The sequence below is a fragment of the Anabrus simplex genome, chromosome 2, assembly GCF_040414725.1.
Source record: "Anabrus simplex isolate iqAnaSimp1 chromosome 2, ASM4041472v1, whole genome shotgun sequence".
NCBI lineage: Eukaryota > Metazoa > Arthropoda > Insecta > Orthoptera > Tettigoniidae > Anabrus > Anabrus simplex.
In genome coordinates this window covers 956021060-956241371 of record NC_090266.1, presented here as the reverse complement: position 1 = coordinate 956241371, position 220312 = coordinate 956021060, and the positions used below count along the sequence as shown (strand labels likewise).

At 40.4% G+C, this 220312-nt stretch overlaps 1 protein-coding gene across 1 annotated transcript; it reads left to right on the top strand.

Annotated features, from left to right (window-relative positions):
• Window positions 1-5780: 5780 nt before the first annotated feature.
• LOC136863215 (group 3 secretory phospholipase A2) lies at window positions 5781-210045 on the top strand. Its single transcript, XM_067139585.2, has 4 exons — window positions 5781-6087; window positions 175262-175461; window positions 197481-197640; window positions 209780-210045. Exons 1-4 carry the CDS (start codon window positions 5789-5791, stop codon window positions 210000-210002), a joined length of 882 nt encoding a protein of 293 aa, XP_066995686.2. The 5' UTR covers window positions 5781-5788; the 3' UTR covers window positions 210003-210045.
• The last annotated feature ends 10267 nt before the right edge of the window (window positions 210046-220312 follow it).

Genomic DNA, 220312 nt, shown 5'->3' with positions numbered 1-220312 from the left:
TTTGTTGTAGACGATTTTTCAAATTTGTTCTACCCTTGCCAAATAGCGAGATGACCGACAGGATCAACTATATAAGCTATATAAAGAATAACGTGAATAAAATGACAACAGGAAGAGAGAATCATATTGTGATCTCTCCTACATTTAAAAACACCACTCAAACTTATTCGTCTACTAAGGTCATTCCATGCCATTTCTCCACTGAAAGCTCGGAACATACCACCTAGCCGAGCAGCTGATCTCCTTTCTCCCATGTCTTCCCAGCCCAAACTCTGCAACATTTTCGTAACGCTACTCTTTTTTCGGAAATCACCCAGAACAAATCGAGCTGCTTCCTTTGGATTTTTTCCTGTTCTTGAATCAAGTAATTCTGGTGAGGGTCCCATACACTGGAACCATGCCATAGTTGGGGTCTTACCGGAGATTTATATGCCCTCTCATTTACATCCTTACTACGACCCCTAAATACGCTCAGAACCATGTGCAGAGATGTATACCCTTTATTTACAATCCCGTTTATCTGATTACCCCAATAAATATCTTTCCTTATTTTAACACCTAGGTACTTAGTCCTCCCCATAAGGAACTTTCATCCCATCAACGCAGTCATTAAAACGGAGAGGATTTTTCCTCTTTGTGAAACTCACAACCTGACTTTTAACCCCGTTTATCATCATACCATTGCCTACTGTCCATCCCACAATCTTTCTCTTTTTTTCTGTGTTGCATTTTCTTACAATCTTGTAACTTATTTATTACTCTATAGAGAATAACACCTTCTACAAATAAATAATATCTGATTCCAGTTCTTTTACTCATATAATTTTTATATAGAACAAAGCATAAAAGTCTAATAATACTGCCTTGAGGAATTCTCCCTCTTAATATGTTTACAGTAAATAAGGCCACGGCCTCTTCCTTCCCACTCCTATCCCTTTCCTACATCCCATCGTCGACGTAAGACCCATTTGTGTCGGTGCAACGTAAAGCAAAATTGTAAAAAAGGAAAAAAAAGGAAAGATATTACAAGATCAGTTCTATTTTCTAGACATATAGCCACCCATTCAGTCACTTTTTTCTGTAGTCCAATTGCACTCATTTTTGCCAGTAGTCTTCCATGGTCTACGTTATGAAATTACTTAGATAGGTCAATCGCGATACAGTCAATTTGAAATCCCGAATCCAAGATATCTGCTATATCTTGCTGGAAACCTACAAGTTGAGTTTCAGTGGAATAACCTTTCCTAAACCCGAACTATCTTCTTCCGAACCAGTTATTAATTTCGCAAACATGTCTGATATAATCAGAGGAGGATATGTGTTATCACCCCCACCCCCACGTGTTCATCGGAGTTCGACGTGCTTATTGGGTGCTAATAAATTAAGTAATGTCAAACACGTTATTGTGCTATGAAGCACATTGGACATCAGAGACTGTGTTTCAGGTGAACTCTACCAGATCCTGCAATCAGCGTTCGTGAAATCAAGACAGAAAAGGACAATCAGGTATGATCACTCTCGACTCTACGCCGTATCATTATCCGATTGCAAAAATAAGAACGGATTTCGTCTTGGATTACTGTAACACCATGTATTATTAAGCATGGTGTGATCGGGGTGAATCATATTGATGCCGTGAGGATTTGGAATCGCTCTCAAAAAACTGGAAGTGTGGAGGGTTTGCCTCGTACCGGATGACCAATGTCAACAGCAGCCGCTCAGGACCGATACCTTCGGATTCAGGCCCTCAGGAGCCCTTGTGACAAAGCAACACAGCTGCTCAACGGCTATTTGGAGGCCACTGGCACGGCTGTTACACCATTAACCATCTGCAATGGTTTTCACGAAATGAATCTGCCTGCTAGGCGTCCGTGGCGATCACCCCTATTCAAAATGCCGCACCGTGATGCCCGGTAGAAGCGAGAGCACGAAGGTTGTACCCTGAATCAACGGCGACGTGTCCTCTTCACGGATGAGTATAGGATCGCCCTCACCCCTGACAATCACTGGAATCGTGTATGGAGAAGGCCTGGAAACATCGAACGTCTACGTCACCCTATCCCACGGGTCCAGCAGAGGGGAAGGTCCATCATGATTTGGGCTGGAATCATCTATGGCCGCTGGAAGTCACTCATTAATGTTCAAGGAAACCTGCGGACAGAGGCATATTGGGACACCATCCTCGAACCATTTGAGCTGCCTTTCCATCAACACGTTGATGACGGGTGCCGTCTACAGAATGTGAACGCCAGAGTACACCGTGTGCACCTGGTAACTGGCTACCTCCAGGCGGTTGGAATTATCATGCTTCTTTGCTGTACAATCTGTCGAGTATCATGTACATATCCCTAACAGCTCACACGGATTATTGTCTGGTGAAAACCAGGAAGGTGCAAATCTTTTTGGATGTGTAGGGGCCTATATGTAATTATGTCTTTGTATCTGATACTCTAGTTTGTAAACATGTACTGTACATTTGATTTTAGTACGCTCCCATATCACACGTGCCACATGTCATTTTTGTGGTCATGTCTCGTTTTGTGATAGCCATTTTTGTACAGTAGCCGGACGAAATTAATAATCACTTATCCCCGATATAAATTAATCCTTAATTTATTATCCTAGAAATGGATTTCAACACCGATGTTTAAACTACTTGATGATAGTATCACATTTGATATTTTAAGAGTCACATTTTCTCTGTGACGCGCATTATGAATTATTTCCTTTCAAGTTGATGGCTGTGGGAGGATAATAGAACTTAATATTAATTATTATAATAACATCATTAACAGATAGGCAGTTAACCATAATAATAAATTTGTTAATAATTTCGATTGATATCAGGTATTTGATTTGCAAGGGTGCTGTGATATCACGATGATATCTGAAGTCGTGCTCATTGACTGTGTGTGATATTTAGATTTTTCTGTGAGAAATACCACAGTTATGTTGTTGACTCAACGGTAGGTATTTGATTGAAGTGAGCATTATTGTTGATGATTATTGGGATTTTTGTGCTTCACTTTATAATTTAGAGGTAATGTAACCATCCTTCTCCATCATCGTTTAGCCACTTAGGATATTCTTTTGTTAATTTAACCTATTATTTTACCGTAAAATCAAGAAATTATGACATTCTTGCCGTCAGTATTTTATCAACCCAATAATGTTTTATTTTGATTCCTTAATAATACAGTATGTTTTCATACCCGTACCTCGTGAGCTTGAGAGTCGCATAGGTGCACTGTATTGTACCCGTAAATATAAAGGGTACAATATGTATGTTCGTCAATTTTATTGGTTTTTACATCCCACTAACTATTTTTACGGTTTTTTGGAGACGGCTGCATTTTGTCATGCAGGAGTTCTTTTACGTGCCTGTAAATCAACTAACACGAGGCTGACGTATTTGAGCACCTTCAAATACAACCGGGCTGAGCCAGGATCGAACCTGCCAACTTGGGCTCAGAAGGCCAGCGCTCTACCGTCCGAGCTACTCATCCCGACTTGCATGTAAGTGTGTATGTATGTATGTAGCGGCAGATTTTGTTAGTTGCTTTACGTCGCACCGACACAGATAGACCTTATCGCGACGTTGGGACAGGAAAGGCATAGGAATGGGAAGGAAGCGGCCGTGGCCTTAATTAAGGTACAGCCACAGCATTTGCCTGGTGTGAAAATGGGAACCGACGGAAAACCATCTTCAGGGCTGCCGACAGTGGGGTTCGAACCCACTAGCTCCCGGATGTGAGCTCACAGCTACGCGCTCCTAACCGTACGGTCAACTCGCCCGGTAGCGGCAGATTAAACGTTTCACCACTCGTAAGCACTATGATTATTATTATTATTATTATTATTATTATTATTATTATTATTATTATTATTATTATTATTATTATTTAACATCTGACTTCCAAAAATGAACAATAGTCAAGTACTTGAAATAACTGCAGAATATGGGTTTATCGTATAAATTATATCTAAAAATACACAATACCCACCAAACCAAAGTACAGTATTCAGAACCTGTTCCTTTTTTTAAAGTTGAAAATAAATTCGTCTCACTTTGACAGTAGCGAACTCGTCAGTCAAATCCTCATGGCTCTCGTTTTTCCCTTGCTAGTAGATGTCATACACGCCACCTCTCCGAACCATTAGCTAGCAGCGATATCTCAAGAAATAAAACTGTTTATAATAGCAGGTATTAAACGTATGTTTCTTAGCAGCCAAAGTGTAAGACCGCAGTCATAGGCGTGGTATTACTCTATGAATAAACAGTAAAAATTAAGACAATAACTCCTCACTGTAGTTATTCAAAGACCGAGCTCGATAGCTGCAGTCGCTTAAGTGCGGCCAGTATCCAGTATTCGGGAGATAGTAGGTTCGAACCCCACTGTCGGCAGCCCTGAAAATGGTTTTCCGTGGTTTCCCATTTTCACACAAGGCAAATGCTGGGGCTGTACCTTAATTTTTTTTTGCTAGGGGCTTTACGTCGCACCGACACAGATAGGTCTTATGGCGACGAAGGGATAGGAAAGGCCTAGGAGTTGGAAGGAAGCGGCCGTGGCCTTAATTAAGGTACAGCCCCAGCATTTGCCTGGTGTGAAAATGAGAAACCACGGAAAACCATTTTCAGGGCTGCCGATAGTGGGATTCGAACCTACTATCTCCCGGATGCAAGCTCACAGCCGCGCGCCTCTACACGCACGGGCAACTCGCCCGGTACCTTAATTAAGGCCACGGCCGCTTCCTTCCCACTCCTAGCCCTTCCTTGTCCCATCGTCGCCATAAGACCTATCTGTGTCGGTGCGACGTAAAGCCACTAGCAAAAAAAAAAGTTATTCAAAGACCGAGCGAGTTGACTGTGCAGTTAGGGACACGCCGCTGTGAGAATGTATTCGGGAGATATTGAGTTCGAACCCCACCGTCGGCAGCCCTGATGATGGTTTTCCGTGGTTTCCTGTTTTCAAACCAGGCAAATGCTGGGGCTGTATCTTAAGTAAGTCCACGGCCGCATCCTTCCCACTCCTAAGCCTTTCCTATCCCATCGTCGCCATAAGATCTACCTGTGTCGGTGCGACGTAAAGCCACTTGTAAGAAAAGCAGTCAAAGCATACAAAAGTACTATTGGAGGTTTTAACAAAAAAGGGTATTGGCCGAAATTGCCCTCCCCACCTTCCCGCCACCCTTAGGCACATCCGTATTGAGCCTATATTCTAACTTCGCCTTTGTATGCGCGTATGCACTCAATCATACGGTAGATTTATTTGACCGGGCGAGTTGGCCGTGCGGTTAGGGGCGTCCAGGTGTGAGCTTGCATCCGGGAGATAGTGGGTTCGAACCCCACTGTCTGCAGCCCTGAACAAGGTATTCCGTGGTTTCCCATTTTTACACCAGTGCAAGTGCTGGGGCTGTACCTTAATTTAGGCCACGGCCGCTTCCTCCCCACTCCTAGACCTTTTCTCTCCCACCGTCGCCATAAGACCTATTTGTGCCGGTGTGACGTAAAACAAATAATTGTTTTAAAAAGATTAATTTGCATCCAGCTAGAGTATCGAATAAAACATGGAACTGAAACTTTTTTAACAGTTGAAGGACGGAGTGGATACGAGAGAGTGGAGTCATCGGACTGAAAAGTGGTAAATGCTGTATCTTTCGCCTCACCTAGAAACCCGTCCCCACCTTTCGAGCTGAGCGCCGGGCAGCTTTCTTCTTGGCCTCAAAAAATTGCTTGCGCGAGTGAGCAAAGCTGAGCCCTCAGTATGGTGCGAGCGCTGGCAGTACGATGGTCGCAGTCTCAGCTACTGACACGGCCACTGCCGCAATTGCGAGGACTATCGGTGTTCCTGCATTGACACCTTTATCGTGGCTTGGATTAACTTTTCTTGTGCTCGCCCCATTCCTAGTGGTCGGTCAGGAGACAGCGTCATTCCTCAGGAAAGACTCCAGCCGTTACAAGGGCTTTAGCGGTGTAAGAGTTCGCCCAGATTCCACCCGGCAAATTTACTTCCACGACCAGACAATCGCAGTGGTAGAGTTGGGACCAGGGAGAGAACTCTACGCCTGTGAACTTATTGAAGTCAAGTAAGTAGAACATGCTTATCTTATTTCAAAATGCGACTTTTCTTTTACAAAATGCTTGACAGAGTAGAGGATGCCTATATAAAGAAAGTGTTTTAGTGAAGGAAAAAAGTGGAGGGACTCAAATTTTATTTTTTATTATTATTATTTTTTTTTTTGCTATTTGCTTTACGTTGCACCGACACAGATATGTCTTATGGCGACGATGGGATAGGAAAGGCCAAGGAAGTGGAAGGAAGCGGCCGTGGCCTTAATTAAGGTACAGTCCCGGCATTTGCCTGGTATGAAAATGGGAAACCACGGAAAACCATCTTCAGGGCTGCCGACAGAGGGGCTCGAACCCACTATCTCCCGATTACTGGATACTGGCCGCAATTAAGCGACTGCAGCTATCGAGCTCGGTGGACTGAAAATTTGAATTCATTAGCTTCTATAAGGAACGGCAATGAGGGACATTTTCTGTCAGTCTTCTTCTGCCCGCAGCCAAGCCCATGATTAAATTCCCTTACAGGTGGTCCCATGGTGCAAACAAATGTATAGATACTTACTTATTCGTTCAAGAAGACAGTTTCTTCTGTCAGTCTTACATTGTTCATAGTGCTAAAAACTCTTTCACGGTCAGAGACTGAAATATACATTGAGTTTATGGCTGTGGGCATAATTTTCACATTTGCAATACTCTTTTTTATTCTTCTTATCCTACCGCTTTTCTCACACTGGTGGGGTCGCGGGTGCGAACTGTGTCCCATATGCGGATTTGGTCCAGTTTTACGGCCTGACGCCATCCCTATGCGGAGGGATGTGTGGTAAGTTGTGGGAATATGAAGAGGAATGTGTTGGGACAAATACAAACTCCCAGTCCCCAAACCGTAGGTATTAACCATAATTTCTGCCGCAGCCGGAAATTGAACACAGGGCCCTTTGCCATTCAGCTAAGGGACCGGTCGTTCGCACTTACAATAATAGATAAATAACAGTCAAAAAAATTCAAACAAATAGATGCAATTTTGTGAATACCAGTTTAATTCGGGATATAGTATCTGTTAACTATGGTACTTGGTTCCTGCTGGGATATCAGAATGTCATAAACTGCAATTCAAGTTAAATTTATAAGACCGATGTATGCGGATTATTATGATGTTTGGTACGGCTGGTTCACTTGGATTGTTGTTGCTTCCTGTAAGTAGTGTGGTAATGTCCTTCGGCAATCACGCCCTTGTGTGTGCATGTAGGACCACTATTGGTGTGTATGTTGGTAATTAATTTGAGCTAGGTCTGAGATCGAAGTATCCATGGCCTGTTTGTGAAGTGTCATCTTAGTATTCGTTCGAAACTGAAATGGAGAGGCGACGAAATCTATTTATAAACTAACATGGATTGATATTTTTAATCAATTTCTCCCTTTTTTCTTCTTTTGTCTAGTGGTTTAACGTTGCGCTAACACATAGAAGGTTTTCGGAAACGGAAGGATTACCCATGGCGTTAATTAACGTATAGCCCCAGCATTTGCCTGGTGTGGAAATGGGAGACCACCGAAAAACCATCTTCAGGGCAGCCGATGATGGAATTCGAACCCACCATCACCAGAAAGCAAGCTCAAAGCTACGCGACCCTAACCGCATGGCCACATCGCTCGGTCCATTTCTCTTACTTGATCGGGCCGTGTGGTTCAAACGACAAAACGCTGGCCTTCTCAGCTCAATTTGGCCGATTCGATCCTGGCTCAGTCCAATAGAATTTGAATGTTCAAATTCGTTAACATCGAGTCAGTAGATTTATTAGAACATAGAAGTACTCCTGCGGGAGAAAATTCTGGTATCTCAGCGGCTCCAGAAGCGTAAACGCAGTCAGTAGGACATAAAACAATAACAGTATGTTCTTCTCGGTTGAGTTACTTGAGGCCGAAGGAACTCGGTTAGAGTTTCTCCACACAGTTCTAAATTCAAGGCAGGGGCGGAAATCTAACCGGAGACAATTGGGCGCGGTAGATTGCTGTGGAAGCTTCTAGACCTCGGCTGTAACCACTTAGGAATATAACATTCCATCTTCTTTGTACCCCAGAAACAGTACGTATCACTGAATTCTCCAACCCTTCGATAAGCTCCCTTAAACATAACCAAGTAACAATTTTAAAAATGTATTAAACACATCCTGAATATTTTCTAGACGATTAGTGTAGCCATCAAACAAGCTGGGATACCAAGTTTATTTAGTGCTCCCGTCACTTTAACAGGCCCGGAATCAACGGGCAATATTTCTTCCATGTGATGTAGTGGTTATTGTGATAAGCTGACACCCCTGGCGGCCGGGCTTAGATTCCTCGCTCTGTCACGAAAATTTGAAACGTGGTACGAGGTCTGGAAGGGGGTCCACTCAGCCTCTGGAGGTCAACTGAGTAGAAGGGGGTTCGATTCCCACCTTAGCCATCTTCGAAGTGGTTTTCCGTGGTTTCCCACTTCCCGGCAAATGTCGGAATGGTACCTAGTTTAAGGCCAAGGCCACTTCCTTCCGTCTTCGTTGCCTATCCCTTCCAGTCTTCCCATCCCCACAAGGCCCCTGTTCATCATAGCAGGTGAGGTCGCCTGGGCGAGGTACTGGTCATTCTCCCCAGTTGTATCCGCGACCAAATGTCTCACGCTCCAGGACACTGCCCTTGATGCGGTAGAGGTGGGATGGTTCTGTATGAGTTGCGCCGAGTAAAATTTGCGCCGTGGAGATTCCCCGCCGAGAGTAGAAGTGGTTTGACAGCTGTCTTAAGCATCTGCTACCTGCGCTGCACCGCAGGGCGTTATTTCCAAGTTCAAGGAATGTCTGAATATCTGTAGTACTGAGATTTTGAAATTAATAAAACATATTATTCACTCTAGACTTTTTTTTTTTTTTTTTTGCTAGTTGTTTTACGTCGCACCGACACAGATAGGTCTTACGGCGACGATGGGACAGGAAAGGGCTAGGAGTGGGAAGGAAGCGGCCGTGATCTTAATTAAGGTACAGCCCCAGAATTTGCCTGGTGTGAAAATGGGAAACCACGGAAAACCATTTTCAGGGCTGCCGACAGTGGGGTTCGAACCTACTATCTCCCGAATACTGGATACTGGCCGCACTTAAGCGACTGCAGCTATCGAGTCGGTATTCACTCTATCAATGTTGGTTTCTTGCACATTTAGAAAACCTGCATCGTATTTATATCAGTGGGTGAAATGGGTACAACTACGTAGAAGAACGAAATACCGCTAAAGAAAGAAAATACTACCGAATGCGAGATCTGACGTGTTTTTGCGGACAAAGATTAATGGATGGCAAATGAAATGTAGCGAATTTGTTGAATAAAGAATGACCAGTGAAAACAGAAAAAAACTGTCTCACCCGACGTTTCCCCGACATGCACCCCTTATGAAGTGATAGGGCTCAAGAATGAACCATAGCTACTGCCAAAGAAAGGAAATTGTGTGCCCTGGCGAGGCCTGTCGCAATCCCCTGGGTATAAAAGATTAATAAATGACAAATGAAATTGTTTCTAACAGTGGTGCTGATATAAATATGAAGAAATCAGACATAATATTTTGAACGTCAGCTTTGTCCAGCATAAACGCTATCTAATGTGATCGTAGATTTAACCCCGGTGGGATTCCTCGCTGAGTCCGAGGGAAAAACCAACCCTCGAGGGTAAACAGATTAAGAAGAAACAGAGAAGGAAGCGACATCCCTGCAAGGTTCTTTAGCTTTCGGCTAGTTCTTCCGTAACGGCATCTGAGAGTGCATGACTCACATTCATACGTGTGGAACATGAGTTGGAGTTCATATTATTTTCGGAAAACTTATCAGAGACCGTCCGTCTTACCGGCTCACTTCCTGTAAGGAAAACGAGATAGGTAATTTCAATTTCCCTGTGATTAGGTTGATAAGTTGATGACAACATCAGGATTACTTTTCGTTCGATTATTTCGAAAGCATTCACTATTCAATTGCCCCGCGTCATTCTATTGGAATTTCAAATGAATAATCGAAAAATTGAATGATAGAAACGATTAACCGAAGAAATAATTGAATAAGCGATTATTTTGTATTTGATTATCGCATAAAATCATCATCATCATCATCTGTTTACCCTCCAGGTTCGGTTTTTCCCTCGGACGTAGCGAGGGATCCCACCTCTACCGCCTCAAGGGTAGTGTCCTGGAGCTTCAGACTCTTGGTCGGAGGATACAACTGGGGAGAATGACCAGTACCTCGCCCAGGCTGCCTCACCTGCTATGCTGAACAGGGGCCTTGTGGAGGGATGGGAAGATTGGAAGGGATAGGCAAGGAAGAGGGAAGGAAGCGGCCGTGGCCTTAAGTTAGGTACCATCCCGGCATTCGCCTGGAGGAGAAGTGGGAAACCACGGAAAACCACTTCCAGGATGGCTGAGGTGGAAATCGAACCCACCTCTACTCAGTTGACCCCCCGAGGCTGAGTGGACCCCGTTCCAGCCCTCGTACAACTTTTCACATTTCGTGGCAGAGCCGGGAATCGAACCCGGGCCTCCGGGGGTGGCAGCTAATCACGCTAACCACTACACCACAGAGGCGGACTATCCCATCAAATGAATCTCTAAATGTTGAAACTAAATGAGTGGATTAACAGTCGTAATCTTTTAATATCTGTAAAATAAAGTTCCTTATTTAAGTAAATGCCTTCTTCTGGCCGCATAATGGAACTAAGCCCCAGTATCCTACTACCAATTGACAATCTATATATTATTTTTTTTATGAAAGCTAAAGTCAATCAGTCCGGCCATTCTAACCGGTCGATTTCCTTCATTTTTTTAAACTGAAAGTTATTCATGCACAGATTTGTCATCAGGTACTATAAATCACTCAACTTCCGCCTTCCTCAAATTATTTTATTTTTTCAATTTTTTGTCTCTTAGATGCAATCACATCTTTGGTTCCATTTGAGGTACGGAGTTCGGTCTGGGCTAAGAACACTCAGTGGATCAAGCTCTTTCATTTCAGCTCTTAACTATTGAAATTGGTTGATTCTGAGGAAAGGTATGAGTGCACATTCAATTGGAGGTCTCATTTCTTCAACATTTTTTTGTCATCGAAGCAATCATATCTTTCGTTCTAATTGCGGTACGCAATTCGTTTTGGTCTAAAATCACTCAGTGGATCAAGCGCTTTCTTTTGAGGCAAGGAAAACTGGCCCTGCTCGTGAGTTTTGAGACTGACCCAGGTAGAGAAATCTACTCTTATTAATCCTCTTCCTGGAATTCGTGAATTTTGAGACTCGTGAGTTCTGAGACGACACGGTTCTAATAAGCAGAACAAGTTCTGCGTTAAGATACTACCTCTACTATCCACCGAAGAACTATAGAGAACTATAGCCCAAGTTCTAAAATGTCATGGATTTCTATTCAACCGTTTAGACGTGACGATGTAATAATAATAATAATAATAATAATAATAATAATAATAATAATAATAATAATAATAATAATAGGAAGATACTTGGACCAATAAAATTTGGATGCACTTGGATTAGAAGGAGTAATAAAGAATAATGTAGCCAAACTGATTTTTATTTCTTTACAAGTTGCTTTACGTCGCACCGACATAGATAGGTCTTATGGTGACGATGGGATAGGAAAGGGCTAGCAGTGGAAAAGAAGCGGCCGTGGCCTTAATTAAGGTACAACCTCAGCATTGGCCTTGTGTGCAAATGGGAAACCATGGAAAACCATCTTCAGGGCTGCCAAGAGTGGGGTTCGAACCTACTATCTCCCGAAATCAAGCTCACAGCTGCACAGCTGCTCACAACTCCCTCGGTTTGAAAAAAATATCAAATGCCCTCAAGAAAAGAAGAATTTATTTTTATGGTTACTTGGTCCGAATGAGTCCAGAAAGAATGACTAAAAATATTCGACCATTTTGACAAAAATATGAAAACACAAATAAGTTGGTGAAAATGGATTTAGTAGAAATGAGGATTACGGAAACCAAAATTCTAGACTGGCATAGATTTGGCAATAGGACTGGAAGGACAGAAAGCTTGCAACTGCCTGGACGGATGGAAGAAGAAAAGAACACAGTCGCTATTTGCTTTTCGTCGCACCGACACAGATAGGTCTTATGGCGACGATGGGAGAGGAAAGGCCTAGGAATGGGAAGGAAGCAGCCGTGGCCTTAATTAAGGTACAGCCCCAGCATTTGCCTGGTGTGAAAATGTGAAACCACGGAAAACCATCTTCAGGGCTGCCAACAGAGAGATTCGAACCCACTATCTCCTGGATGCGAGCTCACAGTTCCGTGCCCTTAACCACACAAAGAACACAGTGAAGGGATGAAGAAATACTGGAGAGAATAAAAATCAAGAAAGGGAACAAAAACATGAAGAAGTGTTTTACGTTCCCAGATTCGATTCTCGGCCGGTTCGGGAAGTTGAACTGCGTTCATTTAATTCTTCTGATTCGGGGACTGGGTATTTATGTTTATACTAACTCTCTCCCCTTATTACATGCAGAATACACCACACTGCCAACCACCAGAGAAGGACGGAATATTGAATATATCCCTCGACATAGCGTTGCCGTCAGGAAAGTCCGCATGTGGATCGGCACCCGATGTGGAAAAAGAAGAGGAAGAAGAATAAGTTAATATACATTTTAATAGTGCCTATTTTAACATTTTTAATGTTTTTTAAACTACCTAAAACAGGATTTTTAATGCCTAAATGTCCTCAGCTTATTCGTAACAAACTATTAAGTATGTAAATTCAAAAAAAATCTGATGTTCAGTTTATCTGTTAAGTTTTTAGCCCGGAGACTGGTTGGATCCTCAAATACAGTCAAACCTCGATATCTCGAACCTCCATTACTCGAATTTTCAGTATCTCGAAGTAAGTTGAATTTCCCGGCCGTTTATCCTATTTTTCACGTGTATTTATTTCTCTATTACTCGAAATTCAGTTACACGAATTTCTTGATTTCTCGAACCAAACATTTCCTCTCTTGAAGCAAACAATACACTGCAACAATACGACAGTTATGGTTTGTGGGGAACAGTTAACAAGTGATGCTGTGAGCTAATATGACGGGAACCAAAAATCGAAACTTTCCAGTGATCGGAAAATAGGCGAAGCCTCGCTGTTTCTCGGGTGTGAATTAATTACCGGTCACGTACGAAAGCAACCCTCGAAGTCGCGGAAGACAAGCTCCATTTACGAATCTCAGGCGAGTGGTATTGGCGAGAAGTTTGAACGTGAAGGGAGGAAAGTTTAACAGTGACAAACAGAAGAGACTAACGGAGGTATGTTTCTTGTTCCACTACTGTGTCTGTAATTGGGAGTAGCCTGTTGGTGGTTAATAAATCTCTTTGTCTTCTAAACAGTTACTATAACAGCTGTGAGCTTGCATCCGGGAGATAGTGGGTTCAAACCCCACTGTCGGCAGCCCTGAAGATGGTTTCCCGTGGTTTCCTATTTTCACACCACGCAAATGGTGGTGCTGCATCTTAATTAAGGCCACGGCCGCTTTCTTCCCATTCCCAGGCCTTTCCTATCCCATCGTTGCCATAACACCTATCTGTATCGATGCGACGTAAAGCAAATCGTAAAAATAGTTACTATAATAAGGGTTATAATTAAAGTGATGCCATAAAATAGAGCTTGTATTTTTTAAATACTGCTAAAAATAATGTATTCAGTATAAGCTCGTAGATACATATGATTCGATTATGTGCTATACATGCTCGAAAACGATACTCTCTATATCTCGAAATTTCGATAACTCGAAATAAAATTTAGCTTCCGAGGTGATTCGACTTATCGAGGTTCCACGGTAGCACCACCAAAGATTATGCGGTTACAGGGAAACTGTAAAATCTGACGATGTCACGATGGTGCCATAATGAGGCACGCCAGACAGTTGAAGAGTGAGGTAGTTTGCCATTGTTTTCCTCACAGAGTCGAATGCACGACTGGTCCTTTGAGTAGTATCTTTCATAACATCAGACACACTAGAAGTCCTCTGAATGTCATTACTCAGCAGCTTTCATGCTATAGGCATAATAATTTCGTGTGACTATTGCTAGCCTGGTTAAGTCCTCGTAAGACAAACTTTCCGACAGACGTGGGTGGCATCTGCCGTGCGTGGAGAACTGCGTGTTTACTGTATGTGGTGGAGGGTAGTGTTGCGTGTGGTGGGGACAACACAAACACCCAGAGGCCGGGAATCGAACCCAAGGTCCCAAAGACCGAAGGCCAAGACGCTGACGACTCAGCCAGACAGCTTACATACTGTCACAGCAGGAAATGAGACTGAGACTTCAGTGGAAGCTACATTTTGCTCTATCGGGCGAGTTGGCCGTGCGGTTAGGGGCGCGCCGCTCTGAGCTTGCATCCGGGAGACAGTGGGTTCGAACCCCTCTGTCGGCAGCCCTGAAGATGGCTTTCCGTGGTTTCCCATTGTCACACAAGGCAAATGTTGGGGCTGTACCTTAATTAAGGCCACGGCCTCTTCCTTCCCACTCCTAGGCCTTTCCTATCTCATCGTCGCCATAAGACCTATCTGCGTCGGTGCGACGTAAAACAAATTGTAAAGAAAAACATATATTTTGCTCTGGCCTGTGTCAAGAGATAGTTGCAAACATATTGCATCCATCAAGAAATACCAACAGACTGCGGTGCTCTGTATATTTACTTTACTACTTCTGAGGATTTTTCTCAACTAATATCGAGTTGGGTAATGGTATTCTGTTTTTTGAAAGAAAAAAAGCAGAGCCCACTGGTGTATTCGGCTAATAGTTTTCCTTCTGTTCCCAAGATACCAGGCTCGATCCCGGCTACACTCGGTGTCGTTTGATGATGTTTTAAGTTCAACAACTTCGAGTCGTTAAAAAATGAATATGGACAAAATGTCGACATCCCAGCGTCTCTTAAAATCTATAGTACAGGGGAAATTGGCCGTGCAGTTAGCGACGCGTGGCTGTGAGCTTGCATCCGGGAGATAGTGGGTTCAAAATCCCACTGTTGGCAGCCCTGAAGATGATTTTCCATGTTTTCCCATTTTCACGCCAGGAAAATGCTGGGACTGTACCTTAATTAAGGCCGCGACCGCTTCTTTCCAACTCCTAGGTCTTTCCTATCCCATCGTCGCCATAAGACCTATCTGTGTCGGTGTGACGTAAAGCCACTAGAAAACAATATATAGCACTGGAAGGGAAGTTAAACAAATAACATTATTATAATTATAGGAAAGAAAGTAAATTGAAGTTTCTATGAGAAAGAGATATATTGGGGCCTGTGATAAGAATTTTCCACGCGGTCGTTGCTCTCCACCTTCCCTGACAGGGATAGAATCCAGTACGCCTACAGAAATAACAGATTTCCCTTTCTCCTTCAAATTAAAGTGTTTCGTTTACGGATATCAGAAGTCACGGTGTATGCTTGTAAGCCTAGGTGAGCACTAGGTAGGTCAGGAAGTGAAGAACGTCCCAGATTCCTTTGCGTGGCTGACGAGCATACTTACGGGAGAGATCGAAAAACCTGTATCCTACAACCGCATTGGAAAGTACTGGACCTTTCCGGAAAAGCAATACAAAACACTTGACTGGCTGAGTAGCGTTCTTGGCTAGGCGTTCGCCTTGTCTACTCAAGGTTGCAAGATCAAATCCTGGCACAGCTGGTTGGCATTTACGCGTGCTCAAATGCCAGAGATCCGTGCGGACAGATTTGCTGACACGTCAGTAAATAACTTGTCAGGGCAATATTCCGGTACTCTGGCGTCTCTTAAAACTGAAGGTAGTTGAAGGAACCTACACCATTATTTATTTATTTATTTATTTATTTATTTATTTATTTATTTATTTATTTATTTATTTATTTATTTATTTATTTATTTATTTTTATTTCATTCGTTACGGTCATCTACGGACCACGTTTACACAATCCACAAGAGCTCCTATCTCTCAAACTTACTCCGTTTTCTCGCACTCCTTCCAGATGTTCCTAAGTCTTTGACTTCTTTGTCGCTCTTCAACCGAGACGTTACATGACTTGATGAGCTTCTCCGGTGCAGCCCTCATTTCCGCAATTTTCTTCGTAAAGTTTGTTCTTTCCTTATAAATCTCCCTCCTGGATCTCCACGTTTTCTAAGTCCTTGTGAAGGTCCTTAAGCCATAAAGTTTGTGCCTTTCATTTTCCCTGTAGGCTAAGTATCCTGTGTGCCAGTCTCTTTGAATTCATCCCCTTAATGTGCCCATAAAATGATAGTCTTATTTTCCTCATAGTAGTTCGTATCTTCTCGACTTTATCATAAAGTTCTCGATTAGGTCTCAATCGGAACATGGGTTGTGAATCTAGCGATTTCATTGGACCTAAGATTTTCCCAAACAATCTCTACCTTTTTTTTCAATGACTGGGTCCGTTATTATCGTCATGGTTTCCGCCGCATACACACACTGTGCTCTGACCACCGAACAATAATGTTTTAATTTTGCTTGTAGCTCTATAGCGTAACGGTTAGTGTGATTATCTGCCGTCCTCGGGGGCCACGTTCGATGCCCGGTACTGCCAGAAATTTAAGAATGGCAGGGGAGCTAGTATGTGATTGAAATGGTACATGCAGCTCACCTCCAATGGGGGTGTGCCTGAAAAGAGCTGCACCACCTCGGGATGAGGACACGAGTTTACTTACTTACTTACTTCCTATTATGGTTCATGTTTGTGGGTTACTGTAGTCACCTCCTAGTTCGTGAACCATGGTCAACGGCTGAGTGGCCTAGTAAGTGGTCCTGGGAGTCGGGATACCAGTTGCTATGGAATGGGAGTGGGCATCTCGGACATATTCTCAGTCGTGGCCCTCCTTGTGCTCAGGCGGCTAGGACAATACAATTCACCGGTGGTCCATAACCCGTTAGAGGAGAGATCCTCACTTGGACTATGTGCAAGTAGGGCAGCATCCTGCTTCATGAATTTACCGAGCTCAGAACACTTTAAGCAAGCCTCGGACTTATGGGAGTAATGGAGTCCCACTCCCATTTGACAGGCGAGGGACTCCTTGGAAACAACTTGGCGAACGAATTGGAATCCGATGGGGAGCTATCAATATTAATGGGGCTTATGGAAGAAAGAAAGTAGAACTGGCTGAGTCAGCAAAGAGGATTCATCTGGATATGCTAGGAATAAGTGATATTCGGGTAAGGGGAGATAATGAGGAAGAGATAGGAGATTATAAAGTGTACTTGACGGGTGTTAGAAAGGGAAGGACAGAGTCTGGGGTAGGGCTCTTTATCAGGAATACCATTGCACGCAACATAGTTTCTGTTAGGCACGTAAATGAGCGAATGATGTGGGTAGATTTGTCAGTGGGAGGAATTAGGACAAGAATTGTGACCGTGTATTCACCATGTGAGGGTGCAGATGAGGATGAAGTTGACAAGTTTTATGAAGCATTGAGTGACGTCGTGGTCAGGGTCAACAGCAAGGATAGAATAGTGCTAATGGGCGATTTCAATGCGAGAGTTGGGAATAGAACTGAAGGATACGAAAGGGTGATTGGTAAATGTGGGGAAGATATGGAAGCTAATGGGAATGGGAAGCGTTTGCTGGACTTCTGTGCTGGTATGGGTTTAGCTGTTACGAATACATTCTTCAAGCATAAGGCTATTCACCGCTACACATGGGAGGCTAGGGGTACCAGATCCATAATAGACTATATCTTAACAGACTTTGAATTCAGGAAATCTGTTAGGAATGTACGAGTTTTTCGGGGATTTTTCGATGATACAGACAACTATCTGATCTGTAGTGAACTAAGTATCTCTAGGCATAGGGTAGAGAAAGTGAAATCTGTCTGCAAACGAATAAGGGTAGAAAATCTCCAGGATGAGGAAATTAGACAGAAGTACATGGATATGATTAGTGAGAAGTTTCGAACAGTAGACAGTAAGCAGGTTCAGGATATAGAAAGTGAATGGGTGGCATACAGGGATGCTGTAGTAGAAACAGCAAGGGAATGTCTAGGAACAACTGTGTGTAAAGATGGGAGAAGGCGAACATCTTGGTGAAATGATGAAGTGAGAGCAGCCTGTAAACGTAAAAAGAAGGCTTATCAGAAATGGCTCCAAACAAGGGCCGAGGCAGACAGGGCTTTGTACGTAGACGAAAGAAACAGAGCGAAACAAATAGTTGTTGAATCCAAAAAGAAGTCATGGGAAGATTTTGGTAATAACCTGGAAAGGCTAGGTTAAGCAGCAAGGACACCTTTCTGGACAGTAATAAAGAATCTTAGGAACGGAGGGAAAAAGGAAATGAACTGTGTTTTGATTAATTCAGGTGAACTCATAATAGATCCCAGGGAATCACTGGAGAGGTGGAGGGAATATTTTGAAGATCTTCTCAATGTAAACGGAAATCATCATGGTGGTGTTGCAAACAGCCAAGCTCATGGGGAGGAGGAAAATGATGTTGGTGAAATTATGCTTGAGGAAGTGGAAAGGATAGTAAATAAACTCCATTGTCATAAGGCAGCAGGAATAGATGAAATTAGACCTGAAATGGTGAAGTATAGTGGGAAGGCAGGGATGAAATGGCTTTATAGAGTAGTAACATTAGCATGGAGTGATGGTAAGGTACCTTCAGATTGGACAAAAGCAGTAATTGCACCTATCTATAAGCAAGGAACAGGAGGGATTGCAACAACTATCGAGGTATCTCATTGATTAGTATGCCAGGCAAAGTATTCACTGGCATCTTGGAAGGGAGGGTGCCATCAGTCGTTGAGAGGAAGTTGAATGAAAACCAGTGTGGTTTCAGACCACAGAGAGGCTGTCAGGATCAGATTTTCAGTATGCGCCAGGTAATTGAAAAATGCAACGAGAGGAATAGGCAGTTGTGTTTATGTTTCGTAGATCTAGAGAAAGCATATGACAGGGTACCGAGGGAAAAGATGTTCGCCATACTGGGGGACTATGGAATTAAAGGTAGATTATTAAAATCAATCAAAGGCATTTATGTTGACAATTGGGCTTCAGTGAGAATTGATGGTAGAATGAGTTCTTGGTTCAGGGTACTTACAGGGGTTAGACAAGGCTGTAATCTTTCACCTTTGCTGTTCGTAGTTTACATGGATCATTTGCTGAAAAGTATAAAATAGCAGGGAGGGATTCAGTTAGGTGGAAATGTAGTAAGCAGTTTGGCCTATGCTGACGACTTGGTCTTAATGGCAGACTGTGCTGAAAGCCTGCAGTCTAATATCTTGGAACTTGAAAATAGGTGCAATGAGTATGGTATGAAAATAAGCCTCTCGAAGACTAAATTGATGTCAGTAGGTACGAAATTCAACAGAACTGAATGTCAGATTGGTGATACAAAGCTAGAACAGGTCGATAATTTCAAGTATTTAGGTTGTGTGTTTTCCCAGGATGGTAATATAGTAAGTGAGATTGAATCAAGGTGTAGTAAAGCTAATGCAGTTAGCTCGCAGTTGCGATCAGCAGTATTCTGTAAGAAGGAAGTCAGCTCCCAGACGAATCTTTACATCGGTCTGTTTTCAGACCAACTTTGCTTTACGGGAGCGAAAGCTGGGTGGACTCAGGATATCTTATTCATAAGTTAGAAGTAACAGACATGAAAGTAGCAAGAATGATTGCTGGTACAAACAGATGGGAACAATGGCAGGAGGGTACTCGGAATGAGGAGATAAAGGCTAATTTAGGAATGAACTCGATGGATGAAGCTGTACGCATAAACCGGCTTCGGTGGTGGGGTCATGTGAGGCGAATGGAGGAGGATAGGTTAACTAGGAGGATAATGGACTCTGTTATGGAGGGTAAGAGAAGTAGAGGGAGACCAAGACGACGATGGTTAGACTCGGTTTCTAACGATTTAAAGATAAGAGATATAGAACTAAATGAGGCCACAACACTAGTTGCAAATCGAGGATTGTGGCGACGTTTAGTAAATTCTCAGAGGCTTGTAGACTGAATGCAGAAAGGCATAACAGTCTATAATGATAATGTATGTATGAATATGGACTTGGATATATAAGTTCCATGATGTAGTCTGAAAGCCATTTTTCATCTTTTCCACCCTACTATTTATAACTCCTTTCTCATTTCCATTCAGGGTGAGAACTCCTCCCAGGCACTGCAATTTCTGAACACGGTGGATATCCCCAAATTTGGTTTGATTCTGTCCGTGAGATCTGTTTTCTCTGAGTCCAGATATGCAGTTTTTTCTAAAGATATTCTTAAGCCAGTTTTGATGGCCACATTTTGTAATTCCTCTACTTGTTTTGCGGCTGAATGTAGATTTCACTTAGGAGTACTACATCATCCGCGAAGGCTAGGCAGTCAATTATGATCGCACCTTTTCCACATCTTAATCTTTATCCCGTTCTGTCGTTCCCTTTCGGTCATTCTTGATCTCCAATCTCTGATGACCGCTGGCGTAGCCAAGGGGGTGGGGGGAGGGGGCGCCCCCCAAATTATTTCCTGAAACTAGAGCGAGGATCAGCCGTTGTTTTACGGACGGTACGAACAATTAAAAAACTTACGCCGAAATGTTAATTTAACGTAGCGACAAAGAATGTACTAGCAAGGCTCAGTAGGGCCCTACATAATTCTCCATATTTGTACTGCTTGAATGAAAGGGAAACACTTAGGATTGTGATGCGCGGGGATATTTCCCTGTGGAAGACTCAGTATTGGGAATATAACCGTGTGTTGACAAATGCCAACAGATGAGGAAAAGGGCAATTAGCTTACAACATCGTGTCAGATTTTGCACATCAGTTCCAGGAAACAACAATGTCCAAGGGATCCTGGGGTTGTACCTTGGTTGAGAGATGTGATCTGTTTAAGTTGCAGTATTGGGAAGACTGTGACAGGATTTTGAGCTGCACGTTAGTTCCTCATTTTGTGCCATTTAAGTAACTTTTTTTAAATGGATCATTTTGTCATAAAGAAGCCAAAACTATGTGCATCCTCAGTAAGTTATGAATAGGTTTTTTTAAAATTCTAAGAGTAGCAAGACAGATCGCGGATGCGTGCCTGAGTTCTATAGGTAGGCCTATATATTTTGTCAAATGCCCGGGCTCTGATTGGAACCTCAAATGACACCATCAAAAGCGCGTGTAACTCTTTTGTATTTAGCGGGCGTGATAACTCAGTTCCAATGGTTCTATCTTCTCATCAAGACGGCCGAGGCTTGAATCGCAGTCAATGCATGAAACGCTTTTAAAATGGGAAGTCACGTTCCGTTGATTGGGACTCTACTTAAAACAATAGATCCCGTCCCTTACTTTTCTTTAGTACTTTTGAGCCATAACCGCATCATTAATGGTGGTGTATTTTGAGCATCCAACCATTCTTCGGACTTACCTTGTACCTTAAATGGTGAGTGGATGCAGTGGCGTACCCATAAAATAATATAAGTAGGTCGGGTGAACAGTAAGTCCAGGCCAGTAGCGTGGATACAACTTTTCCCTCGAAGGAGTTGTCAAAGTAATTTTTATTTTTTATTTAGTATTTGCTTTACTTCGGATCGTAGGTCTTATGACGACGATGGGAAAGAAAAAGGGCTAAGAGTGTGAAGGAAGAGGCCGTGGCCTTAATTAAGGTACAGACCCAGCATTTACCTGGTGTGAAAATGGGAAATCACCGAAAACCATCTTTAGGGCTGCCGACAGTGTGGTTCGAACCCACTATCTCCCGAATACAAGCACACAGCTGTGTGCCCATAACCGCATGGCCAACTCGCCCGGTGGATATGAAAAGAAAGCCTGTCCTACCGAGTGCAGTGATGGATCTTCAGTAGATATTGATGGTTTTGATTGTTACCATGTAATTATATCCAACAATCGAAATCATAGCTTCTATACTCTTAACATAAACCGGCACATTATTGAAACTGTTCGTAAAATTGACAATATCGTTCTTCGTTTGTGAGGAAGTAGATTCTTCATTTAATTTGTCTTCTTAAAAAAGGAACCACTTTGGTACTACGCGCCGTGAAGGTGACTACCCTCCAGGTCGTAGATATTTCGATTACGAGAGACTCAAGGCCAACTCTATTGCACCCACAAACAAGGCTGCATTTTCCCCCATCCCATGCCTTTCTTAACTCTGTCAGTGCCGGGAATCGAATGCAGGTTGCCTTAAGTCAAATTCTAAATTAAGGAGACCTAAAAGTAAACAGCCGGCCCTGCCGTGTAAGTGTAGCGTGCCTACCTCTTACCGGACGCCCCGGGTTCGATTCCCGGTCAGGTCAGTGATTTTTATCTAGATCTGAGGGCTGGTTCGAGGTACACTCAGCCTACGTGCTTATAATTGAGGAGCTATCTGACGGTGAGATGGCGGCCCCGGTCTAGAAAGCCAAGAATAACGGCGGAGAGGATTCGTCGTGCTGACCACACGACACCGCGTAATCTGCAGGCCTCCGGGCTGAACAGCGTTCGCTTCGTAGGGAAAGTCCCTTCGGGCTGTTACGCCATGGAGTTTGGTTTGGAAAAGTAAACAGAGAAGGAAGCGACATCCCTGCAAGGCTCTTTAGGTTCCAGCTAGTTCTTCCGTCCGGTTTCGTGCATTTCGGACAGTTGGAAAAAGTACGCCTTAATAAATTGTCCTCAGAAAACCTTTGTAAATATACTAACTGCACCTATGTATACCAATAATCACAAACCCTCCTTTTCATGTGGCTTAGTTGGTTGAGTCGCTGTCATTTTGAGTCCGAATTCGCAGGTTCAAATCCCGGCTTGGGTTGGTGGCCCTTTAAACGGTGCTGAAATGGCAACAGCTCCATGTCGTTGGTTTCTGGCACGTTAATAAAAATTATACAAACGAATATTAACGTCACAAAACTGTAACTTTATACTACTATATTCTGTATACCACGCTTGCGAGGGAAACTAATAGGACAAGGTAACGTGACATTTATTTTCTTTACCAACTAACAAAATATCTATACCCCTTAAATTCTATATATATGTTGTGTGTGTGTGTGTGTGTGTGTGTGTGTGTGTATTTCTTCACCGCATTATTTGTATAAAATGTCGCTTCATTATAGCTCATCACATGGCCATTATTATAATAAATTTACCGTATTAATTCTAAACCAGTTGCCTCTGTAGATCAGTGGTAGAGTGTCAGTCGCCGGATCCGAAGATAGTGGGTTCAAACCCGGCAGAGGCAGTCGGCTTTTTCAAGGGCGGAGAAAAGTCGTACGATGTCGGCATGTAAAAGATCGCTGGTGACACATTTGGTGTTTACCCGACAAAATTCATTAAATCTCAGCCATAGACGCCCAAGGCAGATTCGGTTTACTCGGTCTGCCATCTAGTGGGCCTAGAGTAAAACGGAACGTGGAAATTGACGAGCAGACAGCCAGATGGCGTCAAATTGAAATTTCTGCACACGGTAGCTGAGGCCATACGATTACGATTATTATTATTATTATTATTATTATTATTATTATTATTATTATTATTATTATTATTCTTAACCAGAATATTGCATCTTTACTCAATATGTCCATTCTTGCATTCGTTTCATTTGTACTCGGAATATATGAATTGCTGCAGTTATGTTGGGATGGGAATAACAGAGGTTGGCGGGGGGGGGTGGGGGGAGGCGGTTTGTCGACCAAGGAGTCCAGATACCCAAGGAGTTTTAACGAATGTACTCTTATTAAGCCTTTTATACATAATGTATATTATTATTAGCTTCCGGAATCCGCATGAATCCACCAGTCTTACTTGGACCCAAGGACATTCATTTCCTTTTTAGGTATTCTATACCACCTTAAAAAAACTCTGGTAGTTTCGACACCTATCAAAAATATTCTGGATGAAGAACTACCTTAATGCCCCCCTCCCCCCCCAAAAAAAACGGAAATCCTGGCTACGCTACTGCTGATTACATTTCCCAGGATACAGTTAAACAGCAGTGGAGAAAGATCCCTTTGCCTCAGACCCATTTTTATCTCAAATGGTTCTGATTTTTCACCAATGAATTTAACTTGAGATGAGATGAGGTGTCTGTCAATGTCTCCTTGATTAACGCGAGGGATATATTATCTAAACGAAACTCGCGAATGACGTAAAGCAGTACTCTACTGAGTCGTATGCGTTTTTGATGTCTACAAAGATCATTATTGTTCTGTTACGGCTTCTCATTGCTGTTATCTTAATTATAGACGTAAGGATATATAGCCTATACATATGTTCTTCATTTTACAAGTTACTGTACGTCACACCGACACAGGTTGGTCTGGGATAGAAAAGTGTTAGGAATGGGAAAGAATTGCTTCGTGTGAAAATGGGAAACCATGGAAAACCATCTTCAGGGCTGCCGACAGTGGCGCTATCTCTTGAATGCAAGTCCACGGCCGCGCGCTCATAACCGCACGGCCAACTCGCTCGGTTATATTTGTTCTGCGCAGGAGCGTTCTTTCCTAAAACCTGCCTGATATTCGCCCAACTGTTCGTCTAGATGAGTTTCTTTTGTACGCTGCAGCGCTTTCGAAACGATTTTATATGCACTGGGAGAAAGGAAAATGCCTGTATAGTTGTTGGCATTATTTTTGTCCCCTTTCTTAGGTAATGGGTGAATGAGTGCATCATTCCATTCACAAGGAATTACTTCTGTCTGCCAAATATTGAAAAAAAGTTCCTCTAGTTTTTCAAATAGATTTCTACTTGCGTACTTAAATGGTTCTGAAGATATTAAATCCTTTCCTGAAGCTGTATTCGAACACCATTTATTCCAGGCTTCGGAACGTTTCTGAAAGGCCTCTTCACATTCATTATTCCACCATGAGTGTTTCTTCTTTTTTGCCAGTAATGTTGTGTACTCACCAGCTTCGTTGATCGTCCAGGCCATTTCGCCCCATTCAGAAGTTTCTAAGGCCTCAAGTTCGCGTTGGTTCCTCTCACCAATCTCTCTATTTAATTTCAGCTCATCAGTCCTGTATATCTTTATTCTAGTAGTGGGTTTTTTTCTTGGAATTAGGAATCAACCTTACTTTGACTGTCGTCAGGTAATGGTCCGCGTCTACGTTAGCCCCTCTCTGTACTCTTACATTCAAAATCTCTGCCGGAATTGAAGTGGCTACATGATCTATTTGAAATTCTCCCACATTGTGATTCGGTGAACGCCATATCATCAACTTCTTTCTCTCTTTTTAAATCAAGTGGACATAAGTTTGAGGTTGAATGCTTCACATACTTCAATCAACCTCTCCCCATTCTTGGAGGTTCTCTTGCGTCCGCCGGGCTGAGTGGCTCAGACGGTTGAGGCGCTGGCCTTCAGATCCCAACGTAACCGGTGCGATCCTAGCGCAATCCGGTTGTATGTGAACATGCTCAAATACGTCAGCCTCGCGTCGGTAGCTTTTCTGCTATTTAAAATAACTCCTGCGGGACTAAATTCCGCCCTTTCGGCGTCTCCGAAAACCAGAAGAGTATTTAGTGGGACGTAAAGCAAATAACATTATTATTCTCTTGTGTCCATACCAATTATTTCCTTACATTTTCCTTCCTTCCCGACTTATGAGGGGCCGATGACCTTCGATGTTATGCCCCTTTAAACAACAAGCATCATCATCAACAACGACTTGTGCATTGAGGTCATCCATTATTATTTTAACCATATTGTCAGGTGTTTCTAACAACGTCCGCCTCTGTGGTGTAGTGGTTAGCGTGATTAGCTGCCACCCTCGGAGGCCCGGGTTCGATTCCCGGCTCTGCCACGAAATTTGAAAAGTGGTACGAGGGCTGGAACGGGGTCCACTCAGCCTCGGGAGGTCAACTGAGTAGAGGTGGGTTCGATTCCCGCCTCAGCCATCCTGGAAGTGGTTTTCCGTGGTTTCCCACTTCTCCTCCAGGCGAATGCCGGGATGGTACCTAACTTAAGGCCACGGCCGTTTCTTTCCCTCTTCCTTGCCTATCCCTTCCGATCTTCCTATCCCTCCACAAGGCCCCTGTTCAGCATAGCAGGTGAGGCCGCCTGGGCGAGGTACTGGTCATACTCCCCAGTTGTATCCCCCGACCAAGAGTCTGAAGCTCCAGGACACTGCCCTTGAGGTGGTAGAGGTGGGATCCCTCGCTAAGTCCGAGGGAAAAACCGAACCTGGAGGGTAAACAGATGATGATGATGTTTCTAACAACTCATTTTCAGCAAAGACCAGAAATCGTCAACTTTGTTGTCTTCATTCATTAGGGCATGCCCATTAGAAATCGCGTACGACTTTTTTTTCACTCTTCAAAGTTAATACCGAAAGCCTCTAGGATGATCTGAATTCAATAATGGCATATGTGATTGATTTATGAGCAAAGAAGGCAGCTCTTAAAATTGGTGGAAATTTTCTTTTATTACCTGCTCTATATTCCCTGACAGCCGGCAATGCTTTCAGTATCCTGTAGTTAACCATCATCATCATCATCATCTGTTTACCCTCCAGGTTCGGTTTTTCCCTCGGACTTAGCGAGGGATCCCACCTCTACCACCTCAAGGGCAGTGTCCTGGAGCTTCAGACTCTTGGTGGGGGGATACAACTGGGGAGTATGACCAGTACCTCGCCCAGGCGGCCTCACCTGCTATGCTGAGCAGGGGCCTTGTGGAGGGATGGGAAGATTGGAAGGGATAGGCAAGGAAGAGGGAAGGAAGCGGCCGTGGCCTGAAGTTAGGTACCATCCCGGCATTCGCCTGGAGGAGAAGTGGGAAACCACGGAAAACCACTTCGAGGATGGCTGAGGTGGGAATCGAACCCACCTCTACTCAGTTGACCTCCCGAGGCTGAGTGGACCCCGTTCCAGCCCTCGTACCACTTTTCAAATTTCGTGGCAGAGCCGGGAATCGAACCCGGACCTCCGGGGGTGGCAGCTAATCACGCTAACCACTACACCTCCTGTAGTTAACCATTGTAGATATTTCATCTGAAGGAGATCTTGTCTCTTGTACTTCAAGGATCTTGATTTGATATTTCTCCTATTCCTTGACCACCTCTAACTGTTTACCGACTCTGAAGAGGGTGTTCACGTTCATCGTCCCAAAGAAATGTTTCTTCTCTGCCCTAATTTTGTGGGGTGAGGGATCATCCGACTGATCCCAACATGACAGTACCGGGCGAGTTGGCCGTGAGCGTAGAGACGCGCGGCTGTGAGCTTGCATCCGGGAGATAGTAGGTTCGAATCCCACTATCGGCAGCCCTGAAAATGGTTTTCCGTGGTTTCCTATTTTCACACCAAGCAAATGCTGGGGCTGTACCTTAATTAAGGCCACGGCCGCTTCCTTCCAACTCCTAGGCCTTTCCTATCCCATCGTCGCCATAAGACCTATCTCTGTCGGTGCGACGTAAAGCCCCTAGCAAACAAAAAAAAAAAAAAAAATATGACAGTACAGGGCTCCCAGAAACCAATGCCCTGTTAAGACCAAATGTTGACTGGCCAGCCATTTTAACCGCTGCGGTAGCATCTTCTGCTTTACGTTTTCACATCATGGTAGTTTGTATGACAATAATCGTCAGCAAGGTGCGATCCTAAGGCTTAACCAAAGAAAAACTAGAAAAAAACATTAACAAACTAACCGAAAATAGTTATTGGAGCACTATCTTGAAAACCAAGTGAGTTGGCTGCTTGGTACGGGCCGTGTAGCTGTAAGCTTGCATTCGGGAGATGGTGGGTGTAAACGCCACTACCGGCAGCCTTGAAGTTGGTTTTCCGTGGTTTCCCATTCTCATACTTCGAAGATAGCTTCTGGATTTTCCTACCGATTCAAAAGTGATCTTTCCAACCATTCCTCCCTCTGTACAGGTCAACTTCCTGCCTCACTTCTTTCTTCAAAAATTATATTTTCTTTGCTATACCGGTACCATAAACCTACCTGAGTCACCTGCATTTGTAATTTATTCTTGCTGTCTAGCAGCTTCGTTATGGAAGAATTAGCCAGTACTGTACCGTCGTTGCCTAGGGAACGCCAGATTACTCTTATCACAGTTTTTAGGGAGGCTTCTTCATGGTTCTCTTTTCGCGAAGGGACTTGACAGCGCTGTTCAGTAGATTCCATCAGTTCCTATTAAATGAGAAAGATTTTGTCAGCGTAATTAGAGCAAATGTGACAATGCATATTCCACGTGATTACCACAAAGCTCATATGCTAGGTTGGTCCGAACTCCAAAGAAAGCAGTAAATTATATGCGACCGAGCGAGTTGGCCGTGCGGTTAGGGTTGCGCAGCTGTGAGTTTGCATTCGGGAGATAGTGGGTTAGAACCTCACTCTCGGTAGCCCTGAAGATGGTTTTCCGTGGTTTCCCACTTTCACACCAGGCTGTACCTTAATTGGATGCCGTTATGCATCAGTAGACTAAGCGCCATTTGACGAAAATTGAGTTTTTAGCGCCATCTAGTAGAGGAAGGCTTCAACTATTTATAAAAAATTCCCCACTGCATTACAAGAGGCCGTTAGTTGTTAGTAAACAGAAAACCTAAGCGACAAAGCGGAGTCAGTAAGAATGTGTATTGCATCAGTAGACTATGCGACGTTCCAGTTTGCATCATTGGACCAAGCGCCAATTCCTCATATTACGCGCGGATGACAGCGAGGGAGCCCGCGTTTTCGATAGTGCTGACATTTTTACGTGGTGATACAGTGAGTGGTTTATCAAGTGACGAAGTTCAGCGATGTATCAAGTACTTCCAAAAGTAAGAAGAAGGACAATGTTACTAATGCAGCTACCTAAGAAGGTTGCGTCTGAGAATCATTCTCTAGAATTTGATGGTGAATCTCAGGAAGTAAATCTAAATGAGTCAAGACAGGGACGACCACGGGAAAGTAGAGTTCCCTTTCAGCAGGCATTAATACCTTTTTGGCCAAAAGGAAAACGTATTATCTCTGAAGCCAAACTAAGAGACTTTGGTTCGCTGATGCACCTAATACCTGCAGATGCCAAACAATGTTACCAGAATCTTCAAGCAGATTCTGACATCGTGGATGACATAGATAGGTTTAATGGAGATCCTGATTTCGAGATTGAATGAACTGAGAGCAACAATCTTATTACCTGTCCAGTGATTTGTGCGTATTTATGGGAGAAAATATCTTTAATCACATTTTCTGTCTCAAGCAAAACAAAACAAGGCTTAAAAATATCACGTCAATACTGTACTCTCAGAATATAATAGGCCTATCGTGAAGGAAAATCCATTCAAAAATTGTACAGACTACAATGGCTCATATCTTACCAAAGTATTTGACTCAGATAAGTTGAAATTCATCAAATCAGTAAGTCGTTATAGCAACGACTTTAGAGAATAGCTTCCCTTCTAGAATTTCTCCATCTAAAACTTGAATAATATACCGGAGTTGTGGCGCGGCTCGTGGTGGATCAAGCACTTAACGGGCCTTTTCAGACAGTAGGAGATTCAGTTTTTAATAATGGCTGCCACCACGTTATATTTTTTGAAGTTTTACTCAGTAGATACTCAACAGTTGGGGGTTATTGGTGTAGCATCGTGATACATTATTTGCACTTGAGAAAAACCTTAAATTGCATCAGTAGACTAAGCGCCATTTCTTCAAGAAAATCTATGTAGTGCGAGTATAAAAATGTTGAAATTTGGTGAGAAGGTACAATCTATTATCCTACAACACCAGTAATACCATATTTAGCAAAATTATGTTCGCTCGAATTTACACATAGAACCAAATTTAAACGCGATTATCTCGCAATCAACTTTTGGCGCTTGGTCTAGTGATGCATAAACACATCCAATTAAGGCTACGGTCGATTCCTTCCCACTCCTAGCCATTTCCTTTCCCATTGTCGCCGTAAGACGTATCTGTGTCAGTGCGACGTAAAGCAAATTGTAAAAACCTATATATGCGGAGTATCAGGAGAAGAATAACGAATATAATTTTTAAAAACGTATGCATGCTCTATTTAGATCCAGCAGGGAGATATAGCAGAGAACTACAGCAGGACTATAGCCTATGCCTATTCGAGTCGTAAAGCTTGAAGAGCAGAACCTCACAGCTGAATCCGAATGCGATCGTTTCCGAAATGATACAGGCTGCAAAGGCTAGAGTAGGAAAGATTCATGCAAGAGTCGCTAGGATAGATATGCGCGCAATGAGATCTAATCAAACACCACATCTTGAATACCATGCATTTATTTATTTATTTACTTATTTATTTATTTATTTATTTATTCTTTTTTTAATTTATTTATTTATTTATTTATTCTCTACAGAGTTGTCCTCCAATTACAACAGACATTATGAAGAAATTCAATGAAAGAATGATTGCATGATTGAGTTGTATTAATGCATGCGTGAATGAACAAACACTCTTCTCTCCCAGTCACGGATGAACATCAACTGGGGAGGGAGCATTCATTGTTGAATAAGTGATTGATTGATTGATTGATTGATTGATTGATTGATTGATTGATTGATTGATTGATTGATTGATTGATTGATTGAATCAATTAATTTATTAGTTAAATGAATGCCCTCAATCTACAGCTACGGAACACTAGCAGCTAAGGAGAGAACATTCCATTACCATGGCTTAATAGAAGTCGTGATAACACAGAACACCTCAGAAGTCTACATATGGCACATAGAACGCCATCAAGAATTATTTTATTATTATTATTATTATTATTATTATTATTATTATTATTATTATTATTATTATTATTAAGCACGTAATTATTAAACCCGCGACACCAGAGGTGTGGGAGAAGCGGTGGAAGAAAAGAACTACGTCATTATTAATATCCACCTTACCTGAAAATGTGCATGATTGTGACACATATTGTTATAACAGGTAAATAATATTTCACGTGTAGCTAACATCGTGTTTTCTTCTTGTTCTTTTGTTTTGGCCAACTGTGGACCACGTTAATTCGAATTCAATTTCATTTGTTTCTGGACTGTAATCCTCGTCCAGTCCACGCTGCAATCTTCTGCCCATGGCACTTGGATACGACTCTAACTTTTTCTTGAAACCTCTTCGTGGCCTTGATCCTCGACTTGTAAGCATCCCTGTTGCTGATTTCCGTTCCGTGTATTCCCGTTTCTTCCAGGTCCTTCTTCACCTCCTGGTACCAGCGCACTGTAGTTTTCCTGGTCTCAAAAATCTTATTATCTGATTGGTCAGTCTTCCCGGATTCATTCTGTAGATATGTCCGAAAAACATGTCTCTCCTCTTCCGTATGGTATCTGAGATCTTTTCCATTTTGAGATAATATTCTTGGTTTCCTTTCTTTCTGTATGATCCATCCTCTGTTCTTTGGGGTCCCAGTATCTTCCTCAGAATCTTTCTCTCCACTAGTTCCAACTTCTTGACCAACCCTGTTTTTATCAGGTCCGGGTGGACCACTGTCTGGTAGTGTCTGAGTTTTGCACTGATAGAGATATTCATCGTGTTTTATTGTGAAATGTTTTCAATTTTCATCACCTTTGTGGGACTTTACAAAAACCATCGCGGTTTTTAATGTCATTATTTACTTAGCGATCACTACCCCACCAGCGCAAAATCTAAATTTCTTTTTTAAATACAAATCATTTAACTCATATTTACAATAAATGTAAAATACATTTTAAGATATTTTAAACTAATGACAATGAACATTCCAAAATTCTACGAAGAACGATGTACAGTTGGTGTATTTCATTTTTTGATGTTTTCTATATCTGCGACATTATTTTGGTTTTCAGGATACGCACAGTCTCACAGCTATGCTACGCAAGTTAGACAATAAGGAAAATCGTTGTTGTCTTTTTTATTGTTAAGTTGTTATTATTACTCTTGTTAGCTCCACAGTAGGACTTTTTGAGGGCGCGAAAAGTTCCATTCGGCACTTTCTGCCGCACGATTTCGGCAAAGAAAATATCTCTGGTGGCATATTTGTTCTTTACCCGACAAAATGAATTAAAACTCAGTCATAGATTACCCAAAAGAGGTAGATCCAATTTACTCTGTCATCTGGTAGAGAAAAAGGGAACGTCCAAATTGAAGCGCAGGTAGCCTAGATGGCGTCAGATTAAAATACCTGCACACCGTAGCTTAAGTCATGCGATTATTATTATTATTATTATTATTATTATTATTATTATTATTATTATTATTATTATTATTATTATTATTACCCGACTCCTTGGCTGAATGGACAGCATTGAGGCCTTCGGTTCAATTCCCGGCCGGGTCGGAGGTTTTAATCACGTCTGATTAATTCCTCCGGCTGGGGAATTGGGCGTTTGTGTTTGTCCCAACACGTTCCTAATCATATTCAGACAACACATCACAGAAACACGAAACAGTGATTACGTCCCTCCACATGGGATTGGCGTCAGGAAGAGCATCCGGCCGTAAAGCTGGGCCAAAGCCACATGTGCACCACAGTTCGCACTGGCCACCCCACAAGTATGGGACTAGCGGTAGAAGAAGATTATTATTATTATTATTATTATTATTATTATTATTATTATTATTATTATTATTATTATTATTATTATGAATATCATCATCATCATTCGTCATCATCCACCATTTTATGCAAAATTGAATTACAGATTATATCTCAATTCCCTTTACATTCTGCCTTTAATACTGTGATTTTTATTTGACTATAGAATTCACCTCTGGAAAGAGTGCCTGTTTGAAGATTTTTAAAGGAATATTGTTGATGAGATTGTTTGATTAGGACTGCTTTTACATATTTTCAAAGGGCTCCCCTTTGGAATATAATTTCTATCGATAACGGGTTGGTTTAGACCACTGTTGAGGAAGGTTGTTTTAGAAAAATCCCTTTCATTGTAGACAGAATTGCACAGCACAGCAGTCTAGAGCATTTGCACTCAGTCCAGCCGCAGCCTTGCGCTCACATTCAGCTGTTACCAAGTTCATATTCTACAAATGTTTTAAAAAAAAGTTAATCCTCTACTGCCCAATGTGACTTTGAAGTCACACATCATTCTGTACACATTTTCTACTGTTAGAATGCAATTGAGCCACTAGTTCCCAGTGTAACATTCAAGTTACAGTATGGCTGTGTGATTTACAACTGTTTATAGTTTAATAGTTATATGCATAAGCCACCAGGAAGCGCCAAATGTATGGTTGGGAGCATTTCCCAGGCACATGGCGGATAGCTAGTTTTACAATTATGTTTTGTGTTATTACTAACAAATTATATGCATAAAAAATATAGAAACCAAAGGTAATCATCTTGAATATTTTATGAGACTGTTATTTTATAAATTAGTCAATTTTCACATATCAGAACATTACTGCCCAGTGTGACCTGGAAGTCACATACCTAATTTTTGAAAATCAAAAATGAAAATTCAATAAAAACTGCATTTATGTGTAGTTTACAACATATTTACTTAGTATATGGCAGAGAAATTTTTTTAAAACACAACAAAATAATTTGGGCAGTAGAGGGTTAAGAAAAAAGAAATAAGATCTCGTAAGTGCACGAGGAGGAAACCTACAGTTCTGTATAATATGTGTACTAGAAGGATACTTTCTCTACGATGAACTGCACCGCCGAGCCGTCAGCGAGAAAACCAGTCGTGCTGTAAACATGAGCACGTGCTCCTGGTCAGGGGGGTGACACTTCATAGGGAGCGTCCGAAGCAGTTCTGAGATGGGCCAATCAATCTCCGCCAACTAATGAAAACTAAAATTCTCTTTTAGAGGGTTAATTTAGAAGGCAGAGGTTGGCATTACACATTCAGTTGCGTGGTACAGCAAATTCAAAACACAGCACCGTTATCGTTGCGCGCGAAGGGACCTTGATCTTACGGTATGTAATAGTGCTTGTTAGACGAAAATTTGTTGAGATTCTTTCGCATTGAACGAGATTTTTGATCCAGTTTTTTGAGAGTATGGTGTGAAATTATAATTATGCACGTTCTTAGTGTGAAGAAATAGTATTATGATCATGAACGTACTTCACATTGAACTACCTAGCTGTTGCGAGTAAACGTCTGTGTGATTGTGCTTCTTACCTGCTGGTTGGAATAAATAAATTCAAAATATAAACTGTGTGCATTATGCTGTGTTTTACTTTCATCCTTTCCTTCTCGTGTTTTCCATTCCTATACATAAAAGTCGTGGGAAGGGTTCAACGAACGAAAGAATGAGGTTATGTTAGATCGTGATTTAGGCAAGTATGGGCGTTTTGGGGTTTTATATGTATTGCATTAACATTTTCAGTAATCAATGTTGCATTTATCACTTAATAGATGTAAATTTACATTAAAATGCGAACGGTGAAACAACGATACAAGCTAGCGTTATAACAGTATTGCCAACATACAAATACGGTAATTGCAATTTACTTTTCAAGTAAAAGACACGAGAGAAGCTTTCGATACAACTTTCCTACCGAAATACAATCATTATCTCTATCACAATTAAAATTTTAACAAAGTAACAACTATCATCATCGTGTTTACTATGAGGTACTATCGTGGGATTTATTTCCTTATGTTGGCAGAGAGAAAGTGGCCACTGTAGCTTCCATGACCAGTTTTCTCAGCCAACTTTATTATACAGGAGTGACGGATCTATTTCTCTTATATGATCCTTGCTCCTGGTAACGTGTATTGGTTGATGCTACCGCAGAACGCCTGCGTGAAGACATCAAAACAGTTCGTTAGTCAGGTCATAGCATAATGCGATCTTACATGCACTATATCCAAAATATTTCTCAAATAATTTCGGTCAGGATAATATGCAAGAACCGATTCATTGTCATTAATATAAGCAAGCAATTCAATCTGAAGGTTGCCGGGGACACATTCCCTCATGCTTAACCCGCCATGTTGAATCTCTAGCCTGTATGGCATCGTACGTTCGTGCCGTATTGGATCTTTAAGCACAATGATAGGGTGACCAGATGTCCTGCTTTTCGCAGGATACTCTTTTCTTTAACACCCTATCCTGCGGTCCGCGAAAAGGCTCGAAAATTGTATAAATATCCTGCGTTTTTATAAAAATATCCTGCGAAAATACTGCGAAATATTTTTGCATTAAAATGGTTTCATTTCTTTTGCAGAATGTGGTATATGTAATTATTAATGTTTTAAACGAATGAAAGGGAACGAGAAATACGAATATTTAATTTAAGATGGCTACAGCTTCAAATATAAACACTCCCGTTTCCGGTTGTCGTTGCGGTCGTTACTTTCACGACGGGAAAAGCAGTTTGGAGCAGTGTAGTTGAGTAATGGCTTGTGACAACAGCTCTTTCACGGCTATGAGTATAATGTAGGCAACGGTAATGGTGATTATCCAGATGATCAGATAGTGTGGTTTAAGCTAGCTGTGGTAATCGTGCCGAAAGTTAAAGGTAAATGTGTACTAAATGCCGAATTGCAGTTTTTCTACCTGTTTATAGTACCAGATAAATCGGAAAGCGACGTTCGCTGCACCAAATGTTCAGCTTTGTTTTCAATAGCAATCGGCGTGAAAAGCGTGATTGTACGAGATTTCGGACTAAGAAGCACAAACACGTTGACAATACTGCTGCATCCAGCTCATTTCTCACTACTTTCTTTCAAGGAGCTGAACTGGGGTCAGCTGAACAGAAATTGGCAGCTTCTGAAGGCAGTTTTACATTCCATACTGTTAAACATAACCAAACAATTCGCTCGGCAGACTGCATGTCTGAACTGCTTCAGAAGTGTTTCGAGCCAAAATATTCGTGTGCTAAGACAAAGTGTGAAGCTATTGTCACTAATGTGATTAGTCCATTTACGATATCTGAAGTGAAAAAGAACTTGGAAAATGTGAACTATGTCTCGATCTACACAGACTCTTCAAATCACAAATCCACCAAACTTTTCCCTCTTCTTGTTCGCTATTTTATTTACAACAAGGGAGTACAGGTAAAATTGTTAGATTTTGAAGAGCAGGTAGGGGAAACTGCTGACATTATTTCGTCATTTGTCCTAAAAACGCTAAATGATTTTCTTCTTTAATGTAAAGTGGTTGGCCTTTGTGCAGACAACACTAATACTAATTCGGTGGCTCATCTCGGAAAGGTTCTAAAAATGTTTATTCTATCGTGCAGAAGTCTCTTGAGAAATCGATTGTTGGTGTTTGTTGCAGTGCTCACATTGTCAACAATGCAATACAAACTGCTGTGGACTGTCTTCCAGTTTGTGTTCAAAGTGTAGTGCAGAAAATCTACTCATATTTTCACATTTACACTGTATGCGAGGCCTCCTTGATTGATTTTTGTGAATTCGTCGAAATTGAGTATTCCAAAGTTCTTGGTTTCAGTAGAACAAGGTGGCTTTCTTTGTTACCTTCCATTGAACGAGTACTGAAGTTGTATCCAGCCCTGAAATCATATTTTGAATCACAAAGCAGGTGTCCAACTGTAATCAAACAGTTATTTGATAATCCCTTGCCTGAGGTGTGGTTGAATTTTGTGCATACTCAAGCAGCAGTTTTTCACAGAGTTATTAAGTTATTAGAGGGGCAACATGTTGTTATGTTGGATGCTTGTAAAGTACTTGAGAATCTCAGAAAAAAGCTCTCAAATAGGATAGACTGTGTGTTTGTACCTTCAGCTGTTCAATCTAAGCTAAAGAGCTTTGAAAATGATGGCTTAGTTAATGTTTCACATTTCAACAAAAATGTTGAAACATTTTACTCCACTTGCTTGGAACACTTAGACCAGTGGACTGTTCATTGTTATGAACTCAGAGTGTTAATTTGGGCAGATGTTAACTCTGTGTTCGAATGGAGTGATGTACAAAGGTCATTACATTTTGTACTTCGGTATTGTAACTTATTAAATAATACCAATAAAATAAATAACTGAATAAATAGAATTATATAAATAAATAGCATTACTCAAAAACTTCATAAAATACTTTAAATAAATGAATAAAAATAATTAACCGAAATGTCCGTAGTATGGGCGCCAGAGTTCACCAGAATGGATCCCTCGAATTTAGATTGAGCATGATGATTCTTTATATCCCAGGGCGTGTACATAATGCTGCATACTGGTACATCTGCTTCAGGCCTTACCTAACCTTCTGAAAACGACTGAATGGGTAGGAACTGCGCCTAGGTTCATCAATAACGCCACTGATTCTAAAATATCTAACTATATACTTAATAAAATCCGTGCATGAGCACCTCATCAACACACCTAAATACACTTATAATATACAAACAAAAGATTGCTGGAATACTCCATATTTACAACAACAACAATGAAAACAGTGGGAAAATGAAAGGGAGAACTAAGCCACCATTTGTAGTTAGTTCGTTGAACAATGTGCAGATATGTATATAAGAACCCTACACTGCCTCTGTATCAATACGACTTGCCGATTCTCATAATCAGCACTTATAACATCACACAGATACTGTACCTTATAATACTGTGTTTACAGACGTTAACACTTGTGGTAAAAGATATATATACATTTGAGCAACACACGCTTGTCGATCCTGAACATAAATTATGGAAAGTCTGAGATAGCATTCACCAAACATATAATACCAGGCCGCCACAAGTGCTACAATACCTAATGCGTAAGCACTCCACAATTTGTCGATCATCCACTTTCCACGAACATAACAAGACTACGTTCCACGAACGTTTGAAGTCCAGTCCAGTATATTGCAGCAGCGTCACTCCAGCACCGCCTATCAGCACTACTTCCTTCCCGTACAGTCTGTCCGCACTACTTCCTTCTCGTACAGTGTGTCAGTTGTTCCTTCTCGTACAGTGTCTCAGTTGTGGTTCCCTTCCGCTGTGATGTCGCCGTATATAAAGACCTCAGCATACCCCTTCCTCTCACATGATACGTCTAGATTGATCCTGGCCAGCCAATCATGAGTGATCCTCTTGTCAAGACCATGTCCTGAACTACTTCTTGGTCCCAAGACATAAACAAACTCTCTGGGGTGCTTCACATGAGTCATAGAACTTTCCTAGTACAACATCAACAAGCTCATGTGATTCTGGGCTATCCACATGATTCATCGAACTTACCGACAACAACAAGTAGATCTCATAAGACACTGGGAAGCCCGCATGAGTCGTACACATTACCAGAGCCCAATATAGCAATGTTTTCCCACTCGTTGTTCAAAACAAATTACTCATACTACATATATGGAGATCTCCCAGCTTAGATATAAATGACAAAATATACAAATAAAATACTGGCGATAATTATAATAATGATAATAATAATAATAATAATAATAATAATAATAATAATAATAAATCGAATACTGACAATAATATCTCTCACTTCTACATGTAGTGCGAGGGTGTGATATATGTACCATCAGAGTATACTTGGAAAACATATGTGATACAATGCTTTTTGATGAGATTGTTAATGTCAGGGAATATGTCACAGTTACTGAAGTAAAGAAATGGAATTCGACTCGTACACCAACTCATTTGAGGTGGGTGGAAATATTCACTAATTTTGAAGATAGGAATATTGGCTTCAGGAATATAGGTGATACTGTAGAATTTGTGTTAAGCTTGCCTGCTACAAATGTTCATACAGAACGGGTATTTTCATTAATGAACAATCTTTGCACAAATGAAAAATCCAGGCTAAAGCCTGAAAATGTTAAACACGTGGTAATCACTAGGTGCAACTTGGATTATAACTGCGTAGAGTTTTATGACATATTGCGTGGAAACTTAAAGTTGTTGAAGACAATTCATTCAAGTGAAAAGTATGAGAGCCTGTCACAGTGACTTCACACTGCAACGTGTTAATGTAACACTGTGTGTTGTAATGTAAACAAATGTAATAACATAATAGGTTAGTAGGTTAATAAAATTAGGTAATTTTTGTTATTGGAACACATTACCTACTTCCTTTTTTTATAGCATCTAAAATTCAGAGTGTTTTTAAGTTTTATCATGCTGTAGTGAGTAATAATGTACGAATCGTTGTATGCTTTATACTCTTGGTATCGCTTAAAAGGAACGAGAAAAATCGGCGATCAAGTTCGCTGCTAGATCATATTTACGATCAGGTCCTGCTTTTTGTCTCTGAATATCTGGTCACCCTACACAATGACATCGTCCATTCACGAAGGCTCGATGGAAACTTTACCTCCATTCAACTCCACAAAGTTGGTGTAGAGCGTGGTAAACAGATATGCTGCGTGTAATAACAAAACTGGATAAAAGTCAGGACATTAACGGGGCTCTGATGAGTGAGAGCTGTAATGTGGCGTGCCTTTTAACACGTGGTGGTGCAAGAACTAAGATTCTGTGAATCGGATGATCTGTGCGATATGAATATCGTATGACACGAATATCATTAATTCGAATGATTCGATGATCCTTACTATTCTAAAAGTATACCAGAAGAGAGTTGGTTTAAATCCTATCGTCGCTTATACGATATTTCAGCTCGGCGTGCGTTGGAACTATTTTTGGTGGATGAACGTGCGACATCTTAAAGGAGCTGCTGTTTGCGACGCAGTAACGAGCTTCTATTATTAACTAATTATTGTCCACCTCAGTAGCATAACGGTTAGCGTTATTAGTTGCCGTCCTAGGAGGACCGAGTTCGAATTCCGGTAGTCACAGATTTAAGAATGGCAGGAATATGGTATGTGGTTAAAATAGTACATGCGGCTCATCTCCATTGGGGGTGTGCCTGTAAATATTTTTTTCTTACAATTTGCTTTACATCGCACCTTCACAGACAGGATTTATGGTGACGATGGGATAGGAAAGGGCTAGGAGTGGGAAGGAAGTGACCGAGGACTCAACTAAGCTACAGTCCCAGTATTTGCCTTGTGTGAAGATGGGAAACAACGGAAAACCATCTTCAGGCCTGCCGACAGTGGGATTCGAACCCACTATATCCCGAATGTAAGCTGATAGCTACGTGACCCAAACCACGCGGCCACTTGCTCCGTTACCTGTGAACAGCTACGCCACCTCGGGACGAGGACACGGGTTTATTTTACTTAAAAAATAAATGAAAATCTACAGCCTGTTTCCAGTCATTCGACCGAGTCAAGAATGGAATGAATGAAGCCCCATCTAGCGTTGAAGATAGGAAATGTGCCGGCTGCCGAAGCCTGTCGCACTCCTCTGGGGCAATGATAAATGACTGACAGATGAAATGAAATGTTAATGGCGAGTGTTGCTGGAATGAAAGATGACAGGGAAAACCGGAGTAGCCGGAGAAAAACCTATCCCGCCTCTGCTTTGTCCAGCACAAATCTCAGATGGAGTGACCGGGATTAGAAGCACGGTATCCAGCGGTGAGAGGCTGGTGCGCTGCCGCCCGAGCCACGGAGGCTTTTTAAAATATAAATAAATACCGTAATTATTACAGATTTAAATTGGGACCATCGTCTACTTAAGAAAAGACTTTATTACATTTGGCTTATACGCAATACACAATACACCACATTAGCAATCATCGCACAAACACGCAGTGACGTCAGGAAGGTAATCCAGCCGAAAAAGCTGGGCTTAATCTATTTTTAGTTCCTGCGTCAAGTAATTGGTGAAAGACCAGAAAAGGAAAGAATATTATTATTATTATTATTATTATTATTATTATTATTATTATTATTATTATTATTATTATTATTATTATTATTATTATTCATTGCAATTAGTAAATTCCTTGGAAGTAATATTTGTTTAGAATTGTTTATTAGTCTATCACGTGTCATCTAAATACTAAGTTTAGTTGTTTCCAATGATACCCTGCAGCTACTACAAAATGAAACTTAAAAAAACAACCGCCGTAGGTTGAGAACGAATAAAATGTCATGAAGGAAAGAATAATGGGAAGAAAGTTCTTCAAATTTAAGATAACATTACTTTAACATAACACGCGACATAATGTAGTATTGTAGGCTATATTAAGTTACACAGTTCATGGGGAAATATTGGCTTCGTTTTCCACTGTCAGCCGTCTTGGATTGCTTTCCGTGGTTACCCATTTTCATACCAGGCAAATACCGGAAAGCGGTCACTTCCTTCCCAGACCTAGCCTATTCGTACACCTGAGCTGTCAAAACGTAAGTATATAAGAGTAAAGTTGAACAGGTAGAGAAGAAAGAAAAAGTTAGAAAAAATGTACTCGATTTTGCAGGCTTTTCTTGAACCAACCTAGAGATGGTTATCAAAATAATAAAACACACGAAGAAACATGAGTAATACGGCGTTGGAACACATTTAGACTGTCGCTCATCTGCGATTCGTCACGGACTGGAAGCATACAACTCGTCATTTTTCCAAAGGAATGTTTTACCAGTTCTCATACAGTGTAGTTCCTAGTTCCGTCAGCGATTATGGGAATAATAATAATAATAATAATAATAATAATAATAATAATAATAATAATAATAATAATAATAATAATAGCGGGTCAGTTGGCCGTGCGGTTAGGGGCGCGCAGCTGTGAGCCTGTATCCGGGAGATAGTGGGTTCGGCCCTGACGATGGTTTTCCGTGGTTTCCCATTTTCACACCAGGTAAATGTTGGGGCTGTATCTTAGTGAAGGCCACGGCCGCTTCCTTCCCACTCCTAGGCCTTTGGTATCCTGTCGTCGCCATATGACCTATCTGTGTCGGTGCGACGTAAATCAAATAGCAATAATAATAATAATAATAATAATAATAATAATAATAATAATAATAATAATAATAATAATAATAATAATAATAATAATGTTCAAGTTGGGTGACTGGGCTGGCCAGAGGACGTGTTGAAGATTTCCTCATGTTTGTCAAACCAAGCCTGAACAAAGCTAGTAGTATGAATTGGGGCGCTGTCATCTTGGAAGATGGCGTCCTTGATAGGGAACAGCATCTGTAGCATAATATGCCCTTGGTCACCTAAATAAAATGTCCACATACTGTAAGCTTTGACCGTAATTTCTCATTTGAGAGTAAGCATTGGACCAATGAAATCATGTAATCACACCCACGCCATCATGTTTAACGGTAGGAAGTAGGCAGTCCGACGCATAAGCTCCTTTGGGCGTCCAGCATACATAAACCTGACCTAATGTTGGATTCAAGGGGAATGATGGGTATCGGTAGATGCAGAGTGGGTTGTTGTCCCATAAGCTCTGCACTCTGACCGGCCAACCGAGCAGAGGAAAGTTGGCCACGGCTCTACTGTGGCTCTAGTCTCTGCATTCGGGACACGGGCCTGGGGCACAGTGCCGGACTTCACGCCTGGTCCCATCCGTCGCCTGTCCTGAGAATGGTTTTCCGTGGTTTTCCATTCTCCTGCACTAAGGCGAATGCCGGGACAGTTCGTAGTATAGACCACGGCCGCCTACCCCCTCACCTTCTCCGCACATCTCCTTCACCGTAACAAATCTTCCGGCCTGAAAGACGGCGTCACCGTCTAAGAGGCCCGCCTCCCCCTTCAGGGGAGGAATGAAAACGTTTAGTAGTTAGTAGTAGTAGGGAAGGATGACACATCTGACCATATTACTCTCTTCCAATCATCGCTGGTCCATGTTGCACGGTTTTAGTACCTTTTGCGTCGTGCTAAAGCATTCTTGGTGGTGATCGGATGTTTCGAGTTCCCCACCCAGCTGCGGATGTTCAGTTTGTGCAATTCGTATTGGACTGTGATTGCGGAAACAGATTATTCGAGATTCTGATTGAGTTCTGACGATTGAGCGAGTTGTCCGTGTGGTTAGGAGCGCGCAGCTGTGAGCTTGCATTCGGGAGCCCTGAAGATGGTTTTTCGTGGTTTCCCATTTTCACACCAGGCAAATGCTGGGGCTGTACTTTAATTAAGGCCACCGCCGCTTCCTTCCTACTACCAGTCCTTTCCTATACCATCGTGGCCATAAAACCTATCTGTGTCGGTGCGACGTAAAGCAAATTGTATAGAAGATGTAAATCACAAAATGACGACGGGACTATTTGACGCAGAACAGAATAATTCAATGCAAGGTATCGCAAAGCATATTTTGTTTAAAAAGTTCGTAACTCAATGATAATCACTATTGCAATACTAAAAAATAACCGTAAAGTGCCCCTAAATGAAAACAGTTATTTTCCCATCAAGCCACCGATTCTAATCGCCGGGGAGGGGTTCGATTCCTTCCGTGCCCATGTCACTGCCTCTCTCGTCCTTACTGGAACTGGAGCTCGTGGAATCACCAAGCGATATTACTAGATCATCTACCGCAGTGTCTATGATCCCTTCTTGTTCCCGCGCTTGAGTGATTCTTTGTTGGGCATGGCCTACCATTTTTTTCCCAAACTTCGATTGTGACAATGAGGTCTTCCACTTCCTTCATTGTGAACGTCTTATTCACACTAAATCCACAGGCGAAAACAAACACAAGCATATCCAATCGTAAAATAATAAACTAACCTAAAGGTAATCTTCAACCAATGACTCTGAACAACAACAACAACAACAACAACAATCCACAGCTGTTTCCAGTCATTCGACCGGGTCGGCAATGGAGTGATTGAAGCCCCATCTAGCGGTGAGCATGGGAATTGTGCCGGCTGCCAAAGCCTGTCGCACTCCTCTAGGGCTATGATTAATGACCGACACATGAAATGGAATGATATTGGAGAGCGTTACTGGAATGAAAGATGTCAGGGAAAACCGTAGAACCAGGAGAAAAACCTGTCTCGCCTCCTCTGTGACCGGGATTTGAACCACGGAACCCAGCGGCGAGAAGCCGGCGCGCTGCCGCCTGAGCCATTAAGGCTCCACGCTCTCTCATAAATATCTGCACCGAATTATTATTAAAGGAACAATGAAAATTGGTACCAAAATATCATATTTTAGACCTAGTTATTTCTGTTGCTATTTCTTCAGCAAAACAATACTTTTCTAAACCGAAACTTATCAGGAACTACCTACGAAATGTAGACTGTGTGAACTCAGCCTCCGCAGCATCGAATGTGTCATCCATGGACATTATTGAAATCGTCTATGCCTTTGCATCCCAGAAAGTACACTGCATGGCCCAGTTCCTTTAGAGTCAAATGTGCGTAAAGTTTTAAAATGTAAAGACAAAATATAGAACCATATAGGTATTCATTTATGTTGTATTTCAATTCCTACAAAATATTTAGCTTTCAAAATGAAATCTTTTAATAAATTAATTAGTTTTATAATATAGAAAATCCTTTGTTTATATTAAATTAATATGCACTCCATTAAAGTATCTGCTGTAGTTACATTTATATGTTTTATTCGTAGGATTTATACACTTTCTTTGAAGGAGTAAGATTTTGTTTCATGCAGGCGGGCCCTTATCATATTCATTACGCCCCTATTTCTTCCTGTCAGGAATATATGCGTCCGCCTCTGCGGTGCAGTGGTTAGTGTGATTAGCTGCCACCCCCGGAGGCCCGGGTTGGATTCCCGGCTCTGCACTAAATTTGAAAAGTGGCACGAGGGCTGGAACGGGGTCCACTCAGCCTAGGGAGGTCAACTGAGCAGAGGTGGGTTCGATTCCCTCCTCAACCATCCTCGAAGTGGCTTCCGTGGTTTCCCACTTCTCCTCCAGGCAAATGCCGGGATGGTACCTAACTTAAGGCCACGGCCGCTTCCTTCCCTCCTTCTTGTCTATCCCTTCCAATCTTCCCATCCCTCCACAAAGCCCCTTTTCAGCATAGCAAGTTAGGCTGCCTGGGCGAGGTACTGGTCATCCTCCCCAGTTGTATCCTGACCCAGAGTCTGAAGCTCCAGGCCACTGCCCTTGAAGCGGTAGAGGTGGTATCCCTCGCTGAATCCGAGGGAAAAACCAACCCTGGAGGGTAAACAGATTAATAATAATAATAATAATAATAATAATAATAATAATAATAATAATAATAATAATAATAATAATAATAATGTATATATACTTTGCAAATTGTACAAATCACTACATTTAGTGAAATGAGTCTATAGATAATACTGTACTATGAAAATAAGTTCTGTTCTTAATCTGTTTCCCCTCGGACTCAGCGAGGGATCCCACCTCTACCGCCTCAAGGGCAGTGTCCTGGAGTTTCAGACTTTGGGTCGGGGGATACAACTGGGGCCTTGGGGAGGGATGGGAAGATTGGATGGGATAGGCAAGGAAGAGGGAAGGAAGCGGGAAGGAAGCGGCCGTGGCCTTAAGTAATGTACCATCCCGGCATTTTGCCTGGAGGAGAAGTGAGAAACCACGGAAAACCACTTCCAGGATGGCTGAGGTGGGAATCGAACCCACCTCTACTCAGTTGACCTCCCGAGGCTGAGTGGACCCCGTTCCAGCCCTCATACCACTTTTCAAATTTCGTGGCAGAGCCGGGAATCGAACCCGGACCTCCAGGGGTGGCAGCTAATCACACTAACCACTACACCACAGAGGCGGCCTATTGTAGAATTGCACTCTTCTCGTACTTCGCTTCAGTTTCTAGCAAGTAATTCCTTTTCTGCAGTTCAGTTAGTTCTTGATCAAGGTTAACGATGATGACAGATGAAGTGAGCAGTCCTGTCAGTGTCCTTGAACTCATTCGCCTTGAAATAGCTTAGGGCGACTCATGGAGCTTACCAGGAGATACTTGCGATACTTGCGGAGATACTTGCACTTACTGTGTGATTATTATCTATTCACTTGTTAGAAAGGTACAATAGCATTTTAAATTAGTGTCTTGCGGGACTGAATCGGCTTATCTGTAAGGAACGACGCAATTAAAAGTGGGAATACAGGTGGTCCAGACTCCATCCAACTGAAATTTTCTCTGCCTCTTTGAATGTTCTGTTTAATTACGAATGCATTGGTTGCAAGCTAAAGCCATTAGCTGATAAACATCCATTAGAATTGGTGCAGCCAGGATGTACTGTATTGTAAACGCCATTTAATTTATAGCAACTCGTAGTATCTTCCCGAAGGGCTGCCTGGCCGAGGCGGTAAAGGCGTGCTCGGTTCGCCCGGAAGGATGTGGGTTTGAATACCCGTCAGGAAGTCGTAAAATTTAAGAAACGAGATTTCCACTTCCGGAGGTGCATATGGCCCTGAGGTTCACTCAGCCTACACCAAAAATGAGTACCAGGTTAATTCCTGGGGGCAAAGGCGGCCGGGCATAAAGTTAACCACTCTACTCGCAATGGTGGAAGCCTTTACCTTCCACTCCTCCAAGGGCCTTCATGGCCTCTACGGAGGTGACTTTGCTTTGCTTTGTAGTATCTTCCCGCATTGAAGTCATCGGACTTGAAAAATCTAGGTACCGTAACAACAGTAAACAGGTCAATAATAGCACTTAACTTAAATTTCACTACCAGGAATAGTCCTCTCAGTTTTAATTACTACGTTGATTGGGTGAAAGTTCCTTATGTGGATCACTGTAAGTACCTAGGTGTTAATATAAGGACAGATCTTCAATGGGGTAATCACATAAATGGGACTGTAAATAAAGGGAGCAGATTTCTGCAGGGATTGTAGTAAAGATGTAAAGGAGAGGGCATATAAGTCTCTGGTAAGACCACAACTAGAATATGGTACCAGTGTATGGGACCCTCACCAGGATTACTTGATTCGAGAACAGGAAAATGTCCAAAGAAAAACAGCTCGATTTATTCTGGATAATTTTCGTCAAAATAGTAGGGTAACGAAAATGTTGCGAAGTTTGGGCTGGAAAGTCTTGGGACAAAGGAGACGAGCTTCTTGTCTAAGTTGTATGTTCCGAGCTGTCAGTGGAGAAATAGCGTGGAATGACATAATAGACGAATAGCTTTGAGTGGTGTTTTTAAAAGTAGGAGAGATCACAATATGAAGATAAAGTTGGAATTCAAGAGGACAAATTGGGGCAAATATTCGCCTATAGGAAGGGGAGTTAGGGATTGGGATAATTTACCAGGGGAGATAATCAATAAATTTCCAAATTCTTTGCTATTATTAAAGAAAAACTAGGTAAAGAACAGATAAGGAATCTGCCACCTGGCCGACTGCTCTAAATGCAGATCAGTGTTAACTGATTGATTGATTGATTGATTGATTGATTGATTGATTGATTGATTGATTGATTGATTGATTGATTGATTGATTGATTGATTGATTGATTGATTGATTGATTGATTGATACAGTACCTCTGATCAACCACTCTGTAACGTATCATCTCTCTCCTCAGACTCTACATCAATATTACTTGTATTTTAAACAGATTACACAGACGTATATTTCATTTGGCCTGCTCCGCATTCTCTTTCAACACCTCCACCCGCACCCCCTGTCACACCAGCACCAGACTCAACCAATTTCCTCTCACAGAATGAAAAAGGAGCATACAGTTGTTGGGCTTGCACTACTAATAGATACCAACAAAGATTTTCACTCTAATCCACCCAGCTGTACCACGCTGGACATGGGAGCTCTCCAAGCCGAATGCTCGAAATGGTTTTTTAACACGTAGAAGCGTAATTATGTAACAAATTATTGGAGTTACGAAGAAAATACCTATGGACATTTTGATAGGAAATTGAATTCTAAATCCTGTAGATATGCCAATCCACCTGAAGTCAAGGATCTACCGAACTGTTGTACTGTACGTCCAGTGGCTGTATGTGGCACAGAATGCTGGCCGCGACCGAAACTAACGAAAATCGACTTCATGTAATGGAAATGCGCACGGTGTCTCCCTCCAGAAGCACATGCGAAACAACTCAGGCAGCAGTTTGGTATCGCCTCCATTCAAGATAAAATGCGAGAAGGGCAGGGGCAGCGCCTAGAACAGTTGCCAATACAACCTATCACCTTGCTGTTGACAGACAACGACCACGTGGCAGACCCAAGCAACGATGGCAGGACACTATCAACAAGGACCTGAGAATCTGTGGCATTCATCCAATTGATGCACAGGACCGAGTGAAGTGGCGATAGATCCTAAAATTGGACCCTGCACCTGCGGAACAACATTAAGTTGATGATGGTGCTCCTATTTAGTCAACGAACAGTTTACGCGTTTTCTTGGTTAGCATATTTGTTTTTATCGGATAAAACATATATCGAAGCGCAGAAAACTGCCAGAGCTAAGAAGAAAATGCAAATTAACTATTTTGTAGAAAAAATAATTCTAAGTAGACTTGGTGGGCTCAATTTTTAATAGGATTAACAGTTCAGGCAGCGTGTTCACTTGTAAAGGGAAAAGATGGCTGAATAACTACGAAATGTTGACATTGCCACAGCTTGTTAATATTCGAGACAGACAAACGAAATTCTGTAAACACGTTTACAATAGGTTAAACACTTTAAGTGATATTTTGACATTGTTTACAGACACTGTAACCTTCCAGCCAATTTTCGCTCTTTTTACTTCTCACACCACATAGGATTTTTCAAAAACTCAGAAGATGCCACATTTGTGTACATGGTTTATGACACCAGAAATTTCAATGAGTGGAAAAGTTTCTTTCTATTTTCATGAGATCAGTTTTAAGAGATTTTAAAGTTTTGCCACTTCATGAGACTAAAATTACCGTAGGAACACAATTTACATATGAAAGATAACTTTCTGTGAAATTTACACTACTTAATGCAGGAAGTTGGTGCTCAGGTTCATTAAAATCCCGTGAAGAGTTCTCGAAAAAATGTACCTTCGCTATGAAAATGGTAAAGCTTAGAATAAGAAGAAGAAGAAGGAGAAGAACTCATAAGGGAAGTGCAGAGGATCATGAAGAAGAGGAAGAATAAAATTGTAGGGGAAATTCAGACTTCCTTCCCCAAAAGCTTTGCACTGGCATTTGCAAGCAGACCTAATTGTTTCTCTCAGCAACGAAGAACCTGTTATTCTGAACCCTGCAGTTTTCTTTCGCTTTCTTGAACCCAGTACCAAACTTTGCCATCCTGAACTTCTTACGTTACAACATGATCTTAGTAAAATAAAAATTATGTCACCATTTCTACAGTCAGCCAAAAGCAACATGAACACTAGGCATTACAGCCATTTTAAATCTTCTACATACCTGATCATATATACACTGACTGACAGAGCAAATGCAACACCAAGAAGGAGTGGTCAGAACTTTATGCCAATTGCAGGGTAGACTAACGTCACTGAGGTATGCTCATGATGTGAAATGCGCCGCTGTGCTGCGCACGTAGCGAACGATAAATGGGATACGGCGTTGGCGAATGGCCCACTTCGTACCGTGATTTCTCAGCCGACAATCATTGTAGAACGTGTTGTCGTGTGCCACAGGACACGTGTATAGCTAAGAATGCCAGGCCGCCGTCAACGGAGGCATTTCCAGCAGACAGACGACTTTACGAGGGGTATGGTGATCGGGCTGAGAAGGGCAGGTTGGTCGCTTCGTCAAATCGCAGCCGATACCCATAGGGATGTGTCCACGGTGCAGCGCCTGTGGCGAAGATGGTTGGCGCAGGGACATGTGGCACGTGCAAGGGGTCCAGGCGCAGCCCGAGTGACGTCAGCACGCGAGGATCGGCGCATCCGCCGCCAAGCGGTGGCAGCCCCGCACGCCACGTCAACCGCCATTCTTCAGCATGTGCAAGACACCCTGGCTGTTCCAATATCGACCAGAACAATTTCCCGTCGATTGGTTGAAGGAGGCCTGCACTCTCGGCGTCCGCTCAGAAGACTACCATTGACTCCACAGCATAGACGTGCACGCCTGGCATGGTGCCGGGCTAGAGCGACTTGGATGAGGGAATGGCGGAACGTCGTGTTCTCCGATGAGTCACGCTTCTGTTCTGTCAGTGATAGTCACCGCAGACGAGTGTGGCGTCGGCGTGGAGAAAGGTCAAGTCCGGCAGTAACTGTGGAGCGCCCTACCGCTAGACAACGCGGCATCATGGTTTGGGGCGCTATTGCGTATGATTCCACGTCACCTCTAGTGCGTATTCAAGGCACGTTAAATGCCCACCGCTACGTGCAGCATGTGCTGCGGCCGGTGGCACTCCCGTACCTTCAGGGGCTGCCCAATGCTCTGTTTCAGCAGGATAATGCCCGCCCACACACTGCCCGCATCTCCCAACAGGCTCTACGAGGTGTACAGATGCTTCCGTGGCCAGCGTACTCTCCGGATCTCTCACCAATCGAACACGTGTGGGATCTCATTGGACGCCGTTTGCAAACTCTGCCCCAGCCTCGTACGGACGACCAACTGTGGCAAATGGTTGACAGAGAATGGAGAACCATCCCTCAGGACACCATCCGCACTCTTATTGACTCTGTACCTCGACGTGTTTCTGCGTGCATCGCCGCTCGCGGTGGTCCTACATCCTACTGAGTCGATGCCGTGCGCATTGTGTAACCTGCATATCGGTTTGAAATAAACATCAATTATTCGTCCGTGCCGACTCTGTTTTTTTCCCCAACTTTCATCCCTTTCGAATCACTCCTCCTTGGTGTTGCATTTGCTCTGTCAGTCAGTATATATATATATATATTTCTTCTGAAAGCATAGGGAATAATTGAACAGAGGGCGAGGTCCCTGCATGGCCCCTAATTTTAGATTAATTAACCCATTAAAAATATTATTTCAGGTATGGCATGTTGGGACTAACAGTGCAATATTACACATGCACTTGTAGACGCATTTTAAGTGATGAGGATTTAGACACAATATGAATGTCAAATTTATGTCTGAATGTTATTGGATATAGTTTGTAGATAGTTTTATGTTAGATGGTAATACTATGTTAACAGGTCAGATATGCCTAAGTGATTTTAAACCGGTTGCTGAAGAAGAGATTTTTCTTCATATTCTCGAAATATGTACTCACGTATTGATATGAGTTGGACAATAAATAATGGTATTGTCATGTACTGACAAGGCGGATCCATAAGAACATTATATTGGGATTATGTCCTCAAAGCATATATTAGATGTTTCTTTATAAATAGATGTTTTAAGAAATGCATTTTTGTTTAGAATTTTCTGCCATCATTCCCCTAAAGGGTCTCAGACACGTTCAGTGTCCTCGAGATTAGCCTCCACATATAAAAAACTCACAAATATTCCCTCTTTATACACTGCTCACAAAAGAAATTTGGTCGCTCTTTAGATGTTCATACCTCCTTGATATGCATGCATATTAAAATTAAAACAGACAGACAATGAAAACAAGCCTTCATATTTAAAACAATTAAGAACTGAAATGTAAAGCTTTCTCTGAATAGTAACTGCACATCATTGCACAACGTATAATAAACTAAGTAGCCCTTAGTCATACATTAAAAATGGTTACGTTGTAATTAAAATGAATACCATTTACATCAGTATATATTGTATATGAAAATAAGTAGGCGTAGTAATTACTTAATTTAGAATACTTAATTTTATAAAAAATCATGTAAATAAGAAACGGATATAGTCTTTAGTTCCTCGTAAAAAGAACAAACGTGTATTGTAACAATGTTTTTTATTTCCAAGTTAATTATTTTCTCATTACTGTCAGTATCTAGCCAGCACTAGTTTAATTTGTTTTCTAGCAGTAGCGGCGATTGGGAATTAAAAGTTTGTGGGGGGGGGGATGTACAGGTGACATAACGTACCCAGGTTTGTTTGATATAGCGGCGGCGGGGGTGGGACCGAGGAGGGAGGGGGGTAGGTACATCAAGACTGAAAGGAAAGCTACAAAGTGGTAAGTTTTTTATGCTCTCTGAGCGAATTTCCGCAGAGAGGTAAAGATAAAGTCTACCAACTAAAGTGCGGTAATAATAGTAGGGTTTTTTTGAGACTTTGATTCAATACTACACAATAAAACTTTCACCAAAGGAACAATATTCCACGTGTATTATAATGAAATAGAAGTAAGGTGTGATTATACAATGAAACATCGTTCAGTATTTGACTACACACTAATAAACTAACAGACACTAAAGGGACTGCCAGACTGACGAATACGCGCGGCAAGCAGGGGAATCATACCTCAGTGTCCATGACCTTGGCAAAAAATATACCCCTGCTACCCTTCCTCACAGCACATGCAAAGTCTCCACTGCTTGCTGTAGCGCTATATAAATCGGTTCGACGAACGACATTTTGTGCATATTTTCGCTAATGAAAATCCACAGCCTGTTTCCAGTCATTCGACCGGGTCAGGAATGGATTGAATGAAGCCCCTATCTAGCGGTGAGGATAGGAATTGTGCCGGCTGCCGAAGCCTGTCGCACTCCTCTGGGGCAATGATTGATGAATGACAGATGAAAAGAAATGATATTGGAGAGTGTTGCTGGAACGAAATATGACAGGGAAAATCGGAGTACCCGGAGAAAAACCTGTCCCGCCTCCGCTTTGTCTAGCACAAATCTCACATGGAGTGATCGGGATTTGAACCATGGAACCCAGCGGTGAGAGACCGGCGCGCTGCCGCCTGAGCCACGGAGACTCACATTTCCGCTAATAATGTTGTTAATTATTAAATAAAATTAAGGAAATAATTAGCTAATAAGAAGGCAGAGCGTGTACAAATTGTTTTTTAGAAAGAAATCCTATAATTCCTAGTATCAGCCGGGTAAAATGGCATAAATATGTAATGATTTCTCCACAAAGTGCGGGGGGGGGGGTTACCCTATTAATCATTCCAAATACCCACTGCATGCCCTCTCACTAAACGTCGCGACCCATAGTTTCTTTAATATTGCATTAGCTCATTGTAATATACTGTAGTATATGATATAGCTGTAGCTGCAGATTTTATAAGTCACTTTATGTAGAAGTCATTTGTATACAGTCCATACGTTTTATCATGTAGATAACATTTTAATCCGTGAATAACCTAAAGGTCGACACACGCAAAACGACTGTAACCTATGTTATCACGTTTTTGTTTTCACTTTCAGTTCTTAATGGGTCGTAATTAGTGATCGTGCCACGCTCATGACTCGACATATTCTCTGGAATACTGCAATTGTTCGACCTCAAGCCATTCACTTTGTTAGCAATTAGTATTTCCCAGCATTTGCTCTGTCCGTCACAAACACTTACTTCAATACTCCACTTATCTATAGTATCACAAGGTACTTTAAAAATGGAAAGACGGTTTGCAATAATTCTGGTAATAAAATAAAACCGGTGAAATTGACTGTGGGCATCCAAGAAACTCTCTTTGGTCTAACTGTGAATAGAATTCGGCACCTTGCATTATCGTAGCAGGAAAGGAATTATTCTAGTGGCAATCAATCAATCAATCAATCAATCAATCAATCAATCAATCAATCAATCAATCAATCAATCAATCAATCAATCAATCAATCAATCAATCAATCAATCAATCAATCAATCAATCAATCAATCAATCAATCAATTAATCAATCAATCAATCAATCAATCAATCAACCACTACTGATCTGCATTTAGGGCAGTTGCCCAGGTGGCAGATTCCCTACCTGTTGTTTTCCTAGCCTTTTCTTAAATGATCGCAAAGAAATTGGAAAATTATTGAACATTTCCCTTGGTAAGTTATTCCAATCCCTAACTCACTTCCTACAGGGTGGCGCACGAATAGTTGACACATTTGAAGAGCAAATATAAAATGCAACTTATGTACTATGTTGTTAAAATTTCGCGCACGCCTTCCACGTTTTATGGAAATATCTGTAGAGGTGACACTGCTGCTTTGTCTCCAAATTCCTGCATTCCAGTGAGCTTTCTGCCATGGCCGACCACGGCCTACTCTCCGCCCAGCAGCGCGCCAAAACAGTTATCTTTTATTGCGAATCAAAATATGTTACGGCGACACAAAAAAATTTCGTGTTGTATTTCAGACTAGGTGGGCACCAACAAGGAACACCACCCTTCGCTTATACAGAAACTTTTGAAGGACAAGGCAGTGTGAAGGAAGAAAAGCGACAACGTGCACCAACAGTTCAGTCTCCTGAGGGTCGCCATGCACCGCAGCCCAAACAAGTCAACACGGGGGGCTGCAAGAGAGAGTGAAATATCACCCCATTCAGTTCAAAGAATGTTATCTGGGTACCTTTCTATTGTACCCGTACGAAATGTCTGTGCTACACAAGCTAACAGCTCTTCACAGGCAGAAGAGTTAGCAGTACACCTTATGAACTCAAGATAAAGATGAAATACTGTTTAACACTTGGTACTCTGATGAAGCCTGTGAATTCTTTTTATGGGGCTGTTTGAAAAAACCTCTTCTCTTCAAGACCTCAAAGCCGCATGGAAATGCGTGCTCGGTTTGTGCAGCTCTCCAGTGAAATTCATAAAGACATGCGCCGCAAAGTCGTCAGAAACATGCGTACTGGTCTCGAAGAGGTTATCCGCCGAAGTGGAGGCCACATTGAACATGTGGTATTGTGAAATGTATTTCCAGGTTCCAAGCTGTCTGTGTCTAAAATTGCATTAGTGTTCTGTGAAAAATAAAGTTGTTATTCTAAAATTAAATGTGTCAACTATTCGTGCGCCACCCTGTATAAACGAATATTTGCCCTCTTGAATTCCAACTTTATCTTCATATTGTGATCTTTCCTACTTCTAAAGACACCACTCAAACGTATTCGTCTACTGATGTCCTCCCACGCCATCTCTCCACTGACAGCTCAGAACATACCACTTAATCGAGCAGCTCGTCTCCTTTTTCCCAAGTCTTCCCAGTCCAAACTTTGCAACATTTTTGTAACGCTACTCTTTTGTCGGAAATCACCCAGAACAAATCGAGCTGCTTTTCTTTGGATTTTTTCCAGTTCTTGAATCAAGTAATCCTGGTGAGGGTCCCATACACTGGCACCATACTCTAGTTGGGGTCTTACCAGAGACTTATATGCCCTCTCCTGTACATCCTTACTACAACCCCTAAATACCCTCATAACCATGTGCAGAGATCTGTACCCTTTATTAACAATCATATTTATGTGATTACCGCAATGAAGGTCTTTTCTTATATTAACACCTAGGTACTTACAATGATCCCCAAAAGGAACTTTCACCGGGCGAGTTGGCTGTGAGCGTAGAGGTGCGCGGCTGTAAGCTTGCATCCGGAGATAGTAGGTTCGAATCCCACTATCGGCAGCCCTGAAAATGGTTTTCCGTGGTTTCCCATTTTCACACCAGGCAAATGCTGGGGCTGTACCTTAATTAAGGCCACGGCTGCTTCCTTCCAACTACTAGGCCTTTCCTATCCCATCGTCGCCATAAGACCTATCTGTGTCGGTGCGACGTAAAGCCCCTAGCAAAAAAAAAAAAAAAAAGGAACTTTCACCCCATCAACGCAGTAATTAAAACTGAGAGGACTTTTCCTATTTGTGAAACTCACAACCTGACTTTTAACCCCGTTTATCATCATACCATTGCCCACCGTCCATCTCACAACACTATCGAGGTCACCCTGCAGCCGCTCACAATCTTGTAACTTATTTATTACTCTGTACAGAATAAACCTTTTCCCTTCAGTAATAATTTGCTAGCGGTGCATTTGTCTACAATGGTAAGCCTACCACGTGGATTCCAAAATCTCACCTATCACTTTCATGTGTAATGATAATGAGTATGCACGTTCCACTATACGATATTTAATCCTCTGGTAGGTTTCTTTGCAACTGTCATCACTTTTGTCTTGGATATGCAGATTTTTATATCATGCTCGCTACACCTCTTCCACGTATCTATAGGCTGCAAATAAAATTGTAATTTTGTCTGTACACTTCAAATTTTAGTAGTTTCAGATCAATTTTTGTCTGTTAGTCACGATATAATTAAACACAATTTCTCGAAAGTCGGTACTTAAGTTCAGGGAAAGTCGAGTTGTGAACTGGGCGATATGTTATTTGATTAATATACAGTGACGCTGGAATATTAAGGGGGCCAACTATGTTATTTCTCTGTTAATATCACCTGTGATAAAAACTGAAAAGTAGTAAAAGGTGTGTAAAACATAATTTCCGATTTCTTACGTTGTATGTTTCTTGAGTTTTACCGTACGAAGAATAACAACGACGACATTCGCGATTATTATATTTTTCCCAAACTTCCAAATAGTAAAATAACAAATATTGTTGAAAATGACATTTCTAGTCTTTTATGTCTGATACATTTTTACCCTACGGGCTATAATAATGGAGGTATTGACTAATTTAGATTTTTCTTGCTAAGTTCATCAATGGCGAGCGCCGCTGACATGGAAATACAGTATTGAAATATTGGTAACGAAGTAGTTAGCGATGGTGCTGGTGGTTGTGATTTTTATAAGCTGCAAAACTAGGTGATCATTAGTTATTATTCATCATGAAGATAATGTAGATGATTGTGGAAATTTGAAGAAAAAAGTGATCGCTGAGCCGGCATAAAGAAATGAAAATAATTATGATGGCCTATAATGTCAAGTTTCGGAAACTTACAGACCATAGCATTACGGTCTATTATTGTGCTCATTGTCTCTTGAGCTGCCACTCATCTCCGTTAGATGGCATTAGTGCTGCATACAAAACCTAACCATTTAACGACTATTACACAACAACCAGTTATAAAATAAATTTCCTTGTAGGCGTGGCTCTGTGTTAGTGTGTTAGTGTTATTAAACGAGAACCACAAAATGAATTATAATGCGCTTTTCTCCATTGTATAGAGCATTTATCTTGGAAGGTTTAGGTACCGCATATGAAACATAAACCTTCGACAAAAGAGAATCCAGCAGAGGCGATTTTAATGAAGGGATTCAAAGAAAGAACACGCCCACCCGAGCGTTTTCTCATACTGCCTTCACTGTCAGTGATAGATCCCAAGTTTGTATCGAAGAATTACTAAGCATATAAAGTTTTACAAAAATGAGCCTCCATGGCTCAGGCGGCAGCACGCCGGCTCTCACCGCTGGATACCGTGGTTTAAATCCCGGTCACTCCATGTGAGATTTGTGCTGGACAAAGCGGAGGCGGGACAGGATTTTCTCTGGGTACTCCCGTTTTCCCTGTCATCTTTCATTCCAGCAACACTCTCCATTAACATCTCATCTGTCAGTCATTTATCATTACTCCAGAGGAGTGCGACAGGCTTCGGCAGCTGGCACATTTCCTATCCTCGCCGCTAGATTGGGGCTTCATTCATTCCATTCCTGACCCGGTAGAATGACTGGAAACAGGCTGTGGATTTTCATTTTCAAAAAGCTTTACAAAAAGCTCAATAGTGATATAAAGCTATCTGTAAAAGGTAGCCCTTAAATATAAAACAAATCAAATGCAGAGGTTTTCATAACCTATACACAGAACAAAATGTTTTACTTTTGCATTTAAACTCTTTGGGCCGCACTCTCTAAATGTGACGGCTTGAGCTACATCAGAGGAATGTATTGTTTACACAATTTGCTTTACGTCGCACCGACACAGATAGGTCGTATGGCGGCGGTGGGATAGGAAAGGTCTAAGAGTGGGAAGGAAGCGGCCGTAGCTTAATTAAGGTACAGCCCCAGCATTTTCTTGGTGTGAAAATGGGAAACAATGGAAAACCATTTTCAGGGCTGCCGACAGTGGGGTTACAATAAGATAAAAAAGTTGAAAACAAGAAAAGCGGCTGGAATTGATAAGATTTCTGGGGATATACTAAAGACAATGGGTTGGGATGTAGTACCGTATCTGAAGTACTTATTTGATTATTGTTTGGTCGGGGCAGCTATACCAGATGAACGGAGAGTTGTTATAGTAGCCCCTGTGTATAAAGGAAAGGGTGATAGACATAAAGCTGAAAATTACAGGCCAGTTTGACATGCATTGTATGTAAGCTTTGGGAAGGCATTGTTTCTGATTATGTTAGACATGTTTGTGAAATGAATAACTGGTTCGATAGAAGGCAGTTTTTTCTTGCCTTTACACTCCTCAGTATACCATACATTTCTTTTATATTGCCTACTCTTACTCGCAACCATATTTTTACCAGCTACTTTTATTGATCTTTCAAGCATTCTTATTGCTTCATCTAAGTTATTATCCTCTATCATGTATTCCATGCCTATCTTCAAAATTTCAACGGTTTTAACCCTATAGCAATCCCTAAATTCTTCTCTCTTTTCCTCACTCCACCTGTATCTTACTAATTTTCTCTGTTCGTAGTTGAAATATTGTTTGTCTTCTTTATTATCTTCATTTCTCAGAAGTCGAATAGCAACTTGGAAATGATGATACGCTGTCCAGTTTTTTACCTGGATTTCCTTAATAAAAGTTAAAGCCTCTCTAGATGCCAACACCATGTCTATAACACTCCCTCCTGACTCAACTATATATATTAGGTTACCTGATTCATCCCCCGGCCATCCCCCATTTAAGATGTACAATTCCTCTATCGCAAGGCCTTAAAAATGTACAGAAATGAGGGATCTCAGGATTTACGAACAGATTTTTTAAAAGAGGAAGGAATACAAAGATTTAATAAGCGATAGGAAAAGGAAATTGCAGGACAAAGAGGCAATACTTAAGTACTGTAAAGAAAATGAAACTAAGAAAGTATGGAACAGAATTAGCACAATATGTAAAGGTTATAAAAGCTGTGATCAAGTAAGCATATCCAATGAGGAATGGTTAACGTATTTTAAGGGGTTATTAGGGGGTAAAGACACATGGAAAAGGAATAAAAATGAAATTGGTATACTGAGACTTGTGGAGTTTACTCTGCCTATACTAGACGATATAATAACCACACTTGAGGTACTAGATACATTGAAAAAAAGGGAAGGGCGGAAAATCAGGTGCTGCTAATGGAATTACGTATGAATTTTGGAAAGTGATAGGAAATAACAGCCAGATGCTAGAAATAATAACTAAAATATTTAACAAAATCTTTGATGGCAGAAAAATTCCCAGATGTTGGCAGGAAGGAGTAATTTGCCCGATATACAAAAGAAAGGGAGATAGATCGAACACAAACAACTATAGGGGTATTTATTAGCTTGTTGGATTCACTAAGTAAGATCTACACCGGTATTTTAGCTAAAAGAATTATGAAATGGGCAGAATATTAGTCTATTCTCTCGGTATACCAATCAGGATTCAGAAAAAAATGAGAACTACAGACAATATATTTGTGATCAAAACATTAATAGACAAGTACATAAGGAGGAAAGGCGGTAGATTATACATTGCAGCAATAGACCTATAAAAAGCTTTTAATTCGGTTAGCAGACGGGCGGTCGTTGCGAAGCTGGCTGGAATAGGAATGTCAATTAAAATGATTAAAGCCATAGAAGAATTATACGCCGAAGTGATATGCTCAATTAAAGTTAAGGAAGATCTAATGGTAGGCAAGATTCACTCGAACATTGGACTTGAGCAGGAATGTAAACTATCACCAATTCTGTTTTTGCTTTTTATTAATGATGTAATAGAATGCCAAGGGAAGGAGGATGGGACAAGCCCTTGCTTATACAACAAAGAGATCCCTGGCCTAGTCTTCGCAGACGACATCCTGCTGCTCTCACTAACGACAATCGGTATTAAAAATAGCCTTAAAAAACGGCAGAATAGTGTAATACATGGAATTTGAAAATGGACTGTAAAAGAGGAAATAAATTAAAAAGAAATGAAAAGCGCTGGTGGTTAGATGGTGTTGAACTAGAAGTTGTAAATAAATTAGAATATCTAGGAATGATAATAACAGCGAATGGGATACGCCATGCAAAAATAAAAGGTTTGGCAGCCCTATCAAGTATAAGGTCTTTAGAAAAGAAGATGCCAAATTTAGAATATAAGCTACATAAAAATGTTTTTAATGCTCTTGTGGTATCAAGATTACTATATGGTGTAGAAATACGGGGTATAGAAGTAGACGAAAAAGAATTAGATGTTATAAGTAATACAGAATGCTCAGCAAATAGTGGAGAGAAAAGTATATGTGAAGATATAAGCATCCAAGCAGACATAAGCAAGAAAGTACCGTAGTAAAATATTGGTTAAGATTAAGAATGGGAGAGGGGAGGGAAATGTTGAACCTAGCTTACCAACATCAGATGAGGCACTTAAATGATGATTACTGGTTATCGAAAGTAAAAAGTATGCTAGATAAAATAGGAATGGGGAAATATTGGGACAAAGAGATGAACAGTAAAGAGAACAGATTCATTAAAAAATTAACGATTAGAGTGAAGGACATAGAGAAACAGATGATTAGGGCAGAATGTGAAACCAAAAGAACACTAGTAGAACTTTGTGCAATTATTCAAAACATGTCAATAAGAAAAAAAGAATCCCAAATAGGGAATTAAGAGGTGCGTTGTGGTGGCTTATGGGGCTGTACAAAAACAAGGGATTACGAGAGAACCATAATGAAAATCATTGTTTATTCTGTGGCGACATAATGGAAGAAGCACATTTACTGAAAACATGCAAGGGAACAGATGCTCTGAGAACTAAATACCTTGGCGATGAATATAAATTAAAAGTAGAAAGAGAGAAGGAATTTTATACAATAACCAAATTATTAAATAAAGAATGGATCACCCCAGGAAGAGTAGCGAAGTTTTTATGTATTTTAAGAAACATGTGGCAGAAAGAAATAAAAATGAGATTAGCATTAACTGAAAGTAATGCCATTGTTAGTAAATATTAGTAAATGTGATGTGGATGAGTGTGAGAATAGACAAATACACTGGAACCATAAGTAGTATTAGGAGGAATGAGAAGTAACATGTAAACAAAATAATGTACTAAGTAGAAATATGATGACAATGTAAGCACAAGTTCAGCAGAGAGGCAATATGATGACTGTACAACAAGTGGTAGTGGATCGTATCAGGAGAGGTAGTAGTGGAATGTTATGACTTGCTGTGTCAGTCAGGTGAGATAAAGGAGGATACTTTCCTCCTCATAGATGGCCTTGCGCCAAGGTGCCAGTGTGCCGTAATACCGTAATTCATTTTAAATTTGCCATTTTGCTTCTAACTTTTCATTTTAATGTAATAACATAAAAATTGTTTAATTAAGATAAGGTAGGGGAAGATACATGTTGTACTAGACTATATAATACTGTTTACGTCTAGGACAAAATAAATTATATTCAGTATAGTAGTCAGTATTTGTAAGAAGGAATTGTAAGGCATGTATCAAATTTAATGAATTGTAATAAACGAATGCTCTCTCCCCAGCTTCAGGTTATCCTGAACTGGGAGACGGGAGTATTCTATTCTATCCTATCCTATTCTATCCTATCCTATTCTATTCTATTCTATTCTATTCTATTCTATTCTATTCTAGAAGTCAGTTCGGTTTTAGGAAAGGTTATTCCACTGAAACTCAACTTGTAGGATTCCAGCAAGATATAGCAGATATCTTGGATTCAGGAGGTCAAATGGACTGTATCTCGATTGACCTGTCTAAGCATTTGATAGGGTGGATCATGGGAGACTACTGGCAAAAATGAGTGCAATTGAACTAGACAAAAGAGTGACTGAATGGGTTGCTATATTTCTAGAAAATAGATCTCAGAGAATTAGAGTAGGTGAACCTTTATCTGACCCTGTAATAATTAAGAGGAAAATTCCTCAAGGCAGTATTATCGGACGTTTATGTTTTCTTATATATATATATATATATATATAAATGATATGAGTAAAGGAGTGGAATCAGAGGTAAGGCTTTTTGCGGATGATGTTATTCAGTATAGAGTAATAAATAAGTTACAAGATTGTGAGCAACTGCAACGTGACCTCGAAAATGTTGTAAGATGGACAGCAGGCAATGGTATGTTGATAAACGGGGTTAAAAGTCAGGTTGTGAGTTTCACAAATCCTCTCAGTTTTAATTACTTCGTTGATGGGGTGAAAGTTCCTTTTGGGGATCATTGTAAGTATCTAGGTGTTAATATAAGGAAAGATCTTCATTGGCGTAATCACATAAATGGGATTGTAAATAAAGGGTACAGATCTCTGCACATGGTTATGAGGGTGTTTAGAGGTTGTAGTAAGGATGTAAAGGAGAGGGCATATAAGTCTCTGGTAAGACCCAACTAGTGTATGGTTCCAGTGTAAGGGACCCTCACCAGGATTACCTGATTCAAGAACTGGAAAAAATCCAAAGAAAAGCAGCTCGATTAAGTTCTGGGTGATTTCCGACAAGAGAGTAGCGTTACAAATTTGTTGCAAAGTTTGGGATGGGAAGAATTGAGAGAAAGAAGAAGAGCTGCTCGATTAAGTGGTATGTTCCGAGCTGTCAGTGGAGAGATGGCGTGGAATGAAATTAGTAGACGAATACGTTTGAGTGGTGTTTATAAAAATAGGAAAGATCACAATATGAAGATAAAGTTGGAATTCAAGAGGACAAACTGGGGCAAATATTCATTTATAGGAAGGAGAGTTAGGGATTGGAATAACTTACCAAGGGACACGTTCAATAAATTTCCAATTTCTTTGAAATCATTTAGGAAAAGGCTAGGAAAACAACAGATAGGGAATCTGCCAGCTGGGCGACTGCCCTAAATGCAGATCAGTATTGATTGAACCTACTATCTCCCGGATGCAAGTTCACAGCCAACTCTCGCCCGATAAATGTATTGTTGAAGACAACTGAAGCATGATAGAGTATTAGAGCAAAGAAGCTATAATCATGTTTGAATGGGCTCTTCCGATGAATATATGTAAAAACAAATTGCTGAACACAGTCGTTGATTGGTTGAAGTTCTTAATATTCTCGTACCGGATTGGTCATTAGAGCCATGAACCAAATTGTCTCTTTAATAATCTTATTTAGATAAAATACCCATTATAGTAGGCCTACACAATTTGCAGGAAAGGTTTGGGAGGTACCGTCGTTTTAGTGAAAGCGCAGAAATGGTTTAAATATCACACAGTGAGAAAGGAGGGAGCTAAGAGACAGGCAGCTGGAAGTGCCTCATGAAAACGTTACACTGATCTACGTATATACACTAGGAGGAAAGTAACTGGTCCGCCTCTGTGGTGTAGCGGTTGGTGTGATTAGTTGCCACCCCCGGAGGCCCCAGGTTCGATTCCCGGCTCTGCCACGAAATTTGAAAAGTGGTACGAGTGCTGGAACGGGGTCCACTGAGCCTCGGGAGGTGGGTTAGATTCCCACCTCAGCCATCCTGGAAGTGGTTTTCCGTGGTTTCCCACTTCTCCTCCAGGCAAATGCCGGGATGGTACCTAACTTAAGGCCACGGCCGCTTCCTTCCCTCTCCCTTGTCTATCCGTTCTAATCTTCCCATCCCCCGCAAGGTTCCTCTTCTGCATAGCGGTGAGGCCAGCTGTGCGAGGTACTGGTCATACTCCCCAGTTGTATCCCCGACCCAGAGTCTGAAGCTCCAGGATACTGCCCCTGAGGTGGTAGAGGTGGGATCCCTCGCTGAGTCCGAGGGAAAAACCGACCCTGGAGGGTAAACAGATAAAGAGGAAGAAGAAGAAGAAGAAGAAGAAGAAGAAGAAGAAGGAAAGTAACTGACGTCATGTACAAGGAAACTTATAAGGCCTATCGTCATAAGTTCAAATTTGCTCCTGTGCAAAACTAGTTTAAAATACCTATACAGGGTGGTCGGAAAGAACGTGAACCGGGTATATGAGTGTTAGAGGGTTGGTCGTACTGATAAATAATGTGAAAGGAATAATTCGATATCTTGCACCGTTGTCACTTTATCAGCTGCTGAAGTTAGCCAATCAAATCACTTCGCGAGGCGGTGTTGCTAAATCTGCACGACGCTTAAGACCGGCTTGAGAGTACCCCGAGCTGACAGGATCGCTACGGTGACACTGGCTGAAGCCAATGGTGTGTTTGTGTTTGACGCTGATTTCTCGGCATGGATCTCAAGCCGTTCTCAAATCATGTGCATTTAAATTCGCCCGCTAAGTTATCTGATTGGCTAACTTCAGCAGCTGATAAAATGACAACGGTGTGAGTTATCGAATTATCTAATTTATCAGTATGACCAATCCTCTAACGTTCATATACCTGGTTTACGACCATCCTGTACAAAATGCGCTCTTCGTCCTTTCAACCGGTGGCAGCGCATGCATTGTACAGTATTATCCGCACACTTTATCTTGGTGCATTTACACCCTAGTGCTGAATCGATCGACCTCGGCGATCTTCGAGATTCGTACTGGCAACCTTTGAAACACAAACTATGAATCGCTTAAGCATCGTTGTGCGACATCTGGCGTACACTTTACGTACTAGTACTGTTGTTGTTTACACAACAAAGCCAAAGTATAGAATTCGTGCTAGGAACAAGATTCGCATCGAGAAATGTTTGATAATGTTATATAATGTGTATGTGACATAGTTGTTGGCTTAAGATGATAACGGTTTAGAGATTTCATATCGATCGATCATATTCTCGATTCAATTCAGATTTCATTTTCATGCAGTTGGCAGCACCAGGCAGCAGTATCGATACCGGGACAGCTCCCTCCTTACTCCTCAACCCCTACACAAATGCACCAAGATAAAGTGTGCGGATAATAGATATCACATCAGCATGAGGTATATTACGCCATCCCTCCTGTGCAGTATAGGCAGTTAAGTACTAGTCTTTTAAGCTCAGGACAATGACATTGAGGGATGTTTCAGTTGATTATGGTATATAACAGTTTATTGTTGCTGAACTTGCCTGCACATAAAATACCTCATATGGAACAGGATTCTGCAGTACGGAGTTTCAGAAAACTATTTTGAAACACCAAACCTTTTCTTTATTATTATTATTATTATTATTATTATTATTATTATTATTATTATTGCTAGTGGCTTTACGTCGCACCGACACAGATAGGTCTTATGGCGACGATGGGATAGGAAAGGGCTAGGAGTGGGAAGGAAGCGGCCGTGGAATTAATTAAGGTACAGCTCCAGCATTTGCCTGGTGTGAAAATGGGAAACCACGGAAAACCATCTTCAGGGCTGTCGACAGTGGGATTTGAACCCACTATCTCCCGGATGCAAGCTCACAGCTGCGCCTCCTAACCGCACGGCCAACTCGCCCGGTATTATTATTATATATATATTGCGAATGAGCCCATTAGGACTACGCAAAGTACTTAGAGACAGGCATTTGCCTTTCTTTGTGCCCACACTTCCTTCATTCGTTTGCTGTGTGCTTCTTTTCTCTCTTGAGACCATGTTGTTCCGGTCTTCTTCTTTGGTTTTTCCTCTTGGTCAACTTGCCACTTATGAACTTTGGTTCTGAAGATAACCCGGCTTTGGATGTCTTCAGGTGTAATTCCTGCCAGTTTGAGATCTGTTTTAATTTCGCCAATCCATTTTATTGTGTCCGTTTTAGCTTTACTTCGGTTTTCATAAAATTCAACTATTTGCTTGGTAAGTCTATCTGGGTTCATCCTTTTTATATGTCCAAAGAATCTTAATCTGCGCTTTCTGATGTCGCTGTGAATGTTAGAAAATTGTTTGATTTCCTGTTTCCCTCTAAGGCGGTACTGTTCATCTACGAGTTTTGGGCCTAAAATTTTTCTAATGATCTTGCGTTCCTTTTTCTGAATATTTTCTAGATCAGTTTTCCTGTTCAAAATTAGTGTCTCTGATCCATAGAGGCATTCTGGTTTAATAACTGTATTATAGTGTCGTAGTTTAGCATGCTTGGAGAGACACTTTTTGTTATAGATGTTTTGGGTGAGTCTATACGCAGTTTCCATTTTTTGGCATCTAACTTCATTGGCTTTTGTTTCCATTCCATTCTCCTGAATTATTTCACCGAGATATTTGAATTGCCGGACCCGTTTTATTTTGCCATATTTTGTCTCCATGAATTTAGGGGCTTCTTTGCTGCAGGTCATGTATTCAGTTTTTTCAAACGATATTTGGAGGCCGACTTTTTCCGCTGTTTCTTTCAGGAGTTCGATCTGGTTTATGGCTGTTGAAACGTCACGAGTTAAGATTGCCAGATCGTCCGCAAATGCCAGGCAGTCTACTGCTAATTTGCCCCTACCAAGAGTGATTGGTTGGTCAATCTTGAGGGCAGACTTCTGTTTGCGCCATTCCTGTATTACCTTTTCAAGGACGCAGTTGAAGAGTAGTGGAGAGAGCCCATCTCCCTGTCTTACTCCTGTTTTGATCGGAAAAGGGTCTGAGATTTCCCCCATGAATTTAACCTTAGATTTTGTGTCTGTCAATGTCTCTTTTACAATTGCGAGTGTTTTCCGGTCTAGACCCTGTTCTTTTAATATCTGAAACAGTGATTGACGATCAACTGAATCATAGGCCTTTTTGAAATCAACAAAAGTACAAACTACATTTTTGCTACAAATTCTCTGATGCCTTAGGATTAACTTTAGGTTCAAAATTTGCTCTGGACATGAACGGCCTGGTCTGAAACCTGCTTGATATTCTTATTCTTATTATTATTCTTATTATTATTATTATTATTATTATTATTATTATTATTATTATTATTATTATTATTATTATTATTATTATTATTATTATATAATTCGCTGGGGCCATCAAGGACCACGTTAAGTCTTGTTGCATTTGACACTGAACTTGGCCTTCTTTAGAGCCCAAATTTCCCTCATTCTTTGTGAGTGGGCCTGCTTGCGCTCCTCTGTCCAAGGGGCACCGTGTCTTCTCTTCGGTTGCTCGTCTCGGTTTAGCCCGTTCGTCAATATTTTCTTGCGGAAGAGATCTCTATTAAGGGCGTCTTCAGCTGAGATATGTAGCATTTGCAGGTCTTCTTTGGTATTTCTAAACCAGGGAGTTGTGGTTTTGGGGTTTGAATCAAAAAAGTGAATGATTTCTTTAGTTAACTTTCTTCCGCCCATTCTTTTCAGATGACCGTAAAATCGTGCCCGTCTTTTTCTGATTGTGTCGGTAATTTTCTCTATTTTGCTGTAGACTTCCTTCCATCCATCCGCGGTCTTTATGTTGATTGGAGAAAGACCGGGCTACTTCCGAGCACATTGTAGTCTGGGAACTGGCATTACCTCGCCATATTACCGCGATTAAATCAGACTGTTACCACTGATATCAACATGTAGACGAAATGCAGTGATGATATGGATTACGAAGTAGAAAACATTCTCACTGTCCACGAGGAATAAACAACAAGCGAATGACATATCACACCTGGATGATTATTCAACATCTCAGAAAAGAAATAAATTATGAAGGTTGATGGATATGAGGTTACGTCCAAAGTTTTTTTTTCGTGTGGCTATTTCTAGCCGAGTGCAGCCCTTGTAAGGCAGACCCTCCGATGAGGGTGGGCGGCATCTGCCATATGTAGGTAACTGCGTGTTATTGTGGAGGAGGATAGTGTTATGTGTGGTGTGTGAGTTGCAGGGATGTTGGGGACAGCACAAACACGCTGCCCCCGGGTCATTGGAATTAACCAATGAAGGTTAAAATCCCCGACCCGGCCGGGAATCGAACCCGGGACACTCTGAACCATTCAGCCAACGAGTCGGACATGTCCAAAGTGTAAATACGTAATAAATCATTCACAGCAGAACATACAAGGGAAAATTCACACATTTAGTATTTAATATTTCAATAAAATTTAATTCTAGAAGGGAAATAATAGTTTTGAAAAGGCAATTTTAAAGAAAATTGAAAAAAGTACTTCACCTAATTAGGATCTAATAAAGGTCGAACTCCTTCCAAGTCGAATTCCTCTCTCCCCTCTTTCTCAATTTTCTGAGACCTTTGAAGAACACCTAGATCATCTAAAGGAAGTACTCGATCGCCTTCGTAAGGCTGGGTTGACTGTGAAGTTATCCAAGGTACCTTTCGCTAAACCTTCCATGTCGTTCGTAGGGCATATTGTGTCGCCCGATGGTGTTTCCGTTGATCATTTCAGAACACAGGCTATCCGTGATTTCAAACCTCCTAAGGACATCAAAGGCATTGCCAGGTTTATAGGCATGGTGAATTTCTTCAGGAAATTTATTCCTAACTTCGCTAACAGAGGGGCGCCCTTGAACTTACTTCGTAGGAAAGGTGTCAAATTTGAATGGGGGCCGTTTCATCAAGCCGCTTTTGAAGATCTGAAATTAGCTCTTTGTAACGCCCCTGTATTAGCCATGCCAGATTTCTCAAAGAAATTCACTGTCCAAACAGACGCCTCGTCATCGGCGGTTGCCGCTGTCCTTCTTCAGGAAACGGAACTCGAAAGGCGACCTATCGCCTATGCTTCTAGGACCTTATCGGCTCAAGAGGCCAAATATTCCATCTATGAACTTGAGGGTTTGGTAGTTTTGTTTGCTTTAGAGAAGTTCCGCCTCTATCTGGAACATGTCAAATTCGACCTAGAAACAGATAACCAAGCCTTAAGTTGGGTGTTAGGTAGGCCTCGTCGTACTGATCGTATAGCCCACTGGGCCATCAGGATTTCTACTTTCCAATTTGATGTGAGGTATATCAGTGGATCTGAAAATGTAGTTGCGGATGGACCAAGCCGCATGTTTTCTCATGAAGTGGAGACGATCGAACAGGAAGATAGTCTCTTCCCACACCCATACCTTCGGGTATTAACGCTATTCTAACTGATGCCCCTATGTTATTTCGGGATATTGAGAAATATCAACGTGAAGATCCAGTGTTGGCTCCTATAATGGAAACCCTTTCTTCTGGGGAACATGTGGTCCCTTATGTGTTGAGAAGTGGGGTTTTGTGTTGCTCTTCGAGGCACGATCAAAAGATGAAAGTAGTAGTTCCAGCTGTGCTTGTGCCTATGATCTTCAAGTACTATCATGAGACCCCATTAGGGGGGCATTTAGGCATCTTCAAAACTCGGGAAAAGATCCGAGAGTTGTTCATTTGGAAAGGTATGGACGGTGAAATCAGAGAATTGGTAAAAGCTTGTAAATCTTGCTTACTTAGTAAGCCCACCTTGTCCACCTTGTCTATTGTCATCGCATCAAGCGTCTCGCCCCATGTTACGTCTATATATAGATTACGTCGGACCTTTCCCACAATCCAAGGGGAACGGAAATTATTCTGGTGTGTGTAGACGGTTTCACTAGATTTTCTTGGTTATTTCCGACTAAGCTGGCAACCGCTCAGCCTACAATATCTTGTTTGAATACTATTTTTGCTTCTTTTGGTCCTTGTCAATATATAGTTTCTGATAATGCTAAGGCTTTTACGTCTAACTTATTCCGTAAATTCTGTTTTGACCTGTCTATCTCACACGTAACAACTTCTGTTTATTACCCTCAACCATCTCTGACTGAGCGGGTCAATCGTAATCTTAGAGCTGCTTTGATTGCATTCTATCATGAAGATCATTCCAGGTGGACTGAAGCTTAATTGAATCCTCGGTCACTTCCTTCCCACTCCTAGCCCTTTCCTATCCCATTGTCACCATAAATCATGTCTGTGAAGGTCCGACGTAAAGCAAATTGTAAGGAATACATCTTTACAGGCACACCCCAATGGAGATGAGCCGCATGTACTATTTTAACCACATACCATATTCCTGCCATTCTTAAATCTGTGACTACCGGGATTCGAACTCGATCCTCCTAGGACGGCAACTAATAACGCTAACCTTTATGCTACGGAGGTGGACAATAATTAGTTAATAATAGAACCTCGTACTGCGTCGCAAATAGCAGCTCGTTTAAGATGTCGCACGTTCATCCACCAAAAATAGTTCCAACGCACGCCGAGCTGAAATATCGTATAAGCGACGATAGGATTCAAACCAACTCTCTTCTGGTATACTTTTAGAATAGTAAGGATCATTCGAGGTGAGAACAAGTGTGAATTAAGAGAGTAATTATCAAGTAGCTGCGAGAAGCTACAGCACGTCACCTGGGAATCCCCCTGAGTGTATATTAAAATACCGCAAGTCCCGAGAGATGGGATAGAAGGAATAAAAGGTCTCCCACAACAATATACAGCGTCTTATTCTTCAGTTGTCTATCGGATCGTACGTATTGTCTTGCCAGTCGGTCCCTGTCGGGTCGTGTCAAACTTTGAACTTTGGAACAATGTAAGTGAGTAATGTGATATTTATGAACAGTCAGTCTTGTGTGTAAAAATATTGAAAGTGAATTTAGAACGTACATGGTATGTTGAACAGGCACGGGGTTACGTAATTCAGTAAAATTTCGTGTCCTAACATTGTGAATATGAGGGCAAAGAACGCTTCTAAATGCGAGTGTACAGCATCCTGTACGTGAAGCCATATCCGAACAGACATCCTCCAGGGATTAATGTAAATTGCAGATCGAGTGGAGAAGTGAAGTATTGTCTCCAGAGAGCGAATAGTAACATACTTTGGGGGTGCTACATGTACTCTGAATTTCTAGGAATTTATTCAGCCTTAAGAAAATTAGGTTATAGATACGAGCTCTAAAATGAACAGAAGGGAACTGCCTTGCTAGCGGTAGGAAGATATGTATCGCCGAAGTGCACTACTGTCCTACAAGCTCGTTTCATGTTAAGAAAACAGTATTGCTCTTATGACAACAGGGTTGCCATATCCAACGGCTCTGCTCAACACCATGACGGGAAAACGGCGGCACATAAATTTGTGAAATTCAGAATTTAAGAAACCTCAGCATTGAAGTGTAAGGCAAATTGGGTGAGAAAATAGACAAATAATTTTTCTAGGCTCGAGGGGTGAGGGATGAATTTAACTGCATTTAATAAATTTCTCAAGGAAATAAAGGCTAGAAAACAGACGCAAAAAATAAATTCTATAGATGACTTCACTACAGAAGTGAAATGCCGGCGGTTCACAGAATGAGGGACTGCACGAGGCTTGTACCAGAGCAACACAGAAGAAGGAAAATAAGGAAGGCAACGAAGCGATGGCTGTTCCCGCCAGTGTGCTTCCTCCCTACAAGTGTATCTCTGAAAAAGGAAATGTTATGTAGTTATTTTAATAACTCACGGGAAAAAATGTCTCATCCTTTTTTATCTGATATATAAAATAAGAATCTATATTATTGTAAATGAAGTATGCGACCTGCCTGGAAAATATCTTACCACCAAATTGGATTAGCTGTGATGTAGTTTTAAACCTAGTCATGGAGAGGCCTTAAGCCAGCTGAGTAGACGTGAACCAAGCTTTTAGATATTATCTCCCTCACTCACATTATTACTTAGAAGTAATTTGGTGGAAAGCGGTGCAGGTAGCCTACTGGTTGAACTGTGTACCCGCACTTTATTCAGGAATTGCTCACGATGGGGCATCTGTTGACTCAGAAATCTTCTCATTTCATTTAGCAGGGTTTTTTTTCTATTCTAGGAGCTGCTAATTTCATTACCACAACAATTAATACACTGTACGTGTCCCAGGGATACCCTTAGATCAAACCTCCTTGTTTGTATGGGCTGTAGCAATCACAGCTCTATTTCTTCTTCTTTCTCTACCTGTCCTTGCCGGAACTATTACTACATTACTCACTGATCGAAACTTAACATGCTTAATACGACATTTGTTATATCATTTTTCTATCAACCACCATTTTGAGTTTGATGCCGCCACGTGATATTGAGACTTTCTTGGTTTAGTATGATTGTTCCTATATATTTCTATCTACTGATGAGGAAGATAACCTATTTATTTAGTATATAAGTATATTTGACTTCCAATCCAAAAGATTGATCAATTCAAAATAAATAATCTAAATCATATTCATTGTCACAATATTTACAATTATCTTAACATTGATTTTAATAGCTCTAGCTTCCATTCTATCTAAAAAATCGATTAATGACCGGGGAAAAGTTCACCTTTTGAGTGTGGATTTGACCTTAAAAGTTCTCCACGGCTTCCCTTTTCTCTACATTTTTTCTAATTGTCGTAATTTTTCTCATCTTTGATGTAGAAATTGCTCTCCTACTCCCAGTCATCATTATTAGACTATAAACTGACCAAATATCATATCATGACTATTTTTAATGTTTATATTATTGATAGGTCTATACCATGAATGAAACCAAGGCGCTCTAGAATGAGCTTACTGGGGTTGTAGTTAATTATAACCTCTGATTTGCTGTCAAAAAGTATTGATCTTCAATCTACCTTAAATAAGAAGTGATATATTCCAATCAGTTTCGACCTGGTCGTAGATGATTACATTAGTATTTATTCATTGAAACCAAAATAGAGGGTATATTACTGTTAATAATATTATTGAAATGTTTTCCAATTAAATGAATTTGTTGATCAAATTAAATCTGCTAATTTTTTATACTTATGGTTTAATTCCATAACATTTCTCATTTATGTAGCTTAAATAAAATAAATTCTCATTTTATAAGTAATATATTAACATTCATAAATATTTGAAAGTCCACTAACATCCCCCAACATCTTCAGTGACCGAGCTCGATAGCTGCAGTCGCTTAAGTGCGGCCAGTATCCAGTAATCGGGAGATCGTGGGTTCGAGCCCCACTGTCGGCAGCCCTGAAGATGGTTTTCCGTGGTTTCCCATTTTCACACCAGGCAAATGCCGGGGCTGTACCTTAATTAAGGCCACGGCCGCTTCCTTCCACTTCCTAGGCCTTTCCCATCCCATCGTCGCCATAAGACATCTGTGTCGGTGCGACGTAAAGCAAATAGCAAAAAAAAAACCATCTTCAGTGTTGTGCTCTTAACAAAGCTATTTAAATATAAAATGAACAGAGTTAACATAATTATCCACCAAACAAAACTAATTAAATAAACCTTATTACTATTATTTTGTCATCCCTGAATTACCTGACAGTATTGAACTGATTACTTGTAAATCATCTGACCTCCTCAATCCTCTCTTCAGGCTTGATCTAAAGTTTTATAATTTTGCTTCCCAATGAATAACGGTAAGTATTCTTACCCCGTATAATCTAATAGAAGGTATAAATCACATAGATTCTAAAAAAATTAGATAAAATATATATCCTTTGAGACATTAAATTATAAGATAAAGAAAACTTAGCCATTTCGTATCCTAATCAACCTCCTAACATTCTTGCCACTAGAGCTAATAATTTTAAACCGCTGGGTAAACAAATTATAGAAGGCGAAGGAAATAAAACCCAACTGAGTATACACCCCCCCCCCTATAAAATCGTCATCACTAACACCAGCATTCTTTTTAACATAACGCAACCCTCATTATTTTAGGGGTGAAATGAAGTAGAATTAAATTCACCCGTTATTGAATAACACACTTGCCGTAATTAATAACAAACTGTTAAACCTTCAGAAAAAATAAAAAATAAACATATTGATAAAAGACAATCCAACAATTTCCAAAATCAAATCCTTAGAATAAAACCCAGCTAAAAAGGGCATCCCACGCAGCGCAAGATTAGAAATATAAAACACACAGCCGTAACGGTATTTGAGTGCAAATATTTCCTATAACTTGGATATCCTGAGAATACTTTATATTATGAATCAATGAACCAGCACATATAAACAGCAAAGCTTAAATAACGCATGAGTAAGAAGATGGAAAAAAATAATTTTGGGAATTCTATGGCCAAATTCATATTATCAATCCCAGCTGACTTAAAGTTGATAAAGCAATAATCATTTTTTAAAGTCAAACTCAAAATTAGCCCCTAAACCGGCCATAAATATAGTCAAACCTGACAGAAGCAGCAAAAACTTTGATAACCATGAATCATTAAACGCACTATTAAATTGAATTAATACACTGACTGACAGAGCAAATGCAACACCAAGAAGGAGTGGTCAGAACTTTATGCCAATTGCAGGGTAGACTGACGTCACTGAGGTATGCTCATGATGTGAAATGCGCCGCTGAGCTGCGCACGTAGCGAACGATAAATGGGACACGGCGTTGGCGAATGGCCCACTTCGTACCGTGATTTCTCAGCCGACAGTCATTGTAGAACGTGTTGTCGTGTGCCACAGGACACGTGTATAGCTAAGAATGCCAGGCCGCCGTCAACGGAGGCATTTCCAGCAGACAGACGACTTTACGAGGGGTATGGTGATCGGGCTGAGAAGGGCAGGTTGGTCGCTTCGTCAGATCGCAGCCGATACCCATAGGGATGTATCCACGGTGCAGCGCCTGTGGCGAAGATGGTTGGCGCAGGGACATGTGGCACGTGCGAGGGGTCCAGGCGCAGCCCGAGTGACGTCAGCACGCGAGGATCGGCGCATCCGCCGCCAAGCGGTGGCCGCCCCGCACGCCACGTCAACCGCCATTCTTCAGCACGTGCAATGTTCCAATATCGACCAGAACAATTTCCCGTCGATTGGTTGAAGGAGGCCTGCACTCCCGGCGTCCGCTCAGAAGACTACCATTGACTCCACAGCATAGACGTGCACGCCTGGCATGGTGCCGGGCTAGAGCGACTTGGATGAGGGAATGGCGGAACGTCGTGTTCTCCGATGAGTCACGCTTCTGTTCTGTCAGTGATAGTCACCGCAGACGAGTGTGGCGTCGGCGTGGAGAAAGGTCAAATCCGGCAGTAACTGTGGAGCGCCCTACCGCTAGACAACGCGGCATCATGGTTTGGGGCGCTATTGCGTATGATTCCACGTCACCTCTAGTGCGTATTCAAGGCACGTTAAATGCCCACCGCTACGTGCAGCATGTGCTGCGGCCGGTGGCACTCCCGTACCTTCAGGGGCTGTCCAATGCTCTGTTTCAGCAGGATAATGCCCGCCCACACACTGCTCGCATCTCCCAACAGGCTCTACGAGGTGTACAGATGCTTCCGTGGCCAGCGTATTCTCCGGATCTCTCACCAATCGAACACGTGTGGGATCTCATTGGACGCCGTTTGCAAACTCTGCCCCAGCCTCGTACGGACGACCAACTGTGGCAAATGGTTGACAGAGAATGGAGAACCATCCCTCAGGACACCATCCGCACTCTTATTGATTCTGTACCTCGACGTGTTTCTGCGTGCATCGCCGCTCGCGGTGGTCCTACATCCTACTGAGTCGATGCCGTGCGCATTGTGTAACCTGCATATCGGTTTGAAATAAACATCAATTATTCGTCCGTGCCGTCTCTGTTTTTTCCCCAACTTTCGTCCCTTTCGAACCACTCCTTCTTGGTGTTGCATTTGCTCTGTCAGTCAGTGTAAATAAACTCCAGGTGTTACTAGTGTAGACGAATGAAGTAAAGTTGAAACAGGTGTTGGAGCAGCTATTGCCACTGGAAGAAAAGAAGGGAAAGGAATCTGTGCACTCTCAGTTATAGCAGCCAACACCACTATTGCTCTAATTAGTATCATAACAAAGGAAACCTTACCAAAATGTAGATAATACACATAATTCCAGCTCCTATATCTCATTATTCAAGCAATAGCCATCAACAACGCCACATCTCCAATCCGATTTGATAGAACAGTCAACAATCCATCATTATAAGACTTCATATTCTGGTAATAAATCACCAAACAGTAAGAAACCAATCTTAATTCATCTCATCCTGATAAAATTATAATCATATTTAGTCTAATAATAAAAAATATTATAGACAAAACAAATATTAAAACTAAAATAATGAACCGATTGATTGCTAAATAGCCATGTATTTATTCCTTGCTATAAAAATCACAAAAGACGACATAAACAGCACAAACCTCATAAACAATAAAGACATTCAATAAAAGAAAACAGTTATAACAATAGGGGTTCTGTTTAAGTTAAACACTTCTCTCTCAATAAAAACTACTGATCTAGTCAAACATGCATTTTTTCTGAAAATAATTAGTGTAGGTACGGTCTCAGTCTCAGCTGTTAATGTAAATATGCGTTTACAGTATTTTTATGTGTAGGTTGTAGAAGGAGCCGATTTCCCGGCTAAATGATTCTCTTAAGTCATAGGATTATTCAAAGTCAGTGGATATTTAGCTTGATTTACATATGCAAATTAGTGATAGATCCAACATGGACAACTCAGCGTAAAATTGTAATTCATAATATAAATGGCGAACATGTTTTGTTCTTGGTAAAAATCGACGCGATTGCTTGATTTCAAAATTTAACACGTTAATGATTTAATGTTGATAAATGAGTAATTTGGATATGAAAATGCTGGTGATAATGTTTTAGAACAAATACAGATAAAAACAAATATGGATAATAATAATAATAATAATAATAATAATAATAATAATAATAATAATAATAATAACAACTTAAGTCCACGTGCCTAAAGTTGAGAAATAAGTGCTCTGTTGATCTGAAGTAATCCAATGAAATAATAATAATATGCTCGGATGATTTGACAATAATTTAAATATGATTCAAACTTTAATTGATAGCTCGTTGTTGAAAGGCACTATGTCCAATTTTTAAAGTTTTGAGATAAACACAAAAAACTATTTTTCCGCTCTTGTATTGTAATATGGGACATAATTGTTTGTACAATGTAAAGTGCACACACACGCCGTTATAATAAAGTGAAAATTGTATTATTCCGTATGCTACTAACACTTTTACAGACAAAATACGAAACTGGACTTAGTTCCTTTCAACATGGAACGAACAGAACCTGTAAACGAGCAATAACATTTACGTTCTTGGTTTATTTCCTTTATTTCTAAATGAATATATGTATATGCAAGCATGAAAATAAAAGGTAACTTAAATGGAATAACTGTTATTTTCTTCAAACAACACACGGAATTATTTATTATTTTGTTATGCGGTATGTTTAAATAAACCCATTATTGATAGAACAGCTGCATTGTAGTCGCAGATATCGAGGAACAAAAGCATATTAGCAAAACAAGTAATACTGTTAGAAAAGACAGGTAAACCATTCTAGTAATTCATCAAAGAATGCTTTACTCGCCTCAGAAGTTGTTACATAACGATGGACCTTCTTGAGATCATCCTTTTTCGTTGATTTGATTGGTACCCGTCCTTTCTCATAGGCCTTCATCAACTGATTCATAAGAGGACCATTTCTTGGCCCAGGCTGAGACAAATGGAATGCGTGATGGACTATACTCCCAACGAAGGGACGAGCAATCACTCTGCCAGGATGATCTGCAGAATACTGGAACAAGGAAAACGATGCAGGAGCAAACACCACCATCGCACTTCTAGGGACGTCCTTTCCTGTTGATTTATCACTTAGACTTGTTTTCCTATAACGCTTAGGCCACCACGCATCCACATCAATGATGTCAGTTCCTTCGACCATTTGTATTGTAGCATCCTTTTTTGCGTTAGCAATGATTGTACATTATTCTTTTGGAGTGTAGATTCTGTCGCAGCGCTTAATTTGTTTCTTGAAAACACCAAAATCCCTATTGCAAGGCAGGAAGGAATGACCTCTAACAGGGAAGCGGTGAATAATTTCCTCGAATCGTTTATCTTCGACCAAGCCCATGCAGAAACGAATAAATGAATGATTCCTATTTTGGCCTGGACACGCATCCGAGTACAAGTGAACTTTCTTCGTGCCTGGTTTAATCTCGCTGGTGAGATAGTCCAATATGAATGTGCACACTTCATTGCCCCTTTCTTGGCCTATCGTCGCCATAAGACCTATCTGTGTCGGTGCGACGTAAAGCAAGTAGCAAAAAAAAAAAAAAAAAAAAAAAAAAACATTTTCTTGGCCTGCCCCTCATGATACAAGTATACTTTGGAACTATTGTCTTGGAGGGTGTGTATTGTAAATACATGTACCCATAGCTGCCTTAGGTAGAGTATTTCCTGAACAGGTATATGAGGTACAGGTAGATTTTGCGTGTAGTCAAAGGTAACACTGGTTGTATCATCAGACTGGCAGGTTTCTGAGCATGATTTCATAGAAGAATAAAATTTGTGACTTCTGCGCTTGTGAATATTTAGCTCACTTGCTGCTGCTAATTTGACATTTTGTGATAAGTGAGGAGACTTCATTTTGACTTGAAGTTGTTCGCAGATACTGCACACATCTATTTGGGGTCTACCGAATCTGTAGCCAAAGTTCTTATTGAAATAATCAACATAAAATGTATATTTTACTTCAAGATTAGGACGTTACTCACAAAATAAATCATGCATTTTTTTTAGGTTCAGCCTTGCATCAAAATAGTTTACTTCGTTACCCCCATATTGAGAAGTTTCGACTGGAAACTTTAGAATGTGGTCCCGAATTTCAGTGCAGATTTCACGTGATATAGCATGCGTCTTCGTATTGAATCCCCCTCTTGTCCACTGGGCTTTCACCTTGCGCCAACAGCTTAGCAATCCTGAATACACGCTTCTGTGTTACTCCGTGTAAACTAATGAATGAATTCCTACAGACCTGCAGACGCTCCTGATTTCTAAGAACAAAATATGTATATTCTGATTCACGTTCCACTTTTTGACCGTTCTCCGTCTTGATTAACAGCCCTACGTCTTCGCTGTTTAATGGGATGCCATTCAATCAGTCTCTGTAAGTGGATATCCTGTTCATTTTTGGTTTCATAATCGTAAAAAGCACTAAATATCTGCAGCCTCTCTTCTTCTTGTAATATATTGAAGCAGTGACGCTTGCACTTAAAACAAACAAGTTACCAAGGTAAATTCTTTGTCCGACATCCATTAAGTAATCATAACTTCAGTATCAATAATCGTTCGAATCCCTTTTATGGAAGTGAAATGGTTGAACAGATACTATCTAGGTAAAAATGATAATTTCCATCATACCTGCAGGGAGGTCCAATACTTTTCTAAGGAACCGCCTGTCCTGCATAGCTTGTATTTGCAGTACCCTTTACCCTTGATCGCTTTACTTTATTCCTGGCATAATTTTCTTCGTTGCGTTTACGTTTCTTTCCTGCCATAACTTCCTTGTCCATGATGAAAATATCTCTAAGAACACAGCAAGAAGAAGAGTAATAATATGCAGAGCACAACAACCACGTAGGATATATTGTCAGTGACAACACTCAACATCTATGTAAACAAATGAAACAAGCGCGCCAATCTTGACGTCCGAGACACAGCAGCGCTCTCTGCATAGGTTGGTTGGCGTTGGTAGACATTCCGTGTTGAAACGCACTAACTGCAGGACTAAGTTCCTTTCAACACGGAATAACTAACCTGACGGCTGTGGTAATGGCACAAGCGCTGCCAGGAAATGGATCCTTTCAACACCAAAACATGCATCTTGCTTCTTAGGCTCCTTTCACACTACACGGTTTCGACCGTACGGCGACATTCCTTTAGTGGCGTGAAGAAGAGCATTAGACCTTTCACATTACACGGCACGGCAACGGCACGGCTGCCGTGCCGTGTAGCAGCCGTGTCTTGCCACTGGAATGGACGGCTGCCGTTGACTCAGTGGCGCACGCAGCTAAATGCATGCTTTCACACTGCACGGTTTTTTAATCGTACGGCAGCTCTCGAGCAGCTGTAGAGGAGATAACGCGAGGGTATCTAGACACAAGTTATACGTATTGGTATCGTAGTGTTTTATTGTTTTACTTTGTTATTAAAATGTTCACTGCATTGCTTTGTAGGATTTATCGTTGGTTTTGTGAAATGGCTGACGCAGATTCTGAAATTCTTATTACTCTGGTCCATACTGGGACATTTATACAGTAGTGGCGATTGTATTGGACGTGTGTGTTGGGGGGGGGGGGGCGAAATGTACAAACAAGAAAACGTACCCGGGTTTGTGGTGTATAGCGTGGGGGTGTGGGGGTGTGTATATACACCAAAACTTTTAAGAAAAGCTCAAAGTGGTAGGCTAATTTCGACAGAGAGGTAAAGATTGTCAGACTACCAACTTAAGTGCGGTAATAGTTTTTTTATTTTTATTTTTATTCAATACCATACAATAAAACTTTCATCAAAGGAACAATTTTACACATGCACTAAAATTAAACAGAAGTACGGTGTGATAATGCAATTAAAATTCGTTTATAATTTGACTACACACTACGAAACTAACACACTAACGAGATTGCTAGATAGACGAAAACGCGCGGCAAGCGAGTGAATCATACCTCAGCGTCCATGACCTTGGCAATAAAATATGCCCCTGCCACCCTTCCTCACAGGACATGCAAAGTCTCCACTACTTGGTATGGCGCTATACAAATCGGTTAGCCGCGACAAACTACATTCTGTGCGTATTCCTGCTAATAATTTTATTGATAATTAAAGAAAATAAAAGAAATATTTATCTAATAAGACAACAGGGCTTGTACAAATTGCTTTTTTAAATCATTAAATTAAGTCCTAGTTTCAGCCACCTAAAATGTAGTAATAATGTAATGTTTTCTCCACTAAGGGGCTGCCTGGCCGAGGCGGTAAAGGCGTGCTCGGTCCGCCCGGAAGGACGTGGGTTCGAATCCCCGTCAGGAAGTCGTAAAATTTAAGAAACGAGATTTTCACTTCCGGAGGTGCATATGGCCCTGAGGTTCACTCAGCCTACTCCAAAAATGAGTACCAGGTTAATTCCTGGGGGCAAAGGCGGCCGGGCGTAGAGCTAATAACTCTACCCCCATCACGTGCCGCTGCTAACAATGGTGGAAGCCTCCTTCCACTCCTCCAAAGGCCTTCATGGCCTGTACGGAGATGTCTTTGTCGTTTTTCTCCACAAAGTGGGGCGGGGGCGATCGCACCCCCTCCACCCCTAATCGCCGCCGCTGCTGCATTTATAAAGATCATAATGGGACAAGAAATGCCTGGCGTGAAGTTTACTTAGAAATAAAACCAGATTTTGATCTAATTTAAGACAAAGAAAAAAGTGTGTTTGGTAACTTAAGTGTATTTTCAGTATAATATAGTGTATATTATTACATAATACAGATTCACAAATATATACTTATGATACAATTTCACAGTTTAATATTCAGCCACAAACTACTAATATTACGAAATCATCCTATTATTAAAATGACTCTCTTGTATGACTAGCATCAAGACATGCACTGAGCTTCCCACGGCAAAAAAACCGTACGGCAAAAAAGCCGTTGCAGTGTGAAAGCAACATCCACGGCAAAAGAGCCGTACGGTTTTTTTGCCGTACGGTCGAAACCGTGTAGTGTGAAAGGAGCCTTAGAACGTAAAATCGCTGTAAAACAAAATTGTCAAAAATGTGGACTTAGTGCCTTTCAACTACGAACGATTCAATTAATAAATATTGTACCAGGAAAAGTTGTGGGCAAAGGGCATGAGTAGGACCTCAGGGAGTGGAACTGGGTTTTGGAGCCGATACAGAGAAGGATAGTCTCGCAGAGCGAATAATAGATGGTAAATAATTTTTTTTCAAAACAATTTATTAATTTCTCACCCTGCGGTATGATTGTTGACTCAAAATTTATATTGAAATTAAATGTTGAAAATAATCTTCTTGAAAAAAAAATGGCATAAATATCATTGGTTTCAAAGTCTTTCATATGTGTGAATTTCCACCTAAAGTCTTTTTAAACCTAGGCACACTTTTATAATGGCAAATGGATATGAGAAATTATTAAAAGTTTTCAGTTCTCAGTTCGTCAATCTCGTTATACAGCACACTTGAAATCCTACAGTCTTTCTACGAGAAATGAAATTGAAATTAAATTTATCACTTTTGAGGAATTATGAAAATTGTTCACACGCGACACTGAAGTTTCACTGTTCAAAATAAATGAAAAAGTTTAGTCAGTTTGTTACTCACTTATGACAAGAACTGTTGTTACCAAATGTCGAAAGATGGACATCTGGAATGTTCCATGTAGAATCAGGATCGGCGATGTTGACGTTCCCGATGAGGTGATGACAGCTGGAACTGTTGAGTTTCGCACACGAAAATTCATTTAGTGCGACTGGTTATCACTTACACTGTTGAACACTATTTATGGCGTATGAAGAATCACAGTCCTTTCTGTACTAAATACTATTTACAGTCGTTATTGAAACGTTCTTAATCACACAGTTCACACTTGAAGAAAAAAGAAAGAAAGCAAGTCGATAAGCACAGTCTGTGAACACAGTCATTAAGTTAGATTTTCTGCTAATCCTGTTATATTAACTTAGAAAAGTTCTTACTTTTTCATTCAAAATATTGATGTGACGTGAATAAAGAAATATAATGCAATACTCGAGAAAAAAAAAAGTTCTGGTGATTCTTAAGTATTAGGCTCTGTAGAAGTTTAATGTTACTTGACGTTGCCTAAGTCCACACGTAATGAAATAGTTAATATTTGTACTCCAATAAGTTCACTCGTGTTACAGTCTTAAATGTCTTTTTAGGATTATTTTGTAATCGCGACGCGACATACTAACTGCAGTGCGACGTCCTTTATCGGCGATAGAATTTCGCGTTCTGGAGATACGACGGAAAGTACTTCTACCGTGACTGCGCGAACATACTGTACGCGGGCCGGTCTTTTCACTATCTCACTCACACAGTTGTCTGCTTGTCCTTGTACGGTATTGTACTGTACTGCACTGGTTTGCGGGCTATCTGGCCTTGACATATATAGACACCAGCGCAGGGAGGGGTGGCAGCTCTCTCTCGGCCATGTGACCGTAATTACGTAATTTCGTTGAGACTTTAAATTGTTATAACTCAACAACCGTTTGATGAATTAATTTGAAATTTACAGGGATTAACTTTTATGATGTTTGCTATAATTCAGCGTTTGTCCCGTTGAAATTGGTTAAGGTGTTAAAAAGCTGTTAAAAGAAAAATTCTTTCGAGAAATATCTCTAGGGGAGGTGAGCTTCGAGCGACAGGTGACGTCACTTGACTCCGCCTAGCGTACTCGTAGGGTCTGGCACATACTGGAACATTCTTTACATGGATGTTCGTACGTCGGTCGGATCTTTAATGCTGGAAATAACATTTCTTTCAATTAATATGGACCAGGACCTAGGCCTTCCTGGTACATCTTCCCCTTGGTTGGACGAAAAGAAAATACGCAGGATTTTCTTTTCCAGGCTTTATTCTTCCTGTGGTACATATTGTTTTAAATTGGCTGAGTTATAAATACAGGCTTACGCACTATGGCCAATGGATTCAAGTACTTAGTTACGCAAGGCGAAATTATCCCATCATCTGTCATTTTATGAATTAAGTTACGAACTTCTTCTCGATACTTCTCGGGTACGGGATATGGTTTCTTCTGATAAGGAGACAAGTCATTTACATCAAGATGATATTCATAGTCAGCTATCTCTCCAGGCTTATCATCGAATACACATGCAAATTTCTGTAGAACGTCATTTTTAGCCTCCTCCAATTTTAATTTAATTTCCGGGTCTTCAACCACACTGGCTATTGACATTATATAATCCGGACCTATAATGGAGTTCTCATTGAATATGGACTCTGCATCGTCCTCACTTTGGTCACCCTTTCTACTTTCTGCTACGGCTGGCGCAACCTCGCTCACAGCGGGCTTAATAATGTCACCACCGGCTGCTTCAAAACGGGCTCCCTTCTCTTGAACTTCCAGGTCACCTCGTCCTACCAGCTGTAGTTCTACGGAATTATTCTGTAATCTTACGAGGTTGGCATCATAGTCAATGGTTCCTTTGTATTTGATCATAAAATCTGATCCAAGTATTAAGTTGAAGTTAAGACGTGATACTACCAAAAATATGTGTTCGAACATCTGACTGTTAATTTCAAACTCTAAAAATGCCTGGGATTTACATTTAACAATCTTATCAGGAACTATCCCTCTTACTTTAATTTGAGCTGCAGGTAATAACAAAACATTGTTCTGATCTTTAAGCGAGTCTACAAGCTTATCAGAAATTAAAGAAGCTTGCGCTCCAGAATCGATGAGCGTAATCACCTGTAGGTTGCCTGTGCGTACTGTTATGACAGGTAATGAACGTGTAATAATTGGCCTTAGTGTTTGTGCGTCTTCGAATAGTAATTCGGAATCGTCAATATGCCAGTAATTGATAACAGCAGTACAATAATTTGACGTTTCGTCCTCATCGTGTTCTGTAGTCAATCTCCCTATTGCGAGATCGGCGTTTTTTTTTATAGCGCCTGTTGGGTCAGGATCGGGTGATCTTTGTTCTCTTGGTCCGAATTGACGTTGATATTCCAGGGATGTAGCTCCAGGCTCATCAGGATTACGGTTTCTCTCCCTGATGTATTCCCGTGTGTCCTTCCATCTACTTTCGAGTTCTCGTCGTCTGGCCTCACGGTTTCCTTCAGGAGTGCTTTCGCGCTGTCTCCATGTATTCCTAGGTTGGTAAGGGTGTCTATCCTGATTCCTCTGACGTCTAAAATTCCGGAATCTGGTTGGGTTAGTAGGGCTTAATCTGCCTTCTTCACGTGTCCTGGGTTCCTCTCTCTCCGGCGGTTTTATTTCCGCAGAATTCGTATTTACTTCTCGACTCCTGTTAGTTTTCGGACTAGATTGGGTATTAGCCGTATCTAACCTACGCAAAGTAGCGTCAAAATGCTCCAATGTTCTAATGTTGGCAGCGACTAGTATTTCTTGCACATGAGGTGGATATTGAAGTGTCAGGATCTGAATAAGTTCAATATCTGGCAAAGGTGGATCTAAAAACTGGAGCTTCTTTAATTGCATTAGGCAGTAATCTGAATATCGGGAAGTATTGACTGAAGTATTGTATTTGCTAGAGTAGAGTTGCATTTTTACAAGGTGCTGTCTTTCTGAATCCCAAAAGCGTTTAAGAAGTGCCTGTTTAAAGTCGTCATAGTTTTTAAAGTTGCTCTTAAAAGCTATGAACCATGATAAGGCTCGTCCTTCTAGAAGTTTGGATACTACTCGAAGTTTCCTATCGTCCTCTACCCTATTTTCCTCCAGGTAATCGTCGACATTTAACAAAAATTCTCGAGCAGTGTATTCATCACGTCCTGAAAATTTGACTGGTTTGTCATCTGGTACTTTAATAAGGGTTGTTGTATTGTGTATTTCCCTCGACGAACCAGGAATTGTGACGTCAGTTGTATGTTCTTTAAGTTTAATTTGATTCATTTCTTCGGACAAATTTTTAATTTTAGAATTAATTGAGGTGTCTAAACTTTTTATTTCATTTCTCAAGTCAGTTTTAATGACTTGTACGTCTTTACAGAAAGCAGCTATCTGGGTATGCGTGCTATCTAGCTGTCCTGTAATACGCTTGTCGAGTTCTCCTTGCGTGCTCTTAATTAATCCTATCTCGCTTCGTAATTTACCCACGTCGCTCTTTAATGCATCTCGCAAGGTTTCCTGCACCTGAGCTAACTTTGCTTGAGTTTGTGAGATGTTACCATGGGATTCTTGAAATTCAGTTCGTAAATCTTTGAGTTCAGTAGAAAATGCTTGAACGGAAGGAAGAACATTTCTAAGATCTTTGTCTAAAGACTTGACGACCTCTGTCTTTATTTCTTCCTTAATAGACTCTAAATTTTCAACAAACTGATCCCGCATGTTTTTCAATGTAGCTTCGACTTGTGCACTAGAATCAGTAAGTTTTTTTTCGAGGCGAGTTCCAGCTTCACGGAATCGTTGCTCGATAAGGGCACTAGATTCAGTGAGTCTTTTGTTAATGACTTTATCCGCTTCAGCAAACTTAGTATCCAAGGTCCTGTCAATTTTAGAAGTTAAGTCTTCAACCTTACTATTTGACTCAGTTAACTGCGCTTGAAGTTGAGTATTTTGAGCCTGTAGTTGGGAATTAGACTCTACCATCTGCGCCTGTAGTTGAGAATTAGACTCGATCATTTGAGCCTGCAACTGGTTATTAGACTCTACCATTTGCGTATTAATTCGATCTATTTGCGTGTTCATTTGAGCCTGCATTAGTGTTATCTGGTTATTAGACCTATCAATCTTAGCATTCTGATCATTAATGCTAAGCCTGAGAGCTTCGATTGCTGCAAGTATGTTATCCATGTTTCCGGAATATTCGAATAAGTCAAATAAAACAAGTTCTTTGCAGTCAAATCCTGTGCTCAAGATATAATGACTTGAATCGAACCCTGAATGTTGCGACTATTACAAGTGCATCATTTATTATTATAGCACGGCTTCAAAATCGAGTCCTTGAAATTGCGATGTCATCTATTATTATAGTATGGCTCCAGAATCGTGCCCTTGAAGTTGGGGCGCCATCTATTATTATACTATCCTCTCTGTACCAGGAAAAGTTGTGGGCAAAGGGCATGAGTAGGACCTCAGGGAGTGGAACTGGGTTTTGGAGCCGATACAGAGAAGGATAGTCTCGCAGAGCGAATAATAGATGGTAAATAATTTTTTTTCAAAACAATTTATTAATTTCTCACCCTGCGGTATGATTGTTGACTCAAAATTTATATTGAAATTAAATGTTGAAAATAATCTTCTTGAAAAAAAAATGGCATAAATATCATTGGTTTCAAAGTCTTTCATATGTGTGAATTTCCACCTAAAGTCTTTTTAAACCTAGGCACACTTTTATAATGGTAAATGGATATGAGAAATTATTAAAAGTTTTCAGTTCTCAGTTCGTCAATCTCGTTATACAGCACACTTGAAATCCTACAGTCTTTCTACGAGAAATGAAATTGAAATTAAATTTATCACTTTTGAGGAATTATGAAAATTGTTCACACGCGACACTGAAGTTTCACTGTTCAAAATAAATGAAAAAGTTTAGTCAGTTTGTTACTCACTTATGACAAGAACTGTTGTTACCAAATGTCGAAAGATGGACATCTGGAATGTTCCATGTAGAATCAGGATCGGCGATGTTGACGTTCCCGATGAGGTGATGACAGCTGGAACTGTTGAGTTTCGCACACGAAAATTCATTTAGTGCGACTGGTTATCACTTACACTGTTGAACACTATTTATGGCGTATGAAGAATCACAGTCCTTTCTGTACTAAATACTATTTACAGTCGTTATTGAAACGTTCTTAATCACACAGTTCACACTTGAAGAAAAAAGAAAGAAAGCAAGTCGATAAGCACAGTCTGTGAACACAGTCATTAAGTTAGATTTTCTGCTAATCCTGTTATATTAACTTAGAAAAGTTCTTACTTTTTCATTCAAAATATTGATGTGACGTGAATAAAGAAATATAATGCAATACTCGAGAAAAAAAAAAAGTTCTGGTGATTCTTAAGTATTAGGCTCTGTAGAAGTTTAATGTTACTTGACGTTGCCTAAGTCCACACGTAATGAAATAGTTAATATTTGTACTCCAATAAGTTCACTCGTGTTACAGTCTTAAATGTCTTTTTAGGATTATTTTGTAATCGCGACGCGACATACTAACTGCAGTGCGACGTCCTTTATCGGCGATAGAATTTCGCGTTCTGGAGATACGACGGAAAGTACTTCTACCGTGACTGCGCGAACATACTGTACGCGGGCCGGTCTTTTCACTATCTCACTCACACAGTTGTCTGCTTGTCCTTGTACGGTATTGTACTGTACTGCACTGGTTTGCGGGCTATCTGGCCTTGACATATATAGACACCAGCGCAGGGAGGGGTGGCAGCTCTCTCTCGGCCATGTGACCGTAATTACGTAATTTCGTTGAGACTTTAAATTGTTATAACTCAACAACCGTTTGATGAATTAATTTGAAATTTACAGGGATTAACTTTTATGATGTTTGCTATAATTCAGCGTTTGTCCCGTTGAAATTGGTTAAGGTGTTAAAAAGCTGTTAAAAGAAAAATTCTTTCGAGAAATATCTCTAGGGGAGGTGAGCTTCGAGCGACAGGTGACGTCACTTGACTCCGCCTAGCGTACTCGTAGGGTCTGGCACATACTGGAACATTCTTTACATGGATGTTCGTACGTCGGTCGGATCTTTAATGCTGGAAATAACATTTCTTTCAATTAATATGGACCAGGACCTAGGCCTTCCTGGTACAATATTGACTGTCGTTAAGAGTTGGATTAACCGCTTGGATGAAAGGTGTTATAATTCTGAGGATGATATATGAGAAAATACAGAATCTAAAGAGATAATCTGAGCAGGAAAAATGTGTGGTAGCGAGAAAATAATTGTGTGTCCCATATGAGATGAGATGGAGATGAGAGATTTTCAGTGTTACCTCCAGACGTGAGCCTATTTCCGCCATGTGTGCGATGATTACGAATTTATGCGATGAGTGATTAAGCCCTCCTACAGCGAGATGGATTTATGCTACGAGTAAGTAATAAAGTATCTCTGATTAGTGAGAGAAATATGTGCGACGAATATGAAGTACCTCCGTTTAGAGAGGGAATCATTTGTGAGAGAGAATCTCCTATAAAATGATGTAAAGGGACGAATGTGAATATTACTACGTAAAACCCTGCCACATAATTCGGTATCATGATTTATCATGACGTCTATTGATGCGTGGATTCGTATATCCTAAAAGGTGCAGTTACTCCATAATAATGATGAATATGAAAAAATGAAAATCCACAGCCTGTTTCCAGTCATTCGACCGGGTCAGGAATGGAATGCATGAAGCCCCCCATCCAGCGGCGAGGATAGGAACTGTGCCGGCTGCCGAAGCCTGTCGCACTCCTCTGGGACAATAATTAATGACTAACAGATGCAATGAAATGATATTGGAGAGTGCTGCTGGAATGAAAGATGTCAGGGAAAACCGGAGTACCCGGAGAAAACCTGTCCCGCCTCCGCTTTGTCCAGCACAATAATGATGAATTATAATAGTAAATTACGGTCTATATTGAGATAGTAGGATGATTGTTAGAAGTTAACATTTCACTGCAGATAGCCCATAGTATGATTACTTAAGTGAATCCTATGTTGAAATAATAATTTTAAAATATTGGGTAGATTATTGAATTGGTAGGAGCACGGTAGAAAAAAATTATAAATGGTAAAATGTAAACGTGAATGACAGATTATTTTTGGCTTACATATAAATGTAACTGTCATTAGTGCTACAGTGAATGCCTATAAGTGAATAGAGTCCACAGTAAAGTTTAAATCTTATAAGCTGGAACCAAGAATGAACATTTAAATGTGCCTTGGTTATGAACTCACGCCTAGGTGAAAATAATTCATTTAGTCACCAGGCGTTCTTGTGAAAGAGAAAAATACGTTAACTAATTAAAACCATCTGACTTTTGACTGAATAATGTAGTTAGGAGACAAAGAACTCGGCACCAATGGCCCCGCTGAAGAGTATTTCTATGTCTTTATTTACAGGTTTTTGGAGGTCGTTTTAGAGGGAGCCGATTTCCCGGCAAGATGATTCTCCTAAGTCATAGGATTCTTCAAAGTCAGTAGATATTTAACTTGATTTACATATGCAAATTAGTGATAGATCCAATATGGACAACTCAGCGTAAAATTGTAATTCATAATATAAATGGCGAACATGTTTTGTTCTTGGTAAAAATCGACGTGATTGCTTGATTTCAAAATTTAACACGTTAATGATTTAATGTTGCTAAATGAGTGATTTGGATATGAAAATGCTGGTGATAATGTTTTAGAACAAATAAAACAAAAACAAATAATAATAATAATAATAATAATAATAATAATAATAATAATAATAATAATAATAATAATAATAATAATAATAATAATAATAATAATAATAATAATAATAACAACTTAAGTTCACGTGCCTAAAGTTGATAAATCAGTGCTCTGTTGATTTGGACGAGTAAAATCCACAGTTATTAGGTTTGCGCGTACAGTTCATGTGATTTTTAATTCTTTTATCTTTGGTGATGGAGACCGTGTACAGACGACTTAGGGTAGATTTTTTATTAGTGTTAGGATTAACAGCTGATAAATTGAGGACTGTAGTTTTGACAGGCATGTTTGATATTTTATATGTGACTACGACAGTAGAGATTTTGAAAATTGTCACTGGATGCTCAATGAATAGTGAGAATAACGAATATCTAATATTCTAGCTGATTTTGCATTGCTAAAAATGGAATATGTATAGATTGATAATATTTGATCACAAAAAGTCAGTGATGGTAATAAGTTACAGCGAAGGTAACAAGGAAGGAGAGTGTTAATAAGCATGTGAGTGTTAGATGAGGAAAAATGTATCCAGCGGTCACATTCTATTTTTTGATGAGTTAAATTACGAGGCGTATTTCGAGCCTCAAATAATATCATGAGAGATTGCTACAGCATGTATTTAAATTTTGTGGATCGTATTTTTCAATTCTTCTTCTTCTTTATCTGTTTATCCTCCAGGGTCGGTATTTCCCTCGGACTCAGCGAGGGATCTCACCTATACCGCCTCAAGGGCAGTGTCTTGGAGCTTCAGACTCTGGGTCGGGGAATACAACTGGGGAGGATGACCAGTACCTCGCCCAGGCTGCCTCACCTGCTATGCTGAAGAGGGGCCTTGCTGGGAGATGGGGAGATTGGAAGGGATAGATACGGAAGAGGGAAGGAAGCGGCTGTGGCCTTAAGTGAGGTTTAGGCCCCTTTAAACAACAAGCATCATCATTATCATCATCATCATCATCATCAGACTTCATTTCCTAATCTAATATTTCCTGCATCACCTGGCTTCGTTTGATTGCAGTCCACTACTTTTGTTTTGGATTTATTTATTTTCATCTTGTACTCCTTCCCAAGACTCTGTCAATACCATTCAGCAATTTCTCCAGATATTCTGCAGATTCAGATAAAATAACAATATCATCGGAAAATCTCAGGGTTTTGATTTCTTCTCCTTGGATTGTGATTCACTTTCCAATTTCCCATTTGATTTCCTTTACCGTCTGTTATATATAAACACTGAAAAGGAAGGTGTTCAAATTGCAGCCTTGCCTCACTCCCTTCTGGATTGCTGCCACTTTTTCAAAACCCTCGATTCATATCACTGGAAACTGATTTTTATTTAGATTGTCGATAATTCTTCTTACTCGGTGTGCGATCCCGATCACCTTCAGAATCTTAAATAGCTTGGTCCAATGAACGTTATCGAATGCCTTTTCTAGATCTACGAACCCCATGTACGTGGGACTGTCCCTCCTAATTCGGTCCTCTAAGATCAGACGTAAATTCAGGATTGCATTACGTGTTCCTACATTTCTTCTGAAACCAAACTGATGATCTTCTCCCAACTCAGCTTCAACTTGTATTTCCATTCTTCTGTAAATAATGCGCGTTAGAATTTTGCAGGCGTGAGATACCAAACTAATGGCGCTCTAGTTTTCACACTTGTCATCACCTGATTTCTTGGGAATGATCATACCTGTGTAGAAAAAATGAGTTATTCGGAAATACCAGCTGGACTTAATAACTTGGTCAGTGGCATATAAGTTAACAACGAAAATGAAAAGGAGTTCAGGGAGAATGCAAAATCAATATTAAAGCCATTCATTGTCAGAAAACGAGGTCTCCAGAAGTTGAAAAATAATCTAGGCCCGAGAGAGAGAGAGAGAGATCAGAAAGTAAATCTCACAGTCTTGGAACGTAGAATGGATACAGCTGAGGTATTCCTCGGGATCATAATTTACGAACTCACGAACTGTGAGGCTTTGTGTTAAATCTGATTTGTCGTCGTTACACCTGGAGCACTATGTTCACAAGTTCTTCAGATACACGAGCCTCCTTCTTAACTACAGTTGTTTCTCTTTTAATCATTTGGACATCGTAGCCAAGAGCCTCGTGTATTTACTGCGTGTGTAAATTCTATCTAAAAGCTGGGCGATGTAGTGTTATCCGGCAATCTTACTTGAAGAGTATCAAGTGGATGGTCTTATGCTAATCTGAACCAAGTGACGTAATGAGTTAATGTGACCAAACGAAAGCTTGAAGTACGCTCTTTCTTAAGCCAGAGGGAACCATGTAAAATATGTACTCGAACAGAAAGAAGTCCGCCTCTGTGGTGTAGTGGTTAGTGTGATTAGTTGCCACCCCCGGAGGCACGGGTTCGATTCCCGGCTCTGCCACGAAATTTGAAAAGGGATACGAGGGCTGGAACGCGGTCCACTCAGCCTCGGGAGGTCAACTGAGTAGAGGGGGGTTCGATTCCCTCCTCAGCCATCCTGGAAGTGGTTTTCCGTGGTTTCCCACTTCTCCTCCAGGCAAATGCCGGGATGGTACCTAACTTAAGGCCACGGCCGCTTCCTTCCCTCTTCCTTGTCTATATCTTCCAAACTTCCCATCCCCCTCCCCACAAGGCCTCTGTTCAGCATAGCAGGTGAGGCCGCCTGGGCGAGGTACTGGTCATCCTCCCCAGTTGTATCCCCCGACCCACAGTCTGAAGCTCCAGGACACTGCCCTTGAGGCGGTAGAGGTGGGATCCCTCGCTTAGTCCGAGGGAAAACCTACCCTGGAGTGTAAACAGAAGAAGAAGAAGAAGAAGAAGAGAAGGAAATGTATTACATGTCTTGCTAATGCAGATTAACTTACCGTTCAGTGACGGAAGGAAATGTTCACTACAATGTTCAGTCACATTACAAAGCTTAAATGAACAATGCGAAGAACTATGTTACCGAGCTCGATAGCTGCAGTCGCTTAAGTGCTGCGAGTATCTAGTATTCGGGAGATAGTGGGTTCGAACCCCACTGTCGACAGCGTTGAAGATGGTTTTCCGTGGTTGTACCTTAATTAAGGCCACGGCCGCATCCTTCCCACTCCTAGCCCTTCCCTACCCGAACGTCGACATAAGACCTATCTGTGTCGGTGCGACGTAAAACAACTTGTAAAAAAATAGAATTGTGTCTTTCTTTCCTTTTTACCAATCGTCATCCGTATTATTTTTCGCATTGATCGAAGTAATATATCAATGCATAACTCTTACAATAACGGTAAACATAGACGTTTTAATGCACATTATTTGTTGAATAGTATTGCAAAATTAACGTTACCGTATTACATGATAACTTATGAATGCGAAATATAAAGTTTAATATCATTAATACATTAATCATAAAATAATTATAAACAAACATTATTTTTTATTATTAATAAAGTGCTCCATAAGTTGTGTTGTGAGCAAAAAGTAAGTACATTCTTCTACAACTACAACCATACAATGGGATCATACTTACAGTTATAGGAATGCGCGAAATTTTCCTCACTTTCCTTCGTAACCATGTCAGCGACGCTCGGTACTCTATAGCATAAAACCATCCAAGTGTCTTTTAGCCCTCACGACAAAGAGAGTGATACAAAGAGTAAGAGTACCGGAGTTTCAGAACTGGTATTTACAGTACCAGTCACAACTTTAAGAACGTAACCAAATGAGATTAAATGTCACCTAGCAGCTTCTTTCTTTCTTTCTTTCTTTCTTTCTTTCTAACGTATTATTGGACAAAAGATGAGATTTTTTTCTGAGCACTCACATTTTATTGTAAAAGTTTCACTACATTTTATTTAGTTAAGGTCAAGCAATCTAGAAATTACCAGTTTTTAAATATTATACAATCATTCCCAAATTTCATCATTTTTAGAGATGTACCATACTGTGTGGTAGCTCTATAAGTCGTATGTATTATAAGATCGTTTTTAGATATACATTCGGAGAGTTATTTTTGTTGTACGATCATAAAAAGATTCATAAAATAATATCTCTATTGATTTTGTTTGTATGTTTATATTTTCAAAGCTGAAACTTCCCCTTGTTTATCTAACAGCAGCTGTGCATCGCTGAGCGAGCAATCGGAGCCAGCCAGCCTTCCTTATAGGTAGTTTCGCTTTCTATCTACATTAATCTACTGCCGTCATCGAGAAAACCAGTCCTGCTGTAAACATGAGCACGTGCTCATGTTAATGTTTATTGGTTAATGCTCCCGCAGAACACCTTCGCGGAGACAGTACATGACATAATGCAATCCTACATGCAAAATGTCCAAAGTATAATTTCTCAAAAATTTAGCCTGAAAAATATGCAAATATTCAAGAACCGATTTGTATTCATTGTCATTAATACTGTATATGCGAACAATTCAAACTGAAGAGTACCGGGAACGCATGCGCTCATGTTTGACCCGCAAGTTGCATCTCTAACCTCTATGAGATCATCCGCTCGGAAAGGGTGAACGGAAGCTTTACCCCACTGGTTTGGAGCCTGGTAAAGGGATATTTTGGGCATAATAATAATAATAATAATAATAATAATAATAATAATAATAATAATAATAATAATAATACCTTTAAACTCGTAGATGTTACAATACATCTCATTTTGGTCACGTGGAGTTGAGTCTTGACATTAGCCTGCTGTAAGCAGTGCATGACAACAGGGAAAGTGTATATTTTTATTGAATGTACAATGGGGAAAAACTCTGTCTGACAAAGTCCAGTGAAAATACAGTATATTGGCATGTTCGAGTGCAACATATCTCATAGAAAGATAGTACTACAGCTACATGTGAATGAACCATGTTCCACAAACACAATAGAAGTTGATGCACATTGGTACACATAGTATCTACAATTCCTCTCCAAGATCAAAATATGCTACAAATTTGGAATAAAATCACCGTTATAGAATTCCGAGTAATGTGGGAGCATTTACATATCGTACATAAGAATGGCGTGTTGTGTAATCATCATATTCATACATATTAGGTATTGTAAAAATACATTTTCTGTAATTTTACGTGATGGTCTTAACCTTATGATATGTTCTGTGCTTAGCTCATCATACAGAACTGAACTGCAAACAAGAGGAATTTACATTTTTATGGAATTATAGAAAATCAAGCGATTGGATAAGCGGTTCGTGTCACGTATATGTGACCTTGCATTCGGGAGACAGTGGGCTCAAGCCCCAACGTCGGCAGCTCTAAGGATTGTTTTGTGGTTTCGCATTATCACACCAGACAAATGCTGGGGCTGACTGTAACTTAATTAAGGCCACGGTCGCTTCCTTCTCAGTCCTAGCCCTTTTCCTATCCCACCGTCACCATAAGACCTGTCTGAGTCGGTGCTACGTAAATACTGAGTTCGATAGCTGCAGTCGTTTAAGTGCGGCCAGTATCCAGTATTCGGGAGATAGTAGGTCTGTCGGCAGCCCTGAAAATGGTTTTCCGTGGTTTCCCATTTTCACACCAGGCAAATGCTGGGGCTGTACCTTAATTAAGACGACGGCCGCTTCCTTCCAACTCCTAGGCCTTTCCTTTCCCATCGTCGCCATAAGACCTATCTGTGTCGGTGCGACGTAAAGCCCCTAGCAAAAAAAACCTGTCTTCTGCAGTATGTTGAGCAGCTCTTTACGCTGGAAAAATGCAGGATTCACAGTTTTATAGGCCTACAGTAATTAGGTCTATAGTTAATTTGAATTGTGCACAATTATTTTTAAATTCTGAATAATATGTTGTCGATAATGATAAGTTATCAATACATACAATTATTCTACTTGCCACTGCTCGTCTTTCTGAAAGCTGTAAACGCCTGTCTTTACATGTGTTGGAATTACTTCTCAATTATGTGCTGAGCACGATAAGTCTTTTTTTTTCTTCTTATAAAAACTCATTGCCAAGCGTGAAAAATGTTAATATTTAGAAATAAGTATACAAAATGCATGAAACAAATGTTTACTTTAAGGTGCACACTCCAGATCTTTATTATTTTCAAATTAAAGCTCACTCTGTATTAAACAAGCATTTATCATACTTGAAGCTAGGTGTGTCAATAGTTTATTCAGTTTCAATATGGCAGAACTTGGTCAAAAAAAATGAAAATCCAGTCATTCGACCACGTCAGGAATGAATGCATCCTCCATCTAGCGGAAGATAGGAATTGTGCCGGCTGCAGAAGCCTGTCGTAGTCCTCTGGGACAACGAATAATGTCTGACAGATGAAATTATATTGGCATGTTGCTGGAATGAAAGATGACAGGGAAAACCGGAGAAAAGCCTGTCCCGCCTCAGCTTTGTCCAGCACAAATCTCATGTGGAGTGACCGGTATTTGAACCACGGAACCCAGAGGTGAGGGGGCGGCGTGCTACCGCCTGAGCCACGGAGGCTCTTAAGCAGGACTTGGTCATGCGCACTACATTTTAGCGCAATGGTCGGAGCGAAGTTCCCTTTCTATATGGTTCCTGATCTGTTGTGCCACACTACACTGATGTGTCAGTCCACAAACAGAACCACACTCATGTGGTGAAACACAGAGATGAAATTGGTCGGTACAGTGCCTAGCGGCCGATCCTGTACTGAGAGACCAGCTGACGACAGTTTGCAGTTCCCGTTAGTCAGATCACTTTCACTCGCCCTTGTAACTTCCCACTCGTTACGAATATCTGCGTGACATTTCCTGCCTTCCTGCGGCATGTGGTACACCTTAAAGCATGTCTGCACGCATTTTAACAACACAAGTGTCCAGAATTTCCTACCTTGGCTAGAGGGATCAAATTTATCAAATCATCTCATCGAGTTTGATATAGTGACTAATGTTCACCCATGGATCACGTAGCTGTCAGCTTGCATTCGGGAGGGATTGAGTTCGAGCCCCACTGTCGGCAGCCCTGAAGATGGTTTTCCGTGGTTTCCAATTTTCACACCTTAATCAAGGACACGCTCCCTTCCCTATCCAGCCCCTATCCAGCCCCTTCCTATCCCATCGTCGCCATACGACCTATTTGTGTCAGTGCGACGTAAAGCAAACTGTGTAAAAATATTCACCAATTTCTGCTAGATTCACTAGTAAATTAGCAACAAGAGTTCAGTTATTATAAGTTGTTTTCAGAATCCGACATCTCTATAAATGATATTATACATCGCTAGGCTAGATTACATCCTCATATAGGCTGGTTGACGTCAAAATGATGGTACCATACATTTCATTCATGGGTTAAGGGCATGATCACCTGTCCAGCGTTCTTGTCTGTTTCTAATCCCTTATACTGGTACCTATACTGGTGTGTATAATAATAATAATAATAATAATAATAATAATAATAATAATAATAATAATAATAATAATAATAATAATAATAATTTGGTCCGGTAAATCCCTCCAACGAGGATTGGCGACGTCTGCTTTGTAGATACAACGGTGCGTTAGCGAGGAGTAGGTTAATGTGTAGAAGTCGTAGGAAGGTTAGGAACAGCATGAATATCCGCTGTCGAGCAAAGGGTGTTAAATGTTCACGATCGGTAGGGCTGAGTAGCTCAGGCGGTACAGCGCTGGCCTTCTTAGTCCTGGCTCAGTCCGGTGTTATTTGTAGGTGTTCAAATACGTCAGCCTCGTGTCGGTAGATTTACGGGCACGTAACAGAACTCCTGTCGGACAAACTTCCGGCACCTCGGCGTCTCCGAAAACTGTAAAAGTACCGGTAGTTAGTGGGACGCTAAATCAGTCGGGAATCGAACCAGGACCACGAGGCCAAAGACCAAGATATTGACAAATCAGCTATGGTATCGGACTGGAGTACACAGTATGTATGTAATTATCTTAAGTTATGCCCTAGTATGATGGAAAGGAAGGTGCAAGATCGCTGTACTGATAGCCGCCGAAGGTGTCCGTAGAACCGTACCGGTCAGTTTAGTTTTAGGGTCATTGTCCTCTTATGCCACTTGTCATAAATTACACGATCATCATTAAGAGTGGTTTTCTCTGCTTTCTCATTTTAGCTCCATGTGAATGCCGGAGGCCATAGCCGCTTTCTTCGCAACCTTACCTAATTACAAGAGCAATTCAATAAATTAGATGGCAGGACATTTAATTGCTTAAATTTACGTAATAACTTTTAACGTACGTAATACATAGTGTGGATGTACTACAAGTTGGTTTTACATACAGTTTCTATACTTGTTTATACAATTGTTTCAATGGCAATTTGAAAGTATCCATCTCGGTACAGACGAAATCAGGACCTAAATGCCTCACACGAAGACATGACGGCTCTCTGAACTTCACTGTCAGTTTCTAATCATTTTCCACCAGAAACGTCTTCATTACACCAAAAGAATTGATTTCTGTAAATGTATATAGAGACTGGATGGTCCAGGCTCTCCCAGTGTTTGCGTCATAGCAACTCACATGTGTAATTGGCTGAGTGAGGCCTGCTGTTACCGTGCAGCAAAACGACGCCCGTCCTCAGTAATTCTGATAGTTTTCTACGACACAGAAGAAATCAGCTATTTCTTGATGGGTGCAGTGATTTTTCATGTCAAATGACATAAGAAGAGCTAAATCCACGTCTCACTTATAGCTATAACAGTATGAATAATAATAATTTGCTTTACGTCCCAGTAAATCCCAGGCGGCCTCACCTGCTATGCTGAAGAGGGGCCTTGTGAGGGGGAGGGATGGGAAGATTGGAAGGGATAGACAAGGAAGCGGCCGTGGCCTTAAGTTAGTTAAGTTACCATCCCGGCATTTGCCTGGAGGAAAAGTGGGAAACCACGGAAAACCACTTTCAGGATGGCTGAGGTAGGAATCGTACCCACCTCTACTCAGTTGATCTCCCGAGGCTGAGTGGACCCCGGTCCAGCCCTCGTACCACTTTTCAAATTTCGTGGTAGAGCCGGGAATCGAATCCAGGCCTCCGAGGGTGGCAGCTAATCACGCTAACCACTACACCACAGAGGCGGACATCATATTATGTAATTCCAAAATATGACTTTTAGGGCCTACGCTTATTCTGACGCCACCATCTGTTTTTGCGGTTTTCCTACACTGCAGGCCGAAAGTTTCCGGACAATAATTGAACTGCTAAAGAATGGACTGAGATTAAAAGAAAACAAATACCTATGCAAGGAATTGACAAATGTACATTATAAAACTAATATTTTACAATAAAACTGCGTTTTTACATTACATCTGAGCACGAAATAGACAATATGTACACATTTGATCTCAGAAATCTCTTCTCATCAAAGAAACCCCGCTTTGCTGCAAGTACACTTGTAACTATTCTCGCCATTCTCGGAACTAGTTTTTCTAACACTGATGCAGGTATAATTTGCCAGGCATTCTACAAGAGACCCACAGCTTTTCCGATGAAGATGGACAGTCTTTACGGACTTGCCGATCCAACTCCTCCCACAGCAGCTCAATTGGATTTAAGCCCAGGGATTGGCGGGGAGCCATTCCATTAAAAACAATTCCCCAGAGTTTTATTTGTTTTGCAGATAATCCATGCAATAGCGAGACGTGTATCTGGGGCCATTGTTTTGTTGGAGGACAAACACACGTTGCTGTCCAGACAGAAGAACATAAGGAGATAGCATGGAATGGTAGCCGGTTTTGTCCAGTGTTCCTTGAATTCGGTGCAACCAACTCCACTGAATGTGAAACAACCACAAACAATCACAGAGCCCCTCCATGTTTCACTGTACGTGTTATACAGTAGGATGCATTTTTTCCGATGCTGAACTTCGAACAGAAATTCGTCGCCGTTGCCCGAAAACCTTCGAAACTTTATTACATTAATATATTCTGTCGTCCGCCCCTGTGGTATAGTGGTTAGTGTGATTAGCTGCCACCCCCAGAGGCCCGAGTTCGATTCCCGGCTCTGCCACGAAATTTGAAAAGTGATAAGAGGGCTGGAACGGGGTCCACTCAGCCTTGGGAGGTCAACTGAGTAGAAGGGGTTCGATTCCCTCCTCAGGCATCCTGGAAGTGGTTTCCGTGGTTTCCCACTTCTCCTCCAGGCAAATGCCGGGATGGTACCTAACTTAAGGCCACGGCCGCTTCCTTCCCTCTTCCTTGTCTATCATTTCCAAACTTCCCATCCCCCCACAAGGCCCCTGTTCAGCATAGCAGGTGAGGCCACCTGGGCGAGGAACTGGTCATCCTCCCCAGTTGTATCCTCCGACCCAGAGTCTGAAGCTCCAGAACACTGCCCTTGAGGCGATAGAGGGTGGATCCCTGGCTGAGTCCGAGGGAAAAACTGACCCTGGAGGGAAAACAGATTACGACCGAATATATTCTGTCATTAAACAGTCATTAAACATATTCGTGCGGGTACATATGTTTTATCCGGAAACTTTTGGCCGGCAGTGTATAACTATATAGCCTTTGGAAGTGTCATTTTGAGGATCCAGCCAGCCTCTGGTCTGAAGACTTAAATGACAGAAGAAATCAGAATCAAACAACTTGACATCTCGCAGAACTGCACCGTCGGTTTCTAATTCTCTTCCTTGTAGATATTTATTCAGTGCTCCAGAAAGATTGATATTAGTCGGTGCCAAGCCAGAAGAGGATGGTTCAGTAGCCGGGCTGAGTAGATCAGGCACCAGAGCGCTGGCCTCTTGAGCTCAAGTTGGCGGGTTCAGTCCGCTGGTATTTGAATGTGCTGAAATACGTCAGCCTCGTGTCGGTAGGTTTACTGGCACGGAAAAGGAAACCTGTGAGGCAAAAGTATGGCAACCTCGGCATCTCCAAAAACCATAAATGTAGTCAGTGACACGTAATACCAATAACACTATAATTGATAGTTCAGTGTCTATAAATGGCAGCGGCGTAGCAACTTATGCGTGCGGTTGGCTGAGTTTTAGTGCCGCAATAAACCCCTATTCGCTGCAACTCAGGTAGTCTTTTGAGATCTTCTGAACCGCCGATATGCTCCTTAAACGCAGAAATTGAATCACCCTACACACCTCAGTTTCCGACCATGTTTCCACCAGACATGCCATCTTACAATTGCATTGGAACTATATCGCGCCTCGGGAAGAAGAGGGCCACAAGTGCAAAATGATACTTCTGGGATAATCGCAATGTAAGATTTAAGAAGGCCTGGCGAATTCAGTTTTTAAATATATGTTTATATATTTTATATGTTCATATATTAAATATATTTTTACATTCTATTACATCATCTGTAACTGAGACATCCTGTAGGTGGTAAATAAATATAATTCTATTCTCTTCCCATGGTGCGAAATGTCGGATATGAGGTGCGGTCGGATGACCTTCAGGGAATGTGATGTTGAACCTGTTTTGGTTTGCCAAGAATATTTTATTACAATTTGCTTTACGTCGCACCGACACAGATAGGTCATAAGGCGACGATGGGATAGGGCAGGACTGGGAAGGAAACGGCCGCAGCATTTGCCTGGTGTGAAAATGGGAAAACAGGATAAAACGATTTTCAGGGATGCCAACAGTGGAGTTCGAACCTACTATCTCCCGAATGAAAACTCACAGCTGCGCGAACCTAACCACACGGCCTACTCGCTTGGTGTGTGACGTTGGATAAGTAGGAAATAATTTTGCAAGTTGCTTTACGTCGCACCGACACAGATAGGTCTTACGACGTTGATGGGATAAGAAAGGACTAGGAGTGGGAAGGAAGCGGCCGTAGCCTTAATTAAGGTACAGGCCCAGCATTTGCCTGATGTGAAAATGGGGAAACCACGGAAAACCATCTTCAGGCCTTCCGACAGTGTGGTTCGAACCCCCTATCTCCCGAATGCAAGCTCACAGCTGCGCGCCCCTAACCGCACGGCCAACTCGCTCGGTAGGAAAGAAGTTGATCTACTAGCGGTAAGCGAATGGAGAATCCTATTATCCGGACAAATATGAGATTTCATTCTACGTCCTTCGTACGCCAAATGGGCAGCGATCCACGAGATCTGGGCGGTAGTCCGGTCATCGACCGCCCTGTGTCTTACCGACTAGGAGAGGAAGTTTCTTCGCTTCCCGCTGATGTGAGCTCTAAGCAGGCAGAGTGAATGTTGACCCTGAATGCCGTGCACTGAGGAAGTAGGCTGCTTCCACATTGCTGGCCTACTTCCCTGCATGTGAAATGTCTTGACATACATTAGTGTGGACTGACTTGGTTCCGGGTGAAATCACGGCCTTATTACAGCCCAGACATCATTTGTTTCCGTACCACAGACGGCTGTACTAAAGTCTATGAACGGAAGGGGAGGTCCTGGCTTCCGGAGATTTTCTTTCAGAACCGGCCAACTGCAGTTTAACTTGCGCTTTTGTAATTTAGGCAAATATCGTGGGTTCCGACGAGCTACAATAAGACGGAACACGCGAAGCAGTACCGGCTCTACGTCTGATCTTAGAGGATCGTATTAAGTAGAGATAAGTATAATGATCCATTACAGTAAGCTGTTCCAGAAATATTATGTTCCACCGGAGACATTAATATGCCTACAAAAGTAAATATCTCAGCGAAACCAAGGGAAAGGAAGAGAGTTCCTTTTTCTATGCTACAGTACTTGTTTAACGTCGCACTAACACACCGAAGGTTTGCAGCGACGGGGAGATGGAAAACGGCTAGAATTGCGAAGGGAAACCACGTAAAACCATCTTCAGGGCTGCCGACGGTGGGATTCGAACCCACTATCACCTGAAGGCAAGCTCTTGGATGCGCGGACCTACCCGCACAACCAAGTCACTCGGTAAGGGGGTTTCTGATTGGCTAACGGATCTTAGGCTCCGTAAGGAAGTATAGCAGCCCGCTTTAAGCGCGCACTCCTGTGCACGCGCGAATTTTGTTATAGCTAAGAGACAGTACTGACATTCCTACTCTGTTACTTGTTGGCCGTTTGCAGATATTCTTTAGTTATTTGAAATGCTTGTATTAGGCTTACGGGTGGTACTAATACACACAGTAGGGTATTTCCTCGAAACAGTTCTTCGTGGTCCTTACAAGTTATATTTTGTGTTTCACGCTGTACTGTAGACGATGAGCAGAAGCCAGAAAACGAGTCCTCTGTCCTCGTTTTCACTGCCACAGACCACGTAACTAAATATGTCCGATACGATTTATGTGTGCAAAAACTCAAGAGTGAAATGGTTCCTACATAATTTGAAGAAGCGCGTTGAAGCAAGGTACCCAATAATAATAATAATAATAATAATAATAATAATAATAATAATAATAATAATAATAATAGACTAATAATAATAATAATCTACCATAGTTTAAAACTCGCAAAATTCTATCAGTGCATGTAGTTCTGACAGTGTTCATTGTACTCTAATAACAGGTCCTGAAAAGCCATCACACGTGCTATCTTGAGCACCTGTCCCTCCTGAATTTTCGTTACCGACTGCAATCTGTTGTGCAGTGAAGCAACAGTTGCTATAATCGTTTTTGCCAATACACAAGAAAATTAGTGATGCATAAAAGAAGAATCTAGACAAGCCACATTCACAGTTGTTCACCGCAGATTTCCAGCCTTCTTTCTCTGGCGGAAGACGGAATGTTTTGTAGCCTTTTATTCTGTATTTATCGGGCGAGTTGACTACGCGGTTTGGGTCACATAGCTGTTAACTTGCCTTCGAGAGATGGTGGGTCCGAACATCAGCGTCGGCAGCCCTGAAGATGGTTTTCCGTAGTTTCCCATTTTCATCCCAGCTTGTTTCTGAATTAAGGAAGGCTACGGTCGCTTCCTTCCTAGTTCTAGCTTATCCCAATCATCGCCATAAGACCAGTTTGTGTTGGCGCGACGTAAAAAAAAAGCCAAAAATTATAGCTTAAATCGTTCTCGATACAAACACTCGTACTCCGCCTCTGAAAATTCACGTATTAGCAGTCTGATTTCATTCTCCAGGGCTTCAAGAGTACGTGGAATGTTCTTGTATACTTTTTTTAAGTTCCCCACAAATAAAAATCATAGGCACTTAAATCGGGGAAACGAGGAGGCCAAGTCCACAACTAATTATTCGCTTATGCAATACAAATAACGTTCAGCAAGTGTAGGAATACAACACTAATAACGCTAATAACATGCCGGGCTGAGTGGCTCAGACGGTTGAGGCGCTGGCCTTCTGACCCCAACTTGGCAGGTTCGATCCTGGCTCAGTCCGGTGGTATTTGAAGGTGCTCAAATACGTCAGCCTCGTGTCGGTAGATTTACTGGCACGTAAAAGAACACCAGTGGGACTAAATTCCGGCACCTCGGCGTCTCCGAGACCTTAAAATAGTAGTTAGTGGGACGTAAAGCAAATAACATTATTGTTTGCTAATAACATGTCCTCAACAAGAACTCCAGCCATAAATTAAACATTCATTCCATACGCTTACTGCTAATCATGTTCGCTGCGGTGCCTGACCGCGCACTCTACCCCGCCACTCGTGCACAAAGCAAGCAGTCTCCCAGTCCACCTGAACGGCAGCACCGACTAAAGTGCTCGTAACTTTTCCCTGTCTACACCTACGCTATTATTATTATTATTATTATTATTATTATTATTATTATTATTATTATTGTATGGTTCAGGTGTGGTTTACTGTGGTCACATCCTAGTTCGTGAACCCCATGGGCATCGGCTGAGAGGCCCAGTAAGTGGCCCTGAGAATCGGGATACCAGGTCCTATGGAATACGATTGGGCATCTCGGACATATTTTGAGTCATGGCCCTCCTTGTGCTTAGGCGGCTAGGATTATACAATCCAATAGTGATCCGTAACCCGTTAGTGGAGAAATCCTTCCTAGGACTATGCGTCAGTAGGGAGCATCCTGTTTCACAGAATTTTCTGAGATCAGAACGTTTCAAGGAAGTCTCGGGCATATGGGAGTAACGGATTCCCACTTCCCTTTAATAGGCGAGGGACTCCTGGGAAAAAACTTGGCGAACGAGCTAGAAATATTAATGGGGCTTATGGAAGAAAGAAGTAGCACTGGCTGAGTATACAAAGCGGATGTGTCTGAATGTGTTGGGAGCACTGATCTCTATACCTGGATGGCTGGTAGCTTGGGTAGCAGTAAGCCGAATAGAAGATGACTGGCGTCGTAAGATGGCAGCGAGCGCATGGTGCAATAGACCACGAGGAGCGCGCTTGCTTTGTTTATGCTTAGTTCAGTGACGCCAGGCCTCTTGATTGTAGTTTCACGAGTGTTCTGTGCTGTGTTATTGCAAAGTAAATAGTAGTGTATTTTACGAATTTAGGTTCGTTGCCTTGTAGTATGCTTGTGAATTACAAGATTAAATTTAAATATGTATGTGTTTATCTGAAATATGAATGAAGAAACATTCTACGGGGTATTAACATACCGCAGTATTCAGCTTATGGATGTACAAACAGAACCGATCAGCAGAAGGAGAAATCATTTCATCGGGGAGTTTTAATAATAATGTTATTTGCTTTACGTCCCACTAATTACCAATTTTTTTATGGTCTTCGGAGACGCCGAGGTGCCGGAATTTAGTCCCGCAGGAGTTCTTTTACGTGCCAGTAAATCTACCGACACGGGACTGTCGTATTTGAGCACCTTCAAATACCACCGGACTGAGCCAGGATCGAACCTGCCAAGTTGGGGTTAGAAGGCCAGCGCCTTAACCGTCTGAGTCACTCAGCCCGGCTCGGGGAGTTTTATACTGTACATAAGAATCTTCCTAGGGTAGTGTTTTGAGTTTTAGGTTTATTGTATCTTATTTCGCATATTCCGGGAGCAAAATGGCAATTAATTTTTGTGGGTTTCCTTTCTCGAGACCCGAACATCTAAGATCATCAGACGGGAGAATTGGGAGCCTTCTAAAACAGCTGTTCTCTGCTCGGATCACTTAGAGGAAGACTGTTTTGATAGAAATGGACAAATTGTACACCATAGAAGTGATGTACAGCCAACTGTTTTCAATTTTACTAAACATTAACTGCAAGTAAAGATTTACTTATATATATTTCTCATAATTAAACTGACGGTTTCGATGAAATAATTGACGTGACCTTATAACAATCTTAGAAAATGAAGTCTGGAGGAATTCTAGATCTTATTTACATCAGTAATAATTATGGGTTTCAGACACTGGAGTGGTGGGAGAAGGAAAAGTGTGGTGGGTGTTTGGGGCTATTCCATTATACTATTCGTGGTATTTGGGACTGTTTTAATTGGTGTTACATATTTCTGATGATGACCATCAATATCGCTTTGCTAGCTGAATTTAATTAAAGAGGTCTGTAATAGTACATTAAGCTGCAGGTAATGTGATATATTGACTAGTTTTGAATATTTGCTGGTTTTATAAATGTGTACATTTGCTTCAATGATATTTTAATTTGATAATATGCGCGTTATTTCTTGGAAACAGGAAACAGAAATTCATTATCAAGCACCGATTACGATATGTCGAATCTAGGCCTGTATATTGAGCTACGTTTATAGGTACATCATTTTAAGAATGCATAATTTCGTGGCATACATGTATACAATTTACAGCAATGTTTCCAGAAACTGGTTTTCACTTGTATTGTGTTACCGATCGCTAATTGCATGTATTCAGCACCTAAGTTAAAATTTGCCGGCCGTTATTATACACTCATGTTTATTGCTATCCCGGAGATTTACTGACCTCGGAATGACGTGTCAGTGATCCCAATGTCCTTATGCTTTGAGTGAACATGTCTCTATATTTTTAATTATTCCAATGCGCCATTAATTGCGACTTAAAATTGACTATATTATCATTGCTTCCCCATAAGGAGAGCTCGAGGTTGGGTACGCCAACATGGCGAACCGCGCGTTCAACTTGGCGTACTTTCTCCTGCAGCGGAGACCTGCCATCAGCGATCCATGTATAGAGATCAGTGGTTGGGAGTTGATGATATTAGGGTCGGGGAGATAACAAGGAAGAGACTGGAGATTTAAAGGGCAGTGTGTGGAGTAGAACGGTTCATCAGGAACAGGCCTACCATTGCACGCAACATAGTTCCTGTTAGGCATGTAAATGAGCGCATAATGTGTGTAGATTTAGGTGTTGGAGGAATTAGGACGAGAATTGTATCGGTGTGTTCACCATGTGAAGGTGTAGGTGGGGATGAAAATTACAGGTCTTATGAAGCACTGAGTGACATCGTTGTCAGGGTGAACAGCAAGGATCGGAGAGTGCTAAATGGCGATTTCAGTGCGAGAGTAGGAAACAGAACTGAAGGATATGAGGAGGTATCAATATTAATGGAGCGTATGGAAGAAAGAATGTAGAACTGGCTGAGTGAGCAAAAAGGATACGTCTGGATGTGTTACGAGTTAATGATATTCGGGTAACGGGAGATAACGAGGAAGACATAGCTGCCTCTGTGGATCAGTGGTAGAGTGTCGGCCTCCGGATCCCAAGATAACGGGTTCAAACCCGGCAGAGGTAGTCGGATTTTCGAAGGGCGGAAAAAAGTCCATTCGACACTCCATGTCGTACGATGTCGGCATGTAAAAGATCTCTGGTGACACATTTGGTGTTTACCCGACAAAATTCATTAAATCTCAGCCATAGACGCCCAAGAGAGTTTCGATTTACTCTGTCTGCCATCCAGTGGGCCTAGAGTAAAACGGAACGTCGAAATTGACGAGCAGACAGCCAGATGGCGTCAAATTGAAATGTCTGCACACGGTAGCTGAGGCCATACGATTATTATTATTATTATTATTATTATTATTATTATTATTATTATTATTATTATTATTATTATTATTATTATTATTATTATTATTATTACGAGGAAGACATAGGAGATTATAAAGTATTCTTAACAGGTGTTAAGTGTGGGGTAGGACTGTTCATCAGGAATACTATTGCATCCAATATAGTTTCTCTTAGGCACATAAATGAGTGACTGGCCGAACCAGTTGGCCATGCGGTTTGGGTCGCGTAGCTATGAGCTTGCATGCAGGAGATGGTGGGTTCGAATCCGACCGTCGGCAGCCCTGGATATGGTTTTCCGTGATTTCACACTTTCACACCAGACAAATGTGTGGACTATGCCTTAATTAAGGCCACGGCCGTTTCCTTCCCAATCCTAGACCTTTCCCTTCCTTGCATCGCCAAAAACCTTCAGTGTGTTAGTGCGACGTTAAACCTCTAGCAAACAAAAAAAATTAAAAACGAGCGAATGATGTGGGCAGATTTAGCTGTTGGAGGAATTAGGACGAGAATTGTCCCAGTCTACTCACCATGTAAGGGTGCAGGTAAGGATTAATTTCACAAGTTATATGAAGAACTGAGCGATATCGTAGTCAGGGTCAGCAATAGGCATAGGATAGTGCTAATGGGCGATTTCCATGCGAGAGCTGGAAATAGAACTGAGCGAAAAGCTGATGGGTAAATGTGGTGCAGATATGGAAGCTAATAGGAATGGGAAGCGTTTACTGGACTTCTGTGCTAGTATGGAATTAGCAGCTACGAATACGTTCGTCAAGCACAAGGCTATTCACTGCTACACATGGGAAGGTAGGGGCACCAGACACATAACAGCCATATTATAACTGACTCTGAATTCCGGATATCTGTTAGAAATGTGCGGGTATTCCGCGATTTTGTGATGATGCGCACCACTACCTGATCTGTAGTGAACTACAACTAAGTACCTCTAGAGGAAGTGAATTCTGTCTGCAGACGATTAAGGCTAGAAAACCTCGAGGATGATTTAATTAGACAGAAGTACATGGATATGATTAGTGAAAAGTTCAAACAACAGACATTAAGCAAGTTTAGAACATAGAAAGAGAACGGTTGACATACAGGGATGCTGTATTAGAAACAACAAAAGAATGCTTAGGAACAACTATGTGTAAAGATAGGAATAAGCGAACATCTTGGTGGAATGATGAAGTGAGGGTAGTTCGTAAATGTAAAACAAAAGTAAATCCAAAATGGCTCCAAACAAGGGCTGATGCGGACAGGGAAATGAGTGTAGATGAAAGAAACAAAGCGAAAAGAATAATAGTTGAATCCAAGAAAAAAACTTGTGGGAAGATTTCGGTACTAACCTAGAAAGGCTAGGTCAAGCGACAGCGAAACCTTTCTGGATAGTAATAAAGAATCTTAGAAAGGGAGGGAAAAAAAGGAAATGAATAGTGTTTTGAGTAATTCAGGTGAACTCATAACAGTTCCCAGGGAATCACTGGAGAGATGAATGGAATATTTTGAAAATCATCTCAATGTAAAAGGAAATCTTTCCAGTGACGTTGTAACAATCTGAAGAATACTAATAATTAAAATCATGAATAATATATAAATAAAAATACGTAAATAAATGACATTACTCAAAAACTTCATAAAATACTTGAAATAAATTAAATTAATAAAAATATTCAATCGAAATGTTCGTGGTATGGGCGCCAGAGTTCACCAGAATGGATCCCTCGAATTTTGATAGAGCATGATGAACTTTATATCCCAGGGCGTGTACATAATGCTGCGTACTGGTACATCTGCTGCAGGCCTTACCTAACCTCCTGAAAACGACTAAATAGGTAGGAACTGCACCTAGGTTCATCAATAACTCCACTGATTCTAAAATAGCTAACTATATTCTTAACAAAATCCGTGCATGAGCACCTCATCAACACACAAAATTATACATATAATACACACATAAAATATTGCTGGAAGACTCCATATTTACAACAACAACAATGAAAACAGTGGGAAAACGAAAGCGAGAACTAAACTACCATTTGTAGATAGTCCGATGGACAATATACATACATGTAGATAAATAACCTTCACTGTCTCTGTATCAATACTACTTGCCAATTCTCATAATCAGCACTTCTAACATCACACAGATACTGTACCTCGTAATACTGTGTGCACAGACTTTAACACTTGTTGTAAAGATATATACATTTCAGTAACACACGCTTGTCGACCCTGAACATAAATTATGGAAAGTCTGAGATAGCTTTCACCAACATATAATGCCAGGCCGCCACAAGTGCTACAATACTTAATGCGCAAGCACTCCACTATCTGTCGATTAGCCACTTTCCATGAACATAACAAGACTACGCTCCACGAACGTTTGAAGTCCAGTCCATTGCAGCCGTGTCACTCCAGTACCGTGTATCAGCACCACTTCCTTCCCGTACAGTGTGTCAGTTGTGGGTTCTAGCAGTAGTGGTTCGTCGCCATAAGACACACCCTTCCAAAATGCCAGTAAAAACCTTGCCTGGTATATTGATCACTGAAAGACATCTATAGTTGTTTCAATTCTCCCCGTAACGGGCGTGTTGGCCGTGCGGTTAGGAGCGCGCAGCTGTGAGCTCGCATCCGGGAGATAGTGGGTTCGAACCCCACTGTCGGCAACCCTGAAGATGGTTTTCCGTGGTTTCCCATTTTCACACCAGACAAATGCTGGGGCTGTTACCTTAATTAAGGCCACGGCCGCTTCCTTCCCATTCCTAGGCCTATCCCATCGTCGCCAAAAGACCTATCTGTGTCGGTGCGACGTAAAGCAAATAGCAAAAAAGAAAGTCATCGTTTACAACTGGGGAGGGGAAAGGACCTCTCCTCGCTAGATCAAACGGAGGCATTTTTCAATCATAGAAATTACGAAGGATGGTCTGGTATTGGAAGGAAAGTGCCATGACCTTCAAGTTTGGTACCATCCCGGCATTTGCCTGCGGTTGCCTAGAATTGAAGGAAACCCTTCCACGGTGGCCGAGGATTGAGATGTCTGCCCATGGCTCTCCCGGGGGCTGAGTGTTCGCCGTTCCAGCCCTCACGCCTGATTTTAAATTGGCGGAAGAGTCGAGAATCAAATCTGGGACCTTCCACACCGCAGACTCGAACATAACCTGATACAACGAAGAAGGTCAAAGAAACTTCTTATTGTGGTCAAATTCCAACACCCCTGTGTCTCCTAATATCTAGAACAAATGAAGGAGTATTAAACTCATGTCATTTTTGATCCCGAAACTTAAACAGCGGCAACAATAACAACAACCGAACCCACTCCAAATCGAGGCGACGTTCACGGTCATTTTAAGTATTTATTTTAGGTTATCGTTATAATATCTCGAATATCAAAATTAGAATTTTTTTTCGAAAAATGATCGGGATACTTACTGTAGGAGTGTCTGTAAATCGACATGAGACAAAGAGCCGTCGTCATTACACCTCACTTTCTCCGCAACTCGTTAAGTAAGAGGTGTGAGCGAAGGTCGAGACCACCTCACTCATCACAAGCAAGTGCTGTAGCTGCAAACTGGTCGCGGCGAAGATAAGTTCAACGTCCGAGCGTGGTGGTCCCGGAAAGCCACTGGATGAGACCGATGCTTCGTATAATCAACTAATGAAATTGCTATCATGGGACAAAAAAAAAAAGAAATGTCGTATGGCTTTTAGTGCCGGGATATCCCACGACGGGGTCGGCTCGCCAGGTGCAGGTCTTTCTACTTGACTCCAGTAGGCGACCTGCGCGTCGTAATGAGGATGAAATGATGATGAAGACGACACACACAACCAGCCCCCGTGCCATTGGAATTAACCAATTAAGGTTAAAATCCCCGACCCGGCCGGGAATCGAACCCGGGACCCTCTGATCCGAAGGCCAGTACGCTGACCGTTCAGCCAACGAGTCGGACACTTTCGTCGTTAAAATACATGTTGAACAACGTCACGTGAATCTAGCCGTTTCTCCGCCAGACCTGCACCTCATGGCTGCCGTTTCTGCGTAATTTATATACTGTAGTTGTGACGGTCAACAGATCCTCAGCTGGCACCAAAGAAACCGGCATACGTTTGATCTCCTGGCCCCTCCCTTGCCCAGCAGGAGGTTGATTTATGTCGGTGTTGAACTTTAAAACAAAAGTTCTCATTCCCCAACAGAAATCCTCGCAGCTCTGTTGCCAATGTCGGCGGATGACAAGCGCTATTTACGAATCTCTGCTGCGTGGTATTGACGAGAAGTTTCAATGTGAAGTGTGGAAAGCTTAACAGTAACAAAGAGAAGAGACTAACGGATTTTTTTTCAAAGATGTTAACGGAGGTGTATTTATTGTTCCACTTCTGTTTGTACTGTATCCTGTCTTCTAAAAAGTTACTATCGTGTCGGTGCGACGTAAAGCAACTAGCAAAAAGTTACTATAATAAAAGTTATAATTAAAGTGATGCCGTAAAATATAATTTGTTTGTATATTTTTAAATACTGTTAAAAATAATGTAGCCAGTATAAGCCCGTACATACTGCACCCGTCATGCCGGGCTCAGCTCGGCCGGTGAGCGAAGATCTCCAGGGTGTAGATCGTTCGCTTATCGGCTGTGCGAAAATTTTAAAGTGCAGGGATAGATGATGAACTAGTGGCAAATGAGAGAAAGCTAAATAGGTTTTAGACATTTATTACAACTACTGCTCTTCATAAATTATACAATAATTAACAAAATCTAGGTATCTTGTTTATATGATTTGTCTTCTTTTATGTCGTAGTCACATAGATACTTCATCGGTAAACGAAACAGGAAATGCCTGTATCTGCAAATATAATATTCATATTTTTAGTGAAAAATTAATTAAATAATTAATAATGATTAATTTGAGATGATCTCTCTCTTTGATAATTTAATAATTTGAAAATAAACTTCCTTCCTTCGTGGATTTGATTTTAAACAAATTTGAAAATGATCATTTTCATTTCTCTTTGAAAATTAAATAAAAATTTTCTCTTATAAAATTATAGTTAAGTCGTCTTCCTCGACCTTTAAATTAATAAATAAACTCAACTTTATAATTATTTAGTAGTTGCTTCTCACATAATAGCTCGGAACTTGACCTCATGTCAATTTACATTTATCCGTTACTCGAAACAATTAATTAAATTATTCTTACAATTTTCGACTTTGTGAGTTCAATCCACTGACATGGCCTATACTTATTCATGTGTATTTGTTAAATAAGATCCTATTCCTCCTTAAAAACGAATAAAATTTACTAAAGGTTTGAATTCATTCAAATGGTGAACCACTAAAGTTGGCGTAAATTAGGCCAAAAATTTCACAAAATAATGAAGAGCATCATCACAAATATGGATTATAAACTTACATTAAGCAAAACACAGTCAAATCACACATACTACACTCACACAAGGATACACGGAAATATTATATACATATTTACACGAACGCTAGCCCTTGATTATTAATTTTTATGTTTAGACAAAGTTAGGAAAATTATTCTCACGATGACACTATCGTGGTGACCTCCTCTCATCAACTGGGAAATGTGACAGAGCAAGGATTATCACTTAATTATAGAACACAGTTATACGACAACGTTTAGAGAAAATTTACGAACACAAAATCATCCAAAAAAATCATCGATAAATCGCTTAAACATAGGCCAGAATAAACATTCCGCGCACGCGGTTCATGAGCTACGACATTTATTTTTACTTCCCCACTACAATTGTGATTCTCGATTAATCTGCACTCATAACGAAGACATTACATCAAGTAACATATTTACTCCATCATTGACTCATTAATGGATGCACAGCTCGACTGCTGAATTCAGTAATATCCATCAATCAATCAACTAATCATCACAGCACAGCAAATATATAACAAATTGTATCGGTCAGATACTGCCATTTCCCAGGCCTAAATTACAATAATGAGCGCACATCAACCATTTTCAATAATAACTAATATTATGCTCATGACCTTAGGTGTTCTTTTACGCGATAATTTAGTTAAATTATTTTTATTATTATTATTATTATTATTATTACTGGCCGCGCAAGATCATACGTGCGGAAGCTACTACACAATAATATTTCAGATGACTCTATTGCACACAAAACTCAACCATATGTCGCATAATTGAAGAATGAACTCTGACATGATAGAATCCACGGAATTTCTGTCCCATTTGATCTCATTAAAAGTCAAAAAAAAATATTCAAATAGTCCAAGCTTAACGTTGGGGTCAATTTACACTTATTTCTCCTGCCACGACGAACTCGGGACAGTTGAAACACTTCTTGAAGACATCCACTCAAACAAACTAATAGGTTCAAATACTCACTCATTCTCAATCCACCATCACCAAGAAAGAAGAGATGGGAAAAATTCTAACTAACAGAAAATGTCTAAACAAATAAGTAGAGGCTATGTCATTACAATTACTTTACAAAAGGAAAGAAAGAATAACAAAGTTTAAATATTACTTGGTGGTGACTGTCGGTTGTAGAACTCGGGCTGATGACCTAGTGCATTATCACCTTACGCACCATCGATCCTCGTCACGCCCGTCTGGACTGCCTTACATTTTACTCGTGCATTGGAGACATGCTGGCGCGCTGGAAATCACACCGTTCACGAAGAAAGAAGACTGCCATCCTGACTCGGACTCGAACCGGTGACCTCTTCAGTGGAAATCTTGTGAAGCTGAAACTAAAAATCACGTCTAAGACAAGGTCCAAAACTCACACCGATGTCTGATAAGATGACAAGGAAACTTAACTTTTAGAGTCTGCTGAATTATAGATGGAGTCCGCAAACATCTGAACTGCAGTTGTAACCAGTTGTAGGCTCTGAATGACGAAGTTCCCTGGCAAGCGAAGTGCGTCTTCTTCTGCCCGTAGTCGAAGCTCGAGTAATTCTTCTCAGTAAGCGAAATACGTCTTCTTCCGTCCGTTGTTGAAGCTAGAGTAATCCTCCACAAGACGTGTTCAGAGGTAGAAATTTCTGTGTAAATTTTCCCTAGGAAAATCCATTATTCACTGTCTTAAGACAGGGGTGCGTCTTTTCCTCATAAGCGATTGGTTAATTTATTAACTTAGCACCAAATTAATCGCTTGATTGGCTGCCATAGTCAGACGTCATGCACCTTCACAATTATCGATCGAGCACTTGACACACATTCAGCCTGGTCACGTGTCATTCACGGCTGATTCCAAGGTTATTTGGCTAGCTGTCTCTGCGTTCTCCCCTCGCCTGGCCTTGAGTGGAATTCCCAACCACCTGACATATCTCGCTCAGTCAACTCGACGTGATAAAACTCCCTTCCTGGTTCATAAAATAATATTTTAACACACAGTAGAAATAAATGCTTTCCAATAAATGATTTTGCCAATTTTGAAGGGGACATCATCTCCCTTGGTTGGTTAATGATTTAGTCGGAAGATGAAATCATTAATGCTGGAAATAGACCCTTAACATGTTCCCTGAAAAATTTGAGTGGTAAACATGTGTCACACTTCTAAGCCATATTTTCAGCTCTTGTTCCGGCACGTAGCCTCCTGTTGTCCGCTTCTAGTGCTGCGCCCAGTAGTCGAAGTTGATTCATTATAGTGTTCTGCATTGTTTGACATTCCTCACAGGTTTCTTCTTGCAGGTTGACTTGGGTCGATGCATGGTGGTACACTGCATCCTCACTTGTATCCCATGACGTTTCTTCTTCCATTATAGTGTTGACTTGGGCATCATTTACTGGTCTAGGATAGTTGTAGCTGCGTAAATTTGAGGCATTATGAATTCCCTCATAGCTCTTATCAAGACTTTGAATTTTATAGGCATTATTCCCATATACTCGGATAATTTTATAGGGACCCACGAAAAGAGGTGCGAATTTCGCGTAGAATTTACTGGTAGGTTCCGAAATGGCTGGTTTCTTTAAAAGAACATATTCATTCAATTTCAGGGGTCGACGGAATTTCTTTTCTCTTACCCTCCGTCGTCTGCGATCAGCTTGCTCCCTTAATGAGATAGCAGCCTTTTGAATGTTTTCCTCTAGTGTTGGCCTTAAGTTACCGGGGCATTGAACGATGCTATCCCAAGGTCGAGTTGGTGGTCGATTGAAATGGAGACTGACAGGGATTTGTGCCGTGGCCTCATGTACAGTATTGTTTAAACACTCCATCATTATAGGTAGAACGTCGACCCATAACCAATGTGTATTTCCACAATAAATCCTACAGAATTTAGCTAGCTCTTGCATCACCCTCTCTGCCGGGTTGCTTGAAGGATGGCGGATAGAATTCAGAATATGCTTAATTCCAAGCTGTTCCATGGCTTCACGGAATTCTGTGGATGTAAATTGGGACCCATGGTCAGTGAGTAATGTCACTGGTTTGCCCATATCTGGAATCAGATTGCGAGTGATGCGCCGAATTATTGATTTCGAGTTCGCTTTCTGGATCGGGTACAAAGTTACGTATTTTGAAAATACGTCGATGGTGACGATGATATGCCGGTTACCTCGCTTCGATGTCGGAGCAGGTCCAAATAGGTCCATTGCGTATAGTTGTTTTGGCCTAGAAGGAATGATCGGAATCGGACTATGTTGGAGCAGATGGGAGCTCGGTTTCACTCTTTGACAAACGTCACAAGTTCGGACTATGTTTCTTACAGTTGACAGAAGTTTGTCCCATGTAAACTTTTCTTGTATCGTGGCTAGTGTCTTGTCAATGCCACCATGGCCGGTGATTCTGTGAGCATGCCATATCAATGGCTCGCGTAATTTAGAAGGTACTAGTACTCTCAGCTTCGATTTCGCTGTGTCCACAAATTTAAATAAAGTACCATCTAAGTATTGATACCGGGACGCTTTCCTTCTTATCTTTCTGTACCCAGGGTCCTTAGGTTTAGTTTTGTTTTCTAGAAAGTCAATAATAGGCCTCAGGTTACCATCTCGCTTTTGAGCTTGTTTTATATATCTCAATTTTCTCAAAAACTCGTGATCTTCGGGAATTAATTCCAGTTGGTTGACTTGTAAAGTTTCCTCGTTGGGATTACGGCTCAAGCAGTCAGCTAGCATGTTACTCTTCCCTGAACAGTGCTCTAATTTGATGTTAAATTGTTGTACGAACATGGTCCATCTAAAAATGCGCTCAGACGCCATTGTGGCCTTTAGCATGAATATCAGTGCTTTGTGGTCTGTCCTAATAATTATCTCGAACCCATAGATAATTTTCTGCCAGTATTTTAAGGCATAGACGATAGATAGCATCTCTAACTCTGTTACTGAATAGTGTTTCTCGTGGCTGCGCAGTTTTCTACTGACGAAGGCTAGGTAGATCTTGTCCTCGGGATTCCTCTCGTTTTCCTGAAACAGTACGGCCCCAATTCCGACTCCTGATGCATCTGTTTGTAGAATAAAAGGTTTCTGGAAATTGGGATATCCTAGTTTGACATGATTTGACAGCATCTCTTTGGTCTTTGCGAAGGCTAAATCACATTCTCTGTTCCACTTCCACCTGTTGCCTTTCTTCAATAAATCTTGCAATGGAGCGACGGTTTCTGTGAAGTTCGGACAGTGATTCGCGAAGAAGTTGGCCATGCCTAAGAACTGCCGTACTTGCTTCACGCGGATCGGCCTTGGGAACTTGCTGATGGCCTCTATTTTTACAGGATTGGGTCGTATTCCTTCCCCATCAATTATATGGCCTAAAAACAATATTTCAGCTTGGCAAAAATGGGATTTCTTTAAGTTGATGTGGAATCCAGACTTAGAAAGGTTATCTAACAATTTCTCCAGTTTAATTAGGTGTTCTTCAAAAGTTTCACTGGCCAGAAGCAGATCATCAATGTACCTGGTGGTAAAGCTCTTAACTTCTTCTGTAAGGCATCTATCTAAGGCTCTGACGAGAACGGCTCCGGCGTTACAAATGCCGAATGGAAGCTTTCTAAAAACATAGGTCTGCTGGTCGAACATAAACCCAGTTAACAGCCTAGACTTCTCTTCTAACAGTATGTGATAATAGGAGGCTGTAAAATCAACTGATGAGAACAATCTCATGCCATGGAATTTCCTCAGGACGTCTTTGATTGCCGGTGCCTGGTCTCTTTCTGGTACTAACTTCTTATTTATATCGCGCGCGTCGATGCAAATGCGCAGAGACCCGTCTGGTTTATTTACTACTACAAGAGCACTAAGAAATGGTGTGCAAGCTTTCATAATAATTCCATCCCGTTCCATCTCCTTGATAATCTTCGCCACACGAGAGTGAAATTTCTCTGGGATCGGATAGGGTTTCTTCTTAAATGGGGTCCAATCTGTAGCTACCAGTGAGTATTTAAAATCAGGAATCTGGCCTGGTTTGTCATCGAACAGCGATTTATATTTCATCAGAAGATCTCGGAGCTGGCCTCTCTCTTTCTCTGTTCCTAATGCTTGTTCAGCCTTGGAGTTTATAAGATCGTACGGGTGTGTTGTACTATCGCCCTCTTCTATTACGTTGTCCAGGGCCTGGTGAACTTCTTCTGTGGCCTCCTGGTCTTCAGATTCCCACGGTGCATAGGCGTTACTAATTTGGAACACACTCTGATCAGCTATTTCTGATGGGTTAACCATGACTTTTTCAATTGTTTCATCTGACCGGAATAGTATCTGATTTAAATTAAGATCGATGTTGGCCTGATAAGTAGTTAAGAAATCCACCCCAAGGATGATATTGAATTTTATATTTGACATGGCCAGGAAAATATTTTGAAATTTTGAATTCCCAATTTCAACATCCAGTAAAGTTTGTTGTCTACATGCTACAGTTTTATCCGGGATAATTCCCTTTATTTTTACATGAGACACCGGAATAATCGGAATGTTATATCTTTCGTTCAAGTCATTTAGAAACGAATTGGAGATGACACTGATGGTGGACCCTGTGTCGACCAAACATTTTACTCTAACACCACACACTCGGGCTAAAATTATTGGCAATGTCCTCGTACAAATTCTACTTGAATCCATATTTTCTTCTAGTAAATCCTCCGACTTTGTCATCCAAGAATCAATCTGCACTATTATCCATTCTCGTGTCGTATTGTCAATACAAGGGCTAGAATTCCGGCTATCTCCCGTTAGTTCAGGGATTGTTTTTTTTTTTAATAGCGCCCTGACTCTGTTCTTCTCTTTCAGGACGTTCCCTTTCCTCCTTTTCTTTAGCTCTCTGATATTCTAGGCTCTCGGCGCCGACCATGTCAGGATTGACGTCTTGGTCGTGGATAGCACGGTGCCATTTGCGTCGTTCTTGGTTGGATTGTTGTAACTCGCGGAGATATTTTTCCCGCTCTTCTTGCCTCCAGTTCCTCTTCCGGGTTTCAAGTCTGCGGTCGTTGGGTTCTCTTCTCCAGCGATCTCTATTATTTTCATACGGCCTTCTCCGATTGTTCCGCCGGTAGTAATTCCATTCTCTTTCATTCCTATAGCCTGGTCTTGGAGAACGATCCCTGGGCGGTCTTTCTTCACTTTCGCGACTCCGGTTTCTCCCTTGGCTGGTAAGGTTCCTGTCGTCTGATCGATTGACAGTTGCATGGAACACCTGTTGCTCTGGGTTTGTACTTCGCCGAGACGGTTCCCTAGATGTCATATCTAACTGTCTGAGAATAGCCTCTGCCTGAATTGCCGTCTGGACGTTCGAGGCTATCATAATTCTTTGGATATCCGCAGGCAGTTGTCTTACGATGACCTTTATTAGTTCAGTTTCTGTGGGTGGCGCGTCAAGCTCACGCAATTTGCGTAATTGACTTGAAAAAAATTCTGAGAAGCGCGTGGGTGTAGACTGAGCATATTTCTTAGCGTACAGTTCTGTCTTAAGTTGGTCCTGAATATCTGAGTTCCAGTACTTCTCTAAAAATGCCCTTTTAAAGCCTTCAAAATCGTCAAACGAGTATCGGAAGGCTGTGAACCACGTCAACACCGAGTTTTCCAGGTATCTCTCGGTTACTCGTAGCTGACGTTCCACAGGGATTTTATTGTCTCGGAAGAACTCCTGCAATTCGTTAATAAAACTCTTGGGGGTTATTCCTTTTACATTATTGAATTTCTTTGGGTGGTCCTCATGCAATCGTATTATATTTACGATTTGGGTTTGACCAGAAGTGTTCAGTTGACTTGTTTCCCCTCTAACAGGCTCTAAAAATGGGTTGGTGGTGTTTACGGGAACGTTTAGAATTACCCTTTCATCGGTCTTGGGAGTTGAAAATTGAACTTCCCCAGATACACGTTTCTCCAGTTGTCCCTGCCGTTCTAATAGAGAATTAGCTACAATATTATTACTCTCTCCTTGTAACTTGAGTAGCTTTAGCTCCTTGGTAAGCTCCTGTATTTCTCCCTGTAATTCCTGTTTGTAGACTTCCGAGCTAGCTCTAACTTCACTTATCTCCTTGTCCACGGATGTTTTTATTGTTTCAAGACTCTGCTGGGTTTCCTCGATTGTCTCATAAAAGTATTCGAGTCGTTCCGAATTAGTGACTTGGGCTACCTTAATCTCGGCTATTACGCCCTTCTCCACCTGTTTTACCGTTTCATAGATTTCGGTGAACTTCCTGCCCCATGCGGTTTTAGTTGCAGACAAGTCCTCGGCATTGTCACTAATTTTCTCTTCAATGGTCCTAAAATTTTCTTTTACTTCGTCCTTGTATTGATTTAGTCCATGCAGTATTCCTGTCTGTACTTTGGCTAGCCTTTCGCTAAACTCATTTGACATAGCTGACATGGAGCTATCGATTCCGGCCTGGATTTCCCCTTTCAGGTTAGAAAATTTTTGCTTAACGGACACCAATTCACTCTGGACTGACGCTAGTTTTCCGTTAAATAATTTAACGTCCATGTGCAGTTTCCCTAAGTTTTCATCCGTCCTAGCTTGAATTTCCTCTAGGGCACCCTTAAGATCTTGTTTGAGTTTGTCCTGTCCTGCATTTAATTTTCCTGTTAGTGTAAGTTCCAACTGAGTGTTATTTTCGGTTAATTTGCGTTCCAGCAATTCACTGTTCTCACTAATCTCACGTTTCAACAGTTCACTGTTCTCACCTAACTCACGTTTTAACTCCTGTTTCAGTAAGTTATTGTTTTCATTTAATTCTTGTTTCAATAAGTTATTATTTTCAGCTAACTCCTGTTTCAGTAAGTTATTGTTTTCGTTTAAACTGTCCTTCAAGTCCGCAGTCACTACCTCTAAGAGCCTACGAAGATCCTCCATAGTAACAGTACCCATTCTAATTTGAGACAACTAGCAGTTCAGACATTGGACGGACCAGGTTCGATGGTCTAATACCCGAGTTCCGATCGACAGTCACGTGTGGATTGAATTCACAGTCATAAAAGAAGATTATTATCGCATAAAATAATATCTTATAATGTACGTCCAAACTATGCGGAAATCTGCCGCAAAAGAGATAAATTTTGAAAATATCATCCAGATTTTGTTTCTAATATCGCACCAAGGCCCTTCCTAACCTTTAACATGAGCGTAGTTCGCCACAAAAATTTGGGCTAATAAATGTCACAAAATAAACCTGGAAATTTTAATTTGCCACTGCATCTTGTTTGCATCCAAATTCTGGACTACAAGATCGAGTTCTTTATTGGTACAGCCAATAAATCGGGCCTTAACACGTTGGCCGCCAAATCTATACCTGCACCCGTCATGCCGGGCTCAGCTCGGCCGGTGAGCGAAGATCTCCAGGGTGTAGATCGTTCGCTTATCGGCAGTGCGAAAATTTTAAAGTGCAGGGATAGATGATGAACTAGTGGCAAATGAGAGAAAGCTAAATAGGTTTTAGACATTTATTACAACTACTGCTCTTCATAAATTATACAATAATTAACAAAATCTAGGTATCTTGTTTATATGATTTGTCTTCTTTTATGTCGTAGTCACATAGATACTTCATCGGTAAACGAAACAGGAAATGCCTGTATCTGCAAATATAATATTCATATTTTTAGTGAAAAATTAATTAAATAATTAATAATGATTAATTTGAGATGATCTCTCTCTTTGATAATTTAATAATTTGAAAATAAACTTCCTTCCTTCGTGGATTTGATTTTAAACAAATTTGAAAATGATCATTTTCATTTCTCTTTGAAAATTAAATAAAAATTTTCTCTTATAAAATTATAGTTAAGTCGTCTTCCTCGACCTTTAAATTAATAAATAAACTCAACTTTATAATTATTTAGTAGTTGCTTCTCACATAATAGCTCGGAACTTGACCTCATGTCAATTTACATTTATCCGTTACTCGAAACAATTAATTAAATTATTCTTACAATTTTCGACTTTGTGAGTTCAATCCACTGACATGGCCTATACTTATTCATGTGTATTTGTTAAATAAGATCCTATTCCTCCTTAAAAACGAATAAAATTTACTAAAGGTTTGAATTCATTCAAATAGTGAACCACTAAAGTTGGCGTAAATTAGGCCAAAAATTTCACAAAATAATGAAGAGCATCATCACAAATATGGATTATAAACTTACATTAAGCAAAACACAGTCAAATCACACATACTACACTCACACAAGGATACACGGAAATATTATATACATATTTACACGAACGCTAGCCCTTGATTATTAATTTTTATGTTTAGACAAAGTTAGGAAAATTATTCTCACGATGACACTATCGTGGTGACCTCCTCTCATCAACTGGGAAATGTGACAGAGCAAGGATTATCACTTAATTATAGAACACAGTTATACGACAACATTTAGAGAAAATTTACGAACACAAAATCATCCAAAAAAATCATCGATAAATCGCTTAAACATAGGCCAGAATAAACATTCCGCGCACGCGGTTCATGAGCTACGACATTTATTTTTACTTCCCCACTACGATTGTGATTCTCGATTAATCTGCACTCATAACGAAGACATTACATCAAGTAACATATTTACTCCATCATTGACTCATTAATGGATGCACAGCTCGACTGCTGAATTCAGTAATATCCATCAATCAATCAACTAATCATCACAGCACAGCAAATATATAACAAATTGTATCGGTCAGATACTGCCATTTCCCAGGCCTAAATTACAATAATGAGCGCACATCAACCATTTTCAATAATAACTAATATTATGCTCATGACCTTAGGTGTTCTTTTACGCGATAATTTAGTTAAATTATTTTTATTATTATTATTATTATTATTATTACTGGCCGCGCAAGATCATACGTGCGGAAGCTACTACACAATAATATTTCAGATGACTCTATTGCACACAAAACTCAACCATATGTCGCATAATTGAAGAATGAACTCTGACATGATAGAATCCACGGAATTTCTGTCCCATTTGATCTCATTAAAAGTCAAAAAAAAATATTCAAATAGTCCAAGCTTAACGTTGGGGTCAATTTACACTTATTTCTCCTGCCACGACGAACTCGGGACAGTTGAAACACTTCTTGAAGACATCCACTCAAACAAACTAATAGGTTCAAATACTCACTCATTCTCAATCTACCATCACCAAGAAAGAAGAGATGGGAAAAATTCTAACTAACAGAAAATGTCTAAACAAATAAGTAGAGGCTATGTCATTACAATTACTTTACAAAAGGAAAGAAAGAATAACAAAGTTTAAATATTACTTGGTGGTGACTGTCGGTTGTAGAACTCGGGCTGATGACCTAGTGCATTATCACCTTACGCACCATCGATCCTCGTCACGCCCGTCTGGACTGCCTTACATTTTACTCGTGCATTGGAGACATGCTGGCGCGCTGGAAATCACACCGTTCACGAAGAAAGAAGACTGCCATCCTGACTCGGACTCGAACCGGTGACCTCTTCAGTGGAAATCTTGTGAAGCTGAAACTAAAAATCACGTCTAAGACAAGGTCCAAAACTCACACCGATGTCTGATAAGATGACAAGGAAACTTAACTTTTAGAGTCTGCTGAATTATAGATGGAGTCCGCAAACATCTGAACTGCAGTTGTAACCAGTTGTAGGCTCTGAATGACGAAGTTCCCTGGCAAGCGAAGTGCGTCTTCTTCTGCCCGTAGTCGAAGCTCGAGTAATTCTTCTCAGTAAGCGAAATACGTCTTCTTCCGTCCGTTGTTGAAGCTAGAGTAATCCTCCACAAGACGTGTTCAGAGGTAGAAATTTCTGTGTAAATTTTCCCTAGGAAAATCCATTATTCACTGTCTTAAGACAGGGGTGCGTCTTTTCCTCATAAGCGATTGGTTAATTTATTAACTTAGCACCAAATTAATCGCTTGATTGGCTGCCATAGTCAGACGTCATGCACCTTCACAATTATCGATCGAGCACTTGACACACATTCAGCCTGGTCACGTGTCATTCACGGCTGATTCCAAGGTTATTTGGCTAGCTGTCTCTGCGTTCTCCCCTCGCCTGGCCTTGAGTGGAATTCCCAACCACCTGACATATCTCGCTCAGTCAACTCGACGTGATAAAACTCCCTTCCTGGTTCATAAAATAATATTTTAACACACAGTAGAAATAAATGCTTTCCAATAAATGATTTTGCCAATTTTGAAGGGGACAATACATGATGTGCTATACATACTCAAAAACAGTATTCTCTATATCTCGAAATTTCGAGGTTCCACTGTATTTCCTTAGCTTTTAAAATATTATTCGCGACATGGTAGACAGAGCGTTGTATGTTCAAACCCACCTTAACTACATAATTTCATGTAAACAGAATGATGCAGGAGAAAACTGCAAAATCGAAGCATTTCTCAAAATCGTACAAATAATTGAGGAACAATAATTGTTATTTCAATATTTTTATATTATATTTTACAGTATTGATTATTATTATTATTATTATTATTATTATTATTATTATTATTATTATTATTATTATTATTATTATTATAGGGTTCGTATCCCACTGTCGGCAGCCCTGAAGATGGTTTTCCGTGGTTTCCCATTTTCACACCAGGCAAATGCTGGGGCAGAACCTTAAATAAGGCCACGGCCGCTTCCTTCCAACTACTAGGCTTTCCCTATCCCATCGTCGCCACAAGATCTATCTGTGTCGGTGCGACGTAAAACTACTAGCAAAAAATATTATTATTATTATTATTATTATTATTATTATTATTATTATTATTATTATTATTATTATTATTATTATTACCAGTATCTGTCATTCCACCTATCCAAAACATTAGGCTGAGAGCTGACAACAATCCGCGTCAAGAAAGCCAAGCAAGCACCATGTTTGAGAATTCGTTGACCACATGACACTCCAATACATGGTCTGCAGAGGCCATGAAGGCTGAGCAAGGCACTTAATATAGGCTGTATGCCCATTTGTTTTGTTGACAATATTGCATCTATACCCGGGGAATACCTGCCTGTCCTCAGTCCAGCCAGACTTCAAGCACCTGGCGATTGTTATCGTACAACTTGTTGTAAAAGGAGGAACATTGATATTCCTACTATGACTACCTGAAAACACAGAGTATGCTCAAAGTTTTTTTTTTTTTTCATTCTACCGAGTACAGGCACAGGTATTTCCAACAGAAACTATTGATTAAGTAGTGAAGTTTAAGTGTCAATTGAAATAGCTTTATTTAAAGAGTATGAGTGCAGGTGTGTTAGAATATGACTCTTGCTGCTAAGTTCAGTGTTTGTAAGTTGCTGTTAATAAAATGTAAGGCATAATGCATGAAGGTAATGTTTTCAATTAGAGGCAGAGGAGGAAACCATTGTGTTCGTTGTGTTCTCTCCTAAACATGCGACGTCACCCAGTCTTTTGCGTCCTTCGCGAGAGGTGTACATTATTTTAATTTTAATCTTGATTTGTTCGTGCCGGGCTGGGTGGCTCAGACGGTTAAAGCCCTGGCCTCCTGACCATAAATTGGCAAGTTCGATTCTGGCTCAGTCCAATGGTATTTGAAGGTGCTCAAATACGTCAGCCCCGGGTCGCCAGATTTACTGGCACGTAAAAGAAATCCTGCTGCACCTCGGTGTCTTCGAAAACCGCCGAAAGTAGTATAGGAACTTAAAAACAATAACACTAGTATTATTATGATTTGTTCGTATTCTTTCTTCTTTCTTTCTTTCTTTCTTAATCTGTTTATCCTCCAGGGTCGGTTTTTTTCTCGGACTCAGCGAGGGACCCCACCTCTACCGCCTCAAGGGCAGTGGCCTGGAGCTTCAGACTCTGGGTCGGGGGATACAACTGGGGAGGATGACTAATACCTCGCCCCAGGCGGCCTCACCTGCTATGCTGAACAGGGGCCTTGCAGGAGGATGGGAGTATTGGAAGGGATATACAAGGAAGAGGGAAGGAAGCGGCCGTGGCCTGAAGTTAGGTACCATCCCGGCATTTGCCTGGAGGAGAAGTGGGAAACCACGGAAAACCACTTCCAGGATGGCTGAGGTGGGAATTGAACCCGCCTCTACTCAGTTGACCTCCCGAGGCTGAGTGGACCCCGTTACAGCCCTCGTACCACTTTTCAAATTTCCATTATCCACTTCCAGGATGGCTGAGGTGGGAATTGAACCCACCTTTATTCAGTTGACTTCCCGAGGCTGAGTAGACCCCGTTACAGCCCTCATACCACTTTTCAAATTTCGTGGCAATGCCGGGAATTGAACCCGGGCCTCCGGGGGTGGCAGCTAATCACACTAACCACTATACCACAGAGGCGGGCAAAGGGCTTTGGCCTCCCCAGCGACCGCTGCCCAGCCCGAAGGCCTGCAGATTACGAGGGGCCGTCTGGTCAGCACGACGCATCCTCTCGGTCGTTATTCTGGGCTTTCGAGACCGGGGCCGCCATCTCACCGTCAGATAGCTCCTCAATTGTAATCACGTAGGCTGAGTAGACTTCAGCCCTCAGGTCGAGAGAAAAATCCCTGACCTGGCCGGGAATCGAACCCGGGGCCTCCGGGCGAGAGGCAGGCACGCACGGGGCCAGCTTGTTCGTATTAAAGATGTATATGCCTCTTCTAATGGCTTCGCACTCCCTTCTTGTTTCATTCACTGTATTGGACTGTCATTAAAATGGATTTAACGCTTATGGGCAACAGTCCGTTTTTGTTCCACTTCTAGATTTCAAAGGCCAAGTAAGGGTCTATAATGTTCATGCTTTATCACCCACGCGTTAAATTGGTTACATTGTCAGCCTGATGTAACAGCAACATAGCGAAAAGTGAGTACACGAACTTACTGTGCAACCATCATAAAAACACGTCCTATTTCATAGATTTCGCGGGATATGTAGTAATCAAGAGGAAAGTTTTATATTAACTAAGGCTTGAAACCCTCTGGGTATGACTCCTACGATTGTCAGCGAGATAGTGTTCCTTCTTCTCGGGTGTGCACCAAGAGCACATGGGAAGTGGCACAGGGCACGTGAGCAAACTAACCATCTCAATCATCTGTGGCAACTCAAAGAATGGAAATGTCCATAACAAAGCAAAACGAACCTATATGCGATAGTCCTACGATATTTCCGATTTTGTTTATAGGTTGTATGGTGACGATGGGATAGGAAGAGCCTAGGAGTGGGAAGGAAGCAGCCGCGGCCTTAATTAAGGTACAGCCCTAGCATTTGCCCGGTGTGAAAATGGAAAACCACAGAAAACCATCTTCAGGGCTGCCGACAGTGGGGTTCGGAACCACTATCTCCCGAATGCAAGCTCACAGCTGCGTGGTCCTAACCGCACGGCCACTTGTTCGGTTCCGATTTTGTTAGGTGAATACCTCCATTCTCAAAAACTATTAATTCAATGTTTGTGGGTTACTGTAGTCACGTCCTAGTTCGTGAACCATGGGCAACGGCTGAGTGGCCTAGTAAGTGGTCCTGAGAGTCGGGATACCAGTTGCTATGGAATGGGAGTGGGCATCTCGGACATATTCTGAGTCGTGGCCCTCCTTGTGCTCAGGCGGCTAGGACTATACAATTCACCGGTGGTCCATAACCCGTTAGAGGAGAGATCCTCACTTGGACTATGTGCAAGTAGGGCAGCATCCTACTTCATGAATTTACCGAGCTCAGAACACTTTAAGCAAGCCTCGGACCTATGGGAGTAATGGAGTCCCACTGCCATTTGACAGGCGAGGGACTCTTTGGAAACAACTTGGCGAACGAATTGGAATTCGATGGGGAGCCATCAATATTAATGGGGCTTATGGAAGAAAGAAGGTAGAATTGGCTGAGTCAGCAAAGAGGATGTATCTGGATGTGCTAGGAGTAAGTGATATTCGGGTAAGGGGAGATAAGGAGGAAGAGATAGGAGATTATAAAGTGTACTTGACGGGTGTTAGAAAGGGAAGGGCAGAGTCTGGGGTAGGGCTCTTTATGAGGAATACCATTGCACGCAACATAGTTTCTGTTAGGCACGTAAATGAGCGAATGATGTGGGTAGATTTGTCAGTGGGAGGAATTAGGACAAGAATTGTGTCCGTGTATTCACCATGTGAGGGTGCAGATGAGGATGAAGTTGACAAGTTTTATGAAGCATTGAGTGACATCGTGGTCAGGGTCAACAGCAAGGATAGAATAGTGCTAATGGGCGATTTCAATGCGAGAGTTGGGAATAGAACTGAAGGATACGAAAGGGTGATTGGTAAATGTGGGGAAGATATGTAAGCTAATGGGAATGGGAAGCGTTTGCTGGACTTCTGTGCTAGTATGGGTTTAGCTGTTACGAATACATTCTTCAAGCATAAGGCTATTCACCGCTACACATGGGAGGCTAGGGGTACCAGATCCATAATAGACTATATCTTAACAGACTTTGAATTCAGGAAATCTTTTAGGAATGTACGAGTTTTTCCGGGATTTTTCGATGATACAGACCACTATCTGATCTGTAGTGAACTAAGTATCTCTAGGCCTAGGGTAGAGAAAGTGAAATCTGTCTGCAAACGAATAAGGTTAGAAAATCTCCAGAACGAGGAAACTAGACAGAAGTACATGGATATGATTAGTGAGAAGTTTCGAACAGTAGACAGTAAGCAGGTTCAGGATATAGAAAGTGAATGGTTGGCATACAGGGATGCTGTAGTAGAAACAGCGAGGGAATGCCTAGGAACAACTGTGTGTAAAGATGGGAAAAGGCGAACGTCTTGGTGGAATGATGAAGTGAGAGCAGCCTGTAAACGTAAAAAGAAGGCTTATCAGAAATGGCTCCAAACAAGGGCTGAGGCAGACAGGGATTGGTACGTAGGTGAAAGAAACAGAACGAAACAAATAGTTGTTGAATCCAAAAAGAAGTCGTGGGAAGATTTTGGTAATAACCTGGAAAGGCTAGGTCAAGCAGCAGGGAAACCTTTCTGGACAGTAATAAAGAATCTTAGGAACGGAGGGAAAAAGGAAATGAACAGTGTTTTGAGTAATTCAGGTGAACTCATAATAGATCCCAGGGAATAACTGGAGAGGTGGAGGGAATATTTTGAACATCTTCTCAATGTAAAAGGAAATCATCATGGTGGTGTTGCAAACAGCCATGTTCATGGGGAGGAGGAAAATGATGTTGGTGAAATTATGTTTGAGGAAGTGGAAAGGATAGTAAATAAACTCCATTGTCATAAGGCAGCAGGAATAGATGAAATTAGACCTGAAATGGTGAAGTATAGTGGGAAGGCAGGTATGAAATGGCTTCATAGAGTAGTAAAATTAGCGTGGAGTGTTGGTAAGGTACCTTCAGATTGGACAAAAGCAGTAATTGCACCTATCTATAAGCAAGAGAACAGGAAGGATCGCAATAACTATCGAGGTATCTCATTGATTAATATACCAGGCAAAGTATTCGCTGGCATCTTGGAAGGGAGGCTGCGATCAGTCGTTGAGAGGAAGTTGGATGAAAACCAGTGTGGTTTCAGACCACAGAGAGGCTGTCAGGATCAGATTTTCAGTATGCGCCAGGTAATTGAAAAATGCTACGAGAGGAATAGGCAGTTGTGTTTATGTTTCGTAGATCTAGAGAAAGCATATGACAGGGTACCGAGGGAAAAGATGTTCGCTATACTCGGGGACTATGGAATTAAAGGCAGATTATTAAAATCAATCAAAGGCATTTATGTTGACAATTGGGCTTCAGTGAGAATTGATGGTAGAATGGGTTCTTGGTTCAGGGTACTTACAGGAGTTAGACAAGGCTGTAATCTTTCACCTTTGCTGTTTGTAGTTTACATGGGTCATCTGCTGAAAGGTATAAAATGGCAGGGAGGGATTCAGTTAGGTGAAAATGTAGTAAGCAGTTTGGCCTATGCTGACGACTTGGTCTTAATGGCAGACTGTGCCGAAAGCCTGCAGTCTAACATCTTGGAACTTGAAAATAGGTGCAATGAGTATGGTATGAAAATTAGCCTCTCGAAGACTAAATTGATGTCAGTAGGTAAGAAATTCAACAGAATTGAATGTCAGATTGGTGATACAAATCTAGAACAGGTCGATAATTCCAAGTATTTAGGTTGTGTGTTCTCCCAGGATGGTAATATAGTAGGTGAGATAGAATCAAGGTGTAGTAAAGCTAATGCAGTGAGCTCGCAGTTGCGATCAGCAGTATTCTGTAAGAAGGAAGTCAGCTCCCAGACGAAACTATCTTTACATCGGTCTGTTGTCAGACCAACTTTGCTTTACGGGAGCGAAAGCTGGGTGGACTCAGGATATCTTATTCATAAGTTAGAAGTAACAGACATGAAAGTAGCAAGAATGATTGCTGGTACAAACAGGTGGGAACAATGGCAGGAGGGAACTCCGAATGAGGAGATAAAGGCTAATTTAGGAATGAACTCGATGGATGAAGCTGTACGCATAAACCGGCTTCGGTGGTGGGGTCATGTGAGGCGAATGGAGGAGAATAGGTTACCTAGGAGAATAATGGACTCTGTTATGGAGGGTAAGAGAAGTAGAGGGAGACCAAGACGACGATGGTTAGACTCTGTTTCTAACGATTTAAAGATAAGAGGTATAGAACTAAATGAGGCCACAACACTAGTTGCAAATCGAGGATTGTGGCGACGTTTAGTAAATTCTCAGAGGCTTGCAGACTGAACGCTGAAAGGCGTAACAGTCTATAATGATAATGTATGTATGTAATGTATGTTTTTTATGTTTATTTACAAGACTCCCCTAAGTACTGAAGGTGCCCTAATGGACAGAGTACCGTATACTAAAACACTGGTATAGTGGATCGGGGGGAGATGCCTATAGCTTCGTAGTTCCGTCGGGAATCACCATATCGCAACACCAACTTGTCTCGCGCTTGTTGGCCTCAGTTAGCCGTTGAATCCAATACGTATGACTCTGTGTGAACTGTTTTCCCGCTCTGTTATCAAGAAATTCAAGGTAAGAACTTAAGGCGGTGCCTTGTTAATAACGCACAGTTGTTTTAAAGTGCTTATCAGCCTATATAATAAGGAGGATTTGCAAATATTAGTATATGTTGGGCAAGGTACATACTTTGCACTGTACGTTTTTAAATTCACTAGCTCCGAAGCTGCCATACTGTGCACGTTGCGGGAAGTGGCATCTCACCCCGACTCTCGGTAGAGATGCCACTTTTTCTTCGGGGTAAGATGCCGAAGTTGATTCTTCAGATATAACAGTTTCTTTTCGTAGGAACATGCCAAGAACGTATATCAGGACATCAAACAGGGGTCAGTGGTCCGAAGAGAGCCTGCAAATGGCCATGGAACACGTCCGAACCGGGGGGATGAATTGTTTTAGAGCTTCCCAAGATTATGGAATCCCATACAGAACACTTAAACGACGTCTGGAGAAGAACGACGAAAAGAAGCATGCCATGGGCCCACAAAGTAAGTAGTTACAGAACAACATCGAATTGAAGATGCAAGAGCTCGACGAGGGAAAAGTAAGACAAAGAAATTCACTACGAGTCAATCTGTTAGACTAAGCAGGTCAGAGAATGACAGTGACTTTTGTGCTGAGTGTGCCCTCAATTATTATGACAAAAATGGACCACAGGTAGACTGGATTCGGTGCATCGTTTGTGATAAATGGTTACATGAAACCTGTACAGATTCAGAAAACATGTGCAATAACTGTGCTAAAGAACTCTGATACAAGAGTCATCCTTACAGCTGATTTAATGTGGTTACACTACAATTTTGTGTGTTTATTTTTTGATAATCATAATAAATATGCTTTAAGAATTGAATTTAGATGATTTTTCTCCAGAATGACATAAAACTAGTAGTCGAAACTCATCCAGATTTAATTGCCATCTTACCCCGATGCTCGGGGTGAGATGACTAAATACATGCCTTCATAAATAAATGTTTAAAACGTACAATTACTAATGATTGGCATAGCTAACTGGCCTATATATAGAAAAAAACTCGGCAAAATATTACTGTTTTATGTCTAATTCGAACTCTCAATTTTTATGTACATTTTTGTCCTCAAAACACTAAGTATGGCATCTTCCCCCGATCTACTCTACATAAAGTAAAATACAGTTTTAAAATTAGTTAAACTTCCAGCCTTATTACAAAAAATGCATCCTTATTCAGATTATATCAAAAGGGTAACATGATAACTGAATTATTCATGAACACTGGTCACACTCCATACAAGTGGTTCTTCGGGATGGTTATGGAACCGTTCAGGGTGCTGAGTGCAACGTCCTTTATTACGCTCTTATCTAGGCCAAACCGTCGACAGAACTGGGCACAATGATGGGTAATGGTTCCTCTAGACTGTACCATGTAGCCAATCTGACAGCTGGTAATTTTCTTTGAAATAGGAAATCGTAGCGTTGTAGATGCTACACTTATCGTCGTGGACCTCAAATCTATAACAGTATACTTTATTTTCTTCTATTTTTGAAGATATTTTGTGAATTAAGTTGATAGTTGACGGTTTAAATTATTTTAGCGGCAGAATATTGCTCTTTACAAGGATATCATTTGTAACTTTAATAGTGAATTAAACGACGTACAGGCCCTGGAGAAGTGGATGATAAATATTCCCACTGCATTCGTTAAAAAGACCTCCATGCCTCGCCACTTTTACCTCAAGGAATGAATCTGTTATTCATTTATACTGTAGGTCGAGTCAACACCAAGTGATCTCGTTTCTAAATTTCTCAACTTGCCAGCGAGGAATCGAACCCACGTACTTCCAAGTTAATTAAGTGAACCTCTGCTGTATAATTTATAACGTCGCCTCTTTGGAACATACTTATTTTGTAATTCCGAAGCGAAATGTTTTTGCTACATGTAAGAATTGCTCAACATATTGGCCAGTATGGTAAGTATCCTGAACGCGGGAAGCAGGTGGGTCCGAGTACACCTTGGACCATTCTTCATATTATGGTTCTCATAGTTCCTGATTTCAACTCAAAAAAAAATGGATTGCTTCCCCTACAAAGACCACAACGCAAAATATCCGGCGGGGTACACACACTCAAAAGAAGTGCACAACCTGATGTCTATGATACCCAAGCCCCCAAAACAACAAAGACAGACACCTCCGTACAGGCCATGAAGGCCCTTGGAGGAGTGGAAGGAAGGTTTCCACCATTGTTAACGGCGGCACGTGATGGGGTAGGGTGGTTAGCTCTACGCCCGGCCGCCTTTGCCCCCAGGAATTAACCTGGTACTCATTTTTGGTGTAGGCTGAGTGAACCTCAGGGCCATATGCACCTCCGGAAGTGGAAATCTAGTTTCTTAAATGTTACGACTTCCTGGCGGGGATTCGAACCCACGTCCTTCCGGGCGAACCGAGCACGCCTTTACTGCCTCGGCCAGGCAAGCCCTCCCTAAAACAACAAGATCTTGGAAAACGGGTAATTTCTAATGTTATGGCCTTGACATTGTTTCCTCTTGTAAATGGTGAAATATGTCACACGACGAATCCAGGTATGGAAGGGGAATACCTTAAGAACTGACAACAAAATAACACACACAAAGCAAAGTCAGTTATACATCGAAAGAAAACTGGTACAGCTGATCATTTGATCATTCAACTTCTGTGAAACGTATAGACCTGTGCTTGTTAAGTACTATCAGATGTGTTTCTGTCTGTACATGTCGGTTTTTGACTAGATAAGATTATAATAAATTCCACCTATAGTTTTCATTCTTGTCTGTGGAAGTATCGCGCCGAATTTACAGGAGGTTGTTTTTCTTTTCCTAGTGGTTTAACGTCACACTAACCCCGCTAGATTTTGAATAATGCTATTGATTTTACGGTTTTCAGCGACGCCGAGGTGCCAGAATTTTGTCTCGCGGGAGTTCTTTTACGTGCCATTAAATCTACCGACACGAGGCTGACGTTTTTCAGCGCATTCAAATACCACCTGTCAAGTTGGGCTCAGAAGACCAGTGCTCTACCGTCCGAGCTACTCACCACGGTGATAGATTTTCAGTGGGATGGGGAAAAGGCTAGGAAGTAAGTTGCCGTGGCCTTATTTGAGAAGTGCCCCAACGTTTGTTGGAGTGAAAATGGGAAGTTCGCAGAAAAGTTATGTTCGTGGTTACCTACGATGGGGTTCAAACCCACCATCTACCGAATGCAAGCTTACAATAACGTGGTTCTAACTATGTAGACAGCTAGCCAGCTCGTTATGGATTTACGGGAGTAACTGAGGAGATGGAAGTTTGTATTTGAATAGGAGGCATACTGGAAGGAAAACTAGGCTAGAATTTATTACAATATTCTCGATCTATACTTCGGCACTAATCTCGCTCTAATATTCCTGTGATAATAAGCCACACTATTCTCCTCCTTGCTTATCAATTTTATGACTAGGGATAAGTGATGAGATTCTCCCCATCCTTCAACTGTTATCCACTTGATGAGAGATAATGCCTCCCTTGCACTTCCTTTCGTTCCTGTTATGAAAATATCACAGCCTGTTTTCAGTTATTCAACTAGGTCAGGAATGAATGAAGCCCCCATCTAGCGGCGATGATAGGAATTATGCCAGTTGCTGAAGCCTGCCGCACTCCTCTGGAGCAATGATTAATGACTGATAGATGAAATGAAATTATATTGGAGAGTGTTGCTGGAATGAAAGATGACAGGGAAAACCGCTTTGTCCAGCACAATTCTTACATGGAGTGGCCAGTATTTGAACCACGGGACCCAGCGGTGAGGGGTCGGCGCGCTGCCACTTCCCGTTTCTGTTACATACGTTAAATTACCCCTTTCATCTCTCGGTCACCACCCGTTCAAAGTAAACAGTTCTTCGGTAGCTTACCTCATAGCTCTAGTAATTTTTCACCATAATTATTATAATCTTTATCTTAACTTGCTCGTTTTTTAATTACTAATCCGTTACCTCTTTAGAATATACTGGTTTTCAGTTTGCAACCCTCACACTGATCAGCACACTACCTATGTCCTCATGCATATTACTTAATCTGCTTATTTCTATTCCTAACTCAGTCAAAAAAGTATTTGTTTGCAAATGTCCAGCCCTCGGATGTGTTGTAGACAAAACCGAAGCATAAGTTTACATCTCCCTTCTGGCTCGTCGTTGTTTCTACCCAAGTATTTCATCCATTTCTGTTTCCATTAGTTCAAATTGCTCCTCTATTTCCTCCCTTATTAAGGTTAGAATTCCACCAGGATATCTCCCCGTACGAGCATTCTGATCCCTAGTCTTGCTATACGTTTTAAAACCTTCAATATGTACTTCATGTCCTGGAGTAATCCAGCTCTCAATAAAGGTAATAATGTGCATTTCGGCCACTAATAATTTCACTTGTTTGTTCCCTATCTTGTTCAAAAATCCCTCTGTATTTTATCCATTCTAGTTATTTTTTACTTTTACCCCCTGTCAAGTTACTAGTCTTACTTCTTGTTACTGGCGCTTTCTCCAGTTCTAAAATATATCCTTCTGGTGAACTAATAATTTCCTTGTCCATACTGCCCTCCTGTGGCTTACCCTTTATGGACCAGAAGCCCATTAAGCTCAAACTTTTACTTCTAGCCACCAAAGCCTTTCTTCTGCCCTCTACTCCTCCATCGGACCAAATCCGTATGTGCAACGGAGTTTGCAGGGTGTGGAAAAAAGAGGTAGTAGTAGAATAAGACTGCCCACCCCACGGTGTAGGGATAGCGTGCCTGCCTCTTAATCGGAGGCCCCGGGCTCGATTCCCGGCCAGGTCAGGGATTTTTACCTGGATCTGAGAGCAGGTTCGAAGTCCACTCAGCCTACGGGATTACAATTGAGGAGCTATCTGACGGTGATACGGCGGCCCCGGTCAAGAAAGCCAAGAATAATGGCCGAGAGGATTCGTCGTGCTGACCACACGACACCTCATAATCTAAAGGCCTTCGGGCTGAGTAGCGGTCGCTTAGTAGGCCAAGGCCCTTTGGGGCTGTTGTACCCTGGGGTTTGATTTTTGTTTTAGTAGAAGAAGACTGGCTGACTATTATTAGATGACATGTGCTGTGTCTCTTCTGCTGCCACTCATGTCCGTTATGTGGCATTATCGTTGCAACTGTACAAAAATGAACCCGTGAAGTGCGAACAGTTAGTATATAGATCCGAAAAGCAAAAAAAGCGAAATCATCTCCGTACAGGTCATGAAGGTCCTTGTAGGGGTGAAAGGTAAAGGCTTCCACAACCCGTAACCTCGGCGTTTGATGGGTTGGAGTGGTTAGCTCTACGCCTTTGCCTCCAGGAATTAACCTGGTACAAATTTCTGGTGTAGGCTGAGTGAACATCAGGGACAAGGATAGCCTGTTTAACGTATCGTTTGTTAGTGACAAGGTTTCATTGAATTTTAAATTAATATGGTATCGATCTTATCTCATATCTTTTTAAAAGAATAATTATACACAATGTGAACGACATCGATTTATGTTCCTTTACGACATTAGTACTTCGAGCAAAATTCATGTTCGGGGGAGAGCTTACCGCAGTAGTACCTTGAGCACAATTTATGTTCGGTGGAGAGCTTACTGCAGTAGTAACTCGAGCACAATTTCATGTTCGGGAGAAGGCTTACCGCAGTAGTACCTTGAGCACAATTTATGTTCGGTGGAGAGCTTACTGCAGTAGTACCTTGAGCACAATTCATGTTCGGTGGAGAGCTTACTGCAGTAGTACCTTGAGCACAATTCATGTTCGGGAGAAGGCTTACCGCAGTAGTACCTTGAGCACTATTTCATGTTCGGGAGAAGGCTTACCACATTAGTAGCTTGAGTACTTTTTCGTGTTCGGGAGAAGGCTTACCGCAGTAGTACCTCGAGCACAATTCATGTTCGGGAGAAGGCTTACCACATTAGTAGCTTGAGCACCATTTCATGTTCGGTGGAGTGCTTACCGCAGTAGTACCTCGAGCACTATTTCATGTTCGGTGGAGTGCTTACCGCAGTAGTACCTTGAGCACAATTCATGTTCGGTGGAGAGCTGACCGCAATAGTACCTTGAGCACTATTTCACATTCGGGAGAAGGCTTACCGCAGTGGTAGCTCGAGCACAATTCATGCTCGAAAGAAAGCTGACCCCAGTAGTACCTGGAGCACAATTCATGCTCGAGAGAAGGCTTACCGCATTAGAGCTTGAGCACAATTCAAGTTCAGGAAAAGGCTTATCGCGTTAATGCCTTGAGCACAGTATCTATGTGTTCAAGAGAGGGCTTACCGGATTCGTGCCTTGAGCACAATTCATGTCCAGGAGAAGGCTTACTTTAGTGCCGCGTTAGTGCCTTGAATACAATTTGTATTCAGGAGAAGGCTTACTGCATTAGTGCCTTGAGCGCAATAAAACATTCGTGTTCGGGAAAGGACTTAAAGTTAGTGCCTTGACCACGGTTCGTGTTCGGAAGAGGGCTTACCATATCAATGCAATGAACAAAATTCACACTCGATCTGTATGGACCTTGCTGAATAGGCACAGTTCTCGTAATCTGTTACGAAACTCGGGAAATGGAGGATTCTATTCACTCTACTATCTCGTTTCAACTCCCAGATACCCCTATCTCATTTCTAATGAAATTAATTGCAGGTACTCAAATATACACATTATTAGACGCCGCAAAAACAAAAGCCTATCAGAGAGTTTATAAGGTATTGTTAATCAAACCTATAAACCTATAAAATAATTCAATAAAGATAACTCTTATTATCTTTCAGCACATGGGCCAGAGGAAAGATCAAACCTTGGTGACTGTTAAATGTTACTCATCTGTGGAATACGTATTTCATTTTTACGCAATAATTGAGGAACTACATAGTGGCGCCGATAAAAGCGTGCTTGAAGAACGTAGATTAATTTCCCCGTCGGAAGTCGAAGAATTTAGAAATGAAATTTTTACTTCTGGAGAAGCATATGATCTTAACGTTCACCCAGCATACACAAGAAATGAATACCTTGTTAATTCCTTGGACAAAGGTGGCCTGACATAAAGTGAAAAACTCTCCCCCACTTAATACCGAGGTTACGGATGCTATAAGCCTTTATCTTCCAGTTCTTCATGAGCCTTTCGAGGCCTGTAGAGAGATTGCTTCCCTACTTATAATTGATGATGATGATGATGATGGTGGTGGTGGTGGTGGTGGTGGTGGTGGTGGTGATAGTGGTGATGATGATGGTGATTCTTGTTGTTTAAAGGGGCCTAACATCTAGGTCATCGGGCCTCTTATAACTGAGAGTGATAGGTTAGTGAGAGTAAATGAACTCGACCATGGAGAGTAATAAAAGCACGGGGTGTCCTAAGGCATGGTGATTACATTTGGTGTTTCATATTTTAAAGGTCCGAGTGTAGAAGCAGAAACCGCAGTATAGAGAATTAGAGAGGCGTTTACTTCAATCAGAGAGGCTACCAGACAGAACGCAGACAGGCATAACAATCTATAAAGAAAATGTAGGTGCGGACTGTACGTAATAAATACTCGTACATGGCATAACATTCATTATTTATAACAACTCGGATTTCTACTTACACATACTCCAGTGCTAGGTTGTGTACACCCAAAGCACAGGAACTGGAGCTAAGAATTCTAAACCACTCTTCATTCTTCCATGAAGAACATTTTTCGACATGCTATTGCATTCTCTATATTCGATCTCAGAAAGTACACATTGCCAGCTCCGTTCCTGACTGTCTCTTATCCGGAGGACCTGAGTTTGATCCCCAAGATTTGAATCTTGAAACGAGGGCTGGAACAGAGTTCACTCAGCCTCATGGGTCCAACTGACGAGCTGTCTCATATGAAAGAAAGTTGTCTAGAATTTCTAGTTATACCCTTGACGAAGTCATCAAGCTGACCTCAAGGCAATCAAATATCTGCAGGTCATCCGGCTGGGTAGAGGTTGTATCACAAGTTAAGGCTCTCAGTGGACTGTATGTGCCACCGGTTTTAGTGGGATGTATACATTGCATCATATTCATTTTAAGGGACTTGGGACATAATTGTCCTCTAGCTCTGTATAGAGTAGGGACAGTCTGAGGACCTGTGTCGTGTTTAACTTGAATTTTGGATTTTAGGTTAGGACGGGAGCTACAGAATATACAACATTCTATTGTACTAGCATTTTACTGCAGTGAGATGGGAAAGAAACTAGGAGAAATTATACTCAAAGTAATTGCTGTCAACACCAGGAGTTGAATCTCGGACTTTGAAATGGTGCAGCATCCTAGTCTTCATACAGGCTGCAGTGCCTAAATTTGTTAGGCTCGTCACGATTCTGATCTTGATCTCGGCCCATGACGTGGTTACTTTATCAATCACTACCGCGATGAGATGCATATAATCTTATTATGTCACTTGGATATTGAATGACCACTTGAATAATGTTGCTGTCTTGCATCGTAATTTAACGTTTAATCATTTTGAGGTACAAATGCCCTAGATTTAATACCATTATCTGGAATGAATAGTTCATAGCTCTATGGTGCAGTCATTTAGTAGCTGCCCATCTGTTTCCAAGATATTGGGATCAATCACGTGTGCGGCTGGTGGCTTTTGAGGGAGTTTAAATGTGATAACTTCGTGTCGTTGGTCTCCAGTTCATCAAGGAACTCCTGTGAGACAAAATCAGGCACACCGAGCTCGATAGCTGCAGTCGTTTAAGTGCGTCCAGTATCCAGTATTCGGGAGAATTCGAACCCCACTGTCGGCAACGCTGAATATGGTTTTCCGTGGTTTCCCATTTTCACACCAGGCAAATGCTGGGACTGTACCTTAATTTGGGCCATGGCCTCTTTCTTCCCATGCCTAGCACTTCCCTCTTCCATCGTCGCCATAAGACCTATCTGTGTCGGTGCGACGTAAAACCAATCATTAAAAAATTCAGACACCTCGACGTCTGTTAAGATCGCTACCAGTTCTGCTTCTACCCGATACCTGTGGGGTCGCCGGTGCGAACTGTGTTTCACATGTGGATTTGGCCCTGTTTTACGGCCGGGTGCCCTTCCTGACGCAACACTATATGGAGGGATGTAATCACTATTGCGTGTTTTTGTGATGGTTGGTAGTGTAATGTCTTGTCTGAATATGAAGAGGAAAGTGTTCGGACAAACACAAACACCCAGTCCCTGAGACAGAAGAATTAACCAGATGCGATTAAAATTCCGGACCCAGCCGGGAATCGAACTCGGGACCCTCTGAACCTAAGGCCTCCACGCTGACCATTCATACAAAGAGTCGGAAAAGATTCCTGCCAGTTAATAATAATAATAATAATAATAATAATAATAATAATAATAATAATAATAATAATAATAATACTTTTCTTCTAAGTCTTTCCCCAATGTTTTAGGAGTCAGCATTATATGTGGATTTACCGGGCAAGTTGGCCGTGCGGTTAAAGTCACGCAGCTGTGAGCTTGCATCCGGGAGATAGTGGGTTCGAATCCCACTGTCGGCAGCCCCGAAGATGGTTTTCCGTGGTTTCCCATTTTCACACCAGGTAAATGCTGGGGCTGTACCTTAATTAAGGCAACGGCCGCTTCCTTCCCACTCCTAGGTCTTCCCTGTCCCATCGTCGCCATAAGACCTATCTGTGTCGGTGCGACGTAAAGCAAATAGCAAAAAAATATATGTGGATTTGACCCAGATTACGGTCGGATGCCCTACCTAACGTCAACCCCGTGTGGAGGGACATATTCACTATTGCTTGTTCCTGTGGTAGTGTGGTGTGTTGTATGCAAAATGAAGGCGTGTATTAAGACAAACACAAACATTCAGTCCCCGAACAAGAAGAATTCATCTTACGAGACTAATTCCCAGGTTGGCCGGTAATCTGACCAGAAACCATCTGAACCGAAGACCACCACTCATATCGTTCAGTCAAAGAGCCTGACTTCTCAAATGAATAATAATAATAATAATAATAATAATAATAATAATAATAATAATAATAATAATAATAATAATAATAATAATAATAATAATAATAATGTTATTGATTTTATGTCCCACTAACTACGTTTTACGGCTTTTGGAAATACCGATATGCTAGAACATTATCCCGCAGTCCCTTTACGTGTCAATAAATGTACGATACAAGGCTGGCATATCTGAACGCTTTCAAATACCACTGGTGTGAGCCGGGATCGAACCGGCCAACTTGGTCTCGGAAGGCCAGTGCTTTACCGTCTGCGCTATTCATCACTGCCGTTAAAACGTGCTTTAAACAAATACAATTATTTTGGAGTAAATGGATGCACGTAAACCACGATGCCTAGCAGAAGTCACTGTTATGTTTCCTATATTGGCTATCTCAAGCTTGGACCAGAGTGCGCACGGCTATGGGGGGAAATCAGATGGGATAACAAGATATACTTTCGAAGAAAATGATTACCATATTGAAAAGGTGTAATAGACGGGCTGTGGAAGTTGCTCTGATAACTTAAGCCTCTCACCTGTTTCTATTTCATGTTGGATGTAGTATTTTTCTTCTGTCTCTTGCCACAGGAGTAAATATGTAGCTTCCACCGAAGTCTCGATCTCTTTTATAGCTGTGACAGTATGGAAGCTTTTGAGGTATGAGGGCACTCGGAGTACGACTAATGCATCCGGATATTATAAAAGGTGATACTCGTAGGGCCATTCTTGCTTTGATAGCACTTTCTGGCTCAGTGAAGAAAGCAATGGCAAACTACCTCATTCCTCGTTATGTCTCGTATGCCTAATTATGGCTTCGCCGTCGGGTTTTGCCATTTCCCTGTTATTACAGAACCTTTGTTGGTGCCATTTTGAGAATCTAACCAGCCTCTGGGCTGAAGACAACAGTCAGACTTGAAGTCTAATCACATAATATCCGTGTATTAGGACCAGATCAACAGCAGCAGTTTGGTTGACGATTAACACTGAACGGCCGCGGTCGAATTCCGATCAATTCATGCGAGATTTTAAACATGAAAAGTACATCCCTGTGGTTCAAATTCCACGTAAAACTAGAGATCCCATGGCTAAGATCACGATACAAGTCACGTAAAACTACCGAGCTAGCTTTTGGCGATATACGTACCATTTGGAAAGCGCCCAGTATGTGTACCAACCGCAAGGCAAGCGTGACGTACAGGTTGCATATGCTTCTCTCCCCTATATAAATTAAAAAAAAAAAACAAGATACAGCCACTAGTTATTTACGTAAAAGGTTTATCGTGTATTGTAATTATAAATAACAAACAGTTTGATATTTTCATATCGTTATATATATATTTGAAATTTAATGTGCGCATCATTCAGACCTGACCAGTTTTGATCACATTTCTAAGACGATTCACACAAGTGCGATAAATATACGATTGCACGCGCAACTCTGTAGGGTTTTCCTCTCTAAAGATAAAATTCTGTAAAGCAAGATCATTTTTTTTTCACAAGTATAGTAGGAGGTGGAAGGATCTGTGCAAGGTACCTAATTTGCTGAGGATGAAAGTGTTGGATGACATTAAGATTTCTGAGATGATAGGTAAATATTGCTGTTCCCGTTATCTGCAACCATCTGTTGAAAACTAGACGAAAGAATTACACCAAGAATTTTCACTTTTGAGGCAATGGAAATCCAAGTTCAACATGGAGGTCAGGCACCAAAGGGCACAAGCTCTGATTTTTGTCAATTTAGCCGAGCTCCTGATTGTTGTCCATAGTTAAACATTATAGTTTTCAGTATATCTGTTTGGTCGATGTGGCTTAATGTAATTGTGATGGCATCTGCTTACACTTGCACGGTAACCTTTGATGTCCCTAATGACATTCCAGGGAGTTTTTTCACGAGTTGTCTTAAGAGGAGTTCAATACTCTACGCAGATTACATGGTTGGCGTTGGACACCCCTGCCGAATGGATTTCTTGATAGGAACAGTTTTGGTGAGGTAACGATTCACTTGTGTTTTTCAAGTAGGGTGTAAATAAATCCTACCGGGGAAGTCAAATTTGCACATCACAGACCACAAATAATTATGACGAATCATATCAAAGGCTTTTGCAAAGTCTAGGCTAAGAAGTGCCGGCCCCGCGGTGTAGGAGTAGCGTGTCTGCTTCTTACCCGGAGGCCCTGAGCTCAATTCCCGGACAGGCCAGGGATTTTAATCTGGATCAGAGGGCTGGTTCGAGGTCCACTCAGCCTATGTTTATTATAATCGAGGAGCCATCACACGATGAGATAGAGGCCCCGGTCTAGAAAGCCAAGAATAACGGCCGAGAGGATTCGTGGTGCCGACCATACAACACCTCGTAATCTGCACGCCTTCGGGCTGAGCAGCGGTCGCTTGATAGGTCAAGGCCATTAGGGGCTGTTGCACCACGGGGTTTGGTTCGGTTTTTGACTAAGAAGTGCTGCTCGTGAAGAAGTATTCCTGCTCATATGCATTATAAAATTTCGCAGATTAGAAAGACTTGTGATTAGATTCGGGTCTCGCATGAAGCTGTACTGCTCAGGTCCAAGGATACACGGTAGGAAGAGGCGGATACGCGTGGCTATAATTTGAGCGAAGAACTTAAAATCCGTAGTGTTTTGTGTTGGTAGTGGTGTTGGCAGTGGTGGTAATTATAGTTTTAAGAGGAAGTACAACCGGACAATCATCCTCTATTAACACTAATCAGAGGGGACAAATGGAAGGGATCAAATGAAGGTATCGGCCAAGGAAAGACAAGAGTCAGGAAGAGCGTGAAAATGAAAGCCTCCCTAGCCCTCAAAAAGCTAATACCGTCGTGGTCGAAAAAGAACAAGTGAGGTCGGATAGGAAAGATGAAAGTGAGGAGCCTGGTACAAGTAAGTGGAAGCAATGCCAGACTCAGTTAGGGGAACCAACGCTCTCAAGTTGAGAGCCCCTGGTCCATCTTTTAGTCGCCTCTTGCGACAGGCAGGGGATACCACGAGTGTAATTCTACCCCCCACCCCCACCCGCAGAGTGTTATTGGCCTGTAATCAGGTGTGAACTTAGGACATTTAACTTTAGGGACCAATACTACTATTCCTTGTGCAATATCAATGTGTTGAATGCCTGTCGTGAAGATTTCTTGAAAGAGAGAGAACTTGTTTACAACTTGCTTTACGTCGCACCGACACAGATAGGTCTTATGGCGACGATGGGACAGGAAAGGGCTAGGAGTGGGAAGAAAACAGCCGTAGCCTTAATTAAGGTACAGCCCCAGTATTTGCGTGGTGTGAAAATGAGGAACCATGGAAAACCATCTTCAGTACTGCCGACAGTGGGGTGCGAACCTGCTATCTACCGAATGCAAGCTCACAGCTGCGCGCCCTTAACCGAACAGCCAACTCACTCGGTGAGGGAGATAACAAGTCCGATCTTAACAGTTCAGAGACATTCCGTCAAGCCCTGACGACTTATTTTTGTTGGAATCATCGACTGCCGTTTTAAGTTCGTCATGTGGTATGTTGTCTTCTAAACGTTGAACTTCTTTTGAACCACTCTGAAGCTGCATTGCGATGAGAAATGGCGAAGGATCGGATGTGCTCAGTTCTCTATTTTGCGCGAAGGAGTTAGTGTAACGAGTAGTAACCTCTTGAAGTATTTGTGATGTTCCAGAAATTGGTCCATTGGATGTGTCTAGTCGGGCGATATATTTCTTTTTACCGAATTTCGTTTCTTTAATTGGGCTATGCCATATAAAGATGTCCGCTCTTCCTCTGTAACTGAAGGAAGGCTGGTCCTAATTTTGACTCCTTCTAGAATATGTTGCTGTCTTGTGGATATTATATGTTTTATTTCTGTATACTTGTTTTGAACGTCGTGCCCTTGTTGTTGGAGTTGACTGTAGTTGTACAGAACTTCCTGATAAAACTGTGTCGTCCGTCGTCACTCCTGTGTTTTTCTTAGGATAAATTACGGATTAATTATCGAATTCCAGCATTTGGTACTCGGATCCATCACTTTAGCATCGCTTTTGTCTAACTAGTTTTGCCCACTTTTCGGGAAAGTCCTCTTCTGCTTCCGAAGAGATCAGTGGACTGTTATTAAGTTTTCAATATCCTTTTCCCATTATGGATATAGATGTGTGGGCTTCTTGGTTGAGTAAGGCGAAATGACTGTAGGGTACGTCCAAGATGCACGCTGGTTTTCTGAGCCAGACAGTCGGCGCCGAGTCGGCATAAGTATATCCTTTGTTGCTAAGCGGGACTGGGCATAATGCACCTGCGCGCAGGAAGCCTGCGCACTGGTAGTCTGACTCAGATGTTTACCGGAATAATTAGTTCATTCCGGTTTCAGACAACCTGCCACGCAGGCTGTTGATTTTCGTGTTGAGTGTGTTTGACATTTTGTTAACAATGGATATCGAGTATTTGATTTCAAAAGTTCAACTTATTTCTCCGATATGGGATGAGCGAATTAAAGATCATTCCAATAGGAACATCGTCGATGGCTGTTGGAGAAAGATTTCTATAGTAACTGCGGAAACAGGTGTTTGTACTCCCCGTAAATAGCTCTTAATTCATTAATTGGATGTATATCACTTCTCATTCGTTTTAACGTGGTTGTAAAGTTGTCACGTAGCAGCAGAAGAGCTGCAGCCTGTTCTCTTGTTAGTTCCATGCTACACTGATCAGTTGTATCTCATATCTTTTCTTTTGTGGCAGCTCTGTCTGCGCTGACAACCAGCTTTCATAATGGCCACATCCCACCTGCCACTCGGAGTCAGACAGCCAGCGCCGACTGTCTGACTCAGACAACCAGCGCGCATCTTGGACGTACGCTAAGCGGGCGGGCAGGCAGGCGATTATCGTATGCTGTTCAATCACAGTGACATTCTGGGTACATCACAGGCCGTGAAGGCTGGGCGAAGTTCTCCCAGTCACTCCCGATCATTGCGGCTGTACCAGAGTTCGAAATGGAGGCAGAAAATAATGAAAGAAAGAGAGCAGAAATATACGCCATAAAGAGTTAGGCTAATAACCTCAAATATGTTTGTACTGTACATAATGAATTACAGTTGTCAATATTAAATTTTAAGAGGTGCTTTAGAAACAGTTTTAAATATAATTATTTAGTTTATTTTCCGGGTTGAAACGTGTTGTTGTTTTCTGTACATTACGTACAGTTTGCCGACGTTTCGAATACATTGCAGTATTCTTTGTTAAGGCAACTGAAATATCTCTACTCGGTCCGAGGTAATCAGGTAATGATCGAGAGTGCCTTTTTTTTTTTTTTTTTTTTTTTTTTTGCTATTTGCTTTACGTCGCACCGACACAGATATAAAGGCCTAGGAATGGGAAGGAAGCGGCCGTGGCCTTAATTGAGATACAACCCCAGCATTTGCCTGGTGTGAAAATGGGAAACCACGGAAAACCATCTTCAGGGCTGCCGACAGTGGGGTTCAAACCCATTATCTCCCGATTACTGGATACTGGCCGCACTTAAGCGACTGCAGCTATCGAGCTCGGTTCAAGAGTGACTGGGAGAACTTCGCGATCTGGGGGACTCTAGCACTAACTGCATTACGTCGTATAAGTGTTGTCTGTGTTACTGACGTATCATCCTAGTCCTCAGAGATATTACTTAAATCTAGTTATCGGAGGTGTTATAGTCCACCGACTTCGCTTTCCTGCGATTTACCCCGTGCTGATTTTCTATAGGGTTAGCTGCGTGCGCAACCTAACCCGATGCCAGGTGCTGAGGCTTTTGTTTTTCTTCCTGAGAGACTGTGTTTATGTTTGGTGTGACGGCGGGAGTGTTCGCTGTGGTACTCTACATCAAACTGTTGTGTGAGTTGCTCCGGACTGCTGGTGTCATGTTGAGAGCTCTAATCGTACCATTGGTTTGTAACGACGCGGGTAATCTATTCGCAGATGTTCGATTGTGTTTAACGTCGAACTAATACATCGAAGGTTTTCGGCGGTTAGCATTACCGATGGAGCATGATTTTTCCTGCCCATCATACGTTACCTGTCCTTTGTACCCGAAAATGACAAGAAAGGATGGTATCTCTTGTTTTAATTCAATAACGACCTGTCTAATTCCATTTGCTATGGATAATTTATAATGTTTTGTCCAATATTCAATTGGGATGTTTTAAATGTTATCAAAAATAATTGCAATGTTTTCGTTTAATGTTATTGGTTTTTACGTCCCACTAACTACTTTTGGCAATTTTCGGAGAAGCCGAGGTGCCGGAAATTTGTCCCACAGGAGTTACTTTAAGTGTCAGTAAATCACCCGACAGGAGGCTCGCCTATTTGAGTACCTTCAAATACGATCGGACTGAGCCAGGATCGAACCTCTAAGTTGGGGTCAGAAGGTTTAATAATGTAATTAATTTTATGTCCCACTAACTACTTTTAGGGGACCAGAAGGCCAGCGCCTCAACCGTCTGAGCCACTCAGCCTAGCAGTTTTACAATTGACACTTCCGAAGGGATATTAAGCAGTCTGCTTTTAGTTGCTTCCGACCCAGCTGCTGTCACTTCTACCGGCACACGTTCCCCAGAGAGCAAGGCGACATAATTTTGATGTCCAAAATTACTTGGTAGTTTATAAAAAATTGTACATGATATTAACTTCATGAAGACAGAATTTGTTGGTGCAACCAATTGCAGGGCTTGTACCTGGCCCACTGCTAGTTTGAGAGTTACAGCTACCCATGTAGCCTACACATTTCGGCCGCTGAAGGACGGGTAAAGTTCTTTTGGATGGAGCACTTAAGCCTACCAACAATTGGTTTTATGTCGCACCGACACAGATAGGTCTTATGGCGACGATGGGGTAGGAAAGGCCTAGGAGTGGGAAGGAAGTAGCCGTGGTCTTAATTAAGGTACAGCCCCAACAATTTGCCTGGTGTGAAAATGGGAAATCATGGAAAACCATCTTCAGGGTTGCCGACAATGGGGTTCGAACCCACTCTCTCCCGAATGCAAGCTGACAGCTACGTGACCTAAACCCCGCAGCCACTTGCTTGATTGTCATCTTACACAAACTACGTTATTAAATTTATTTATTTATTTATTTATTTATTTATTTATTTATTTATTTATTTATTTATTTATTTATTTATTTATTTATTTATTTATTTATTGTGCTTCAGACAGGTATAAACCTAATGATGTGAAACACATATACAGTACATATACTATTACATTAGCTAAAATCAAATATAAAATTATATTATCTCTTATGAAAGTCCTTGTAAAATAGTCATAAATGAATTAAAAATACACTTTTCTTCAGTAACATAATATTACAAATATTCGGTTACATATGCACGTAGTATAACAAGGTATTTAAAATATTACAATTAAAATTATTTACTAACGGCTTTAAAGCTGCATTAGTACTGTAATTATACATTATGGTAGTGATGTTATCGAAGATAATAATGATGATGAGCTAGATGGTATTACTAGAAACTAGAAAGAGGACTTATGTTATGAGCTTAACAATAAGAGTCAGCAAAGTGGAATTTTAACTTAGAACAGAAAACAATTAAGTTATTTGTTTACATTGTTTTACTATGGAAGTGTATATAGTTGCAAATACCTCGTATATCTGGTCTGTACTCATTGCTATGTTTATCAAATATTTTCATTGAGTTTAACACTGGTGAATTACTATGTTGTTGGGTTCTTGATCTCGAGCAGTAGGAAGTAACATGTTTTGGGCGTGTAGATGGATTAGGGACAGACAAGTTGAACAGAAAGACCAAGTTAGGACTACCAATAACATAGTTAAATAATTTGTAGACAAATAGAAGAAATGCAATTACTCGTCTTTTTGCTATAGACTTATAGCCAAGTTGTTTCATTAAGTCAATACGAATCAAATTTAGGGTAATTATTACTTATTTTGTACGTAATGTACCTAAGAAATTCGTTTTTCACCCTTTGAACTTTGTTTTCATATAGTTTAAAGATGGGATTCCAAACGGTCGATGCATATTTTAGCCGACTCCTTACAAAGGAGGGATTTGTGAAGTCACGTGTGCATCTCTTAATAAGTCCTAATATTCTGTAAGTATCTGCAACAACTTCGTTTATGTGTAGAAATAACGTCAATTTAGCGTCAAAATGCACACCAAGATCCTTGATTGAATCCACTGATGACAGATTAGTATTCAAAATATTATACGAGTGACTAATTTTATTTTTATTCCTGGAAAATACCATTATATGGCACTTGTTAATGTTAAAATCTAACTTGTTAATAACGCTCCAATGTGATATGCTATTGAGGTATTTTTGAAGAAATCTAAGTCTTTCTGTGACTGAGTGGTTTTGAAAATTGTTTCATCGTCTGAAATAGCAATATGTTTGACTACTGTATGCATTTAGGAAGATCATTAATAAGATGCAAGAAGAGTAATGGTCCAAGATTTGAGCCCTGTAGGACACCAGATCGAGTATTGTAATACTCAGATTCAAATTATAAGACACAAATTGTTGTCTATCAGAAATATATGGTGCAAATAAGTTGATTAAGCTGTGGTAGAGTGTATAATAAACTAATTTATTTAAAAGTACATCGTGATCATCTTTATCGAATGCTTTTCTAAAATCTGCGAAAACTACATCAACTTGGCCTGCTGCATCCATTGCTGCCGATACTTCATGAGTGATTTGTCATTGTCGATTTACCCGGTCTGAGGCCATAATGGGTATCAATGATGATAATTTCTACGTGTTTGAACACATGCCGATATAGGGTTTGTTCGTAAGCTTTTGCTAACGCGGAAGAAATTGCAACGGGTCTGTAGTTATTAATTACTGGCTTGTCCCCGGATTTGTGAAGTGGACTAAATTGTGTTATCTTCCACTTCGTAGGAAAAGTTCCAGTTCTTAGCGAAATGTTAAAAATAATTGAAAGAGGGTATAATAAAATATCTCCACAGCCTTTAATTATATACGGAGAGATTAGATCTGGGCCTGCGGCTTTTTTAGGTTTCATCTTGCGTATTGCGTTTTGAATTTCTGTGGTACTAATTTCATTAACATTTAATACGTTCATCAATGGATCTATTTCCGTATTATCATATTTCGGTAAATCATACCGCGCCCGTTTCTCTGAGTATACAGGTGAGGAATAAACTGCAAAACTGTCAGCAAAAGATTTGTCCCTTAATAGTTCTTTTCCATTGTATTTTATTACACTGACATAGGGGTTCCTTTGCTTACTTTTAACGAATGCCCAAAAGTTCTTAGTATCCACGCCCATTTCATGCTCTACCTGCCCTATAGGGCAAATCCGGTACAGATGCCGCTCCGGTACAGATGCCGCACCGGTACAGATGCCGCATATACCGTAGGCAGAGGTTCCCATCGTCTGACCTAGATGGCAGTGTGTGTGGTTTCTCAGTTACTAAGGTAGAAATACTGTCAGCGGGTGTGATGAAAGTTGCTCGTATATTAGGCCATTATAGCCAATTTCTTGAGGTGAGTACATGTTTCCTCCTGACAAAGTTTTTCCTTGTGTCCATTTATTGTATATTAAGTCGGTTTCAAATGATTAAATCAGCCGTTTTTAATACAGTAGAAGTCAGAAGCATAACTGTAATTGATAGTAAGCTCATTTTCGGCCATGTTGGCCTTGACGTACGACAACAGGACGGTACGACCTCTCTAACTGATGATTGGGAGAGTTGCCGCACGACAGTCCGGTAGAGATGCCCCATTGAGATCAGATTCTAAAAGTGATCTGGAAACATTCAGTACTGAGAGGGTACCAATATTTTATTCGAATATGATATCATCTCACGATTCTTAAAATACATAATGTATTTTTATCGCTTTCTTTGTTAACATTACTGTCATTATATAAAATTATAATATTTTCAGAAATAAACTTTTGTGATATGCCTACTCAGTACAAAAGGAAGGGCACTGTCAAACGAGCTCAGTGGACGGAGGAAAATTTAAGAGAGGCTGTTAACAGACTGAGGGCAAAGGAAATTCTATTCAGGGAGGCAGAACGAGAGTATGGGATTCCGGCACGAACATTGAAACGACCGATACCAAAACTGCCCAAATCAACGTCAGTAAGACGAAAACGCAACCCAAGGCACTTACTGACGGATGCTGCAAACATTGACGAGAAGCGTCAAAAACAAAATGAAAAGGAAAAAAAGCCGAAAGAAAAGAAGAAAACCTCCTCTGACGCTGCACGAAACAGGGCACAAACAGTGAAGAAAACCATCTCAGCAAATGGAAAGAGTCCAATAAATTCAGAAACGAACCGCTGCTGTGAATGTTGGGAAAATTATTTCCTAACCACAAAAAAAGATGACTGGATCCAGTGTTTGAGTTGCAACCAGTGGCTCCATGAATCTTGCTCAATATATAACGACAGGTGTGTAGATTGTGGCAGAAAAATTGCTAGAGAACAAAATGCTAGGAAACAATCGGTATAAATTTATACTTAAGTACAATATCAGTTTTTGGTTCAAGAAGCATATTTTCTAAGGACTAATTTACTATGTCAGGGCAGAAGTATATTCATGATTATATTGATGTTTTCTTTATACAATACGGAGAAAGAATCCATTGCACATGGATATTCATAGTAAATTGAAATTAAAATATGATTAAGTTAATGTTGTAAATTATGAGTTCGATTTTTCCCACTGAATGATGAAAAATTATATCGATATAATTGTCTTATAATATGTGTTCTAATGTTCAGGTATATTAAAGGTGAAGTAATGAGCTTAAATTTGGATCTTTCTTGATTATTTTACTTGCGGCATCTCTCCCGAGCAAAGTCGGCATCTATACCGGGTGCCAGGGAGAGACGCCGCTGAAGCAACAATTATTTTGTTCTTTCCTTTCTCCCATTTATTGTCAAATACCAACGTTTTGCTCATATCTGACCTAATGTACATATTTTAAAGTCATGCTCTGTCAATTTGCAGCAGTTTTCAAATTATGTCTACGAAGTTATAACAAAAGATATAAAAAGTGCAACTCTACCGGATTTACCCTATAGGTTTTATACTCAATGCTTATATCTTTTTTAACACTTTTCAATTCTTTGAATTTCAAGAAATGGGAACCCTGATTTCTCTGCCCTTCGCGCATTTTCCTGTGATGGTAAGCTTTCCGCCTAATATTTCTTATTATCTCATGCGTAAACCAACAGGAGTATCGTTTCTTTTTCCTGACGGTTGCCGGAACACAGGAATTTATAAGATAATAAAATTTAGAATAAAATATATCTAATGCCTGGTTAACATCAGAGTAATGTCCGACTCGTTGGCCGAATGGTCAGAGTACTGGCCTTCCGTTCAGAGGGTCCCTGGTTCGATTCCCGGCCGGGTCGGGGATTTTAACCTTCATTGGTTAATTCCAATGGCCCGGGGGCTGGGTGTTTGTGCTGTCCCCAACATCCCTGCAACTCACACACCACACATAACACTATTCTCCACCACAATAACACGCAGTTACCTACACATGCCAGATGCCGCCCACCCTCATCGGAGGGTCTGCCTTACAAGAGCTGCACTCGGCTAGAAATAGCCACACGGAATTATTATTATTATTATTATTATTATTATTATTATTATTATTATTATTATTATTATTATTATTATCAGAGTAAATTTCCAGAAAGCTCCAATCTATGTGCGAAAGTCCTCTGTATAACAATTAAAAATCTGCCTTGTTATAATTGTATACAATTTTACTTCGCGCATCATTATATTTTGCTCCCTTTTTCGGTAACAGAAAGTAATGTTTAAGGCCGGGTGATGTTTGTCCTCTGGTACGAGAGGATGGAAGTTTTTGTCGACAGTAATGGGAGTGATACTTTTTTTTTTTTGCTAGGGGTTTTACGTCGCACCGACACAGATAGGTCTTATGGCGACGATGGGATAGGAATGGCCTAGGAGTTGGAAGGAAGCGGCCGTGGCCTTAACTAAGGTACAGCCCCAGCATTTGCCTGGTGTGAAAATGGGAAACCACGGAAAACCATCTTCAGGGCTGCCGACAGTGGGATTCGAACCCCCTATCTCCCGGATGCAAGCTCACAGCCGCGCGCCTCTACGCGCACGGCTAACTCGCCCGGTGATATTTGATATTTGACAATACTAAGTCAAGCATTCTGCCATTCGAACATACCACTATTCTACTTACCTGGTATTATCCAAATAGATTACAATGTTACAGAAAAATAAAACTTTCAATAATTACATTCTCAAATGTACCAGTAGTGACTTTCACAACACAGCAGTATAACTGTTGGCAGTACGTAAAATCTCGCAAGTCACGAAAAATATATTACCGGTACCACATAATGCCAACATGCGAAATGAAAGATAAATCTAAGACGTCGTAACGACAAGCAGGGTCCGTACAATGTTTGGTTAGCGTCGCAGAACGTAATCCAACACTTAGAAAATAACTATAAATCACTACCTTCAGCAATAATGAGGGGAAAGAGTTAGGTTGCTCCCTTAGGGACTAAAGTCACGCGGCTCGGCCTAAACGTACCTAAATATAGGACAGAAGAGAGAGGAAATATCGAAGAAAGCCTGGATGACATTGCTACATCGAGGATTATCAATGACTGTATGAAAAAACTGATTAATTCAAATCACGCGGAATAATATAAAGAGAAATTACGACACTTTCGATCATCCTGTCCTTCTCTGTTAGCTCAGACCCCATTGTAGTTGAGGTGTACATACTTGGCAACATGTGTGGCCATAAACCATACCATCTTGCTAAGGGTGATTAGTGTGCAATGTCACGTACGAACATGATGTTATGCAGAATACTAAAGGAGATTTCTCTCATTTGAGGACGAATTATTAGGTTGATCCCATCCACATCAAAATGAATAATTCTTTATTACTTTGCAAGAGAGGATATCATTCCTTTTGCAACCCGCGACATAATACACCTAGCTCGAACAGTTCCAGCTCATCGGTTGTGGCAGCCTACTTTTGGACAATAACTTTGTGTTAAGAAAGGAAGATATGAATTTGGAATTTAATAAGTGATGTTATATCAGAGGTCATTCTTTGTGCTTAGACAATTATATCCAGGTAGAATGAAAATCATAATAGTTGTACAAACTTTTGAATCAAATGGCGTTTAGTCTATGTAGGATATCTCCAATTGAGGATTTATTTTGGCCAAGGAAATGCACTTATCCCTGTCAGCTCGTCCAAAAATAGAGTAACAAGAAAATGTATAATTTACTTAAATACATTTTGTTTACAAAATTAACTTTGTCTCTATACTCTGATAGGGCACAGTACATAAATTCAATTCTCATAAAATAATTTTATTAATGCGTCCACCTATTCAATGCTTGTCTTGCTGATAATAGTAAAAATTCTTTAAAACATCAGTACATATTCGACCTATCATATTTGGCCAGCTTCAGCTGAGATAAAAATTAAACTAAACACTTAAACAATGAACGTCATTACATAGATATATGTTAAGAAAAGTAAATTTAAAACATATTAAAAGTGCACATTGATTAATAAAAAGTATGTCAACTATAATGGGCGTTGCTTGCCGATTGTCAGATGGAGAATGTTCTAGTGATTACTTCTTATTAAATCAAATGTCCAATCACCAGTAATCACCAGAAGAAATTTTTCCCGCACCCTGGTGAGGTCACTGGAGCGATCTACGTCACACATGCGGGTAAGACCCAGTTTACAGCAGCGTGTCCTTCCTAACGCCAACGTCCTGTAGAGCAGGGCCTCTCAAACGCCCAAAATCTTAATCGTGCAAACTGAGGCGCAGAGTTCCTGTGAACAGTGCATCGGTCCCACTCGACTCGACTCGAACCAAAGCTTCGTCTCTGGGCTACTCGGCTGAGCTCGGCTCAACTCGGCTTGGATTTGGAGCGCTACGGACCAAGTGAGGAAGAGGGAGACAGGCGGAGCGAGAGAGACAGGCGCGGCGTGGGAAAGAGAGAAACAGCACTATTGCTCCAAATCGAGGAGTGGAGGTCTGCACTCTGGTCAGCCAAGCGAAGTCGTCTTTTTCACCGTGCACAGCGTAATGTACTGGTGCTTGCACCCTGAGAGGCCCTGCTGTAGAGGGATGTATTCAACTGTAACACCCCATTTTCACTACAATCCGTTCCATAGCAGCTATGTGGGCTATCCCCGCAACCCTCAGTCTTATGACAACGTACTGTGTCGGATTTGCTGCGTCATCTCTCAGACAGCTTCTTAGTTGACCTCACATGGCTGAGTGAACCCTGTTCTAATCCTTGAATGAGCCGGGAATGGAATTCGAGACATCCGAGAAAGAGGCACAAACGCTATGCTTCACCAAGAGCCTGCTTGACACAGGTTCGGTTTATGCAGAATGTGAGGACACAGCGAGGGCCTGTAGTACAGTTAGAAAATACTAATACTACTACTACTACTACTACTACTACTACTACTACTACTAATAATAATAATAATAATAATAATAATAATAATAAAGGCGTGTGGCCTCCGGAGAGGCCTGTAGCAGGTCTTTCTCAGTGGATGCCGTATGGGCGACCTGCGCGTCTGTGATGGGGGCCCCACCTAGGATGATTTCTAATGCTTAAGACAACACACACACCCCCAGCCCCCAAGCCACTGGAATTAACCAATTACGGATAAAATCCCCATCCCTGCCTAGAATCGAACCCAGAACCCCGTGGACCAAAGGCCAGCATGCTAACCATTTAGCCATGGAACCGGAAATAATAATAATAATAATAATAATAATAATAATAATAATAATAATAATAATAATAATAATGGTCGGAGTGGCTTGTATTCGGGAGACAGTAGATTTGAATCCCACTGTCGGCAGCCCTGAAGATGGTTTTCCGTGGTTTCCCATTTTGACACCAGGCAAATGCTGAGGCTGTACCTTAATTAAGGCCACTGTCGAATCCTTCGTATTCCTAGTCCTTTCCTATCCTATCGACGCCATAAGACCTATCTGTGTCGATGCGACTTGAAACAAATTGTACAAAAAAGTAATAATAATAATAATAATAATAATAATAATAATAATAATAATAATAATAATAATAATAATAATAATCCACAGCCTGTTTCCAGTCATTCGATCGGGTCAAGAATGGAATGAATGAAGCCCCCCTCTAGCGGCGAGGATAGGAATTGTGCTGGCTGCCGAAGTCTGTCGCACTCCTGGGACAATGATTAATGACTGGTAGATGAAATAAAATGGTATTGGAGAGTATTGATGGAATGCAAGATCACAGAGGAAACAGGAATACTCGGAGAATTACTTGACCCGCTTCCGCTTTGTCCAGCACAAATCTCACATGGAGTGACCGGAATTTCAAGCACGGAACGCAGCGGTGAAGGTCCAGCGCGTTGCCGCCTGAGCCACGGAGGCTAATAATAATAATAATAATCATAATAATAATAATAATAATAATAATAATCGTAGTGTATACCGAGCTCGATAGCTGCAGTTGCTTAATTGCGGTTGAACCCCACTGTCGGCAGCCCTGAAGATGGCTTTCCTTGGTTTTCCATTTTCACACCAGGCAAATGCTGGGACTGTACCTAATTAAGGCCACGGCCGCTTCCTTCCGACTCCTAGCTCCTTCCTGTCCCATCGTCGCCATAAGACCTATCTGCGTCGGTGCGACGTAAAGCAACTTGCAAAATATATATCGTAGTATATGTATGATTTCAGCTACCGTGTGCAGGCATTTTGATTTGATGCCATTTAAGCTGCCAACGGATCTATTTCGACTTTCCGTTGTACTCTATCGGGTGCCGACATCGTAAAACATGGAGTGTCGAATGGATCGTTGTCCACCCTTCAAAATTTGATTTCCACTACTGTGTTTCTTGTTCCACCGCATGTGCGTTGCGAAGTAAGCTACAAGATCATCAGACGAATCAGGGACGTATGTGGTAGAGGAAATAACTTTAAAAAAATAAAAACATCTTAATTGGAACTAAGATGGTGACGTCACCTCCCACTCAGAAGGCTCATTGTGTGCTAGCCTTCTGGTACTGCTTACAATAGACCAACGGTAAAACATTCTTAAATTAAAACCTTCATTATTGGAGAACAGACGAACAGACGCGGAGCGAAGTTCTCTGTGAAACGTAAAGAAGTTCACCTTGTTTTCTGACACGGCAAAAGCCCAAAATCTTATTATCATGTCTACAATTACGGGCCGTGAAAGCATCAATCTAAATATTACGAGTGTTGTTGTAATGTTAAATCGATAATAGTAAATAAATACAACTTCCCATTTCACATATGTTACAGCTAGGAGTGTTGAGTACTACTCAGAACTTTTCTACTCTTAAGACCGCGTTTAACTTATAACACCAGTAATGGAAAAAGTACAAGAAAAAATGTTTTTTTTTTTTACAAGTTGCTTTACGTCGCACCGGCAGGTCTTGTAGCGACGATGGGACTGGAAAGGGCAAAGAGTGGGAAGGAAGCGGCCGTGGCCATTAAGTTACAGCCCCTGCATTTGCCTGGTATGAAAATGGAAAATCACGGAAAACCATCTTCAAAGCTGCCGACAGTGGGGTTCAAACCCACTATCTCACGAATACTGGATACTGGCCGCGCTTACTGAAAAAAAAAGTAATTGGGCTCGATTACAGTTACTTGAGAAATATGTTACTCAATTGGGATTACAGATTACGTTTTTAAAAAGTAATCAGTAAAATCACAATTACTTCACAGACTGTTAGTCTTAAGGAACTCGCTGATTTTTTTTCTTGGGGCTGGAATAATACAAAAGTTCGTAAGGAAAAGGAATATACTACTTCATTTTGTGTGTGCCTTGTTTTAGCATAGAAGCATTAAGTGGCTATCATCACTAGGTGAGACTAAACATGATACCTTGGAATTTTCAAAATGATCTTTTCCCATCATTGTTATTTTAGTTAATTACTTTTAACGTGTCATTAAATCTACCGACTCGAGGCTGACGTATCTGAGCACCTTCAAGCACCACCGGACTGAACTAGGATCAAACCTGCCAAGCTGAGCTCAGAAGGCTAGCGTTCTACCGCCCGAGCTACTCAGCCCGGGGATGTTCCATTATTTTTCAAATAAATAAATTGGTTCTTAAAATTCTCATCGCTAATCATTGACATCTTAACGGGGGTGTGTACGTAAATCTTTGCATTTACTGAAATGAAATGGCGTATGGCTTTTAGTGCCGGGAGTGTCCGAAGACAAGTTCGGCTCGCCAGATGCAGGTCTTTGGATTTGACTCCCGTAGGCGACCTGCGCGTCGTGATGAGGGTGAAATGAAGATGGAGACGATACATACACCCAGCCCCCATGCCGGAGAAAACCAATTATGGTTAAAATTCCCGACCCTGCCGGGAATCGAACCCGGAACCCCTGTGCCCAAAGGCCAGCACGCTAATCATGTAGCCATGGAGCCGGACTGCATTTGCTGAACAGATGCCCTACAGGGGCACCTGAAGGAATGCCTGTGTTTAATTTTAAGAACTTTGTTGGAATGTCTCTGGAAATACAGGAGAGGTAAAGTTACTAAGTCTGCTGTAGTAGAACTGAAAAATGTATCTTCATCATTCTTTTTTTTTTACATTTCTGCTTCCATGCGATGTATATTCATTACTAGAATGTAACGATTACAGTTTTATTTCAAGAAGTAAAAAATTACATGTTTAAAATGAACGATTACAAGTGAAAATTGTTAAGAAATACATCGTTACAAGTAATTCGAATACTTCTCAATTACTTTCCAACTCTGCATAACACAAGTCTTGCTCCATGGCTAAATGTTTAGCGTGCTGGCCTTTGGTCACAGGGGTCCTGGGTTCGATTCCCGGCAGGGTCAGGAATTTTAACCATCATTGGTTAATTTAGCTGGCACGGGGGCTGGGTGTATGTGTTGTATTCATCATCATTTCATCCTCATCACGCCGCGCAGGTCGCCTACGGGAGTCAAATCAAAAAATCTGCACCTGGCAAGCCGAACATGTCCTCGGACACTTCCGGCCTTCGCTCCCGGCACTAAAAGTCATACGACATTTCATTTCACTCCTGTAAACACTGTACTTTTACCTGTAGATAGTGGGCCTTGCCTTTGCTGGCCTATAATTGCATTTCTTTCCACACCGCTAAAGAGGCAGGCTGAGTTATTCATTGTTGCTCAAGACCTGAATATATCCCTGCAGACCATGGCTAACACATTCTGCGTAGTACATTTGCGAACTGTTGGAGGCAAGGTCGACATGCTGGCCTTCACCATTGTAATGGAAACACTGGTTTGGTTACTTCTTAGACACAGAGAACCCCACCGTCTCCCAAATGTTATAAATCTATTATTTTAACAGACATGTATTTCGCAAAAAGAAAATGCATAAGATATCTTCATTTTACTGAGAAAATGTTAAAATATTAAAAATACTACATACCCTCAGGTCTAGCCACCCCCCCCCCCCCCCTTCCGACCCTGAAAACTGTCATATGGGCGCCGATGGGCCATTGTCAATAATGTACTTGGACCTCGCTGTGTAGAAAGTGCCATTAAACAAGTCAAAGACGTATCATACATTGATGTTTGCACTGATGGCAGCAATCATGGAAATATAAAACTGTTTCCTGTGCTCATGCAGTATTTCGACTACATGAATGGAGGGCTGCAAGCAAAGTTAACTGACCTGCACAGTGTTATTAATGAAAAAGCTGCAACAATCTCTTCAGTGGTGTTAGATGTCCTGCAACAAAATGGAATTTCGGAGAAGTGCATTGCTTTTGGAGGAGATAACTGCAATACGAATTTTGGTGGCCTGAAAAGAAGAGGAGATAATAATGTATTTTCTAAACTCAAATCTCAGCTTAATGAAACCTTGATTGGAGTAGGCTGCCCAGCACACGGTTTGCATAATTGTGTTCAACATGGAGTTGATTTATTGTCGATTGACGTTGAAAGCATTGTGTTAAAAGTGTTCAGCTACTTTTCTACATTCACCATAAGGAATGAAGAGCTAAAAACTTTTTGTGAATTTGTTGATGTGAATTACAAATCCCTATTGAAGCATACAAAGACTCGTTGGTTGTCACTTTTTCCAGCTGTTGAAAGGATGCTTGAACGGTATCCAGCACTTCGGTTTTATTTTCTGTCTGTGGATAACCCGCCAACAATTTTGAACAAGTTTTTCACCAATAAGTTAAGTGAAATGTATTTAATATTTTGCAGTCTTTAATGTCAGTCTTTCAAGAGAACATTCTTCATGTTGAAAAGGAGAATAATTCCATTATTGAAGTGAAACAGGCTCTTGAAGAAACTATTGGCATTTTACAAGCTCGTTTTTCAAATAATTCTGTTCCTATGAAAGTGAAAGAAATGATGAAAACTTTGAAGGAGGAAGACAGTGATTCCTTCATGAAAGAAGTCCATGATGTAATTATATAATGCATGCCTGGAGTACCTTGGAAAATGGTTACAACCACTTGAAGAATTCAGTACTTTTAAATGGGTGACCTTAATTTCAGATTTCAACTGGACTGACCTTGAAGGTACTGTTAAATATCTTAGTGCTAAAGGGACACCTACACATTGTTGATGTTAGATTATTTGATCAATTTGTAAATCTTCAAAAGCATGTTGAAGTGCAAAATCAGAATGAAAATTTCTTGAAGGAACCAGTCCATAAAAAATGGGCTGGTTTTCTAAATAGTGTCAATATTACATGTTCTTTCGAGCTACTGAAATTGGCAGAAGTGTATTTTGCAATTTCCGCACATAATGCCAACGTAGAAAGAATTTTTTCTTTAATAAATGCACAGTGGACCAAAGAAAGAAATAGGTTAAGTGTTGACTCTGTGAAATAGTTGGTGTCAGTGAAATTTAACATGAAAGACTTCACTTGTAACCAGTTTTATGACTATTTAAAAGACAATAAGGAGTGGCTCAATAAAACAAGTAGCTCTGATAAGTACAATCAACATGAATAAGATATCAGTGACATTCCTGATTTCAAGACTTCACTTGTGGCCAAGCAATATGAATAAGGTACGCTAAATAAATGGTTTTAACAAAAAATTTAAGCAATTTTAATGCTGTCCTGGTTTTGTCCCGCTTTTTGAACTCAAAAGTCCTGCTTTTGAGCCGTTGTCATCTGGTAACCCTAACCAGAGGTGCACATAAGTCGACTGTAGAGACATCTGAAGACAAAGTTCGAAACTTCTTCGGAAATAAGTTTCACTGTTCATATAAAGGCCGGTCTCCACTGTTTAACATTTAACACCAACATGTTAAATTTAACATGTTACAGTTGACATGTATATTGTGATAGTGTCTTCCAATTGACTTTGCATGTTAACTCAGAATGTTGAGTTAACACTTTTAACATGTTGGCGTGTTTTCCGCTCCAAGTGGAAAACATGTCAAGTCAATTCGTTGTTCGTGCGTTGTCGGCACAGCTTCGGCAACTTCCATGATGTTTCCATGCCAACACATAACCTAAACGACGCAAACGACGTGCTCCTCATGAAGTAGGATTATAATTACAACACTCCGCAACACTCCTTCTCTTTGTTATAAGCTACAAATACAGTACACGCACGTGTGTCGTTCTCTCTGCACTATACTAAAATGTATAGTCAGAAATGGAGTAGAGCAAGGAGATTACTCTGGACTTAATTAATGATCTAATAGAAAGGCCTTATTTGTGGGATGTCTCATCAGAGGAATACAGATATAAAGGGAAGAAAGCTGACAGTTTCCAGGAACTCGAAATATCTATAATTGTTCCCGCGAGTAAATCGAAAAAAAACTAGCGTCGCTCCGCTCCCAGTACAGTCGAGAATTGCAGAAAGTTCAGAAAATTCGGTAGTCGGGAGCGGACGAAGTTTATACCCTGTACTTCAAAGTGGTTTGCTTTTGAAGCAATGAGCAGAGTGAGGGGAGAAAATGTGCCTAATAAAACTGCATTTCTAAATCATAACAAGAAGCAACAGTGTCAATAACAAAGGCCAATTCCTCTTCATCTGAGTCCATTGTCCTTATTTAAAAATACTAGACACCATCTAAATGTATTACAATAAATTGATATGATGAACTACCTGTATATAAACAAAGGATGTCAAGTTTAACATGTTTATTAAGTGTGAACACAATGTTAAATGAAACAGTTTTTGACATTTAACATTTAACATGCTGATGGTGTCACCAGTTAACATTTAACACTTTTAACATTTAACATGTTGTTGTTAAATGTTAATCAGTGGAGACCGGCCTTAACAGGTGGCCTTCTAAAAGGCGCTCACTTCAAATGAACGAAGTGGTTGTACCTCCAGTACAATTATTATTATTATTATTATTATTATTATTATTATTATTATTATTATTATTATTATTATTATTATTATTATTTGTTGGGCGCTATTAGCTTTTCATCCCACTAACTACTTCTAGGCTATTGTTTTATTGTCCCGCAGAAGTTATTTTATACTACGTGCCGGTAAATCTACCGACGCGGGACTGGCGTAGGCCTATTTGAGCACCTTTAAATATCACCGAACTGAGCCATGATCGAACCCACCAGTTTGAGCTAAGAAGACCAGCGCTTTTACCATGTCAGCCACACAGCCGGCTATTATTATTATTATTATTATTATTATTATTATTATTATTATTATTATTATTATTATTCCTGTGCTTACCCTAAGAATATAACCAAGATGTAACGCGCCACATAATGAAACAATACCAGCACAAAACCAGCAACAACAACAACAACAACGTTATGTAATCGAGTTTAGGTACGCAAAACAGGGTACAGGACGACATGAAAACTATGAATTGTTGGATTGTTTGATTTTCTATTTATTTTTTTTTTTTTTTTTTTTTTTTTGCTAGGGGGCTTTACGTCGCACCGACACAGATAGGTCTTATGGCGACGATGGGATTGGAAAGGCTTAGGAGTTGGAAGGAAGCGGCCGTGGCCTTAATTAAGGTACAGCCCCAGCATTTGCCTGGTGTGAAAATGGGAAACCACGAAAAACCATTTTCAGGGCTGACGATAGTGGGATTCGAACCTACTATCTCCCGGATGCAAGCTCACAGCCGCGCGCCTCTACGCGCACGGCCAACTCGCCCGGTTTTTCTATTTTTCGTATACATTTTCAAGTGCATATATATTTTTCGTCCATGCAGTCGTGCGTTAATTACCCCGACGTACAAGATTACCACATTGTGACAGTTTCAGTATTATGCTGGTAGGTCCTTGGTCGAGGAGCCTCCCATTTGCGAGCTATATGAAGCCCGCAGCTAAGGGAAAGCAGCTACGATAGTCAATATTTTTACGTAAGGTGAAAGCACGTACGTATTCCTGACATTGCAAAATCTCGTCAGCACTTAAAGAAGCGGTACTCCTTGACCAGATGACTTGTATGTTGTTTCTTAGAAGGCAGCTCCCAAACTGAATTGAGACTTCATTAAGAAAGTCACGGTCTTTCAAAAAATGTAGCCAACTTAGTAAATTTGTACGATTTTCCGAGAAGTTTGTGGAGATAACATTCAAACATTACGGATCAATGAAGGAATGGTCAATAACGCTCTGATGTACCGATACTATAAAAATAGAGCAGGCACATAAGTGAGAATGTTACAATGGGCCGTTATTGAAAGTGAGCGAACATTGTAATGATTGACTCTGAAGGCTGGACCTTTGCGAACGGCAGTAGCCTACTATCCAAACTGGTGACCATCCGCCGTAGTGGAGCGCCGAAGTTTCGCTGGGGGAGACGCGAGAACTGCGTATTTGTTAAAAGAAAACGGATTTGAGTCATCAAAGGCGATTTCTAAACATGACGTACATAAAATGCGTTGAGAGCAGTTGGATCGCAAAAGGTTAATAGTTTTTCATCCTACAAAATAATTTAGAACTCCCTGGTTAAATTGGTGTACCATTTGTTAGAAAACTCAGTCTAGAAATGTGTTTTCGAAGATTACGAATTTATAGTCAGTATTTCTCCATTTTACAAATGTTTGTATTGAAAACTCTGTGCCGGGCTAAGTGGCTCAGACGGTTAAGGCGCTGGTTTTCTAAGCCCAAGTCGGCAGGTTCGATCCTGGCTCAGTCCGGCGGTATTTGAAGGTGCTCAAATACGTCAGCCCCGTGTCAGTAGATTTCCTGGCACGTAAAAGGGCTTCTGCGGGACAAAATTTCGGCACCTCGGCGTCTCCAAAAATAGTAAAAGTAATTAGTGGGATGTAAAAAAATAGCATTAAAAACTCTGCATTTTCAGAACCAATCGAGAGTTCCTTACATTAGTGGCAATGCCATTATAAGCTAAATAGGCCGCCTAGAGAACGGTTTTGCTTTTAAATCCATTGCTTTGTCTTATGAATATTCACTGAATATGCATCTCTTTTTAAGCAAAGCCATCTCCATATAGGCCCTGAAGATCTTTGTATGAGTGGAAGATCAGAGTTTCCACTATCCATAACCAGCACTAATTGGGTTAGATGTATGCCTGAGTGCTTTTGCCCCTGAGCAAAAGCTAGTCATTTTTGGGATAGGCTGAGTGAAACTCAGGCCATGTACACGTCCAGAAGTGGAAATATTGTTTCTTAATTTTTCCGACTCCCTGATGGGGAATAGAGCCTACATCCTTCCAGGAGAACCGAGCACATCTTTACTGCCTCAGGTAGGCAATGCCTGAATAAATATAGACCGTATGTAGCCTATCTATCTCTCACAAACTAATGGGCAGTTGTATTAGAACTTTCAACAGATCTTTACAGTATTGGTAATGGAAATAAGACACTGAACCAAGATCGAAGTAAAGACAATCTTGTTATCTGAATCAAATACATTTATATAATAATAATTCCTTTCAAAAGTGCTCTAAGTTAAAGGAACCATCAATACAATTATAACTGCATTGTGAACCAGAAAGACTAACTGATGAAATTAGAAATTTCGATAGAGACTTACAAAAAATCTGTAACTGGACTGACATGCATGGACTTAGATTAAATAATGTAAAATCTCAAGCTATAATAATTTCACATCCTCAGCTTTGTTCAAAAACCATAAGCAACTTCACTTTACCAAAACTCTACCTACAAAATTCATCCATTGATTTCAGTGAATCTATCAAAGATTTTGGTGGTATGATAGACGAACATCTTTCTTGGAAGCAGCAGGTTACCAGCATCTCCAGGAAAGTATTTGCAACGACTTAACTCACTTAGAAGATTCCACCACATATTTTCTCGAGTATTAAAGAATGCCTCATTTGCACTCTGGTATTACCTCATTTTGTCTACTGTGATGCCGTGTACAACGACCTGACTGCTACTCTTAACAACAAAGTACAACGCGTGCAAAACGCCTGTGTTCACTATATATGTGACCTACATTAGTTTGACCATGTTACACCTGCCTATGATGAACTCGGTTGGTTGAAACACAAACAGCACCATAATCTTCATGCTTTACGCCTTCTTCATCGAACACTCTCCTCACACTCACCTCCTAACTTGTACAGTCAATTTCACCACCTCTCATCCAATCATAGTTTCAGAACACTGTCAAAATCTGATACACTCTTATCTATTCCACCTCACTGCACCACATGATACACAAACTCATTTGTTATATCTTCAGCGCAACAATGGAATACACTACCCGTCTCTGCCAGAGAAGCCTCACCTTCTAGGTTTAGGCAACTTTGTCACTGACACCTACTAAATTGTTATTCGTATGTTATGGAAATATTGTAGATTTAGCCTTTATCCAACTATAGACTTTATATAATCTCACTGTTATTATGAAGGTTAATAGAAATTAGGTAATCATGTCATAATTGTGTAAATAATGATCTTCATCATCATCATCATTTTCCTATTTTTTCCTATTTTTTCTTTTCTTATTTTTGCTCTTTATCATAATATTGTATTGTTTAGTAGTTGCAAGATGTTTCAATTGTAAGTCTATTTATTTTAATTTTTGCACAAGTAGATACTGTATTTTCTGGTTAGATGGAAGAGAGGGCCTAATGGCCTTAATCTTGCCAGACAAAATAAATCCATTGTATTGTAATCTTAAGCAAACTATAAAAATCACTTAATTTGGTTCAGTGAAAATAGAAGAGTTGCCTAATACACATGCAAATATTTCAGAATTCTTGCTACACATGTTTCAGAAAAACACGGAAATAAACTGGATAATTTTAAAATGGGTGTGGTACGGCGTTCCAGAGCCCTGCAAACAAGTGATACATCTGCCTGCGTTGCAGTTTGCTGAGACTACAGAGACATTGGAAAGAGACAGCAAATGAGTTTTCAATTGGTGTATTTGCATTTGAAAGATTACAGCAACAGAAAAAGAAAAGTCAAAGTGAGGCACTGATTGACATCGAATGCGAGACACCCACATGGAAGTCAGCGACGCTGACCACCATACCAGAGGTGCTACAGTTACTCATCCCGAAACTGCCAACATGCATGCACACTGTTAAATCTGAAGGACCATTATCGGACACATTTCTGTTTATTTTTCTTGTAGATCAATCTCCCAACGTTTGAATGAAATTCATGACTCTCTGTAGTTAGCTTTTGGAACATAAAGCCAATTTTTATTTCTTCCCTTCTTTGTTAATGAATTTTATCATCACGGTCCATACCAGTAGCAATTAGAGGTGTACAAACTCCGCATTTAACTTGCCCATGCTTGCCTGGAGAGCAGGCAAGCAAGCTAGCCGCACGTAAACAACAGTACAGGCAGGCTGCTGCACTCCTGGCCAGGTCAAGCTCAGTCCATCTTGGACAGGCTACAGGTTATCTTGCTTGCTTTCTTCTTCCTGCTGCGTTAATCAATGTTTGCTCATTCACTGTGCTGATATGAGACTCGCGTGAATGCAGACGGGATACGTGCCAGAATTTATATAGGATTTGTCAACACAAATATTCTTTTATATGGTTATTTAGTATTATGTTTGTCATTACAAAGTTATGTTTTTAAGTTTATTTCGTAATTCAGACGTCTTATGTAACTTGATGGGGTTTTTCTTTGGAAGCACGGACCTGGAAAGGATGGTGCTAATGCTGATGCAGAATTATTTGATAGGATAATCAGCTATGTGGGGAACGACACAGGAAAGAACGTTATTGTGGCCGGTAATCTCAGTTTATCAAATGTTAACTGGGAGAATGACAGAAAGTATGACAAAAAATGGTAAGTAAGTTAATCTGGGAAGAACAGCTGAATTAGAAAGTGATGGAACCAACTACAGAGGAAAACATTCAAGACGTGGAGCTGATAAAACCAGATAAGGTCTATAGAGAAACTGGAGTGATAGATGGTATAACTGATCACAAAGATGTTTTTGTTGTAGTTAAATATTAATGCGATAGAATGGAAGGGTGTAAAAGTAGGACTACTAAGCAATATCATATGGCTGATGAGAGATGCATGGGGGAGATTTTAAAAAGTAATTATGATCAGTGGAAAATGGTAATAAAAATGTAAATGTCTATGGGATGGGTTTAAAGCAATTGTTGAGAAGTGTGAAAACAGGTATGTAGATATAAAGGTGGTAGGGAATAGTAAAGATGCACTATAACAGAGAAATAGAGATTGAGAAGGAGATGCAGATTAGAAGAAAATAGAGTTATGAATGGTTGCAAAAGTAAGGAGAGATTGAAGGAACTTACTAGGAAATTGAATTTAATAAAAAAAAAAAGTCAGCTAAGGATAACATGATGGCGAACATAATTGGCAATTATATGAATTTTAAGGAAAAATCGAAGGATATGGATAGATACTTTAAGGAAGAAACAGGTTCCAGAAAGGACACTCCAGGGGTCATTAATGAACAAGGGGAGTGTATATTTGAGGACTTACAGAAGGCAAAAGTATTCAGTCAGCAGTACGTAAGGATAGTTTGATATAAGAAAAATGTCCAGATAGAGGAGGTTACAGATACTGGCAAAGTATTTTATCAATGATAATAAAAGTTATTTAAGTCCGGCTCAATGGCTAAATGGTTAGCGTGCTGGATTTTGGTCACAGAGGTCCCAGGTTCGATTCCCGGCAGGGTTGGGAATTTTAACCATAATTCGTTAATTTTACTGGCATGGGGGCTGGGTGTATGTATCGTCTTCTTCATCATTTCATCCTCATCATGACGCTCAGGTCGGCTACGGGTGTCAAATCAAAAGACCTTCATCTGGCGAGCTGAACTTGTCCTCGGACACTCCCGGCACTAAAAGCCATCAAAAGTTGAAAGCTAGAAAGCATCTGGGATTGATAAGATGTCTGGGGATATACTAAATGCAAGGGGTTGGGATATACTGTAGTGTTGTATTTGAAATACATATTTGATTACTGTTTGCATGAAGGAGCTATACCAAATGATGGGAGATTTGCCATAGCTATAGCTGGAAAGTCACGCACTGTCTCCCAGCATGCCTTGGCACAAGATGACACCACTTACACTCTTTGCCATGCACATCATCGCAAGCAACTGTTGTATCTTATATTAATATTGGTACTGTAACGTGACCATATAGTTAGGAAGTTTGTGACTCAAAAGATACATTCCAATCTCATTTTCCCTTACATAACCTGTTAACGTGGTAATTAAGAGAGGATATCGTATATTACACAAAGAAATATCTTTAAGTGACAAAATCATCAAGAATTATTTAGTGGATGTGTGTTAAGTATATATGGAGATAGAGTGATACTCAACTTCGGTGACTCTGTAATAGCTTAAGGCAGTGCCCAACAATTTTTCTGATGAGGAGGAGGAGAAGAAGAAGAAGAAGAAGAAGAAGAAGAAGAAGAAGAAGAAGAAGAAGAAGAAGAAGAAGAAGAAGAAGAATTAGCAGTCGTAACATCTTTGAGCATGGTTTGGTGTGGACAGTTGAAATGTTTTAAGATAATTGAGCATCCCACCGAATGTGAAATAAGGTCTTTGATTTGATTTTTTACAGCAAGGAATGTGTCAGCTGTGGACATTCATCAGCAGGCTGTACAGAATAAGCAACGTGGTCTATTGTCATCTGGAGTTTTGTTTTTGCATGACAATGCACGACCTTATTCTGCTACTCAGACTCAAGACTTAATCCGATCTTTTGGATGGGAGCAAATGGACTGCCCACCATACAGCCCGGACCTTGCGCTGAACAATTATCATCTGTTCCATTACCTGAAGTAGTTCCTTGCTGGTCAGCGGTTTAACACAGATGAAGAAGTGAAAAAAGTAGTTGAAGAACAACTTCAGTCAGAGGTGGCAGAGTTCTGTGATGAGGGGGATACAAAAACTTAATGTGGAAAGACGACATAATAAAAAGGTTTTGGCAATATCATTACTACTTTTATACTTTGTAAAAGGATGATTATTATTAAGCAGTTAATTACAGGCCAGTCAGCTTGATACATGTAAACTCTGGGAAAGCATTTTTTCTGATTATATTAGGACATGCTTGCAAAATTACTAATTGGTTTGATAGAAGGCAGTTTAGGTTTCAGAAAGGTTATTACAATGAGACTCAAGTTATAGAATACCAGCAAGATGCAGCAGATAGTTTAGATTCAGAAGGTCAATTGGACTGTATTGCTATTGACCTATTGAATGCTTTTGATGACTGCTGACAAAAATGAGGGCTATTGGATAAGACAAAAGAATGGTCAAATAGGTGGCTAAATTTCTATAAAATACAACTAAGAGAATTAGAGTAGGTGAAGCATTTTCTGATCCTGTAAACTATTAAGAGTGCTGTCATGTGTGCAATATTAGTGGACCTTTATGTTTTCTTACATATAAAAATGATATGAGTAAAGAACTGGGATCACAGATAAAGTTTCTTTTGCAAATGATGTTATACTGTATAGAGCAGTAAATAAGCTACAGTATTGTGAACGACTGTAAAAAAAAGAAACTTACGACAATGCTGTGAGATGGACAGCAGGCAATTGTTTTTGGCATGTGGCCTCAGAAGAGGCCTTGTGTAGGTCTTTTGTGCATCTATGAGGATGGGGCCCTACCTATGATGAATTCTAATGATGAACACAGCACACACATCCAGCCCCCGAGCTATTGAAATTAATCAATGAAGGTTTAATCCCCGGCCCGGCCAGGAATCAATTCCAGGATCCCCTGGACCAAAGACCAGCACACTAACCATTTAGCCATGGAGCCAGAAACAGCAGGCAGTGGTATGATGGTAAACGGAATTAGAGTCAGGTTGTAAATTTCACAAAAAAAAAAAAAACCAGTCCTCTCAGTTTTAATTACTGTGTTAATGGAGTGAAAGAACCTCACGGGGATCGCTAGGAAGTTAGGTGTTAATATAAGGAAGATCTTGATTGGGGTTATCACATTAACAGGGTTGTAAATAAAGGTTACAGATCTCTTCAAATGGTTATGAGAGTATTTACAGGTTGTAGTAAGGATGTAAAGGAGAGGGCGGATAAATCTCTGGTAAGACCCCAATTAGAGTATGGTTTCCGTGTATGGGATCAACACTAGGATTACTTGATACAAGAACTGAAAGTGATCCAAAGGTAAGAAGCACAATTTGATCTGGGTGATTTTGGACCAGACAGTAGCTTTGCAAAATTTGGCAAACTTTGGGCTGGGAAGACTTGTGAGTAAGGAGACAATCTGCTCGACTAAGAGGGATTTTCAGTGATTTCTTCGGAAGAATGGTGTGGAATGACATTATTAGATGAACAAGTGGAGTTTTTAAATAAGAAAGATCATAATATGAAGGTAAAGCTGTAATTCAAGAGGACAAATTGTGGCAAATATTAATTTGAAGGAAGAGGAATTAGGCAATGGAATAAACTTCAAGGGAAATGTTCAATAAATTTCTAAGTTCTTTGAAATCATTTAAGAAATGTCTAGGTATACAAATTGATATGGAATCTGCCACCTGGGTGACAGTCCTAAATGCAGAGTAATGGTGATTGCCTGAAAAGATTAATTGATTTATTTATTTATTTATTTATTTATTTATTTATTTATTTATTTATTTATTTATTTATTTATTTATTTATTTATTTATTGATGTTGAGTTACAGTGACACAGATATGCCGTATGTCAATGATGAGACAGAAAAAGGCTAGGAGTAGGAAGGAAGCAACTTTGACCTTAATTAAGGTACAGCCCCAGCATTTTCCTAGGGTGAAAATGGAAACCATGGAAAACCATCTTCAGGGCCCAACTGTGGGGTTTGAACCCACCATCTCCTGAATGCAAGCTCAAAGCTGCATGCCCCTAACCACATGGCCAACTCACTCTGTCAATTGATTGATATAAAATACATGTGTGAATGCATAAATTAGATAAGTAAATGAGAAATTATGTGAAAATTAATGACAACTACATTTTGTTTCAGCTTGCTGTAAGATGTAGTGTTTGGCAGTTATGCTCTTTCAGTTATGCTAATCCTTCAGCAAGCATACATTTCTGAAAAGCTGTGGTTTGAAGTTTCAATTCTCGAGAATGATGCCGCTAGTGTTCTTGCGTACTAATCCTCTCCACCAAGCTGATCGACGGTTAGCTGTATGAAGAAGTGAACAGAAATCATTCAGCTGCAACAACCGTCCACCCAGCCGAGTGAGTGGGAGCGAGTGGCTACGACAGCCAAGTGCATCTGTACCCAATTGAAAAAGCAAGGTACAGTATATTGCAAGTAATGAAGGCTCACCTCACAGAAATGTTCATTGAAAGCTTTAGGGGAGGTACTATCCCAGACAACTTTAACACCTCTTTAGTAAAGATGCTGTACAAAGGAAAAGGCAATTCAGCTGACCCTAGCACCTACAGAGGGATTTCACTGGAATGCGTCAATCTGAAGACCCTCACCTAGATGATACACAAGAGACTATCTGGTCTAGTGGATGAAAAATGGCCAGAAACACAATTTGGCTTCAGGAGAGGAAGATCAATGACTTAAGCAGTTCATTGATGCCAAGACAAAATACAGGCAACAATTGCGACCCTAAAAGATGAATACATGCCATCTCTATTGATTACTTGGTCAACAGGACCATCATACTAGACAAGTTGACGAACCTAACTGAACCATAACACTACCTGGTAATCTTGATCAGAGGAATACCCACAAGCAATGCCGTCAGGGTCACTGATGGGATCAGTATTTCAAATTCCAGTGAACAAATGAACAAATGGTGTGCTCCAGGGTGATCCACTAAGTCCCCCTCAGTTCATCATTGCTAACACAGACATCTCTACTGCAGCCAACACAGAAAGGATGAAGATTCTCATGTACGCAGGCAACAAGATGATCACTTCAAAGTCGCATAAGAACTTACAGGATACAATGGATAAAGTAATGGAGGGGCATGATGCAATGAACTGGAGATCAACAGACATAAAACCATATTCATGACTTTCAGAAAAGGAGGGAAGGGTGCAACATTTTATTTAGGAGATAAGCCTATAAAATTGGTGCTAGCCTTTACTTATCTAGACATCAAACTTCCAGAGCCACCTTCCCCAGGCATATAGATGCCCGTGTTAATGTATCAATACAGGCAATGAACAGCATCAGAAACTTACAGAAACTGTTCCTTAAAACTGCCATGAGACTGTTTGATCTCAAAATTTCACCTGTAGCAACTTATAGACTGGAAATCCTTTGGCCATATTTGAAGCCTAAACAATTGCACAGAATAGTGGTGATGATCCAGGCAACCTTTCTAAAGAAGTTCCTATGCATCCGCAAGTACTCTCCATCTTGACTGACTTGCGAATTATCGAGGGAGCAGTTTTATCCTCTACCGACACCTTCAAGAGGTGCCCGAGAGAGTTGTATGTGAAAAAAACAGTACTTGGAACAATTTTTACACCATGAACACCATGACAGACTGTGAGTGGCCTGAAGATGGTTTCTGCGTTTTCCCATTTTCACTCCAGGCAAATACTGGGACTGTACCTTAATTAAGGCCATGGCTGCTTCCTTTCCACTCCTAGCCCTTTCTTATCCCATCATCGCCATAAGACCTATCTGTGTCGGTGTGATGTAAAGCAAATAAAAATAATAAAATAACACAACTTAATGTGAAGGCGTACAAAATCAAAAGCCCATAAAATTGATCAAGAATAACATTACGAGTACACTGACAATTGTTTGTTGTGATGTGCTCTGTCTCTTTTTCTGCCACTCGTCTCTGACAGATGCATTGCTGATGAGTACCAAGTGAGCTAAGGGAGTTACCTAGCCAGGTAGAACAGTCTTCCTGAATATTGGCAGAAATTAGTATGCCATCCTCTGATTCATATGTTGTAGTAACTGCTGATATGTGACACACTGGTCCATCCCATATTCATATTTTCACTCTTGCTGCGAAACGGTAATATTGCCACTATATTGGTGAATTTAAGACTTTACAGGCAAGTCCATCAACGGCAAGCATTACAGATGGGGATTGCCTCTGTTGTTAAGTCGACATGGTAATCAACTAGCTGATAATGATGGTGATTATTGTGATTGTTTAAATAAGCCACAAATCTGCTCAGTCATTAACCACTATTGATCAGAAAGATAATGAAGATGACTATCAAAATGCGAAGAAAAGAGCAATCACTCGAAGATTGAAGGATAAGGGAATCAAAACAGAGGTAGTTGCTCTAATATCACCGAGCTTGAAGGAAACAAAATGTGATGACCTACCATGTCTTAAATCCGTGAAACTTATCAACTCTGACATTACATTGACACACTATTGTTAGCTGAGGTGGTCTACCGCTTTACTACCTCAATTATACAAACAGTAACCCATCAATGATGGGTACGACAGCTAGTAGTCAATAATTGTGTGTATCACTTCAAATTCTAATATTTGTTTGTATGCTCTTTCCTTTTTACATCAAGTATCTATCTAAGCAGCAATAGTCCAACTGTTTCTCCCTCACTCTCATACATTCTGGCCATCTGGCTGGGTAACAGTTGTCTTGGGAGGACATGTCCCTAATGAATATGCCACAAGGGCAGTAAGGAGTTTCTATTTCATTTACTATAACATTTTATGTTATTTTGATTATGGAAGGTCTGGGATTAAGGCACTTGTGGGATGACTGGAGTACAAGGGGTAGAGGCTTATGAAAGATTGTTATAAGGAGGGTAAAGGATATACAACTGCAAACTTGGAGGGAAGAATGTTGGAAATGACAGACACTAGACATATTTATTAGGATCTGTTTAGTTAGTAGGATAAGAATTAGTAATGTAAACAGATCAGCGAGATGTGGTTTCTTATGGTGGTTGATGGGCTTGTATAAGAATAAGGAATGGATAAGGAATAAAGATACAATGGTATGTATTTTATGTGGTGAAGTGAGGGCCGATTACCATCTGATATTTGAGTGTAAAGAAACCAAAGGATTGAGAGAAGTGTTATTGAGTGAGAACCAGATAAACAAGTTAAGACAGACTGGTAATGATCAAAAAATTATTTGGTGGCTTTTGAAAGAATGGAAATGTGTTGGGAGTGTATGTAAATATTTAAGTGCAGTGAGGAAATTGTGTATTAATAAATTAAGTGTAAGAAATATTTTTAGGAGTGAAGGTTTTAACAGGGGTTACGAATGATGGGATCTTTTATGTCTGCTTCTTATTGTTATGTTAGGTAATGGTAAACACTTGGTAGCTTGTTATGATATGTGAATATATAAAATTAACAGAGTAAAGACAGAAGGACATGTTGTGAAGGTGCTCTGCAAGATAATTCTTCTAGCTGTGTCAATGAATATAGGAGAGACAGTGACCTAACTCAAATAAGGTAGGTCATGTCTGAATTCATAAGGGAAGGGGGGAGGGGGTGATGGAAGGCTCCTACATTTGGCATTCTGACGGGGAAGCCTGGGAAATATTCCTCTCTCTTAGTACAGGTTTCCATGAGGGGAGAGGGGAAAGGGGAAAGAGAGGAAAGGAAGAGAACAGGTGATGGAGCGGGGCCCTGCCGGCCTAACAACAGGTTAGGGGGAGGTGGGGGGGGGGGATGATCCAAGGGAGAGGATACTGCATTGACACAGCTAAAATACAGCTAGAGTGCAGTGTCAGTCTCACCTAGTGTAACCTTTTTATGTTAATTTGTTTATATTTACTCTACCTAGCTGATGGAGAAATCTGTAGTGTTGTAGAAGGAAATAAATAAAGGAAGAGGAATTATTTTGATTTGTGTCTATTCTTTTTAGACTAAATAACATGTAATTAGGTAATAATAATAATAATAATAATAATAATAATAATAATAATAATAATAATAATAATAATAATAATAATAATAATAATTGTATGGCTTCAGCTACTGTGTGCAGACAATTCCATTTGATGCCATCTGGCTGTCTGCTCATCAATTTTGACGTTCCGTTTTTTTCTAGGCCCACTAGAGGGCAGACCGAGTAAACTGAAACTCTCTTGGGCATCTTTGGCTGAGATTTAATTAATTTTGTCCGGTAAACACTGAATGTGTCACCAGAGATCTTTTACATTCCGACATAATACGACATGGAGTGTTGAATGGACTTTTTTCCGCTCTTCAAAAATCTGACTACCTTAGCCGGGTTTGAACCCGCTATCTTGGCATCCAGAGGTCGACACTCTACCAATGTTCCACAGGTAACATACAGGCATGTTCTGTGAAAAGCCTGTTGAAATTCAAACACAGAAAAGTGGTATTATTCTCTTTTTGGTTTTCTCTTTTGTGCACTTGGCTATGAACAGGTATCAAGAAGGTGAGCAGTTAACTTTGTTTACTCTACAGCAACATACAACTACTGTTGGCATTATTTTCTTTGGTACAGTATAGTTATTGTTAATGTCTTCTCTTTCTTTACAGCTATCCTCAAATAGCCAAAGCTGCCCTACAGAACCTGACTTTCATCTCAAAACCAATTTTGATTTCATTTCAAGATATGAAAATTCTCATGAACCAGTGTCATAATCTTCCATCAGGTCAACCATCACCTGACAACATGGAACATGGGAGAGGGAAAGAATCAGTGAATCCACTTACTATCCTTAGTGGAATACTACCAGGTAAGTGTAATATATAACTTCTTCCAGTTTATTAAAGAATAATTGGCATTTATTTATTGAACATCTAACATCAATCACTTTCAGCTGCAGAATTTAGCAAGTATCAGCAAGTCATAAGAGACGTTTACACTTTATGAACAATGAGGGTGAATGATTATGTCTTTCACCTATTTCTTACATCAAGAACACATTCTACCATCTACTCTCACTGCAGCCTGATCATTGATGTGAGTGTTTTTGATTGGCTGTATAACTCACCTAGGATACCATAAACCTTCAGAGTAATCAACTCCATTTTCCTTGGTTTTTCATTGTACACCTTCATTTGATTGTCAAAACATAAAGGTCTCTTTTGCAGTATTATCTGTCATTTGTCATATACTGAAGAATCTAGTGCACACAACCAGTTATGATCCAAGCATATACAGGTTGTGTGAGGTATTTGAGGAAACACAGGAGGTTATAAAAATAAAAACATGAATAATAACTGACTAAGAGCAGAATGTATCAATGCATAACTTTGTACACCAATGCAATAATGGTCAGAGAACAGATTTATTCAATGTAACCACCTTTAGTCACAAAGATAGCTTCAATGTGGGACCCAATGTATTGACATGCATCACAAATCTCATGGTCCTCATTGATGTTGGACATTCTTCAGAGCTGCTAGGGATTCAGTCATGTGGTGAGAAGATTGATTAGTCTCCCATTCAATTACCCTTACACATAATAATATCGGGGTTTTAAGTCAGGCCTGTTTAGGCGGCCAATTGTTTGGTATAATGTAGTCATGCTGGTTGCCTGCCATCGAACCATGTGTTGGCGTAGGTTTGTGCACATGTGCAGAGTTCTGCTGGAACACATTTGGCCTTTCATTGTGAATACTGTCTATCCAAGGCTTCATAACTGTCTCCAGTACCTCAATGTAGCCAGCAGCATTAACCCAAAGGCCCTGAGGAAGGAAGTCAGTTGGCATAACTTTGCTACTCCCCACCTCTAAAAACCATCACAGTTGTAAGAAAATTGGTGTGCCTAACAATAGAGAGGGGAATGACACACACATCAGTTCACACATAACCACCTGTCATTTGTCCTGTTCATTTTTTGATTCAAAGAATAAGTATAAGAAAGTTATAAGCTACGTGGGGCATACCATATTGTTTACACTTTATTTTTTGTACGTACGGGTATGGTTCACATTTCACTTTTGAAGGTGGTGACGTGTAACTAGTGTCTTGTTCCACTGTTCGATAGCAGCACATGCACAGGGGCCATCGAATGCACTCGTCATAGCCATTTAATAACAACACTGTCAGCGTAGGAGCAGACAACATGGAAAGCAACCATCAGGAGCAGTGCTGTACAACTTGGTTCCTATGGAAATAAGGCGTGACCACCGCAGAAATTCATCAGCGCTTGGTGGCAGTCTATGGAGAACATGCTCCGTCACAGAAAACAGTTTACAACTCGGTGGACGTTTGGAAAACAGGGTGCACATCGGTGGACAAGGGAACCAGTTCTGGAAGGAATGTGACAGTGTCATTGCCAGCCAACATTGCCCGGGTCGAACAGGCCATCCAAGGAAACAAATGCATCACATTTACGAAAATGGAGGCAGCCACGGGAATTAGCCAAAACACCCTGCAGCGGATCGTGCACGGTCACTTACAGTTGGGGAAGGTGTCATCTACGTGGGTGCCTAGACGCTTGTCTGCAGACGAAAAGCAGAGGCATGTGGACGTGTGCAGAGAACTTTTGCAATGCCATGATCATGATCCACCCGACTTCATGGCTAGGCTTGTGACTGGTGATGAGACATGGCTCCATTACCATGAGCTACAAACGAAACAACAATTGATGCAATGGAAGCATAGGGGCAGTCCACCGCCAAAGAAGTGATTATCACATGTTCAGAAACATGAAGAAATCTCTGCATGGTCGTCGTTTTGCAGATTTTGCAGAACTGAACACAGCTGTCAAGGCATGGGTACGCAGCACTCTGAAAGAATGGTTTCAGGGTTTCAGGAAGGTATAGAGAGACTGACACATCAATGGCAAAAGTGAATACAGTTACAGGGAGATTATGTTGAGAAGGTGGACATAACAACTGATGTGTAATGTACTTCATTTGGGTAGAGAAAAATAAAGTGTAAAACAATATAGGATGACTTTCACAAATTTGGCAGCAGCCTGCCACGTAGGTCCATAAAGTAGGCTATAATTCTATCATTACAGATAAAGTCATACAAAATACTCTTTAATTCATTACTGCACATTAAGTTCTTCCAAAAAACAACATCATGCATTCGTTTACTGCTACACCTAAAGACAAATAGGTTGTAACCAGGTATCAGCTCTCGCTCTCTCCACTGAACAGAGTCAACCCCCCCTTCTCCTAACTCCCTTACAGATAAGTTTGTGTTAGCAAGCCACAATCAAGGCCAGTGACCTGTAATCAGTCCAGGCAATGACACTTGAGATAACGGACGTGCAGAAGCTAAATACAGCAAACTTTTTCAGATTTACTAACACATCGAGTTTTGGCCTTATTTATGTAAAATATCCCCTTGTCCTGGTAATATTTGATAGTTTTTTCTAAATAATAATTTTTTATTCATTAACATTTGGTGATAAAACTTTGCCTGTCATTTCTCCTCATGTTAATGAGCAATTTCCAAAAAGTATAGAATTATTTTGTTTGATATATGGTGTCTTGTTCTGCAGGTTTAGCAGGCAGCTGTACATAGTCACCCAAAATGAATCTGTTTCATGGTTAATACATTTATTTACAACACAGTCACCACATACAATGTCAATACACTTAGCCTATAGGATACATTGGTTATACAAAACACAAAGAGTAGGTGTAGTTCAGACACACTCAACGACGCCGAATGACACTAGTTCAAAAGTCTATATACAATCATCAATCAATCAATACTGATCTGCATTTAGGGCAGTCGCCCAGGTGGCAGATTCCCTATCTGTTGCTTTCCTAGCCTTATCCAAAATGATTTCAAAGAAATTGGAAATTTATTGAACATCTCCCTTGGTAAGTTATTCCAATCCCTAACTCCCCTTCCTATAAATGAATATTTGCCCCAGTTTGTCCTCTTGAATTCCAACTTTATCTTCATATTGTGATCTTTCCTACTTTTATAGACGCCATTCAAACCTATTCGTCTACTAATGTCATTCCACGCCATCTCTCCGCTGACAGCTCGGAACATACCACTTAGTCGAGCAGCTCTTCTTCTTTCTCTCAATTCTTCCCAACCCAAACATTGCAACATTTTTGTAACGCTACTCTTTTGTCGGAAATCACCCAGAACAAATCGAGCTGCTTTTCTTTGGATTTTTCCCAGTTCTTGAATGTGATACAATACTGCATTGTGCACAAGGGTGCATTTTGTACATGGGATGAGTTCACTCTTCTGAATGCCACCACATCAGCCCCCCCCCCATGGAGAAGGAAAATCACAAAATTGAATGGACTGGCAAAGCAAACTCTTCATCCTGGTCGTGTTGTGTACTTCCTGGATGGTGATGACACATCGGGTAAATCAGGTATAAGAGAAGTGCTGGGTTGACTGGATGAAGTAGGGGTAGTAGATGTGTCAGGTGTGTTGGTACAGGTAGGAACAGCGATGTTTGTGTCTATGTATGCAGGCTTCACACAGTCTGTACTCACTACTACTTCCTTGTTTCCAATAATGAGTGTCAAGATCTTCTCATTACGGCTGACTACAGGGAAAGAACCAGAGTACAGTTGGCTGCAAAGGAAGCTTTCACGTGGCCAGCTCTCAGAAAAATATGGGAGGCCGTTGCCAAGTCCTTGAAGACGAATACTTTCTCTTGAATATGGCAAGAGGCAGGAACAGGTCCGAGTTCAGCCATTACCTTCCTTAGTTGATTTTCAAACTTGGAAGAGTCAACTGAAGTAGAAGAACTGGCCGAACAAGCAACCATTTCTCCAGGGAGGTGTAGCGGTTCCCCAAAAACTAGTTTGGTGGGGGACGCTTTCAGATCTTCCTTTAGAACCGCACAAATTCGAAGCAATACTAAAGGTTAGGGTTTAATCCACATTGCACCATGACACATCAGGGAAGCTTTTAACTGTCTATGAAAACGTTCCACCATGCCGTTAGCCCATGGACGGTAACTGGTTGTACAGATTTTTGTTGTACCGAATTGTGTCATGAGTTTGCAAAAGAGGGTAGACTCAAATTGTCTTCCTCGGTCAGTAGTTATACAGTTAGGAAGACCAAATTGGGAGATCCAACCACTTATTAGGTTACTGGATGTTATTTTGGCAGTGATGCTGTGCATGGGCCATGCCTCTAGCTAGCGGGTAAATCTGTCAACACCAGTGAGGAGATAATGATAGCCTTCGCAGACAGGCAGTGGACCAACAATATACAAGTGAATGTGGCTGAAATGCCCTGTGAATGCTCTGAAATTCCCCAAAGGAGTTAGACATCATGCCTTGTCACCTTATTGTGTTGATACGACAAACAAGCACGAGTCCAAGCGAGAGTGTCTTTCTGGACAGATGGCCAAACAAATCTATCTGAGACTAGATGAGAAGTGGCTCGAGTGTTTGGATGACTAAAGTTGTGGAGCATGTCAAAGAACTTGTGTCAAAAAGGAAGTGTCAAGAATGGACGGAATTTTCCAATTGACGTACCACATATAATGGTAATCGTGGTGCCTGGGAGGGTTACCTTTTCTAATATCAGTGAAGTACCATCATGTCGAGGTCACCAATTATGGTGTCTTTGTCTGCAAGTTTAGCAGGCGGCTCTACATGGTCACAGTAAATGAATCCATTCTCATTGATAATAGGTTTATTTACAACACAGTCACCACATACAGTGTCATTACACTTAGCCTATAGGATACATTGGTTATACAAGACGCAAGGAGTACGTGCAGCTCAGACACACTCAATGATGCCGAATGACGCTACTTCAAGAGTCTATTTACAACGTGATGCAATATTACATCATGCACAAGGGTGCGTTCTGTACATGGGATGAGTTCACTCTTATGAATGCTCACACATAACATTTTAAAAACATATTTGGTACATGTCAAAATATCAAAATCAAGAAGAGTTCTCTAATTTCCTATTTTTATATCTCATCACTTATTTTTCAATCTGATAATAATATTAATAATAATAATAATAATAATAATAATAATAATAATAATAATAATAATAATAATAATAATAATAATAATAATAATAATAATAATAATAAGAAGAAGAAGAAGAAGAAGAAGAAGAAGAAGAAGAAGAAGAAGAAGTGCAGACGGCTCAAATATCCATTTATACTATTATGAGATAGATGAAATTACAGATACTGTTATATTTCAATATTCTAAAATTAGTTATCTGTGGTGTCCATTGAACAAGTGGGAGAAAATTCTAGAAATAAACAGTAACAAGATATTCCAATATGGACACATTTATGTCATTTAATAATAATAATAATAATAATAATAATAATAATAATAATAATAATAATAATAATAATAATAATAATAATAATAATAATAGTAATAATAATAATAATAGTAATAATAATTTTGACCCAATCGCATTTCTTTTTTAATGAGTTATCTATTTTATATTTTGGAAACATGTATTTCAGGGTTGTTGAAATAAAAAATATTGGGCATAACCTATCTAATAAAAAAATGAATGCAATAACTTAATAATGTGTTCTTTATTGTCATTTCATTTCAGATTTTAGTTTTGAATTGGCAGTTTTGTAGTTTTCATTTTTGTAAAATTGTCATCATTATTTTATGTAAAAGAGTTGTCCATCACACAGAACAAATTCCTAAAAGTGAAATTATGCACATAAAGTGAATGGTATTTTAGCACACATTAGAACATAAAATTATAAAAATGAAAATAAAGTATGTGAAAATATTAAAAAAATATGAAGTTCTGTATAAAACAATCTTTCACTGAAAGAGGTATTGTCCATAATGCAGAATATGCAATATAATGTACGGGTATTTTATTCCAGAAGACAGTTTGAGCTATGTGTCCTTAATTTGTTTGAAATATGATTTGTCTGTAAGGCACAGGAAGGTTGAAAATAGGTGGCTTAAATCAGAAAACAATGATATTGGCAACATTAAATTTTATTCAGAATTTTTAAAATTTTCAATATAAATATACATTGTTAGACACTTAAGCTTAGCTGGAATCAATGTTTATTTACATCTGTGGGATTCTACAATGTTAAAAGTGTCAGTAACAGAGTTCATCATTCATATCATTTGTCACAATTGTTCACAACCATCGACAAGTTTGTGCAAGGTAAACAATATTGTGTGATATACATATGTTTAAAAGTAATTTGATAGAATCTGAGAATGTTCTTTTAGAATGAAACATGTCATTCTGTTATTAATATCTTCTTTTGCAATCCTATTATAGTGTTCTAATTGTTATATTTTGTGCTTCGACAGACTGAAAAACTTATAAGATAAATTGCTAAGAGTCAGACATTGATGCTCTAAATTGATAAAAGTACAGCAATTACTTTGTACGTAGCTGCATGCATACACTTATATGTAGTCAAATACCTTACACATCCTCAATTACTCCTCAAAGAAGTACTTTGATAGTTGTTTCAATTCTTCACCATCCCTTGCCAGTGAATTTGTGTAATTACAGCTTTGTCTAGGCAGTGGATATGTTAACCAAATCTCTGTGGTCTCTCAGGGAACTCACTCCCTCTGAGGTGCATATGGCAATTAAGGGGTTCAAACTGAGTCTGGCTTTGTTTCAACTTTACTGGTGCCAGGCTTCTCTTGTCACCTTTCCAATATAATCTTAGTCAGCTCTTCATACGATTGTCCCTAACTTATTGGATTGTCAATGCCTGCCATTTCCCTGCATTTCATGGTCCTTCAGAGCTCTACATATTCTTCCTAGTGTTATTATTATGAGGCATGGGTAGTCTCAATGTTTTCCCCCTTGTAAGAATCACCACCGTCACCATAAATCTCATGGCAATTATTGGTTCTTTAGCCTGTTGTACTCTGCCTTATAATATACATCACAATTTTTAGCTTATTTACTACACTCTCCAATACTTCAGTATACTGTTTCCTCATGCTGATCGGAATTGATTCTAAAATCCATAGCATGACCATAGAGATTAACCTTGAGCATCATCCATCCATAGGCTTCTGAGGGATGTGAAGTTCCCGTGCCGATCTCACAATCCTCTTCCATCCTTTTTGATCTTGAGCCTGCTCTTCCCAATTATCAATTTGGAGGGTCCGGCATACCTTGTTGACCTCCTTCTTCCAGGTGTTTTGGGGTCTTCCTAAAGGTCTTTTCCCATTGAGAGATCTGTTGCATAGATCTACTGGTGCTCTGTTATCCTACATCCTCAGTACATGCCCAGCCCAGTGCAGTTTGTTGGATTCTATCACTCCCATTATACAGTAGTGTGTTGTTGGGAGAGGGTGTAAATCTCATAATTAGATCTTTTCTGTCAGCTTTGAGAGATAGGATCGAACCATGGGCCAAATATTTTTCTATAAACTTTATTCTCAGACTTGCAACTGTTGCTGCTCTTTCTTGGTTATACTCCATGTCTCGGAACCATACAGAAGTACTGGTCAAATGATAATTCTTTGGTGTATTAATCAATGAGCAAAACTGAAGGCAACAGGAACACCAAGCTGGAATTAAGAATGCAAATAAGGCATTTTACTCTATGAGCCCTATATTAGGCTTCAAGTTTTTAACAAGGAATGCAAAAATGATTATCTACAATACAATCATTGATGGATCCTGCTCTTCATCAGTTATGATTCATGTTTTAATTTTTATTACCTCCTATGTTGCCTCAAATACCTCATGCACCCTGTATATGCTTGGATCAGAACTGGTTGTATGGACTAGATTCTTCAGTATATGACAAATGACTGATAATACTGAAAAAGAGACCTTTATATTTTGACAATCAAATGAAGGTGAATGATGAAAACCCAAGGAAAATGGAGTTGATCACTCTGTAGGTTTATAGTATCCTAGGTGAGTTATACAGCCAATCGAACCAAACAAACAAACAAACAAACAAACAAACAAAAAACAAAAAAGACCCTGAACCACAGTATACGGTGTGAAATATTTTGGAAGAAAGCACACAACTAGTAATAATGAATCATTTATTTTGGGGCCATATGCTAAATAAAGCGAAGAATGCACAACTCGTACTTTTGGGAGAATTTATTATTGGACATGCCAGTAAATGGCCAGCTGTTGATAGTGCTCTTTTAGTAGTGATAAAGTAGTTATTAGTTTGCATAATAGAAAAATTTGGTGTATGAGTGATCCAGTTAGTGGAATGAACAATTTACAGTACGTTGGTGTTTGTCAGCAGTAAGAAAGATTAGTGATTGTTTACGTTGAGTAGTTCTATTGGTGTTTGGTAGATTACATACTGTAGGTTACGTAGGTTAGGTTTACTTTGCTTCATATTTGGTTTGGGGAAATAGGAAATTATATTCCTTTTATTTTTATTTTTTAAATATCTATAGTTTGTGATAGGTTATTTATAAAGACAAGTTATTATACAGAGTTGTACCTTCCCCACTTTTTACATTATATTCATATAGGTACTAGACACAATAATCCCTATAGTACTATAAATCCATTACACCTATGATAAAGAAAATAATTTCTTTAAATAAATAATAAAATACCAGTAGCATTGTAAATTTAGTTAAAGAAAATGGTTTTTGCATTGTTGGTGATAACTGCTGCTATTCATTTCAAATATTCTACTGTTGCCATACAATTGAGTAAATCAGCTGATTCTTGTTTTTTGATATTTGTAGTTCAAGTCAAAATCAAAAATCAAAATCAAAATCTCCTTATTTGCAAATGAGGTGCCTACCTCGGTGGCAAATGGTACACTAAAATACATTATTGTCAAGCACTAAATATTAAATTAACAAGAGAACAAAATTTTCCTATAATACAATATTATACAATTTACGCTAACAATTTTTTCTATTAAACACACAGCTCATCCTTAGTAAATTTATATTGTTTACAAAATTCTTCTAATAATATCTCCTGTACTACTTACAAATATAGTCAACTGATATACTTTATGTGGAATTACTTCAAATGATACTGTACAACTGGTATAAGATTAAAATTTACATTGCATTTATTTACTTTTTTCTATTTTCCTTTACCCATTCTGGAACCTAAGTAGCAGAACGACCTGCTGCGTCTTAACCAGAGCCCCTTTTGCCACCACTTTTTAGAGTTCCTGAAGGGCCTTCACAGCTACCGTAGCGGTCCCAGGGCCCTCGAAGTCCCCACTGTACTTCACCCCTACAGGCAGTCCCCTACTCTGGCTGTCCAAACTCCTTAGACTAGGGGATGGAATTAATTTATTCACACACATTTTTTTATTTACATTAACCTGCACTGGTCGAATGCCCTCTAACATTTCATTTATTTTCTCTGTTGCTGTTTATTCTCTTCTTGAATATCTGTACAGATTTTGGAAACGGATCGAACACTACCCCTGGTAAACTGTTCCACTCCTTTACACCCTTCCCAATGAATGAAAATTTACCCCAATCGCTTCTACTAAAATTTCTTCTAATTTTACATTTGTGGTCAGTCCTGCCGATATAATTATTTTCCAACTGAAGCCTCTCACGGATATCTCCCCATGCTGCTTCTCCTGTATAAGCTCTATATAACCCTATAAGTCTAGTTTTCTCCCTTCTCTTACTTAAAGTTTCCCACCCTAGTTCCTTTAACATTTCTGATACACTACTCTTTCTCCTGAAATCCCCTGTTACAAACCTTGCTGCTTTCCTCTGCACACTGTCTATTTCTTTTATTAGGTATTCTTGGTGAGGATCCCAAACACTGTTTGCATATTCCAATAATGGACGAACCATACTTAGGTAACTTTTCTCTTTTAATTCTTTGTTGCATCCTTTAAGTAGCCTCATTATGACATGTAATGATCTGTATGCTTTCCCAACAATGTCATCAACATGACCCTTCCAGTGCAAATTACTTTCAAATTTTACACCTAAGTATTTGCACTTGCCATCTTTTGGGATAACTACCCCATCCAAAGTATATTCAAATTCAGTTTTAAAACTCCTGTTTGTAAATGTTGTAACAGTTGATTTGCCTCCATTAACCTTCATATTATTCTCTTCAACCCATTGTTGGATACTCTCAAGGTCCCTTTGTAATTCTGAACAATCCTCAATGGTATTTATTTCCCTATAAACAATTATGTCATCTGCATACAACCTTATTTTTGATGTTATATTATTCCCTAAATCATTTACGTATATTAAGAAAAGTAACGGACCGATTATACTACCCTGTGCAATTCCCTTCCAAATTTTCTCTTCCTGAGATACATTATTTCCTACTTTGACTTTCTGAACCCTTGAATTTAGAAATGTTTTCACCCAACGTGTAACCCTGACGTCCAGTCCTATTCCCTCCAATTTCTTTAATAATATTCCATGTTCCACTCTATCAAAGGCTTTGGAAAGATCTATGGCTATGCAATCTAACTGGCCTCCTGAATCCAATTGATCTGATATGTCCTGCTGAAATCCCACCAGTTGTGCCTCACAAGAAAATTTCTTTCTAAATCCATACTGGCTTCTCATGAACCAATTTTTATCATCACATATCCCTCTGATGTACTTTGATATTAAACTCTCCAGTATTTTACAAACTATACTGGTCAGGCTGATTGGTCTGTAGTTTTCTGGTTTCCTTTGATCACCCTTTCCTTTATAAATTGGTATTATTATAGATTCCTTCCATTCCTTTGGTATTACACTATTATTTATGACATAGTCAAAGAGAAATTTTAAATAAGGCACTATGTACCACCCCATTGTCTTTAACACCTCCCCAGTAATTTGATCACTTCCTGCTGCTTTTCCTTGCTGAAGCAGTTGGATTTCTCTGAAAATATCTTCATTTGTGAATGAGAAGCTTCTTGTTTCCCCCTGTGTCTCTCCTTCTGTATCTTCTGTTTCGGTTTCCAACTCCTGACAATCATCTACTGAATATCTGAATTCCTTACTAAAGAGGTTTGCTTTCTCAGTATCTGTTAAATAGTGTTCACCCGCTTCTCCCACCATTGTAGGAATTTGGATTCCTTTTCCTTTTTGATTCCTGATTGATTCCAGCATACATTTGAGAGAAGTTACCGTATCACTGTTTTAGATGTCCTCCATTGTACTTTCCCAATATTTTAGCATTTAACTTAACAGCAGCTTTTCATTTCTGTTAGAGCATAATAGGTTAAAATAATATTATGCCTATGTATTTAGTTTAAACTACAGGTCTCAGGAAGGACATTCGAGGGATCATTAATGAACAAAGGGAGTGTAAGGGTGTATTTATGAGGACTTACAAAAGACAGAAGTGTTCGGTCATCAGGATGGATATAAGGAAAATGTCCTGATAGAGGAAGTTACAAATATTGGCAAAGTACTGAAAAAAATAATACAAAAGTTGGAAGCTAGAAAAGCAGCTGGGATTGATAAGATTTCAGTGGTATACTAAAGGCAGCGGGTTGGGATATAGTGCCATATCTGAAATAGTTATTGGATTACTGTTTCCATGAAGGAGCAATACTAAATGAATAGTAGCCCCGGTGTACAAAGGAAAGGGTGATGATCCAAAGGAAAGCAGCACAATTTGTTCTGGGTGATTTCCGAAAAAAGAGTAGTGTTACAAAATTGTTGCAAACTTCGGGCAGGGAAGAATTGGGTGTAAGGAGACGAGCTGTACGATAAAGTGAAATGTTGCGAGCTGCCAGTGGAAAGATGGCATGGAATGACATTAGTAAACGAATAAGCTTTAGTAGAGCTTTTAAAGGTAGAAGGATCATGATATGTGATGCTCTCCAGGAAACCATATTTTAAGTCGCATGACAAAATTTTATGCTATGAAGGAAAAAGGCATGAAGGGCGAGAAATATTGATTTTTAGATTTGAACGCCATCTGTTAGCCTGATCCTTGAACTATGTGATGAAAGAAGTAACAGTGATGTCACCATAAGGAGAAGTCTTCAAAATAACATTGGAAACATGCTGTACAGTCTAAAAAAACCATACCATAAGTCGCAATGCAATTTTAACTTTGGCGACTTAAGGTATGGTTTCTTCAATGAAGTTCCTGCATTGTCTTCTTGAACCAAAATATCAAATAACTAGCTTGTGCATCAAGATAATGTATGGTTACAATTATAGACATCATTTACCGGGCTGCACATTTTATAACGGGTAATTTTAACTAAAGTGGACTGCCTGCACAAGAGCTCGGTTATAGAGCTGTGATTTGTTTCTTCATGCTGACAACTGCATTGCACAAAATAAAAGTAATATTATCATGTGGAGAGTTATGTCAAGTTCACATGAAGAAATAACAATTTCTTTTCTGCCAGTGAGTCATATGAAATTTTCTTGTGACTAGGCTTTTGGTCTCATGAAAAGGAGGTACTGTGTGACACATACCTCTTCTCTGACAAATACTGTCTCAGTCTCTGAAGATAACACTCCTCAGTCAAAACTTAACAAGCTGTCATCATCAGACAAGAAACTGGCAAGCTGTTAGTAAATATGTATGACTGGCAATCTATGTTCGCTGTTCATGGTAGGGAAAATGTTCCTCAGATCACATCTTTCAGTCAATTTACTCTGAAAAAGGATATGCCCTGGGTCATTATGTCAGCAAAAATTGGATGATCCAACTGTAATTGCCTTTGACAGTAGTAATTGTGAAGATTTGTGAGGCAGATAATCCCCCTCAGAACCTACCTAAGAAGTTGGAAGTAAAAGACATGACTAGGACAAAATATCTATTTGACAACATTCCAGAGTATTGCACAGCTGAAACAAGGGATTTGTAGTACCCATGACCGAGCGACGTTGATGCCGCTGAACCTGGGTGAGAAGGATTGTGTTTGCAAAAGCCAAACATACTCGTAATTAAGAACATTCCCGAAAAATGAGAAATATTTCAGTTTTGTTACTACAGGATACAAGATATATTAGTAATGTAAATCCTTGTCTGGCCCTGCGGTGTAGGGGGCAATGTGTCCGCTTGTCACCCGGTGGCCCCGGATTCGATTCCCGGCCACGTCACGGGATTTTAATTGTAAATGATTAATATCCCTGTCCTGGGAACTGGGTGTTTGTGCCGTCTTTAATGTTCCTTTCCTCACATTCACCACTTTACATTTCTGCTCATCTTAACTCTTTGCTATGGTCTTCTGCCTTTTCTTGGTGCAGTACGCCTTCATTTCCTGGCTGTATGCCTGCTTCCTTCCATCCATCCACTTAGGTCTGGTGGTCCCTGTACTCTTTTTGCTTGTGAGGAATAGTGTGAAGACTCCCTGTGGGATGGCCTGTCAGTACTGAGATTGGTTCTCTGTGGTCTCTAATGGGAACTGCTGTTCCTCTAGGTCTGATTTTACTGAGGTGATCCACTTGGTCTTGGTAGCCTTTCCCCTACTTGTCACTGTGAAGATTCTGTTGGTGAGCCTTCAGGGTTTCAGGCGAGTCATGTGCCTGTAACATTATTATTATTATTATTATTATTATTATTATTATTATTATTATTATTATTATTATTATTATTATTATTATTATTATTATTATTATTATTGTTGTTGTTGTTGTTGTTGTACCGGGGTGTCCGTGGAACGCAGCGGTGAAAGAAGGTGCCGGGGTGAATGGGTCTAACTACAAGGTCAAGAATAGAATTTAAAACTTAAACTGAAGGTTATATTTTCAGAACTTCAAACTTAATTTTTTCATGCCAATATTACAGGTAAAAGTAGCAATCATTAAACCAGATTGGGAAAAATACAAGATTTGGGCTTTAAGCCCCTAGTTTTACATTTCCTGAGCTGCAAGCTCAAATTTACAAAGAGCACAAATTTATTCAAGGGCAGAAATCCCCTAATTCATGGAGCACTTGCTCCCAAAGTACAATATCTAGCCTTCCAGAGGCACTCATTACAATCACAAAATTTGAAAAAGAGCTAACAGGCTCTCAATTTCTTCTAGCCTATTCAAGGCAACATCCAAACATTACAATCACTCGTCCATCAAGGCACAACTTACAAATTGAAAGGTAATGTTATACAGGGATATCTAGTACCCAACCTACAGGGCCTTTGCGGGAAAGAACAGGTTAAGTAAATGGCCCGAAACACAAACTGAATGCAGGCGTATACTTGCACTCCTAGATATGAACACTAAAACAACCTAAGGGGCTCTAGGCCGATGAAACAGGGGCTATTCCCAAACTACTGAGGTGACTCGTATAGAATTTACATTACCACAATACAGAATGAAAAACAGTTATGAAACGTAGTCACCTCAAACCAAGATGAAGGGGAGCTCGAGTGGGTACATCACTCTCTATCCCCGATTTACAGTTAAAGATTTATGAAGTTTTTACATTTACCGGCAGAAAGTTACATTTTTAGAAAAGAACGTTACATAGTTAACGATTCAGACCTTTCCCTCGGGTTAAACTGTGGAGTTAGCAAGAAAGAAAGATGTTATGTGGCATTACCTTGTAGATGTACTGCTGACCGAAGAAAGAGGCCGCCCGCCTCCTGCTTTGACACACACACTTAGTAAGATGACGATCAATTGGCCCGGAAACGTGAAAAACCACAGTTTATGAACTCTCAGGGAAGGTTCGAGAACATTCAAGATTAAACTAGCCACACCCTCTCAAGTTTATTGGTTAATTTCAAAGTTACACTCAGAATCAAAGAAGAAGCCGGTGATAGGTGGAAAATTAATTACAGAAATTAGGGATTGGCTAGATTCAAAACTAGCAGAAATAAAAAGGAAATATTGCCAACCCAAAGAAAAAGAACATCAATCAGTAAAAAAGAACTTATGAATACAAAGCTTCTTTTAATTATAAGTTCTTACACCTCGCACCAGGGTGCATAATCATAGTTTTTAGTAGTGTCATCTGTGGAAGAATGTCCAAACTTCTTGATGGATAGCAAACAAAACTAGTAGAAATTCAGTCAGTTCAGAAAACTTCACAATAACAAAATTACTCGATATTTAGGTGGTGACATCTTCTGATTAAAGATCCAAGTTGGTGTAGTTTCAGTTTCACAGTTTCACCAATAGAGGAGTTCATATAGGCGCTAGTTTTAAATGTGCAGGATTGAGTACAATTATTATTATTATTATTATTATTATTATTATTATTATTATTATTATTATTATTATTATTATTATTATTAATTAGCATTACTACTGTTATTATAATTTTTATATCCTAATCTTCTTTATACATCTTAAGACAGAACATCTCTATATATGAGTGTCACAAGCCTAAAACTTCCTGTTTCAATTTCATTTTTTTTTTTTTTTTTCAAATTTTGAACATGTTTACATATTTAGTTTCCAGAGAACAAAACTCCTAAATATCTATGAAAATGATCTTAATATGTAAAGCTAATATTCCTTTATCCAGTGAAACAGCCAGATTTTCTTAAATTCTTAATATATTTTTGGAGTACTATACCCCATTTTCCAATATATTTTCTTGAAATTCAATAACTTCTGTCATACAACTTCAAAGTTACAGAAAGTGATCAGTTCTTAAGCTAGAGATTCTGGTTTTTATGAAAATGATTGCAAATTTACCTACTATCAGAATATAAAATAAACCAAAAAAGAGATTTTCCAACTTAAGGTATGGATTCCTGGAGAACATCACATATATAGGTAAAGATGGAATTCAAGAGGACAAACAGGGGTAAATATTCATTTACAAGAAGTGTAATCAGGGACTGGAATAATTTATCCAGGGAAATGTTTGATGAATTTCCAAGTTCTTTGAAATCAGTTAAGAAAAGACTAGATAAGCAATTGATAGGGAATCTGCCACCTGGGTGACATTGCTAAATGCAGATCAATGATGACTTACTAATTGATTGATCAAATGATTGATTAATTAATTAATTTATTTATTTATTTATTTATTTATTTAATAATTTATTTATTTATTTATTTATTTTATTTATTTATTTATTTATCATAACATTGTTATTTTTTTATTGTTCACACAGTCAATTTTACAATTTGTTTTAAAATTGAACATTCACTAACTGGGTGGACAATAAATTATTAAGAATTTTTAGATTCTATTTGTCAATATGGAACCAAAATGAAGTTGGTCGGTCGGTATTGCGCCGTTCCCGAGTCCAGGTCAAGACGCACAAGATCCAGGCCAGCTTGAGTTTCATGCCATCATCTTACCGTTCAAGGTTTACGGGCTATGGGTTCCGTGTGAGAAAAGGTTTCCGGACAGACAAGTGGATGGACCTAACTTACGTTGCAGATGTCTCCTACTCGTATCCCTAGTTAGTTTTCACTTTCGGCAAATAAAATATACACTAGCTTCTACTTAAATCAAAGTATTTAGGCTAGAAGTCATTGAAAGAATGGTTAAGTTTCACCATATAAAATTTATTTGAAAATAAGAGTAAATCTGAAATTAATTGTTGTCATTGACTCTCCCTTGAGAATGTAGGTGAAAGGTATTTTCAGATTCTTGAAAAATATCTTGAAGTTCTTATAATGAAATCACTAAATTGAAAGAATGTTGATTAAAACACATTAAATCAAAGAGCATTAGATTGGAAAAATAAAAACTAAATTGGAACATTAAATTGAAAAGCGTTAAATTGTAAACATTAGATGCATCTAATGAGACGAAATAAAGTATTAAATCAGAATATTTACAGTATCAAGGTTGAAAGTCTCAAATGTTGGACGCAGTTTTCATACATCATCACAATAAATAAAATGAAAATTAGTTAGAATCACAACTCTGTCTTATGAGTCTTTGTGAACTTTCTCCTAACACTCATCTCATCTTCACTTAGCATTCATTAATTCGTTTATACTAAGGTAACCTCGCTCAATTGAAACATATTCGTACTTGAAATAACATCAGGATTAACATGAGAATATGTCCTCAGAAAATGTTAAACACTTGACTTGTATCACACTGCCAAATATATCTTCAAGTGAACTTTCCCAATAAATTTTCTCAAAAAAAAATTTCAGAGAATTTTCCAAGTAATTTCAAGGTAATTTCAAAGAATTTTCAGAATAATTTTCAAGGTTCTTGGTGTGCCTTCTAGCAGAGGCAGAGATAACCCAATAAGGCGTTAATTTCCATAAATCATACGTTCAATATTATGATTAAAAAGAAATTATGAATTGATCTCTTATTTGTAAGTAAAAAATAAGTTAAGTGCATATCTTTATTATAAAATTGTGCTATCATCTACATCTGTCAACCATGTAACCAATTCATACTATATCCAGGTGGTTCAACATTTAAGAAGACTCTATCTGCAATTAATAACCTTCAGTTGAGTAAATAAGTCTCCAGTGATATCGAATAAAGCTTCGTAATAAGCTCCTAAGTTTCGATATTCTGTATGGGAATTCTTACTGTTGCCAGAGACATGTGGATGTAGGCTTGTTTGATAATATTTTCCTCATCAGGAATCATCTGGTACTATATAAGTTGAACATCAACACGTGGACATTATTGAGATCGTAATTCAAGTTATCCATGGCTAAATTAAGGATTAATAGTCGATTGAAGACTAATTATCATCCTCCATAATCCTAAAAACACGTAACATGGAATATTATCATTGCTAAAATAACCTATGACTTCACCTGTGATGAAATAACAATCACCACCAACATTACTTATCATAACTTCGTATCATCCTACCTATAAAACATTGCTTCACAACAGTCATCTCTCATAATACTTCACATCATAATAAACGCATTAATTCATCCTACATCGATGTATATCATATTGTCATTCATTATCATTTACCATATTATTCCGTTGGGGTCTTATTTCCTTTTATATTTCCATGAAATATTATATTTAGACAACAAAAATTCTACATGCGATCTCATTTTTCACTGATAATTGATGTCATGAACTGTTATATGAAACCAGTGTTTACCACAACATTATATATATATATAATCCACTTAACCTCTGTTCATCTAATATGGACAGCATTGCGAACGAATAGCTAGATATCATTGGTTCTTTGCAACCTACACATGGATTTGACATTTCGGTAAGATGATTACCTATCATCCTCTAACCTATCTGTATCAACCGACTTCTCATATATTTATTCTCACTGATATTAATTAAGATAGCACTTCAAAATAAAATTCCATTTAAATTATCGACTTATAGACTTATCTCTGCTCTGAATCCCACGCTGACACCTCATGTCCGAGAACTTGGACATGCGAGCTCGGCTCCTGTCGTCTCCTTCATTTGGTTGGGGACATCTAGGCTTGTCTTGGCGGGTCACTGGGCCTCATAGTCGGGAATCGTCAACTCGTGTCGCTTCCTCTGGGTAGCCTCGCCTTCATTTTCTTAATGCATCATGTGGCTGGTCTCTTGAGCAATTGAAACACAACAAAACGTCAGATTAATTAGTGTTGTCATCTTATGGTTATGTTCTATGTCAATCTGCATGAAGTATAATAATATGGTTCTCTAGGAGTTTGATCTTGGAAATATTCCAAAGATTTGTAACACGCCTGCAAATATTTCAATCGAATTATATTAATATATATATATATTTTCTTCTTTGCTGTTCTGTCAATATTCTTGGTAGATAGCCTCTTAGAGTTAGTTATATCGGCTGAACACGTCGTCTTAGGTGAGAACTGTGGCGTAACGGTACGGAAGATCTTATATTTTACGAGCGCAATTAAAATTTACAGAATACAGTGTTCTTAAGCGCTGGTATTTCGCAGAATATTTCGTAGATCAGCTATGATCTACTCAAGGTGCAATATTTTACTAAAACGTTGTCTTCTTTCCTTTAAGTACTTCCATAACGTTCTCCTGTAGTACGAATCGAATATCAATTTTTTTCAATAATAATTCCTAACAATCTTCTTACTCCTTTCTTTAGCACCGCCTTCGACGCTCCTTTCTTTTCAAGCGCTTGACGAAAATATTATGCCTTTGGTTTATAGCAGTACTCTGACGTTTCCTTATTGACGTTTTTGATGACTTATCCTCCATTTTCGTTCCACTAAGATCACGTTAGGATAGTGAAATGGCACAGTATGTATACCCTCCTTTACCTGCAATGTCTCAACCCTTTAGTCTCCTAGCTAATATATCTTCATCCATTCATTTATTCCTATTGGTTTATTCATCTAGCCCTCTGATGTATTGGTAGCATACCTGCCTTTTTATCTGAAGGCCCCAAGTTCGATCTCCAGCCATTCCAAAGAATTTAATCCTGGCCTGAGGACTGGAAGATGGTCTGCTCAACCTCGTAACTTCAACCGAGGAGCTGTCTCATGATAATGGACCCAGTCAAGCAAACCAAGCAGTATGGCTGAGGTGGTTGTCATGCCAACCGTGTGGCACTTCAATATATGTAGGCCATCTGGGTGGGTAGCAATTGTCTTGGCAAGCCATTGCTCTTAATAGGTTGCTGTACCATGAGTATTGTTTTCTAGGTTCTGCGTATGGTGGTGTAATAAGAGTAATGAATTCAACCAGATTTCATTTTGATCTGAAAACTGAACATTTAATGATAATATTATCTCCAAGTTCCTTTGGAGTTCTTGTGTAACTAAATTAATAATCTTACTCATTTTCATGGCTGAACGGATGCATCCAGGCCTTCAGTTCACAGGGTCCTGTGTTCAATTCCCAACTGGGTTGGGGATTTTTATTGCTTCTGAATAATTCTTCTGGCTCAGGGACTGGGTGTTTGTGTTCGTCCCAACACTCTCCCCTTCATATCCAGACAACACACCGCACTACCAACCACCCCAGAAACATGTAATACGGTTGTGATTACACCCCTCCACTTAAGGTTGGCATCAGGAAGGGCATCTCGCTGTAAAACCAGGACAAATCTACATGTGGTACACAGTTCAAACCAGCGACCCCACTAGTAGTAGTAGTAGATCCTGCAACTTCCTGACACACCTACGTTTGATAATGATCCTAATCTTTTAAACATGGTTGTTTATACAGTATAAGGCAAAACAAACAGTACTGAAATTACAAAACATGCTTTGAACATCAAGATAAATCATTATGACTTTTAAGGAGACGATGGCAGCATGTATCTAATTGCATCACTACAGCATGTGTTCAAAACGTGCACCCTCATGTCTCACACTTTGTTCATAGTGGTCCTGTAGTTTGTTGAACATGCTGATGAACACAGGACACCGGTAGGTGTGCTAGTTACCAACTGACTAGCCAAAATTGGCACACTGGGGCAAAATGCTGGCAACCAGAATGAGTTAGCTGGAAAATTTATAATTTCATTTATACTGGAATTATGCATTCACTAATTCAGGTCAATGTTTCAGGTTCCATATGGGAATCAAATTCTACATCACAAAAAATGACTGTATCTTCTCCCATAAATTGAGAACATTCCTACACAGGTCATCTGATCAGAGAGCAAATTCTTTCAGTATTACCCATTTGTAGGCATCTGGAGGCATGAGATCCAGGTAGTGGGAAAGGTACAGGAATACCATTAAGTGATCACCAAAGTGTTGTTGCAGAAAGGCAAGTGAACCTCTGGTGGTGTGGGCTGTAGCTCCATCTTGCTGCATCCAGTGGCAATACTGCATACATACTTGGAATGATATACTGACATTTCAGTTAATAAATTATCCAAATGAAATAAAATGAATGGCGTATGGCTTTTAGTGCCAGGAGATCCCAGGATGGGTTCGGCTCGCCAGGCAGGTCTTTTGATCTGACGGCCGTAGGCAACCTGCGAGTCGTGATGAGGATGAAATGATGATGAAGACAACACATACACCCAGCCCCCGTGCCAGGGAAATTAACCAATGATGGTTAAAATTCCTGACCCTGTCGGGAATCGAACCCAGGACCCCTGGGACCAAAGGCCAGCACGCTAACCATTTAGCCATGGTGCCAGACAATTATCCAGATATTTAGGGTATACACATATTCAATTGTAAGCAACTTGCTGTAAATAGTCTATTAACATGATTAGATGTAAGACAAGGCTACCTGACCTTAATCTTGTCAAGGTAAAACAATAAATCATTACTGGTAATCAATCAATCAATCAATCAATCAATCGATCAATCAATCAATCAATCAATCAATCAATCAATCAATCAATCAATCAATCACACTTCCTTTTTGAAAGATACAATACTGTAAATGGCAAGTAAAAACTGAATGCATTAGTTGTACTACAACTTGATTTGATTTTTATCACTGTGCTGTCATCTTGGAATAAAACCACAGATACCTTTATAGATGACACCATGACTGAGAATCGCCTTAAAGGGTATATTTCAATACTAGCATGTTAAGTTCCATAGTCTTCTCTTAGTTGGGTTGACTCCAAGGAGAAAAATGGATACTAGCCAATAAAGAAAATATTTTAAAAATTAAACTTTCCTGTTCTGTGCAACTTTAAATATTATTATAATTCATGCTGGAAAGTATTTTAGAAGTTTCTGGAGTACTACTAATTTTCTATATTTTCCTTATCAGGAGGACTTTGAGTAGTTGTAAGGTAAAATCTTTATTCATTTTGGCTTTTTTATTCTTGGATTTTTCTTAATTTAGCAGTGAAAATTTTATTGTTAACCACTATTAACCATAGGCCCTCAATGACAAATTATAAACTGATTGTTATCAGATAGGTTACAAACACAGCTTCAGAAGACTAATGGATTGAAGAGTTGCCCACAATCTCCTTATATGAATCAACAACATAAATTTTAACATCCTAAACAATGATATATTCCATATTGCCTATTGTAATTAATTCCATTAAAAGATGTGATCTCACTGAAGATATTGACCCCCATGTATTTTATTTTAGGTACCAAATGGTGTGGCACAGGAGACATTGCTAAAACTTATTATGACCTGGGCTCAAACACTGAATTGGATAAATGCTGCCGTTCTCATGACCTCTGCCCTGTCAAAGTGCGAGCATTCGAGTCACGTTACAATCTTACTAATTTCTCTATATATACCAAGTAAGTATCTTTCCAATTCATTCCTGTTTAAAATATTAATTTGATTAAAATGAAAATAGCACACCTAGAAAACATGACTGAATGGAACTGAGATTGTCTTTGGATAGTCATCTAATTGTACTAAATGAGTATGACATTAGGAGACAAGATGATAATGACGATAACAACAATAACAATGTTTTTACAGCTTTCAGAGCTGCCAAGATATCATAATTTTGTCCTGCAGCAGTTCTTTTGCATGCTAATAAATCTATTGACACAAGCTGGTGTATTTCAGTACCTTCAAATACCACAGGAATGAGTCAGGATCAAACCCATCATCTTTGACTCACTAGACCAATGCTCTACTTTCTGAGCCACTCAGCCCAGTCATGGCCCTGTAGCTGTAAGTTTGCATTCAAGAGATATTAGGTTTGAGTCCCACCATTGGTAGTCCTGAAGATGATTTTCTGTGGTTTCCTATTTCCTCACCAGGCTGTACATTCATTAAAGTCACAGTCACTTCCTTCCCAGTCCTAGCCCTTTCCCATTCCATTGTCAACAAAAATCTGTATGTGTTGGTGGAACTTTAAACCCCTAGGAAAAAAGAAAAGTAAGTATGACTAACCCTTACTGTAAGACACACATTTACTCTTGTATGCATTCCATCATTATAAACCTGTTGTGGAATGTGCTGCCATGCCCCCTGCCTGTTGGCATTATTGGCCAAAGTTCAAAGGTTCATCAGAGGTACTTGTTCGCAGGATTCTTGGCAACCGATCTAGTCCTAAGCATTGAGGAGAGGTCTAGTGATAATGCTAGCCAGGGAAGTTGGGCTACATCTGAAAGACAGTGTTGGGTATTAAATTGCTGAAAGATCAGAATTCTCAGTTCATTCAAAAAATGAGATTGTAACTGATTGTATGATATCTCTGATTGCACAAGCAAAAGTTTCATACATAAACAAATATTGTGTTATAACTCATTCCCCACCATTTTGCCAGGAGTATTTTCAGTAAGCCACGGAATTACACATAACGGAAATTGTTATTCACCAGCTCATTCTCGCATTGTCTGCACCATTGAATCTGTTCTCACAACCGTTACAGAAATTGGTGACGGTAGTAGTGAGTCAGGGGTAATTGTGACATTGAAACTCATTAACACAATCCATCTTCCAGTAGACAACTACATGAATTGTGTGGATTCTTGATGAGCAATGGTAGCCGTTCATTTCTTCATACTCTCTGGTCTGTTTAGTTTTGTATCTATAGTCTTGGGCTGACAAGAACCCCTTTTACAAGTGATACTTTGCACTTAAACCAACCATTGGTTAACAGTGTTCACTTTTCTTTCATACCTTTGGATAATTCATTCAAATTCTTCCTCTCAAAGACCAAAATTATGACCCTGCTTAGACTCTAATAATTGCATATATAGTGCACAATGTTGCCACCTACTGATATTAAGGAGCACTTCAGCGACTTACAACGCACATTTTTCTTTACAGTCTTAAGGAGTCCTAAGAACAATAATAGTATGACACTAATTGTAAACATTGGATTCTGGACAATGATCACCAGAGCTTTTCTTTATTCTTATCTGCTCTTGCTGGGCTGAGTAGTTGTGACAGTGATAGAGCACTGGCCTTCTGAGCTAAAGTTGGCAGGTTCAATCCCAGCTCAGTCTAGTGGTATTTGAAGGTGTTCAAATAGAAATAGCCTTGTGTCAGGAGATTTACTTGCATGTAAGAGAAATTATATACTTCCATAAACATTAATAATAATTCCTCTCAGATCTCTCATAGCCTCAACTCTGCATGTTTATAGTAGTAGCAGCAGTAGGAGTGATAATGAGAAAATAATCACTTTACAGCATACACATATATATTTTTTTGCTATTTGCTTTACGTCGCACCGATAGGTCTTATGGCAACGATGGGACAGGGAGGGGCTAGGAGCGGGAAGCGACTGTGGCCTTAATTAAGGGAAACCACGGAAAACCATCTTCAGGGTTGCCGACAGTGGGATTTGAACCCACTATCTCCCAAATACTGGATACTGGCCGCACTTAAGCGACTGCAGCTATCGAGCTCGGTAGCATACATATTTATCTTAGCAGAACAAGAATATAGAATACCTACAATTTTCCTCAGTACATGCTGTACAGATAGCTCTAGCACATGCAGATAACACAAACAGATGACTCCAGCAGGTGAACAGCTGTCACAGAACAACGGTATATACAAGGTGAATCAGCTGCCACTGCCAAAATTGTTTTATGTAAACCACAGTTTTATATACATCCTGCAAACATCTGTCCTTCTGGTACACACAGTAAAACAGATATCTTTGTATTAGTGGCCTACACAATAATAGGATGCTGTTATGCCATAATATTATTAAATAATAGAAACCATGAGTGCACTCTCTAAGATCTGATATATAAATGAAACATCCGTGAAACATGAAGTGGGCATTGTGACCATGTTAAAACTATTGCATGAGCTGTAATCTACATGGATTGTGCTGCGGTGAAGTATAGTATTGATGGTAAGAGCAAGACCAACGCTACAGTGTACCAGTTTTACATGTGATGGGTTCGAGTCCAGGGCGGAGCTACTATTTTTTTTCTGATTAGATTTTCTCATCTCTTAATGTATGTGAAATATCCTCTTTCATGTACATTTTCAGTGAATGAAAGTATATGTGGCCCTAAGAAAGGCCAATGTGTCATCAGTGTCAGATGAAGAGGAGATAGGTAGTGGTACGGTGGGGGGACTAAACTACACTAACAATGGTTAGTTTTGTTAGCAAGTCATCAAAGTGATGATTTGCTTGGTTTATGCACATCTGGGCATGCCATTCAATGCACTGCAGCATAGCCGGTATTATTGATTTGCAGGTTTCAGTGATGAGTTGTCAAAGGTGCTAAGGATTTTCTGGATCCTGGGTGTAAAGTGTTTGTTTCAAATGCCACTATAGAAAGAAGTCTTTTGGTGTTAAATCCAGTGTCCTGGTGAGCTACCTATTTTCCTGGATCTCTCATTCAGATGATCACAGATGGCTAACGTCCAATTTGGTAAAGCTCCATTCTGTTAAAACCACATTGTTAAACATTCTCGAAGTTGCACATCCTCCAGCAGAAATGCAAGTTCATGGCATAGAATGTTCAGGTAGTGTGATCCTGTTAAATGGCCCTCAAAGAAATTCAGACCAATAAGGCGATCACCCAAGATTCCACACCATACATTCCCTCCCCATTTCACTTTATAAGCTGTCTGCTGCACCCAGTGGGGATAGTGAGCACTCCAGCAGTGCATGTTGTGGAAATTGACAATACCATTATTGTGGAATGACAATTCATTAAAGAACAGGACTTCTGACAGGAATGGAACATCATTTTCTAAATTTCATAACAGCCACTGGCAGAAATTTATTCGAGCTTTGAAATCCCATGCATGGAGCTCTTAGTTTAGCTGTAGATGGTAGGAGTGATATTTATGCACATGTAGTATTCGTAGTGCAGAAGCCTGGCTGATGTTCACCTGTTGTGCAGTTGCCTGTGTACTTGTGTGTGGGTTATTGCAAGCTGTGTCCAGAACAGCCTCCTCATTCTCACTGACATTATGGTCTTCTCTAGGAGAGGTGGTATTATCTGAAGTACCCCTATTGTTTGCAAACATCTTTCAGCACTGTGGAAGGTCTTTACAGTTGTATGTCACCTATCCAGATACCTTTCCTGATAAATGCATAGTGCCTGCAAGGAATTCTCCCTTACTTGCTCATAAATAAGGAGCATGTCGACATATTTGTCAGTGGCATATACTGAGGGCTACCACAGCTATTGATGAAGCCCAAGCCTCAAATGAGAATGATGGAAATCTAAATCACATTATCATGTAAGCATCTGACACATTGTTCCATTTACAAAACTTGAAAGCAATGAGTAAGAACATTGCTCGTATTTCTGAGAGCAAGGCATCGAAGACTAACATCACAGCCCAGGCCTTCGTCCCTCTCCCCTCGACTCCCACGTGTGGCTTGTTGGCGAATATCGGATAGGTGTAGGGAATGAGGGGATTGGAGTGCTAGGCTTTGTTCTGTCAAATCGCCACCGCTAACGAGAGAGACAGCAGTAGAAAGAGAAGGCCCAAAGACTCAAAGTTCTCTGGAAGTGTCCGAATTGATGGGATTCACCCATGTGCTACAGTATCACAAGTTTGTTTCTGCATGTGCAGGACATCTTACGGATTGCTTATAATTGAAAATTATTGGTGTATTTCACTAGTATTATTGATCTCAGAACAATTTAGTTTATCACAAGTTATAGTGTATAACATGACTGTGAGCATGTGATGTTACTTTTGTGAAATGGCTGAACTGTATGTAATAAAACAGTTGCTGGATAAACCATTCTCACAACTGAAATATGAAGATAAATTGCTGATAGTTACAAAGGTAAGCCTACCCCACCTCTTCCTCAGTTACAGTGTGAGCAGAAGGAGAAAAACAAGAATCCATACAAAAGGTATTTCAACGTAAATAATTACGAAAAGTACAGTATTTATGGTTATGTGACTCATGCAAACATAACAAACTTTATTGTTGGCCATGCTTATTGTTTGCAACTGAGAAAACTCCCTGGAATACGACAGGTTTCGCAAGTTTAGCGTATTTAATTACTCCTTTACACTGTCTGCTTTAGACAAACATCAGAGATCAACTAGTTTTACAGTTTTGAAAATATTCAGATCTCAAAGGGTAAACCACTCATTAAATTTACAGAAAATAACTGCAGATAATGTACATAATGAGAAGGTTAGTAAAAACAGAAATGCACTTAAAAGACTTATCGATGCTGTGGTGATCCTTGGTAAACAAGAATCTTCATTTAGGGGTCATGATGAAAGTGATGAGTCATTAATTATGTAGAGTTACCACACTTTTTGGTTAATTACAATCAGGTTTTATCTCAACATTTGAAGACACTTACAGTTTTTAAAGGCGTCTCACCTGTTATACAGAATGATCTAATTGATGCTCTGATTAGTGTTACAAGTGATCAAATTAAATCAGATATCAATAAAGCAACATTTATTTGAATTATGCTTGATGAAACTACTGATGTAACAAACAGAAACCAATTGTCAACCATTGTGTGTAATGTTGATGATGGAGAGAAGTGCCAATAAAGGTTTCTTCATTTCACTTATGTAAGTTCTGATCGCACAGCTTGTGGTTTGTTTGAACACATTAACAAAACTGTAGGCAATATAAACTGTTCCAAAAAAACAAGTGGCACAAACATTTGATAGCGCTGCAGTAATGAGTGGTCATGTGTCTGATCTCTAAGCTTTAATTAAAGCCCAGTACCCTGCCGCCACATTTATTCACTGTTACAGTCACAGGCTAAATTTTATACTTTCATAATCTGCAAACTTCATTAAAGAAACAAGACAGTTCTTTGTTTCCCTTAAACTGAGCTCGATAGCTGCAGTCGCTTAAGTGCAGCCAGTATCCAGTATTCGGGAGATAGTGGTTTGAGCCCCACTGTTGGCAGGATGGTTTTCCGTGGTTTCCCATTTTCACACCAGGCAAATGCTGGGGCTGTACCTTAAATAAGGCCCATGGCCGCTTCCTTCCCACTTCTAGCCCTTTCCTGCCCATCGTTGCCATAAGACCTAACTGTGTCGGTGCGACGTAAAGCACCTTGCAAAAAAAATTATTTCCCTTAATGGATTGCCTGATTTTTTCTTGCATTCTACTTCACATAAAGAAGCCCTAAAAGACTTTACTGAAAAGAAAATGCCAAGTATCACCCCTACATGTTGAAATTTTGCATCTAGGCTTGTAAGTACTGTTTATGACTACAGAAGCCATCTCATTGATTTCTTTTTCATCCATCAAAGATGAAGGAAGGGACTGGTCTAGCAAAGAAGTCAGTATGGCTTTGGGCTTTGTGCGATTTCTTTCTAAAATTCAAACCATTTTTTCCTGAACATATTCAGTAAAAGTTTTACATTTTCTGATGTACTCTTTGATATTTTAAAAAATAAGAGCATGGACATATCTTATTGCACAGAAATATTAAATTAATTTATACACACACTGCAAAGGATCAGAGACACAGGATTTGAAGAAATGTGGTTACAAAGTGTAAGTGATTATGAGAAAGAGAGAAGAGAGCCTAGGTCAAAAAGGAGAAACTGTAATGAAGTGGAAGTGTATTCAGGGATCTTTTGTGAAATTCTCGACACTGTTATGTCTCAAACTACATAGGAGGCTTGCAGTGGTGTCTCAAAGGTGCACTAGCGCCAGTGTCTTAGAAAGGTATGGCATTACAACTGATGAGCCCACTGCTACACTGGGGCGAAACACTGGTAATTTCACAATTGAAAAAGCCTAACATTTGCAATCGATGAAATTAAATTATAGTTTCCTTCTAGGAACCTTATTTTTTGAAGAATGCTTTCAATTTTTGCAGTCATAAAGCACTTGTATGTAACTGATTTTGGACCCTTGCGCTTGCCTTCATTATCATTTGGTTGCTGCTGTTGGACCTGAACACATTTCACCTGTGCGCATAGGTAAGTGATCTGTTTTCTGAAGTTTCACAGGCCCCAAAATGATTTAAACAAAGCAAACTCCTTGTCTTTACTTAATAAAGTCCACATTTCTTACTATAACCACAGGCTTTCCCACTGAATTTTTTTTCAACAAGTTTCCCTGCGGTGGATACGTACGACTCTCATAGATGTTGGGCCCCTGTAAACAACAAGCATCATCATCATCTTTCTTGTTGCCAACTGTTTCCGGTGATTCTGAGGCTGATGTTTACATATTTTTCCTGATTCTAACATTTCCTCAGTTTCGTGTCTAGGTATGAATCTTGTGTTGTATTGCAGAATGAAGTTTCAGCAATGTCACTTTGATTTCTTAGCTTGGTGATTGGTGGGGATGGTCCTGTAGTCCTTTGAGGAAGCTGAGGTTGATTTTTTGCTATTTGCTTTACGTCACACCGACACAGATAGGTCTTATGGTGACAATGGGACAGGAAAGGGCTACGACTGGGAAGGAAGCAGCCGTGGCCTTAATTAAGGTACAGCCCCAGCATTTGCCTGGTGTGAAAATGGGGAAACCATGGAAAATCATCTTCAGGGCTGCCGACAGTGGGGTTCGAACCCACTATCTCCCAGTTGCAAGCTCACAGCTGCGCGTCCAACCGCACGGCCAACACACCCGGTAGGTTGATTTTTTTAGCATAGTGATCTGTACTGATGTTGATTCCAGAAATGGAGGATGCTCGGGATTGGTACCAGCCTCCATAGATGAAGCCGCGGTATTTACAATATTTGTTCTGTAGTACTTTGCAGTTGTTAGATCTGACAATAAACACTTTTCTAAATATTCCACTGTGCTGTTATCAGAATCATCATTGTCGGAACATCCTTAACCGCTAGAAAACTCATAGTCTGGATCATTCATGTTCAGTCCTGGAAATAAAGGCTAGGTGCTAACTTCTAGATTTATACTTGTTTTGGACTAAAACACTTACAGCTGCTGTGATTTCACTCTTATGAACCTACTGTGGACCCTGGTGTCACAATAAATTGCTTTTATTTACAACAAAATTCAACCTGGGACTTAAATTTAAAGGGAGCATGAACAGCATTTGGAAAGCATCAGTAGGCACACAATGTGAGAAGAACTCAAAAACTAACATTTCCTAAACCACTTTGGCTCTCAGCAGCCTTCCCTCTGAGTAGGAGTGAAGGTTGCTGCTTGGTTGCCAAGTAAGGGAAAGCAAGTAGATGTAAGGTAAAAATTTACACTTCTGATGGCACCCCATACTTCCCGAAAAGCTGTAGCCAGAGAATGTGTCGATGTTGGACTGTGGGATCTGGAACTAAATTGCTGTTCTAAATCTTCCCAAGGGTGTTCTATTGGGTTTAGGTCGGGGCTCTGGGCGGGCCAGTCCAGTTGTAGAATATCCTTTAACTATTGGCAAACGGAATCTGCTTTATGACTCGGAACGTTATCATGTTTGTATAAACACTGGTCATCACCGAACAAATTTTCCAATGTGTCCATCCATCCATCCATCCATCCATCCATCCATCCATCCATCCATCCATCCATCCATCCATCCATGTAAATTCGACCCTAGCACAGTATACCAATGACACAGTCTTTTAAAGAGCCATGAAAAATAATGGTGATCTGGTAAAATTCCAATCAGACCTGGATAGTATAGCTCTGTGGTGTGATGTAAATAAAATGTGTATAAATGTAAGAAGTGTGAATATATAAGACTAAGCAGAGTTAGACAACCATTCCAGAACCAGCTTACTCTATGTGAAATCCATCTACCGCCTTCTAACTCCATTAGTTTCATATTATGGACAATCTAAAATGGAATAAGCAGGTGCAGAAAGTGAGGTGTAAGGCATACAGTACACTAAGTTTTGTCCGCAGATGTCTCCCGGGAGGAAGAAGGTAAGCCCTACAAACAGCTTATATTTCCCTGGTGTATATATATATACGTATATGGTCTTCCTTCCTGGCACCCAAGAAGCAACAGAATATATGAGGTAACTAGAAGGTATCCAGCGACGAGCAAAACGTATAATTAACAAACACAGCCAGGTCATTGCCACCAGTGAACTCATTATGTAGACAAATAGACGTAGCCTTCCTTAAGAAATCCCTGACAGACAGCACACACCTCTCCCCTTTCCACTGCCTGCATCTTAATTACCACTCTATTAAGAGAGGCCAAGGAGTTACTCTTGTTCCACCCCTCGGCAGAACAATATCGTATTTAAATGGATTTTACGTACGCTTCTGCTTGGCTCTGGAATCTTCTACCATCTGAAGTAAAACTGCTTCCTCTTCCTCACTTCCTCCAAGCAATAAAGAAAATGTATATGTAAATAGAAACCCATATATAACTTGTTTAAATCAATATTTCAAGAATGATGTGTGCAAGTACAATTGAATATGGGTGAATGTGTACCGGTATTTGTGCAGGTGTGAGAGTGGTTGTGAATGAGTGTGTATATAGGGGTATGAGTGATTGGGTCTTCTTACTCTAATATGTATAGCATAAATCAAGATAGTTATTATTCTAAGAGTACAGTGTTTGGAGTGTAGGCCTAAATATGTGAACATGAAATTATCTATACACATGTAAATATTCAGTAGAGTTTATGTAAACATACATGTGGCGATGGAGGCACTTCCGTGTATGTGGGGCTTGCCCTTCTCCATCTACCACTCCAAGATTGTACCTGTACAATTTAATAATAATAATAATAATAATAATAATAATAATAATAATAATAATAATAATAATAATAATAATTTGCATTTAGGGCTATCACCCAGGAGACAGATTACCTATCAGTTGTTTACCTAGCTTTTTCTTAAACATTTTCAAAGAACGTGGAAATTTATCGAACATTTCCCTTGATAAATTATTCCAGTCCCTTACTCCTCGTCCTATAGATGAATATTTTTCTCCAATTTGTCCTCTTGAATTCCAACTTTATCTTTATATTATGATCTTTCCTACTTTTAAAAGCTCCGCTTAAGCTTATTCTTCTACTAATGTCATTGTACATCATCTCTCCAATGACAGCTTGAAACATACCACAAAGTCGAACGTCTCGTCTCCTTAAGTCTTCTCAGCCCAAAGTTTGCAATATTTTCATATCACCCACAACAAATTGTGTTGCTTTCCTTTGGATCTTGTCCAGTTCTCGTATCAAGTAGTCCTGGTGTAAGTCCCATATACTAGAACCATACTCTAATTGAGGTCTGTCCGACTCGTTGGCTGAATGGTCAGCGTACTGGCCTTCGGTTCAGAGGGTCCCAGGTTCGATTCCCGGCCGGGTCGGGGATTTTAACCTTCATTGGTTAATTCCAATGGCCCGGGGGCTGGGTGTTTGTTCTGTCCCCAACATCCCTGCAACTCACACACCACACATAACACTATCCTCCACCACAATTACACGCAGTTACCTCACATGGCAGAAGCCGCCCACCCTCATCGGAGGGTCTGCCTTACAAGGGTTGCACTCGGCTAGAAATAGTCACACGAAATTTTAAAAAAAACTGAGATCTTACAGCGACTTATATGCCCTCCCTTTTATATCCATAATACAATCCCCAAATATTCTCATTCATATCCATATGAAGAGATCTGTAACCCTTCTTAACAACCTAGTCAATATGATTACGTGAATGAAGATCATTCCTTATAATAACACCGAGTTACTTACGGTACAGTGTTCCTCATCAACACAGTAAATAAAATTGACCGAGCTCGATAGCTGCAGTCGCTAAAGTGCGCCCAGTATCCAGGAATCGGGAGATAGTGGGTTCGAGCCTCACTGTTGGCAGCCCTGAAGATGGTTTTCTGTGGATTCCCATTTTCACACCAGGCAAATGCCGGGGCTGTACCTTAATTAAGGCCATGGCTGCTTCCTTCCTATTCCTAGGCCTTTCCTATCCCATCGTCGCCATAAGACATATCTGTGTCAGTGCAACATAAAGCAAATAGCAAAAAATAAAAAAAATAAAAATAAAAAATTGAGAGAACTTTTCTTCTTGGCAAAACATACAACTTGACTTTTCATCCAATTCACCATTATACCATTATTTGCTGTCCATCTCCCAACATTGTATAGGTCCCCTTGCAGTCAGTCACAATTCTGAAACCATTTACTACTCTATGCAGTATAACATCATCAAGAAATAGCCTTGTCTGTGATTACAGTTCTTTACTCGTATCATTTGTACATATAAGAAAACATTAAAGTCCAATAATACTGCCTTGCTGGATATCCCTTTTAATCATTACAGGATCAGATAACAATTCACCTACTCCGATTCTCTGAGTTCTATTTTCTAGAAATTTAGCCACCCATTCAGTCACTGTTTTGTCTGGTCCACTAGCCCTCATTTTTGTCAGTAATCTTGTATAAACTACGCTATTAAAATCCTTGGATAGGTCAATAGCGATACAGTCCATTTGATCTCCTGAATCTTAATATCTGCTATATCTTGCTGGAATCCTACAAGTTGAGCTTCACTATAATAACCTTTCCTAAACCTGAACTGCCTTCTGTCAAACCAGTCAGTAATTTTGCAAACTTGTCTAATAAAATAAGAAAAAATGCTTTTTTAGAGCTTAAAAATAACACATGACAAGCTGATGGGCCTGGAATTTTTTCTACACTACGTTTGTCACTCTTCCCCTTCCCTTGTATGCTGGGTCTACTATTGCAACTCTCCATTCATTTTGTATTGCTGCTAAATGCAACAGTAATAAAATAAGTATTTCAGATATGGCACTATATCCCAATGCATAGCCTTTAATATATCCCCAGAAATCTTATCAATCCCTTCTGCCTTTCTAGCTTTCAAATTTTGTATAGGGCCGATGACCTAGATGTTAGACCCCTTTTAAACAACAAGCATCATCTTCATCAATTTTGTATATTTTTCTATTTATTATCATAGCTAAATGTCAGTAATTTGCCAGTATTAGTCACCTTCTCTATCTAGGAATTATCTGTATATAATGCCACCATAATGCCACCTACTCCATACTTAACTGTTAGCGCTATACATTCAGGCAGAGAGCAGTTCCCGGGCATTCTCCGTACCCAAATCCTCCCATCAGATTGCTACAATTTACAACATGATTCATCACTCCAAATTACTTGTTTCCACTGTTCCATTGTCCAGTGGTGTTGCTCTTTACACCATCCCAAGCAGCACTTTTTATAAGAGAGGAAATATTTGGTTTACAAGCAACTGCTCAACCATGAAACCCAATGTTGAAAGTCGCTAAGCTTACCTGATCTACCCATGTTGCTCTTTTGTGGTTGCACTGAGCAATACAAACTCCTTACCTCCTTTAATATTGATCTGGTGCATCATTTGTTGTTTTTACTAGTGTACAGTTGTGTCTGGATACTTTTGATCACATAGTATACATACATCAGTATGGACACCACATCCACACACATATACTAAGTACATAGCGCTATTTACCGTGCTGTTTCAGGCTCCTTATATAAAGCAGTAACAACAATAGTGAAATTACATCAATAAAGGTGCTGATTCCCTTTGTGTTTGATTTGTTTCAGGTCTCATTGCGACTGTGACAACATGCTGTATTTCTGCTTGAAGTCTGCCAAAAATCCAACAGCCGATATTCTGGGTAACCTCTACTTCAATGTTATTAAAGTACCTTGTGTGGATGATATTTATGGCCCAACGTGCAAAGGGTCAGACTGTGTGGATCGAAGTTCTCCAGGCTCACAAACTCCAAAGAAGCGACGATTCAGAACTCAGATATTACGATATTAGATTCATACACTGTATATTTGTTATGTAAATAATTTATAATTTATTAAAGCTTAATCTGTTGAAAATTACTTATTCACATCTTCATTTTTAAAAATATTTATTTTCAGAAGCACCATAACATGTTGTTTCACTCACTGATTTACTGTAATGTAGCTGAATGTGTAGGCCTATATATTTGGCAGAGTAAAAGTGTGAAGCATTGTAGAACACTGATGGTATTCTACTGAGAGGGAAGAAAATATTCCCCTCTCGCTGACATTTCATATAATGGTGGATAAGGCTGATGAGGGAATCGACCAGAATATATCATCCCCAAATACACAATGACTGATAGCAGTACCTGTATTCAAGGCTAGAAACAGGATAACATCTGACCCTATTCTGCAGTTGCCAAGTTCCTAAAAAGCATGCAGTTATTTTCAGTAAGAATCAGTCACCACTGATCTGCATTTAGAGCTGTGTCACGTAGGTGGCAGTTTTCCTGTCAATTGTTTACCTAGCCTTTTCTTAAATGATTTTTTTTAAAGTAAGAAATTTATTAAACAGCTCCCTTGGTAAATTATTCCAATCCCTAATTCCTCTTCTTATAAATTAATATATGCCTCAACCTGTCCTTTTGAATTCCAACTCTATTTTCATAATATAATCCTTCCTACTTTTAAATATTCTATCCAGGCTTATTTGTCTATTAAGATAATTCAACACCATCTCTCTGCTTGGAACATACCGCTTAGTCGACCAGCTTGTCTCCTTACTCTCAAGTCTTCCTGTTATGTCCTAACGGTATCAATTTTCTGAACTAGACACCACATATAACTTTATTACAGAAAGCAAGTCTATCTGCACTTGTGTTACAAAAATAATGCTGATGACTTTCAGAGAATGACAGGCATGTAAACTGAACGAAATACTTTCATTAGAACTTTATATATTTACAATGTGAAAACATGAACATTGCAGCAATAAATTATAAGTTTGTCTGAACAAAACTATTCACAACAAGTTCCACTTCAAAGATAGCTGCAAGGAAATACAAGTGTGTAAGATCACTACTTATTCACTATATGTACAGGGAGACTTGAAGATATTAGTAAAAATCTATAAGTCCATATGAACACTATTTAATTTGTATGAGGAGAGTCTGAGTTAGCTCCTAACTTACACATAATAAAACGTCTTGAATGAAATGATAAAGTTGTGGTGGTGTCTCCAGTAACCCCTATATCCCATGTTGCCCCTATTGACAGTTACGTGCTCGAGTCACAGGGTTCGCCAGCTTGTGGCGTTCTGCCGTCTCTTGGTGAGGGGCTTCCTTTAAACCCAGCTGCACCGGTGACGTATCCGTTGACTTACGCTGAGCTGTCCTCTTTCTTGGGGGATATGCCAACCCCGCAAGTCCCCCTGCAGTCGATGCCATCATACCAGTCTATCTATGGCCCTCTTGGGGTCAGCATGCCCCTGCTAGAAATAGCATTTAACACAACATACCACAATGGTCTGAATTCCAAAAGAATGGCAAGGGGACGTACTAAAACCTGAAGTCGCTTTTTATTTAATTGGCAATTTGACTGTCTAATTACCAGTTCTGTTCCCTCATGTGGGGTACCATTAGAAAGCTCTCCCTGAGCTCGAGGTGATGGGACCACAGCAGTTGCCCTATGACACTTAGATACAGTTATCCAGGAGTAGAAATTGTGAGAAATTCATATTTTGTTTCATACTGACTTCTGAATGTAAATTCTGCTTGATGATGTGTGTATCATTCAACAGAGAATCTTATGTCCGACATAACAATACCATTATTGTAGCTGAGGGCAACTGAGGCAGAAGTTAGATGGTGTACAGACTTTTGAAAATGATTGTGTTTAGGAACAATGGATAGAAGAATTTGAATACGATTGAACTGTGTCATCATAACTCTTTTCAGTCTTCAACTTCACAAATTATATGCACACAGAGTCATATGTCTTACATACTCATAAAAAAAGTGAAGCAATTATCATATTCTGTTGTGTTGAGGCAGAACTTATATCATATTATTTAATGTAAGGGACCGATATCCTTAGATGTTAGGCCCCTTTAAACAACAAGCCATGAACCTACTACACTGGCGTAGCAGGGGGAGAGGTGATACTCCCACGTGGCTTGTCCCAGGTGGCGGATAGGGGGGTCCTAACCTGCTTGCCGGCGGACTTGAGGGAAATAAAATACCTCTCGTGGACCAAACACACAACCCCCTGTGGGTGGGGAATGCAGATGAAGAATTCACCCACGGTATCCCCTGCCTGCCGTAAGAGGCGACTAAAAGGAGCGACCAAGGGATGATTGTCTTAGAACCATGAAACTACTTGTGATTAGTACCACCATGCGGGGGACACCAAGGGTTGCTTTTACTTGCACATAGTACCACTATATTAGGTACTAAATAGGTTTGTGATTAGTACCACACAGGAGCACCGTGCGGTTGGCTTTTGCAGTACCTGTGATTAGTACCACCATATGAGCAAGACCATGGGATGATGGCTACCATGGTTCTGCCTTGCCTATGATTAGTACCCACTATATGTGGAACACTACGGGATAGTGCAGGTTCCTGTGGTTAGTACTCTTAAGTGATGAACCCCATAGGTTTCCGTTGCCTGTAAATGCTGCCGCAATGTGAGAAAAACCATAGGTCTGTGTTATATGTTGAATTTCATAACCTGTGAGTAGTACCATAATGTATGGAATACCGTGGGTCTTTGCTACTTTTGATTAGTACCGCAACATGACAAATACCATGGTTCTACTTTCCTAGCGATGAGTGCCGTTATGAGGGGCCGATAACTTGGATTTTGGACCCCGTTCAGACTGCAAGCATCATCAATTCAATGTTATGCTATAGCAGCAGTCCCTTCGTCAGTAATACTATTGTTTTACATCAGTTTCTGTGAATGTAAGGCATTGCGGGTTGCATTCACGGATTGTTTTAAGTTCATATCCATCCATTCATTCTTCGTCCTCACGTTGTGAATTCTGGTCAGTGGAGGATTTCGTACTTTTAATTTGTCATTCCATTTTGTCTCATTTCATACCATTAGGGGCCGATGACCTCGATGTTAGGCCCCTTTAAACAACAAGCATTATCATCACCATCATCATAAACAAGAAGCATCATAATTTAATGTGAAACTCAGAATAGTAAATACAAGGAAAACATTTACTTCTCGGTATCTTTGGATCCAGTACGAAAAGAAAATCACTCAGTATATGACTAAACAAAACAAATTAAGGAACCTCCTCAGTCAGAGTATCACAAACCAAAGACAGTTCTCAGTGCAGTCACATGAGTTAATAACATATTGGTCCTCCACGAAGCCTGAGACACTGTCGTGTAGTGACGGGATATTCTATTCATTTTACTGAATCGATTAATTTGATTCCGTTCACGTTACTGAATCGATATAGTGATCCGATTCATGGCACATTAGTATAGTATAGTATAGTATGTAATAGTAAGACAGCAGCAACAGCATTCAGTGTTCGCTGCTGCCATCTAGTCTTCATACTATGAACTCCTTTCTTAGAAAATAAAATGCTAGTCTCTCTAATACATTGAAGGTTTCCGGTGACGCAGGATGGGAAATGTCTGGGATTAGGAAGGTAGCAGCCATGGCCTTAATTAAGGTACAGTCCCAGGATTTCCTGGTGTAAAAAATGGGGAAACTACGGAAAACCATTTTAACGGCTGCCGACGATGGGATTTGAATCTACTATCCCCCGAATACAAGCACATAGCTACGCAATAATAACCGCACGTCCAACTCGCTCAGTCATTTTTGAAAAATATGTAACTTTTTCTATCAGCAGAGGATTTTTTTAAATGGTCAGATTTTGTGTAAGCTACCCGAGATGTACAGTAGCCCACTGGTTTTCTGATTCAACATACTGTTGATTAAGTTATTGCATCAGTCGGCTCACTTACTGTCCACATATTATTGAAGTCTTGTGCAACGATGTGACATACGAACTGAGAGAATACTGAGTCGTTCTTCCCAATATAAAACAGGTAAGTTTGAGTGGTCATGAGCATGACTCATAGCCATACGGCAGGCTAGAGTCGAGTTTAATTAATTGTCATATGTCAACTAAGTTATAATACTAAGATTCATTAAACCAATAAATGTTATAACCTAATAGCCTACCTACTTACTAGCTACTTTAGAATTATGTTTAGACTACCTTTTTAACACTGCAAATAAATCCATCTATTATTTAAAACTCCCTGTAAGAAGAGGACGGTGAATGCAATGAACCATGTATGTGTTGTGTCTCACTGATCCGTGACTGGAAATGATTCTTTCGGTGTGCCATGGCTCACTGTATGTCTCGCTGCAGCGGAAGCTCGACTCTCCTCCAGTGTCCAGTGTGCCGATAAGGAGCCGTGTGTATCTTGTGTCTCACTGAGCTGTGCTTGTTCACAATTCTTTCAGTGTGCTATGGCTCACTGTATGACTCGCTGCAGTGGAATCTTGGCTCTCCGCCAATGTCCAATGTGCCGATAAGGAGCCGTGTGTATCTTATGTCTCACTGAGCTGTGCTGTGCGCACGATTCTTTCAGTGTGCCATGATTCACTGTCTCACTGCAGCAGAAGCTCGGCTCACCGGGCGAGTTGGCCGTGAGCGTAGAGGCGCGCGGCTGTGAGCTTGCATCCGGGAGATAGTAGGTTCGAATCCCACTATCGGCAGCCCTGAAGATGGTTTTCCGTGGTTTCCCATTTTCACACCAGGCAAATGCTGGGGCTGTACCTTAATTAAGGCCACGGCCGCTTCCTTCCAATTCCTAGGCCTTTCCCATCCCATCGTCGCCATAAGACCTATCTGTGTCGGTGCGACGTAAAGCCGCTAGCAAAAAAAAGAAGCTCGGCTCCCCGCCAGCACTCTCCGCTGGGAGTAAGCTGAATCGTGTGCCGTGAGCTCACCATTCCTGTGAATCGATTCACTTGGACACTTGAATAAATCGATACACTGCTTCAAATCATACATTCAGTAGCGAACACTACTGTTGTGTGCGACCGGACATGATCCGTATCAAATCATTGAGCACTTCTTGAGGCAAACAAACCCACACCTTGATGGCAGCATCTTTTAGGATCTAAATCGTTAATGGTGAATGTTGACAGTTGGAAATTGCTCTTTTAAGAAATATCCACGCATGATCTATGTAGTTCATGTCCAGAGAAGCCGTTGGCCAGTCCATTCAGCGCAGCCATTCATAGCTGCCATGCGATGTGGACGAGTGTTATAGTCCTGTAGAGTAAATCCATCTCTCCTACAGTCTCTGGAAAACCATCTATTATGAGTCGGAGAATGTTATGTTCGTACACTGCGGCTGTCATATTTCCTTGAATGTGAACCAGTGGTGTACGGCGGTTGAACACGATACCTGGCGGAATAGTGCTGAACCTCCAAACTGTTGGTGACGTTCTACTGACAATGATTAATTTCAACGTTCACCTCTTGCCCTCCATGTCCACAGAAAGTTTTCATCAAGATATAAACCAATTCACACTTCATAAGTCAACAATGTTCTGGGCCATTGATCTGTCGTCTAAGTGTTCCAGCACAAGGAACGTGAGCCACCCTGTGATATCGTTGAAGTGGACGAGTCCTGAAAGGTCTTCTTGAATACAGTCCCCAAACATGGAGTCTATTTCACACAGTTTGGATATTTAATAGTAACTTCCCCGGTGTCACGAAGCTCATGGCGTAGAGTAGTAGCTGTGGGTGCAGGGTGTCTTCGTGCAGCTATGTGTATATAACGGGCTTGAGCTGCTGTTGTTTGCGTGGATGGCCCGCGTGATGTCAATCTGCTCTTGGAACGTATTCCACAACCTGGACAACCTGTTTCATTTAGGATTACGTAGTAAGTACCGAGAGAGTTGGCCAAGCAGTTTGGGTCGCATAGCTGTGAGCTTGCATTCGGGAAACATGAGGTAGTTTGTTAATTTTATATACGTCCTTATACACTGTAGGCCTACATGTAACAACACATTTGCTTTGAGCTAGCGGCGGTTTCTTGTCGCACATAATCAGGTGCCGGCAGCTCTGAAGATGATTTTCCGTGGTTTCCTCATTTTCACTCCAGGCAAATGCTGAGGCTGTATCTCAGTTATGGCCACAGTCACTACCTTCCCAATCCTAACCCTTTCCCACCCTTTCATCACCGAAAAACAAGGATGTGTTAGTAAGACGATCAACAAGTAGCAAAACAATACGGTACCTGTGCAAGTGTGCGTGCATCTCTGTATCCAACAGTTCAGCCGAACGTTCATTTTTGTCATTGTGGCGAATCAAACCTTATCTTTGTTCTTTTCTTTCTAACGAAATTTTATAGGATTTGTCTCTTCTGTGTACTGAGAGTGAAATCTTAAAATCGACCAATGCAAGTGCGAAGAAAACCTCTTCAGCAGTGATCTCTTATTGGTAAGTGAAACAAACCATAGCTTCATTGACTTTCCAAGTATAGTATTTCTTTGTATTTTCCCCTCTTTAAATGTTTTGATTTTGATCCTAGCTCAGTCTGGTGGTACTTGAAGGTGCAAATACGTCAGCTATGTGTCGGTAGATTTACTGGCACATTAAAGGCTTCCTGTGGCGAAATTCCGGCACATCGGCGTCTCTGAAAACCGAAAAATTAGTTAGTGGGACGTAAAGCCAATAACATTATTATTATTATTATTATTATTATTATTATTATTATTATTTTGAATTTATATAGTGATTATTCATTTCATTGTCTTCCTTCGATTATTTTCACATATACCGCCAATTTCGTGGGGAATAGGGGGAGGGGGCAGCGTGGTGACAAAATGTTAAATTCGGCCCTAATGATGTTATTGTTTTTACGTCCCTAACTACATTTTCGGTTTTCGGAGACGCCGAGGTGCCGTAATTTTGTCCCGCAGGAGTTCTTTTATGTGCCAGTAAATCTACCGACAGCAGGCTAACGTATCTGAGCACCTTCAAATACCACCGGACTGAGCCAGGATCGAACCTTCCAAATAGGGCTCAGAAGGCCAGTTGTACTCTATTATATGTCCGACTCATTGGCTGAATGGTCGGCGTACAGTTCGGGGATTTTAACCTTAATTGGTTAATTCCAATGGCTCGGGGGCTGGGTGTATTCAACATTAGAAATCACCCTCATCTTTACAGACATGCAGGTCGCATAATAGGCCGTCTACTAGAAAAAGACCTGCACCAGGCCTCTCCGGAGGCCATACGCCATTTATTTACTCTATTAGTTGTCTGGAGCTAGAGCGTGTTAAGCATTGGTCAAAGCCGCCATTCCAACACACTAGTACCATCCCTGAAAATTAAATTAGGGAAATACCATGATCTAGGGCGATTTTTGAGTACTGTTTGATGTCCTTGTGACTTGTCATTCCAGCAGCGTAGCCAGGATCGACCGATGGCGGAGGGTTATGGTTACCGATGATAGAACATAATGAAGCTGCTTATGCATATGTGGTGCGTGCATGCACAAGGACACTAATAGATAGTGATGAGTGCGAGTGATGCCTGGATTCGCGGTACTCGACTCTTTCGAGTCCAGGCTCGGGCTCGTTTCGCTTGCGAAGACTCGATGACAGCATGACGTCACACGTTCGCTCTCTCGCCCGCTCTTGAATGGATGGAGCATAATATGTACAAGTGGTCGCCGAGGTTTTATGGGATTGCGATGGACCGGTACGATATAAATATTCTTAACGAGTGAGCAAAATAAATAATCTGAATTTGATGCTGACTTGCGAAAGATAATACTACAACTATATACGCATAATAAAGTATGAAAATATCCGTTCACGGCGTCTCTCACCCACTCCACTGAATATGCCCTATATTCTAATAACGATAGCGTAGCTTATCTGGCCTTCAGCCCAACTTGGTAGGTTCGATACTGGTTTAGTCCGGTGGTATTTGAAGGTGCTCAGATACGTCAGCCTCGTGTCAGTAAAATTGCTGGCAAATGAAAGAACTCCTGGGTGACTAAATTCCGGCACCTCGGCATCTCCGAAATCCATAAAAATGTACGTAGTTGGACATAAAAGTGGTGGTGGTGGTGGTGGTGGTGATCATTGTTTAAAGAGGAAGTACAACTAGGCAACCATCCTCTATATAACACTAATCAGAGAGAAAAATGAAGGGATCCAACTCATAACATTATTATTATTTAAAATCACTGTCACGGAGTCCGGCTCCATGGCTAAATGTTAGAGTGTTGGATATGGTCACAGGGCTCCCGGGTTCGATTCCCGGCAAGGTCGGGAATTTTAACCGTCGTTGGTTAATTTCCCTGGCACGAGGGCTGGGTGTATGTGTTGCTTCATCATCATTTCATCCTTATCACGACGCGCAGGTCGTCTACGGGCGTCAAATCAAAAGACCTGCATCTGGCGAGCCGAACCCGTCTTGGGATCTCCCGGCACTAAAAGCCATACGCCATTTCATTTTTTTTTTTTTACTGCCTACAATCGTCCGAGGGGACAGGTGAATAGTTTATACTTACATCATACTTTCGGCAGATATAATGTAGGGTATTAAGGTTAGGCGTCCAGAATGTGATGTATGTAAAAGCAAAATCATCAGACAGAACGTCATTCTGTTCTAGCTAAACAATGAACGCAATGAACAAAATACACCCTCCGTTTTGACATTTATCATTGCAACACATGACTGTGCAAAGGAACAAAACCGAGTGTAGTCTTTAGAAGTTGAGCGAAGGTCGAAGAATAGCGGCGGGATGTAAGCAGTACTTTTTTTTTCTTTTGCTATTTGCTTTACGTCGCACCGACACAGATAGGTCTTACGGCGACGATGGGATAGGAAAGGCGTAGGAAGTGGAAGGAAGCGGCTGTGGCCTTAATTAAGGTATAGCCCCGGCATTTGCCTGGTGTGAAAATGGGAACTCACGGAAAGCCATCTTCAGGGCTGCCGACAGTGGGATTCGAATCCACTATCTCCCGGATGCAAGCTCACAGCCGCGCGCCCCTAACCGAGCTGCGTGTTTCTGTGGTGATTTGTAGTGTAGTGTGTTGTGTGAGTATGAAGAGGAGAGTGTTGGGACAGACACAAACACCCAGTCCCCGAGCCAGGAGAATTAATCAGAAGCGATTAAAAATCCCCGAACCGGTCGGGAATCGAACGCGGGACCCTCTGATCCGAAGGCCAGTACTCTGACCATTCAGCCAACGAGTTGGACAATAAGTGATACTACAGCGCATGCATGTTTCTGAACGCCCTACACATGTATCTTTGCAATAAATTCTCTGGCAGTAATATTGTCATTATTTCGCACAATATTATTACACGTTTTCCTACAAGGATGTCGCGAGAATAATATTTCATAGCTATCAAGAAATCCCTGGTGGCTACTTCCAGGCTGCACAGTAATAATAATAATAATAATAATAATAGAACGCTGCCGTTATCGACATTAGAAAAGGTCCCCACCACAGTGTGGAAATTGTCCCCATCCCACGCTCATCTTCGGTCCTACGTGTCTATATTTCAAGTTGACGGTTTGTTAGTAAGTCATAAATATTTTGCCTGTGATGATAATAATTATCGTAACAATCTAATTATTGACGACCGATGACTCAATGAAACCAATCATCGGCAGCAAACATATTGTAATCCACATCACAAAAATATTATGTGAGTGACCCTGAATGCCGTGTAATCCAGTACAATAGATTATAGTTCTAAGACATGTTCACAGATAGAGACACTAGTATGCTTGGACTCGAGTCTGGAGTCGAGAATACCGATTCTAAGAGCACATTACTCGATTCTACTCGATTCCGTCGCTAGCCCATCACTAATAGAAGTTAATTAGGCCTACTGTATGTTGATATTCAGATTGCAGTACAGTACAAAATCTTACATTAAAATATGATCAAGGTCAACAGTTTTAGAGCGAATGATATGTTCAGATAACAATCTAAAATCCAACTTTCGAGACTTCTTAGAAAATACATTCAAGAGATCTGTTGGTTTTACAATTTTGTCTGTGAATTTTCAAAACAGCCAATCCATTGAGCCGAATTTCGCCTGTTTGTTGTCAGTTTCTGTTTATTTTCCTTTGCAAATATTCAACAGGGGAGTTCTAACCCCCTGCCCTCTGATTACGCCCCTGCATCATTCTCACCACTTTTATGCAACCAGAAGCTGAGGAATATTAAGTTTAAACAACAATTATTTAATAATGTTATTATTTTTATTCCTACTAACTACTTTGACGGTTTTCGGAAACGCCGAGGTGCCGG

What these genes read in the sequence shown, in the direction of transcription:
- LOC136863215 (XM_067139585.2), top strand. Translation starts at nt 5,789, where the DNA reads ATGGTCGCAGTCTCAGCTACTGACACGGCCACTGCCGCAATTGCGAGG. An exon ending in CCTTAGTGGAATACTACCAG is followed by an intron (nt 175,462 to 197,480) that starts GTAAGTGTAATA and finishes ATTTTATTTTAG; the next exon opens with GTACCAAATGGTGTGGCACA. An exon ending in AATTTCTCTATATATACCAA is followed by an intron (nt 197,641 to 209,779) that starts GTAAGTATCTTT and finishes GATTTGTTTCAG; the next exon opens with GTCTCATTGCGACTGTGACA.